The sequence below is a fragment of the Panthera onca genome, chromosome A2, assembly GCF_046562875.1.
Source record: "Panthera onca isolate mPanOnc1 chromosome A2, mPanOnc1 haplotype 2, whole genome shotgun sequence".
Classification (NCBI taxonomy): domain Eukaryota; kingdom Metazoa; phylum Chordata; class Mammalia; order Carnivora; family Felidae; genus Panthera; species Panthera onca.
The window spans coordinates 151,655,775-151,899,567 of record NC_138340.1 but is presented as its reverse complement, the minus strand read 5'-3'; the positions used below and the strand labels follow the sequence as shown (position 1 = coordinate 151,899,567).

Genomic DNA, 243,793 nt, shown 5'->3' with positions numbered 1-243,793 from the left:
TGTGTGTGTGTGTGTGTATATATTATAGTGTTGTTTTTGGCTTAAGTGCATTTTATTGGTTTTCTTTCAGAATCCTTCTACAAAAGAGTAAAGTTAAAAACCAGGGCCCTGGCAAGAAGGTACCTCTTTCTTTCCCGAGAGCCCTCCACCTGTCCCCATGTTCCCCAGCTGTGTCACTGCTGCAGTCCCTGGGGAGTGGAGGGCTCGCTATTTTCATCCCCCAGCAAGCCCAAAAAGGGAAGAGACCCATGACCCAGCTCCTGCCCCTCAGCCCCATCCCGCACATGTTGGTCCTGATGGGATCCAGTAAACATTCCCATTTATATGATTATTATATATAAGAATAACTATATATATTTTTCTCTTTTTCTTTCCTGTATGATTTATCTATATTTCTGATGTTTAGTACTGACATACAAAGTTCCTGAAAGCAGATATATAAAGCTTATCTCACCTCTCATAGCTAGGTATAACCAAGAGGGTGAAATTAAGCCTTGGTGGAAATAGCGGATGGTGCATCGCCCTGCTTTTCCTTGCTTCTAGTGCAAACTGAGTTTACCTTTCATTTCTCATCCTCTTCTGTTTGTGTACTTGAGATACTCGTACTTCTTTAGATATTATTTAGATGTGGCCTCTATCATACTTTTAGGCAGAAAAGAGATGAATGAATTTGCTCTAGGAACCATTCCACTTAACTGTCTCAACGTATCTTCCGATTTACTACACGAAATAAAAGATTCTCCACAGCATCAATTCTCAGAAAGGCTCACCTCGTGGTGTGTCCACTCTAAACGCAGATACACACAGATCAATCTCAAATCCTCAGATCAGATGAGCTCCAGGCAGCTGCCTAAAGCATCTACAGACTACGGATATCAACCTCTAAGCATCAATTCTAATCTGTAAAATATTTCTGACAGTAATTTGTTTAATCTGGAAAGCGCTTAGGGTAACACTATATTCTGGCTAAAGCAAACAAATGAGACTTCCTGAGATTTTACAGCTAAGAAATGACAGAATGGGGACCAGAAAACCATTCTTCAACTGCCAGCTGGCTTGGTGCCCCCTCCAGTCCCCAAAATAAAGGGTTAACCATATACCATATTATCCAAGCTAACATTCTTGCAGGAAGGGGGGGAAGAATGCATAATGAATGAATCAGGCAGCCAGTGTAAACCAGGCCTGGACCCAGGAAACCAGGTCAGGCTGCTTCTATAGGCTTCCTGCTTTCGATAAACCACTTTTGAGATTTGAGCCTGGCTGTACCAATACCAGCTATGGCCTCGGGTAATTACTTGGTTTCATGGAGCCTCTCTGGTTCCTTATTTAAAATATGAATATAATAATAACTCCTCCTATGATTCTAGCCACATCTAAGTAATAAAATGCCTGGCATGTAAAATGAACCAGATCCATGTAAGATGCCAATAATCTTATTACTGCAATATGTAGCAAAAAGAAACTAAAGAATTTGAGCCATGTCTCAGAAGGACAGAATAATTGCACTTCGGGTGTTTCAGTGTTCATTCTCTATTTGGGAGATGAGAGCCCGAGGGTCCAAAGGTCCCATTTGTCCTAGTAAAGCACCGACTGGCTTGATGGGACACTCAGGGCTCATCAAAGTGCAGTCTGAGAGGCTATGGCATCTTTTGTCTGTACCACAGACTTCCACTATAAGAAGTGTTATAAACACATCTTTTATTGAGTACCCTTCTTTGTTGAGCATGCTGCTAGGAACTACGTGGTTATTTCCAATCTTCTAAATATTCCTTATACAAATATATGTAATTTATCCCGATATTGTATACATGTAAATATAGGTGACCTATATCTGAAACAACTACATGATTTTCGCAAGGTCGTGTGACTAGTGAGTGGAGAAAAAAAATGTTGCAGAGAGGGAACAGTGACTATGTATCAGGCACTGCCTCAGGTAGACAAATCCAAATGTGGTCTTTGTACTTACAAAGTTTACAGTCTACAAACAGAGACCAGAATTTATTCAAATAATCCTACAACCCCAGGTAAGGTTGCGATCGTGAAAAACCTTATAGGAGTTACACTGGAAGAATTGATGTCGTCTGACAAGTCAGGGGAGACATTTCTGCAAGCGTCATATTTGACTTGAGATTTAAAGGATTATTAGGAGCTAACCAGGTGGCGAAGGGTCAGGGGGGCTTTCCAGGCAAAGTTGTGTGAAGCTCATGTGCTCAAATCTTTTGGCAGGAGAGGACATGATGGGGGGGGGGGGCGGTGGCGAGGGTGGCTTTTGGCAGTGACGCAAGAGCAATGAAATCACCGGGGAGTGTGCTGGGAGGGGGGGAGGGGCTTAGTCCATTAAGGGCCTGCGGGTCAGATAAAGACATGTGGACGTGGTCAGAAGAACTCACTAACAAGTTTTAAGTAGAGGAGTGATGTGATATGATTTGTCTTCTGAAAGGCTGGCTCTGCCCGCAGGTACCAGCCAGATGGGACGGGATCAGACTGGATGTGGCAAAATCAGTGAGATCGTGGTGGCACCAGTGACAATGGGAGAAGTTGACGGGCAGATCTGACACATTTGATACTTAGGAGGTAAAACTGGGAGGACTTGAAGGGCGATTGGGGTGAAAGTCAAGGATGACAGAGCGTGGTGTCCATTTTGTCTGTGCAGTAGAGGATGGGCTAAGAGACAGCAGAATGGGGCCAGTGTCGTTGGTGAAATCATGAATGTGAGCTTGGACGTGGTGAGTTTGAGGTACGTTTGTGGTATCCAAGATGGGTTCTGACGTAGATGGTGGAGAAGAGTGGGATGGAGATGATATATCTCATCAGATATAAGATGATAACCAAAGCTGAAGTTGTGGATGGGCTGGTGTCAGGAAAGAATAATGAGATGAGAGAGAGCGGAGTATGGAGCCTTAAGGAACTGTCCATTGCATAACGTGAAGTGTCTATGACCATGGTGGAGGCCACAAGAATTCCTGCTTTTAGACGGAGGTGAGAATAGGCGGCAAATGACATTCGATCAACCCTGAGAACCAAATAATCTAAGTTTCCCATAAGCTTGAGTGTGAAAATATCTGAAGGAAATGTTTTCCTCCGGCTGGAGTTGGCCCTACCTCACTGGCGAGGACAGTAATTTCTCACAATCCATTTACCATGGTACCTCCTGGCCTATGTAGTTTGAGGACATCATTTGGCATTAATTAGTTTGTATGAGTTTTGACTTGCTTCCCCTCGTTTGGAAGGAGGAAAGGAATTCCAGATCAATGTCTCCAAGTCAGTTATTTGGGGAAATCACACACAAAAAAGAAAAGCTTCCCTACACACCTAGCCCACCGAGTATTTCTAGAATCCGGAACGACTCTGGAATCTCTTTCCAATACGTTCGCTATTTAAGAGATGGAAAGCAGAGGACAGAAGGAATGCTCTGGAGCACTTTTCATCTGGTAGATGGAGAAAGTGAAGTGAAAGTTTTCAAGCGGAGAGCCAGAGCTCACACTAACTCGTGTTACAATTAGTACTTTTTCAAGGGAGGGCTTTGTACCAGTTGGTATTCTTTCTTAAAGAGTGCCCAGGAGTACGGTAGTGTCTGGCTTCCAAAATGTTCACAAATGTGTTCTAAATGTGGTGAATTATAATGAAAAAAAATTTATTGTTGAATTCTCCAACTGCTACAATGCTTTATTTAGGAATACAGCTTGGCAAAAACACATCCAAGGACACCACGTGTGATTTCCTCCGCGCTGATTTTGGAAGCTGGAATGTTTCTGCATACGCGCATCAGCAACATCTAAGCCAACACTCCTCTGGTATGTTGAGTATTTTCCACTGGTATTCCTTGCATTTTTGTGCATCACTTTCCATTAAATTCCTACAACCATGTCTTTAAACGCGTTTTCTTTTATAAATAAAATGTATAATATAATTATGCAGGCTTGTTTAAATATGTATAATTTATAGCAACACTATAGATATCTTTCATCCAATATGTATATAAAGGAGATTATCGTTAAAGAGGCTCTCAATTTCACATACACTTAAATAACTGTCTTTTAATGTAAGATTTTCAAAAACACTGGGACTCTACACTCTTGTGTGTTTCTAACGAACGTTGTATTCCTTACTCTTCAATAAAAAGCAAAGGGGAAACAAGGATACCAGGTTCCTTGACCATAATGGAATTTTTAGCAATTGTTATAGGTAACATAAGCTATTATCCTAATTTTTCAGTTACGTGAACTATCTCACCTGTACACGGCCAAGGAATCGTGTTTGTCTGTTCAAATGTGCTTCCTAACAAATGTGTGTATACTGAGTATTGGTTTAACTCCCTTTTCCGTCATATGGAACGGCTTTTCTAACAACGGCTTAACAGCCTTTCACTTCTTGGTTTACGTCCCATACTTAATCGTGACAAGGGCCTGCTCGTGTCCCCACAGGGCCTGTTTCAAACAGCACATTGATATGCCCTGAGCTCTTCTCCGAGTGACCAAGGACCTGCGTCCGTCCACCGCACTGTGAACAGCAGCGGGAAAGCCCTCGAGAACACAGAGGAAATAGATGCCATGTTGTTTGGAAATATTTACATTGGGAAGCCATCACATACGCAGATTTTTTTTTTTTCATTTAAAGCCGTGTTTTTGACCTTTATCCATATTTTGGCTACGTTTGTTTTGTTTGGATAGTGAAAGCATGTGTCATTGTCAGCTGTTGTTGTTTTAAATGTCTTTTGGCTTTCTGCAACAGCAATGTCAATTACAACAGAATTAAAGATGAGGTCTAAGGAAACAGTAATTTTTGTGTTTGCCGCGCACAACATTTATAAAAATTACTTTTACAGCAGCATTAGTAAAAACTGGAGCAAAAATACTAAAAATAGATGAAGAAAAAAAATACAAAGAACCTGGAAAAAAGAAAAGCATTTCTGTTAAATTATTTCGAGAGAGCTTAGGCATACGTGTTTTTTTTTCTCACGTGGATGTCATATTCATATTGCTCCTGTTTTAGTCTTAACTGTATTCTTTATGGTTGTCTTTTCTGCTTGAATGCAGAGTTGTTCAGATTGTTATTTCTGTGTAAGATATGTTACCCAATGGGGAGGGTTGAGAAAAAATAAAATGGTTTTCTTCAGCCATTTAATATCGGGACTATAAATGACCTCTTCTACTTGTTCACTAATAAACAGAATGGTGAGGATCCCAAGAAAAACAAAATAATCTGCTTGGTGATCTTGGGGTACCCATCATGAAGGTTGGTATTTGTAGACGTGTCCTCCAGGCATCATCATGATCATGTATTTCAGGCATGTTTCCTCACCACGACTCAATGTAATTGTTGACTTTCAGAGAGATTTTCTTCAGACAACGGGGGTATGTTGGTGGCAGACACAAAGCTGGAACTTACTGACCCTAGGAGCTTTGAGAACATTCTGCAATTTACTGGCCACAGCACAGAATTTTTTCTTCAGTACTACTTGGCTGACCGGAGTTCAATGTCTCCTCTAGCTGAGTTCCAAATGCTTTTGAAAGTAGTGGGAAGGTTATACCTCTGAGCACAGTCAAGATATTTAAGGTGAAACTTGTGTTTATGTGTTGTTCGTATTTGTACATGTGTGTATATGAGCGTGCATATGTGTTTATGTACATGAGTGTGTGTGTTAAGAAGAGGTTGAAGAATTCCTTCTAGAATGCAAATATTTTTTATTTACCATTACTTCTCAACAGAATAATGGAATGATTCATTTTAAGTACTCATAAGAGGAGAATGTGTTTGCATATATAGACTATGCAAAAATATATGTAGGAGACTATAATAAAATGCATTTAAAGAAACTTTTTAATGCTTTATTTTTGAGACAGAGAGGGATAGAGCATGAACAGGGAAGGGGCAGAGAGAGAGGGAGACACAAACTCCAATGCAGGCTCCAGGCTCTGAGCTGTCTGCACAGAGCCTGACGCAGGGGCTCGACGCAGGGCTCGAACTCAGGAACCGCGAGATCGTGACCTGAGCCAAAGTCAGACGCTTAACCGACGGAGCCACCTAGACGCCCCATGAAATGCATTTTTAAAGTGGGGCACCTAGGTGACTCAGTCGGTTAAGTGTCCGACCTCAGCTCAGGTCACGATCTCGCGGTTTGAGAGTTCGAGCCCCGCATTGGGTTGTGTGTTCACAGCTGGGAGCCTGGAGCCTGTTTCAGATTCTGTGTCTCCCTCTCTCTCTCTGCCCCTCCCCCACCCACACAGTCTCAAAAATAAACATTAAAGGGGCACCTGGGTTGCTCAGTCAGTTAAGCCTCCAACTTCCGCCCAGGTCATGATCTCACAGTTCATGGGTTCGAGCCCTATGTCGAGCTCTGTGCTGACAGCTTAGAGCCTGGACTGCTTCAGATTCTGTGTCTCCCTCTCTCTCTCTGCCCCTCCCCCCACTCGTGCTCTCTCTCTCTCTCTCTCAAAAATAAATGAACATTGAAAAAAAATTTAAACATTAAAGATGCATTTGGAGATATCATAGAATTCAAGATTCTGCTATATTTATCTTTAAACTTTGATATGTTAATGGTTCTTCAAGTAAATTTATCAATATGGTTATTTTTAATCACTGGTGTTAAGGTCATGGCACTAAAAGTTTCGGAAGAGACAGAAAATACGAACAGCCTATTTGTAAGTAAGCAACAAACTTTACGTCCAAGAAAAGGTATCCTCTCCTGTGGCTAGTTCGTTAAATGTAATGTTTTCGCCATTAGTAACAGACATCTTGCGAAGACATCATAATACTTTGGTAAAAATTTTCATTAGACCAGAGAAGGTAATTGTTCTCAAAGTGTGGTTCCCATCAGGATCACTTGGGAACTTGTTAGAAACACAAATTCTCAGACGCCACTTCAGACCTACTGGTGAGGCCCAACAATCTGCAGGTGATTCTGTATCAGGCTGAAGTTTGACATGTGGCAAAATATAATATGGCCCTGGCAAAGATACCCGCGCCCTCACACATGTAAGCACCTGCTCTCTATACAAAAGCAGTAGGAAGAGGAAGATTCCCGCGTGAAGAAAATTGCTTTAAGCATCCAGTTGAATCATAATGTTTGTCTTTTCGTACAAATAGCTCAACTCTTATCCAGATTTGAACTGGCTCTGCAATCTATTTTAATTCTTCCTGGATGCATACACACAATTTATCCCTTAACACTATCCCTTATCTTCCAATAATAATGACTCCAAAAAAGATACTCATTTTAAAAAATCCTTCAACAAGCTCTCCGAGGACATGCATGTTTCCAGCAAAGGTCCAGTGTAAGGATTCAGATGAGCTGCACGGTAAATGGTACAAATAAAGAAAATGGATGACTTATTTTCTCTGTCATTTTCCATGACGTGTGTGTGTGTTTAGGAAGCCAAAGAACAGAATTTATAGAATGTCACTTAATAAGTATGTACATTCCACAACTTACCACGCTGTTGCTTCAATTTTTAATCAAAAAAGACTGACATGTGGAAAATTCTTCCTTTGTGATGGTAAGATATTTTTCCTGCCTCAGCATTTGCAACTACTTCGTAAGGAATAACATTTGACAATTCATCGATACAGTATGCAATCACATTCTAAAAAATGTAATGAGAACATTTCACTGGAACAATAAGACACTAATGAGAATTGACAGAAAACTCAATTTTTTTTCTAGAGATGATTTTGGTTCAGATAAGCAACAATGCACCCGGGTGGATTATGGAATAACAGGTAAAATTTAGGAAGTGTATAGATGGTGAAGCAGGTCATAAAATTTGCACAGAAAACTAGAATTCACTGAACACCTTGCATACCTTGGCAACTAAAGATGATAAATAGGACTCTTTGAGATGTTCGGTGCTTATGCTCTTCTATTAAAATGCAAGTGTCTCTTGGGATGGCGTGCCCAGGATCAATTAAAATCATAGCAGTAATTGCTAACTAGGAACTCATGCTAATGAACCAAAGAAAATGTTCTGGGGAACGTGGGTAGTTGAGTCGGTAACAAGGGAAGGAAAAGAAGTGCTATAAAGAAAATGTAGGGCATTCAGAAACAAACCACCTATGGGGCATCTGGGTGACTCGGTTAAGCCTCCGACTTCAGCTCAGGTCACGATCTTGTGGTTCGTGAGTTCAAGCCCCACGTCGGGCTCTGTGCTGACAGCTCAGAGCCTGGAGCCTGCTTTGGATTCTGTGTGTCCCTCTCTCTCTCTGCCCCTCCCCCACTCTCAGTCTCTCTCTGTCTCTCAAAAAGAAATAAACGTTAAAAAAAAGTTGAAATTAAAAATAAAAAAGAAGGCACCTATTTCGTAATTTCTTGGAGAAAACTTGGAGTATCATACTACACTAGAAATTTCTGGCATTTAATGTATGGGATGCTGTATTGGGCTCAAACTGAAAAGAGTGGCTCATAAAATACAGTGCTTGTACAACTTTTTACCTGTTTTCCAGAATGGAAAACATTCTGAAGGTCATCCTTTCCTCCTTGCATGATTATTTTTTATTTGACTAAAATCAGTTAACTTGGAGGAGAGCAAAGCTGTATGTCAATGAATTGGTTGCAATCTCATCAGGCAATCAGACGTGAGATCAACACAGCTGTTGGAACAGTAACAGCCAGAAAGATTCTAGTCACAGGCCAGTCGGGAGCACAGGAGCAAAGAGCATTCTGGTCATGTGGGGTGACACCAGCCAAGATTTATGAATATATTCCTCCAAGAGATATTTAAAATCAGTGCCATGCTTTCAAAGATTATAAAACAGCTTAACAGTAATACGGGTAGGATTTTGGCTGTTCTCAAACCCTCTCCTTCAAAAACCAAAACTGCTTTAAAAAACTGGGCCTACAAAATCTAGTCTTGTTACTCTGAAGCAACATATACCATATTGCGTATTAAGATTTTGTGTATAATATATTTATTTGCATACAGAAATATGTATTTCTATTATACATTTCATTACTTTATTTATAGAATATGTATATTAAGCACACAGCATATTCCAGAAAGATACATTAAATACGCACACAGTTCATGCTGCAGCGTGCACCCTTTTAAAAGAAGCATATTTAGAGGCGTGGTATTGTATGTACATGCTGAAAATACACTTTGCACAATTCATCCAGCTTTGGGTGCTTCCCTAATCTATTTGCAACATCAGTGCTGTGGTTGTTGAAAGGGAGATTATCAAACTGGGAGAAGGCAACTACCAATGAACTAAGAGAAAATAAAAGTAGATCGCATTTCTAAGTATATGTTGCCATCATTTTGAACTCCCATGTTCCCCAATGTCAGATCTCCAGGATCAAAAAAGCAGTGAATGGACAAAGAGAAGAAGTATGTGGGTCCTCCAGCCTCCACACTCAAATGGGAAAGCTTATCCCATGTGACTCATTATATTGGTGACTTTGTCCTAACCCTTGGGAGCTGGTATTAAATTAATGTGATCTGGTAAAGGGGTGATCATTTCTCTTTTTTTAAAGAAATGAACTGGCTTTTTGACATTCTTAATCTCCTCTTCTTATAAGACCACTCTGGAATATTTACATTATTGCTTTGAGGAGAGAAGAAATTCTTGACAGCTATCTACCTTTCCAGTGAAAATAACAGAGATGAATCATATTGTTTCTGAAAGAGACTCCTGATGTTTCTGAAAGAAAAAAATGGCAGCTCCAATAGAAACTGACCACATCAACTCCAATCATTTAATGGTCAATTACCGGCAACCTCAACTGACTGGACTCTATGGCAATCGTGTTGGGACATTAAGATGTTGGAAACAATGTGCTACGTGCATGGTCTGGTGACTTTGGATGTGCAGATGTCTCCTGTGTTCCCAATCTGTGAATTACACATACACCAGACTCATGGGTGACAATGTCTGATACACAATTGGTGAACATTACCTTTTACAAACAGGTGAGCAATTTGCATTGATATTCTAATAGTGATACAGGATTATTTCCCCATTTTTACAAAGCAAGCGCTGGAATTCCTTAAAACAGATGACAGTTTCTCAGCTTTGGCACTATTGACACTCTGAACCAAATAATTCTTAGTTGTGTATGTGAGGGAAAGTCGGCCTGTGCACTGAAAGCTGTTAGCAGCATCCCTGGCCTCTATCTGCCAGATGCCAGTAGCTCTCCCCCAAGTTGTGACCACCCAAAATGTCTCCACACAATGTGAAATGTCCCCCGGGGAGCAAAACTGTTCCTGTGTGAGAGCCACTGAAATAGACAAATCCAGCCATAGCTAACGCAAACCTTTGAATACAATCTCCATATCTTTCTAATCATCTACCATTTTCAGTATTCTTCCCGTGTCTCTGATTCCAGCTGACAAAGCTTTCACGATGTGTCGGTCTATAGTCACTTCCTTTCTGTAATGCGCGATGGTTTCTCTTTCAACAAGGTTGTGGTGGCTATGGCGAAGATCAAGAATAGAAGGAAGAAAGGGAGGGTGTGATGGCAATGAAGAGTAAGAGGCAGTTTGATTCATGGTGAGTTGAATTGTTAGAGCAGACCAAAAAGACCCAAATCCAGAATCATGAATCCTTGAATCCAAAGAGTTCATCCCAACTAAAGCTGAATCTACATCATAATAGTACAAGTTAATAAGTATTCAGCCAGCCATGGTTTTGTTTACGGCCAACCAAACAGCCCATTGGCTTGATGTCCCTTCCATTCAATTGATTCACTAATTTGAAGAAATAAAATAAAAATACATACGGATTTAACACTTACATTGAAGTAACTGTGGAGTAAAGGAATCTGCATGAACTGATGCCATAGGTTTACACGCAGAAGGTTTATGGGCGGGAGTGACTGAAGTTATTCAAACAAGAAGTTATTTTTATAAAGGGTAAGTTACATCCAACTACTGTGGGCAGTTTGCCTCTTACTGACTGTCCTTTCTTTATTGTTTACCTTGTGCTTTTTTTTAATTCGCAAAGTTGTTGAGATGCCATCAGTGAGGCAAGTCACACGCGCACACGCACACACACACACACACACACACACACACACACACACCAACTCTAAAGTGCTAAGGTTTAATACTGACAAATTAAACATGCTACTCACATTGATGTTACTGGTCAAGACAGCATAAGGCCCATACATTTGAAATGCAAAATATGAAATCTGAAGTGGGTTTTATAAATTTGATTTCTATTGATTGGGCCGTCTTCAGAAAATCTGATTTTAAGACTATAGCAAATACAGTAAGAAACAAAGTTGAGGGATAAAAACAGCTAAATGTGGATCAATACGATCATATGTTTATGAGGGGTACGAAATGAAAAGTCTCTACATGGACAAGATTCTACAACAAGCTACCGTTTGGCTAATAATAGTTCCTGATAGGACTTTTTATGGTCTAGAATTAAAGAAACAATGAGAAAGGACACAGGCACAGCTACCTGCATTCTTCCTCACAGTTTGCTGATCTCACTTGGCCTCTGTTAGTTATCCACTACGTTCTTGCCACAAAGATTACCTCTATAGACAGACTTTTGAAGTTAAAAAATTTTAGAGAGAATTGACAATTTGAGGAACATGGAACATGTGGTTCCAGGAAATGTTTTTTAACTATTTTTTTCCTCCTCCAGTGGGATATAGGATGGTTATAAAAAACCTCACTGGACTGTAAATTGAATATAATTTGTTAGCAGGCATTGAAGAGAACATCTTATTCTCCTGGGAGTGACCCAGAAGTCATTGGTGCCACCAGAGTATGCTAATCCTACTTACGATCCCAAATGAATAAAGCAGCTTCTTCCTGCTGACAAAGGCCAGAAGTTCATGGTTTACAAGTTAGCATCTCCTAGATGGGTCAGGCAGATTCAGGTTGAAAACAGAATGCCCTCTCAGTCTTCTATTTTCTTATTTCAAAATTCATCTGGCCTCAGTAAACTCTCTCCAACTAAAGACGACCATTATTTAATTTGACAAAACCTCACTTTAAAAAATGACTTTGGTTCTCAAGCGTGTTTATGTATTAGGTAGGCTAGCCCAATAACTTAAGACACTAGTTTAGGAGAAAACCAGATTGGTGAAAACATTTCACCTACAGGATCATAAGCAAACTAACACTTTATAGGCTTTTATATCCCCACAGAATGCAAAGGACACAGTGGGCAGGGGTGAAATGCCCATGTTCATGGCTGTTTCTGGTTGTATTTAGCAAAAGTCTTGCAGATTTTGTCCTTACACAATGTAGAATGGGGATGTACAAAAACCAGTGCCATAATAAGAAAAATAATGTTATGGTCTAGTTGGGGTTTTTGTGTGTTTGCTTTCCTTTGATGGTGGGAAGAGGGAAAGGTAAAAAAAAAAAAAAAAAATCCAAAGCATTGATTACATCGCAATTCTCCAAATAAAACTGTAACAAAAGAATAATATATGCTTAGCACTTAACACTATGGAGACCATTTCTATATATTTTTGTTTTGATCCTCTTCCTTCACTTGTCCGTTGTGTGACGTCTATTTCTTTATGTTTAAGTCTCCATGTTAGCTGTGGCATTTCATCCTCATATGGACACTCGGGAACAAAAAAAAATGGGAATAAAAAGGAGCAAGGTTATTATTCTTCTTGTGCAGAGATAAAACCGTAGATTCAGAAGCCCTTCTTCAAGAGAGTATGAGAACATGTGGATTGTTCCTTAAATCCATTAATTCCAAAATGTCTCTTTCATGGTCTCATCGCTCTGAAACTGACAGGGCTGATAAGGTGTGGGTTTCTCAAACTGGAGCATAGGCACGATAAAAGTGTCACTGTCGGGCTCCTTAATTGCACATTCCATAATAAGACTATAAAGTGCAATGGCAGAGATTTTTAAAACTGGGAGGTTTTTTTTTTTATCCCTTTTCTTTTTCCCAAGCTCCCCTGACCACCTTCCTTCTCTACAAAGGTGTTTTACCTCGTAGCGCCGATGTTCTTATAGTGACACATAAGAAGATGTTTAAAGGTCTTCTTGAAGGTGGCATTACAAAGTGCATAGCAGGCGGGGTTGATAGTGCTGTTGATGTAACAGAGCCAATAACCAATTGTCCACACTGTGTTGGGGATGCAGGGTGCACAGAAGGTGTTGATGAGCACCATGACATTGTATGGGGCCCAAGTGATGATGAAAGCCAACAGGATAGCCAAGATCGTCCTGGTCACTTTCTTTTCCCGAGAAGGAGGAGGCTTCTTTTTGGCAGGCTGCTTCGTCATCTTCACAATCTTACGAGCGACGATGTTCTGTTTTTCGTCTCCGTTCTGACCTGCAGAACCAACTAGCTCCACAGTGGTATTAGCTGGGGTACATGAGTCACCTTTTGGGGTCTTGGTGACAATTTTGATGCACGTCTGCTTCGAGTTCTCATCTTTGGAGTGGCCCAGGGAAGTGGAGACTGTGTTCTCATCCTGGGTTATTTCATCATCTCTCATATTAGAGGCTACCGCACTGACTGAGGTGGAATCATTGGAGCTCTCCTTCTCCTCTCCCTGGACACAGTTTTCAGTCACAGCATCTCTGGGGGCTTTGCCATTCTGGATTTTGTTGTGCTCCAGGCTACCGTCACTGCCAGGTGTGGTGTTGTTGTTTGGCCTCACTATCCTTCCTTGTACCAGACTTGGAGAAACTGGGTCTTGGTTGGCCACAGGCTCCTTCTTGTCCTTCTTTATCCTGCTCTTGCTGGCTCGGGATATGTGCCAGTATAGCACAGTCATGATGATCACAGGCAAATAGAAGGCTGCAATGGCGGTACCAAAGGTGACAGCGGCGTTGGAGAAAAACTGAATGTAGCATTCCCCATCCTCTACAGTCCTCACCCCTACGATGAACTGCCAGAAGAGAATGGCCGGGGCCCACAGGATAAAGGAGAGGACCCAGGCAGCTGCAATCATCATACCTGCCATTTTCGTGGTCCGCTTGACTGGGTAGGTGAGCGGTTTGGTGACACAGAAGTACCTGTCAAAGCTGATAATGAGCAGATTCATCACCGAGGCGTTGCTGACCACGTAGTCCAGGGCTAGCCAAAGGTCACATACCACAGGTCCCAAAGGCCAGTAGCCAATCACGGTGTAGAGGGTGTACAAGTTCATGGAGAAAACACCAATGATGAGGTCAGCACAGGCCAAGCTGAACAAAAAGTAATTGTTGACGGTCTGGAGGTGGCGGTTGACTTTAATGGAGACCATGACCAGAATATTCCCAATGATAGTCACCAAACTGAGGGATCCAGCCACAAGGACAATAAACACCACTTCAAATGTCTTATAAGGACTGGTCAGAGCCAGGCCATTGTTAGAGGAGTTTGTTGAGTTATTCATTTTGTGTTCTCTCAATCAGAAGCCAAGTAGCCAAACACGCATTGAAACCTGCAGGGACATAGAAAAGAATGAACAGATATGACATAAACATTGCTTTAAAATATATCAGATTTCTTCCTTTTGAACCACGACTTTTTCTCCAAAATCCTCACTCTTCCCCTCCTTGTTTATTGCACCTATCTGCCCCGATTCCCCACATAAAAAGCAAAGACATTAAATGGAGGATGCGAAAGATCCTTTCAGACTGGCAATGTATTTGACGTCTGAAAACACTTTGAAAGCATCCATACCTAGATGTGGTATCTGTCTGTCCGTCTGTCATCAATCAATTTAGCTGAGTATACTACTGATGGATTAAACTAAATAAACTAGGATTATACATAAGACCTTCCAAAGCATCAAGAGGTTTCTGGTATAGACATAAAAATTAATAAACCAATGCGAGGAAGAAAGCATAAAACTTACAGTGCGGAGTGGGTGACTTTTATAGTCTATAGCATCTTTCCATCTGGTAGCTCTAAGTAAGCCTTTTTCATAGTAATACTGATACTGATTATAACCAAAATAAGATAATAATAATAACTAATTAGCCAGTACACTTCCACTAATGAGAATTATTCTTCTCTGATCTCCATTTTGCCCTTGTAGTGAGTATCGCATAGCTAACATTTCCAATATTCTATATCCTGCAAAATAAGTCATTTATTAAATGTGTATTGATAACCACATGAATTTTCTGAATGTTTTATCTTTCAAGTCACCACCAAATTTATTGTTCTACTGTTCTTCCTGCCAAATATTTGGTACAGTCAGGCTAGGATTTATATTTGTTTGTCAGAAGAGGGAACTGCAGTCCAGAAAGAGTCAGTAATTTATATAAGGTCACATATTGAGTCAATCAGAAAAATGAGCCTAGGAAAAAACCTGTTTAAGAATTTACTCATTCACTTTGTCCTCACATCCCTATCGAGCAACTTCTCTGGATTAGGCATTTGATGTATGCGGGATATTAGGTGACGATTAAGACAAATTCCCTGCCTCTGAGAGGCATATGCTCTGGGGGTAGGGATGGGCTGCTAAAGAAGCAATTATTAAAATTGAGTATACTTTCTGTTGCCAAACCCTTCAGTGTTTAGATAAACACATAATTATCATTTTTCAGATAATATCACCAAAGTCTGGTGCCAGCCTCACACATAGGAAGTTACATTTCAGCTATAGTTACAAAGATACGCAAAAAGGTCTACTCAAGGATGCTCATTCAGAAATGCTACAGTAGAAAAAACCCCTAGAAATATTAAAAACAACTCACTGACACAGGATTGGTTAAATATATGATGGAATACCCTTACAATGGAATAGTACACAGCTGTTAAAACAGAGGTAGATATGTGTTCTGGCCTTGTTGTGGAAAGTTATATGGTTAGAAGATGATATGATCAGAGCAAGACTCAGAATGTTATAGAATATAGTTATAATTAAGCAGAAAGGCGATTACATATATGAAATGAATTTGTAGGTCTTGAGGAAACATTGAAGAGTTTAATCAAGGTAATGATGTTAATGAAATCCCACTTACCATTTTGCCTTCCGAAATTATACATGAGGTGGCAGTTACTGCTCCAAGGAAAAGGCACTTACAAAGTATCATTTATTTTTGATATCATACGCTTCAGAATACCGTTCAATGCTTCCATTATGAATATATCTTGTTATAATTACACAAAATGCAGATTTTCAGGCTGACTCCAGACCTCTCGATTCAGAATTACAAGGCATGTTAGGAAACACTTTTGAAGCCACCCCTGTGTTACCTGTTTTAAAATCTGGCCCACTATGTATCATCCCACCATTGGATACCACAACTTTTTCTGTTGGCTTGGTCCTCATCCATCACATAAATATTCCCAGTGTAAGTCTTGCGTGTTACGCTTTGGAGGAAATGCTTTCTTCAATATTATATTCCTCACTGGGTATTACGGAGAGTTTGGTTTTGTTAAAGCATAACACAACAGACATCTACTGGGGGGTCTTGAAATGTATCCCCCAATAAATAAGGGGGGAATATTGCAGTTAGTAGCCCTCAGGTTTCCACCTTTGTAGATCCCCTGTTCGTGGCTTTGACCTAGGACACCGATCGATACACCCCATCTATGATTTTCCTCCTTCACTAGAAAAGCAGTGAATTTTGGCTTCTTAGTCTTTTTAGCTGTACCATCCATCCAGCTTACTGCCTCAAATGTAACTGGTGCTCAAAAATGTTTATTGAATCAAAACAGGATTAACAATTAATATTATTAATTCAGCCTCTATTTACTTACCCAGTGGAATTGGCTCAATAGAATTTCTCTGTAACAGCACCCCCCCCCCCTTTTTTTTTTTGGTCATGATTCATACAACTGTTTATTCATGAAATTTATTTGAACAAAGTAATTTCACTAATCCAATCATAATTCCAATGATTCTTTATTAGCTAAGGTAACTGTAAGACAGAATCCTGACTTGCTTATAAGCTCGCTTTTGTCTGTTCATTAAATTCACTGACATATTTTGAATTGAGTTATATTTATCTGTTCACAAATCGCTCATTTTAATAAATTTTGATTGAAAAATATCAAAGATTTACCTTCTGAACGTCCTATTTGATACTTTTATATTTGTTTGTCAGAAGAGGGAACTGACATTCATTTAATAAAACATAGGACTATATTTATTTTAGTTTTAAAAAGCTTTTTGGTGACTTCCTCTCAAAAATAATGTAGAAATATAACATTTATGTTCAAAAATAAACTAGTTTGATCTTTTATTTTATGGATTAAGAAAGCATAAGAGTAAGTGATTTATCCATAGTCACATGGCTCTTGCCATCATTTATGCTAATAATAATACGTGTTATTATTCTAAAATATCACAGTAACATAAAGCTGTATGATTCTATTTATTTGTTAATTTTCCTCCTTTCTCCTCTTCCCCTCTTCTTGTTTACAGTGAGCATGCATTACATCTCAACTAAAAAACAAGGGGTGTCTGGGTGGCTCAGTCAGCTAAGCATTGGACTCTTGATTTCAGCTCAGGTCATGATCTCGTGGCTCATAAGTTCGAGTCCCACATCGGGCTTTGTGCTGACAGCATGGAGCCTGCTTGGGATTCTCTGTCTCTGTCTCTGTCTCTCAAAACTAAATAAACTTTAAAAACAACAACAACAAAACCCCCCAAAATCAAAGAATCCAAAAAACTAAAAAACCAAAAAAACAACAGTCTTAGGACTCTCAAACATATGTTATCTCACCTTCTATTAACAGCTCTATAAAATATATAAACACATCCAATCACCCCCTTGGTCTGAAGACAGAAGCTGAGTCCACAGTAGGGGTTTAAGTGATCACTCTGGGTTTCAAGGTTAGTGAGCAAAAACTCTGCCACTAAAACTATCATCCTTACCTCTGAGTTAGATACTCTTTCTCAGTGTCCCTTCTGGGTAACCTCTCAGTTACCCTGTCGGTAAAGAGTTACACTTTACCCAGAGGTTGCTGGCTGAGCCAGGTTCTGTCTGGGGGGCTTGGAATTCTTACCCAGGTAGACATAGCAAATCTATATAATGGTAACATACTATATAATGATAATCATATCCCCTAAATTCTCAGAGTTCTAATATTTGCTTGTTCATAGTAATGCCATATATAAAAATAGAAAGCATTTCACTTAGAAGCAAGCACAAATGTCTGAGGGATGGCATTCTTTTCTCCCCTCATGATGCACGAGCTGGGGCGGGGGGGGGTTGTTCCTCTCCTGTTAAAGAAAATACTTCTTTTTGTCAACCCCTTGCCTCCTCTGCTGTTTACATCTCTGTAAAAGTTTTTACTTCTGGTGTGGCATCATAGGGTTTTATTAAAGCAAAGATTGTTACATCATGGATGAAATGCCATAATTGCAACAGACTAAACAATGCAGATGACCCTCAGGATTCAACATCTTAAAACGGCAAGTGCACAGTAATCTACTTGGTATTTTACCATGTTAGTTTATGACCAAGTTTTGAAAGCATTCTGGAAATTTACAAGAAAACAATTTTCTGGCCTTAGTTTCTTTACTACTTGAGTCTCTATATGTAGCAGGGAGAAATGTATCATGGTTTCATATTAACCTTGCAAAGTTGTGAGTGCTAATCTCTGCTCTGAATTATTAGCTGTGAGAGTCTGATCATGTCACTAAACACTTCCATGAAGCTTTCTTTTCTTTTTTTTTTCAAACAGGAATATTAATAACCCTATTTTTCTTCTAGAGTTGTGGAAAACATCAAAGTGAAATCATGTCTTTGAACCATGACCTATAAATGTTAATGCAAATGCCGTTAATATTTACATTTGGTAAATGGGTATAAATTAGTCATTTTTCTTATTAGTTAACGGAAAATCGGGCGTGTGTAGACGAAATAGGGTAGGAGTGAGAACGTGTAGGATATAGTGGTAGGGGTGATACAAATGATCATTATCAAGAATACTGTTACCAAGAACATGAAATCATTAATGATAATATTGATAATAGTTCACAGGTACTGAGCCTGATTCCTCTCCACAACAACTCCTGAGGTGACTATGACTGTGATATGCTTTTTCATACATGTTGAACTAAATATCAAAGAATTAAGTTATTTGAGGTTCAAACCCCTGAGTTCCTGACTCCAGAGTCTGCTACAAGTATTTATTGTTTGCCTGAGGAACAATCTTACTCGGCAGCCAATATGTGCCCCAAATATTTATTACTCTAACCTGCCATGACTAAGTCTTTTTCCCCAAATTCAAGCTGGGTCCTTGGTTTACACAACAGAGGATCATCTTGTCCAGGCCAAAATTGTGACTTTGGACAGGACGTGTTCACAATAAGATACAGAATAGTAAGTATGATTCCTGATTATGTAAATACATGACATTTAAGATTTAAAACATTTTCCTAAAAGCAATCATCACAAAAAACATGTCACCATGTGAATTAATATAGAACCTCTCACAGAAGTATTCATATCAGTTACACAGAAGTTCTAAACATTTACAATAATATTTTTCTGAAGTTAGAGGGAATGCTAACTAAAACGACTAAAAAAATAAATTCTTATGTGTATTTAGACACACAATGGAAATTAAATTTAAAAAATGGGATTTTCTCCATACTCTGCCCAAGCCAGGCAGCATGCCAGATATAAGATGGTCTCTTCGTAAGTGTGGCCACAGTGTAATAAGCTAATCATAAATTAATCAATACGTGAGGAACCTAAGTGTTAGAATTTTTTGCATGTTATTTTATTTAATTATCACAACAACCCTTAAAAGAATTATCATCTTTTTCAGTTGTACAGATGACAACTGATGAGACAGCCAGCAAGTACTGAGGTCACGGATGGAATTTAGGCATCTGGCTCATAGGGCCATATTCTTCCCACTATGTTACACCGTGACACCAAACTTGATTGAATAAAAAAAAGAAAGTTTTCTAGAATGAGAAAAGTCAGCAAAAAAAAAAAAAAAAAAAAGGAGCGGGGGTAGTCCACGATTGATAACTGGAATCCAGAGAGAAGATATGTAATTATACAGCAAAATTTCAGAACAAGAAATCAAGAGGAATTCACATGAAGTTGACTTTATAATTGTTTATATTTATTTAACTTGTGTTTTTAAAACGTAATCTCGGTGTATGTTACTTTTTATAGATTTCTAATTTCTGCTGCCATTTGAACACATTACCAAAAATGGCAGGGTGTTCTGAGGGCTCTTTGTCCGTGTCTTTCGCACTGAGCTCTGAGACACAGCCTCTCTGTTGAGCAACCACGAGGGATGAAATCATCAATCCTCACTGGGGGTGCCTGAAAGTCCTTCAACTGCTACAGCAGTTCAGGCCCCTGGCACCGTTTTAACTTGGACATGTCGGGGCTAAACACGCAATCGGTCTTGAGATAATTAAAAGTTTACTTCAACAATATGATGCCTAGATATCTAGCTTTCAGTAAAAAATATTGCTATTAGAAAAAACTTGAAAAACATAAGGATGATACCATCTAGTATCGTGGTGAAACATGAGACCCTCATTGGGAGCAAGACTGCCTAGTGAGCAGAGACTTTCCCTTCATCTCCTCTCTGCCTTAAGAGTGAGACGTGGTAATCTCACGCTGTGTTATCATCAATTAGAAAGCAAATGGAGCTCCTTTATTTGCAATTTATATATTTAAAAACACATATAACCTATTATATAATAATCTGGTGAATGAGATTCTAACTATAAAATTTCCCTGACATTGGAGACATGACCATTGGGGCATAAAGTCTATATTCTGTTTTAGATCTTCTAAACATTCAGTGCATGCCGTTAGTTTATAAGTGGCATCGGTAGAGGTATTTAATAGGCTTTGAGATTGTTCCTACATCAGTGACCAATCACTCCTGCCGTGAACGATGGAGGGAAAAAGAAAGAAAGGCAAGAGAAATGGGGAGAGATTTTAAGGGATTCTGAGGAACAAAGTCCCCTTTCTTTAAAGACAGTCTCAGTTTTGATACTGATGCAGTAGATGATAAAACACAGTTTGCTCATATTGTGATGACCCCCACAAATCTTGAATGTCTCTCCATTTTACTTATGAGCAAGGAGAGTTCTAGCCTGGGGCTCAGGGGATAGGGTAGCTCTGACAGCTGAATACTGACATTCCACATTCTAGCATTTTGACAACATCAGGCAGAAATGGAGTAAATTTCCACTCTTCCCGCCCCCCCTCCCCCAATTTTTATAAGGCTTCCCTTTAGCCAAGGGACACATTAGGAGTGAGTATACAGATCAAGAGATTTTTCATGAGCTCCTGAATTTTACTATGTGAGCTGCTGTGGTGGGTTGGGGGCCACAGGAGCAACAGGGGCCCTGCTCGGAAACCAGGGCTATCTCTGTTTGTTTTTAAAAATTTATTCTAAAGCACCTTATTGAATTTCTGTCCCGAACAGACCTGCAGATGCCTTGAAGGGCTTTGGAAGGTGGAAGTGAAGGAGAGAATGACCAAACACAATCGAACACATTCTTGCCCACAAGGAGCTTATAACTTTAGGGAGACATACATTGCTGATGGGATTTCCAGCTACCTAAAAAAACTCTGGGCCAATATACTGACACGTGTCAAGATTCAGAATCTATGGAGGAAGGCTGGGCAGATGGGGTGAAACAATACATAAAGCTTCCTGGATGCCTTTCCTAGCAGATCTATTTTCTCTGTCTCTCTCTTTTTCTCCTTCCTCTCACCATTTGTTTATGTGGGACATTTACATATTTTAAATATATATATATATATATATATACACACACCATATAGGTATATATGTGTATATATTATATATATATATATATATATACACACACACACACCATATAGGTATATATGTGTATATATAATATATATTATATATGTGTATATATAATATAGGTATATGTATATATAATATATAGATATATGTATATATAGAATAAATATAATATAGGTATATGTGTGTGTGTGTGTGTGTGTGTATATATATATATATATTTACTGTGTTCTCAAGATTCTGCATTCTATTGCATTTCTCAGAAAAGTGCAATATACTCATGGTGGGTGTTCACTCCAGTGACTGAGCCCGACAACCTGTAGGTTCCAAAACATAGAATGCAACTTAGCCATCAAGTCACCTGCGCTGGGTTTTTAAGTCTATCTCAGAGGATATGTCACAAGCATTTTGGAAGCAACATGTAGAGTTTAGAAAACTTCAGCACAGAACTACAGACTTTACCAGATATGCATCATGTAAAATATCTGAAAAAAGAAAACCACACTTAAATTGCATTTATCAAGCTGCACCCTTAAGGTTTGTGCATTTTACTGTATGCAGGTTGTACTTTTTAAATTTAATTTTATTTTTTTAAATGTTTATTTTTGAGAGAGAGACAGAGCATGAACGGGGGAGGGTCAGAGAGAGAGGGAGACACAGAATCCGAAGCAGGCTCCAGGCTCTGAGCTGTCAGCACAGAGCCCCACGCAGGGCTCGAACTCACGGACCGTGAGATCATGACCTGAGCCGAAGTCGGTCGCTCACCCGACTGAGCCACCCAGGCGCCCCATGCAGGTTGTACTTTTGTAAAAAGGTAAAAAATGTAAAAGCAAATGGTAGAAACATAGTGAAAGTGGCAGAAACAGCAATCTGATCCCCACACCAGTACAAATACAAGAGAATTCATGATTTTTTCCAATGTAAAAACCTTACGGAACCTCCCATCCCTTATTGCAATGTACACATTTTGCAGTTTTGGCTAACTGTCAAACGTACTATTCTTAGTGACGCTGGACAGACGTGCACTCCATGTTCGCCAAACCATCCTTTTCCTTTCTTCAGAACACATCCTAAACAACGCTTACTCTAGAAAAATGTCCCAAGAGGCAAAGAGACCTTAACGTGACGTAACCAGTATCTAGTCCTTGCCGTTGGGTCCATGGTACATTTTAGCGATTTTTTCCACACACTGACATCCTCCTGCCGAGGAGAAAAAGAGTTCTGGACAATTATAAACAAAACGCACTATGGGATAAACCATTCTTTTGACTTTTCGAAGTGAAGTTCCTTCTAAGTAAGCACTGGGGCCCCCTCCCTCTTCTGTCCTAGGAATCTGACAGAACTCAGTATTGAGGATGACCGTAATCTCATAAATGGTGCTGACTAAACACAGTGCTCTAGAGCAAACAGCAGCAATGCTAGAGAAAGCCCTCTGTCTAAAGGTTATTATGCGCTGACAAGGAAGAGTGAAAGGAAAATGGAAGCAATCCTCAGAGAGCTACTGGAAGTTGTATATGATTAGGCAGCTGTATTTGAGTCGATGTCTGTGTCTTTCTTATCTTCAGAAGTTGGAAATTTGTATAGTCGGCTTTTTTTCATTTTGTTCTGTTTTTTTTCCCCCTAAAGTCGGCAGGCTGCTGGTTTAATAACTCTAAATTAGTTAATTCATTGCTTTGAATTAAACATGTGAATCAAATTTGCAGAGGATTTGAGGCTTGTTATGACTCTGATAGAAAATTCTAGAATGAAAGCCCTTGTTCTAGAGAAGCTGAGCAATTCCAAACAATGCATCCCTTTAGGGATCCTTTTCAGTGGTGCACGTGCCTTCTGCTGGAAGCTGAGACAGAACATAAGGCAACACGGAGCTTTGGATAGTAAGTAGGTCAAGGACAGGTTTGAAAAGAGAAGTAAAAAATCAGTTTAGGGTCAGGGAGAAGCTAAGAGAGTTGTAGGTTAATATTTTTCCTTTGAAGGGTAGACTCGAATAGTTAAGACTTAATGGGACCAGAAATTGTGAAAAGATTAAAGGGCACACATAGAAGTGAATTTCCTTCTTCTGAATTTCCATCTTATGACAGGTAAGTAGAGAAAAGGACACTTAGTTGTACTTAGGAATCTATATTTATTGTAAGCACATCTCTAACATTACATTGCTTAAGGACAAAAGGCAAAAGGAAAAAAAATATCATTGCTCTTTTCATGAAAATATACACATGAAAAGTAAAGTTTATGTTTAGGTATAATTTTCCTCTTCAAATAAATAAATGTACCCATAAATGTAAGTTTAACAGACAGAATCATTCTTCTGGTACCAGCACCTAGAATTTAAGTAGAATCCCAAGTAATGAATTCACCTCCATGAAGGGTAAATCTGTGTCCTTCAACTTTTCAATGACAGAAATGACACAGGCCTCATATACTTATGATTCATATCAGATTCAATGAAGCTATAAAAATAAAATAGTAATGAGGTATACAGAGTAATGGGCAGCAACTATTTTTATTGTTTCCAATCGAAAGACAACATGATTGTGTCCTTAGAGTCTGATTGCAGCCTATTTCTAGAACTGAGCAAAATGACCACCGTGTTATCCCACTCAAATGTGAGAAATGAGAGCACGGAGAAGATTAAAGTCTTTACTAAATGATCTAATGGCAATTGAGATGGGGACACATAAAAAGCTGCATCAACTCAGCAAAGATTTTTGTATCTAAAGCACTAATTTGGGGTTTCAAGCAAGTTGGTTGGAGAGAATCAAGGATTTTATGTGCTAAATCAGGACAGTCAACCCTTCTACCTTACCGCAACAAACCCACTTTCCTGGTGATAACCACGGGGACCACGCCATATTGAATGCCTGTTGTGTACATCATCACTGCTACCTCATCGTCCCTTCCTCTACCCTCCCCTCTTCAGACACCATCAGCTCAAGCCTATTTCCGTATTTAAGGAGCTAACTCTCCCGCCCTTCAGACTCTAAACATTTAGGAAAATCTGATCTCTCACTCTGACTGCGCTAGGATTTGCCAGCCCTGTTCTTCTCCCCCAGGAGGCAGGTTCTCTGTTGACTGTGCCCAGGAGGAGACGGACGACAAAGTGACACCTCCCTTCTCGAATTACAGCCGTCTTGGCTGGTAAATATCCCCGGCACGCTTTACATGCCCCACCTTGTCATCCAAGAAAAAGCAGCTGAACTTCAGGCAGTTCACGGTATAGTGGTATTGAAATACCATGTCTGTACGTGAATAGTGCATGAGAAGGGGAGATCTCCAGATAGACAGGCTGTGCAGTGACTGTCCTGCAGGGTGGGATGTTTGTTCCCTCAAGTACAACTGTACCGTCAGCAAAGCAGTTGCGGGTCTGTGTTCTCTCGGGGCAGGACTATACGCAGCAGGACCTCCGGGAGAACGTGTTAGAGTAGAATTCTGTGGTTAATTAAGCCCCCAAACAACTCAAAGTGAAAGGAAACAGGACGCTGAGAGAATATATCCTGGACTCCCTCATCTAGCCACTGTGTGTATTAGCTGATGAGAAAAGGGTAATGACACATTGAAGAAGAAAAGGAGGAAATAATGCTTCTGCTCTTAAGAAGTCTCAGTCTAGGGGCACCTGGGTGGCTCAGTCGGTTAAGCCTGCAACTTCCACTCAGGTCACGATCTCCCAGTTCATGAGTTCGAGCCCCACATCAGGTTCTGTGCTGATGGCTCAGAGGCTGGAGCCTGCTTCGAATGCTGTCTCCCTCTCTCTCTCCCTTCCTCCTCTCTCTCTCTCTCTCAAAAATAAATAAAGATTGAGGCACCTGGGTGGCTCAGTTGGTTAAGTGTCTCACTCTTGGTTTTGGTTCAGGTCACGATCTCGTGGTTTGTGAGGTCAAGCCCTGCATCAGGCTCTGTGCTGACAGCACGAAGCCAGCTTGACACTCTCTCCCTCCCCCTCTCCCTGCCCCTCCCCTGCTCACTCTCTCTGTCTCTCAAAAATAAATAAGTAAACTTAAAAAATATTAAAAAAAAACCAAATAAATATTTTTAAAATTTTTTAAAAATAAGGTCTAAGTCTAAAGAAACTCAACAATATAATTTCCTCTTTAAAAATTTTTTTAAAAATGTTTTTATTGGGGCGCCTGGGTGGCGCAGTCGGTTAAGCGTCCGACTTCAGCCAGGTCACGATCTCGCGGTCCGTGAGTTCGAACCCCGCGTCAGGCTCTGGGCTGATGGCTCGGAGCCTGGAGCTTGCTTCCGATTCTGTGTCTCCCTCTCTCTCTGCCCCTCCCCCGTTCATGCTCTGTCTCTCTCTGTCCCAAAAATAAATAAAAAACGTTGAAAAAAAATTTAAAAAAAAAAATGTTTTTATTTATTTTTGACACACAGAGAGATTATGAGCAGGGGAGGGGCAGAGAGAGAGGGAGACACAGAATCTGAAGCAGGCTCCAGGCTCCGAGCTGTCAGCACAGAGCCCGACGCGGGGCTCGAACTCACAGACTGTGAGATCATGACCTGAGCCGAAGTCGGACGCTCAACCGACTGAGCCACCCAGGAGCCCCTAATATGTGGTTCTAACCAACCAGTAGAGCATTAAAAAAGAAAGGAACGAAGCGTGAACTGTATTTCTCATTCCCCCTCCCCCAATAAGGAAGTAAGTTGCAGCAAGTTTTAATTTTGTATTCCAATGCACTTTTATTATCTGTTTCCATTCATCTTCAGCATTAGGAAGCCCCATGACCATTGTATGGTATCCCGATTCTTACACTGAGATGGTCAGAAGCTTCTACCTAACCTTCTAGGAACTTCAGTCTGAGAATTAGCGACTGGGGCGCTTGGGTGGCTCATTTGTTTAGCGTCTGGCTCTTGGTTTTGGCTCAGGTCACGATCTCACGGCTTGTGGGTTTGAGCCCCACGTCAAAGGCTTGGGATTCTCTCTCTGCCCCTCCCCAGCTGTTTCTCTCTCTCAAAATAAATAAACTTGTAAAAAATAATAAAAATAACAATTAATGACTAATTCTCTTCCTCACTTCCTCTATTTAACATTCCTGCTGTACAACAGGTATATAGCCAGTGATGCCGGAACAGTGTTCTTTGGCGACAAATTATGCTTATACTGAGCACAGCAGAGTGTAGAAATCTGTGGATCACTATGTTGTACACCTGAAACTAATGTAACATTGTGCATCAACTATACTCAAATAAAGAACTTTAAAAAGTAAATAAACCTTTCGCTGTAGATCTAGGAAAGATTATTTAGCAACTCTGTACTTAACTGTTAGCTGAGAGTGATCAGTTTATTTTGGAGGAGAATATTATCTAAGGAACTAGGAAAAATTTCTGCCCCGACATAAATTAAGAACAAAAAAATGAAGCTGTGAAAGAGATTTCTTGTTAACATATACAAAAGTAGCAAAATTCCATTCTATGTCAAATTGTGAGTGCTTAGAGCAACATGGTCACGTGATCTGTGAATATGCGTAACATTAACCTGTGACTTACATTTACCATGTTACTCGAAGTGCTGTTTAAAAAACCAAGTATTGGGGCGCCTGGGTGGCTCAGTCGGTTAGGCGTCTGACTTCGGCTCAGGTCATGATCTCACGGTCCGTGAGTTCGAGCCTCACGTCGGGCTCTGTGCTGACAGCTCAGAGCCTGGAGCCTGTTTCAGATTCTGTGTCTCCCTCTCTCTCTGCCCCTCCCCTGCTCCTCTGTCTCTAAAATAAATAAACATTAAAAAAACAAAACAAAAAACCCAACTATTTTGGGGGGGCGCACCTGGGTGGCTCAGTTGCTTAAGGGTCTGACTTCAGCTCAGGTCATGATATTGCTATATGTGAGTTTGAGCCCCGTGCTGGGCTCTGTGCCGACACTGCAGAGCCTGCTTTAGGTCCTCTGTCTCCCCTCCTCTCTGCCCTTATCCTGCTCATGCTCTCTCTCTAAAAAGAAATAATAAATAAACATTTTTAAAAAAAATAAATAAAAAATAGGGGCGCCTGGGTGGCTCAGTCGGTGAAGCATCCAATTTCGGCTCAGGTCATGATCTCACAGATCGTGAGTTCAAGCCCCGCATCAGGCTCTGAGCCTGCTTTGGATTCTGTGTCTCCCTCTCCCTCTCTGCCCCTCCCCTCATCACAATCTGTCTCCCTCTCTCAAAAATAAACATTAAAATTTTTTTACAATAAGTAAGTAATAAATTAAAAAACACTATTTTTAAAATTTCATTTTAGCGGTTTTGCTTTATAAAGGAAGGTGAAATTGAAGGTAAATACATTATAACAATAACAGCAACAGAACAGAGTGTTTGTTCTGCCCTGTGCTAGTTTTCTTGAGTCTTTTCAGGCCTTTGCTTGCCTTACCTGTGCGTACTTCTTGTGACTTCTCTACTCTCTTTATGCAAATCCTTATCTTCTATCTGCATTGCTCTCTCCCTCAGCATCCTATCTTCAAGGAGTGCAGGCCTAAGTTGTCTAGGGAACCCCCAGAAGAGACCAATTTCCCAGTCTCTAATGTCACGTTCGTCTTCTGCCAGGACTGGCTCGAAGTAAGACACTTAGATTTATTTACGACATGGTAACTCTTACATTTATCTGGAAATATTATTCCGCAGACAACAGACACAACCTCATCATCTTAGCATCCAGGGGTCAGGCAGAGGTTAGACCGACTTGTAACAGCGAGCCAAGGGATTCCGACCTACTCCATTGACGGTCTTTGGGGATGCGATGGCCCACCACAGCCTGTCAGCCAGACAGGCCCTCTCCAGTGTGGCCCAGGGCAGTTCTCATCCGGAGCCTGGATACGAGGCCCATGCACCTTCGTCAGTCAGCCTTCTCTGGTTCGTGTGTGGCTACCAGGATGGGAACACTTAGCTCAAGTGTTCTAAGAACAGGCTCATTTGTAAGCTGCCTCTTAGCCTCTGTTCTTGACGATAAAACACCCTCGGCTGTGTCTGCGTTTAGGAATGTAGCTTGCGAGCAGCCTGTGTCTGGCTCTTCCCTTGTTTGGTTGCTTTCAAAGGCCACTGTAAAGCTGAAAGGTGACAGCCTGACCCACTTTGCTACATGTTTTTTTTTTTTTCTTTTCTTTTTGGTATGGGACAACTTCGGGTTTCCAACCGGGAGCCGCTCAAATGCACTTTACTATCTGTTTCTACACAAATCCAAGTTTTCAAACGCCCAGCCAGCTCTTTCACTCTCACTATGAACCACCCATTCCTGTGGCTAGAACCTGAAAAATATTTTCCTCTGCTGAGGTTAAACGAATTAAGAAATATGGATTACTTTCAATACGATGGAAATTCTCCGGATACAAAAGCCAGAGAGTAAGACGGTCGTCTATTTTGCAGCCTGAGGGTAAAGCACAGAAAAAAAAAAAAAAAGGGTAATTTGAAGGTTTGAGGAGGTCTTTGAAAATATTTGGTTTGGTTGCTTTAAAAAAAAACATGGCCGACAAGCTGAAGGGAAGGAAACCCTGCCGAGTGAGGGTGTGAAGATTTAAGAGCAACAGGTGTTATTGGTGGGGCACGAGGAAGGCGGGCATGGCCTAGGACTCAGGTTGTCCTGAGTTATGAGACATAACCTCATGGCAGGGAGGAACACTTACAGTCAGAAACTGTAACACACTATTGATGTCATCGACCAAGCTGATATCAAGAGCCATCTCACTGCCAAGGATCTTTAACCGGATTTCATTTTCGAATCCACATGAATCGTCGTCTCTCTCTGGATTCAGCCCTGGCTTGACCTGATTTTCTGACCCTGAGTTAAGTGTCTTCCCTTTGACAACCTCAAACTCCAGTCTAGGCATGTAAACCCACTCCAGATTTTGGGGACGGTTCTAAATTTTTCAAGAGTAAGGTTCTCTTGTTGCTTATGTAGGGACAACACCTGCTGAGTAGACCCATTTTGAGAATTAAACGAGATTAATACTCACAAAAGGATTTAAACCGAGCCTCCTGGTCTGGGCTCCTCGGCCGTTACACACAGACTTAAGTAAAGGCTGAAGTAAAGGCCCTGGCTAGGCTGGAAGGAGAAGTGGAAAGAGAATTACGTTCACAGTTCGTAAAATTGCTAATTATACAACGGGTCTGGTTGGAATTGCCATTTGGCTGCTTTTTCTTATTTAGAACGCATATTCTTGAATTTCTTAAGCTCACATGAATTATGCAGATCTCCTCCATTTAAAAAAATTAATAAAAATTTTTTTTAACGTTTATTTATTTCTGAGACAGGGAGAGACACAGCATGAACAGGGGAGGGTCAGAGAGAGGGAGACACAGAATATGAAGCAGGCTCCAGGCTCTGAGCTGTCCGCACAGAGCCTGACGCGGGGCTAGAAGTCATGGACCGCAAGATCATGACCTGAGCCGAAGTTGGCCGCCTAACCGACTGAGCCACCCAGGCGCCCCTAAAAAAATTTTTTTTAATGTTTATTTATTTTTGAGAGACAGAGATACAGAGTGTGAACAGGGGAGGGGCAGAGAGAGGGAGAGGCACAGAATCCGGAAGCAGGCTCCGAGCTCTGAGCTGTCCGCACAGAGCCCGAGACGGGGCTCGAACTCACGGACTGTGAGATCACGACCTGAGCCGAAGTCGGACGCTCAACCAGCTGAACCGCCCAGGCGCCCCTCACCTACTTCTTCCATACAATAACAATTTTCATGAAGTCACAACCTCTCACATTCAGATAATCACCATTTGTAACTCACATATAATAAACAAGTTTGCTAATAATTGTTACCTGTTGGCTGGCATTAACCAGAAACTGACCCTGAATTGCCCAATAGAGGCAGTGTACATGGGGGGCGGAGGGGGAGAGGGGGTGCGGGCAGGGGGCGGGACAAGCCAGGGCTGCGTGTTCTGTTTACATATCCTGTTATGTAGAGCAAATTGCATCACACGGTGAATATCGAGAGCAAAACTAAGTCAAGTATGATTTTTGCTTAAACACGAATACATTTTGGAAGGCAGTTTTGAAGGACGATAAACAGTAAATGGCATCATTAATGATGATTCAAATGCTTTACATTTTTAAGCTATGTGATGAAAAACAAGTAGATGGGGAAAGGGGAAGATGAATGTCAAAGAATGTTCATGGGACAATGTAATGACTAAATTAAACAAACCTGTCCTGTGAAATAAGCCTCAGGCCCAAATCATCATTTTATCTAAGTGCATGTTTTCCCTTAATTTTAGGATGTGATACTGTCCGATAGCAACGGGAGGAATCTGGTACTTTCCTGCTGCCCTCACTTTCCTGCAAACCACCCGTTTTGCTCTCTTTTAACTCACTCATAGCAGGCCCAATCATTTTTTCCACCTGAGTCTGTGTGTGTGTGTGTGTGTGTGTGTGTGTGTGTGTCTGTTTTCTTTTTCTAATTTAGGGCTTTGGGGGCACCATTTGGGAAGGGCTTTTATTTTGAATCTGTGTCCTCTCAAAACTTAAATGTTTAATTACGCAAGATGGTGCCTTCCTCAGGACCTCAAACAACCACTCCCTCCACCCACACCCATTTCTCACGTGGATCTGTTTGTTTTCAGATAGCAGTGTTGGTCTAAAAGTCACGCAAAGAACAGGGGTCTGTGATGTTAAAATATCTGTATTCTCATCCTGGAGTTGGTATTTAACCTCCCTGACTTTGATTTTCGTCCTCTGTGGCAGTGAGGACGTTCGACTCCAACGTCTCTCTCAGCTCTAAGAGCATTCTAGAATTCTAATTTACTGTAATTCTCTTAGGATTCATATGATGCCGACTGAGAGGTCAGAGATGATTGTCACCGACTTCTGCCTTAGATCTATATATTCCTAAATACTGAAGTGCATATACCTACAGAGTAAACTGCACTCTCGCTCTCTCTCTCTCTCTCCCTCTTGAATTTACACTACTGGGGCTTTGCTGTACTTGCTGAAGAGGCTTCTGCTTTGTGTCAGCTGGTTTGCTTTGTTACCATCACCACGTCCCCCACCCCCAATATCCTGGTATGTCTCAGCTTCCCTCTGTGACCCTTCATCCATGCAAGCTTGAAAATTAGATTCAAATTGCTATCTGTATTTTCATTTCACTCTCAATATTGCAAACGTGCAAGCATGAACTAATTCTCTCAATCGAGCTCCATATTTACGTACCAACTCATTAAAAAGTGGCTTTAGCACCAGAGCAAGAGATCACGTATTGGAGCAGGAAAGCAATTTACTTGGTGAGTTCATTTGTGTATTCTCTCCAATGTCAGAGCAAAGGTTTGTCCTTGGGATAAGGGTGTTTTCTTGCCCCGTCTGGTCTCTGCGGCTGTCTGATTCCTCAATTAGCTGACACCTCTGTGCTGGTGATTTTATCCTGGACTTATTTAGTGGACAGACTAGAAATAGTCGTCCAGTGACTTGCATGCTGGTTTTATAGCATCGCTATAATCGCTGCCTAAGTAACCCTGCAAGGAGGCAGAAGGCAGAGAAGTGAAATGAGGCTCCCGGAGGGGGTGTGTTTGAGATATGCAACAATTTGCAAAGGGTAAGGAAGGGTATTGTGACAATTTTCATTGGAGGCCTGAAGTCTAAACAAAATTACAAAATCAAACAAGAATAAATTGGCTCTTGTATTATGTTCTGTGTTACAGAGCAGACTTCAGAGCCAGAGAATTCTGTGTGAAGTCTCAACTAAGAATGGTGTGTTTACCTTTTTCATTTCAAAACTATATGAGATTTATTTACGATAGGTTTTTGCTCTGCTGACATGGTTCCCTCTGCCCTTGGGCGTTAAAAATAAAATTTATTGTGAATTTTCTTTCTGATTTTCAAGCTAAAGCATTAGGAAAGTAAACCAAAAGGAAAAAAAAGAAAAAGAGGAGCGCCTGGGTGGCTCAGTTGGTTAAGCATCCGACTTCAGCTCAGGCCATGATCTCGCGGTCTGTGAGTTCAAGCCCCGTGTCGGGCTCTGAGAGCCTGGAGCCTGCTTTGAATTCTGTGTCTTCCTCTCTCTCTGACCCTCTCCTACTCTCTCTCAAAAATAAACATTAAAAAATTTTTTTAAAAAAAGATAATCATGGACATTTTTCTATGACATTACATAATTTTCTAATGTATCATTTTAAGGGGTATATTATGTTTAGTTTTATAGCCATACTGTAATTTAATTAAATAATCCTCTATTTGTGACATATAAGTCATTGCCAATTTTCACTTTTTACTCTAGCATAGAATGGTGCAGTAAACTTCTTTGTACATCTTTTTTTTTTTCCCTTTTATAGATCTCTATTGCATTCTTAGGATAAATTTCTAGGGGCACCTGGATCAGTCAGTTAAGCATCCAACTTCATCTCAGGTCTTGATCTTGCAGTTTGTGAGTTTGAGCCCCGCGTCGGGGTCTGTGCTGGTGGCTCAGAGCCTGCAGCCTGCTTTGTATTCTGTGTCTCCCTCTCTCTCTGTACCCCTCCCCCACTCATGCTCTGTCTCTGTCTCTCAAAACTAAGTAAACATTAAGAAAATAAATTTTTTTTAAGGGTAAATTTCTAAAAGTTGCATCATTGGCCAAAATTATATACACTTGCTGTTGTTGACAGTAAATTCCCACCAGCAATGAATCACTATGTTATTTTCCTATAGACATTAACAAAACTAAGAATTATCATTAAAAACTATAGTAAATCAGCTAAGTAAAATATCCTGTTTGAAATGTCAGCTATCATTTTATTGATTTGTTAAGTTTTATATTTTTTATCTTATTGACCACTAGCATTTTTTGTTTGCACTTTTTTCAGGGAAATTTTCGGATAAGTGTTGTATCTATTAAGATTTAACTTTAGGGCATCATATTCAAACATTCACACTTTCCCCACTCCAAATAAGTAAATGTTGGAGATAATATCCTTTAACTATTTCACATATTTTATACTTGAAACTATAATTTATGAGACTGTATTTTCAATAAGGTATGAAGAGATTTAATATTGATTTTTTTCCAAGTAGTTTAAAAATCACTGCAGAAACATTTATTGAACAACTTATACCTTCTCCACAAATTTGGAAAGATGATTTTATCATCTACTAAATATTTAAAAAATCCTAAATCTATCTCTGGGCCTTCCATTCTATTCCATCGTTTCGTCTGGTTTGTCCTGTAGCAGCAACATTATTTTTTCTACTTTAATTGTATAATATACTTAGAAATTCTAATTATAAATCCTATATATTTGTGTATTGTTTTTACTTATCTTTACTATATTTTCATGCTCTTTTAACATAAACATTAAAATATTTTGTAAACTCCTTTTCTTTACGGTATTTTTATTGGACTGTTATAAATTAATTTGTGAAGAGTTAACAACTGTCTAGGAGTAAGTCTTTGAACCAGGAATGTTCATCCATTCTAGTTTTCTCCTTTGTCCCTCTATGATTTCTTGTAGTTCTCTGCAAATATATCTGACATGAAAATTTACAGACCTGTTTGTATATGTATATTGCATAGATCTTGCTAAGACTGACCTTATTTTTAGTTGCACAGTGAATGGGATTTTTGACACTATATTTCTGTGATGTATAAAAATGTATATAATTCATATAGTCTATGAATTATCGTCTTTGGATTTGGCCACCTCTCCATAATGTATATAGAATATGTTTATGTGTGAAAGCTATTATTTTACATCTGGCCACTTTTTTTGTACACAGAATTCATATATTAATTACAAATTATGCTTATCTATTCATGAAGTTCATAGTATTACGCAGCCTTCTCACCTATGAATAAGGGTTATCAGAAGAACTTGGTGACTATTATCTTGCCTCCATATTTATTCTGTGTAGAGCTGAAAGTTTTCCAAAAAAAAAAAAGAAAAAAAGAATATAGCAAATAAATCTGCACAGTCCTTCCTGATTAAATCAACCGTCTCCCTCTATAATCAGTCCCACTCATAAGTTAGTTTTTATCCAAAAAATATAAGATACTTACAAATTAAAAAAATTCATATATGAAATACTTAATACATTTGCTGTAATCACACATACCTTGAAAAATAATCTAATAATGATGACAATTATTTGAGTAAAGACAATAAAGCTAAGTATGTCTCATAGTTGGAAAGGAGCAGAAGGTACTGTGGGAAGTGACTACAGTCTAATGCAATAAATACCTCTGTTTTAAATAAGGAATTGATGTGGCTTGTTGTGCAGTCTAGAAAGGTTGAAATGGTTATTTTTGAAGCCAAAGAAATAACATTGATTAGTCTGCAATGCAAGAATACGTTGCAAATAACTTTCATACGGAATGAGCACTAAACGTCAGTAAACACAGGCACAATATTCACATAGGCTATGAATTATAGTCTTTGCACTTGGCCACCTCTCCAGAATGTATAGAGAGCATGTTTATATGTGAAAGCTTTTACTTTACATCTGGCCATTTTCTATGTACAAAGAATGCTTACATTATTGACTCTCTGAATCACCACTGATGTCTGAGCTCTGACACTTTTGACTGTAAAAATGACAGGTTTATTTTTGTCTTAGAATGTCCCCTCATTCTCCCCAAGGTCTGTCACTCTGTGATGGGGAGGTCAGTGAAGGGGTTGGAGCCCAGCAGCAGGTACACTCAGAGAGGCAGAGAGAGCATTTAGAATAGCAAGGTCCCGATTTCACCTTTCATTATTAAGTCTTCTGCGATTACATGTCATTGCAACAATCCCAGCGGCACGCAGCCTTTAAACAAAGCTGTGGCAACGTCCTCACACCCGGTTTTTAGCATTGAGTCTGTGAGCTCACTTAACTGAATTTTTCACTTTTCGGTTGGCGGCTGTGATTTCTATGTGGACTGATTTTTGTGAGTGCTTTCTTCTTGAGGAAAAAGAGAATCAGGTGTGGAAAATATTCAGGGTCTTTTTTCCCCCTCAGGGTACTTATTCCCTCTGCTTACTTGTTCCCTATCATAGAACTTTGGCAGAAATGTTCTCTCTGTCTCTCTGTGTGTGTGTGTGTGTGTGTGTGTGTGTGTGTGTGTGTGAAAATACAGTTTTAACTTGCTCTATAAGTAAAAACACCAATGGACTGGGCTCACTATAAGTTCATCAGTATCTATCAAAACTGTGATTATAAATTTTATATGTCAACTTGGTTAGGCGATAGTACCCACTTATTTAGCCAAATATGAATCTAGATGTTTGCCACAAAGGTTGTCTGTAGATGTGGTTAACATCTACAGTTAGTTGAATTTAAGTAAAGAAGACCGCTCTCAATAATTCAGGCATGCCTCATCTAATCAGCTGATGCCTTAAGAGCAATAACTGAGATTTCCCAAAGAAGAAATTTTGCCTCAAAATGGCAGCAACTCCCTAAATTCTGTGAGATCTGAAACCATAAAAATCCTAGAAGAGAGCACAGGCAGTAACTTCTCTGATATCGGCCAGAGCAACATTTTTCTAGATAGGTCACCTGAGGCAAGGGAAACAAAAGCAAAAATAAACTACTGGGACTACATCAAAATCAAAAGCTTCTGCACAGTGAAGGAAACAATCAACAAAACTAAAAGGCAACCTAGTGAATGGAAGAATTTGCAAGTAACATTATCTGATAAAGGGTTAGTATCCAAAATACATAAAGAACTTTCACAACTCAACACCCAAAAAACAAATAGTCCAATTAAAAAATGGGCAGAAGACATGAACCGACTTTTCTCCAAAGAAGTCATACAGATGGCCAACAGACACATCAAAAGATGCTCAACATCACTGATCATCAGGGAAACGCAAACCAAAACTACAATGAGATACCAAAACTCACACCTGTCAGAATGGTTAAAATCAACAACACAAGAGACAATATGTGTTGGTGAGGATGTGGAGAAAAAGGAACCCTCGTGCACTGTTAGTGGGAATGCAAGGTGCAGTCACTGTGGAAAACAGTACAGAAGTTCCTCAAAAAGTTAAAAATACAATCACCCTACGATCCAGCAATGACACTACTGGGTATGTACCCAAAGAATACAAAGACCCTAATCCAAAGGATACGTGCACCCCTATGTTTATGGCAGCATTATTTATAATAGCCAAGATATGGAAGCTGCCCGTTGATTGATGAATGGATAAAGAAAACGTGATATATATATATATATCCAAAGGGTAGAATATATGTAACCCAAAAGGACCATAATTTTGAGTTTATGTAAGTAAACCATTATGATTTAATGAAAGTTGAGGCATAAAATACCTCAGGCCACAACAGCAGAGGCCTGGGTGACTTTGGAAGCATTCTTCCTATTTTTGTAAAACGCGATCTTAACTGCACAGCCACACAAACTGATGGATAGCAGAGAGGAGGTCAGTGGAGGGATGGGTTAGATAGGTGATGGGGACTAAGGAGTGTACTTGTCTTTTTTTTCTTTAATGTTTATTTATTATTGAGAGGCAGCGAGAGACAGAGCATGAACATGGGGGGAGGGGCAGAGAGAGAGGGAGACACAGAATCAGAAGCAGGCTCCAGGCTCCGAGCTGTCAGCACAGAGCCCGACGCGGGGCTTGAACTCACAAACCGTGAGATCATGACCTGAGCCGAAGCCGGACGCTTAACCGACTGAGCCACCCAGGCGCCCCAGGAGTGTACTTGTCTTGATGAGCACTGGGTGATGCAGGGAAGTGCTGAATCACTATATCATACACCCAAAACTGATATATCACTGTATGTTAACTGACCGGAATTAAAACAAAAACTAAAAAAAAAAAAAAACAAACAAACAAACCAAAACAAAGCAAAACACAACTGCAGCAGCTCCTGTCCAAGTCTTCAGCCTGCTGATCTGCTCTATAGATTTCAGACTTGCTGGTCCCATAATCACATGGGTCAATTCTTTCAAATGAACTTAAATAGATAAACAGATTGACAGATGAAGATAAACATTACATCCTTGGCATCTGCGGCAGTCCTATTCTACGAAGTCCACACGAACGCTCAATTTGTAAATACTGACACACTACTCCTAGAGGAAATACAGGGTTAAGTTCCTATAAGCCTCCGGTCACAACATTTTTGTCAATTAGTCCATACATAACCATGCTTTATGCGTGTGTGTGTTTCTGTCTAAAGCCATCTTATTTAACATACATTGTTGATTTGCCACCATTGAATTCACAGCCGACAGCACTGTATTCATGCCTGAATGACGCCCGCTTAACACACATATTTTCTCCATATGGCACATCACAGCTTTCTGTGCTTATAAATATTAGACAGAAATTCAACATGATGCTTGAGGATCACTTTAAACAGCAAAATGGCTTTCAGAAAGCACAACAAAGTGAAACATGTGGCACTAAATGGACCACAAAAAGGACACAAGAAGACAGAGCATCACCTCCTTTGACCTCAGCTGGGAACATGTATGGCAGGCGACTCAAATTTTCATTGTCTTATGCATGTCTGGAAATGACCACGAAAACATCACGAGTGTCGATTTGAGGGTCACCATTAAACTTCAGCAAGTATGTGAATTCACATATATGGAATCCACACATAATGTATATCACATGTATACACATATCCACACATCCTCCTGGTTATGTTTTTCTGGAGAACCCTGACTGATACAATGACCGTATCAATACAACCCCCAAGAAGGGACACTTCTATTTATTAATTATGAATAATTGAGTCAGCATAGAAAAATGAAACTAAAGCCTCATGAAAAATATCAACATCATGCCCCATTTAACAGTAGAGCTTATTAGAATTAATTCGATCATTACAAATGTGTACCTGCATTAAGGCAATACAGAAAGAGATTGAGCCTATGTTTATTACACTTCAACCTCTCTCATTTGGGGAAAAGATTTCAAGTTATTTGTTAGATATAAGTCCAAAGTCTTGGTTGTCAGCTTGCATTTGACCACTGAGATTACAGAACCCACTCACACTGGTTTGTGCCCGCGGATACTACACGTGCAGACAAACTGATTTGTGTTGTCTCTTTCATTCCTTTGACCAGTTGTCAACTATGAGCACTGCATGGAAGTATTCCCTAAAAGTCTTCTGTGGTTTATATATGTGGCCTCACATGTATTATTATTATTATACATCAATTAGAACTTAAACATATATGTGTTGCTGTATATCTGTGATCTACAACTTTTTTAGCCAGAAATACAACTTTTTAAATGAGATTTTGCAGTGTCAGTCTTACTCTCTTCCTCATTCCCTCCTACCTGTCTCTTCCTTACAAATACGATAGCCTCTGGCACATGTTTATCTAGCCTCCTCCGCCCCCACAATCCCTCCTTTTTTGGGACTCAAATAAAGTTTGATGCTTCAGTAGTCAACAGATAAGGAGCAAGAGCCTACGAACCAACTGGAATAGAGGTTTGTTTTTCAACAGCGGGAAGAATGTCCCAGTTCAGAACATTCTGACATATTAAGTGAGGTGCTGAAAGTAGTGTTTAGACTCTCTTTCTGATAAGTTGAATCAACCGGATTTGGGATCGCAGCTCTGTCTTAACAAATATCTTGTCTCTGGTTGGTGGTTGGTCTCTTTAGGCTGAAGTTAATAAAATATCCTAACATGACAACCTAGATTGATTGCTATGTTTAAAATCATAATAGCACCTGACGTTCAATTTGACCTGATACATCTATCTTTCCAAGCATTATTGTGACTTCATAGCAATGGAAAGTTGTGTCGATAAAATGTTCTTATCTTAGCAACCATAGTTTGCCTTCGTGAGACAGTGTATTTGGTAAGTTCCCCTCACACGACATCGCTGGAATTGATTATGCATATAACTTTATCAGGTAGACATGGCAGAGGAAGAGTTTCCATCAAAGAAAAAGAAAACCAGGAGAAGACTGTAAATCTGTATAAATGTCTTCGATGTACTGCATTCCTCCAGACCTCTTGATGGTAGCTACAGAAAGCTAACCTAAGCCTGGCAATGTTCTGAAATGGAATAATTATAGTCCCCATCTCACCAATTTGCTGTAAAAACTAAATATGATCACGATAATGTGGAAGGGAGCAGTCTGAGCAAATTTAGAGAGGAAGAAATTGCAGTGCATCTAAGTTCAGTGGTGCTGGGAGTGCAAGATTGAGTCTGGGAGAGGTCAAAGGAGGTAGCTGAGAGTCAGAAAGAAGTTGACCTATGGAGCACTCACGTGCCCTGCTGAAGAGACTCAGACTTTATGCTATAGAGGGTGGTGACCTGATGAGAAGGTCCAAATAAAAGGCAGCCCAACGAATAAATGTGTATTTTAAGTAGATCTACGAGGCCACTGTGCAGGGGCTGGATTTAAAGAGACATGCCCAGGAGCAGGGAGGCCAGTACCTGGATCACAGCAATGATTCACAGCAAAGAACAGACCCAGGGCAGGAAATGTAGGGCCAGAAAAGAGATGATGGGCTTTAAAATGTGTGATTGAAATGAGGGAGGAAGAGAAGGGGTGGTCAGAGATAACATACGCATTTCTATCATTAGTGTGAACTCAAACAAGCAGAGGGACTTGAACTCCATACAAAAGGCTAATGAGACCACAGTATCACTGATGTGCATTTTTAGCATTGAGCCTGCAGGACACAACAGATTTTATTCTCATTAAGTAAACTGCTTCTCAATTAAGCATCTGGCTTTGTAAAGGTTTGCATTTGCCATGTATCGCACAGAGAAAAAGTCCTTAGAGCCTCATAACCTAAAGTTTGAATTCCCTTTTGGTCACTAATCATTGTGTGACCTTGAATAAATCAACCAATTTAACCTTAATTTCTTTAAATATTAAATGGTAATAAAAAAGAGGAGATATATGAAGGCAAGATGCAGAAAGCAAAAGCGATAAAAGTAAATATTATTGAGTCCTTAATAATTCATTTACTCCAGCGTGGACTTACCCCTAACACGTATAGAAATAAATTGGTAAAATAGGGGGTCAATAGAGCACTGTGGTCAAGAGAATGAGGTCTCAGATCAGACCAATGAGGACAAGATCTTGGCTCAATCATATCCTAACTGTGTGACTTCCTCTGTTACACAATCTCTCCATGTCTTAAATTTCATTTTTATATAATGGGAAGAATGGCACAAGCTCCTAGGTCTGATAGGAAGACTATGTGAAATGATAAATGTAAAGTGCTTTGAATATTTCCTAAAACCTAATATGCACTGAATAGGTATTCTTTGTTATTATGAATACAACAATTTATGTCTCTTTATAATATGTGTATATACAGACACTTATTTGGTCAGCCCACATGAAGTTGCCAATACGCAGCCATTTTGAAAGACAAAAATGGTGATGACTTTTAGTTCAGTATCTGTCTATCTATCTATCTATCTATCTATAGATATACATATATATGCATATCTATATATATGATATTCTATAACAATATTCAATCTTACATGTATATATAAATGTATATTTATTTTAGTTACTTTATTGCTTCTCTTTTTGCACATCTTCTCAAGGAAACAATGGCTTTAGGACAGATTGGAATTAATTTGTCACTAAATTATGTGTGCCTACTCTGTTAAAATTGTAAGTGAAGCAGAAAAGAGTGTGGGCTGAAGTGGACAGTACCCCTGGAATCTAAGTTGGACCTGTGTAACCCCTGGACATGTTATTTAAGCTCCCCAGGCCTCAGTTACCTTCTCTACAAGATGCAGAAACTATACAATTAAGTATTAAATGAGATAATGCATACAGAGTACAGAGGCCAGAGGCCAAGCAGATAATGAGTACTCAAAAAATGATAGCTATTAGTACACAAACTGCTGATTGTTCACTAAAATTCCATTTTCTACTGAAAATGTCATGCAACCTACCTCCTTGCCTTCCCTGCCCTCTACCCTCCTCCCCTGACCTCTTCTTCCTCTGCTTCCCTCTTCTTTCCCTTTCCTTTAATTTATTTTCCTTTCTTAAAATTTTTTAAAGTTTATTTATTTATTTATTTTCAGACAGAGAGAGAGAGAGAGAGAGAGAGAGAGAGAAAGAGGGAGAGAATGAGCAGGGGAGGGGCAGAGAGAGAGGGAGAGAGAGAACCCCAAGCAGGCTTGATGTGGGGCTCGATCCCACAAACTGGGAAATCATGACCTGAGCTGAAATCAGGAGTTAGACACTTAACCAAATGAGCCACCCAAGCACCCCAAATTTTCCTTCCTTTTAAATGATAAACCTATAACTGACTACATCTGAGTTTTTCTGGATCTATCCATCTCTCTATAGATCTATATAAACCTTTATCTATCTATAAATCTATAATATCTATAATCTACCTATCCATCTGGACCTTTCCCAGAATATAGCACATTATGTTTTGATTTTTTTTTTTTTTTGAGTTTTCAGGGTGATGAGAAATCTGTGAATTTATTTTTGGGGGTATGATTTATATACACAATATTTCTTGTCATTCTAGAAGGGGAAAATAATACTAATCCAATTGTAATCTATGCGCCCTATTTTCCCCTCATTTGCTTGTAAAAAATATAACGAAATGTTGGAACTTTTGAGATCAATCAAGAGTGTTATACACAGTCCCTGTAAGAAAGAGTTGACCGAAGCCTGAATGTGCTTAAGAGTATGGCCCCAAAGAGGACAATTTGATTATGGCTGAAAAAGGAGGAATGCAAATTCAAGAGGCCAACCTTCTGGAAATGGTCATCAGTAGCCCTAACTGATGCATTCACGCCTATGTACAGTTTATCCAACTGCCCTGCCTCAGTCCATGAGCACAGCTGCGGTCACAGTGAAGTGCAGTGGCAAACGCACTCGCTTAAGAATCTTGGAGATTTTGTGTTTTCAGCTGCTAGGACCATGCTAGGTAAACACTGGGTGTGCAATAAACGGTGTTGAGGTCATCAAATGACTAGGAGGGACACTGGGCACAGCTTTAAGAGACGTTTTCTCCAGACCCATCTTCTGACCTCTCATTGGCAAGGTGGAAGGTGTGGGTGGAGATGTGTCTGAGGAAGTGTCTGAAGCAACAGAGGGAACCTCTGGACGGTTGTCTAAGGCAAAGGAAGGATGTTTTGAATGTGGGATGTCGCTGTTCTTTTTTTAAAGTTTATTTATTTTGAGAGGGAGAGAGCACGAGGAGGGGAGGGGCAGAGAGAATCCCAAGGAGGCTCCATGCTGTCAGTACAGAGCCAAATGCAGGACTCAAACTCATGAACTGTGAGATCATGACCTGAGCCGAAATCAAGAGGCAGATGCTTAACTGACTGAGCCACCCGGGTGCCCCTGAATGTGGGCTGTGGCTGTTCTAACACAGTCCTGATACTGCTCTGAAGCAGGGCAGGAAAGGGGTTGCGAACGTGGACTTCAGGAAAAGGAGCACAGGAGACAGGAGGCAAAGAAAAAGAAAGAGAAATAAAAAAAAGAAAGAATACCTGAAGGCAATTAGAAACTGCATCTAAGGCGCTGAAGGTGCATTTTCGTAAGCAGAAGAGAAAACCACTCTTGTTTGGTTTGTTCTGGTTTTGCCTGTTTGTTTTGGTTTTGCTCAATACAAGGGTGGGAGATATTTTTGCATTGGATTACAGGGAGAATTTAAGTTAATGAAAGAGTGAATATCCTAATGAATATCCCGAATTCAATACAGAATGAGTATAGTTCATACATAATCAGAGTGATTTTGAACAACATAAAACCTCCACTCACCCTACAATTTGGAAGCGTCCCTGCAAGGGAACCATTAAGGGAAGCCCAGACAATGTATTATAAGGTGCTCCTGACTGAACCTGATCAAGAACAGAGCTGCCCAGGGGTTGAGGAAAGCATTAGTGACATTTTCTTAGCTGAATATCTCTGGGCATTCAGAACCAAATTTTTAACAAGATATATGCATGGTCAAAATTATGATCAGGCAGATCATGAGAGGGCAAATACAGCTAATCCAAATGGGCCAAAGACGAATGAACTAAAAAGTTGAGAAGGAAGGAGATCTGTGTCTGGCAGGCAGCAAAAGCAGGTTACCATGAATTGAACTCACCTGTCATCATGATCTTGTGGAATCGGTATATGTTCTCTGCTTTTCTTTGCTCTTAAGTTGGGAGTGAGAGCTTATAGCTTAGAATATGTTGATAATAGGACCGAGTCCATATGCATGTAGCTTAGACTTTTTGGAGAATGAATCACAGAGGAGGAAAGTATCCGTATAAATAACCCAGGCTTCGGAGAGAAAAAAATGGAGTAACTGGAGAAGTGAAAAAGGTAGGCTATTTCATACTTTTTTAAAAAAAATCTCCCAAGTAAGAAAGCACTTTGGTATTTCCACAGACGTGGATTCAACTTAAAAAATAGTCATGGGGTTGGTTCAGGGCTCCTCTCCACTTCTATCACTGCCTAAATGAGTCATAAATCATTTGACTGTATTTTCATCTATTTCTGGAATGGCAAAGGGATGAGCTACTTGAAGTGGTTATTGAGGATCCATCCATTTATATCAAAGAGAAAAAATATGAGATCCACCAGATCCCCTCCCAACCCTTTGCGCTATGGAAAAGCTATTCGATTTTGCTGGCCTCACTCATCAGTTAAAAATGACCTCAGTGCGAAAGCTGGTCTTTGCCAAATGAATATGGAAAATATTGACGTAACCGCACGTTCTTCATCCAAAGAGAGCCGCAGAGCAATTGAGTTCCCTGTAACTCAGCAAATCTACCTTACCATTGGTCCTTGCCAGAGAACTTAAGAAAATGCTCACGTTACAATATATCCTGAGCATAGAGATAAAATTTAGGCTCCAGGGAACTGTCTCTAAGATGCCCATCTAGCTTCTTCCTTGGAATCATTCTTGAAAGACCGAAAAGCAATCCTGTCTTAAGTTGATACCAACTTCGTTGGTTTCTTTGACGTCATGATTCAGGATTCTTGCAGATACCAGAGGTGCCTTTCAAACATAATTATAGCAATATCTAAAATCCTAGTGACTGGTCAAAAAATAATATGGTTGGAATGCGCATGTTCGGATGTCTGCAGATTTTCAACTCAACACTAGGTGTTAAAAATTTGGAATCCGGCTTCCAACCCCTGACCATGATGCTAAGCAAGTAGTTACAAAGTTTGTCCTATGGAATACAAGTTCCGTGATTTGCTAAAGAATATTCTGCGCAACAAACCATTTCCCTGTCAAGTTGGGAAAAGTTGCATCCTCAACTCTTCTTTTGGTGAGTCCCTATTTACACTGGTGTATTAAAAATGCTGCAGTAAAGAAGCCATTAATTTAGATTATTTCGGTATTTCTCAAAATCATTTCACCAGAGAACATTTCGGCTCATAGGATACATATTAACATCTTATTAAAAATATGCCACAGACCACAGTTTGGGAACACTTGCTAACGGAATCAAGAAATCGATGGGATGTTCAAATTAGAATAAGTGAAGTTTCCTGGACATCCCAGTAATTCTTGTACCTCCTTACATTTGTACATACTGTTCCTTCTCCCAGAATGACAGTCTATCATTAGGAATCCACCCGCCCCCCCCCCCCCCCCGCCGTCCCCCAGCCCCATCCCTATGTTGGGTGAGATCTTTCAAGTCCCAGCTTAAAAGCAACTTCCTATGGGGAGCCTTTCCTGATACTTCGAGACTGCGTGGGGTGTCTCTCTTCTGATATTTCTTAACACTGTGACCTAGCTCCACATTAGCATTTAACAAGCCTTCTTACTTTTTTTTTTTATTTGAAGGGATTGGCTGCACTTTTTCCCGATTGTAAACCGTAGTGCCTCTCCTAAGAACCTGTATACGGAATTGATAAATAAATATTTGAGAAACAGAGGAGTAGGAAAAACAAAAACTGTTCCAGGGAAGCAGATCCTCAGAGACACTGAACGGATCAGGAGGAGACACAGTAAGATCCCAGAGAGGTTGAGGGAATCAGAGGAAACCACAGCTTCCCTTTACCATTAGAAATTTATCCCAGAGAGAATGGCTATCAGGTAACCACTAAAATGATGGAATTGGTTCTAGGGGACATTAAACTCTTGTTCATGTGGACAAGACAGCCCCGGGGATAATTTATTCACAAGTTCCTTACTAATCTGCTTTAGAGGGAAGCCATGTGGAGAGCTTCTCTTGGATTCCAAAGCAAACAGATGTTCTGTCTCCCACAATGATGCTGAGCTACTTATATTTCCCCCCCCTCGGAGCCAATAGTAGTACATAGTACAATAGGAATTTTATGCATTTTCATGGAAAAGCAACTACACCATTTACATAGTCAATAGACTGCAACATTTCTAGAAACAAAGCTCTATGAATGGAATTGCGGAAGTGATGTCCTTGAGGGAAGATGCTACCGCTCTAGGCTTCAGTTACAGAATTAGGGGCATTGTTCCAGGATCCAAGTGGATGCAGGGCTGGTGGCGAGATCCATCTCTGCAACCGGGCTGAAGGGTTTCTCCCTTCAAACAAGCTTCCGTTTGACTCGAATAAAGCACGGTTTGCTCTGAGTAAAGGTAAAAGTAAAGGCTCACATATGGACCTCCTCTGTAGCCACTAAAGCTCAGTGCCTCACCACCTCAGGACTGATGTATGATCATACAGGCTCCTAAGGGGTTCCTCAGCTTCCGCTTTCCCCTTCATTCTGTCTTACAAATAACAAACTCGCCGCCAGACTGTGCCTGGTTCACAGACCTGCTCTCTCACGTGCTACTTGTGGCATTTGTGCAGGTTCCCTGGCCGTTTTCTCAGGTCACAAATCTGGAAAATAGGGACGATGGTAAGATCATCTACATCATCGGGCATGACGATCAAGATTCAATTAGTTATTAAGTGTCTGGCATGCATAACAATAAGCAGTCACTAAATGCTAGCTATTATTAATTTCATTAGTATTTAAAAAAATTTTTTTTAACATTTATTTTTGAGACAGAGAGAGAGAGCATGAACAGGGGAGGGTCAGAGAGAGAGGGAGACACAGAATCTGAAGCAGGCTCCAGGTTCCGAGCCATCAGCACAGAGCCCGAGGCGGGGCTCGAACCCACGGACCGCGAGATCATGACCCGAGCAGAAGTCAGACGCTTAACTGATTAAGCTACCTAGGCGCTCCTAAATATTACATGTGTAAAAGGCAGACCTCTCAGCTAATAGAAACTGATCTCTTTTTTTTTTTTTTTAATTTTTTTTAACGTTTATTTATTTTTGAGACAGAGAGAGACAGAGCATGAACGGGGGAGGGTCAGAGAGAGAGGGAGACACAGAATCCGAAACAGACTCCAGGCTCCGAGCCATCAGCACAGAGCCTGACGCGGGGTTCGAACCCACGGACTGCGAGATCATGACCCCAGCCGAAGTCGGACGCTTAACCGACTGAGCCACCCAGGTGCCCCTCAATAGTATTAATAATGTTAATAGTGTATCAGTCACAAAGCAGTATGTCACTCACTCCTCCTACTGAAAACCTTTTAGGATCTTCCCACGTCCAAACTCCTACCATTAAAAATACCCAACTCATGTAATACGTTACATCCTACTTGTCCTTGATACTCAGTCTAAAGTTCGGCCTGAAGATCTCCTAGTATACCCCAAACCATACTTAGCTCTTAGCCCAACCTTGAGATCGTTTTACTTAATGGTTCCCTTTTTGTAATATAAACTTTCTTCTTTTTAGTGGATTTCTAACTTTCCTTCAGAGTCTTTTCCAATGGGACTTCCCTGGCAAGATCATTCTCCCGTCTCTTTGGTCACGATACTGCATCTTGTGAAACAAACAAGACGACACTGAGTCACGCAACCACACAGGCGTGCGTGCGCTCACGTACTGATGTACATTTCACACAGACGTATCTCAACCCGTCCATCTCGAAACTATGAACAAGGACACCATTAATCTTGAGAATATTAGAACTTCCTGATCTGCCCACGGTATTGTTGGAAACGATGATACACAACCCGCTCTATTTTCTTGTTCTGTTCTGTCAGTTGGCTCTTGTGTTACGGGCACTAATCTTACATGCTTTTTTTCCCAAACACTGCACCAACTGACAAAAATGAAGCCTAAGGAAGAGACAAAATAAATGGAAATATTACAGCACTCCTAGTAAAGGAGAAAATATCTCTCCTTTGTTATTATAGGCCTTGTTTGAAAACAGTGAAAAATGACATTTTAATATCTGAGAATGTTGCTATGATTATTTTATTGTTAGACTTGATTTTGTTTTATTGGGGCACTCTACATTAATTTTTCCCAACCTAAAAAGTGAAATCTTACTCTCTGACTCCTCCCCCATCTTCTCTGAAAATAATTACTAATTAGCTCCTTTCTTTTTTCTTCCCTCCTCTGTCCTTCCCTACTGGGATCTGTGATAGAGAATTTATGTATCTTTCCAGTTAGACGTAGAATTTTATTTGGGAAAGGGTTGTGGGCCATTTACCCGACTTTTTCAGAGTAAGGGGAAGAGGGTTTCTTCTATGGGAGTCAAGTGACCCTCTGGAACACAAGTCAGAAACAAGACAGTGAGTTCTAAGTCACTTAGGAAAATAATTTTCCTTACAGAGTGCTGTATGTACTACTTTCTGATATCTCAGCTTACATCCTGACACCTTCTATGAGGAGTCGTCTTCAAATACGGCTCACTCCTATGAGCTTTAAAGAACTTCTTTCTGAAGCTGCATAGTTTAGCAACTAATTATACATTGTCTTGCATTGTTCAGTCCCGTATTATAAGCCAGAAACCTGGAAATCATCCTTAAATCTTCCCACATTAAAAACAAAAATTAACTCCTTAAGATACTAGGTTTTTTATGCCCTGTGTATTAGTCACCACCCCTGCATTATCACCACCACTACATTAGCTTAGAGTCTCATCATCAGTTCTCACCCTAAAGGCTCCCCAACGGGTCTCCCTGCATCCGGTCTGACTCAAATATATCCTCTACTCCATGGTTTTTCTAACTTACCAAGTTAATTGTGCCAATCTGCTGTTGGAAATTCATCGAGGGAGAATAAAACCCCAACATGGACCGTCCTACAAGACCTTTCATGCAATGGCTCCTGCCCGATGGCCTAGCCTCATCTCAAGTCAATACTATCTCCTCCCATGCTACACTCTTAACAGAATAATACACTACAGCAACACTGAAGTAGCTAAAGATACTGTAAGAAGGCAGGCGCACTCAAGCTGCTCTGTTGTTATGCATTCTGCTCTTTCTCTTTGAATGCTTAATTTTCCCCTCCAAGTCTTGGCTAAAATGTTTCCTCCTCAGATAAAGCCTCCCTTGACCACTCTAGTGAAACTTAGATTTTTTTCTCTTATTTCCAGGACATTTTACGTATTTGCATTCTAACAGATTTCTTGCTATGCAACAGCATTTGCAATTCCACGGTCTCAATTAGCGTGGGGACAAGCACTGCATTTCTTCTTGGCACAGCATCTAGGACACAGAAGGTATTCAACAAATATGTATAGGATAAATGAATATCATACCTCTGACCTAAATACACTGACTTGAAACAGAGGCCATGATACCCCCCCTCAGCGCCAATATTAGTGCTGAGTGTTTGGGAGAAGCTTATTAAGTACATTCTGGTAAAGACACTGATTTATTCAGGTCATAAGACATCCTTCAATTTTATCTCTTATATTTATCATGGGCCTTCCCATATAAAAAATTAATAAAAGTATGAGCGCGCAATGCTAAAGACAGAGTAAATGGCAGTATTACTAAAAGTTTTATTCTCAAGAAAGGTAATGTAATGATTTTCCACTCTCGAGAATCAGACAAATAGTATGATAGTGATTATAAATTAGTTGCTGTCGTGTTAGACTTTTAAATTATTGTCATATTTTTTCTCTATTATTCTACAATGGGAACAAATCATCCTAAGAACTGTGAGTTCTTTAGAAGGCAGACCAACAAAGAGACACCACTACCAACACCACCACCATCAAATAACCACCATCACCACCACCACAACCACCATTACCACCACTGTTATCACCACCCCCTCAACCACCACTGTCATCACCACTGCCACCATCACCTGCTACCTTCATCACCACCACTACACCCTTCATCAATAATTCAAACACTGGCTGCCAGCATATGCTAAAGTCCAGCCCAATTGATGCAAAGCGGAGTTCCCATTTGGCGGAACTATCAGCCATATTTTTTTTTTCTCTCACAAGAAATTAAATCTGAGAAAATGCTAGAGGGAATGGAATCACTGGCCTGGAAAAGCAGAATTTTTGGCAAGCGGCAAACCATTATGTCACTGACAGAAGGAGAAAGAATAAATAATGGAAGTGCCACAGGCTATTGTTTCTGGAAATAAGATATATAAAGTAATAGGCGTTGTTATCCTCCAGGTTGGACAAAACAAGGCAGAGATTCAAAGGAGGACAGATGAGACAGGCCTAAAATGAACACAGATACCAGAAGCTTCCCTCAAGGTGGAAGTAGGAGAGGTTTAAGGAATAAATAAGGATTTTATTCTCACGTAAAGACAATAATTCCTTTTGCTTTATCTGCAAGTGGATTTATGTGCTTCTGAAAGATGGCCTTTATTGAACTTTAGGAAAGAAGCCAGGGTAAAACAGAGTCGTGTTGACATTCTCCAAAAGGACTGTGTTTCTTTTCCTCTAAGGCCCAGTATGTAGAATGTCCAAATATCAGATCAATCAGGAACAGGACAGTCAAACCATTTTGCCCTTTTTAGAATCATGGAAACAGAGCATCAGTTTTCAAATAGTTAAACAGAGAGTTTGCAGGTTTTACCACTGGTTCCTCTTTCAGAGATTAACACCAAAAATACAGATGCAAGTAGTGGATGCAGGGGAAGGAAATGAAGGAAAAAAAAAGATCCTTTGCTTGTAAGGAACTCAAGATTCTTTTAGTTTGTCCTTTGGTTCTAATGCAGAACTTTATCAAAGTCATAAAAGAAAGATAGGCATCACCAATTGCTTCTTGTCAAAAGTAAATCTATCCTCTTCTATTTTATATTTTTTCCCCTGGGTCTTTTTAACTACAGTCTTTTCTGTCATATTTTCCCCAAGCTTCTTCAGCATACCTTTAAGTTATTCACCTAGATACAGTGAAGTCATGGGGTCTAGACTATGAGATACAGTTAAAACAGTGCTGGAATGGGGTAGGACCCAACAGAGTCCAAATCTAGGTTGGCTACTCTCTGACCTTCTACGGACTTCTGTTCTATCATCTAGAAAATGAACAAGTTAGTCTAGATGATCTTTGAGATCTGCTCCTAATTCTAATTTTCCCAGCTTCTATGCTGGCAGATTTCGGCAAATGTCTTGAGAAACAATTCATTCAACGTTCAATATTTTTTCAGTGCTCATTATTGCCTGACACTGGGTTATGTTTAAAGTGAACCAAGGAGATGGAGAAGAAGAGTAATTAAGTTTTCTTGCTTAATTATTCCAGTTATTTTCCTCACATCTTTTGAAAGTTAAGGAAGCTAGAAGAACATTATATTCACCTTTCCTCTCTGGTTTCCAAAAGAAACAGGAAGGAAAGATGGTGATCTTGGGCTTATGGCACAACTGACATTTCTGAGAGTCACCAGTGGGGCAGGCGAGGAAGGCAATCTAACCGTAAAGTTATAAAGAAAAAGGTAAAAAGAGAAAAGGCCTTTTTCTCTAAGATATTTACACAGGAGTTTTAGGAAGAGTCAAACATTTTGAGACACAGATCACATGGTGGAGAATTATAGTTAGCCTGCCAGCACAAAACAGGTGGTCATTAAATGTTGCTGAATGAGTGAAGGTGAATCGAACCAAAAATTATTTTTTTGAGATGTATGTGCTCATTCCAAAAAGTCTAAGACACAGTCTCTACATTTAACAAGAATTACAATGCAGTCAGGGAAGAATTATACACCCCCCGCAACCACACTGTCACATGAAGGTCAAATAAAATACAGAGTTGAGACTGTTTAAGTAAATAATAATAAACTAAAGATGGGTAGGATACAAAAAATAGGGGAGGGCATATCTTGCAAGGGAGTCATGGCAAAAGAGCAAATGAACAGATTTAGTTGTAGAAGAATTAAGTAAAGGAGATAAAGAAATAAAACTAGAAATACAGTTTGGAAGCAAACCATAAAGATACACTTTGATATGGACTGAATATGTGTCCTCTGTCCCACCCAACTTCCTATGTTGAAGCCTCATCCCCCAAGTAATGGCATTTGAGATGAGGCCTAGGGGCCTTCATACCTCACTATGGGATTAGTGCCCTTATACGAAGAAACACCAGAGAGTTTGTCCTCTCTCTGCAAGTTAGGAAGAGAATCATCAGCAACCAAATCGATGGGCACCTTGCTCTTGGAAGTCCCAGCCTCCAAAACTGTGCGGAAAATACTGTCTATTGTTTGAGCCATCCAGTCTATATGGTACTTTGTTACAGCATCCCAAGTTGATTTCATCCGATAGCTCGTGGGAAACATTTGTTTTGAGACAGTGGTTTTGGGAAGATAGCAATAATTAAAGTAGCACTTTGAAAGATTAATGGGCTAAAAGGGTGCGTGTGAGTTTACGAGAAATAAGGACGCCCCAAACAGAAGGAAGATAAACTGGTGGCTGTGCCCCGTTAGAAGCCTCTTGTAAGAATGAAAGGGGATTATGTAATATTTGTGGGAACCAGAACACAAAAGAAAGCACTGAGCAGGCAAGAGAGAAAGGCCTAGTCACAAAACAATACATAAAACCTGATGGGTGGTTCAGGGATGAAGTTACTGGAATCAAGTGGGACACCTGAGATGGATGCTTTCAGTGTCCACAGCTGAGCCAGGTCCAGAGTCAAAATTGGATAAGCGGTGGGTCAAGAGTTTGGAGGCACATGGAAATCACAGTTCAAGGCAAAGTAGCAATGAGGCAGATACTCAGGAGTCAGATGGATCCAAGGGGAGAAACAAACTTCAGTCTAGGGCCAGACAGAACCCAAAGAAACAGACAACTTGGGATTGGAAAATTAGAAGGCACTGATAGATAGATAAATGTTCTATTGTTTAAAATATTTATGAAAAGTCATCCCTCAGTTGCTGTTTGAACGTTTCTAGTGCTAGGAATTTTTCAAGTATGGAAGTAGCTCATTCTACTTTTGGTACAGGCCTAATTATTAAGAAGTTATTCTTTATTCTAAAATAAAGTCCACCACCTGTTCTTAAGGGAAAAAAATGATCGTAGGTCTGTTTTCTGTAAATATTTAAAATGTTTAACTTCTACATAACATCCCCTCAGATAACTCAAGCTGACGATCTTGTCTCTTTCTAAGCGAAATATCTCTGCTTCCTTCAAACATTCCTCATATATCTTAGATTCTCTATTATTATACATAGAACTGAATATAATATTCAAATAGGCTCTGATAAGTATGATTATTACTGCTCTTCTCCTGAGCACAATATTTCCATTAATTTTCATCTGATCGATCATATGATGCATTGGGTGTTATTGGTTTATGTTAATGGATACTGGACCAAGTTAGAGCAAAGAACATGATGTTTATCCTTCTTCTCAAATTCCCATGCTGTAACATAAATGTGTGTGTGTGTGAAAGAAATTCATAGCAGAGCTAGAAAGCTATTGGTAGTTCCAGAATTTTACAAAGTTCTTAAAGGATACAAATATTTGGGATCATATCATCAAAGAAAGGAAATCACAGGATAAGATTACTCAGAGTATAAGTGTAGTTTCAGGGAAACTCTAAGCTCACAGCATGGACGCAGGGAATGAAAAGGGGTCCAGGAATAGAAAGGGAGAAGGTTAGGACAAAAGTCTACCAGAAATGACAGAAACAGGGTACAGAAATAACATAAGGAAGGAAGTAATAAAAGAAAACCAGAAGATTTGTAGATCTAAATAAAGTTTCAGTCCTTAAGTTGGAAGGCACTGATGTGTGTTACGAAGGATGTATTTGTAGTCAACTTGTAAAATGTGCAGCTTTTCTTTATATAAATTAAGCCAGATCTACTTGCCTGCACATAGACTGCTGATATTTTGAACCAAGTCTTGGTATAATTTGTTTATTGTTCCATATTGTCAAGATCTTTTTAAATTCTGACTACGATACCCATTTGCTTTTCCTTCCTTATTTGCATTATTCACAAATCTACTAACCACGCCCACCTTGTCATCAATGCGTTGATACAACGTTAACAGGCAAAATTTCGCAACATTCTAATTGGAGATGTGAACCTTTAAGGCCCCTCCAAGGAGTAATTAATTAATCGCTTCTGCATAAAAGTGTTCAATCAGTTTTGGGCTGCACTTTACCTTCCCTACCTTCCACAGCCACAGACACAGGTCCTGAAAAATGGTGCCAAATGGCTACTTATGATCAAAATGTACAAGATGTCTGATGTTCTTTTCTTATATCTGTTCAGAAAACTTAATGAAGCTTTTATTTATAGTCTTATGGATTCATGACTGTTCCCAGTCATCACAGGGCCCTAATTTTCACATGTGCATTAAGTCACCAGTCTACACGTAAAGCTTGCTCCTGACGGACAGCAAGTTCACCAGCGGGGTAAGTTCTTAAATTCTTCTTTTGCTGCTTGGTGAAATCTTGAGCTAACGTTTTCATCTTCCTGGTGTTATGACACTCCTTTCATCCTACAGCACCGCTCAAGAACTTTTGACACTGATTCCACAAACGCATCAATAAATTATATTTTAGTACCTAGATTTAGTTTCAACTCCAAACAAAATTAAAATAGCGGGGGCCAGGTCCTGAGTGTATACAGTTTGTGCGATGAAAGCAAAGTACAGATCGGTTGAGTGTGCTGCCATTTGTCTCAAAAGCACAAGCAGTTTTTATGCAAAGTTCAGAACTTGTGCAGAATTATATACAGAATCTTTTGCAATGGTTGCCTTTCTGGAGGGAAACTGAGAGGACAATAGGCTGGCGTGCAAATGCAGGCAAAATACTGTGTGACAACATGAACCTTTCCAATGTCTATCATGTGTATCTATTCCTTATTCAAAGGAATGTTTTAAACTGAAAACAAAAAATCTCTACTGACTCCCAGGTCTTTGGACTTTGGGAACCAATAAAACTTAAAAATAGGAGCTAACATAACATTGCTAATTTTTTATTTTGCGACACAAGGATAACTAACCCATGCCGTCAGCATCATTTCATTAAAACAGAAACAAAAGTATGTGAAACCGGAAAACAAACAAACAAATGATGAAAGTAATATCAGAATAAGAAGCTCTGTTAGAGTTTTAGAAAATAAGTTCAACTGAATTGTTTTATTATTATCATTTTGTAGAAGACAAACATTTAGAAGCCAGTGATTCAAACCACAAGACTTTCTCAGGCTAACTTGCCCTTCTTTGGCATCAATTATTCTTCTGCCCTTTCTGGCTTGCCATATATTCTCCTTAGAAAAATATGGAAGCAAAACAGTATTTTTGGAGTTCTACTTCCCTTTGGTAATCTGAAAATTATACAGTATTCTAAAAGGCAGGGGACCTAGCTTCTCCTCGAGCTTCCTCAAAATAAAGGCTTCAGGTTGTTTTTGCCACCCATTTTCACCCTTTTTTTCCCCCACATCTTAGTTCATTTAGGTATTTTCCCTCCAAATACTACTCCAATGATTCCAACATGCCATTGTTTTGTATTCATCTTGGTCTTTGTGTCTCACGTCCCAGTTCGTATATGCATCGTAAGGTTCCCTTTAACACATGAACCCACTGTAATAACTGTCTGTGGCTGGACACGGGGGGCTGATTCCACTGTCATATGGGCTCAGATGAAAGTTCCTTTTGCATTCATTTGGGTGTCTGTAGGAGCTTCTCTTTCTTTTTAATTTCTCTTTTAATTAGACTGTCCTCGTTTTATTTGTTGGACCCCTCCATTTATTTTGAACTATTTCTTCTTGTCGAGTAGCTGGACATGCAATTTTACTGCTGCTTCCTCTTCTGTTTTGACATTTCCTTTGCTCATTAAAATGGCACGGCCTCTCCCTCTGCCAATTTCTTTTTGCTTTTGTGTCACCGATCAGTGTGCCTTGGCCAATGAGAAGTAAATCCAGAGGAGCCAGTCCATTCTCCACTTCTTCAACTCCTGAACTCTGCAGGTGACAGTAAAACAAGACATTTCCTTTCAGATGGCTTCCATTTGGCAAAAATTGAGTCGTAACTGATATGGAGATGTTTGAATTCCTTCGTTCTTAATATATGCTGTTTCTGTAGCAGTGTGGACACCTGGATTAAGAAAGCACTTTGACCATGTGGTCTGTATAAACCATCGTAAACACTACCGCTTCTGATTCGCTATTCATTTGTCATCGTTTCAAAGCTCACCATACTGCCGGGTGCCTGGGTGGCTCCGTCAGCTTGGTTAAGTGTCCGACTCTTGATTTCGGATCAGGTGAGGATCTCCCGTTTCTTGAGTTCGAGCCCCGCGTTGGGCTCTGGGCTGACAGCACAGAGCCTGCTTGGGATTCTTTCTCTCCCTCTCTCTCTCTGCTCCTCCCCTACTTGCTCTCTCATTTTCAAAATAAATAAAACAAAACTTAAAAAAAAATTCACTGCCTCTCTGCATTAATTTATAGATTTCTATACTTTAAAATTTTTTTTAATGTTTATTTATTTTTGAGACAGAGAGAGACAGAGCATGAACGGGGGAGGGGCAGAGAGAGATAGGGAGACACAGAATCGGAAGCAGGCTCCAGGCTCTGAGCCATCAGCCCAGAGCCCGACACGGGGCTTGAACTCACGGACCGCGAGATCGTAACCTGAGCTGAAGTCGGACGCTTAACCGACTGAGCCACCCAGGCGCCCCTAGATTTCTATACTTTAATATAATTCTTTGTTTTAGAGATGTAACTGACAAATTCTTTTTGTTTGTGGAGCTATAACTGATATACAACATTATATTAGCTTCATAATACATGTATGTATATTAGACATACAACATCATGATTCAATATCATACATCAGCATCATAATAATTCAATATCATATATCAATATCAGAATAATTCACTATTATACTTTAATATCATTCTTGACGTAGAAAGTCCCCCATCCATATTACACCTGTTTTACTGAAACAAGGTACGGCCTCTGTGGCATTGCATCAGCACTAACTCTTAGGCAACAAGTTTTCCAATATCTGTGAGATTCTATGACACCCAGAAAGTATTCTGTTCCAATTATGTTTCAGTGTTTCAGAAGGTAAAAAAGCTTAATTGCGATTAGTTTTGGTCACTCTTAATAAACTCCACTTATTTTATTAAATGTAGTTTTCCCACTGGTCAGAAAGGAGAGGTTAAAAAAAAAAAAAACCAACAAAACAACTGAATAGATGTTACAGAGAGAAAAGAGACCAATTCCATGGCTGCCTGTGCTGAAGAGTCAAAACGACAGTTATACTCTGATTAAGAGCCCGTGAAGAAAGGGACAATTCTATCTTAATGGACTTTTCAGCTCCTTTTTTTTTTTTTTCTAACTGCAAAGGGAAAGGAAGTAGAAACCTTGTATGTCTTGTGGGAGACTGGACAAAGAAAGAAGAAAACATTTGGCAATGCTCACTGGTCTCGTAATATTTTTGGGTATTTTTTGCAGGCAGACAATTGAAAACTGGTTTGCTTCCAGCCCATAAACTGCCAAGGCCGACAGAAGACCATAATACGAAACATCCAGGCAGCATTCAGAAAGCTCACAGAGGTCACAGAATGTCAAGATTTGGGTTAGTCTTCATTGCCTACAAAATCTACAGGGGAGAAAGAGTTAAAATCTATAGAAGAAGCTGGAGTCGAAGTGTTCTGTTACACAGCGATCCTCTATAGATTATTCCATAGAAATGTTCTTAATTTGTTCCTAATCCTCTTGGAAAATATACATTGATGCGTAGATATATTTACCCATTTCTTAGAGATTGCCAGGAACAGATAATGAATTAATTATTTGAAAATTATGTTCTCATGTAAATGTTACACTGTCAGAATTTACTTTTTTTTTTGCACGAAATATTACCTGGGGAGGAATTAGTTGACCAGTTATGCCAACTGGTCATATATTTTGGCCAACATATATGGCACAGCAGCAGAGGGCCAAACTTTTAAAACAAGAATTTTCCACAAAATAAAATGTATTAAAAATTTCTTTTAATCTATTTCATCCATGGACTCAACTAAACAGTGCGGTGTGCAAAGACGAAGTACAAGAGGGAACCCAAGTGCCTCCGAAAGGAGAGGCTATTTCTGTTATAACATCTGGGACCAAGTCAGAAACCCTGGGTAAACTGCTATAGCGGGAGTCTGCCCAGGTCTGTGTGTAGGCACTGGTTCTCGACCCCAGAAGCACGTTAGAATCATCTGGAGAAGTCTTTTAACTAATGCCTTTTCCCGGGTTCCACCCAAGTGACTCTGATTTAACTGTTCTACCGTGGGATCCAGGCATCAGTGTGAGGTGATTCTTAGGTGAGACCAGGGCTGTGATCCCTCGTTAGCGACACCATGCCTCTAGGTACGAACAGAGGAGCCCACAGCTGATCTGTCTAAACCAGCTTAGTGGGGAATTGTGCCTCGAATAAAGAAAAGTCAATGTCATCCATTAACTTCAGCACGTTCTTCCCTAAGTTTTCATCCTTGAAAACAAAACATCTGAGATCCTGCAGCACAGAGCTCTTGCGGGTCAATTAACTTCCTCCTGAGCTCCCATCCGCCTTTTTCAGGCAAAGCATCCATCACCCACCGTGAGGTAACCATCGCTCTACTCCTTTGCTCCCCTGCATTCAAGTTCTTTCAAGCTAGGGATCACGTTTTCTTTAACTCCCTTTTTCATTCCCTATCACTATGCCCACACCAAGTGTCGGAGATAGACACTTATTCCATAAGTATATTAATTAATGGAAACATAAAGACATGTGAGGCGTCAGGGGTCTCCATTACTCTGGGTATTCCCGTTTTATTTTTTCTTTCTTTTCTTCTGGTCTAGACTTTCTGCTCTCTTCCCTCCCTTTTTTTTTGTTTGTTTTTTGTTTGTTTGTTTGTTTTGCTCCTCTTGAACTCTTGGACAAGGTTTTGCCTCAAAAGTAATTTTCTCTCTCTTTTTCCCTGCTCCACTTCGGCTCCCTTCTCTCATTCATCCATGTAATATCACAATCCAGTTGTATTAAGCTATGCTGTGACTTCTATCTTCAATTTACCTGCACGTGGTGAAGTTCTTTGGAAAGCAAGGGCTATATCTTCATCAGAGTTCCTACTACTGTGTAGAGAATCATTTCAGTCCTTAATAAATCCTTGTTGACTTTCAGGGATTTAATTATTTTTCTGCGAGTGAACTCTGAGTCAGTTGGAGGCGGCTTCTCAGGAGTACAGAAAGTGCTTTGCATAAATGTAGATTTTCATGAGACCTTTACTGGCTCTTGTAACCCGGTGCTGCTGTTTACTCCCCATACAATGCCATGCTCTAGCAGATGAAGCATATCTTGCAAGTTTTGTGTTGTTTTCCAAACCGCTTCTAAGGAAATGAGATTTTTACTCTTCCAAAAATTGTACTTCTCCATGAACTTTGAATTGAAGGGATGTTTTCACCTTCTGAATATGAAGGGCCTAACAGATGACCCCTGAGACCATGGCGTAGGCTTTCTGTTCTTATTTAGAGTTTATCTAAATTCACCTAAATTTCTCTTCCCCTTCCCCTACCACTCTACCCTGCACCACCCATTCACCGGACAATAATATTGTTACTCCAGAGTTTTTAAAACGTGGCTATATGCCCCTCAGTGTAGCCTGAGACCCTATTATCTTCTACAGATGTCTAAAAAAGTTCACTGAGAAGCTATTTTTATGTTCATGTCCCGGACCCTGAACCTTTTTTGGGAATGGTCTGATGTCACATGAACAATGGTGACCCAAGTCCTCCTCCTTCCTCCCCTCCTTGCCCCGCCCCACCCCACCTGGCCCTGCCCAGCCTGGCCTCTCCCCTCCACATATAAATGGTCAGCCTTCCTGTGAGTTCCTTTCTGCTTCCTTCTCTTCACATTTCTTTCCTTCTATCTTCCATTCATGCTTGTTTTCTGGGCCCCTTTTGCTAACTCTTTTCTCTAACAAAATGTATTTAGATACCTCTCTCTGTTAAAAAGTTTGAGAATTTACTCACCAATAAACTTATATAATTGATTAAAAAATGAATAAACATACATCTGCTACTGTCCTCATTTTTATATTAAAATATGCTCCGAAGTATGAAACTTACAGATTGAGAAAACAGTAAAAGAAACAATATCTTAAAATACTACTTTTTATATTTATTAATTGAACAGAAATATTTTTGTTTTCATTAAAAATATACAATGAAGGGACCTCATCAAAATAAAAAGCTTCTGCACAGCAAAGGAAACAATCAGCAAAACTAAAAGCAACCAACAGAATGGGAGAAGATATTTGCAAATGACATATCAGATAAAGGGTTAGTATCCAAAATCTACAAAGAACTTATCAAACTCAACACGCAAAAAACAAATAATCCAGGGAAGAAATGGGCAAAAGACATGAATAGCCACTTCTCCAAAGAAGACATCCAGATGGCCAACCAACACATGAAAAAATGCTCAACATCACTCATCATCAGGGAAATACAAATCAAAACCACCTTACACCTGTCAGAATGGCTAACATTAACAATTCAGGCAACAACAGGTGTTGGTGAGGATGCGGAGAAAGAAGATCTCTTTTGCACTGCTGGTGGGAATGCAAACTGTTGCAGCCACTCTGGAAAACAGTAGGGAGGTTCCTCAAAACACTAAAAATAGAACTACCCTCCGACCCAGCAATTGCACTACTAGGCATTTATCCAAGGGATACAGGTGTGCTGTTTCGAAGGGACACATGCACCCCTATGTTTATAGCAGCACTATCAACAATAGCCGAAGTACGGAAAGAGCCCAAATGTCCGTCGATGGATGAATGGATAAAGAAGATGTGGTATATAGATATATGTATATATACAATGGAGTATTACTCAGCAATCAAAAAGAATGAAATCTTGCCATTTGCAACTATGTGGATGGAACCGGAGGGTATTAAGCTAAGTGAAATTAGTCAGAGAAAGACAAAAATCCTATGACTTCACTCATATGAGGACTTTAAGAGACAAAACAGATGAACATAAGAGAAGGGAAACAAAAATAGTATAAAAACAGGGAGGGGGACAAAACAGAAGAGACTCATAAATATGGAGAACAAACTGAGGGTTACTGGAGGGGTTGCGGGAGGGGGGACGGGCTAAATGGGTAAGGGGCATTAAGGAATCTACTTAAATCCTTGCTTCACTATATACTAACTAATTTGGATGTAAGTTTAAAAAAATAAAAAATAAAGTTAAATTAAAAAATATATATATACAATGAAAGTATTTGTAGTGGAAACAACTTGGTTGAAGACACATCATTTTAAAAGTATGTTGGGATAGCATTTTAAAGGACAGTCATTTGAAAGTTTGGTTCTAAGCTCGGTTTAGTTCTATACTTGTGCAACTGGTTTATTGAGTCTAACCCAGTGAGCTTTAAACATGAAATAGTAAATATTTTGTTCATCATTGACCCAACCATGCTTGGTAAAATTGTTCTTTAATGTTATCTTAGGGAGATCCCAGATGGTCTCAGTTACTGTGATGGCCCACTCCACTTTAAGACATGCCTCATCACCAAGAGGGACTGTATCTCTGGTTTCTGAGTAGGGCAGGGTCCTGACTACTTGATTTCGCTCCTACTCAAGCACCTTGGAATGAGGGGGTGGGGCGTTCCGGTCATGGGGCTGGCTTTCCCACTTTGCCCAGGGTCTTGCTCCTCTCGAGTGGGATGAGTCAGAAGAAGAGAAGAGGGAAAGAGGAGATTCTCTGGCACAGTTTTTTATACCTGAACTATGTACGAGGCTTCAGGCTCATTCCATGGGCTTCTGGCAACCTCTGTTAACATGTCAGTCTCTGTGTGGATGATGTGGGTGGTTTTCTAAGGCAGTAAGCCGCTTTATTCTAGCCCTTTCTATCCCCCAAGACCCAGTTATAGAGAAGCAATCTTGTCTGTCTTTGGCCACTGGCAATAGTTCGCTCCGTCTCTTCTTGGGCTGAGTGCCTCAGTGCTCAGTGGCCGGGCTCCAGGACACCCACACAGGTCCTGCCCTGCCTGTGCTGTCTGCTCCCCTGAACCTGGAGCCGCAGGAACCACGGGGACAGTGACTGTACTACACGAGGCATCGAGGAACTGGGGTGGGGTAGCCCCCATCCTTCATTTCATCTTCACTGTTTGCTCTAGTCCCTTATCATCCACTTCAGAGATCGCCAGGAAAATGTGGGCCCTGGTGTCTGTGACTATGTTTAAGTACATCTTCCACATTCTGGGGACACTGTAAAGATCTCCCAACAATCCCATCATCAATGTCCCTATTTCCACTCCGATAGATCTCAGACGGGGCCTGTAGGACTGGCAATCCTAGAACCTGATATTGGTACCCACATCTCTCAGGCACCCTTATGTCAATGAACAAATTCCTTGTTACTCCCTCACCCAAATCACTTATCCTGGGTGGAAGCCTACAGGCCCCTTTAAAATGTGAACTTTAGGGCCACCTGGGTGGCTCAGTTGGTTAAACATCTAACTCTTGATTTCAGCTCAGGTCATGATCTCAAGGTTCATGGGATCGAGTCCTGCAGCCTGCTTGGGATTCTCTCTCTCCCTCTCTCTCTGCCCCTCCCTTGCTAGCGCATGCCTGTGCGTGCATTCTCTCTCAAAAGAAATAAGTATTTTTAAAATGTTTAAAATGTATACTTTAGGATATATTTTATTTATTGTATTTTATTTTATTTACTTTGGGATATATTTTAATGTAAAAATTAGTTTAGTAGTAGATGCATATTTACTTGGTTATAAGCTATATACATTTATTTGTGGGTGAATTCTCAATTTTATGTTTAGCTGAAAGATGTGTAGAGAGAACATGATTAGAGGAAAGAGGGTAGGGAAGGAGTGCAGAAAAGAGGGTAAGAGGAAGGTGGCAGGAAGACAAGGTGAAGGGGAGAGAAGAGAAAAGGGGCGAGAGGAAGAGAGGCCAGGATTTGGGTCACCGTTGTTCTTGTGACACTGGGTCCTACCCTAGAAGAGGTGCAGGGTCTCCAGGGCACAAACATAAAAACACTCTCTCAGCCCCTTTTCCGGACATCTTTCAAAGGCAAGGGAACAACTGAGACAGGCAGACTAGACTGAGTGACACACAGGTTCTTAATAATAATGATAATAATAAAATAATAATAATAATAATAATAATAATAATGCTGTCAACTGAAGACGCATTGAGGACACAGCAGGTGGCTCACCTCTGTCCTATCCCCATGAGAAGACTGTTTCGGGTCACTGGTGTCTCTTCTCCCCCTGCCCCCCAGGACTTCCTCACCTGTTCTCACTTTCAGCAGATGGCCCTGTCCCTTGTTCTTACAATGAGAAAACAGAAATTAATGAAAGGAAACGTCCACATGCTCCCACTGTGCATTTAACAGCTACGAGCATCAGAGCATCTCCTAGCATGCTGCTACCAGAGATGACGTCCCTACATCCAAACCAGGGACAGCGTCCCCCTCATTCAATAGGGTTCCATCTTTTCTCATCTACCCCAGGATGTCTCTCTCCTAGTTTTCTCCTCCTTTTCACCTGGCTCATTCCCATTAGCCCACAAATAATTTGCCAAATTCTCACAAGAAAAATGGAAAGGTTTTTTTTTTTAATGACACCAGTGTCATCAGTTTCAAGATGTGCCCTCAAACAGAGAGACTGCATTACATCAAGCAACCACAAGGAAGGACCTGCTATGTTTCCAAAACGGGTGATCAAATGGCAAATATTTAGTTATTAAATTTCTAGCTTGGTTCATTAGGTATCAAAAATTAACTTGACTTCTGAGTGAACTGATTTAATAATTCTTGGATTGATAACATGGTTTGATTAATTAGAGATGTGGCTTCAATAAAATCTTTACATTTTGATCTAGACATGAAGATTTCTTACGAAGTAACCCAAGTCGCTGAGGGGTCATAATATTTTTAAACAGTTTCAGAATTCTACAAAACATCTTGTATATTCAGAAAAAGAAAACCTTCTCAAATGACTGAGGGTAAAGATACTAGATGTTTAATATATTATGGAGACTTGTAGTCCTGGTATACTCTTTGTGGCTTTCCCAGATAAATATATGTATTCCTGAGCTAGTTATTCATTTGTCAGAGATCCTCACTTATTTCTTGGGTGTTACTAAGCAGTAGTCCAAAGAACAATCCAATATTTTCATAATACTGAGGATGTCCTTGCACAGCAGAGAAATGTACTCGTATTTTTCCTCCGACTTATGTCTTTGTCAGCTTGTTTAACTCTATACTTCTGGTCCATCTTCAAGAGCATCCAATCAGTGGACAAGGAGTAAGTCAACACTTGGAAATCAGAATATACTGAGTACCACGTCAATAATGACACTCTTGGTTCCCTACTTAACAGACTATTTGGGGTGGCAGGAAGCATAATGACAGCTTTTGTGTTGATGGGAGTGAGCTGCCTCCAATGGATGGGCTGGAAAAGTCACAGAGATGGCCATTCAAAGCCCTGGCTTCCTGCCCTGGTGAGTTCCTGACTTATGGTATTGCCTACTCAACACAAATTAAAGTGGTGTTTTGGCACCTGGTCTATAGGGCCAGCCAAGATGGCTGTCAACCCAGGCCAAAATATGGACTTCTTCAGTTAGGTGCTCCTGAGGAGACCTGAGGGTACAGTCCCAGGCAGTCCTGGGCAGTGGGTCCTGGGGCTCGCCTCCCATCATCTCAGACGTGGCCTCTAAGTAGAACATATCCACTGTCTGCTGAGGCGTGGGCAGGAAAAGGGGTCATCATGCTACTGCTTGCACATATCTTCTGGTAAAATGGGTGTCATAATAACAAAAGAAGAGGAAAAAACACTTCTCATGGTTCCATTCCCTCTCTCTGTTCTGTGCAGGCATTAATTTGTTACTTCAGGTTACCCTTTTAAACAACCCCCCCTGGCAACTGACTATATAACCACAGGCAAAGGGAGGTGAGCCGAGGCTCATGTGTCAGCGGTCCCCATTTATTTAATAATAAAGGATAATATGAAGACGGCCTAACAACCTAAAAGGGAGTATATTAGTAATTTTCAAACCCACTGGGCGTTTGTGGGGTGTGGGGTGTGGGTAGAGGCTTCCTGCCTCCTTTGCAACTGATACGCTCCACTTCTATCTATTTAATATATTGGTGTTCTGTAATGGAGAATTCCAAAACCAGATCTATTTCCAATCTGGGCTTCCTGTTACTATCTATACCCATTAATCTTAGGTCAGAGTGAAACAGCTTTTCTAGATGACTAAGAGTTGGCATTTCCCCCTAAACAGTACATTTATATTAAGGATCATCTAGAAAATAGTTCAAACAGAAAAGAAATAGTACATAAAAAGAATGCATAAAAACTAAGGAAGAATCAAAACAAAAAGGCCACTGACTAACAATCCTTTCTCTTTCTTCTCGTAAAGGCCATATGCTATATTCTATGCCATTCCAGAATCCTGAAATAGACTCCTTCTTTTCACGAGCTCACCCCCCCTTGTTCAAAACTCTTTTTAAATTCTACTCTCTATGATGACAATTATAGTATCTCTCCTTTTCCCACCAAAAATCTACATCAGAGGGGAGAGAGAATCCAAGAATTTTTCCTTCTGAGCTACTTCTAACACCAAGAGGAGTGTAAGGATGAAATAAGGTGCTCAATAATTATCAGTTGACGCATTATACCCATTTATTTTACAATAAAATGCATGACAAAAATTAAAATAAAAACTCGCTATCTATGCCTACAAGTACAGTTAGTGTTCATATGGCAATTTATAACACTTTGCGTAGATAACATATGCTTAATGTGGCAAGTTGAAATTAAGGCATCAAAAGAACAGGTCCTCACTGTTATCAACTTAGTCTCATGAGAGTATTAAAACCAACCAAACAAACAAACCAACAGACAATCCCCCCCAAAACACCTAGCACCAAAGGACATACAGAATATCCCAAATGTTAGTGCATTGGCAAAACCAACTGCTCAGACCAGTAGCCGTACTTTCTAGGACTCCAACAGCTTAACGGAGCCAAGTATGCCTCTTTAAGAAGGGGAAAAAAAAGACCAAAACACTCCTCATGGGGATGAAGTGGTCAAGCTGAACCATGTTCCATCATGGCTGTGGATCTTTAACTCAGAGTTGGAATCTGATGAATGACACATGAATGACACATGCTACATACAGTACAACGCGTCCCATTTTATTCTACCATTGAAACGGAGACTTGGTCATTGGGGAAATCACAAGGAGTGAAGCAGGAGGTGAGGGACTAAAGGCAGGAATATTCCCAGGAAGTAAACGTGAATATACACCCAGTAGAAACATAAACAAAACAAAACAAAACAACGACAACAAAAAACAAAACAAAAAAACACCACAAACCCTGTCACAAAAAGTGCCATCTTCACTCATGCTATTATTATTTGGGCCAGGAACATAATTTATAAAACCTGAATTAATTAATGTGTTGTTATGACTGGAATATCAAATGTCTTGGCTAGCGAAGGAAGCAGTCAGGACACATTTTAGAATTTGGTCGTGAAACACTGGGAGCAAAGGTGAATAATGTTTTTTTCTCAAAAGGGGAGCTGGTCAGTGTTAAAGAAATCACAAGTGTTTAAAACTCTTTTATGGCTAAATGGAACTTGGGACTACCAGAGCAATAAAGGAAACTGTGAAAAATGGTTGGTCCTGTGGTTACTCTACCTGTGAAAATAATTAACATCCAACTAAATGACAATTATCATGGAGAGTGAGACCTGCTCCATTCGAATTAATGTGCCACAAAAAGGAGAAAACAATTGAAGCAGCCAGTGAGAAATGTTATAAGTGGAAAGGGACTCTGGCTAAAGCATTTCTTTCTCTAAATACATAGCACATGTTAAAGAATTTATAATAAAACTTGTTATTAGACAGATTCACATATGCCATGACTGATTGTTATGGATCAGAACTTTTTAAAAATATTTTTACTTTTGCTTTTGCCCATTAAAGAATCACTTGTTTCTTTCATGGCTATCACTTAGCAATTATATACACATTCTTGAATGGAAGAAATACTCATGGATAAAAAGGGAAGAAGATAATATGGCAAGAGGCATCCGTTAGAGAATCTATGAGCCCTCTCTAACCTTCTCTCCTCAGCCATTTTCCGTTCTGGTTCTGCACACCAACCCCAACTTCAACTACCAATCTACGCTTTTATTCTAGAACTTCTATCCTGAGTCTCAGGCTCATATATCCTACCACGTGAAACACAAATCTGTGAGAATTCCCTAAGAGAACCAAGAAAGAAAAGTGTGGTACATAGGGCACAGTATGAAGCAGGGCTCGTTAATATCCTCAGGACTGGAGGAGGAAGAGAAGAAAGAGATTCCTGGAACCAGGATGTAATTCTGTGACAAGGACTGCCTGACAGGAACTTGGGCCTTCAGTAGAGGAAAGCAGCAATTTATACTGACCTGGAAGGAGAGATGAGGTAATAAATACCCTAACCTAACTCTCCTCTTGCCTTCTGAGGAGGCAACTCCCCTCATATTCTGGTACCTCCCATTGGGTGAACCCATGTGGCAACAGAAAACCCATGGATATAGTCCATATGGCTCAGCTTCCCGGGGCATTAAGTAAAGTGAAAGAGTGGAGAATAAAATATATCCAGCACACCTACCTTTTCAAGTCTTTCATGTTTTTCCTATGTTGTTTGTAGTTCCATAAACTCATTGTGGTTCATGGGGAGAAATAATCAAAAAGGGAGTTCAGAGAGGGAGTCCATTGACTATGAAGAGGAAAATGCATGATGGTTAGTCAAAAGAAATAAAATGAACTGAATTAATAAGTGTAGGTGATAATACACAGGTCCACAGGACGTTATGGAAAGACAGGTACTATGGAGGGAGAAGCTGGCAGAACTGTGGAATAATTCTTTTGATTCTGGAAGTATGATGAACCAAAGTAAAAGAAAGAATAGTGAAAGTTTGAGATTTCACACAAAACTAAACATGTGCACTTGGCTCACTTGCTCAGACAGATCATCAACTTTTGACAATGACATTCTGGGGAGAAAACATATAGAGGTGTGTGTAATAAAGAACAAAAGAGACAACTCTGGGTAGGCTTGGATCATTTCCTCTTCCGTTTTGGTAGCTTCTCAACCTGCCAGTCTTATCACAGTCTCTGTTACTACAAATGAAGAACATCAAGTTTCTGACTTATCTAAGTAACAGAGTTCTAGAGGCTCTCCCCATGTTAAAGAGGCCATTTCCCCACCATAATTCATTTCCTGTTACATAGTTGAGTAGATAAGCTCTGGCCCAAGCTCTCCTCTCGTCACCACGGTGAGAGGATGGAAGGGGCACTGGGTAAGAAAATGAAAGACTGTGTGTGTGTGCCTATCTGAGGCCGAATCCTGTTTTTTTGGTAGTCTTCTGTCTTCCCGCCTCCACCATCAGTCGGCAGTGTTGATGGACCCAAGCTGAGGGGTCCAGCAAGCAACAGGCACTGCCTCTGTGATGCTGCTGTGCCTTCTGGCTTGCTTTGTCTGCCTGACAACATTAGATCATTCCTTAAATCTTAGGATATATGATGCCTGCTCTGGTCCAGGGTTGAAGTTTTTGGTTTATGCATCCATTTCTGCCTCTGCCTATAAGCTCTCTGAGGGCAAAAATAGTATCTGTCCTCTATATTTTCAGTGCCCGTCAGGTGAATGTCCATGACAGGTATTCAATGAACATTAGTTGAATGAATTATTGTGCCTGTGGTATAATTAAATGTCCTGTTTGATGTGAGAGCTTACTAAATATGGGTTCCTAAGGATAGGTAAAATAGATTAAACCCCTCATATAATCAAGATACTTATGATCTTGGAGACCCCCATATCAGAAAAGCTATCTCTATATTGAATTGCATTCTGGTACTCTATCATAGAGGATAATGATCCTGTAAGATCTCTGTGAGGTCCATTTGTCAATATCACAAAGTCAGTGGCATAGGGCAACTAACCTAGGGGCACTTAGGGGCTCAGTCTCCAAATATGCAACAACAACAACAAAGGGAGCCAGTCTACAAGGCTGTCAGAAGATGTCATCTAAGAGGGAGTCTCCTGGAGTATCAACTCCGGTCATGAAGAATACAGGATACTAGTCTAGAAGTCAGAAGTCCAGAGCTTCAGGGTTTAAAAACTTAAGCAAGCTGAACAGTGTTCCTGGCCCTCAATTCCTCTTCTCTAAAATGACATGGTTGGATTATAAGACCTTCATATTAGCTCAATAAAGAGAATATGGGAATAACAGTAGAAGGAAGGAAGAAGAAAAAATGAGGGAGGATAATTAAAGTATTGCTTTGAATTTTAATTTATTTTTGAGAGAGAGAGAGAGAGAGAGAGAGAGAGAACGAGCATGAGTGGGGGAGGGGCAGAGAGTGAGGGGAACAGAGGCAGCACAGAGCCCGCTGCAGGGCTGGAACCCGTGTACTGTGAGATCATGAACTGAGGTGAAGTTGGAGGGTCAACCAACTGAGCCACCCAGGCATCCCTAAAGTATTGCTTTGAAAGGAGTATTTTGCATGCTGTAGTGATAGAACATGGCATAATTACAAACATTATATTTTATACTGTCATATTAGAAACAAAGAACTATTTGTCCTATACCAAATATTGGGAAAAGGTCAATGGATGTCTTCAAAGGTTTACTCATACATTGTCTGCCTTCCTCTCTCTCCACATCCCCACAATCCCTCCCATCTACTTCTGCCTTTGGCATGAAAATCAGCCCACAGCCATGGGGTTCATCTCACAGAATATGTAGTGGGACTTATCAAGGATCAATGTTCTACTCCCACCACCCTGAAGATCTATGGCGTCAGTCCAGTGTTTAGGGGACTAGGGAGCCAGACCCTGGGTGTCTCATAGGAGAGTAAAAGGAGTAGCACACAAAAAGCTCCAAGGACACTGTATTTTCCTCCATCTAAGAGCCACTGAATAAGGAGGAGAAAGAAATGAGCAAGAAGGACAGATGGCGGGCAGAACCCGAGAAACTGCTAACAGGTGGGAAGGCAAAGAATGCGTGTAGACCACAGGACACCATTTCAACAGCAAAACGTGATTTCCCTCTAGTACAACTCAGCATATTGTTCACGCACAATGATTTAGTGCTTAAAACGATGAATGGAGGCGGGGGGTGGGAAAGAGTGAGAGAATGAATGAATTGATGAATGAGTGATTTCATTCAAAATTCCACTTCCACCATATTCTTCCACTCCAGATCTCAGGTTATTATTTGAGGATATCATTAGGAAATGACAGAAAAATCACTTCCCTCTGTCCTCTCATATGCCAATGCCCCAATCCTCCGTTTCTCCTATGCAGTCAGAGCAAAGAGAATGACAAACTATCAGGTCCGTTATAACCATGAAACAAAGGGGGAGTAGGCGGCAGTAATAAAACCTAAAGCTGACCAGCCAGCCAGCCTCTCTCAAAGTCACATTTTATATTTTCTGCTCCAACTGTCATTTCTCTAATGCCTATCATATATCTTCCACAAGGTTTCAAATCATATCTACATTGACCCCCACCTCTCCCCAGACTGGGAGTTCTGGACTAGTGGTTGCTTTACAACAAATTCCATGTATCATCAAAATTGACAGGGTTCCCTGGATATTGATGCGTCTGGCTCACTTTGTTTCATTTCTGTGGGAAGAATAAAGCCGAAGTAACAAGAACCATCCCAGCTGGGTATCCCACACGGTCCCACGCAAACGGCCTCACTCAGGTGCCCCTCTGTTTGAGGAGAAAGAATCTCAGTGGAAAAGAGACCATGACATCGCGTGAAAAAAAGCACCGGACCAGTTCAGTCTTAGTTCAAGCTTTCCCACCAATTTACGGTGCGACTTGGTACTCCTTAATTCATGTTCTGGATGCAAACTCAACCTTTAGGAAGCTGGAGGGTCTCATTAGAAAAGGGCAACGAAGGAGCAAAAATATTAACAGACAGGAGTGCGTGGGTGGCAAAGTCAGTTAAGCATCTGAACCTTGATCTCTGCTCGGGTCCCGTTCTTGTGATTCGGGGCACGGAGTCCCGTCTCTGGGTCTGCATTGACAGTGTGGAGCCTGCTTGGGATTCTCTCTCTCCCTCTCTCTCTGCGCCTCCCCGACTGCCGTGCACACATGCGTGCATTTGCACGCGCTCTCTCAAAACACATACACTTAAAAAAAATCTAAAAAATATTTACAGACATTCCATACAAAATAAAACATTTATGACCAATAAACAACCTCACCTCAGCAGCCGTCAGAGAAATGCAAACCATGAGAAACCGTTTTACCACCACCAGATTGGCCCCACTAACAAAACAATGTCAAGTAATAAAAAGAATCGGCACAAGCATGATCCCTTCTACCTTGCTGGGGAAATTTTCCTTTATAGGAAACAATTCAGCCTTACCCTATAAAGGGGAATATTTTTATATTGTACATCTGGTAACTCCTGGTAGTACAGGTTTATACTATAGGAACACGATTACACTTCAAGTTACTGAATAGATGAGTTATTTACCTATATTCATAGGGATTTAAGGATACAGAAAAAGAGTAGACTCGTGAGTGAAGGAGTTAATATATGAGTGTATAGTTTTATCTGTTTACTTGAAACTGTTTTTACAAGCATCTCACTGCATCACGGTCAATGTTAGACAAAGTTGATATTATTGCTATTTTTTGGATGTAAGGAATCAGATGTAGAAATTAATTGATTCACCTAGAGCAAGTGTGGATCCAGACCCAGATGTCAGTTCTTGGTACAAGAGAAAGAATGTTCAGACAAACCTGGGTTTGGAGTTTGGTACTTGCATTTTAAGCACTTGCTGGCACTGATAACCTTGGAAGAATTATTTTGCCTCACTGAGATTCTGTGTCTTCATCTCAAAAAAAATGAGGATAATTATGCATACATTCTGGAGTTTTTATAAAGATTAAATGACATAATCTGTGCACAATGCAGTAAATATTAGTATCTATTTTACCTTCTGTCATACAGGTCTCTTTGCAATGAACCACAGACAACAAATGCCTTCTTGCTGGGGACACCAGCCAGGGTCTCTGTGCGACTAGGTGCAGACACGTCTTGAAATCAACGCTCCAGTTGGCCAATTCTATCCTCTCACTTGTTGTTGATGTCTTTCACCATCGACTCAAATCATAGCCCCTCCAGTTCCCACCCTCTTTCATTGCACCTTGGCTGTCTTCCATGCTTTCCTCCTTTCCCTTCCTGCTCTGCAAGCTCTGTGGATCCATGTGAACTTTGCTTCTACTCCCATCTCCAAGGATGCTACCTCCCTGGATTATCCGCAGTAGACCGCTCACCTTCTCGCTCTCTGTTCCCCTGTGCGGGAGAGACTTTTCACTCCCTTTCTCTCGTTCAGACTTACAACTAAATAGAAAAAACTTACCATTCTTACCATTTAACCCCTCTACTTCCACTTTGCCAAATGCATGCCTACCCAATCACTTTTTCAGAAGATTCTGGCTCTAGACTCATGATGTTTTAAACACTTCTGATTCCACTAACCAGCTGGGTGATTTAAGTGTCTGCACAGTTAACCCACTGACCGTCCCAGATTAACCTTTCCTTGACCTCTTCAATTCCACTTGCCCTCACTTCCCCTTGATTTCAGTGATCCACTCCCTTTGGCACAAGTTTGGCTTTGTTAAAATTCAGAATGACTCATTCTTTAAAAATCCACACCCGAAAGACAAATAATCCAGTGAAGAAATGGGCAGAAAACATGAATAGACACTTCTCTCAAGAAGACATCCAGATGGCCAACAGGCACATGAAAAGATGCTCAACATCGCTCCTCATCAGGGAAATACAAATCAAAACCACACTCAGATATCACCTCACACCAGTCAGAGTGGCTAAAATGAACAAATCAGGAGACTATAGATGCTGGCAAGGATGTGGAGAAACGGGAACCCGCTTGCACTGTTGGTGGGAATGCAAACTGGTGCAGCCACTCTGGAAAACAGTGTGGAGGTTCCTCAAAAAATTAAAAATAGACCTACCCTATGATCCAGCAATAGCACTGGTAGGAATTTACCCAAGAGATACAGGAGTGCTGATGCACAGGGGCACTTGTACCCCAATGTTTATAGCAGCACTCTCAACAATAGCCAAATTATGGAAAGAGCCTAAATGTCCATCAAGTGACGAATGGATAAAGAAATTGTGGTGTATATACACAATGGAATACTACGTGGCAATGAGAAAGAATGAAATATGGCCCTTTGTAGCAACGTGGATGGAACTGGAGAGTGTTATGTTAAGTGAAATAAGTCCTACAGAGAAAGACAGATACCATATGCTTTCACTCTTATGTGGATCCTGAGAAACTTAACAGCAGTCTATGGGGGAGGGGAAGAAAAAAAAAAGAGGTTAGAGTGGAAGAAAGCCAAAGCATAAGAGGCTCTTATAAACTGAGAACAAACTGAGGGTTGATGGGGGGTGGGAGGGAGGGGAGGGTGGGTGATGGGTATTGAGGAGGGCACCTTTTCGGATGAGCCCTGGGTGTTGTATGGAAACCAATTTGACAATAAATTTCATATTAAAAAAAAGAAAAAAATAAAAATCTTAAACTTTAGTATTCCACTGACTCCAACTTAGTATCTTTACTCACTACCTTTTCTTCTAACACACAATCTTCTGATATATGATCTCCACTAAACCCTCTCTTTTCCTACCAGTTAATAATTTTTCCCCTAACCTCTTTTCCTCATTTCCATCTAGAAATGAGTTAGACAACACTCCATAGTCCATTTACCCATTGATGGATGTGGATCACTTGCTCCTTCCAATTGTGTAGAATTCTTCTTGGCAAGTGTACCACTGCTCCAGTGGCAGAGTTAACTATTGCCTGGGATTGAAGATTGCCATGGCAGGGAATGCCCTGCCATGAGGACTAGAACCATGATCAAGACAAGATCCCAACTTCACCAGGGTCCTCCTTAAACATCTCACCACCCAAACTCTCTCAATAGTGGTTTCAAACCTTCACTACTCTTCGCAATTTCCCCAACACTCACTATTGTCTCTAGTCTCTTACGTTGTCAGAAACTGAGGCCACAAAGAGAGAAAACCCTAATCATCCACCTTCACCACCCGCTGACTTCTCTCCAATCATACCCAATCTTTTCTCCTGACTCTGTGCAGGGCAACCTCTTCTAGCTGCACTCAACCCCACCACCAGATCCCATCAACTCCAGACTCCTCAAGGTCCTTGATCTCTGTTTCTTGATCTGTAAATTAAAAATGATAACAATATCCTGGGGGAAATAATTTTCTTTAAAGAAGCAGAGCTTTTTAGCAGCAATTCCAGACAGGTTAACCAGTACAGGACATAACCGAAGACACCTCCTGGGCAGAAGGCCAAACCAGCAATGATGAAAGAACTATAATAAATTTTCCATGGACAAGACGGTGTTGTTACTTAAGTTGATAAAAATCCATAATCACTTTGCTGCATGTCAACATTAACCTTTGTTATTATCAAAGTAGAAACCCCCCCAATACCTCAATTACTGTATTATTTTTTCCTCAATTTTACATTCTATTTGAACATTTCTAACATTCTAATAGTCCCATCCCTAGATCATAAGAAAATGGGAGAGCTTAAGAAAAAGAGGTATACACACACCTTTTTTCTGATCAAATATCGGTTGAATTTTTTTTCCTTTCTCAACAACCTCCACATCTTAAAAAATCATCCTATACTGCCTTTGTTTTGTGAAGAGACATAGAGAAAGTGCACACAAGCATGGGAGGAGCACAGGGTGAGAGAGGGAAATTCTTAAGCAGGCTCCATGCCCAACCTGGAGCCTGACAGGGGGCTCGATCTCATGACAACGGGATCATGAGCTGAGCCAAAATCAAAAACTGGACACTCAACTGACTCAGCCACCCAGGCACCTCCTAAACTACTTTTACGGGGAGTAATTGCATGGTTTTCCAGCTACTTTCTGGCTTTAGACATAAGATGGGCTGACCCCTTCCTCAGTCTACTGGGACAGTGATGGTTTGCTCAGATTTTCACTGGGAATGAGAAGCAAAACCGATTTGGCTGACATAAAATGGCACATTTTCTTTGGGCAGGAATTTAAATAGAAGGAATCCAGTGATTTTTTTTTTTTTTTTTTTTTTTTTTTTTTGCTACCCTGGGCATACAGTCTGTCTTAGAAAGTAACTGTAATAATTCTACCCATCACCATTCTGTGTCTGTAACTAAGAACCTAGAAGCTGACAAGAGTGAACCAGAAGTCTCTACAGAGTCAGTAAGAGGCCTTTGAGGTCTTTTCCTTCCTTTTTGAAGAAAAAGGCTTCCTCCAGAAATATTTTCATACCTTTCCGCCTTTAATTTGAATGCAGATCATTATGTAAGTACTTTAAAATTGCTATGCATCACCATATTCAAGTGGTTTATAAATATATTTACAAAGTAGTAGCAGCATTCTATTTGTAGTAAATTTGAATGTAATACAGCACAGAGAAGAGAGGTACCAAGTTAAGGTATACATTCTGTATTGGGAGTTGCAGATAAAAATAAAACCGAGTTGAACCAAAATCAAGACCAAAAATCTCAATTTCCTATGTTTTCAGTTCCAAAATTAATTGGAAATTAATTAATTAATTGAAATTAATTTTCTGAAATGTAGCAGCTAATATCAGTAAAAACTCTTTAGATTATAAACCTTTTGAGGGAAGAGCTATGTCTTATGTATCTTCGTATCTCCTTTTGCTCTGCACAATGCCTGATTTGCAGGCACTCCAAAACTGCTTTACAAATTATTACAAAAATGATTTAGCATAATTTATCAGTTTATATCATTAGATTTTGCTTCCAAGTTCAAACTGCCTGAAGGCCTGCTGATTACATGACCCATATGCTTTGCTTTCATACATCACTTTTTATCTTCATAAGCATTTTATAACTTGATTTTCAGAAAAACCTTTGAGATGGGTTGTTACTCTCATTTGCCAGCTGAGGCAACTGATCCTAAGAGTTGAATGATTTACCTGATGCGAACTTAGCCAGAAGCAAAGCTGAGACAACAGTCTCTGCCTCAAAGTTCCCAGTCTGGGTCTCTTTCCATTTCAACGTACTGCCATTTTTCATTCCATAAAATACAATTTATGCAAGGTCAGAATAATTCACCCGACTCTTGGAGGTCATCGGGGTCAATATGGAAGAATATTCATACAGCATCATGTCACGGTGCTTAAATTCTTTGATCTTATTTCCAAGCTGGGTTTGAACCTTTCGTTACTAGTAGCATAATCTTGGGCAATTATTTAAACTTTCTCATCTCTGTCATCTTCTTCACTAACAAAAGCGTAATAATATTCACCTTATTAATTTTCAAGGATTAACTGAGATACTGTAGGAGATAAATGACCAGGCCCACAGCAAAGTGCCCAATCTATAACTGCGGAAATGTAATCACTGAGAATACCAACAAGGAAACAGGTTCTTAAAAACGGAGGTGAGAAAGTCTCCAGGAAGATTTTCCATTTTATACATGTGGCTTGACATCAAAGTCAAGGCTTCTGGGTTTTGTTTGTTTTCCTGACCATTTCCTTTCTCCCAGCTGACCTCCCTCTTCCCCGGCACCCCCTACGTACACATACACCGTTTCTTGCACTTCCAGTCTGCATCGTTCTCTTAGAGCTTCTCTCCGTGTGCTTATCCGCACCTGCAAAGCCATGCCTACCGACAGGTATCTCTCAATGCACGGCCTACTCAGTGGCCTAGAGGATGGAGCTGCTCAACTACCATCTTCCGGCATTCCCTGCTATCAGAGGCTCCCGTTTCCATGGAGGAAACCGACTTGGGGGACCATGTTGGCCCTCTTCCCATAGCCGTGGCTGGCAAGAGCACATTGACGTACCTAAAAGTCCTACACGCCACAGAGCTGTGCGTGATTTTCAGTTTGAGCCAACTTGGCGTTTAAATATGAGTCCAGATATCCCCTCTTGCAAAACAAAAAGGTGGTATCTATAGGTATTCAACTCTCTGAAAGAAGTCTATTCGCCAATGGTTTTCCTTGTGTTTATGAGTACGCACACTCTCCTTCTGTGGCATTTAGCTTGGGATAATTTTGGGTTCTCTGTAGGTAAGCTTTCAGACCATCTTAATCGCTGTTCCATTCTCCTGCTGAGTTCCTGTGAGATCATCTGACACTGTATCGATTTAAAACATGATACTATGTTTAAAAGCTTGTTGGTTCTTACCTCTGCCTGTCTTTCTTTCTCTTTCTTTCTTTCTTTCTTTCTTTCTTTCTTTCTTTCTTTCTTTCTTTCTTTCTTTCTTTCTCTTTCCCTCTCTCTCTGTCTCTTCCTTCCTTCCCTCCTTTCTTTCTTTCTTTCTTTCTTTCTTTCTTTCTTTCTTTCTCCTTCCCTCTCTGTCTCTTCCTTCCTTCCTTTCTTTCTTTCTTTCTTTCTTTCTTTCTTTTTCTTTTTCTTTCTTTCTTCCTGGCATTTAGTTTGAGATATCTTGTGTTCTCTGTAAGTAAGCTTTCAGACCATCTTAATTGCTGTTCCATTCTCCTGATGAGTTCCTGTGAGATCATCTGACACTAAATCAATTTAAAACACAATACTACCTTTAAAAGCTTGTTGGTTCTTACCTCTGCTTGCTTGCTTGCTTTCCCTCCTTCTTTCCTTCCTTCCTTTTTTTCTTTTTCTTTTTTGTGATTGCAAGAACCTCTTTTCCTCTTGCCCTAAAACGTTCCCCAAAGATAATATCAAGTTGAAGAATCGCTGATTGAAGAACTGAGTTTTGGTCAATGAAATATTAGCTTCGCATAGATGCATACAGTAACATAATCAGAGAATTCATATTACAATGCAAAACGTCTTAGGTCGCCTTAGTAAAGAAACCAAAAAATGCTAACCCGGTTATGTTCCTATTGTGTATTTTGTTTTCACTCTGGGTTGGGGGGGGGGGTGGTGGTGGTGGGAAACAGTAATTGTAAGCTGAATTGTTTCCACTAGAAATGAAAGAAACAGATCAGGAGGCTACACTGCATCAGGAATAGTTGAAGGCATAGAATAAAAGGACCACATGCAAAGAGATAACATGTCTAAGGGGCGTTGGATTTATTCTGCACGGCCCGAGATACCACCTCAGTGATGGCTGGATGTCACCAGGAGACTGATGCCAGCTGAAAATAAGAAAGATCCCTGATGATGGGTGTGCTCCTGTAATGGGATGGGCCGCACTACAAAACCGTGAGCTTCCGGGCACTGAAAATGTCCACAGAAAGGCCGAATGCCTGTCCGCTACATGAACTGAACACAGAGCCCCTATGGGAGCTGGGCTTCGTGATCTCCACGTTCCCTTCCGACCCTCAGAGGCTATGATTAAAACGGAAAGGTGACCACGTCGCGTCTCCCAGCACGGAACGAAGACTCTGACAGAGGTTAGACACCGACGGGAAGGACAAAGACAGATTTTGAAGGGAGAGAAAAAGAGAGAGAGAGAAGAAAAGAACTAAATGGAAAAAAGAAAAAAAGATCCTCCAGTACATTGTCTGTGGCCGCCCCAGTGAATGCCTGCAAACCAGCAAAGCATGAGACGAAATCAAAGAGGAGCAAGAGATTTGGGAAAAACTAAATTCTTTCTCTGCATTCCTCTTCACCCCAGAGGATGATGAGCAAACGGCCTGCCCTGGGGTTATTCTTCCCCGACGGTGAAGGTGAGCCTCTGTCAAGGAGTGATGTGTTAAATGAAAGGGTAAAGGGACAAGAGAACTAAAAATGCCAGACATCACAGAAAAAGGACGCGAGTTCTGAAGGATGAGACAGCGGCACTTTGGGCTTCCTGAGGAAAACGTGTTTTTATCTTTCAAAATAGGCACTTTGAAAACGGAGTCCTGCAGGGGTCCCGGGTTGTTACTGGGTCCTCCAGGACCAGTGGCCAGGAGCACTTCCTAAGGGATGGAGGAAGATGAGCTTCTGGAAGCTGCCAGGACACAAAAGGCTGTTTTTTTCCACACATGAAGCAGAAGTCAGATGAGGGTCTTCCCAGGGAAGTTTCCAGCTCCCACGGAGGGAGAGGATCTTTGGGAAGATGACAGTGGGTCCCCATGAGAGAAAAACAACAGACCTGAAATACGGCATTTTTATGCCATTGTCTTACTAGGGTAACGTGCAAAGACCTATGCTAGCCGTTCAAAAGAAAGACTGCTGGACTCCTTGTACCCTCAAGGCCTCCTCCTGCTGAGGCTCAGCTCAGTCTTTAGAGGCTACATAGGGGTTTTCAACTCATTTTTTTTCCCAATAAAATCTCATCACAGGCTTTAAAAAAGAAGATACATTTTTCATTTTTTGAGGAACCTCCATACCGCCTTCCACAGGGCCTGCACCAATTTGCATTCCCTTACGAGTATCCTTATCATGATGAGCACTGGGTGAAGTACAGAATTGCTGAATCTCTATATTATACACCTGAAACTAATATAACACTGTATGTTAATTATACTTCAATACTAAACAAGTAAATAAGTAAGATATACAAGGAGGGAGGAAAATTCACAAATAATAAATTAAAATAAAAAGCAAAGGGGCACCTAGGTGGCTCAGTCGGTTAAGCGTCTGACTTCAGCTCAGGTCATGATCTCACAGCTCGTGGGTTCGAGCCCTGCGTGGGGCTCTGTGTGGACAGCTGGACCTTGGAGCCTACTTCTGATTCCTTCTGTGTCTCCCTCTCTCTCTGCCCCTCCCATACTCATGCTCTCTCTCTCAAAAATAAATAAACAGTAAAAAAATTTGGTGGGGGGGGGGGGCACCTGGGTGGCTCAGTCGGTTAAACGTTCGACTTGAGCTCAGGTCATGATCTCATGTCTCATGAGTTCGAGCCCTGCGTCGGGTTCTGTGCTGACAGACCAGAGCCTGGAGGCGGCTTTGGATTCGTGTTTCCCTCTCTCTTTGCTCCTGCACCACTCATGCTCTGTCTCTCTTCTCTCTCAAAAATGAATAAATATTAAATTTTTTAAAAAAATGTTTATTAAAAAAGTTTTAAATAAAATAAAAAGCCAAGAAAATATCTCAGTGATTATAACATGGCACTCACCTTGACTCTGCCTTGAGTTACATATACGTTTTTGGCAGACCAGTCCAGACATATTTATAGGTTCAAAGAAAAGCTAAGGAAGGTATTAATAACAGAGTGTAAAAAAAGATAAACTTTTCAAGCCCTGAAAAGACAGAGGAAACTTAAATGTGTATTACTTAGTAAAAGAAGCCACGCTGAAAAGACTGCATGCTCTATGATTCCAACTCTATGACATTCTAGAAAAAGGCAAAACTATGGAGGCAATTAAAAGAACCATGGTTTCCAGGAGGTTGGGGGTGAGAGTTGAGAGACAGATAGGCAGAGCACAGAGGATTTTTAGGGCACTAAAACCTGTGTCTGTAGGACACTGTAATGGTGGATACATGGCAGTATATATTCACCCCAACCCACAGAATGTACAACACCAAGGCTGAACCAACCCTCACAGTTGGGTGATGACGATGTTCCGGTGTGGGGGCATCGACTGTAACGTGCCACCCTGGAGGGCTAGACTGATACCAGAGGAAACCATGCACGTGTGGAGGCAGGGGACTTACGGGAAACCTCTGTACCCTCCTCTCAACTTTGCTGTGATTCTGAAACGGCGCTTAAAAAAATGAAGTTTTTAAAATTGGGGGAAAAAAGACAAACCTCTCCCTGAGTTGTATGGAAGAAATGCATATGGAAAGTTGCCCTTATTGTCCAGGTTAGTGCACTCTGCTTTGCTTCCATCACCGTCATCAGTTTGAACGTCTTGTTCACAATAATAATATAGAAATTGGACAGTCATCCACACTCTTCTCTCAACCAGCGGGAGGTTCTTGATAAATCAGGGGACTTTTCGGAGCTTAATTCTCCTCACACGATGATGGTGCAGGGTGACGTTATATCTTAGGCACCGTTTGGTCTAGGAAGTAAATGATTCTATTTGTCTCATTTTTGGTTTTGTTTTGTTTCTTAAATTCCACACATGAGTGAAATCATATGGTATTTAGCTTTCTCCGACGGACTCATTTCGCTCAGCATTATACCTTCCATGAGAACAAACTGGGATCCCTCCTTGAGAACAAACTGGTGGTTTCCAGAGGGGATGCATGAAGTAGATGAAGGGCATTAAGAGGACACTTACCATAGTGAGCACTGAGTAACATACAGAATTGTGGGATCGCTATATTGTACACCTGAAATTAATATGTTAATTATACTGGAATTTAGAAAATGAATTTAGGGGCGCCTGGGTGGCTCAGTCGGTTAAGCGTCCGACTTCAGCTCAGGTCACGATCTCACGGTCCATGAGTTCGAGCCCCGTGTCGGGCTCTGGGCTGATGGCTCAGAGCCTGGAACCTGCTTCTGATTCTGTGTCTCCCTCTCTCTCTGCCCCTCCCCCGTTCATGCTCGGTCTCTCTCTGTCTCACAAATAAATAAACGTTAAAAAAAAATTAAAAAGAAAATGAATTTAAAGAAATTAAATTTGAAAAAAAAAACAGAAAAGGTAAATGATTCTAGATGTTGGTTGAAACGGCTCATGGAAGATTCTGAATGCCAAGTTAAGGTGTCTGGATGTTATCCTGCATATCATGGAGGAAGGGTTTTAAGCCAGAGGCTGATATAATAGTGGTAGTATTTTTGGAAGATTAATCTCATAACAGGATGCAGGATGAATTGTACTAAGAAAAGCTTAGTGTTACGAAGTTCAGATAAGAGGTTAATGCAGTAAACCCCGGGCCTGAGCAGATAAGGAGATGAACCAGAGCCCTGTCCTGGAGTCTTTCTGTAGGACTGTATTATTAGCTGGGCAGGGTCAAACCCCTGTTTACTTGACAGTCCTTCAAATGTCAGGGAACAATATGCTTCTACTTGGTCCCTGCTTGTCCAGGTTAAACTTCCTCAGTGTGTCAGCTGATCCTCAAATGTGCATTACTTAATGGGTAGAGATATTTCAAAGTCAAGCAGACATCTTATCACTTATTGGCTGTGTTATATAACCTTCCTAATTCACATTTTGTTTCATGCACGACGCGCAAACAAGAATACCCAACCCCCGGGGTTTTGGAAAGGATAACATTTGTATCTTATCCTTTTATTTTATTTGTAGTTTATGGTTTGGAGCCTAATAAATCTTTAATAAATCGTGTTGAATTTTATCTTCGTGCCAGCCTATTTGTCTCCTCTGGAAACGGTCCAGGTTGTGAGTGCTTTTCTTAGTTTGTGATTCAGAATTAACAGTGATGATTATGATGGCTAACTCACTTTGGGCCAGGTTCCATTTTTGAGCCCCTGGGCTATGCTCTTAAGCCTCATGAAAACTCTGTAAGCCATGTACTACTGTTAATTCCATTTTGCCCTTGAGGAAACTAAGGCACTAGCTGATTGAGGTACTTCCCCAAACTCACAGGACCAGAAGACCGTCACAAAGCCAGGATTTAACCGGCAATCTATTTCCGGAGTCTACATCCTGAACCACCATACAAGGTTTCCTGTCCAGGAGTGGTCTGTCAGAGAGTAGGACTGCTACCTTCTTGTTCAGGTCACTTCCTAAAATTGCACTTACGGCTTTACAACATCTGAATCACGCAACAGATTTACTGATTCTGTCATCAAATTAAGTGACTCTTTGATACAAACTGCTATATGACTTCTTCCTATTTGGTTTATTTTTAGAATATTTGTGTGTAGAATATTATCTCAAATACCACCTAGCTCGTTTTGGCTCATTATTTAAACCTACTGATGTTGCTTAGATTTCTGACTCTGAATTGTAAACCTGTTACATTTGTTTTGTTTTGTTTTTGTTTTTGTTTTCCCTGAGGCTTTTTTTCTAGGTTTCCTCTTGGCCATCAATAAATGTGTTACAAAGCATAAGAACCAAGCACAGAACAAAACACAACTGGTTCCCAAACACTGATATGCAATCAACACTCTCTGGATATAAATGTATTTCTGGCTATGGACTCACTTACATAAAACTTCTTACATTCCACAATACTTAATTATCACTGTCAGTCTAGTTTCTCCTGTGAAACTTCACAAAATGCCAATTTAAACTATACGAAAATGTGAGTTTTATTCCTGCCACTGTACCCGTTACATGACCTTTCTTTAATTCATTTAAGTTAAATGAAGCTCTGTCTCCTCACATGGAAAATGTAGATAGTAAGTTCTGCTATATTTATTTTGATTTTTCTGTTGTTGTTACAAATGCAAGAATATCTAATGCTATTTACTTGCTATGTCAATCCCAGAATTGTATTTTAGAGAAGAAAATGTAATAACACTTACACAGAATGCTACCATACGAGAAGTCCTTTTGCATATTTTTTTCTCAGTTAGTTGGGGCAAACACAACTACACAACAAGTTGGGGTTGTGTAGTTTCTCAACACAACCGGTTAGTTGGGGCAAAGAAATACTATCTTTACAGATAAAGAAACACTGAAGCCACAGGGATTAATTTCCCAAATCTACATCACTTGACCAGGGCACACTAGAACTTGAGCTCAAGTCTGTTTAAGTCAAGTACACAGTATTGTTACTCAAACCAGTAAAGCCCAGAATGAAATTACAAGTTCAGTGGGCTCTCCACCTGTGGAAACCTATAAATGGAGAGGGGAAAATAGTCCTTCTTCTAAAAGGAAACAGAACTCGTTCTCATAAAGGGAAAAGAGTCATGGGATTTGCATTGTATTTTAAGAGCTCTTGTGTGGTCCCTTCCCTTTCCTGCTGTCCCCTTCCCTGTGGGGACCAGCTGGTGGATGCCTATGATGGCCAGTGTCACCCAAATTAGAAGTCCAGAATGCTGTGAAAGGAATCCAGGGAGGTAGTTTTCCTCAACTAAAATCATTGTGTCTGGTGGTCCTGCTCCCAGAACTGGAACTATTTACTCATTCGACAGCTCCATGACCCTATTCTAAGGGCGAAACAATGTTCCAAGCAATGGACTGTTCCAGAGTAGCATGGAGACCGTATTCAGATTCTACAAGAAGCAGAAGCAAGGGCCAGGCTATTCAACCCCATTCTGCCCAGCTGGCCACTTCCGGCCTCCAGAAATGCCCTCCGCTCCCCTCTCGCAATCAGTGAAGTGCACTCGTCCAGTGACATTCCTAGCCCTGCCCGTGACAATGCCGATACTCACCGTCACGAAGCCTTCAGGCTCAATCCCTGTTTATTTCTGGGCCAACCACTCGATTAGAGAACAACCCCAGGAGATCCTCCCGGGTGACACTTCATACCAGAAATGTCATCACCGAGCACGTGTGTGGTAATGAAAGCAAACCTGAGTTCTGTTTCCTGCACCTACGTGATACGCAACGGTCATGTCTGAGGTCAAGTGTGATTCCAAGACCTGATTCTCTATTTTGCAATCCCATCTCATGTATTTATGTCAATCAAAAGAAAATTCTTTATGCTTCTTCATTTGGATAAGTGCACAAGGCTCATTTTCTCATCAGCTTACTTGAAAACCTAATTATACTGAACCAGATGTGTTTTACACCAATGGATGTGGCGAGCAGTTGGTTTTTGACAACGACAAAATGTCAGTTCAAACTGCTTAGACTTTACCCTGGGAGCTGGAGTCCAGTGCAATCACAGTCATTGCCTCATCTCTTATTTTTAGCTTATTAAATAAAAAAGGTGACCATCAGTGAATGTATTAGAATAAAGTGAATCTACATGCAAGACAGAGCTCAGAAAAGTCATTCGTATCTAAAAAAAAAATCATTGAGAAATGACATAGCTTTACTAAATTCTGAAATGAGTTCTTAGGTTCAGTGCGGCTTCTTGTTCATTCATAGGAATTAAGGTGAGAAAAAAGGAATTTTTACTATAGTCTAAATTCTCTGTAATTCTAACATTATTCTAACTGCCCTGAACCTGTATGTTTGAGTCAATGAGGATGATGCCTTCATTTATGTGGCCAATGAAAACTATGATCATTCTTTCTATAGATCACTGAGTAAATCAGAAAGAAAATATCAAAATCTACCTATTTTCATTCCAGTCAAAACCTCTGCCTTTGGGCCAGGAGACAACAAGAAAAGCTGAAGTATATTAGTATTCAGAACGTAATGAAGTGCAATGTACTCCTGGTTTAAATCACTGAGCTTATAAGAAACTCTATTCATGTTGACTGGCTTAATAGAAACGGTTTGATCTTGGGGCTTGAAGGCATGTGTGACCTTGATCTGTTTGAAATAGGGCAGATTACAGAATCGCAGTAACACAACGTCTCCAGCTATATTCAGACACCTCAATTTAGAGCCTTCTCAATTTACAAAAAAAAAAAAAAGGAAGCAGAGACATAAAGGGGTAATATAGAAGAAAATGCCAAACGCACTATGAGAACCTATACAAGCATGTTGCAGATATGTGAAAACTATAATTGATTTTCTGATTATGAGGTGGCACAAAGTAATTGTAGAGAATTTACATAGAGAAGCAAAGCAAAGAAAGTGGCCGTTGTACTTAAGTTGTGTGTTACTTCCTTTCTTCATTTCTATGTATACACAAAACTCAGAAACATAAGCACACACACAAAGGATCTTAAACGAAGTACTATGACCGACTTGTAACCTGCCATGACGTATCTGGCAGAGCAGAAATCTCCCGTTTCCCTGGCTCTTTTATCCTTCCATGGAAATTTTAGAATTGGCTTACAAAGTTACATGAAAATTACTATTAAAGATTTTAATTAGAATTTCCCTGAGTCTAACGCACAACTAAAGGAGAATAGATATCTTTAATATACTGTGTCCTTAGCCTTGAATATAAATTGAATCTCCATTTATTGAGATCATTAATGCCTTTCACACAGTTTCATGATTTTTTGTGTCTTGCCATTTTTTTTATTTCTAGATTAAGGATACTCTCTGATACTACAGTAAATAATGTCCTCTTTGAAATTGTAGTTTTTGGTTATTTGTTGCTGGGGCATAGAAAGGCAACTTCCTTTTGGCGTATTAGTCTTTTGTTCAGTCACCATACTATAAACTCTTCTATTATTTCTAATAATTTATCTGGAGATTGTTTTGTGTTTCCTGTGTAAAAAAAATTACATTACGTGTAAATAATGAGAGGTTTATTTACTACTTGATTTTTTAAATGTTTATTTATTTTGAGAGGGAGAGAGACCACAAGAGTGAGCGGGAGTGGGACAGAGAGGGAGACAGCGGGAGAAATCCAAGCAGGCTCTGTGCTTGAGAGCAGAGGATTTTGGAGGAGCTCACCACAGAGCCCCACACAGGGCTCGAACCCTTCAACTGAGATCATGACCTGAGCCAAAATCAAGAGTTGGACACTTACTGAGCCACCCAGGCCCTCCTTATTTACTATGTTCTAAGGCTCATCCTGTTGTTGTTGTTGTTGTTGTTGTTGTTGTTGTTGTTGTTTAAGCCTCATCCTTCTAATTTCTATTTTCTTGCTCAATACGCTAGACAGGAACTCCACATGTCAAAGCAATTGTGATGGTTTCTGGTTTCACTCCTGATATTAAAGAGAAACACGTCTAGTGCTATAAGCATAATCGATGAAGTAGAATGTTACCAGATCGTGGGGCTCATTGAGTTCTATCTCTTACTATACTGCAAGCCCTTCAAAGACAAGTGCTATTTCTTATGTGTTCTTATTTCTACCTTCATCACATGGGGTGGGGGTGGGGTGGAGAGTTTACAGAACCAGGCATGGCCACTAAGCCAGTGATGTCCAGTAGCAGTGACGACGTGTCCAATCTGCATCAGGGGTAACCAATGTCAGTGGTGCCTCCAGTATTGACAGAAGAACTATGGCTGTCCAGTTCCTCCCATGAATGGATTCAGGAAAATAATACAAGGCCAAAACATTTAACCTTACTTTGAAGTTAAAATAGTATTTTTTCAAGACTTTACGTCTGGTCATATTTATTTCTTTTTTTTTTTTAATTGTTTTTTTTTAACATTTATTTATTTTTGAGACAGAGAGAGACAGAGCATGAACGGGGGAGGGGCAGAGAGAGAGGGAGACACAGAATCAGAAGCAGGCTCCAGGCTCTGAGCCATCAGCCCAGAGCCCGACGCGGGGCTCGAACTCACGGACCGTGAGATCGTGACCTGAGCTGAAGTCGGACGCTTAACCGACTGAGCCACCCAGGCGCCCCGAGTCATATTTATTTCTTTAAGAAGTGAATGTCAGAATAATAAAGATAAAGAATTAAAGAATGCTTCCTTCCTCAGCAATGAGTAAGCATCTGTTTCATTTTCAGTACTGTGCTAAGTGCTGGGGATATCGTTAATCATAAAGCAAGTCTGTTATGAGGAATTTACTGTTCACTTAGGGCAAGTTTCTCCAACTTGATTATATATTAAAATCACCTGGAGAACTTTTAGAATGTTTTGATGCTCAGGCTGCACCCCATCCCAATGAAATTACAAGCTCTGAGCGTGAGACCCAAGGGAGTCTTTTTTTTGAAAGCTCCCCAGTGATCCCAATGTGCAGGCACGGTTGAGAACCACTAAGTTAGAGTTTGGGCATATAAACCTAAGACATTTTTCAACTAGTCTATACAACTTAAGTGCAAGTGGAATGATAGATAGAGGTGAAAGATGAAGACTTGGGCCTTGAGAAAATGGTAGGCATTGATTGTGTGTGTCATAACTAAGAAACCATTACCTGGCCCGAGATCACAAAAATGTATTCCTTGTGATCTATGTGTTTATCTTTATGCAATAGCACCCTGCTAATAAATTTTGAAATTGGAAAGAGTGAGTCCTTCAACTGTATTTTTCTTTTTCAATATTGCTTTGGCTATCCTGGGCCCCTTGCGTTTCCATATGAGTTTTAGGATTACCTTGTCAATGTCTGCAAAATGATATCTGGATTCTGATAAGAGATTATGTTGAAGCTCTATCTTAGCAATATTAAATCTTCTAATCCATGAACATGACCTACCTTCCCATTTTTTGGTCTTGTTTCATTTCTTTCAACTACGTTTTGTAGTTTTCACAGTACAAATTCTACACTTCTGTTAAATTTACTTCTGAGTGTTTTATTATTTTTGATGTTACTGTGAATGGATTAGTTTCTTAATTTCATTTCAGATTTTTCATTGCTAGTTTATAGAAATACAATGATTTTGTGTGTGCTGACCTTGTATCCTACATCCTTGATGAACTCATTTACAGATCTAATAGTTTTTCAGTGGATTTCTTAGAATTTTCTGTATAAAGATTATCTCTAAATAGAGATGGTTTTTCTTCTTCTCCTTCTTCAGAGGTTTTTGCAACTGTGTATCTTCTTTGTTCTTTGGCCAGTTGTCCTTGCCAGAACTTCCTGTACAATGCTGAATAGAGGTAGACATCCTTGTCTTGTTCCTGATCTTAGGGTGAGACATTTACTGTTAAGTTTAATGCTACCTGTGCTTTCTTCATGGACACCCTTTATCAAGTTGAGGGTGTCCCCTTGTATTCCTACTTTGTTAATATTTTTTTATCATGAGGACGTGTTGGACTTTGTCAAACGCTTTTTCTATGTCTATTGAAAAGATCATGTGTTTTTTTGTGTGTTTTACTGTTTTGATATTGTGTTACAGATTTTTCAGATGTTAAACCAGTTTTGCAGTCCTAACACAAATCTCACTTGGTCATGATGTGTGATAATTTGTGTATGTTGTTGGATTCAGTTGCTAGTATTTTGTGGAGAATTTTTATGTCTATATCCATAAGAGATATTGACCTATAGTTTTCTTGTGATGTCTTTGCCTGATTTTGGTGTCAGGATAACACTGGCCTCATAGAAAAGGTTGGGCACTGTTCTCTCCATTGCTGTCTTTTCAGAGTTGGTAAATAATTGACTTTAATTCTTCTCTTAAACATTTAATAGAATTCACCAGTGAGGTTATCTGGGGCTGGGCTTTTTGCTGTGGATAGGTTTTAATTACACTTGTCATACGTCTATTCAAAATTTCTATTTCTTCTTTTTAACTTTTTTTAACGTTATTCATTTGTGAGAGACAGAGGGAGACACAGCGCAAGCGGGGATGGGGGCAGAGAGAGAGGGAGACACAGAATCCGAAGCAGGATCCAGGCTCTGAGCTGTCAGCACAGAGCCCGATGTGGGGCTTGGACCCACGAACCGCAAGATCATGACCTGAGCTGAAGTCATACACTTAATCAACTGAGCCACCCAGATGCTGCTCTATTTCTTCTTAAGTCATTGTTTTTATGGTTATCGTTACTACTTAACCAAATGTAATCTACACAGACCACCAAGATGAAATTGGCAGAGGGAGCTCCTCCAAAAACCTCAGTGGCATGGTCTCCTTGTCTCTGGGGGCCTTCTGAGACAACCCTGAAAAAGCACTATGGCTCTACAGGGCACAGTTTGAAAGTCTCCAATGCAGGGATAAGCACCATAAGTTTGTTTTTTGTTTGTTTGTTTCTGATCAGCCTACTGAATTTTAGATGTATCCAGGATATTCTTGTTTGGGGATCTAGATATCTGGATTTGAAATGTATGTTTTAGTCGAAAATTAAAACAAGACATTTAAGGGGTTAGTAAGGAAGAAAAAACACAGTCTTCAAAGGATCAAGTCAAGAAGGCAAGTCTGGACAGTGTACGTCAGGTCTGCAAAGTCAAGGAAGGAAAAACAGAAGTGTTCGTGAGTGTAATGTCATAAAGGAAACAAGAAATGATTTCAAAAAGATCTTTGGATTCGGTATCCTAGTACAACATGGTGCTTTCCATGATCTACAATCAACAGCCTCCAAGTGTAATCATCTGTCCCTTTGGGACGTATCCTACTTGGCCCGCTCTCTGACAATACCCAAAGGCATCCTCATAGCTCCAGGAGATTCTTCCCATTTCTGTTTGCTGTCTTAAACTGTTCCTGCTGCTTTGATGCTTGGAACTTGCCACTTTAGGAATAAAAATCTTTATCACTTAACTGCTATACTTAGTGCATTATCTCTCTCCGGGTTTCAGCTGTTCCTGCTGTGCATTTGCTGGAACAAAAATCCCTTTTCTGTCTTTGTGCCCAAAGTAGTTCAAGTGAATTGAAAGCTAAAGTATTGTCATTTTCCAACATACTTAAATTCTCTTATCAGAAAAGACACATTTATACTTTTTTTCCTATTTGTCATTTATACCCACTTCCAAAAAGATTCTGAAGATGTTTATGAACATTAACCATGCACATATCTAAGTCACTGAAGCCAAGAATGAATTAAAGTATCCCAGTAATGTAAATAAAGAAATGATTATACCAGAAAACAGGACAAGATAATTTCGGTCATGGAACAGCCTATGAAATCCCAAGACTCCTACAGATAAAGCAAAGTGGGAATATGGGAGAAAGACCTTCCTGGCCATTATTTTTTATTGTGTAACCAATGGCAAGTTTAGTTGCAGAATCAATATATCAGCCCCCCCCCCAAAATCTCCTAGAGAAGTGTTTCTCAAATTTTAACGTGCAAACAAATCAGCTGAGACTCTTACTAAAATGCAGACCATTATCCAGAAGGTCTGGGGTCTAAACATCTGCATTTGAAACCAGGACCCAGATGAAGTTGAAGCACAATGAGATCCTTTTGAAACTTTTACTGCTGGCACGGTCCAGAGAGCAATTCAGCAAAGTACAACAGAAAAATGGGGTTTTCCTTTTTAAATACCAAAGGGATTTCCTTTTTAAATACCAAAAGCAAGTTATAGCCCTCAAGTTAAAGATGATAAAGAGAAAGGAACTGGCAAATAATCTGGAATTTTCCTTGCTGAATTCATAACACCCTTTCTCATTCAACATGTTATTTCAGACTCTTAACATACGTTTAAAGGAAGATTGTCAGCTATGTCTATTATGAAAGCGAATAGATGACGGGAGCGCCACATAAAAAAATCATAGGCAGCTCTGCCTATCACCCGGAGTAGCAGACGATGAGGAAAGGTGAAAGGATTTGAGAGTCTAAATCATTCACAAGTATCTTCCAGATTGAGAAAATAAAGCTCTCGGTTGGCCACAATATGCAGTTCTGCCTCTGTATGGTGGGACTCGCTACGGATTGAATAAAAGAATAAATAAAGCAATGCAAATATATAAACTACATCAGTCTACAGGCCAGATAGCCTAGGTGGTGTCCTTTATATTTATGGAATATGAACTCATATACCGTATATGTAACTCATAGCAAATGAAAATTCAGCTAGATTATCCCTGCCACTGGTGCCAGTGCTTTATCATCAACCCTTCTTTATTTCTTTGTTCTAATAGTTTCTCATACACAGCATGTACTGAGCTTTCCTTTTAAAATACAATCTGACAATCCATCATTTAATGGAACACTCAGCACATTTATATTTATTGCAATGACTAAGAGACTTGGTATTAATCTTTCCATTTAACAGGATTATTATTTATTCTCCCTTGGTGGTTTCTTCTTTATCCTTTTTCTTATTTTTGCTGACTTAATAAATATTTTATTCATTATATTTTTGTCTTTGTTAACTTGGAGGTTCACTACCTCCCCCTAATTAGTAACCTTCATTTTTCCTCGACAAACAGACATGTATCTTCTCTACCTTTTGAAAACAGAATGCCGATATTCCACTCTTCCCCCAACTGGCTCTGTTCTTCAGTCTCACAATTGTTTACATTCTCTATGAATAGCTTTCTTCTCTCTATGATTTCAAGATTTCCTTGTTCAATTAACCCACAGGTTATCATCTTCCATCCACTTTGAAGCTTTGGTCTGGGAGGGATTAAGTCTCAGAGTGGCAAGAAGGAGGAAGGAAATAAAGGGACTAGGAAAAGCAGGTGTGGTCAAGAGTGGGACTCCCTCTTCTTCCTGATGTCTCAACTTCCTGAAGGAGGCTACCCTATAACCTGGTAGAGGTGGGGAGGTGGCTACTATATACCTTCATCTCCTCTAGCTTCTTTGGGTTGGCAGTGAAAACTTGGGTGGGCTGACGCCTAACATACAACCGCCTCAAATAAATAGCAGCGTCTACAAAAGTTAGGAGGCGAGACCCACATTTCTTCTTGCTCTGTTCAGAAAAACTACTGTGCCTTTGGAGGCAAAGAGAGAGTTCCAGTTTTTAATGTGGTCCAAAATTAAGAAGTTTGGAACCTCCGTCCTGTTTTCCATAGTGGCTGCACCAGTTTACATTCCCACCAACAGTGCACAAGGATCCCCTTTATTCCACATCCTCCCCAGCACTTGCTGTCCCTTGTCTGTTTGCTAACAGCCAACTCTAACAGGTGCGGGATGAGACCTCACTGTGGTTTTGAGTTTCATCTGGATAATGCTGGAAAAATTGAGAAGTCTGGCTGACTCAGCAAATCTATTAAATTTAGTAAGTTATTAAGTTTAACGTTCAGTTAGTAAATTGGAAGTTGCTTCCACAGAGGAGGTTCGTAGGAGAAAAAAGTAAAACGGTTGAAGATTCAACAATTCTACCTGTTGATCATGGAAAAAGATACAATATTATGACATGATAAGACACATAGTTTGTATCTCTGTCCCCAGGTCCTGACACAAGAACTTCCAGAAACTTGGGAATGTTCTAAGTGATGGAGGTGATAGGAGCATCTTTTGTTTTAATGAGGTAACGCTTGGTAGGCCCTGAGATAGCTTCAGGCTGGGGGGCTAGTACCCAGAAAGATCAAATGTTGGTTAGAAACTTGGGGCTTTCAGCATCACCTCCCAACCTCCAGGGAGAGGACAGGGACTGAGGATTGGGTTAATATTCAATCATGCCTCTGATGAAGCCTCCGTTAAAAAAACAAATTCTAAACAACAGAATTCGGGACCTTCTGGGTCGATAAACACATCCACGTGCTGGGAGGATGGCATACTTCAACTCTTCTGGAACAGAAGCTCCTGAACTTGGGATCCTGGGGACCTCACCCTGTGTAGGTCTTCATCTGCCTGTTTGTTTGTATCCTTTTTAATATATCTGACAGTAAACCAGTAATAGTAAAGCGTTTCTCTGAGTTCTGTGAATCACTATAGCAAATTACTGAAGCTGAGAGGGGGTGATGGGAACCCCGATTTATCACCAAGTGGTCAGTCGCCCGGGAGGCCTCCAACTGTGGCTAGCATCTGAAGGGGGAGGAAGTCTTTGAGGACGGAGCCCTTAGTCCATGCGATCCGCATTGACTCTGGGGAGGTAGTGTCAGAATTGAATTGTAGGACATCCGGTTGGTATCCAGAGGATTGGAGAATTGGTTGGTGTGGGGAAAACACACACGCATATTGGGCGTTGGAAGTGTTAGGAGTAGTGACAGTTGGTAAAGAAGAGGTGTCCTTCACTTCGTCCTGTATTTCACGCACACAATAAAATCTAAGAGGAGGGGAAACTCCTTCCTGGGTCAGACATGGCCAACAATCAACATCAATGTTTACAGCACTCTACCCGCTCAAGAAATACACCCACATCCATCTGAACTCCCCTCTCACTGCAGCCCTCTGAGACAGGTGCTGGGTTTGTTTCTGTTTCCACCTCAAGTTGATAATCTTATTCTCAGAGGTTAAATGCTTTACCCCTGAAACAGAAGGCAGTAAGTGGTTTAGTTGACATTCAAACAAAATACCTGCTTCAAAATCATGGGCTCTTACCAATATATAACATTGCCCAAAACAGTCTAGCTACGGTCCCTTTGCTCTATGGTCTTGAAATCATGAGTGAATTCTTCTCTGAAGAATATTTACTAAATAATCTCATTTAAAAAGAAATGGCAGCTGGAGTAGCCACCCTGCTGACTCAGGCAATCAGTTCCATTATTCCCAATGAATACAAGTGAAGTGAGTGAATATTAAAAACAGAGTTTCTTCTGATGTTTTGAAGAATTATGAAGCATGTGACTATGCTCCAGGATCAACATAGCATTGTGTGTGTAAACCTCCTCCTTTAATATTCAGAAATAATCACTACAAGCTATTAAACATCTACCATTTTCCAGTCTCTATGCTAGCCACTTTACATATTTCATATTTACTTTAAAATCCAAATATTACTACCTTTAACCTACTCATGGGAACCATGAGGCTCCGAGAGGTTAGTTAAATTGCCCAAGGTCACAGAGTCAGCAAGCTGGGATTTGATTCTAGGTTTAACCATTATAGCAACTTAGAACAACCTTTTCTTTCTTCTTCTCCTTCTCCTTCTTCCCCTTTTGACTAATATTTTCTTGTTCTTACACATCTCCTTTTCCCTCTCCTGATCCACTCCGTGGTGCTAAGTTCTGTCCAGCAACACCACAGAACAAGAAATAGTTTTCTTTTTGGAAAAAGATCTGAGATATAAAATATAAAGCCTAGTTTCTACTTAGAGTAATAGAAATCCTTTGTGCCACAAACACTACAGCATATCAGAGAAATACTCCAAAATTCATTGTCCTATTTTCAGGGTTCATATCATGAGTCTACTTTCTCAGAGTAAGTAACCAACTTAAAGTAACATCCCTGTGACATGATGAAATTATCTGCACAGAATTTAGAATTTCCACCCATATACCTCTAGTTAAATTTTCCATTAGTGATGAGAATGACAGGGTGGGGGGGGTTACCTGATTCTTCTGAGAAATAGAACTCTATTGATCTTGCTTCCACACTGACAGCAAATAGTTTGTCACTTGATGAAAATACTCAGAGTATTGGAATACTCATAGTATTGGAAATACTACCCATAGGTATAGCATTGTAGTATTATTTGCTCTATAATTTAATATTCTAGCATAAGTATTTTCTACAGGCTTTAATTCTCCCTTGAAGAGTCTTTAAGAATATAATTTCCTCAATATTTATCTTCTTTTTTTTTAAGCTATATTATCTAGGGACCCATCAACTGATAGTGAGGATGATTGCTTTTGGTGCTAAAAGAAACCTTAAAATTTAAAACATTGTACCGAAAACAAAACAAAACAAAACAAAACACTGTAACATTCCCCTCACATACACCCATTTACACACAAGGAAACTGAGGCTCAGAGAAGTTCAATGGCTTTTCCAAGGTCATACAGTCACATCGTTCGCCAGTAGCACACCTGAGATTGTAACCCAGATGTTCTGCTTCCTGATCCAAGGCACCTTCTGGCATAGTACCCACTCCCGTGCCTGAACTGGAGGTAAAATAATAACGAGAATAAAAGGAGCAACTGATTTTGAATTCTTCCTGTGTATGTAGGAACTGTTTTAAGAGCTTAATACAATGTGGCTTATTTAATCCTCTCGACAACACTGTAAAGTGAACGCTACTTATTACTCTCATTTTACTGATGAAGAAGTTGATAGACGTGCCACAGATCATGACCCCGAACAGAGCCAAAATTTGAACCCAGGCCTTCTGACTTCAGAAGCTGCACGCCTGTGGCACGATCAGTGTATTCCAAGGTATGAGCCAATTAGTGACTTTGAGACAAATAGTAAACGTACAGCACTGTCACTTGAATGGTAGAGACTGCAGCAAGGGGATCCACTGAATATGCTAGTTTAGGCGGCATGGTTCGGTTTTCTAAGTTTATCCCGGGGTATAAATAGAATTGCATCAATTATGTCTCCATACATCTGACAGCTGCAGCAGGAACACCATCAGGAGGCATTGCAAAGGCAGTAACAGCCTTGTTCCTGGATGCTCACAGCACAGTACCGACCGAAGGCTACAGAGGAATGGAGGCAGAGACAACAGCCTCCTGGGACTCAGTTCTCTTCCACAAACAGCTGATTTCTTTCATCCCGACCATCCATTCCCGACGCTTTCTTGGAAATGTGTCATGCTACAACATTTACAGGCGATCTGAACTCACTGCCTCAGTGAAGAGACCTGGAAGAAGGAGGCTCCTTATTTCACTTATTTGCCTTAATGTCTATATTAATATCTATATTAATATCTATATCTTGATATCTATATTCGCAAGCTTCAGATGTGCAGACTCCAAGATCCGACAGCTATAAAGATAGATTTAAGTGACGGGACAGAAAGCAAGGATTCCCACAACGGGACATATACTGCTCAGTACTCCATCCTGGATAATGGCACCCAAGTGTCTATGACTTTACCTGTCTGTGAACAGCCCTCTATCCCTGTCTGACACATAGTGTGTGTTCAAAAATATGCGCCGAATAAATTAATCTGAGTTGAAGCTTAAATGGGGGCTGGCAGAACCAGATCAAAGCCTGGAATAGGGATCCAAACGTTGCAGGCGACTTCCTCCCAGGTGGCAAATAGGTGTTTGTACATCTGGCAAGCATCAGTGTGGAGGAAGTCAGTAGAGGTTGCAGATCACGATAAAGAAATATTCAGTGTCAGGAATGCAATCAAGACAGGAAAAGGAGATGCAATGAACCAAAGACAAGGAGACCTGAAAGTGAAGCAAGAACTCTCTCAGATAAAAAGCCTTGAATATTTTTGCAGCTATAGGAAATGCCAATGGTAAGCTTCCCAATACCTGGTCAATAAAAGGATCCTGCCGTACTTAGCAGATGCTGGCGGGGCAGAGACGACTATTTCTCAGAACACCCATGTTTTCTATTATGGATCTACCAACAACGAACTTTCACGAAGCTGCTTAAGATTAAGTAGAAACATGACCAATGGGGGGAAGTGATGAAAAACAAAATCTGGGTTGCCATACAAAGGAGCTTCATTACCACTGAAGCAGAATGTGGGCAGAGGCAAAACTTCCATTGAAAGCGTGAAGCATGGTGTGCACGACCACAGGTCAGGGCCGGCGGAAGGGGTTTCCACACTGTGTGGGGAGTCTGCCTACGTAACTGTTGGGGTTAATTCCATGGATAAATCTACAGTGTTATGGTGACTGATCCCAGCATGTTAAGAGTAACCGTCAACCTAGAATCTCTTGCTAGAGTACTAATGAGAAACCATTTGTAACCTACCTATTTGCAGGAGAGGAGAATCCCAGAAAAATGCAATTCCTTTCATTTTTATTAACTTTTTTAATTATGAAAGCCCTTTTTAGTAACAACATGAAAAAATTATTTGCAACACTAGTGAAAATATCATGAAGGACACATGGTATGTTCACATGCTCCCTGAAATGTCGGCACACAGATCCTACCACGTGGCATTGGGGGTTCCTCCATGGAATGCAAACTTCTTTGTGTCGAGTCTTTGCTCACAACTGGTTCTTTCGAAGAAGACACCCATCTCTCAGGGCCTAACTTTGGCTGACTGAAGACAAACAACTGATTAGATGGAAACAACTCACCAATTGCTTGACTGACAAGGAATTTCCACACCTGACTTATCCAATCAGTTTGTGTAGGCAGAACAAGGAACACATTCCTGGAACGACTTAAGGACTTCACATGTGCCTGGCGTGATTACCGTAACTCAAAAATCTGGCTTGGAAATCTCACATCTTTATAATGATCGTAGTAGGGAAAAAAATGGTAACTTGTTTCAGTGTTGTTGTTGTTTATCATTTATAACCTCTGCTTTTGTAAGAAGCATTAGTATTTTTCTCTGTGTTTGCCAGATGCATAAGCAGATCACTCAAAGGAAACATCTTACATAAAATGTGGCATCAGATTTGCAATAATGACCTAAAAACCCTCTGCTTTATTCAATCTACAAAATGATGTAATTACATTTTATGTAAGGGTTCATATTTTCCAGGTATTTAACATGTGATCGTTTATTTAATCACTTGGTCATAACACTGCTCCTCTTGGCATATCCTTTATAATATCTATTCAATAGAGAAGTAAACTGAGGCTTGGAAGGATTTGGCAAGTATACAAGAGAGTCACTTTCATCATTTCGTAGAGTATATTTCTCTGGAAAACAACAAAAACAAAAGGATCTTTAATCAGGCTATACCTCAGCATAAAAATGCAAGGGAAGAAGAAACAACTCAGCAGACAGGGTCTTTGGTAATAAAATCAGAGTGCCAGTCAACTCTCTAATTGCTCTCAGTTGCCGAGTAGAGTCAAGGATTGCATCCCAGAGGAATGGCATCAATTCAACAGCTGAAAGACACATTGGCATTATCCAAGCCTGTCCAAGGGAATAACGGGGAGTAGCCAGGATACGGAGAGAAGCCAGAACATGATGGCTGTGGAGTTCAGGGAGGGCAGGAATGTGAGGAGCTGTAGATGGACTGTGTAGACGTATAGAGGGTGGAGAGACATAAACTGGGATAATAATCCATGGCAGAAGATCCCACGGGATGTTCAATGTGATATGAAACAGCCTTGGCTTTTTACTAAGAAGTACAAGAAGGACATCTTTAAGCCAGTGGATGTAGGTGCATTGTCAGTGGATCGAACTAGTTTCTATGTGGAGAAGAGCAGAACCAGAGAGCTAGTCTGGTAAAGAAAAACAATAGGGTTCTTATGATAATCTAGAGGAAATATGACATAGGGCTGCACTAAGGTAGTGGCAGTGTGAATGCAGAGAGATTGGAGAAGTAAAATTGTGTCTGCGAAGTAAAATTCACAAGACTTCTTACTGATGAGATGTGCTGCATAAAAGAAAGCAAAGAGTCGAGGATGACGCCAAAGTTGGCAATTGAGCAAATGAGGTTTAGGAGAATATAGAACAGATAGCAACCGTGACTGTGGAAACAAGACTCCTGAGCATCTCCAAGGGCCCAGTTGAGGCTGGAGACTATGACTTCTCCGTGGCCCCAATCTTCATGGAAGGGACATTTCTAGAGCACCTGTCAGTCACGGGCAGGATATAGCATCAGAGAAGGCAAACTTGTTTGTATTAGAAAAGGGGATATTTCTGAATGAGCATGAGCTGAGGGCAGGAGGGAAAATGACTTGGAGTAATGACAAGAGTGCGGAAGTGATGGGTTGTGCAATTTAAATCAGTAAGGAAAAGAAATGAAGAGAGAAGGAAGCTGGTAATATGGCTAAGTTGGAGGGGAACCTTGTTGAAGGTCCTTACAGTGTGAGGAGTACACACTATTAGAACAAGAGAGCTAGAAGGATAGGAACTTGTAGACAGAGCGGAATATTGGCGTCTCGGATTTTAAGAGGTGACAGAACCATTCCAGATGATGACATTCTCGTGGGTTTGGGTGACGTGACATGGGTGACCCCATGGACCTCACTGGAGACAATGAGGAGAAGGGGCTGAGAGACCAGATTACTAGATTGGTGAACATTAGCGCCTTCCAGGGTGACTAGGAGGCTTGAAGTGGGGATGAAGAGTATGGGCAGTTGGAGCTTCACTGAAGGAGACAGGGTGGGCTGGCAGTTGGTAGGTAAGGGTAATGGAAAGACTGAGGGTTGGTGTAGCAGCAGCATGAGCCACAGGAGAGCAGGAATTTTTTTATTCTGGAAGCTCTGAAGGATTCCAGCAGCCAGCTCCAGCTCCGGAGGTCCCTGGGTTGTGAGAAAATAAGCATACTCCGTTTGAGATGGCTGCAGGGAAAGCGGTGCCCTCAAGGGATAGTAAGGTGTCAGGGAAGGAGCTGTAGGGAAGGAAAGTCGTTCGGAATGGAAATGAGAACTTTGGAGGGGAGAGAGGCAAGTCTTGGCAGGAGTAGGTAGATGAGGCGTTTGTATCTGGGAAGAGGAAACACAGCGCGCCATGAGTGAAGCTCAGGGAAAGCTAAGCTGGGAAAGGATAGTCCAGCGTGGACTGCTGAGAAACAGTGACAGAGATCTAAGATGTGATGAGTTTAAGGTGACTCTATCCTCCCCCCCAACATGATTAATATGCAGATCTAGCTTACGCACACTCAGGGTTTAGTGTGTGAAGGGTGCATATCCTAGTCCGGAAGGCAAAAGGCAGTAGGGGGGCAGCGCTTGGACACCTTCCCCAGAAACGTTCTGAGCTGAAGTTTCAAAACGCTATGCAGAGCCTCACAGATGTGGTCAGCATGGGTCTACAATGTGGAGCTGATGAGCTGCTCATCATAGTGATTAGGAACACACTACAGTCCCCACTCTGTAAACGGATGTGAAGTCTCATTTAAGTTCAAAGTCTGAGTCACTTGTCAACATTTATGGTCAACCGTTTAATCACTCTGTGATGCTGCCCCAACTTATTTTACGAACAGCTATAAAAGGAAGGAACTGAGGTGCAGTGGGTTTCAGTATCGTAGCGAAGGGTACACACTGATAGCAGTGAGAACGAACGAGAGCTTGATAAAACGGGAAAAGAACAAAAAACAAATGCCATAAAACCCAGTCACAAAATACACAGCTATTGGAATAGCGGGGGTCATTTAGTTAGGGACAAGGTGTCCCCCATGTCTCTGAAAGCCCTGGGAGCTTCACTCTGTTGCCTTCACTGATGCCATAAGCAGGTATGAAGCTCTAGAAAACTAAAGAAAACTAAGCTTGGTGTCGTTTACGAGCAACACCGAGGAATACAAAAAAAGGTGACAAAGTCGGGATGAGTTCAATACCCAGACCAATAAGCAATCCACAGAATGAGGACCACTTGACTAAAGGATACATAGGACATGACAGTCCCAAAAGGGCCAGGGTAATAGGAGTAGAAGTGGGCGGTGGGTCAGGAAATGCTTAGTCCAGGAGGTGAAACAAACAGGATCTTCAAAGTGGAGTGGGTGGTCACAAGTTAGAAATGGAGAGAAAGGGCTTTCTGGAAAAATGGAGCCATCAATGGCACAGAAGTGTGCGACGCTGTGGTCCACTGGGGGGATGGCACACAGTGCTCGAGGGTTCCAGAATCAGGGGTGAGGAGAGAGACAGAAAACCAACTAGGGTGGTAAGAAGAGACATGATTTGAAGAACTTCCTGGGACTTGGGCTTTTCCTACAGGTAGTGGAGATTATGGAAGGATTCTAAGCAGGAGGATCATCTGACTGGATTTGCAAGTTAGAAGGAGCACACCAGCTTCACTACGAATGTGAATGTGACATTTGAAATCACCTACTTAATACTAATTGATATGTATGATAATGATTTTTAATTAAGGTAAACCATATTCGTCAGAGCCTTAGAATATATAGAAATGTATAACATTTAAAGAAATATTTTCTACCCGACTGAAAATTTTAATGGAAGCCTCTTGATCCTAACATGACCTTATTTTGACATTTTAAGTTTAAAGGAGTACAATACCATTTTTTTGGAAATTCACTTACAAAAACATCTTTTTCCCCCCCAGTAACGCTGGATGAATGTCTGTTTTCATACAGTGCTTTGAACTGAGAACAGGCAAAATAAAATGTTATGACATGTCCTAGGGGTCTTCAAAAGGTTGTCCATTCAGCATAATATAGAGGAAATGGCCAACGGTTTTCTGCCACATTGCACTTTAGAAATAGCTAGCTATACAGAAGTTATAAATGTTCATTGCCTGGGAAAAGTATTTGGACCATTAGTAATAGCTATTTCTCCAGATTCACCCCGATTTCCACTTGGTTAAGAAGCCACTCAGAATGATTTTCTCATATTCATATCTCATTATGCTATGACATTAGAGGACCTCGGTATATGGCTCTCCCGGGGAGGAACCACCACCAACGGAAATGGTTTATCCATCATTGAGGCAGCAATGAAATGAGGTACGACTGTTGCCTAGGTTACCTTTCCCACGGGATCTGCTTTAAGTTGTGAGTCTCTCGCTGACCAGGAATGAAGCACAGGGTCATTGAGGTCCCACAGAAAGATATATCACTGGGCTGCTGGAAATGTCTCTGTAACACCAGCCTTGAGAATCAACAGTCTTGCTGACGATGTCAAAACTTGTGGACAATGTCACTTCGGGGGAAGATTTCACCAAATGATTACGAACTCTATGAGCATCAAAGTTGGAGGATAATTAACACTGAGATGGAATAACACGGGGGTATCAATTCTAGAAAGTTAGGGAACCAAGACACTAGTTGTTAGTAGCTAGTCATTTTTAGGGCAAAATTTCATCAAACATCTATACGTTAAACAGAGAGCATGATGCGTGGGCTGATCTAAGTGAATTTCGACTTTAGTCTCTCCTGAGGTGTTAGCAATTGCTGTGCATTTCATTTGCTCAATAAACCTGTCCGAAACACTGAAGGACATAACGTTTTGAGGTGAACAGTGCCCAACGTCAGTAAATTTATCATCTCGTTGGGAAGACGGCACGTTGTGTTCCACGTGCACGTGTTGATATCTTTCGGTTTCCTGTGCCCTCCGTTCATTTTCCCCATCGCTTAAAAGCTTCCTCTTCTCAGAAGCAAGCACAGTTATTCTAAATAGGCTAATAACCCTGATGTTACTGGCTAACGTAGTTATTATGGAAGGAAGAACGTTATTTATAAGAACCTTTGGGAAGATGAAATAAAAATTAAAAAAAAAAAAACAAAAACAAAAACTCTGACATCACATCTCTTCCAAATCTGATCTTGTAATTTTCTAGGAAGATGGTGACATTGACCCACAATTGGTGTTAATGCTGAAGATAGTACACTAACCCCAGCAAAAGCTATCAGAAATCTACTACCCACCCTTGCTTACCTCATTCTCTCTTTGTGAAATAGAGTAAATGCGTGCAAAATAGCTCTCGTGGTTTTGTGATGCAGAGAGAACATAACCAATTAATCTGTTAGGACTCTTTTATGATGCTGAGCCTGTGGACAGCCAGCAACCGGCCTCTCCTTTCCATGGGTCAAATAGTAATATGTTTTCACACCGTTACGGACCCATCAGAGGTGAAGAGACACATAAAGTTTATAATTCACACACTATTTCCCCGTGTCAGATCACGGGAAAGGGTAAGGAAATTAAAAATACGGAGACAAATGCTGAACAGAGAAAAGATTTGAACATCCAAGGAAGGAAGAGAGGAGAAAGGGATGTAAGAAAAGAAGAAAGGCAGACAATGAATGGACAAGCCTAAAAAAATATGGAGGAAAGCAAAGAAACGTGAGAAAGATTAAAAAGAGCAGTTGTGATTGGCTTTTATGTAGAAACTTCTTTTTAAATTTATAATATACCAATTTCTGAAAAGGACTTGGAGAGGTTTTATAATGAACTAAAGGCGTATAGTAGACCCATCAATACACAGGTCAAAGAAACAGAAGTCATAAAAAAGGAGGCAGATGGGGCGCCTGGGTGGCTCAGTCAGTTAAGGGACCGACTTCTAATCACGTCATAATCTCGGGGTTCCCTCTGCTGCTGGTGCAGAGCCTGCTTTGGATCCTCTGTCTCCCTCTCTCTCTGCCACTCCCCAACTTGCTTGCGTGCACGTGCTCTCTCTCTTTCAAAAATAAACATTAAATTTTTTTTTTACAAATGAAACTTCTACAACAGAAATCAAAACTTGACTCTAAACTTGAGCTTCCAAAAGAACTATACCTACACACACATTTACTCCGAGAAAGAGAACAATGTAAGGAACTGTCCATTTCCCTTAATCCTGAATTGTAATAGGGATTTAGCCTTTATGTCTTTATATGAAGATCCCCATATAATATAGTAAAGAGCATTTTTAGTGGTTGTTTACAAACACAGAGAAACATTTTATGCTATAATATTAAAAGTGAGAAAAACTTAAAAAAGGAACATTTAAGGAGAAAGGAGATAAAAGGGGATAATGTGAAGAAAAATAAACTACAATGTTTTAAATGCTTTTTACTTATTTTTGAGAGAGAGAGAGAGAGAGAGCGCGCAAGCAGGGGAGGGGCAGAAAGAGAGGGAGACACAAAATCCGAAGCAGGTTCCAGGCTCTGAGCTGTCAGCACAGAGCCCAGTGGAGGGCTTAAACCCACAAACCATGAGATCATGACCTAAGCCAAAGTCAGACGCTTAACCAACTGAGCCACCCAGGCACTGCCCACTCCCCCTGCCCCCCCCCCAAAAAAACCTTTAATGTAGAATGTACGTAAAGAGGGGAGAAAAAAAGAAAAACATGGGAGAAAATATTGTGAGAACTAGAAATGTAGCAATACCCATTCAAGAACATAAAGAGAATATGCATAAAATAAACCATCGGTTGAACTAAGTCACATGGTCCTCAGAATCCGTATCATAAAGATACGTTATAGACAAGATTCTTTAAAAACTTGAAAAAAATACAGCGTCTTCAATAAAGTCAAGGCATACCCATTACAGAGTGAATGCTTCTTTGGAGAGGATAGTATAGTACCCAAAATGAGGAATGGAAAACATTAAGACATACAGGCAAAAGGCCAGTGAAGTGTGTTCTTATTTTAATTTATTGTTCTTTCCAAGATAAAATTCAATTTCATAACCATGCAGCTGTATTTTCAAATTGAGACGCTAAAGAAAGGCAGATCAGATTTCGTTTATATGCTTACATTGCTCCCAATAATAAGAATTTTGATATAATGACCAAGATGGGAATTACAGTGATAGTGTAAAAGGAAAGTTAGAACACCACTGCCTCCAAGAAGAGGCACCTAGTCCAGAAGCAATAGTGAGAGTAATACAGTCATGATTCCTATAAACAGGACCTAAACCACTGAGTTAGATTACTCATTGCTCCTTTTTCTTTTAGACCCTTTCACTATTAATCCAATATATAAGCACCTGCAAGGGGCCAAGCTGGGAGATGGACAGAATTTATATATAGATGAACGTGGATATCTAGCTAATTCCTCCTGGCTTCTGTTTCCAAGTAATAGAGTAAGATTCTCCAATACACATTTTAGGCTATCATACAGGACCAAAAAAAAAAAAATTTCTTCTTTTCGAAATGTCTCTTGATTTGGAAAACATAATTGTGCTTGCCACATTTTCTATTGTTTCGTGTCACGCTGTCCTGAATTCTCAGAGGCTGCTCATTGGCAGTATGGATGAGAATTCTGACACAAAGAACAGTAGGCATTTCTTTGTCCACTTTCCTCCCTGAGATCCTGAGAATTTTGCACATCATTCTCAACACAATTTTCTCCCTTGATTTATCAATTGTGATGAGAAGTTGGAACTTGTTGACATAGGTGAGTCTAAAAAAGAAACTCCTCGGGGCACCTGGGTGGCTCAGTCAGTTGAGCGTCTGACTTCTGCTCAGGTCATGATCTCGCAGTCCGTGGGTTCGAGCCCCATGTCGGGCTCTGTGCTGACAGCTAGGAGCCTGGAGCCTGCTTCGGATTCTGTGTCTCCCTCTCTCTCTGCCCCTCTCCCACTCATGCTTTGTCTCTCTCTCTCTCTCTCAAAAATAAGTAAACATTAAAAAAATTAAAAACAAAATAAAGAAGAAATTCCAGTTGACAAGTTATGACATTCCTCAATCTTCCTATAAAGAAAAACACATGCCAGTCCTTTAAAAGTTTTCGGAATTCTTAATAATATATGTGACAGAAAGTGCGATCAATGTGTCCAAATTACCGATCACTTCAATTTAAAACCTATCAGTCAATACAGGGAAGGTAAATTAGTCACATCAATGATTCATTATAGTCCCAAGCACTTGAAAATTGAACATACTTTTCTCAGTGAATTATTCAGTAAATTAATCTTACGGTGTGCATGCACAGCCTCAATTAATTAATCCCATTGAACCAGAGATTGATAGGGCATGAATGTACTTTATGACTTTAAGCAAGTAATAAAACTTTACGAAGGCATCTCTCCTTGTATTCAGCTTTCCCTAAACTCTCAAAATGAGCTCTGCAATAGTGATACATCTCTCTTCCGACACTTATCTCTTTTCTCCCCGAACACATTCCTTACAGGAATGATCTAAGCATTGTAATAGAAGTCTGTAGGTTGATTAATGGTGCTGACTCCTAAAAGTTTGTAAGTCATACTCTGGATATAGTACAGACGCTTTGGTAGGAGCATTAATCCTTCCCCCTGGACCACTAGGGCATCACATAGGATCTCAATTCTTCGTACTGAAATCAGCAATTATCTAAAAGAACTAAAAGTACCCAAGGACTTAATTTGCCATTCACTCCGCAGAGTCTACTTCATTATAATAACAAACATTTGGATGTAACTTACAGTTCACCAAAACCTGTCATTTGCATGATCCCATTTGTCCCCCTATGATAGTTCTACATGGGAGATAAGGTACATTTGGTTAATACTTCTATTTTACCAATGAGAAAACTGGGGCTTAAAATTCCACTGCTTATTAGAGTTACCCAACACCCTATGAAGGTAGGACCTGAAATGGCAAAAAACCATGTTCCTCTTGTAGAATTCTGCCTCATTTCCCGTGTTTTAAAGGGGCTTGTTCTGATTCCTTTCATGGGCCCTTCCGGGTACAGTCACGACGTTCCTTCATGATTCCACTTTCAGAAGTGGAATCATGACGTTCCTCATGATTCCACTTTCAGGGAGGGTGAAGTCATTCCCAGGTGGGGTTCCAAACTGAAAGCCCTTCAACACCCTCCAAAGAGCCCTGCTCCGCCTTTCTGAAGTAAGCAGGCTGACAGGGTTTATTCTTTTACTAACCACTATAATATGCAATTAACAAATGAAAGCTGTAATTGTTTTTCTTCCAAATATAACCTTTCTTTAGATGCTGTTTTATGAATCTTTCACAATCAGCTGGAGGGTAGGTGAGTCTGAGGTTGCCACTTCGGTGATCGCATAATCAATTGAGAAAAAATTGCACGAACTGGGAACAAGAGTAACAACTGGAACAATAATGAAAAGAAGCACAAGGAAGCGGAGGTAAGCAACTGCATGTGTATTTTTGGAATCCTGCAAGACAGGAGATTACGTTAGGCGTGAGAGGAAAGGAGTTAAAGGCAAGTTTCACTTGTACTGTTTGTGTGATCTTTTGCAAAAGGTCTAGACTTTTCATTCAATATATCGAAATGGCATTTAAATGCACGACCAGATAATGAACAGTATGACACTGTTCTTGGCCCAATGTGCTACCAATCTGATCTAAATAGTTTCTGCATTCAGAAATGAGTTTCGGGAAATAAACCTTAAGTGGGCAGTAAACTATAATGGGAAAAAAAAACAAATACAAAAACATTTGCTGTCAGTCTCCCAGATCTGCTACCTGTGCGTTTTATCCTTTCTCTGGCATTTTAATATATTAATTTATAATAAGTTTATAATTAATACATTAAGCTTCTGAAAACATGTCTAATTTAATGAGTATTTCATATCTATCCAAATACTTTCCTAATGTAAACCAGGCCATTCTATTAATGCACAAGCATACATCAAAGATATTGTGGGTTCTGTTCCAGACCACTGCAATAAAGTGAGCTTCATTATCTTTTAAAAGTAATACCCAATTCCTGGCATTGTTTTGACAATTAAACTACTAACGTGATAAGCACTCACTACGTACACAGAAATGGTAGCTGGTTATTAGGTCTCCAGCAAAATCAGATTATATTCTAGGGCTCCCATCTTTGAGAGCAGAGGCTCAGCTCTACTTGCTATGGGCATGAGCTGGGAAGGAAGTCCGCTCAAAAATAGACAAATGTGCTCTAGAGACCTCCTCCAGAAACAGACTCCTCCAGAAACTGGGAGATGACTTCAGCGCGATTTCCAAAGAGGTATGTTTTCGCTTTTGAGAAAGGATTCCTTTAAACAACTCCTTCTTGCACAGATAGAAAGCTGATATTTTGCCACCCTGAATAAGAAATAGGCTGATTCATAATTTATTCTATTTTCATTCTAAATCTTTCAATCAGAAAGAAGCCAGGCACCAAGAAGGTGCTCGAAAACATGTATCATATCCAGGCACACCTCGTCTTGCTCTGCTTTGCTTTACTGCACTTGACCGATACTGTGCTTTTTACAAACGGAAGGTTTATGGCGGTCTTGCATCCAGCCGGTCTACTGGCACCATTGTTCCAACAGCATTTGCTCACTTCACATCTCTGGGCCACATTTCGGTAATTCTCACAGTAGATGAGACTTTGTCACGATTAGTATATTTGGTGATCTGTAATCAGTGATTATGACCTGCGGTCAGCATTTTTTAGCAATCAGGTATTTTTTATTAAGGTGCAGACATTGTTTCTTGAGCAGAATGCTGTTGCACACGTTAACAGAATACAGTATGGGGTAAACATAACCTTGGCGTGCACTGGGAAACCAAAGAACTCATGTTGCCCACTTTACTTTGGTTGTCTGGAATTGAACCCACAATCTTTCTGAGGTATCCCTATAAATTAATGGATGAGTCTGTTTTAGATTATGGAAGTATTGCATTAGATATTGAAAACTTACTAAGTTAGACATCTTTCAGGTGCTTAATGTATGAAAAATGTATTAATTACAAGTTTATTATAAATTAGTATCTAAAAATCAGTTCTCCACTTGCATCCTAGATTTTTCCCCCTTTTTTCCCCCCACATAATAGTGGTGAGCTAAATAAAGCTATAATAATAATAATATAACATTGACTGAGGCTTAGGACGTGCCAGCCCTCACAGCAAGCGCTTTGGCCGATTATCTCACTTATCCCACACAGCAACCCTGAGCGAGGTGCCTTTACTACCCTATTTCATAGATGATGAAACTAAGGCGTGGACAAATTAATGTTATGTGCGTCGCTACTAAATGTACTGAAAAAATCAACTAGTAGCTTTGTGATAGTAATGACACAAATTTATCTGTTGAAGTCATCTTGTTAAAATTAATATGGTATTTCCATGGGACTGCTTACACTCTGGGCCTGTTTCTCATTAAAAATAACAAGACTCTGGGGACGCCTGGGTGGCTCAGTCGGTTAAGCATCCGACTTCGGCTCAGGTCGTGATCTCGCGGTCTGTGAGTTCGAGCCCCGCGTCGGGCTCTGTGCTGACAGCTTAGGGACTGGAGCCTGCTTCGGATTCTGTGTCTCCCTCTGTCTGACCCTCCCCCGTTCATGCTCTCTCTTTGTCTCAAAAATAAATAAACATTAAGAAAAATGAAAAACAAATAACAACACTCTGGGGCGCCTGGGCTGGCTCAAGTTGGAGGAGCGTGCGATTCCCGACCTCTGGGCCGGGAGTTTGAGACACAGGTTGGGTGTAGAGACTACTTAGGTAAATAAAACTTCAAACAATCAAACAAACAAACAACACCCACACTTTAGGTGGTTATGTCTTTGACACCTCACAAGCTGTACCAAGAGTCAGAAGTTCTGGATGCAAGTCCCAGCTCTGCTACCCACTGATGGGAAAGGGGAGACCTTCTACCTTAATAGTTGTTCTCCCCCAACACAGAGTGACAATACTGTTAGGTGAGATGAAGAGAGTGTGCTGGAAGGTCCGGAAGAGGGCATGGGGTCCCAGTTCCTTCAGGACAGGGAGAACGGTTTATTATCTTTTTATCTCTCAAAGCAGTATTTTCTTCTCTGCTATGACACGCACATGGGTCAGTGAAGGGGCATTCCCTCGGGCATACTTGGAAATTAAAAGGCAATAAATATAATTCTACTTTTTCTTTCATTCAAGTGAGTATACTACAATGCAAGTGAGTAAGATTAAAATAGATCTGTTCCAATGTATTGGGAAAGGACACTATTCACAGATTTTTGTGCCGTAAATATCACTGTCCATAAATTACTTGTGAAGCATGTCAAAAATAGTTGGAAATGGGGCATCTAAGCTAACTTGTGGTATGTACTCAATAAATATCTGTTAATTGAATATATGTAGAAGGAGGAAATAAGTCAAACAATTCTTTTATTCCTTGATAGCATCCAATATCAAAGAAGTAAATATTTAAACCATAAAAAAACTATAATGTTATTGAAGAAGGATCAGAAATGTTTAATTATATTTTTTGATATTAAAATTCCTTTTCTGACAAAAAGCCTCTCATAGGAAGGTGTGAAAATTATAATCTGCGTTTTAATCACGTTTGTATTACAAAGACAAAATTTTAACAAAGAAATTATTATAAAGAAAATGAGAAATCGCCATTAGCCCATTACAGTATTCTTAATTTATTTTATTCTTTGAAAGCATTGTCTATAGGGGTAGATATTTAATATGGTTGTAATATGTAAAAAAGAAATTGAAGAAATTTATGGGTGGCCACTTGAGAATTTAGTGGGATCTACTGAAAAAGCAGACCTCCTTATCCACAGAATATCTAAAAATCTGCCTGAAGACTTGTTCTAATCAATAGTGGTAAGAATATCATAATATGTATAGAGGAGAAAGGCAAAGCAAAAAAATCACATTCATCTGAATCATAAATGCTACATAAGAAAACATAAGAAAATTCAATATATAAACTGGTTTGAAAAAAGGAGAAATTGATTGAACTAAGACATTTGATAGCTATATTGTAACTAGTTGCTAAGTGTTAACTTGTAACCAAATACAATCATTCCAATTTCTTCCTCCTTCCCCCAAACCAGTGTGTAAGTGAAGATATAGGATGAAGATCCAAATAAACAAACATCAGACAATATGGTGGCAAGGAGCATGGCTTCGACCCCAGCCCTGCCGGGACCTAACCTGTCTGACTTTGGGCAAGTTACTTACTAAATGTTCTGATCTTTAATTTCCTTAAGTTTAAATGGGGAGAGATAATGGCATCTAATTAATAGAGTGGTTGTATATACAGAACACATAAGCGTTACTTCTGCTTTTTTGTTGATTTTGCTGCTGTTATGTTTAAGAAACTATCAATCCAAAATATTATGTTAGATATACTGTTAGGTATTATATTTTCGACTATGATGGGAGCTATGCAATGTGACAAAACACTAATTTTTAATCCATATCATTGTTGAAACCCAACATTTCATTTGCTGCATAAAAACATTGACTTCTCAAATGAGTAATTTAGCATTATTATACAGTAAGGTTGTTGGTTCTGTTACTCTTAAGTAAGGCTATTTGGGTGGGATTGATCAGAAATATTTAAAGTTGTCTTTGGGAGTGAAAGAAACCATGTGTAGCTCCACTGCGAAGGAAGAGAATTTGTATAATAGAACAACTAAATCACTGAACAAAACAAAGTTAAAAACACAACATTTGGAATAACAGTTGAGTGACTGTAATTTGAATAATTTGGTATCGTCTCCCTCTCCCTCCCTCCCTCCCTCCCTCCCTCTCTCTCTCTCTCTCTCTCTCTCTCACACACACACACACACACACACAAAACCACTTAATTTTAATTAACGGCACCAAAACTTAAGAATCATACAGTCAGAAGAAGTATGTAACTCCTCATCACTAACAAAACCTCAGTAGCACAGAAAAAATAGTTAACAATAATAAAAAAGCAGATTCAAGTTTCAAAGATGGCACCATGCTATTGAAAGGAGAGAGAGTGATGGCAGGTTTAGCTGTGCCTAAGTATCCACACACCTCCAATCATGTTTTTTTATGCCCTTCCTTAGTAAACACAAAAGGCTTTATTCTGAGAATCTCAGTGATGAAAAGAGATTTGCAGTCTTCACATCTTACAAAAAGGTGACAGGTGTAGTAGCTGAGCCAATAGAGCATTTGGTGCTTTTATATAAGGACCTTAAACTTCTGAAAGACGATTCAGAATCCTGTGAGAGGACCTATCAAATTGTAACACTAGTTACTTCGCTTCAGTTTAAACTCCCAGAAAATAAGGAAGCATTACGGTCATGTGGACATAGAATGTTACCAAAAGAAGCAAAATGTGTATGTTTACTATGCTAATCAAAATCATGCTAATTAAAATCTGAGTACTTATAAGTTATGATTCCATGTATAGAACTGGGCAATACTTTAAATATGAAGAACAAAGTGATTAGCGAAGCATCCCTTTTATCTGCCTGAATTACCTAAATAATCTGAATAGAGTGCTGAATGTTGTCTTTGGTCTTTCCTACTTTACCTGCTCCCCTAGCCATAGCCCCACTCCAAACCCTCAGTTTGGTTAAAAGTCACACTTACCAGCTAGTAAATATGCATGGTTCTTGGTGTGTGTGTGTGTGTGTGTGTGTGTGTGTGTGTGTGTGTGTGTGTGTGTGTATGTGTATAAATTTATCTTGGAGGGAAAATTTATTCAACCCATAACCTTTCTTTCACCCACTGTTGGTTATACTCTGCAAATGACCTAATACAAGATGATTTCAGTACCTTAAAGTCAATCCTTCTCTGATAAAAATGGTGGCTCAGCCATGTGTGCTTGAGAAATGCGTACAAATGTGCGTGTGAACTAAAGAAGTGCATCTAAAGGGGTTCACTCAGGTAGATTTGAGTATGAGACTCTCTACAGACACATTTGAAGAACATGAGTTTCAAGAATGTGCTTAATCTGCATGTGCATGTATATATGTACATAAATGTGTGTGCATGCGTAGATAAATATACATCTTCTTGGGATGCAATTCAGCATAGTTATAAACCTGAGCCCTGCAGCTGTATCTTTGGCATTCAAATCCTAGGACCAGCATTTAGAAACTGTGTGACCTTAAGCAAGTTATTTAAATTCTCTTTGCCTTAGTTTCTTCATCTACTGAGTGGGCATAAAATTTTACCTACCTCATGGAGTCGTAACGAGAATCAACTAATCTTTTAAAAGTCTTAGCACTGGCACATAGTCGTCAGCAAAAATTATTGTCTATGATTATCTCCCCAAAAAGAAAAGATACATGCACTGATAAGTATAACTGTGCTTGCCATGTATGTGTTGGAGAATAACACGGTCTATACCTTATGTGCATTTACTATTTTCTCCTCCCCCTCCCCCGGCCACTCCATAAATGTTGGCACTTTCGCCACCATTAGAGAACAGTAACAGAAAGAAGAGCTGGAGGGAGGGGCAACTGGGTGGCTCAGTAGGTTAAGCGTCTGACTTCGACTCAGGTCATGATCGCACCATTTGTGAATTCAAGCCCCGCATCAGGCCCCGTGCTGACAACTCAGAACCGGGAGCCTGCTTTGGATTCTGTGTCTCCCTCTCTTTCTCTCTCTCTGCCCCTCCCCCACTCTCTGTCTTGTCTTACTCAAAAATGAATAAACATTTAAAAATTTTTTTGAAAGGAAGGAAGGAAGGAAGGAAGGAAGGAAAGAAGGAAGAGCTGGAAGCAATCACTGAGCCCAGAGTAATCTCTGACTCAATGTGATGAAATTCCAGTGAGAAACCTGTGTGTCCTTGGCTAGTCAGCCTATTAAACATATTAGCACACAATTAGCACACTTGAAAATAAAGCAGGGACTCTATCTAGGCAAAGACTTGTTAACTCCTTGGGAAAGCAAAATTGAAACTCATAATTCAAAACAATTTAAAAACTTCCTTATTGTTCACTGCCTGTATAGGTGGCTTTAGTATTTCAAATTCTGGGTCTAGTAAGGAGATCTCACTTACGTATTAGAGGTGCAGACTTATATTTGCTCCCCCAAGTTTACGCTCATGCGTATATTTCACCTCTTCCTTTCGTGGACATATGCAGATTTGTAGATAATGAAAATAAAGTTTCTGATTATGTTTTTTTTTTTATTATATTCATCAACAAAATGGCTTAGATTTGCAAGTAAACATACGGACCCTGTCCAAAATTCCACTTTGAAAATCAGGATGGGCTTGTTCACTTTGAAAAAAAATAATACTAATACCGGATGATTCAAAATTTAGTCAACATATATAAACATACTGCTATGGTCAAAAAGAAGAGATAGAAATTCTTCACTGACTGTTCATTAGTCAGAATGCTCACGACTCCACCTAATGTACCAGAGTAAGTAGACTTTGCCTCTGTTTCCCACCTGTTTCGGTTTTCCAATTTACAGGCTTGTCGAATCCATCCCGCAATCTATAACCAATTTATAATACAATCTGAAGATACATTGATTTATGAACAAATACAAGTACATATGCCCTATCATACCCTGCCTTTGGTCCAAAAATGCTAAAGCACTGAGGCAGTTCTGCAACATACTTAAGAATAAATACCTGGTAACTGTGCCCTTTCATTTTCTAGATGTTTGTTCGTGAGCAGATGACTCAAGGCTCCATTATTTTGCCCTCCCCAAAGAAAGATGATGACGAAAAGTTGAATCTCATAAAGTTGTTTTGAAAGTTAAATGAGATAATGAATAGAAAGAGCCTAGAGTTCGAGGCATATGTTAAGTCCTCAAGCAGTTAGCTGTTATTATTTTTCCTATCCTCTACGTCTAAATGCTCTTTTCTTCCATTTCCAACAAGGTATTTGCACATCAAGCGTAAAACCAAGTGATTCCTTTGTAAATCCTTCACGGCATCTCCAAGGAAGCCAAGCACATTTTTCCTTACAGAAAAACTGGGAAGCATCAATATGGAAAGAATGATACTGGGAAAGAAACAAGAAAAACGAGGTAAGAAATACACTCTATGCTGCCCTGGGTCAAGAGCTTGGTGAGCTCTACTTTGTCTTTCCTGAATCCCTGATAACACCTTCATAGTCTGAGATGGAACTTCTGGGATGGAAAACCGGGGCATTACAGAATTTAAGAAAATATAAGACAGATATTTTTGGTGTAAGTTCTGGATCTAACATTCTTTCTTGTTCTCTGGCCTGATAACGCCTATTTTGCAGGTAGCTTTGACTGAGAGAGAGTACAAAACCCAGGCCTGTTACACAGGCTGGCTCTCGTCTCAAAAGAGAGGTACAATGGGGCACTTGAAATTTCATTTTAAGAATTTACCCTTTCCTGAATATGACATAAGTAGGGATTCAGGGTGAAATGTAAGACTACGACTAGAATGCATAGGCGCATCCCCGTGTGTGTGTGTGTGTGTGTGTGTGTGTGTGTGTGTGTGTGTGTTTTAATAATCTGAAGGTCAAACAGAGTGAAGTGTGCAGAATATTTCACACAAACATCCATCCAGTCCAGTGACAGGTTCTAGGTTCTCTCAAGGTAGCCCATCCCAGTTCTCACCCAGAGAGGGGAAATGACTCTTGTTCCCACCCCCACATTTCTGAACTGGGTCAGGAGCACTCACAGTCTTGTGGGATAGAAGATTTTAGATTTCAGATTTCTATAGTCATCTTAAGATGACTTAAGCATCTTAAGATGATGCTTTCATGTGTGAAAGCAACAGAAAGGTATGCATTGCTATGCACTGGCTCAAGAAATATTAAGTTCGATGAAATAAAACTAAGTACTTAAAACCATTTTTCAAGACATTGAATCAGAACAAGGAATTTAGAAATAGATCTTGCTGAACAACGCTTGTAATCATAGAAACCAGCGAAGCAAGGAACAATAAAGTAAGAGTTAATAACAGCACAAGGCAACTGATTGGAAATACTTGAAAAAAGAAACCATGTATAGAAGCATATGCATATGTAATGAAAATAAAAAATTTAATGGTGATCATTATACTCTAAATCCTCATGTTATATCGCAAAAGATCTGAAACTGAGTATGAAGTAAGCAAACGCTAAAGCAAAATACACTACATCTTATCCTTGGCTTTGATAATGACTATAAAAAAATAAGGATAACCTGTAATTTTTCAAGGTAAAACTAAGAGCTAATTAAATTCTGAAAACAGATTTACACTCTCTAAGTCATTATTGTGAGAAAAAGAAAGGTTGAGAAGGCAAAAGATGGAGACGAAATAAAACATGAAGGACAAAATGAAAGCAGACAAAAAGGCAAGAGGAGACAATGTGAGAGTATTAAACTACCAACTTAAAAGCAAATACTCAAGGATCAAAAAATAAAGAAATACAAGTGCAGCCTCCTTAAAAGAAACTGACCTCAACAAAATGACACAGGGAATTTAAAAATAAAAGAATGACCCATGGTTCTCAAAATAAAAGAGAAGAAGCAGGTGGTAGCAATATTCGCTTAAGAACTAGAATTGCAAGCAAAATGTTTTAAACAGAACAGAAAAAGTAGTAATAATTATGTATAAAATTCAAAATGTTTTCAAAAAAACCCTATTAGAATTCAACCAGAAACAGTTAAGTGCAAGAAACGCAAATACAGCTAACAGATCAGAGAGATTACAAAAGAAAAGAAAAGAAAAGAAAAGAAAAGAAAAGAAAAGAAAAGAAAAGAAAAGAAAATGAATTAACAGAGTGAATATAGGGAATAAATATAAACATAACACGTGTGTATCTGTGTGTATAACCACACCTCTTCATTAAAAAGTACAATCTTCTCTTCAATTTCCAACTAATTCAAAACCTGAGAAACTGAGAAAAATCTTGAAGCATAGACATTATAAGGCCACATTTCTGACCAAAGTGCAATAAAATCAGAAATTTACAAGAAAATTTCAGTAAGAACAAAAGCAAAAAATACTCAACACTTTAGATATTAAAAATTAAGGTGACTATTGAGTTAAAAGAAAAGCCAAACCACAATTTTCAACAAATACGACGATTTGTGTTGAACCTTGGGTTTTGCTCTCATTGAACTGTATGCTTACAAATCCATTATCTCACCAAATCCTGCAAAGCACTCTAAGAAGTATTTTTACTATATATTGCAAATGAAGAAACATAACGAGTTAAAGTTCCTTTCACAATATGTGCAGAAGTCAAACCCAAGCCTGCATTTTTCTGTGCCCATGTTCTTGTTAACCGGATTATATTTCACATTTTTAGATGAGACCAAAGCAGGTTTTAGAGACAAATTCATAGTTATAAGTGTTCTCAGTACCAAACGAGAAGGATTTCAAGAAGAAGGTGCTAAGTGTTCAACTCAGGAAGTTATGAAAAGAAGGGGAAAAAAAGATCCAAATGAAATCAGATGAAGTAACTACAAAAATAAGTAATAAGTTATAAAATCAAAAGTAGAAGAATTCGGAGTATTAAAATTCATAAAACTCTGGAAAATCTTGCCAAAAGAGCATGAGAAAAATAGGACTACAATTAGGAAAAGAAAAAGATAACTAATAACAGATTTGGAGAATAATCAAGTTTAACAGAATCATATGCACAATTATTTGGTAACAATTGTCAAGAATTTTCATTAAATAATAATAGATAAATGATAAATCCATAATTTACCAAAATTAATGAAGATATATAAAATATAAATAATCAAAAGGCTTAGAAAAAATATAATCCATATTTTTAAATTTTGTAAAAAAGGATTTGAGCTTTGTATCAAAAGTTTTATGGGTGGGCCATTCCAACATTTAAAGACTTGATAATCCTCATGCTTTATAAAAACTCTTCAACAGCATAAGGGAAAAGGGGAAGCCACCAATTAATTTTATATAATGAGTATGATTCTGATACAAATATGAGCCAAACGGAACTCAAAACTTTTTTTAAAAACTTTGAATCAATCTCAATTTTGAACATAAATGCACAAAGTTTCAGTAAAATAGTAGCAAATGGAATTCAATTCAACAGTACATTAAAAGAGAAACTTATCATGACAATTAAAGTCATTTAAATTAAAAAAATTAAAGCCATATCAACAGTGTGTGTACATATATGTACGCACACATAATAATCCCAATGCATTAAAAACAAAGTATCTGATAAAAGGCATTTCTTTAATATCAGAGCACCTGCCTTAAACCAACCTCAATGCCATACTATTGGTAAAAGACTAACAGAGTTTTTATTAAAATATAACAAGGATTGTTTCAACATCATTATTGTTTTTTTCAGTTTTGTAACAATATAAAACATCTACCTAATTCAAAAAGATGTTAAACAAAACAAAAAATATATTTATTGCAAAGCAAGGGGCATTTTTCATGATTTATAATGAATGTATAATGGGGCCTATTTATAAATAATATATATGAAATCCAATAAACTAAAATGTTCTAAAAAATGCAACGTCATACGCTAGACTCACCTTTCACTAAAAATCCTTCTAGACAAAATTAAAATCCACAAGTAAATATTTTACTTGTACCGCTGTCATTTTAAATTAACTTTTATAAACATAAATCTTTCCATACTCCTTTCCATCCTCATAGAGTACAACATGAAACACGTTTTAAGAATACCCACAAAAATAACATATATTTTGATACAGAGGTGGCAAGTTTGTTCCCATCTTTGAAAGAAGGAACAGCAAGATTACCTTTGGAAGATATACATAAACACTGTGGAAGACACCACCTGAATTCCCGGGAAGATGGGGTTAGAAGTGTCCGCTGCTTGTGAACAGCTCAACAGCATGGAGTCCTCCAGGTTGGTGTATCTCTAAACGTGACCCACCTGGAGATCCATGGTGTCGAACAATGAACTTTCCACACCAGCAAGGTCTCCATAAAGTGAGGGGAATCCTCTTCACCATCGTTGGTTGAAGAACACACAACCTATGTCTACACTAACCCAAATCAGATTCTGTCCTTTGTCTTCTAGCTCAGAATTTCCTCCATCCATTGTCCATTTTTAAGCTCCCGGCCAGGATGTGTGCTTCCCAGAATCCAGATTAATCCTGAGCTTGGACATGTTGCTTTTGCTAAAGAAAGACGAACATGCAAACTAGCCAAACATTGCAAGTTGTGTCCACTTTCTCCTAAAGGTCCAAAGAGCACAGCATGTTGGTTGCTGTGTAACAAACACATGAAATTGTACTTAGTGGCCAAATATATACATCTTGCTGTGGAATTTCAAAGCTCCACGACTATGCTTCTGTGATTGCAGTTGTAACCTATACTTAACGTGGTGGAGAAAGGATGCCCAGCTAACAGTCATGCGTGAAAACTGACATGGGGTTGGAACGTTAAAGGTCTAGTTGTTTCTGATTTGCCCTTTTCCATTCAGGGTCGTCCTAACAATGGTCAGGACAATTGTTGTCCCCGCAGTCTAAGCTGCTCTGTCCTCACTGTGGTCTGCTCCTGGTGCAGACCAGGAGCTACGTTTCACGGGATCCTTGAAGTCTTTTTCTGCTCTGCTTATTTCTGCTGTGCTCCTCAGCTCCTCACAGATGGCCACACCAGCTGCTCCAGAGCCCTGCAGTTATATTTGCTCCAAACACAGCCATTGTCCTGAGGCTGGAGTTAAGGTATAAGGAAAGAAAGTATCTGCATATGTGGCCTGTGTGCACAGGACCAGGGAAGGGCATTATTTAAAGACACGTATCCCATCTGCTTCTGATTTTTAGATGTACTTACTTGGGGGCAATGTCTGTCATTTTTCAATTAGAGAGAGATAAAAATTAAAATGTATACGCCACTGGGAGATACCATAGGTTAACTTCTCACTCCTTACGAAGCTGCTACCTAAATCTAAATTCTTCTGGAAATTATACCAGTTGTTAATTCTGAAAAAACATTCTAATTATCTTAACTGCTGACAACTGACTGCAAAACCAGATAGATGGACACATAGATGAGTTTAAAAGAAACATCACAGTATGAATGTTAGTAGTAAGTGAATGCTCCATATTTTGATCTGAGAGTAACTTCTGATAGTGCAGAGAGGAGCTTAGAGCCTACTGGAAGCCAGAGAAAAAACAAAGATCTGGTAAGGGAGGGGGCTGAAGTGCTAAGTTCTTCATTAATCTAGTTTAACTAGGAATATCATTTCATTCCAGGAGGAGAGAATGATCGACTCTACTGACAGTTCTTCCTATCCGGCTCTGGAATAGATGAGCAACATCGCAGATGTATGCACACTCCCGTGTCAGAAAACCCGGATTTCAGTTTCATCCTGGGTTCTAACAATTTAACCAGCAGCTACCTGTGCAAGTCACCCAGCCCCTGATCCCATGCCTCTCCGTGTGTTATTGGTAAGTGATAACAGTGTTTGTGAGGTATGAATAAGATAATGTGTGTGCAAGTTCTCTGTACATTGTAAAGCTTACACATTTAGGAAGTTTTTATACCATTATTATTTTTTTAATGCAATTGACCAAGGAGCTGAGAGGCTAGGTCCTTACAAAATGGGATCAAATAGCAGCTGCATGTTTTTAATAATAGAAATGGAAAGGAGGAGGGAAAATGACAAAAGGGGTTCATCAAGATCCAGAGACCATTGCTATCTGTGTTGCTACACTACAGGCTCACGGGAGAAGCTGCTGGTCTGTCTGATTCACTCCAGAAAGGGTCCAGAACGTGATAGATGCTACATAACTAGACGCTGGAGAAAGAAATGCGTGTTTTTCTTTTCTTGTGGTCGGTATTTGGTATGTCCGTTTTCAAAACCGCCTAGAGGCCAAAACCACACTGATACTGGAAATGGGCCTCTCATGCACCTGCCTCCATCCATTTCCACCTTGAGCACAGAGGCAAACCCACTGTGCCTTTCTACTTGGCCAAGAACCAAGGGTCACCACTCAATGTCCTTAATTTTGTGCAGTTCACAATTATTTGGATCCCCAAAGGACGTTTTCATTTTCCCAGTACAGGGGTCTCCAAAGAGGGGTGCCTGCACTTCAGGGGATGTGTAAGATGATCCACTGGCTTGCAGGAAGAATTTACCTCATTCTTTTTTTTTTTTTTTTAATTTTTTTTTTCAACATTTTTTATTTATTTTTGGGACAGAGAGAGACAGAGCATGAACGGGGGAGGGGCAGAGAGAGAGGGAGACACAGAATCGGAAACAGGCTCCAGGCTCCGAGCCATCAGCCCAGAGCCTGACGCGGGGCTCGAACTCACGGACCGCGAGATCGTGACCTGGCTGAAGTCGGCCGCTTAACCGACTGCGCCACCCAGGCGCCCCATCATTCTTTTTTTTAAAAGATGTGTGTGTGTGTGTGTGTGTGTGTGTGTGTGTATAAATTATATTTATAAATTATATAGGTTAATGGGATATTGCTTGACTATATCCCATTAGCCTATATAATTTATACATAAATATCCAAATATTGATCAGGGCTCAAAATATTGTGATTAGAGGTAAGGAGCTGACATCCTCACTAAGTATCTACCTATATCACTCACATCTATCAGTGTCCTCCTGCTGATTCCCACACGACCATCCCCGCTTCTCTCTGTGTCGCAGAGCTTTATCAGCAACCTAGAAATCTGCTCTGCCCGGCCCTTGTGGCAAGCCGGAAATGTCCCCAGGAGGCAGCCTTCAAATAATGATTATCTCAGCCGTGAGTATCGACATTGCCCAGCTCCCTCAATCCTCGGGCAAGATAATTCCGAGGCCCGGTTTCTGAGAAGTCCCCACGTGTTCAAGCTCCAGTCACCCTCTGAGGTGCCCAGCCTGACAGGACATCCTTAGCGGACTGCCTCTAACTCGGCTTTTGCTTCCCTGCATTTATGTCCTGAGCACAGGTAGGGTCTTGGAGAAACCCCGCACCAAAAAACAGTCGTGTGGTCAAGATCGCTCAGATGCCACTGTTCCCCACTGTGCCTTATTTCATTGATTTCCAAGGCAATCCTCTCACAGGTACTGACAGAGCAAAATCAGTCCTGGTTTATTTCTCTCTATGGTAGAGTATGGCTGCAACGCCTAATACAAAAAAAAAAAAAAAAAAAAAAAAAAAAAAGGAACGTTGCAGCAAAACGTGTGGGTTAGTCTTAAGGTTTGTTTCCTTTCACCCGTACCTCCAGAGACCATCCTGGGCTGTTTCCGGGTTCTAAGCGGACAGAGAGGGAAGACACCCCACTTGGTGGTGACAACAGCCTCAGAAATAACCCTGCTTTTATTTGGGAGGCATGACTCTTTTTTCCCTATTAATTCACACAAACAAAATCAGGGCTTACTAGGTTTCTATTTGTTTGTTTATTTGAACAGTCTTCAGTGCCTCCTAGAAAAGAAAAGGGAAAACAATGACACTAATAAAAACTAAGTACTCCTGTTTATAGAAGATTATTCTTCTTCATCTGATACTTTTCACTGTTTATCTTCCCTCAGGAATTTACTAGAGGTATCTGCATGAACACATGCTTTTTAAGCTACAAGTACATCCGTATCTACTGTTTGTCACCTAATCCATAATGCTGTCTTTGTATCTTTCCTCCCAACTATGACCTCGGAAGAAGATTCTGATGGTCTCAAAATAAGTCTTTGAGTTCAAGGAACCGTAAAACAAGAGACGGATTACTACACTGTGTAGTTTACAATGCACACAGACACCTTAGGGAGAGGTTGCAGCATTCAGTATTCTCTCTCTGTATCTGCTGCATTGTTTCTAAAGAAAGTAATGGAACACTTCTCAAGCCTCTTATATTAATGCCTTCTTAAATTCTTAATTTGGTTGAATGACATATATTCTGACTCTCAGTGACATGAATTAGATGCTTAAATATCACACTCCTTAACCAACAAATATGCAAAGATGTGGCATATCTTAGAAAATTTTTCATACTGTTTATCTCATTTGGGGTAGTCAATGGAGATCAGGAAGGTGGTAAGAATTCCCTGGTAGCCCCATTACAAAGACTCATTGAGTTTAGAATCGGTGGCTTAGATTCTTCTTGGGGTGAAGCCAATTATTCACATTAAAAAGTTAAGGAGCAGTCATTTGTGATCTGTGCTATCACAGGAAGTCTGGGGGCCCAATTGTGGGGACATTTTCTGTTTGCCAAACGACAGAGTTTCAATACAGAACCAGCTTTTCCTTTTTTTTTCTTAATTTAAATTTTAGTTAATTAAACAGTGCAATATTGGTTCAGGAGTAGAATTCAGTGATTCATCATTTACATACAATACCCAGTGCCCATCACTTTTCTTTATAAATAATGGATAATTAAATATAAATAATGAGTAAGAGCAACACATATGTGAGAAACCCTCTAGAATGAAAGTGTTCATTTATTGAAGGCAATGGTCTATGCCTACTCGCCCATTATGAAACTACACAGATGATGAAGTTTTAGAGATGACTAGGAATATAATCAAAATATTGATATTCAGAATTACATAACATTCCTGAGAATAATAACTGTGATGTTTTGAATTTACGTAGCACAAACTCATGGTAAGCCGTAAATCAGCCAAATCAACTTCGGCACAATAAAATCTGCCCTACTTACAACTTGACGCTTCATCATGAACTCTTCAGAATTTTCTATTCTTTCGTACCTGTTTTATGTCTGGCCTTATGTTAGCAACAAGATCTGAAGAGTGAAATCTTTCCGTATTGTGTCCACCTTGATGGATAACCATGTTAAGTTTCTTTAACAAATCAAACAAGTGTTCATTTTAGCCTTTTAATTTCCCGTTTTGCGTAGCCACGCCATAGCATTGACTGGTCTACCTTCAGGGTCTACCGCACCCAGTATACATTGAACACATCCTTTATTCTTTTTCCTATTTACTATGTGTCACAAGATAGCTCATCCTTTCTGGTCAGCTACTTCTTTCTTGAAAGTCAATCAGTCACTGGGACAGTTATTCTTTCGTTAATCAGGCACAGAAAGGACTCCACGTGATCTGTTAATTCACATACACACACACACACCACTCTAATATTTAATCCAGTCTTAGAGATTTAACAATGTGAAGTAATTAACTACATGAATGATAAAATCAATGCACCAAACACTGATTATTGATAAGCCCAACTTTTCTACTAGTTGTACCCATTGAGTGTTTGTCAGTGGAGACACCTTGTTACCAAATTAAGAGTATTTTCTAGATTTAACACTACTCAGCATTTAACAACTGGCAAGTTTTTGTTTTTAATCCTGCAAGCACATGATGAAAACATGAGCTCATCAAGTAAGCATTCCAAAAAATCGTTTGTATAGACTACGTGAAAATACATAAACCTTGAGAAAAATATTTCATTATTTTCAACGTTAATTTTCCATTAAATTCATTATCAACTTTTCACCTGAAGTGTCTGATAACTAGAAATAAGATCACCTGAAATTTATTTATTGCCATCACAATGTGGCCATCGCTGGCAACAGCAGCAATCCTGAAGTATTTAAGACAGGAAGGAATAGCCCTGTATTGGCTAGCCTTTGTGATTCTATTATAGAAACACACAAAAATTAGATAGGATGTTGATTTTAGATAGAGATGACATTTAGAGTTTTACTTTCCTTTGGCCAGGTTTCTTATTTTAAAAAGAAAAACCTGCCAAAAAACACATTGCCGGGAGACATGAATGAAAGGCAAAAAGTGGGGAGAAACAGTGATTAGGTTTACACAAAAGTAAAAATTAAGACACGCAAAGAAGCAAATATGAGCTCTCCCCTGTGAAGTACAACAAAAGCATGTCTGTTTTTACTTTTCATGACTATTATTAATGCTTGCCAAAAAAGGCTCTAACAGTGGTGCAACCAGAACGCTGTAATTAGACTCTGCATTACACCTAGGTATTCGGAAGGCAAACACAGAAAACAAAAAGCAGGGAAATGAATAAAAGATCAACTATTTTCAATTAAGAAAAATGACCTAACACCGCTTTCCAGTTCAGGAGCTCATTTATTACAGATCTGCCTTTGTTTGTTACCACTTGGCAATCTTATTTCCTAAAGGGAGACAGCATGAGAGCTTTTGAGCTGGGAACAAACGTGAGTTGAAAATAAGCTGTTTATATGTGAATATACATATGCAATAGCAGTTTGCCATTATTATGCTGGCAAATACTAAATGCAGATAGTGACGATCTCTCCGCTAAGACTTCTATATCGCAGCTTACCCTAATGCTCCTCTATACGCACTGGCTTCCGCAAACTCAAATGTTCAAAAAGGAACTAATCAGACTTAGGAAACTGGCCCCTTTTCCATCAGCCCAACTGCCTACCCTAGAAACCCAATTAATCGTTCTTGGGGCCTGATTTTTGGAGGGCCAACCTACCACCACTACCACCACCAACACACGTACCCAATCACCCAGGCCAATCTAGCCTGACTTTTCAATATTTTCCCAACCCATCCTCTCCTTGCCACCTGCATCAGTACTGACTTAGTACTAGGGGTCCAAGGGGGGGTCACCGCCCTCTCTTACCTCATTTACTTTTCTGGGCTCCCTCCTTTCAGTCTTTCTTCTTGCCAAATTATTTTGCAATCTTCAATCACTGTCATTTTTCTTAACCATAAATCAATTGTTTCTCTCCTTCCATTAGCCTTTCAATGATGTTTCACTTCCTTAACCTCAACCTTGTTAAAGTGATATGTAAGATTTTTGACAGTATGTCATGGCCAACCTGTACAGCCAATGCCCATCACTCACCCTGCTCACTCCTGAGTCTGGTCATCCTGAACTGCCTTAATTTGGCAAACCCATCATGTCCTCCCCTCTGGTCATTCTTCAACCTCAACTGAGATTCCATGACCCTAAAGATGTTCTTATGTACTTTTCAGTTTGGGCTAGAATCGCCCTGAAAACATGGATATGAGTGCACACGTGAAAACACAAACACACACACACACACACACACACACACACACACACAAACATACACATATGCAAGGCAGAATTATTAACTCTAAAAGTACTGGGGTCTTGGATCTCTTGGGTTGTATAGCTTACAACATATTGAGCAATCTTCCAGCCTTGAAAGTACTACATTCTACCTAGAAACATAATCCCTCCTAGTGAGAACATTAATGCTGTCTTTAGATACACTTGAAGATCTCATTATATTGCTTTCCTAGACCTAGACTAGACTGGGAAATTCAGGGAGTTGGAATTCAGGAAAGTAACATTGACTTTAACCTCTCATAATCATTGAGGAATTGTGTCCCATTTCTCAGAGGATTGTGGGTACTGTGTTTCTAAGTGCCTCTGGTGAATATCACCTCTTAGACCTTCCAGAGGCCATCTAGTTCAAGGCTCTAACTTCAGGGTGAGACTAAAGCCCAGATGAATGTGACACTCTCTAAACAGGTCTACTATTATTGTTGAGGTTTTTTCAATTTCAGAAAGATTAGAGATAATTTCCCCACTGCACAAATGCTTTTCTTTCCCTCTTGCATTGTCTGTGAAGAAAAAGAAAGAGGAATCTTTATTACATTCTCGAAGACTTGGACTATACGAAGCATGAAATAGGTAACAGAAGTGTCATATGCAAGAAGACAGTCCACCCAAAAAGTACCCCCAGTCTGTCACACATCACACATTCCCCCAGCTCCCTGACAGGTATATCAATTAATTGATCTCACTGATGATATACAGCTTCAAGACTTGCATGGCCAGAAGCAGAACTTCATACTCCTGAAATAACGGGAATCCAATCCATGTTTTATATGACGGCGACTATACTTCTTTTTCATTTAATTATTTATTTGAACATCAAATAGGCTGAGAAAATTGTTTATAGATGCTTGAGCATCCCACTTGATTCTTTACATTTTAAAGGTGCAGAAGAGGTTCACAAGTGTGTTTCATTACACAAAGCAAAGCTGCAACAGAACACAATGACATCAATAAGAGTATGCGTCAGCAAAAAGGCATACTGATCCATCAGATGCAATCTGGCATTTGAGGCTTTTGCCATAAAAAGGAAAAAGTGATTTACCAAAGGAATATCATTTTAGGTGCTTTGGGCAGGGTAAGGAAAGGTATAGTAGCAGGAAAGTTTAAACTGTGTGAATCTTAACTATCTCAACCATGGGAGACAGGGGAATTGGCATGTTAAGACTAAAACCCCAACTGTTTACTAGCAGGGCTATTAAACTTATTATCAGAGACTCCACGCTAAGAAGTGTAAACTGAGGCACAGAAACAGCATGGCCAGAAGAGCGGAAACATCAGAAAGGGTTCATAGAACCTGCCTATTAATTCTGCATTTTATTTAAAAAAAAAATTTTTTTTTAACGTTTTTATTTATTTTTGAGACAGAGAGAGACAGAGCATGAATGGGGGAGGGGTAGAGAGAGGGAGACACAGAATCGGAAGCAGGCCCCAGGCTCTGAGCCATCAGCCCAGAGCCCGACGCGGGGCTCGAACTCACAGACTGTGAGATCGTGACCTGAGCCGAAGTCGGACGCTTAACCGACTGAGCCACCCAGGCGCCCCTAATTCTGCATTTTAGATGTAACTCCTGGACTAATGAAGAGATGGAAACGGAATGAGGAAAAAGTCTGTAGCTCCAAGGAAATAAGGAAAATTGCAGGACTGAATTGCTAAAAACTTGAGAATTTCAAATTGTATTTTAAGAGGATTCTTCAAAGTTTTTAGGACATAGATTCTCATTATACGTGCTCAAAATTATGCATTACAGGACACACAGAAGTTTTATCAAACTGGAAATGAGGCCTATTTTAAGTACGCAGCTTTATATTTCTACCCACGGGCCCATTGTGAAGATCAAATAAAGAATAATGTTGTGAACATATTTTATATAATTAGGTAACATTATGAAAATATATTATTATTCCCAGGAATTATTTGAATCCACGCAGATAAAATATTCTGCCCTAATTTCCTTTGCTGATCCTAGAAAAAATTTCCAGCTCTAAGATACCAAGAGATACCTCCATATTCCAAAGCACTGTATGAGTTTACACAATACCGACTCAAAAAATAAAAACAATTTAAGAAGCTGAAGTGCAAATGTAAAGCCCATTCGGTGACAGCCTTCAGTTTGTTCCTTTGCCTTATCCCCCTACTTGACAACAATGACAATCAGGCCCTGTTGAACAAATACTGTCCTTTCTGAAGAATTCTTGGTGATTGATAGGTGGCCACAGCTAAGTGTTGGATGCTTCTTGAATATAATAGCTTACATACTGTTTATAGCTTGCAAATATTGAGAGCCTTTTTTCTGATTGAAAATAAATCCATACACATTGTAAAAATTAAAAAAAGAACTCTAAAAAGTATAAAATGAACGTTCATTATGTTTTTTCTGAGAGATAATCAATATTGCATTTTCTGTAGATCCTTTGGGATTGTTCTTATTCATATGCTACCCTTTATATATCTATTACGATGATCATGATATAATCATTGGTATCATTCTATAGAGAGTGTGATCAGGAAGGATATTTTGAGATCAGATACTTTGTTTCTGCCATTATAAAACACTTTGTAACCTACTATAATTTTAGATAATGGTTTATATTGAAGGGTGTCACTTCCAAGCTGATCACAGTTTCAATGATGATAGAACCAAGAAGAGACAAGGAGGTGGGAAGACTGGCTTTGTCTATTGAGAAAAGGTAGGATAAATTGGTTAAGAGTCAAGAACAGTGGGCATATAGCCAGAAAAAACAAACAGAGAAAGAAAATTTGAAGATATAGAAATAAAAGAACAGAATGAAATACAGTGTTTTACTAAGAAGAGTGTTTTAGGCCCAGCTGGCCACAGAATAAAATGGGTTTGAACTGCACAGGTCCACTTATACACAGATTTTTTTTTTCTGGTAAATACAACAGCACTGTAAGGGTATTTTTTCTTCCTTATGATATTCTTAATAACATTTTGTTTTCTCTAGCTTACTTTATTGGTAAGAATACAACATGTGATACATATAACATACAAAATATATTAACTGTTTGTTACCAGTGAGGTTTCTGTTAAACAGTAGGCTATTCGTAATTAAGCTTGGGGGAAGTCAAACGTTATACATGGATTTTTGACTGCATGGTGGGGTGTTGGTGCCCCTAACCCTCACCTTGTTCAGGAGTTGACTGTATAGTTATTCCATTGTGCTCCCTCCCTATCCACCCTCTTCCTTCTTTTCAGGGAGGATGGAGATTCCTGGTCAACACACAACCCCTCAGGCCATCCCCTATTTACTTTAGGTAGGAAGATGGTCTATCAACATAATAAAGCTAGAAATTAAGCTGAGATGCTTATATTATTAGATGAAAGGCTTCTTTGTAAGGCCTACATCTCCTAGTAGGAAAGACTGCAAGAAACCAGAGATCTACCTACCTGGCTTCAAGGCTGGATTCAGGAACCATGATATTCTGTGGTCAAAAAGTTTGACTGCGAGAGTATAACGTCTTAAAGAAGTTAAGACCTCATCAGGGAGCAACTCAGAAAGAAGGAAGTTATCCCCAGTTAACTCTGGCCTAACTGGTGACTGGGGCCTGAATGGCAACCCAGCCGTAGAAGGAAAGAAGGAGTTTGCACACTTATCTTGACTCTACATCATTATGATCAACCAGTGGCAAAATTATTTCAATTCAGGCAACTGATTGTCCCATTCAGTCCTTCCAGAACTACCAGGTATAATGGAAGGATAACATTTGCTTCCTACCTTCCCAGACAAGTCTTTGCTGCAAATCTTTCCAATATCCTTCCCCAGTCTAAAAGGATCATCCCTAAAAAGGCCATGGGATTAGAGAAAACATGGGTGCTACTGTCAGGAATGTTTGAAAAGATGGAGAACCAAAGAGATATGAACCCCTAATCTAACTTCACTGTAAGAGAACTTTGGCAAAAACACCATATTGTTTTTTTCTTCCATGGCATCACCCTTGGACATTTTCAGATACGTACAACTTTTCTCCATTTTGGTATTTAAGCTCTTCTCAAGTTAATTCGAACTTAAAATTAACTCACTGACACCAATTTATTTGTGTTTTTAGGCTTAAGGCCGTAATTTTCCATTCTGCTCATGCTATGGATCTTTCTCCGCACCCCCCCACCCTTGAGCTTTTTCTATGGGTTGGTACAATCTTGATGGTTCAGGGACTACCAAGCAAGGTAACCCAGAGAGGGTCTCACTAGACCAATACCATCTCACTGAAGAGTGAGGTGATCATTTTCCTTTATTTGTCACAGTAAGCATATCTTGTTCTTTCAGTCTTCTGAAAGCATATCCTTGATTCACGTATCAAAGCAAGAAAGATAAATGTCATTAAATAAATGAACAACAGTACACCAATTATCAGTAGCTTAAGAAAAAAGGGATTTCTCTAAATATAAATTACCATCAATACTATCCAGTACATGTGCCTTTCAACTCCATCCGAGTATTAATATCTACTGTATACCAGATACCATTTTAAGACCTGGTGACTCGGTGATAAATTAAAGAGCTCTTGTCCCTGCCTTCTAGTGGGATATTAAAGACATAAAATAAAAGTTACATAAAATGACTGCGTTAAATTCTAGGAAGAAATAGACAAGGTGCTAAGCTGGCCTGTAAACCAAGTCATTATTTTAGAATCACAGGGAACAGCTTTCTGAGGAGTGGCAGATAATCAGACTACATAATGAGAGGATGCTTTCCACGCTAAGCATGAGAAGCTTCTATATGAAGGAAACAGAAAATGGCATATACTCTAAGCAGAAGCCTTAAAGCAGAAAGGGCCCATCATGGTCAAGAGACTGAGACAAATGAGTGTAGCTATGACCTGATTGAAGAAAAGAGCAGCTCAAGATGAGACTGGAGAGGTGGGAAGTTCTAGATCGTGCACCTAAGACCATGATAAGAAGTGTAATGAGGGAAGGGAGGGAAGAATCAAGAATGAGTCATCACAAACACTCCCTCATCCAAGTGCCTATGCTGAACATCATTAGTAAGTCATGTTGATAACATGTGCCCTTGATGGTCTGTGGGCTTCCTCCCCAGAAAACCAATGATTAACATTAGTCTAATCATGAGAAAAACATCAGACAAACACACATTGAGGGCTGTTCTTTAAAATATCTGACCAGGACTCCTCAAAGCTGTCGAAGTCATCAAAGGCAAGGAAAGTCTGAGACACTGTCAGTATCAAAGAGTCTAAGGGAAAAGACATGACAACTAAATTTATTACAGTATCTGAAAGGGATCTTAGAACATAAAAAGGATAATCCCAATAAAGTATGGACTTTAGTTAATAACTGGGTATCAATACTGGGTCATTAGCTGTGTCTAATGTATCATACTAATGTAAGATCTTAATACAGAGAAACTGGGTAATGGGGTATATGGGAACTCTGTACTATCTTTGTAACTTTCCTGTTAACTCTAAAACTATGCTAATTTTTTTTAAAAGTTTATTTCAAAAAGTCACTCCTGGAGCACCTGGGTGGCTCAGTCGGTTAAGTGTCCAACTCTTCAGCTCAGGTCATGATCTCGTGGTTTGTGGGACTGAGCCCTGACAGCTCGCAGAGCCTGCATGGGATTTTCTCTCTCCCTCTCTCACTGCCCCTCTCCCCCCTCAGTCTCTCTCTCAAAATAAATAAAATATTAAAAAAACAATCAGTCCTAAGTTTCGAGACTTAGCAAATTAGTTGATAGCGAGTGGTACCATTTCCTGAAATGAGAAAGACAAGGAGACAAAAATGGGATAAATGCAGGAGGAAAGGGAAACAAGTTTCAGGAGGCAGCAAAATTGTACTGTGGAGCACCTTAAATTAGAGATGTTAGTGAAACCTCCAAAGAGAAATGCCAGGCAGATGGGAATGGAGTTCTGGAAAGTAATGAGAGTTCTAGAGAGTAAATGAGCCCCCGCCACCCCCCCCACCAGCTGCCGGGGGGCTGCCAGGAGTTGGTAAAGGGTACAGAATAACGGGGACAGAAACAGAGTTTCACTCTGGGATGATGAGAAATGTTTGGAGATGGATAGTGGGGACAGTTGCACAACAATGTGAATGTATTTCATGCCACTGAACCATACATTTACAAATGGTTCAAACAGTAAATTTTATATGATGTATATTTTCCCATAATAAAAAAAAGTCCACAAACGACTGGGTGGCAGAAACACAAATACTTATTTTATTAGTCTTCTTTTTGAAATGTTTATTTGTTTATTGTGAGACAGAGAGAGAGCATGAGCCAGGGGGTAGGGCAGAGAGAGAGGGATAGAGAATGCCAAGCAGGCTCTGTGCTGTCAGCACAGAGCCCAACACGGGGCTTGATCCCAAGAACCTTGAGATCATGACTTGAGCCCAAATCAAAAGTCGGATGCTTAACCAATTGAACCACCCAGGCGCCCCTACCCTTTTCTGTATCACAAGTGTAATAATACAGAACAGCAAAGTACACACAAAACCTTAAAGTGCTAACAAGAACAATGAAGGTTGTGACTGGCACATATTCTAGATGGGAAGTCAAGGACAGTGTCTTTGAGGTGGTGACTTTCAGTTGCTTGACCTTTCTCTAGGTGTCCTTCCCAGAACAAACTTCTTTGGGATCTAGAGACAAAGCCATTGGCTTGCACTTGAATCCCAGCTTCAGTTCTTACAGGTACTGTGACCTTGTCTTTTTTTTCAACCTTTCTAAGCACCCTTTTCCTTATCTGTAAATTGGAGGTAATATTTATCTTGAAGGTTTAGGTGAAGAACTAAGGTTTAGACACACACACACACACACACACACACACACACACACGCGCGCGCGCATTATTGGACCTAAAGATGTACTCAACAAGGGCAGCTTTATCACTATAAACAGGGTCTTTGGACAGAGACATCTGTCACAGTCTCCTTCAAGTGGGCAAAGCCAGTGTGGCACACCAGGCACCCTGTTTAAGGTGGAAGGTTCTATTACTCACTAGAGCAGAACCCATGGTTTCTAGCTATCGGGATGAGAGCAGTCCTCTGGGGCTTCTCCCTAGAACACCCCTGATAAACAGATGTTTTCTATTCATGATCTTTCTGCCTCTGAGTCACAAATTCTCACTGCTGCAGAACAGGGCAATTTCCTTTTGAGTACTGACATCCTTTGGGTATTCTGCAAAGGAAAACTACTTAATTTGAAAGGTAGCCAATGGTCAAAAAATACTCTGTGCAGAACCTTCTTTTGTTCTCCGGATATATGATCAATGAAAGAACACAGGAGATATCACAGTTCTGATTCCACGTGCCCACCATCTTTCCTTAGGTCCCATATCCATTACCTCCTTCCCAATCTGTCTCAGCAGAACATAAGTCACCACTTCCAGAAATCACATCTAAGTGCAAACTACACATTTCTTAACTCTCCCCAAGATTAAGAATATTTTGTCTCAGTTTTGAAGGAATCTCCTTAAGATCTGGGAAATAACTTTAACCTATGACACCAGATCAGGAAAAAAAATGCAGAACTATTCATCATAAGGTTCACGCTGGACTTTGATGGAAAACATTTAGGAACAGCTGGATATGATAAGGTATGCTAGGGCAGGGAGAATTCTTTATTCTTCACTGGATAATCCTAGTCAACTGAGAAAGTACCCAACTCTCATGTCTGCTTTATGTTTAGGAAATATCTCTGGATCCAATAGGAAAGTAAGTCAGTCTACCAAGACAAGGAACATAATTTTAAAAGATTTTCAAATGGAAAAAAAAATGCATCCCTATAACAGTACTATATAGATAAGCCAAATAAAAACAGGTGGAAATGTTTATCTGAATCTAAATTTGGGGAAAGAGCAATAATAATTTTACCATGCTTCCACTGCATAGCATTTTAAATGTTTACAAAATGCTTCCAAATTTATTTCTTCTGATTCTTAAATTATCTTGTGAATTCAGAAGTATGCGTACTGGTAACGTCCATTACAGAAATGCATAAGCTGCAGGATTGAATGATGATGTCCTGAGAGTCTTTTCTTTCTTTCTTTCTTTCTTTCTTTCTTTCTTTCTTTCTTTCTTTCTTTTTCTTTCTTTTTTTTTTTTTTTTGAAAAAAGGTGCAATGCACTTGAGTTGGGACCGTTGATTTGTTTCCTGGTTCTGTCACATACTTGAAGTTGAGATTGGGCCAGCACTGAAGTACTCACATTCTTCATCTGGAACTCAGTAATAACACCTACCTCACAGGATTATAAAGGGGGCGATAGATGCAAAAATCAACGTGAAAGCAGGAAAGGTTCAATGGCTGCAAGGACGAAGCTCAAGAAGAAGGAGGCCTGAGGTCAGGTCACCTCTCTGTGAGAAGGCATGGCTCCCCAAGCGCTCAAAGCCACCTGCAAAGGGCCGGCATTCGATAATAACTCAACACGCGATCTCACGCCACCAGCCTTTCTCCTCAGCACACATCTCCCCGTCGGTATCGAATATTATCCCAATATTCAAGAGCAGTAGCTCTGAAGAAAACGAGGACAGGATAAATTGGGTTGTGAGACAGAACAGTTCTTTTCTGAATAGGTGATCGCCTTTAATTGGAATAATCATACCAACGTCTCTTTGAAGCCAAGTCACCGTATTAACAAGAAGAACTCTTCTCATGATTTCCCATCGGAGGAAGGAAAACAGATCATAGCCCCATGTTAAATTAAGGGAAACCGTGAGGCCCGGGGCTCATCAACGAGCAGTCTGAGCAGGAAATGCTAATCCCTCATTTCTCAGAATTTGCTCCCTAGCAGAGAGACCTTCTGCCCAGGAGACAGAGGGCTGATGATTGGTATAACTTGGAAAAGGTTATTCCTACCCATAAATTGAGTTCCTGTCTGAAAACCTGCTGAACTACTTCTCACTGAATTCCCACAGCTTCCAACACCACAGAGCAGCCGTTCACCTTAGGCTGAAGCAAGGATTAAACCAGGGAGGTTCTCAAAAGTATCACACCTCTCCTGTGCCCACTGCAATTTTGGGCGCGAGTGCGCACATTTCGGAGACATGACACAGAAGAGGGGAATTCAGCGCCTAAGCATTTTAAGACGGTAGAGCCTTTCTTAGGGTCCATTTTAGGAGCCCATGCACTAAGCTGTGAGTTGATGCGTGAGTCTTCTGTAGGAATCGGCAGCACATAAGTAAAATTCTCCCGTTTAAATACGGCAGGGCGAAGCAACACATTCAGCAGAGCCATGGCTTAGTACGGCCCTGAGGAAATTGTAGTCCGTTGGAGAGTCCCAGAGAGCTCTCCTCAGAAGGCCCACAAGACACCTTGTATCCCACCCAGAGGATGTAAAAATCCTGTGTGGTTTTCCTTCAGATCGGCCTTCCCAAAGATTCCTGTTGTCTCAGTGAATCAAGGCTGGTCATCAGAGCCCCTCAGAGGTCAGGGAACTTCTCTTCCTCACATCTTTCTCTTCAGACGGGGCCACAGTCAGATCACAAGGTTATTTCCAACTACAATTTAAAAAAATGTATTCTAAGTGTCCCACAAAGGGAAACTGCTTCACAGACATCAAGCAGCAGAGACTTCTTCCTCATCTCCTCTGACTAGACACTTGGTTTCCTCAGGAGGGTGACAGAATCATTCTCGTCAGGAAGGGTCAGGGAAGTCTGGAGTTTGACAGTCAATTCTCTGTCCTTTGAGGGTGAGCTGCTTCAAGAGAAAAGTGTGGATACCTAATTCTTTGTGTACGTCTCTGTAACCCACTTGCAGGATTTATCACACCTGAGCTGCCAGTGAACTTTTTTTGTACACTGCAGGGCATTTCCGGGAGTGACACAGTGGGTTCCCTGTGAGGAAGGATGGCACACACAGCAGGACAGAAGGTCGGCATTCTGGATCCCCATTCAACCTGTATCAACTCAGGCTATCGTCATCGGAGATGGCTAACTCTGAATTTCTTCAACTTGTTGCTATCACCCTTTTAGAGTCTTTGTGAAAATGAAATGAGATGACGGATCTAATAATTTGTTGTAAATTGTAGTTTTTTTTTTTAAACAAAGATTGCTTTCTTGAAACTATCATTATACAACCCACAAATAGGACTTCAGGAGAGCGGGGATCAAGCCCAGCGAGGAAGAGGCAGACATGTTCTGAAGCCAAACTGAGACACCTAATCCATTAGGTACATTAATGGGACAATGGAATACAGAAACTGTCAATGAGAACCACCACCACAAGTGAAGTTTCTTAACCCAAGCGATACGATGTTGGTTCACCTGTCTTGCCTTACTTCCGTAAGAAATGAAACAGAGTGGAACTAGTTATACTTTGAGGAGCATTACAAGTATCCGTGAAACTTCTTCAAAAAGAAGGATCAGAAAACTTGGTGTTTGTAAAGTGCCAGGTAGTAAATATTATAGACTTTGAAGGCCCCATTTGGTCTCTGTTGCACATTCTTCTTCTTCTACTTCTTTTTTAAATGACCCTTTACCACTAACAAAAAAAAAAAAAAAAAAAGAATTCTTGGCTAGTGGCCATATAGAAACAGGTCGAAGGCTGTATCTGGCAATAACTCCTACTCTAAAACAATGCCGTGACAAGCTTTGGGAACTCTAAAGCAACATGCAAATATAAGGGGTTATTCGCTCAAATCCATACTATTTTTTTTTCTGACCTCCCAATGTGTACTTTATATATTTTGATACATTTTCTTTACTTCTGTTGTGACACCTGCTTCTTGATAAATTAAAGTGCAGTCATTCACTCTATAGCTTACACGCACTTACATGTAGAGAGGTGTTATATAAATTTGTGTCTTTAAAATATCATATATATAATAAGCACTCAACTATACTAACAATAAATAATAACATCAATAGTATATATCCTGCTCTCTTTTACCACAATTATTTTATGTGGGTCTTCTTTTTCTTTTTAATTTTTAAAAAAATTTTTATTTGTCTTTGAGAGAGAGACCGAGTGACTGGGAGAGGGGCAGAGAGAGAAGGAGACACAGAATCTGAAGCAGGCTCCAGGCTCTGAGCTGTCAGCACAGAGCCTGACGCAGGCCTCGAACTCACGAACCTTGAGATCATGACCTGAGCTGAAGTCGGACGCTTCCGAGCCACACAGGTGCCCCTATGTGGGTCTTCTTTTTTAAGAGATTACAGGCCTCTGAGTGAAATCCACTTGGGTTCAAAACCAAGCCATGCCACCTATCTGCTTCATCTTGAGTAAGTTATTTGACTTCTCTAAACCTCTCTCCCTCTTACGTACAATGGGGATTATGATGCCTACACCAAAGAGCCATGAGAGCTGAGAAAGACGATGCACATGGAAGAACTTATCCCCATGTCTGGCACTATTTGCTAAAGACTCATTTCCATTCCAAGCCATACCCTTAGCAATTACTCATTCCATCAGTGACAGCAGTGGATCTGTGGCAAATATTTTTTGTCGTGTTTAACTGAACTACATATACCACGTTATCGAGCTGTGCCTACATAATAACCAAACAACCAGCAGAAAGCACAGAAGCCCACCAATCATGTTATGTGGGAACCCAATCATGGTATCTGGGGTACTGATAGACCCTAACAGATTGCTATGGTGTAACTCCCTGAGAGAGACATGGTTTTTACTGGATTGCCATGACAGCATCTTGGTTCTCTATTCATAAATACACCTTCTGGAAAAAATGCTAGAAGCTCTAATGCCCAGCAGAGATAAAACATTTGGATGACTGATTCAATTATTCACTGCTTCACCCTGGAGGTTTCAGTGTCTCAGAAGGAGCCAATAACTAGCTACACCAATATAGATAAATAACTAGAATTTTAAAAATAGGATAAATTTCCTGCTTCCTTCAGCGTCTTGGTTACTTCCTTAGTATACACATAGGAATGGGCCTACTCTTCTCCCTAAAGCCCAGATCATTACGAACGGGGGAAAGTCATGGAATAGTAGAGACCTTGCTCTGTGTTTACACGGGCCCACTTTCTTTTAATACAGGACACTATGACATTGGCAAGACATCAGAAGTTAGATAATCCAATGGAATGAGCTAATTAATCTTCTCTGCCATGGTTCTATCCAATTTTCTACTGCCTTATTAGGTAAATGTCAGATGAAACAGAATGGTACGGGGCATAAAATAAAATGTTTCCCTTGGATGAAAGAGTTTGCTCATGGGAACCAAAAGGGTAAGTCTATACCTTTGCAATAGCATACTGGCTTTTCACGGTCTGATCCAAACTACCTCTTCAGCTTTCTTGAAAGATTTTGTTCATGGGAACTAAAAGGGTAAGTCTATACCTTTGCAATAGCATATTGGCTTTTCACGGTCTGATCCAAACAACCCATATTCCCATACCCACTGCTGTAGCCACTGAGAATAAGGTGCAGCCACTGAGAATAAGGTGCAGCCACTGAGAATAATGTGCAGGACCGTGAATGTTCCATTCTTATGCTTTAGCACATGCTGTACCCTCTTCTTGGAGGTCCTCCCTCCCCCCCTGCCATGGACTGAATGATTGTATCCCCCTCCCCAAATTCATCCGCTGAAGACCTAATCTCCAGTTTGATGGTATTGGGAGATGGTGCCTTTGGGAGAAAGTAAGGTCTTATGACAGTGGAGCCCTCGTGATGGATTAGTGCCCTTTATAAGAAGAGACAGAAGATCTTGCTGGCTCATGCTCGCCCATCCCCTACCCCCACCACATGAAAATACAGGAAGATGATGGCTCTCTGTAAAGCAAAAGGAGGGCTCTTGCCAGAACCCTATCCTGCTGGTACCCGGATCTCAGACTTTCAGCCTTCAGAACTGTTAAGAAATAAATGTTTGCTGTTGGAACCACCCAGTCTGTGGTAGACTTGTTATAGGAGCCCAAGCTGACCAAGACATCCCATCAACCCAGTAAGACTGTACTTGCTCTTTAAATGTTCTATTAAACCAAGCCTCTGCTAGGTTAGTCCCACTTCTCTGTGGTTGTGGGAGTCCTAATATCTCTATTATAGGACACATATATTGTGTGTCATTGCTTATTCCTCACCTTATCTCCCAGGACAGACTGTAAGGGCTGGAATTATGATTAATCATCTTTGTATTCTCGATGTCCAGCAGAATACCTGGTTGCCACTAATTTTGCAGCAATAAATGCTGAAGGATAAATGAAAAAACAAGTATTTCCAGTGTGTTACTATCTGTCCCTTATAAAGCACTCCCATGTGCTTCTGTAGAAGGACTGAAAACCTCAGGGAGATGGAGAAGCAAACTTTCAAACGTAGAATGATGAGAATGATACTGATACGAGTGATGGATTTTCTCCCAGTTTTAAGTTTGGATAATGTCTTCTTTATATATAGAGGTACCTATACGTATATGGTACCTGCGGAATTTTGGACTCTTCTGGGAAACGGTGAAATTCAGGGGAGTTCCCCAGTCCTGCTCATCTTTGCAAGCAAGCTGTGCTCCAGCTCTCTGTGGAATCCATCAGACAGAGGAGGAGGGAGGCGTTGGGGTCTGATTTGTCCCTCCCTTTTTGCCATCATTAAGGAGGTGCAATCTGCCACAGAAGGACTGTCATCCCCATCCCAATACTTGTTCTTTAAGCTTACATGAAGATGGATGAAACATTTCTTAAAAGGTGGGGTAATTTAGCTTCCATCCTCCTTAAATACAGTTCCTCTGAAAACGAAGTCCCTGCTGTCTTCCAGTGGATTACTGGTACCAGTGAATGGCACCAGCTCATTGATAAGCTTAGGGAGCACATATCAGACAAACGATGAAGCAAAGCAGATTTCCTGTGATTTTTGTTGAAATGCTTCAATTCTGATCGTAGATCTTCACTTAGTGTGGACTTCTCTTCTAGTGAGGCAAGATACGCAGCTTTATTTCCTGGCGACACGTCTCTTTGATTTTGCCACCGAGTGACCCCCAAAGAGAATACAGGATTTACAAACGAGGTTTCTGGCATGTTGTCCTATACTTCCTTGTCCTCTCACAGCTCCAAACGCCTCTTAAAATAGCTTCGCCAGTGGCTCCCCAACACCTCCCAGGAGCACATCACATTCCAGTGTAAGTGACAGGGGTCTGAGAGAGCATTCTGTCACCTCACTGTGAGTTTCTCTGGACCGTGAAATGCCCAGTGTCCCAGACAAGTCCAGGTCCTCAAGTCACCACCAACTGCTTCTCCTTGCCACTCCTCTGACATCAAATAAAGAAAAAAAAAGACAACCACACAAAAAATGGGCATTTCATTTTGAAAACATTTGTGGTGACACTGATTACGCTTACAGTTAGGACTTAGGAGAGATGACAAAAAAATACAGCTTTGCGACTTGTCTTTTCTTTCTTACTCTAAAAATACTCCACGGGGGCGCCTGGGTGGCTCAGTTGGTTAAGTGTCCGACTTCGGCTCAGGTCATGATCTCACGGTCTGTGAGTTCGAGCCCTGTGTCGGGGTCTGTGCTGACAGCTCAGAGCCTGGAGCCTGCTTCAGATTCTGCGTCCCCCTCTCTTTCTGACCCTCCCCCACTCATGCTCTGTCTCTCTCTGTCTCAAAAATAAATAAACATTAAAAAAAAATTTTAAAGATACTCCACGGACAATCTTCTGTCAATTTGGCAGTAAGGGTGACGACATAGCTTCCCAATGACCTCATGAAATGGGGACGCAGAAGAAAGAAGTGGATTTTGACCTTGTTTTCTAAAAGGCTTCATCCATTATACTTCCCTCTGCTTTTTAAAAAAGATGTCTTACATCTCAAGGAACAAATACATTGTGCAATTTGTTTTCAATTATTCTTTATTATGTAAAGTGAAAAGGCTGAGTTGATATCTTCTTACAAGCATCAACAGTATTTAAAAAACCATATCGGTCCTGGGGCACCTGGGTGGCTCTGTCAGTTAAGCGCTGACTTTGGCTCAGGTCACGATCTCACGGTTTGTGAGTTCGAGTCCCACATCGTGCTCTGTGCTGACAGCTCAGAGCCTGGGACCTGCCTCGGATTCTGTGTCTCCCTCTCTCTCTCTGTCCCTCCCCTGCTCGTGCTCTGTCTCTGTCTCTCAAAAATAAACATTAAAAAAAAATAAAAAATAAAATGAAAATTTAAAAAAATCAGTCCAAATAGATACTGCAAAGATTAATGAAAGCCCTAATTATTTACATGCAATTAGTAGCAAAAAAGACAAGATGAGATTTCTAAAACTTCCAGAAAGCAGGAAAGCAACTACTCTCAGGATCAGAGTAACCTGGGAAACCAGGGTCGATTCTTGGCAGGGACCCAAAACGATGACACAATGGTTGATTCATGTTCTGATAGGTTGGCACCATGTCACATCTACCATTAAAGTTTTGATAATCACTCATGTTGGAACCTCTGCCTTTCCACCCAAATCTCGCCACTAATTGAGACCCCTCTGTAAATCATCAAGGAAACAGACGATGGGAAGTGGAGAAAAGAATCAGAAGTCCCACGCAAATAAGGAAGAATTAGAAGGGTTGTTTTTTGTTTGTTTTGTTTTGTTTGGAGCTCAAGTCTTTCTTGGAAGGAATTAAACTCTAAGGTTAAAAATAATCCTGTGGAGCATTTCGTAGCGTAGTCATGGTGAAGGAATGAAATTGACAATGGTTTGGGTATCAGGACGTTCAGACGCCAAATCCTGGCTTTGTCACTTCAACTCGTCGTCACCCACAGGACAAGCCACTAGTACTTCTCGATCACAGTCTCCTTAACTGTAAAATAAGGGTGTCAAACTAGATGAAGTTGGCTTTGCTAAATTCTTGAATGTGAAGCTGAAGGAACTACAGGTAAACTGAAAACAATGCAGTTGTCCCCAAGGTCATATTCTTAACCTCTACTCTGTACTGCCTGACAGTGGGGATGCCTTTTGAGAGACACTGGAGCCTCAAGTCAGGGACAGTGGTCAAAGCCTTTTCTTCTTACACTGTGGAGAAGCAGTGAAGGCCAGTGGAAGATTCCCGAAACCAGGGGAGCACAGGGCTGTGACTGCCGAGGCCGTGGCGGTGCAGGTCCGGGGGAACGCGCAGCCTTAGAGAGGGTCAAAGTGGGTACATGTGGGCCTCTCCTTCCCAGGTGATACTCTTGTGTGATGACAGAGAGGGGTCAGGTCCGAGGGGAAAGTGGGGACGCAAGCAGTGTTAGGCACAAAATAAGTGTTTAGCAAATATCTGCTGGTGAATGAATATGAGAACGAATAAATGAATCCTCCAATTCTATGTATTAGACCAAAGCTGTAGTATGGCAAGTTATCCAATATGGTACTTAGTTTCATGATGTGGATTGTTCTCTATTTTTGGTCATATATTTTGCGGATGGAGTCAAAAAAGACAAACAATCATGAGTCCTGCAAATCCATCCTGGTACAGGGAAAAAGGGTCTGTTTAAATCAAACGTGATCTATGCTGGCTAAAATTTGTTTCGACGTAGGTTCCACATAAAACTAAACAAGTTGTGTTCCTTTAAAAGTTCAGGTCCTAGATATTAATTACATTGAATTTAAATAAAGTAATAATACTACCATATACCTACAAAGATAGCCCATAAAAAAATTTTGCTCAGGTTTAGGTGAAGTGTTGGTCTCCAAAGCAGGAAAATGTGCCAGAAGGAAAGATTTATTCTGAAAAACACTTTTTTTCTCTTTACCTAGAAAGAGAGATTCTTTGAGCTATTTCAGAAAATGATAACTTGCTATTATGAAACCAACAGAAGAAACAATTTGGGGTAGGAAGAAACTTCAAACTTTGAGCATACTAGTGGCACAAAATTATCATTAAATAAATATTTATTGAGCTCTGTTATATGACAAGAATAGATCTGGGCACAAGATTCAATGCTGAAAAGAAGAATTTAAAAAGAAAAAAACAAATCTTGCCCATATGGACCAGGTTTCTTCTAACGAAACCAGAGAATATCAATGACAATTCATTATATAAAGGAGTTAAATATACGATATGTGTGGAAACTGAAGAGTGGGCTCAAGCAAAGACATTAAAAGTCAAGTTAAAAAAGTGGGTATCATAAGCTGCCCAGTGCAAAGGTCATGTCTGAATACCGGGAATGACTAGATCAATGCTATCAAATAACATCACTTTTCCTGAAGGCAGAGAACAGAGAAAAGGGAGGAGGAGTATGAATGAACCTCTTAGGACTCTGTTGACTTCTCAAATAGAAACAAGAATGCTTGGTCTCCTATTGGGTAAAACAAAATAAGATTCATAGCGCTCCATTTACGGGTCAGTAGGAAGTATCTTGGGTAAATTTTTGGTTTTTACTTAGCTTCCTCAGGAGCCCTGACTGCTGAAGCTTGGAAAGTCAACTGGGAAGGAGAAATGGAAAACAAATAGCCCCGTGGTGTCCTTTTTTTTACTTCTTCTTGTATATGCAGACTCAATGGAGTAGAAGAATGACCAAAACTGGATACACAAACCATTTAAGTTTTTCACGAGAAAGGTGAAAGATTTTTGTTGCTGGAATTACCAAATAAGTAATTTAAAAAAACCATCTTATAAAAAATATAATAGAAAGAAAACAAAAACAGTTACATAAAAACCACAAGCCAACTAACAATGCTCTTTTCTCACTAATTGCTGAAATAGTAAAGGGGAAAAAAGAGAATTAAAATATTCACAACATGAGTTCTGCTGTGACTATTATTAGAAAGCTCCAGAATTTAAGAACATGGAACTATATGATTAGAGAAAACCCAACACAAGAATAAAATAATACACGTAATGAAATGAGAAAAAATATTTCTCGAATGCATAGCTAAAAGGTATCTTCAAGAGGTAAGAAAAAATCATTTGCTGATTTAATGAAAATACTAAAGAAAAACCAATGCAATGGAATATTATCCAGCACTAAAAAGCGACGAACTATCAAGCCATGAAAAGGCACGGGGGGAACCTTAAATGCATGTTAGTAAATGAAAAAAGCCCATCTGAAAAGGCTCCATACCCTATGATTCCCAATATATGACATTCTGGAAGGAACGAAACTATAGAGACAATAAAAGGATCCAATGATTGCCAAAGGTTAGGAGGGATGGAGGGATAAATGGGAGAGCACAGAGGATTTTTAGGGCAATGAAACTACTCTTTATTACGCTATCATGGTAGATACATGTCATTACATATTTGTCAAAACCCTGGTGTAAAACTATGGACTTGGGCTGATTATGATGTGTTAAAGTAGGCTCACCTACCATAAGGAATGTACCAGTCTGGTGTAGGGTGTTGACAGTAGGAGAGTGCATAGGGGCAGGGAGTTTAAGGGAACGCGCTGTGTTTTCTCCTTAACTTTGCTGTGAACCTAAATCCATTATAAAAAATACAGTTTATTTAAAAAAAAAAAGCTACTGCAGTAAGAAAAGTTATCTTTCAGTAATTATACAGAGTAATACAAAAATACCCGTTTGAAGTTTAGATAACTGAACTATTGTTACTGCTCCATTTTCAATTATAGTGCAAATGTAAACTAGGGGCACATGGGAGTTTGAGAGGGGAAAAAAAAAGGATTTTAAAAAGTAGCCAAATATTTGTTGCAAGTGGAATGAGTAAGTCACACTAATTTCATTAAGAGCCGCAAACAGGGATAATGACCTTTCGAAAAATCTGACCAATACATGGTGCAGTGATTTCAATGATCTGCAATTTCTAAGTCTTAGGGAAATGAGCTAAGGGATTTACAGCCGCCATCAATTACTTCTGAAAATGCATCCCGTACCAAAAGGTGCCAAAATACAGGAATTGGAGCGATATCTATTAAAGGAGAAGAGAGCAGCGCTGCCAATTATAGCCAAGTCTCTAGACTCAGTATCTACTAAAATAATGGGACCACACCAGAGGGAAAAATATAACAAACCTTAGGCACTCTAAAAGCTACAGAGAGACAGGGGCAATTAAGTAGCAGAGGATTGAGGAACCAAAGAAAGATCCAAGACCATGGGAACTTGCACTGTGGTAAGGAAACAAATGAGCTAGTTAACATCAAAAGAGGACACACCTGACGACCTCTTTTTTTTTTTTCCATGAAAACGACCCCTGGGATTTAATCTGAATGCTTCCATGATCCAAAGACATCGTTTTCTTTTCTTTTCTTTTTTTGAATATGGAAACTTGCTGGAATACAAATATGACCTCTTTTCTGTATCTCTGCTTGAAAATAAAAAACTCAATTGAATTTAATTGAAAATAAAAAAAATCAAGTTTTCAGTAAATTCTTAAAGAGGTAGAAGCCACGGTATCTCCTCATAAATGAAGGAATTTTAAAGAGGAACGCTAAGGATGCGACTTTCCTGAAGGATGTGTTATATAACAAACTAGGAGGGAGAAGAGCAATTATCACTTTAATTAATTAGGGCCCTGTTGTAGGTCCCTTGTGAAAGATAATCCTTGATTAAAAGTGTCAGTGTGTAAAAATATAGACCGATACTGAAATGTGAGAGTGTGAAATTTCAATTAATTGTAAAAAATTAGCTGGTATTGTCATTTACCAGTAGACACTAATGATTCTCTGGAGACTCTGGACATACAAACAAACAGAGTTGACAGTGTAAACAGAAATAGAATCAATCCACTCATGGTTCATCCCTCAAAATAATTCTTTTGGCCTTTTGTGTTTTTAGATCTGCAATGCAGAGGTTAATGTTAAGTAATAGCAATCGTTTTGCAGAGAAATGGAATACACGGAATAATACGAAACAGAAGGAGATGAAATAATATTTTACTAGCACACAGTGTTTTTGCAGGCAACAAAAACTCTCCAACATACATATGCTTTATAAATATTCATGAAATCATATTATCTGCCTTGGGAATTCCATACCTGGAAGCCTTGCTGAGACTCTTTCCCCCGCTGTGCCTGGAAAGAGTTCCCGGGAACGAGGAAGGAGCAAGCATTTTCAAACTGAAGCCTAGAATTAGACTAAGCCAAGCGGTAAGTAGCCACAACACATTCTGAATCTCACCTGAGACCAATTCCTCGAACATAAACTTGGTTTTCATGACTCTCTTTCCTAAACACTAACTCAAGACCCGAAGTGTGATGTGCCTCTCTGTCTTTTTCTCTTCTCCCTCTTTTTCTTTCGCTTTATTATTGAAACTAGATGCCAAATGATAGAATGAGCCATTCTTCATTAAAAAAGAAAACAACCCTGCTTATGGCATAGTAAAACAAAACAAAACAAATTTTAAACTGTTCTTTGACATCAGGTAGGAGACTGATGCCTGTGGCAACAAACTCCCTCTAAGACCTAGAACAAACTTTTCTGTGTCAACGAGCTCCAGCTTCTGGACTTACAGAGAAAAAAACAAAGAGCAAACATCTAACACATAGGGTTGGCATGAAGTATAGGAATGATATACGTAAAGAAAGGGCCTGGGTCCTAAAACTTGGTTGGTACCTAAGAAAGAGTGGCTGTTGTTTCCTTGTTTTTGTTGTGATTATGATGGTCACAGAAATGTATCTCGCCCAAAATTTGAAATTTTCCCTCACATGGAAATATCCAGTCACGCTCACTTTAAAATCAAAGCAAAAGTCTAACTCCTTGTTTACCTTCGAGTGACATCCATTGGCCAAGACAACAGAAATTAAACTACATCATCCACCACTCCTTGCCTCCAGTATTCCCAACACACAGTACAAGGGGAGAAAAACAAGTTTGTAACGTTGAGGCTTACATGAGGACATAATTGCCCACTCCACTGATAAAATCTGACAGAAAAGTAATTTTGAGGAAGAAGCAAGAAACTAGCGGCCAGATCTGGGAAACACTTTGGCCCTGGGGCTGCTCTTTATCTTGTCCCTAAAATGAAACCAAGTGTCCTGATGCTCTAAAGAGCACAGTCAAGTAGGATTTTCCTATCATTTTCTATTTTTATGCTGGTTATATGGTAGGAGACTTTTCTCTCTGGAGCAGGTGACGAGCAAGGCACAGGCTCTGAGAAAATCTTCATTGTGTCCCACAATATCCGATTGTGAAATGTATGTTCTTCTCTCTACCAATCAAATTTAGACCATGCTTGGATTTTATGAAGAGGGGGAGAAATCAGTCTTCTTGTAATTCTTTAACTCCCCATCGCACTCCTCCTAAAGATCTCCCCAGTGGTTAAACAGTCAAGAAATAATAGGCTGGTCTTCCTGTATTATTCCATCTTGTTTACTGGCTTGGCATAGTTGGGGAGGCAAGGCAGTAAAGCTCTTTGCTTTATTAAAGTGGTGACCAAAAGTGGTCATTAAAGTTCATGACCAAGGGTGAGCAAAAACATGAAGAAAAATCATTACAACTTTCCTGTTCCTAGAGGAGGGATTATATATGCCAGATCAGTCTGTTACTGAGGATCATGACAGGGCACCACCACTTGGAACCAGTTAACAGTGAAATGTATGGCCATTAACATTTAAGACAATTCCCTCCCTCTTAACACCTCCTCCAGGGCTTCGAGAGAGGAAGAGAATGAGGGCCAGGTGGTTGGCCTGGGTGGCTTAGTAATGGAAACTTGGTCAGAAAACCAGATAGGAGAGAGGTACAGAGGAGCTCTGGAATAATGAAGAAATCTTCCCAGGAAGATGGCAGGGAGAATGAGAGGAATTGTGAAGGGGAACGAGTGAAGCAAAGCAGAGAAACGAAATCAAGTGCTTACGTCTTAAATGGCCAGGGCTGAGTTAACATAAGATAACGCATGTGGGGTCTGTGCCCCTCTCGATAAACAGGTACAGGGGCAGTGAAATGGAAGAGAAGCATCTTTCCCTATGGCTGCCCTCCCGAGTAGTTATTTATCTACTGATGATAAGAGAAAATCAAAGTCTCTGGCCACAACTCGTACGACGTCAGGGCGGCGACGTTCAGGTTGAGCATCCTATCTTTGTTCCTCTTCAATGCCCTTTAGATGCCAATTCTTCAATCTGGTATCATTTAAAATGTGGCCCTGTGATCACCCACCTCAGTATCACCTGAGATGCTAGTTAAAAAATAGATTCCTGGGCCTGACCCCAAACCTGCTACCTTAAAATCTTTGCAAGAGAAACGGTATTTCAATGACTCAACCCGTGAATTAATCTTTGAAAGGCCTTTTTAGGAGACAGTCACGGTTTAAGTTCTTCAGAGTCTGGTCATTCACAGCACTCTACCTGGTAACTCTTGAATACCGACTGCTGAAAACACGACCCCCAGTTCTACCATGAGATCAACACTCAAGGGCGTACAGGGTTCAGAAAAGAGAAGTCCTGGTTTTGAGACTTTTCTGAACCTAGGAAATAGAGAACTTGAAAATATGGCTCTGCTCCCACACTTTCTGCTATTCGTTTCCACTGACAGGAAGAATCCGCATCTTACAATTTTGTTGTTGCTACTGTTGCACATTATCCACAGGCTGGACATGTGAATTTCAACCGGTGTGTGCCCTAGGGAGATGCTTCCAGCTCCCTTGCAACGATGAAAGAGACTGGGAGACGATGCATACTGATGAAATTCCATACTGTTCCTGAAAACATTGGGAAAAGATGAAGCTCCACATTTCCAATCCATTTGAAACTTACGTGTTTATAAAATTACGGCCTCTGTTCTGCTCTCAGATCTCCTGGGCCTCCCTGGGAAGGTCCAGATGCGGCTCTACCAGCAGCATCGGTTAATATCGTGCAAGTTGCCTGACACTTCCACAGGCCAAGCCTTTTGTAAACAGTGCAGTTTACTATCCAAGAACACAATTCAGCCAACCCCACAGAAAATGAAAAACCTGTGTTTTCACGTCCCAAGCACTTTGCTATAACGATCAAGTGCCAGAAGTGTCACTATTCTTATTTTGACTATGCATATCAAAACAACTAACATATACATGTACCCAGAACATATGACACAGTGTGCCTGACTGTGGGAGATTAAATGAGATACAGAGTGTAAAATACTCAGCCACATCATAGCTTTTCTTAGCTACTGTTCTAAGTTTGGGTGATGGCCAGTATACGGGTCACGTTTCTCACTGCTTACTATCCTAATAATAAATTAGATAAAGAGGAGGAAGAAGAAGAGGAGGAGAATAAAGAGAAAAATAAATATACTGGCCAATATTTATTTTGCATTTCTCTCGGGTTGGTCATTATACAGCCGTTTATGTGTATTATCTCCTTGTGCAGTGGGAAAATATAGACACGCAGAGAGAGATAGGACCTGGCAAAAAGGCTTTGGTCAGTTATGGAAGAAGATCTCATGTGGGTTTGAGTTTCAAGTTTACCCGACACAGTTGAGAAACAGTGAAGAATTTTTAACAAGAGAATGACATGTTCAGATTTGCATTTTAGAAAGGTCATGCTGGCAGCGTGAGGCATAGATTGTACTAGGGGAACACTGGAGGTGGGAGACCAGTTAGAAATGCAAGGCTCTGGTGATAGTTCATGTGAGAGAAGCTAAAGGTCTGGAAAAGTTATGTGGATGGAGAGGAGGCAATTCTCAGAGACAGGTTGGACTGGGAGACACCATTAGATGGCGTGAGTAGAATCTGGACAGAGAACACAAGAAGACATTGCTTATTGGAGATCAATGTCACTTCGTCTAATGTGTCATGTAATTTGTGATTAATAATAATGTACAGGGGTGCCTGGGTGGCTCAGTTGGTTAAGCATCCGACTTCAGCTCAGGTCTTGATCTTGCAGTTCATGAGTTCGAGCCCCACGTCAGGCACTGGGCTGACAGCTTGGAGCCTGGAGCCTGCTTTGGATTCTGTGTCTCCCTCTCTCTCTGCCCCTCCCCTGCTCATGCTCTCTCTCTCTCTCTCTCTCAAAAAAAAAAAAAAAAAAAATAATGTACAGATTGACATTACCATTCACACAACAGACAGTAAAACTTTCAAGTTTCTTATATAACAAAACAACCAAAAACTATTTACAATATAAAACTATCTATATCTATATCTATATCTATATCTATATCTATATCTATATCCTATCCAACAAGAAAATGTTCCCATTCTAAAGATAAAAGACTCCCATTTTGAAGTTTTAAAGACTTCAAAATATAGAAGATTCCATTAGATTCTTATTCAGAGATACCTCAGTGGAATCTCTTTGTCTCCCATAGAAATATTTTCACAGCAATTTTAAACATAGAAGGGTATAAATATCCCAGCTTTCCCATAACTTTCTAGAATTCTACAGAGTAAACAGCCCTATGTTCAGGCAATGAATTTCTTCGACTAATCCTTCTGCTTTAAAAAATATACTACTTACAGGTCTTTCTTGCTTTTGTCTATCTCAAATTAAAATTGGAAGTGAAATTTTCTCAAAGTTTAAAAAAGGATGTTCTCGCCCTATCCAAAGTACTGTGCTTCCTGTTCCTGAACACCAGAGGGCATCATTCAGTGAAAGCCAGGATTTGGGAGAGAGGGAAAGACAAGGAATTCCACTGCTAATGAAAGAAACTGATTTTTTAGTGTGTACCCTTATCTACCATGAAGCATTACCATGGTAACAGCACCAGTTAAGATGATTGTATATTTAGGTCACAGTATAAAAGAAGGAGCTTGAACATGAAGGGGGGGGGGGGGGGGAAGGGAAGTGAAATAAAGACAAGAATATATGAAGTGTGGAAGGAAGCAGACCAGCCAGAACCTACCTCACTCGCCCTTTGCCAATGGCTGTTTCCCAGAGCCACATCATGCCTTTCAAAACAAAGGTGGGTAGTAAATTCTAACTAAAATGAAAAGTTGCCACTGGAATTCAGAACCTTGAGCACTAGCAATCTTAATAAATTACGCGGAACTACTTCAGCATGGCAGAACGAAGAGAAAACTAGACTGGAAGTCGGGGTGGGTATGTGTGTTCTCAGGCAGTTCTTGGTCCTCTGAATCACGGTGGAAAAGCCACTTCCCCCACTTCCACACAGATCATGGGTCACTCTAAAAGATACTAACATCCTCCCTCATCCTTGCGCACCAAACAGAAGAAAATCTTAGTACAGCCATAGGCGAAAAGAACATCTGCCAAAACGCCAGGTGATTTCAGTGCCCTTGTTTTCCTTTGCCAGAGGCATTCACTGATTAATCAGAACAAGCATGTTGTGCCAAAGAAGAAGCTAGTTGGCACTGGATCTTTCTTGCTTAGGATTTAGGGGATCCAACAAGCACATGCAGAGTTGAATCAAAAGGATGAGGAGAGGGGCGCCTGGGTGGCTTAGTTGGTTAAGCGTCTGACTTCGGCTCAGGTCATGATCTCGTGGTTTGTCAGTTCGAGCCCCACGTCGGGCTCTGTGCTGACAGCCCAGAGCCTGGAGCCTGATTTGGATTCTGTGTCTCTCTCATGTGCTCTGCCCCTTCCCCTCTCATGCTATGTCTCCCTTTCTCCAAAATAAATAAACGTCAAAAAAAAAAAAATGTTTAAAAAAAAGGATGAGGAGAACAATGCTGAACTCTGGACACCACAGTTCTGACTTCCCCAAACACAGGCAAAATGAATGCTGCCACCATTCCGAGAGCCAATCGGTACAGCACAAGACAACGACTGAAGTGCAACAGGCTGTGCGTTTGCATCCTGGGGCTGCAACTTACAAGCTGTGCAAAACTGGGCCGTTACCTGATGCCGTAACATGGGAAAGATAACATCTTCCTCATAGCACTGTTGCAAGGATAAAATGAGAACTGCTTCATCTATTCGTTCATTCAACACATATTTAATGAGCTCTAGAATGTGCCAGACGCTATCTGAAACAGTGGGGATAAAGCACTAACAGATGATATAATACACGAAAGGTGCTTAGGACAGTGCCAGAGACTTAGAACACAATCTAAAAACTCATTTCCAAGGAAAAATAACCTGCTTCCTTTGTCCCACAGAAAGACACCACCGCCACCACCACGCCCCCCACCCCCCGTGACCTAGCCGAGCTTTGGGGTATACAGTCGGTCCACTGGCTCTGACACCTTACAACAAAAACAGTCCCAACACCCGCCCCATGAACTGAAAGCAGACAAAGTGAAGACAGGGGATAGGACTGAAAGACAGGTAGTAACAGTCACAAGGAGAATATGGACAGTGTTTGATATATAGGAGTCTGAGAAAAATTACCCGGCACTCATACCATGAAACGTCCAGCCAGCTCAAACGTAAGTTTAAACGAGGAAAGCCAGTCCGTCAAGGAAAACGTGTCAGCAAACGTGTCGGTCGGTCTCTAGATCCTACTGAGGAAAGTGAAGAAGGATGAAGATCAGATCACGAGTGGGGTGTGAGTGCTTGGGTGTGGATAAGCACTGACACGCATTCTCTCACAGGCAGACCCCAAACAAAGCCTGACATCAGTGATGCGGGCTCCACCAAGCACTTCTGACGGCACACCCAGCTTCTCGACCTCATTGTTTTCTCTCCCATTCCTCTCTCCACTTCCTGTTATTCTACTGCCCCTCTTCTTCCCTTTTGCACTTGCCTTAACTTTGTCCACTGCTGTGGATCAGAGAGACAGGCACCTCCTCATCAGCCTGCCTCTCCTTCTCCACTGACTCGGGTGCCATGTTTTCCCTGCCAGCCGGCAGGCTGGGGACTGCTGTTTCCTTCAGAACTCAGAGGCTGCCCCTCCCTCCTGTGCCCTTGGCCCTGGGGGCTGGCTGCCCTGGATTGGAAGTGGAAAATGTCACTAGGATGTACCTCCAAGTGCCTGACGTTGGGGTTATCTGCGCAAAGGGGATAGGGTCACATTTGGAGCAATGTCCCCAAATTGAAAGAATGTGGGGACTCATCCTAAAGGGACTTTCACCTACACTTGACTGCTCTTCTTTCCATATCTGCCCCTGATGTTGAGAGCTGTAAAGGTTTTCTTTGGGTTCCCTTGAACTTGAACTATGATAGGGATATTCAAATCCACCTGTGTTGTCACTCCATTCCCTCTCCAGACACCCTGAGGCATCCTTACATAAACAACTATGCCTCTTTTTTTTGTTGGAAGACCAAGCATCTGTCAGGAAGCTCACCCTCAATTTTGGGTCCCAGGAATCTCCCCTCCTCCCACCCTACTTCATTCATAGAGTTTTAAAACCCTAAGCTCACTTGGCGGGAATTTCCACACCTTTTTAAGGGAATTTCCACACCTTTATCTTTCAGGTTTAATTGGCCTATTTGTTTAGCCCAGAAAAAATACAGAATCAACAGAATTTGCTTATGTATGTACTGCCTCAACTGGAACACATTACTAATATTAGCAATAAGCAATAAAAATTCACCTGGCATTAATATGTTACTTCTTGAGACTCTGGTGACGAATCCCGCAAAGCTGTAACCTTGCTGGCACAAGATTCTTCCCTCCATGTGAGGAGAGGCTCAAAAGTCCGGGTTCTAAATTGCAGCCCAGCACCGTTCCCAGCGTGAAACCGTCTCCCGGCCAAATCCACTAGGTTACCTCTATGATTATCAGTCCCCGTGTTGTCACCACCCCAAATACGGCATGCACACGTGCCTAATTGTGGCTTAAAGGGTATCGGCATCATTATTTGCTTATCAGTCAAAATGGAATCTCCTGCCATATGCTTTTCAGTACACCATATACACACACACAGACCGCCAACAACATGCAACGCATGGCCTTTGCCCCAGGACACCGGGTTGAACACCAGGACTTTATGAGCTGCCTCACTTTCAGAGCTCTCTGAATCCAGGGAAACCAGAGGAGCCTGGAGGGAAGTGAGGCGCTCATTACCCCAGAACCCAGCCATTTGGACTTCCCAGGGCGGACTGGGGAGAGGCTGCCCGCCTGCTGCGGGAGGGGGGGGGGGCTGGCCTGAGGCTTGCTGAAGGCAGAGGCCTGGTGTGCCCCAGCCTCTGGCCCCCTCGGAACGCTGTGCTCACAAGAGCGCGACAGCAGGAGCCAGAGCACAGGGCCATTTCCTCCTCCAGAGCCTCCCCACCCTCACCCCACCCCCAAAGTCGACTTTTTCCCAGGCCTTCCCGGTCGCCCCGCGGTTTCCCTCTGGAGTCTGGAGGGCTCCCTCCTCTGAGTGGCCATGGCGGTGGGTGGCCGAGGCCGCAGGTGCCCGGGGCTGCGGAGCCGGGGCTGCGTGCCAGGGCGCGGGCTAGTGTGCGGTAGAGCGTGGGGACGTGTGTTTGTGTCGCTGGCTGCGTGTACTAGGGGACGGCCGAACCACACGGCTGGCTGCCACGTACCCACTGCACCCAGCGCTAGGAGAAAGAGCAAGAAACGCAAAACAAACCGAGAGACAGACAGAGAGAGAGATGGAAAGGAACTAGAAAGTCAATGTGGGGGATTCCGAAGCTCAGGACTGGGAGGCGCCTGGCTCCGGCTGGGCTCGCAGTGCCTGGTCTGGCCAACTCGGAACCCTCCTGTGAATGAGGCCACAGACCTGCCATGGCCGTGAACTGACATAAGGACACGGGAGGGCGGCTTGGGTGAGCTATCGGCGGGCAGCTCTGCTTGCCTGAGGCGTTTACCTCCATTTCTCTGCTCTCCTCCTGCTTCTCTGCACCGACTCCCACAGATATTTCCACACAGGCAACAGCCTTGGTCTCCTGGCCTGGGACTGGTGGTGCCACGGAGCCTCGCAGGGATGATTTTGTGGCTCAAAGCAGCCTCGAGGACAGCGACGGGCAGGAGGGTAGAGAAAGGGATGGGGACGCTGGGGGAGACTGAGGCAGTAGGTACGTGCTGCTTGCTGGGTCACTAACTCGGGGGAGTCTTCCCTTCTCGAAAGCTCTCCCAGGTGAGCCTGCTCCACCCCGCGGGGATGGGGGTCAGGGGCACGGGGCAGAGCGCACAGGTGGGATTCCTGCGCGATCCACCCGGCGCGGGCTTGGACCGCACCTCGCGGGTTCCGCGAGCTACAAGTTAGCGGCGACCACATAGGTCCGCAGGTGCGGACGACGAGGGGCGCTGTGGTTGCAGCGCCTCTAACCGCGACCCCGGACCCGGGGTGAGGTGGGGGTCGGGGGAGTCCGGGCAGGATCCGGGACCTCGCGGGCTCCGGGCTGGGGCAGCGTCCCCAAGCCCAGGCGGATGGATGACCTAGTGTGCAGGACCGAGGTGGGATGGGGTTGCGAGAGGCTTCCCCCTTCCTCCGTCCCGGGATCTTTCCTCGTTCTTATCGCCCCCTGCCCCTTGGCCGAGCAGCAAGCCTCCCTCCCGAGACGTGGCTCGACTGCCCGAGGCGCTGCTCGCAAGGCGGAGCCGGGGGTGCTGTGTGGACCCGGGCGAGCAGGGCCTCCACCCCAAACGCCCGGCAGACGTGGCCAGACCTCCCCCCCGCCCCCCCGCAGCGGGAAGGACCGTGGGAGGCAAGCAAGGGCGACGCTCTCCGAGTCTCTCCCACAACGGCATCTCGGGGAGGGGGCTGGGGGTCGGGGACCGCGGCGGGGCCGGCGGGCTGGAAGGAGGCGCGACGCCCCGCAGGCGCGGCTTCCAGGCTGCCTTAGCCACATTCCGCCGGACTCAGTGACCTGCGGAATCGCGCCCCCGCCCCGCGCTTTGCCTCGTTTGCCCCCTTCCTTCCAGACGCGCCATCACTGCCTTCGGCCCTCCAAGCCCCAGGAGTCAAAGTTTCCATCTTTGAATCTGCACTTACGGAGGACTATGGTCCGATTTCCCAGCACCCCCCACCCCCTCGCCACCTCGATCCCTCCACGCCGGGTCCTGGGGATTGGGAGGGACCAGCCGCGCCAGAGTCCCCCGGCGCGGGCGAGCGGGGAGCCGGGCAGCGTGGCGCCCTTACCTGCCGCGGGTTGTAGCTCCAGCTGCCTCCGGGGCTGCGATTTCCTCGGTGAAGGCTGGCAGGAGCGAGGAGCCCTTAGCAGGTTCGGGGCTGACTGGCCCGGGAAGGAGCTGCGCACCGCTCAGAGTCCGGAGCCGGCCGCCGGCTCGCTTGCTCCCTTGATCTTGCCAGAGAAAAGGGAAAGATTAGTTGGGGCCGCGACGCCCGGAGGGGTGGGGCGGGGAGGCGGGGAGAGAGCGGACCCAAAGGCGCGGACCGGAGCAGCGGGGCGCGGGCGCGCGCGGGCAGAGTCGCGCACCCCACACCGGTCCCGGTCACTTGGCGAGTCTGGAACCCCTTCGCGGTTCAGGCAGGAGTTACACTGGCGCTGCCCCCGCCCTCCACACCGAGCCCCCAAAGGAAACGCGAAGGGGACTTTCAAACCTGGCTTTCGCGGAGACGACGAGTCTGGAGAGCCAAACAGGACCGAGACCTGGATGGACCGGCGAGCCGGGCGGGATTCATTTCTTCACCGAAGTGCTGGGGGAAGTAGTAATTAGTGCGGGGGGGACAACACCTACTTCAGTGCCCCTGGCGATTTCCTGGTGGGATCTGCGGTTTCAAGGCTCTTAGCCAACCTGCAGGCTGGCGTGTGTGTGCGCGCGCGCTCGTGTGTGTGTGTGTGTGTGTGTGTGTGTGTGTGTGTGCACGCGAGCGCGCGCTCGCTCTCCGGAGCGGGTCTCTGCGCCCGGGCGCCTTTGGTATATAGCAGGAGACCCTGTCTGTTTTCCTGCGTGTGTGTGCGATTAGCTGCAATGGGCGGACAGTTTCTGGAGAAGAGAACATTTACAATTTTCTTTCAATATGACAGGATTAGTTGCTGTTGAAGGCGCTCCTCCAATGAAATCTCCTCTGCTCTCTGATTTGGCGGTTCTTCTGAGCAAATATGACAGCCTTTTGTCCGGGCTCCTTTCGCTCCTCCACGTCCATCCCCAGAGCCCAGGTCTCCATCTGCAGTTTCTACACCAGAACCTTGACAGTTACCACCAGCAGCTGCAGCACCATCACCACCCAGTCCCCTTCCTGCAAGTACATGATTGCTGTAAAGGTGACATAGGACACATTGGGAAGAACACAGTGTTGCTTCTCGATTGCGGAAGATGCTTAAGCTCAGTTTTTCCAGGTGGGAAAAATGTTAGAATGCATCCGCTATGCTTTGTAACCATGTAATCGTGCCGAACTGCTCACGGATTGCTTATTTCTTTGGGATACTGGCAAGTGTGTTACAGAAGTAATCTTTGTGGTTGTTGTTGTTGTTGTTGTTGTTTCTCATTTTAAGCGCTTTCCAGTGCCCATGGTTTCTTCTACGAATAGGCATTAGGTTACAAAGTATTTATGGCACTTCGTGGAATTTGGGGTCTCCATGGAAAGAATTAAGATGCAAACTTCTTGCGTTCAGAACAGCCTTAGGTTTTCATTTCTTCATTTTAATGAGAAATGGCTTCCAAGAAGAGTACTTATTATTTTTAGATAGTAACCCATTTGATAAAGACACAATGATATGATTCTGAAGTATAGCTAAGTACCAGACTTTGCTCTTGCGAAACTATATGTATATATGAAGATAACATCAATTTTTGATACGTTACACAGACGCATTTTCTCTCGTTTACCTTTTGCAATCAAATGAAAAACACTGAAAGCTTCAACTGAGTAACACAGAATTAGGTACATCGCCTTTGGTATCACAAAGACAGAGAGCAGGTTGGTTTAATACGTCCAATTCAATTCAGTTCAATTCTTGATGCCCAGGTTCTGGTAGGTGTCAAAGAGCATATACAATAGCAAAAGTCAGTGTCCCTGTACTTTATAAGTTTTCTGTCTTATTGATAAGGGAAGACACTCATATGAAACACCTATGTAGCAGTCGACAGTCAAGATAATTGATTATACAGCAATATAAATTCACTGATAAATGGAAATCCTAGAGCTAAAAGTTTCTGGCTGTTCTGTTAACTCAGAGCTACCACCAAGCAGGATGTGGCATAAACTCGGTTTTGCCCTATTGAAGTCATCCTGAAATAATGAGTTACAACACTGTGGCTCTATCCTCCAGCCCTCACCCCCCTACATCCTGCCATCTCCAGAAGATGATAAGATATTTGTTAGAAAATCAAAACAGTGCTCCCCAATCTTGGTCCCAGCCTCCCCAAATATTTGGTCCATTACATTAACAACCTGATTTAGTCACTTCCTTTCCCTGAGGTGCTCTTTTAAAAATGAATTCACATCTTCCTTCCTTACTCCATTATTTCTAGTAAACCTCTGTAAACCCATGGAGCTGCTTGAATCTTTTCTGACCACCCACACACACCAAAGCAGAAATGTAAGGGGGAATGGATCCCTGACCAGTAATGGAGAGCAAAAACCAGTGATCGGCTGCTGATTTGTTCCTTCGTATCATTAACGTCTTCTTATAAACAAGGCCACACATTCCGACCAGAGCAATACAAGCAAAAAGCCAATGAAAGCTGGCAAGTATTTTCTCAAACTTGAATAAAACAGAATCTGTGAGTAACTGAACTGCCGTGTTCAAAGGAAGCCACTATACTCACGGCCTTTTGGAAAGGAGCTACAAATGGATGTAGCATTTTTGGCAAACAATCAGCAATGATGTCCATTTTCTTCTTCTAGGCCATTGCTGAAGACACTTTCGTATGTACACTTAGAAGCTGTGCCACTCACTGTGTGATTTTGGAAGACTCATTTAACTGCCCTGTAGAAGGGATATAGGTAGCAGTAATATCTCCTGGGGTTATTATAAGGAATAATAGAGCTAACTCATGTAAAACTTTCAGAAGCATGCCTAGTATATAGCAAATAAGATATATGTATAAGACTGTTAAGATTTTAAAACATAGGTTCTTGGATCATACCTCTGACCTACTGAATCAGAATATTTAAGAATGAGTCTTGCCAATGGGAACCACACTGCTCATCAACACCATGCAGTGAACATGTTAAACATAATCCACTGTAATAATGACCCCCCTCAAACCCCCATCCACTTCTCCTTCCCCTTCTAGTTTCTCTTTCTTTATAAAAGATCATGTGTATTCTGAGCATTTTGTTTTTACTTGTTTTTTAATGTTTACCTATTTTGGAGAGAGCGAGAGCGAGAGCAAGAGCGAGAGAAAGAGAACACACATGGGGGAAGGGCAGAGAACGAGAGGGAGACAGAAAATCCCAAGCAGGCTTCCGCGCTGTCGGCACCGAACCCGACGTGGGGCTCAAACCCATGAACCGTGAGATCACGACCCGAGCCAAAACCATGAGTCGGAAGCTTAACAGACTGAGCCACCCAAGTGCCTCTTCCATTGTTATTTCTTAAGCCAGTTTTCTTTCTGAGATAAAAGGTACACCCCAATTCCAGGCATACAGCTTTTACATTTATTAGTAAGCCATGGTGTGGAACATTTTCAAAAGTGCTTTTTAAAGACTTTGTAGAATGCATCTACGTGTTCTCCTTTATCTGCATGGCTATGTTCCACCTCAAAGAACACTAATAAATTAGTAATTTCCACTTGTGAAGCCAAACTTCCTTACCTACAACCTCATGAAGCTAGTTTTCGGCAAGTGCTAAAGAGCTCAGATGCCTGAAAGGGATGACTGAATCTCTGACAAAGCTCCCTTTTGATTAAGACTGTAAATAAGGTCACTCCTAACATAAGGAGAAGGAGAATGACGGGTCTCACTCCCGGGAAGGTGGCACATTTTTATTGTGCCACGTTGATTTTGGCGGAGCAATAATTAGACTTCGGTAATTAGATGCACAAATCAGCACTCTGTCATCGTAAGTGGATTAAGAGGGTGACAAGTTCAATTCGAGTGATTTCCCACCAGGTAGGGAGGCCATAACATTTTCTTAATTTTCTGCTTTCAAAGAACCAAGGAAGAAAACGAAGGGGAAGGCTTGGTCTCTATGGGGAAAACAGACCCAGAGCAGGAGGCCTCGCCTTCTTCACTTCCCACTCAGACCGTTCAGGAGCTGAACTAGGAGAGCACAGCATTAATCAGCTGGAGCTTTGGGAAGGGCAAGCTGATCTGGCTAATGCCTACCAAAGGGACTTTGCTACTCCTCGACCTCAGTCTGAAATAGAACAATCCTGGGCTAAAAGTGACCCTCCACCAGGTGACCATCACTGCTTAAAATGGGCTCTTCAGTCTCCCTCCCTGTTTTGCAATCTTCACAACAGCCTCATAATAGACACACTATTCTGCTGAGAGTAATTTGTTTTTCCCTACGCGCCTTCCCGGAGTAATTGAAATGCTTCTAGAAAAGATGGTCTCTTTTTCGCTTAGAAAATCCGAAGCTTTTCTTTTCCAGACCCTGCAAGAGGAGTTTCCACCAGAAATGAGAATCATTCTGAGGACAGTGTTTGGGGACAGTCTAACAAACAATGCTTGGCTAGTCTGTTTTCCTTTTCCTTTTTCTTGAAGTGCGGTATCACAGCTGTGTTAAAACCTTCCTCTCCTAGTGGGGATAGTGTTAGCCACAGCCTGAAAACTTTTACTGCTGCTGAGTCTAAAATATTTAAAATACAGTACAGAGCTCTTTTTCAAACAGGGAATGTAAAGAAGCGATGTGGGGGGGGGGTAGGGGGGACGGTGCGGGGAGCAGGGGGAATGAAACGCCACCCTGCAAAATGTTACACAGCTGCAATGGTGATAAATCAGTGTTAAGCATGCAGGAGAAAAAGGCCACTGGGACGCGTGTTTACTTAGGGAAGCATTTAGTGTTTGTGCATTCCTCCTACCAGGAGGTAATGCCGAGAGCCTCTTCGGAGGTAACCTCTAACACAAAGAGAAGTGAAACATCTCAACCACGTCAACCTCAGGGTGTATTGCGACAAACAGCTTAAACCTCCTCCTTCCATGGCCTAAGCTGGATGCTGGGGTCTGAGGTGGAGATAAGATTCTAGCAAGTTTCAAATGAAACTCTTATCAGACTCTCCTTTGTGCGTGGGGCTCTAAATGATTTGAATCCATGGCCCTTTGTGCACGAAAAGAGTAGTGAAGGAATACTCAAAATCCTTTACTCCACAAAGAAACCTAATTTCTTAGAATGTGGAGTGACCTCATCACGTGCTCAGGGGAATTCACGTAATTTCTCAGATCATATACTTAACCCTGTTCTTAAGCTGGAAGGATCCTTCAAGGGAAAGGTGGAAAAGCTAACACATTCTCAAAACCCATATCCTGGAGCCACCACCAGACAGAACGGCCTCCGCACTAAATGTGATTTACCCTCTGTTTCATGAGAGTGGCTGAGATCATTGTGATGCAGAAAGCTGTGGTTTGGCAAGCAAGACCCAAACTGACTGTGTCTGATAATATCGCTCCAGACAGACCCCACTGTTTCTCTTACTAATACGCCCAAAGAAGCATCCCTAAAGCATTCCTTGGCTTCCTGTGCCTAATAAGACGGATCCTGGACACTCTGTCCTTTCTTCCTCATTGATGCAGCAAGGTAACTGGGCTTGTGGCTTATGGGCTTCATTTACAAAATCTCATGGGCAGTATTCTCTAAATCCCTGCAGAAAGGAATGAGGCAAGGCCAGGCCCCAGGCAAAGTCAATGTACGTGCTACATTCCTACAGGGCTTTTATTGGCAAACATTTTCCTGGAAAATGAGTTAATTTAAAAAGCGTGCCACATAAGCATGTATTGGTGATCATTGAAAATCTTCAATAACGACCAGTGAAAGATTCTAACCCCAGAGCTCTGCAGCTGACACAATGTGCTCTCCGTATATCGATGCCAGGATATGGAGTATACAGATTCTCCTGCTTGGAGAAAGGTTTCTCTCTTGAGCAAGTTTCATGTAAACAAGATAAGCAATCAGGCAAAGCAATCACTGGGAAGGCATTACTAAAACTGGACCCGTATTAATGACCAATGAAGGGGAGCTGAATATGCTACCCCCAAATATGTGTCTTTGGCATATTGATTCTTTTGAGCTGTTTCTTTATTTTTAAGAAACAGCAGACACAGAGGAAGCTCTGAAAACTGGGTAGAAGTTACTTTTTTGTCAGAGACATTTATAGGGGAGAACTCCATTTATAAAGGTGTCTCCCTTTCTGTACCAGGAAGAGAAGGATGACTAAATCTCCAGGATCTCCTATCAGTGGAGAAGGGAAGGGCTTAAATCTGACCCTCACTTACTGTATTCTTCTGGGTAACCTCCCACACTTGCTTTCATCTCCCTTCACCCAGGATCTTCTCTGGTCTTTAGCTGGAGATGTCATTAAAGGTGATCGCTTGGGCCATTTCAGGAGAGTCCCTCAGTTTTCCTGGGTCTCTCCCATGTATTCTGGAGGTATACACATTATTAAGCTTTTGCTTGTTTTCCTCCTGTTCAGGCAAGAACCCAGAATGGTAGAGGGAACATTATTTTTCCTCCCCGACATGATCGACCAAAACCTTGGGCTCATGCTTTATAGTAGCCAGCGTGGACAAATGTAACTAAACGTTGTGGGATTCCATGCCTAATTTCCAAAGTCGGTTAATGGAGAAGCCTAGAATAGGACAAGAGCGCCCCCACACACTCTTTGTCCAGGGTACTGTGTCTACGGTGTACTTCCAATTACTCTGTAGCTTTCTGCTTTCTTTTACTAATTTGTTTTGTATTGTTTTGTGTTTTGGAAGTAATAAGGTGACTGCAAAGTCACTTAGCAATGAGAGCCCCTGGCACATGGACATTTCTGTAATTTCTTGAGAAGAAAACTCTTAGTCATGGCTATTACAGCTTATTCTAATTATATAATAGCATTAGGATGAACGTAATGTTACTTAGAACTGGGATGCAGTCCCTGTGCATGGGATGGCCTCAAATGTTTTCTAATTCCAAGCCTATTTGCCTTTAAACATTCTCTCAGGCCCAACTGCTACTCTGTTCTTAGGCATTCTATACACTGGCTTGAGACTCACCAGATAATCTTGACCTCAAATCTCTACTTCCTAATGCTTCTGCTTAAGTTTAGACTTGAACTCCTTAAATTTATATATATATACACACACACACTTCTGGTCTGAACCGTTCTCCTCCTAGCTCTTTAAAAATATATATATGTTTATTTACTTTTGAGAGAGAGAGAGAGAGAGAGAGAAAATAAATTGGGGAGAGGCAGAGAGAGAGAGGGAGAGGGAGAGAGAGGAATCCGAAGCAGGCTCCAGGCCCTGAGCTGTCAGCACAGAGCTTGATGTGGGGCTTGAACTCGAGCCATTAGATCACAACCTGAGCCAAAGTCAGATGCTCAACCAACAGAGCCACCCAGGTGCCCCTCCTCCTAGCTCTTTTAAGCCTAAGAACATTTCCTATAAATTTGGGCTGTAGTCATTACGGCCAAGACCTTTTCCCCGAGCCACCAAGTCAGTTTTCATTAACCGTGTTCAGTCTCAACTGTATTTGATGTGGTTAACTGTTCACAACTCTAGAGAACGTTTCTCAGGATACTACCATACCAATATGATAATGATTCTCAGCGAGGAATTTTAAAACTCACATTAAAATATGAGTTGTCTTTGGCACTGGGCTTATTACCTTTGGCCAGAACACTAATATGCATATTAAGATAAATACATTATTTATATGTCATTAAAATAATCTCAACACATTAAAAACATTTTTCACTATGCCTGCTTAATGATGATGACTTACTTTGAAATGTCAGAATTGGTAAAATTTCTCATTTTGTTCTCCCTCCTCTCCAGAACTTTGGATTATTATTCTTGGTTCTAATGTGGAGATGTCACTGGTGGATTTCACTTGTGACCTAAAAGGAAAGCGCTGAATTAACAGACTAACAAAGACAGAGAAACAGGAATGAATTCTAAAAAATGATCACAGTGGACGGAAAGGGATTAGAATGGACAGAGGGAGAATGAGAACAAATTGTGAAAAAGGCACTAACCAAGTGAAATTAGATTTCCTAACGGAGCCAATACCCATGATCTGAAAAAGGCAATGAATAAGTAGCTCCCTGTGTCCACCACAACATACATCCTTGAGAGGATGGGAAACTAAGCAGGTAGGAAAGGGCAAGGAGCCACTTCTGTTCTGAGCTCCTTTGTTAACCTGCTGGGAACGACACCTTGGCTCTCGTGCCGACACCTGAAAGTTCTCAGCTCCTCAAAGGCAGCTTGTGAACCCATTTCACTGAGCTCTTAAGGTAATGAAGTAGCAAAAACAAAAATAGTCCTGAAAGACCTTCTATTTCTTTCTTTTTGCCCGCTTTCTCCCTGGTGTGGTGACAGTTCTCTCTGTGGACCTCTTTAGAAACCTGACGGCTCAGATGAAAAGAAGGTATTCAAAAGAGACTTGGGGTGTGGTGACGGCGTGGAGGCTAGAACTGAAATGTAGAGCAATGTAGTTGCTAAGGATAAGGGTCAGAGTCTAATACTCAAAACCAGCAGGCCACTGTGTCTCTCCGAATGGATCCAGGGTGAACCAGAAAAATTAATCTCAATGTTTTATTAAAGATATAAATAGCATCTTGTGTGCCAGTTTTACAAAGCACAGCAGCACCAGGGAGAGAGCATTTTTTAAGCATTTCTATGTGACTGTGTATAAACACATGGAGTATTTGTTTAGCTTTTGGTTCATCCTGAAGAATAAAGTGACTCTCTAGTATAGATAATACTTCATAATACCATTCCAAACAACAGGAGTTTGTAGATGAATGGTTCTTTTGGAGTAGATCTTGCGTCTCCATTCAGCTTACCCTATGTCTGCTCCTATCATTGCAAATGCTTATATATTTCCTTAATAGTGACCATCTTGACTCACTTAAAAACAACTTGCCTATTTATGTGCATACTTCTGTGTGGTGAGATCGTCAAATGGCAAACTTCAGCTTTTCACAAAAAGAATGATGGAGACTGCACACAGCGTCGCCCTATTGCAATGGGATGAATCGGGTGAATATGTACCCAGCCACACCTGGGAACATCAGTCTCTTGTAACCAGGTCACCTTAAGCATTGGAAAACCCACTGAACCACATAATCTGAGGAATGATCATTTGACCAACATTAAAGGATGCACTCACTCTGTATCTCTGAATTACCTTAGTAATGTAAATTTATGATTTTAGGCTTCATTAATTTAAAAACAAATGTTAACCACTTGACAGATTTGTTCCACCATCTATTACAAAATAACCTGGATTCCTAAGTGAAATGCAACAGTGATATCTTAGTAGAAAGTGCTCTGGATCCTAATCTCAATTCTTTCTGGTTGCATGGCCTTGAACAAGTAATTTAACTCATCCATGTTTCATTCTCTTTACCTGCAAAATGGCCATGTGTCCATCCTAAGTAATTCCAGATTCTAGAAAAAGATATTTTAATCTCTTAGGATTCATTATATTTTGAGAAACCAGCTATTACTAACACCTCTTTGGCTAATTTTATGATTATTTTTATAATCTTTAATGTTTACATGTGCTAAGTTTGTTCGGCAGAATAATGCCTCCCTCTCCAAAGATGTCCACATTCAAATCCCTGGAATTTCTGAATATGTTCCCATACATGCCCCCCCCCCAAAAAAAGATGGCAATTGTAATTAAAGTTGCTAATCCACTGACCTTTAGAGAGATTATCCTACATTATTCAGTCAGGCCCCATGCCACACAAGTGTCCTTAAGACTCGGTATCAGAGTAATATGATGTGACAAGGATTTAACTGGCCATTGATGGCTTTGAAGATGGAAGGGGCCATGAGCCAAGGGATGCCTGAAGGCTGCAGAAGCTGGAAAGTGCAAGAAAACAGATTCTCTCTTAGAGCCTCCAGAAGCAATGCAGCCCGGCTGACATGTTGACTGTAGCCTAGTACAAAGTGATCTAGGTATTGCAGACTTAACATTGATTTAGATTACCCAAATTTCCAGATGAGTCCTTATGTTCGTGGTGATATAATTGTGCCCCAAAGCCTCAGTCAAGTATACTCAATAACCTTCCTACAATAACCTTCCTAGGGTAAGGACAGGGGGTGGGGGTGCAAAAGGTTTGAAGAGGCAGTTTAGTGATACTAAGTGTTCAGCACTTAGGGCACTTCAGCCCATTTACTAGTTTTGAGTCAGTACCTTGGAAAGAGGACGGGACACATTCTTTTACAGCAGATGGTCAGGATTGGTCCAAATGCCAATTACTCTGTGGTTTCAACCCCTGTCAAGGTCTCTGAGATCTGGGGAGTGACTGGACTTCTCATCGCCTGAGAAGGAATCGTAGAGTTGCCTCCATTTTGGAGTAGCTCTTGCCTTACCATCAAATTCCCTCAACTGAGTTTTGGCAAAGCCAGTTGGAGCGAAAATGACGGGTTTTCCCTGACCCAATGCTGCAGACCACATGTACCTTCTGTGAATTTTCTCAGTCTGAATTGTTTTCCTTATCTCCTCACATTCTAGTCTCATTCTCTTCCTTGAATCTCATAGCCCTTGTATACAACCTGTCTTTATAGTCCAGTAACACTCTTGACTTAGAATAAAGGCAAACTGAGCTCACAACTAAAAGGCTTGGACAGAAGAAGGTATGGGTTACAGAAAAGCCACCATGAGTCATTCATCATTCATTTAGTAAACAATATTTATTTCCTGCCTACCATAAGCTATGCATGGTTCTATGTGCTAGAGGCAAAGGTTGACCAAGACCAAATTTTGCTTTCATGGGCATCTTGTGGGAGAATCAGGCAGAAAACAGGAAAAAAATCTTATCTATCTATCTATCTATCTATCTAATCTATCTATCTAATCTATCTACCTATGTGTATGTGTAAAACAATTATAATTACTATAAACAACAAAAACAAGTAAAGAGACTAGTCTATATTAGATATTATGGAGCTTGTTAAATATTTACAGTTCTCCCTCCTTGCATACACAAGGTCAGACTGCAGCTTTGGTGCGACAGACTCGTGTGATCGGTTTCACTTACGAGGTGTGAGTGGCACTGATGTCCGCTGAGCGTTTTACAAGTGTGAGAACCTGCAGGGCTCTCCTTCCCTCTGGTCCAGCAACTGGCAACATTCAAGACGGTAGATGCTCCATTGTTTGGGTCCCTGAGTGACTCTTGGTAACTAGTGGCTATAGAGTGGGATTGTGAAATCAAACTCTGTTGTTGTTTTAAGCCACAAATATATGTTTGTCCCTCCACAACATAACCTCTCCTATTCTGTTGATAAAGATAGTCAAGGGATGGCACAACACTAACCAGCAGAAACTTCACCAGAGATGTGACTGGTGATAAGTGATCAGTGTTAACTTCTGAGATAAGAATATTTCAGACAGAGGAAATAGCTAGTGAGATATGCTTAAGCGAGGCTCTAAGAAAATTCTGTTCCCCTCTGAAACAGGCTTGGATATGGATGACAGCTCCGGAAAATGCCAGGTTTTTATTTTTTTCCTCATCCTATTTCTTACCTCATGATTTCTATTTATTCACATACTAATATTTATTTTGAAAAGCATGGTAGACGTTTGAACCCATATCTTTATTTCTTAGAAATCCAATCCCAGAAATATGGCTAAGGACCTAATTTATTTCTTAGCCCTACAATTTTCCGTTCAAGTATAGTCACTTTTTTTTGCACTACTTTTAAATCTTCACCCAAGTTATTGTTATAAATTTCTTTGTAACCCTGGGGCAATGCTTAGGAACCCATGCAGCCTCTGAATCACTCCAATGTCATCATTTTCATCTATTCACTTATTGAGACAAATATTTATTAAGCAACTACAATACGCCAGATTCTGGGAAGACCACTTGGGATAAAATAATGAACAAAGAGAACTTGCACTGTAGTGGAGGAAACAAATATTAAGCAAGTAACCACACCAATTCAATAGAAAATGACGACTATGATAAATGTAATGGAATAAAGATCATATTGCTCTGAGAGTACATAAAAGGGGAATTTGAATCTGCCAGGGAGTTCAGAGAAGGCTTGCCGAGGAAGTGAAGCTTGAGTGGACATCTCATAGATGGGGAGGAATTAATCAGGTGAAGAGCCGAAAGAATCATTTGTTTGGAAAAGGGAACCACAGGTCAAATCTTCTGTGGCAGAAGAGAACACGGAGGGTGGAAAAAACTAAAGAGAAATCCATAAGGATGAAATGAGATTTATGGGGTACCTTTCATGAGAGGAAATGGACTGGGTAGGCATGAAGGAGGGAAGCCATGCATGGAAGTATAGCCATGTGTAGGAACTCTGTGTCTTTACCATGAAGGTAGGGGATTTGAGGAAAGATGACTATAATCAAATATGTTAAACAAACAAACAAACAAACAAACAAACAAAGTGCTGGCCACAGTGTGGAGAATGGGTTGGAGGAAGGCCAGAATAAATGTGGGTAGGTCAACAGGACCATGGCCTAAGACCAACGAACACATGGCGACAACTCTGATTAGTGGCACTGTGGTGGGAATAGAGAAAAATGATGAAGTTCATTTTGAATGAGGTGAACTTTATGAGGTTTGGCGGAGAGTGGATACGGTGGAGGAAGAGGGAGATTTTGAGGATGACACCCTGCGGTCTGAGATGGTGATGCTACTGACTAAAACTGGAAACATGGGAAGAGAACAAAGCTCTCAGAGGTTTCACATTGGGCGTACTGAGTTTGAAGGACCTTTCAGACAAACAAGAGGGAATGGCAAATAGATAGTTGAAACTACAGATCTGAGACTCAAATAAAGGTCTAAGCTAGATATATAACTTTATGAGTCATTTGCTCCTAGGTGGTAATTGAAGCCATGGGCAAGGCTGAGACTGCCTAGGAAGAGACTGTGGCGCGAGGAGCAGCAGGGGTGGGAAGCCATGGAAGATCAACAGAGCAAGCAGAGAAGGAACAGAAGATGTGGGGTTGGAACTAGAACTGAATCAGGACCGACATCAGGAAATCTTTCTGTCCGCCATGGTCCAGGGACAAGATTTCAAAGAGTTTGTGTCTCAATAGTCAAGTTCTCCATAAAAGAATTTACTTCCCAGATTAATCGGGCAGCTTATCAGAGTTCGAGAATGAAGGACAGCTCTCTGCTCTAAAAGCAGCTACTGCTCTTTTCCCCACAAGTTGTCCCAAAGTTGAGTGTTTATAAATCAGGGACCCATTCTAAGAAAATGACCATTTTCTGTTATCTGTTTTCCAAACCAATAGAAGGTTAACTGCATCCAATTATAAAAATTAAGGACTAGGCATACAGACACTAAGGAGAATGGATTACTAGAAAAAAAGAAAGATCAATAAAAAAAGTCCTCCTGAGACCTCAAGAGGCAGCGCTCTCCGAGGCCACAGAAAGAACACACAAGCTTTCTCAGCACGATGGCCCTTGAAACCTTTGCTGTTTACAAGTTGGCTAAATAGTTTTGAGTCATCCTGACAATCCTGAGGTTGAATTACGTTAACTCTACTCCTTCAGAAAGCAGAAAAGCTCACGTGCGTGGTACATTAGTTTCTTTAAAGAAAAAAAAAAGTAACAGGACTTGAAGGAGTAAACTTCAGTCATCTTGAAAATAAACCTTCTCCCAAACTCTCATTTCCATATGAGCTAGGTAAATGTATATGCATGGATTAATCAGTGCTTTAGCTAATAGTCTTTCCTGCCTTGAGACAGTAACAGGAAGCATATTTAAACTTTGTGTATTAGTTTGCTAGGATTGCTATAACAAGGTACCGTAAACTGCGTAACTTAGCAGAAAAATATTATCTCTCAGGTGTGGAGGCAAGAAGTCTGAAATAAAAGTGTGGTCAGGGTTAGTTCTTTCTGAGGGCCATAAGAGAATATTCTGTTCCAGGCTTCTCTCCTTTGCTTATAAAAAGCTGTCTTCATGTTCACGTGACATTCTCTAAATTTGGCAAGTCTATCTCCAAATTTACTTTTTTTATTAAGACACCAGTTATGTGAGATTAGGGCTCACCCTAATGACGTCATTTTAACTTGTAAAGATCCTGTCTCCAAAAAAGGTCACATTCTGAGGTACCAGGGCTAGGGTTTCAACATATGAGTTGGGGGGGGGGCACAATATTACCCATAGCATTTGATATCTGTGAAAAATGAGTAAGTTAATAAATTATATTTGCTACCTGCTGTTAATGTTGGTTAAAGGTATGCTCTTTAAAGTTTATTTTAGTATTGCTGATGTTACATTAAATTCACTTGTCTTACCTGCTTCATGATTAAAAGCAATGTTTAATAATTGATGATTAGACACTGTGCTCCCATAATATTTATCACAGTCAGCCTGGTGCTCAATTCTTCCATAAATATCACCTTCTCTAATTCTCTTGTAACCTTCTTGGGGACACAGACCATATATTGATCATCTAAGTATACTTGTTGCATCTAGCATTGTGCTTTGCACATGATCCGTCATTAATAAGCCCTTTTTTTGAGGTGAATTGAATTGAAATGTTAGTTGAGATAATAAATCCGCAAAGTCACTATAGAACTGTATGAAGTTCATTGACTCGCAGAGAAGAGTGCTTTAGACTCATTCACCAGGTTCTAATTAAATAAGGTAATGAAAAATTGACAAATGGTAGCTCGATGAGACCAATTCTATCTATTTTGTTCTCTGGACATTCATCAGCCTTGCATTCCAGGAATGCCTTCAAAGAGCAAGGATGGATCAGGAGTCTGGGCCCACCTCTAAAACAATGAGCTCAAGGATTTGATTGTCCAACTGTCTTCAAGAGTCAGTCTGGTAGCATCTTGTACCTGGCTAGAGCGTTTGGCACAATTAAGTTTATTCATACCTGGGGCACCTCGAGAGCTCAGCTGGTTGAGCGTCCAACTTCAGTCCAGGTCATGATCTCGTGATTCACGAGTTTGAGCCCCATGTTGGGCTCTGTGCTGACAGCTCAGAGCCTGGAGCCTGCTTCGGATTCTGTGTCTCCTTCTCTCTCTGCACTCCCCACTCATGTTCTGTCTCTCTCTCTCTAAAATAAATAAAAACGTTAAAAAAAAAAGATTTATGATACCTGACAGAATTTTCCCACACGCCACATGTCACTAACTGAAATGAGACAAAGAGTGTGAATATATGTAAATTGTATATAGTTTCTACATTGTTCACTAATTTGCATGTAGGTTCTGATGTCATTTTTAGGTGATTGAGGTCTCAATTCTAATATCACCTTTTTGAAGACACTTTCCTGATCATGCAATCTAAAGATTCCTCTCTGCCTCATTCACTTTCTATCACTTTTTCCTTTTAGACATTTTCTTTGTTACTGTTGACCACTATTGAATATAATCATTTATATTTTTGTTTACTATCTACGTTTCCATGTTCCCCAACCCTCCACCTGAATATAAACTCCATGACAGTAGGTGCCTGCTCATTCTTTCTTTTTGAGATCTTACTCACTGGGCCTGGCTATAGTAGAAATTCAACATTTGGTGAGTATGACTCTGCATCACTCCCTGTGTCCCCATGCCAGTTCTCTGAAGTCCCCACCTCTTACCAATGTCCCTTCCATCATGTAACATAAGCCTCAGTGGTTTCCTTGCTGTTCTCCAAGCATATCAAGCACTGTGTCCAGCCTTGGCAGGTACTTTTCCCTCTACTTTGGAATGTTCGGACCACAGAAGTCTGCATGCTTTGTGCTTTCACCTCTTTCAGATCTCTTCTCAATATACCCTAATGCCCTAATGTCTTTTCTGTATGAAAGCCCCTTCCCCCCGAGGCTCTAATGCCTTGCTTTGTCTTATTTTTCTTCATAGTCACTACAGTCACCATGTGTCAGGGCGTACATTTATTTGTTGTACTGGATGCTGTGAGATACGACTTAGACATCCCTTCAGCAGGTAGACTTTCTTCCTCCAAGCTGTGGAGAGTGTTGTCTGCTCACAGGCCATGGTTAATGAACCTGCTCCATGGGACATTGCCCTTGGCTAAAGGACGCAGTCTCACTTAAGGTTTTGTCTCTCCCAAGGGGCAACCATATCAAATACATGGTCAGTGCAAAAGCCATCCCAATTCCAAGCTGTCTGTGGAGTTTTCTTGTCGCAGTTAATTCTCAGTTTTGCCTTTCCCTCTGCCCACACTTGCTTCGATCACTCTGACCCGTCTTGATCCCTAATAAACCTCCTGTGCACAAACCTCAATTTCAGAGTCTGTTTTCCTGAGAACACAAGCTAAGATTTACATCGAGTATAAGCTCCATGAACATGGGGACTTTGTCTGCTGATTCACTCTTAACTCACTGTTGCATCCCCCCAGTGACTGGAACAGTACCTGAAAGGTGCTTGATTAATAGTTGCCGAATACATAATGAATACGAAGATGCTCGTGTCTCTTCCCAAAGGAGAACTTATGAACATGGATTATATGTGAATACGCGCGCGCGCGCACACACACACACACACACGTTTTTACTAGGAGACAATACAAAGCAGCTTTCAGGAGATTTGAAGAAAGCAAGCTGGGAATGAATAACCCCTATGGATAATTTATCTTGCATTACGAAAGTCCAGCCTTTAGTGTTTTCACAGAAACATCTAGTGTCACTCCAGTGTCATTTCATAGCCCATTTAACCTTCCTAGAGACTATATAAAGAAGGCATTTGAGAAATTCTATTTCCTAAATGATGAAACCGAAGATTAGAAAGTTTAGAATGACTACCTAAGACCACTCATTACTAGGACATGGCAGAACTAATACCCAAACTCAGGTCTTCCGTGCTTTTGTGCCATGTTCCTTTTCATTCTTTTGTTAAGAATAAATCCAGTTCACGGTGACTGTGTTAATTTCATGTAAGTATAAACACACGTGCCCCTGACTTCTTGTCCAAGCTTTATGTAAAACTTAAGGTCCTTCAGTACTCAGGCATCCCTCTTTGATCAAGACTCACGAATTCCTCAAGTAGAAACTTAACTTAGAAGATTCTATTGCTTTTAAGATTCATTTATGAAATTCTTAATACACACTGCAGGAAATACTAATCGTTATGTCATTGATCTTCAGAAGCCTTTCCTCTAAGAGCCACTGATTAGTCCTGTTACTATAGACACATCAATATGATTTGTCAATGTAACTTACTCACCAAAGTCTAAATTTGAATAGAAGAGATGCACAAAATATTTAATACGCTAGGGATATAGTTTATATTAATATAGAGATCTATCTGTCTTTATACACCCCTGTGAATAAACTAAATACATTTAATCAACAAATCTAATAAATTCAATCAATACATGCATTATAATCATGGATAAGTAGTTTTTAAAAAGCACTTCATGTTCAGTATTTTTTTTAATGTTTATTTATTTTTGAGAGAGAAAGAAAGTGCAAGTGGGGGAGGGGCAGAGAGAGAGGGAGACACAGAATCCAAAGCAGGCTCCAGGCTCTGAGCTGTTAGCACAGAGCCCGTCGCGGGGCTTGGATAAACAGAAGTGAGAGACTATGACCTGAGACAAAGTCGGACGTCCAACCGACTGAGCAACCCAGGTGCCCCATGTTCAGTAGTTTTAACTTCATAATGGTTCACTTGAATCTAATGGCAAGTCAGACTGAGAACATTTAACACTATTAAGGCACCAAAGCTGTTCCAGAGAAACATTTTTCAGGGGAATAAGGAGCACCAATGTGTAGCACCCATCTCAGATCTGCTTTGATGAGCACATCAAAGCACAGTTGACTGGTGACCGTAGCTTTTGTCCCTCTGGATCCACACAGGCCATGCTTCCCATAGGCTGAGCCTGGCAAAGGTGCCAAAGCGGATTAAGCTGGTGAGACGTAGGAATACTCGAACTAGTGGCTTTGCCTTGAGGATTCTGCATTGACCTGGCTGAACCTTTCTTGCCTCTCACCTTCCAAAATGTTAGATCTGTACTGCTGTCTGAAGAATCTTCTTGCCTTCTCCTGTTCACCTCTAGTAAATAAATCTCTTTCATACACATCTAAACCCATACTGGCATCTGCTTCTCGGCTGATCCAAATCAGTACAAATGATAAATAAAGACTTTACCACAGAAGATTCCACCTCTACCTCATAGCCTACTATACTCAAACACAGGATTCAACATAACTTTCAAAATAACTGAAGTTTTGACTATTCCTCATTAAGTTCCTAAGACACATCCAGAAATCACTCCAGTGGAATCTCACACGGGTCACACCCATCCTCAGGAGGTGCAAAAAGGATACTTTTCCTAATATGGCAATCCTTCATGGTTAATTTTTGGTAGAGTTACAGTAGAAAAAACAACTGTGGTTGTGATATCAAGACATTGTTGCGTCGTATAGATCCAAATGGAAAAGAAGTAATATACTCTTCCTTAGCTTGAAAGGAAAAAATGATCGTGGGCTCCAGAGATATGGAAGATAAAGAAGACGAGGAAGAGTGGTGAGGACACGCCCATTTTGTAGTTACAGCCTACAAAAGCTGCCAGACTTCCTGTCATGACTGCCAGATAGCTGTCCCTGCTGGGCACACTGGAGGGAAGAATTTATCTTCCAAGAGACTCCATCTGCAGTGATGGACATGTGCAGCAGTGTTATTCCTTGATATACAGTTAGTTGCATTATGAGCCTTATAAAGCGATCATAAATAAATTACTTTTTTCTAGAAACCACGTGCGTTTTTTCTGAGACGTTCTGCGTGAGGATGTATGAGAGGCTACTCATTGGTAGCACCTTGGGACGGACATATTGTTGTTCTCAGGGTAACTAAACTGAAAGAGGCGGGAACTCACGCCAGACTCACCACTAGTCCCCACTGGCTTTTGGGTAAATCACCACAGGCTCTCTGAGCTGAAGCCTCCTCATCCAAAACAATGTCGTGACATGTAGCATCCTTAACTCAAGGGGTTGAACATATTCAATGGAGTCTAAGTGTTTACACGGGCTATGTAAATAAGGAAGGAGGTACAAGAATAAAAGGATATTTTGGGTGGCTCAGTTGGTTAAGCGTCTGACTCTTGATTTCAGCTCAGGTCGCGATCTCAAGGTCATGACATCAAGCCCTGCATCGGCCCCATCTCTCTCTGCCCCTCCCCCCACTTGCATGCATGCGCATTCTCTCTGTCTTAAAATAAACAAACATTTACTAAATAAATAATATTTTTTCTTTACAAAAGAAGTCTGTGCCATAAAATTGCTAAAATTGAAACCTCCCAGCATTTCACTTGTTGGAACAAAAATTGCACAGTTGAAACATGGGAGTGAGGAGCCCCTTGTGACCTTTCCTGTGTGCCGCACGCCCCCTTTGTGGTTTTCAGTTCTTAATGTGCTGTGTTTGTGTTGGCCACTGTTGGGCAGATCATCCCATTTCCATTTACAGGCAAGAATATGGATTTTTTAATGTACCCCCTATAGTTTATAAATCAGTGACCAAGGCACTAATAAATATTACGCAGGGCTTAAATTTTAATCCCTTTCCTTTTTTTTCCCCACAATGGGATCCTATGGTGACCGTCACATTTCTGTTTAATATTTTTATTCCTCAAACTGAGATATCGGCAACAAAATTACATCTTCCGACCCCAAGACCTCCATTATCTATTCTAACATCTGGTCCACTATTTCTCCTTTTTTCTATACCCATGGCCAATATGCAATGCAGGTTATTTTTATATCACCTTTTCTTTTCTCTTCTAATTTATTTATTTAAATTCAAGTTAGTTAACATACAGTGTAGTATTGTTTCAGGAGTAGAAACCAGTGAATCATCACTTACACATAACACCCAGTGCTCAGCCCAACATGTGCCCTCCCTAAGGCCCATCACCCGTTTAGCACATCCCCCTACCCACCTCCCCTCCAGCAACCCTCAGTTTGTTCTCTGTATTTAAGAGTCTCTTATGGTTTGCCTCCCTTTCTGTTTTTATCTTATTTTTCCTTCCCTTTCCCTATGTTCATCTGCTGTGTTTCTTAAATTCCACATATGAGTGAACTCACATATTTGTCATTCTCTGACTCATTTCACTTAGCACAATATACTCTAATTCCATCCACATTGTTGCAAATGGCAGGATTTCATTCTTTTTGATTGCCCAGTGGTATTCCATCGTGTGTGTGTGTGTGTGTGTGTGTGTGTGTGTGTGTGTGTGTATATATATATGACCACCACCCCTAGTGCTGCTGTCAACATTAGGGTGAATGTGCCCCTTCGAATCAGCATTTTTGTATTACCTTTTCTATTGACAGGATCTCCAAATAACCTTCCCCACTACCTCTAGTCCCTTACTCTTCATATCACTACCAGATTACAGTTCTATAAGCCTCTTACTCTGGAATCACCAGTGATTAAATTAGAAAAAGCTCATCTTCTCTAGCCTGACTTTCAAAGCCAACTACAATCTGATTCACACTGACTTTTTCAGCAATTTTTGCCATTATCCTTCTCTATCAAATTTTTTTCTGTGGGGGGAAAATGCTTTACTACCTCATTTCAGAACTAACGCTGCATCTTTCCACCTTCTTGTTCCTCTTCCCCAGAAATGCTCGTTCTTCCTCAAATACCACTTACTTCTTGAACTCGAAGGGTCTTGACAGAGATCTGTCTAATGCCCTTTATTTATTTTTTAATTTTCTAAGAAAAATTTAATGTTTGTTTATTTTTGAGAGAGAGAGACACACACAGTGTGAGTGGAGGAGGAGGAGAGGGAGACATAGAATCTGAAGCAGGCTCCAGGCTCTGAGCTGGCAGCACAGAGCCTGACATGCAGCTCGAACCCACGAACTGTGAGATCATGACCTGAGCTGAAGTTGGACACTTAACCGACTGAGCCACCCACGTGTCCCCTAATGCCCTTTATTTTAAACTGAGATGCACAAAGATTGGGGGAGGGGGCAAATTCCTTCAGTAAGTAAAAGCCCCATGTTCTGAACACACAGCTCAGAAATATGATGTCTGTGTTATTTCCACTGTGCTCGGCAACTTGCACGGGGCTGGCAACTCAGATGACGTCAATGCCCAGATTCCATGGATTCTAATGCAGTATCCTCTGAGACCTAACTTAAATGTGACCCCTACCACCAATGCTCATGCTTAAGCCAGGTGGGAATTCTATCTTTTCTGAATCTCTATATCACTTTTACTGTTTCTATAATTCACCTGAATATTAACCATGTGATGCTTTGTGATAATCCTCAATTTTTCTTACTAATTTGTAAATTACGGAAATACCACCTACTGCTGAAAAAATTCAAACTGCACAGAGATGTGTAAAAAGAAAATGGAAAGAACACTAACTTGCCTACAAGTCCCCCTCTAAAGTAATAACTACTAAGTTATTATTGTTCAGATGATTTTTCTATGCATCTAATAACACAGAATTAGTATATCCAGAAAAGAACCAGGTGATATTCCACAGAGCTCATGTCCAATCCTTCTTTTGCAAGATCCCCCTTTTGTTTTCTCCCCAAAGTATGCAAACGCATGTGCATGCACATGCACATGCACATTTTAATGTGACCAGTATACACACACACACACACACACACACACACACACACACATCTTTTGAATTGTTCCACTGTTTTACTAGGACAGGCAATTTGATGATGAGTATTTATGCTCTTTTACAGAATACCTCTATAAAAATTATAAGAGATTCAGCAAAAGGAATTGTGTCAACTGTACATACGTTTAAAATTTAAATAAAGTTTCACAACCTCCCCTCCGAAATTCACCAGCAGTACATATGAGGATTTATTTTTCTTACACTCACTAATCTGCATGTTTTCAGTTTTTACCAATCCAATCGATAAAAATGCTAACATGTTATTATAATATGTATGTATGTACATATATCACACTTATCTATCATCTATCTGTCTATCTATAAGACATGTTTTTTTCTATACATTTTTTATCTTTTCCCCATTTTCAACATTTCTTCCATTATTTTTCTGGGCTTTCTTTGACATATTTTGCAATAAATTATCTTTGTTAAATGTTCTACCTTATTTAGTGCTAGAATGAAAACTTAAGGCAGAGATTTTCTTTCCACCTTTGTCTTCTCTGTATTCAATACAGACCTTGCACAAAGTAGGTGTTCAGTAAATACTTACAGCTTGGCTTTCTATGGCAGACTAGCTGTCCACTTTGAAAGCTAAATTAAACAGAAACGAGAGATATTTGAATTCTAGGATGAGAGGACTGGCTACCGCTGTGACAAAGTCCTTCTCCGGTCTAACATGGTGTCCACAGAGCCAGGAGTACAGAACCTCCTGAGTGAATCCTCCATTTATACACCCAATGGGCTAGTGAAGGAGTCCAACTTTAAAAAGTTCATGGAGTTAGGGATATTTATCTCCTTTACTGACCTATGAGACAGTGCTGCTTAGAAAACAATATCCTTCTTCATCATTTATTATGCTGTGTCCATCCACTCTATAATCATGCACATTGTAAGGCTCTTTTCCACTTTATGTCTTCATGTTTTAATTTCTATTAAGAAAACAGGAACTACACTCGACATCAGTTGGTAAGAGTCAAAGACATACGCCTATTCCATCTCCTTTCTCTTGATCAGATGAGAATATGCGCCATTCTTTACATCCAGGTGAATGAAGAAATTATAAAATATGTATTTTATGGGCGAAAGGAAAGAGAAAAACACATAATCTGTATATTCTTCCTGTGAAGCTTGCATCTATCTCGAAAAGAGACTTAGCCTCATGGTACCAGCTGCCTCTGCAGCTCAGGGGAAACCTAGTTCTTCATACAGCGTGAGGGAGCAGCTATCCATCAGCTGTCGTCCAAGGGAAAAAAAATCCATGAAGTCTAACTCAAGTCATCTGTCAAATTGAATATTCTTTCTGTTCTGTCACTGAAGAATTTGAAGCAATTTCCACCTTTCCGTTAAGTGTTCGTCTAGGGCTCTCTCCAACACTGTCAAGGGTTTCTGAGAAAGTTGCTGTTTGAGTCTCAGAGTTCCCAGGGAGGATAGACACACATCACCACTATTCTTCCCCATCATTTCCTCCGTATCCCCACTCCCACATGACTAATTTCTTCCATCCCATAACACGAACTGCTACCCAATTACTCCAGCCCACTCATTACCTTGCCTTGCTGCTCCCCTTCTGTCATATAGCCCAACAATCCAAGGATAGAAATTGGTAGTTGTATACGTGATTCTACATGCTTTATTTATTTCTCAGGAATATTTAGAGAAAGTTTATAGCTCCTCGGCTCAACAGCAGAATCCACGGTTTTACTTCTGCAGCCTGAACTTGTCCCTTCCTTCGTGGGACCATCTCTTTTACTTCCTTCCTGTATCATATTGTTACCACTGCCCCAAAACAGCAGCATCTCATTTGAACCCTGTACTACCATCCTGCTGCTCTGTTTTCCTCCTGCTCATCTTTTTTCCAATTATCTGACTATCCCCCTCTGCTACATTTCCCCTTTCTTCCCTTCCTCACTTATACTTCCATCATTTGGTTGCTTTTGTCTTTTAAGAATTATACGTTGTTACCTTTTTTTCCAGAAGACCTTTAGGTGGAAGCCCTTGATATTTCTTTTCCTGGTTTGTTACATAAAGGTTTCTAAAAGAGTTGTTAGATAGCCAGTGAGCCCCGTGATGTATGACTATTGTGCCCAAGCAGTGGCGTAGCTGGAAAAACTGAACAAAACACAAGAATCTCAAGGGAAACAAAAAACTAATGTAAAATGGCATAAACCTCTAGTTTCAAAAGGATCGTTACAATAACCTAGGCAAGCCTCAGTATTTTATTTAGGAGGATACTGCAGCTCAAAGATGATAAGCAATTTACCTAAGGTCACATAACTAATAGGTGGCAGGACTGAGCAAAAGGTAACTGGACTCAAGTCTCCTGCCTGCTGATTGAGTTCCTTCTGTTTCTTTCAATATAGTCCCTTCACCATCTTCCAAGGTCCAAAATTTAGCACGAGCTCTGTGAACCCTCTCCCATTTAATCTAGGGGTACACAGATCACTGGCACACATCAAGGGAGTTACTTTCCATGGAAAGGAAGTCAATCTGACAACAGCTCAGGAGCTCACAATTGCATTGTTTTAAGAGCAAACTGCCTCTCTGTTCTGCCTTCTAAATTATAGGGGAGGAAGAATCCAAGCTCCTAATAAAGTTTTAAATAGACTGCATCAAACGGCATGCTAACTTTGAATAACGGTGCCATCCAGGAGAACCGCATCAGGATTCCGGCAGACCAGGGCTTGGGGCCAGTGATAGGAGCTGAGGACTCTCTAGGTCTTTAACCTACCTCTAAGCCAAAGATGAAGGTAACAGAGTCTCAAACTGCCTTCCTCTAACGTCTTCATAAGTTTTATACTTGGAAAAAGAAAAGGAATTCCCTACTCTGGGTGGTTCATGATAGCTGCCTGCAAGCAGTTTCATCGGATTTGCGAAGCTGCTGTCTCCAGATTTGTCTCAAGACTGCAGGACTGTGGGCAAGGGGAGCGGAACAGAAATGAGAGAAGAGGGTATCTCCCTGGCTAATTATATTCATTTCAGGAATGTTGGTCCCTATTTATGAGTTCTAACTTCCATGAGGGCACCCTTGGACAAAAAGTGGACCCTGTTTAAAGTACCTAATTCTAATTCATGCTATCGATGCCTTGTTTTATTTATTTATTTTTTTTTTTCCTTAAACTACTGGAGAGGGGTTTAGTATGGAGGGTTTCTGGAGAAGGGAAGAAAGCATTTTTAATTGCAGACTTTAGATGTTCTTTTTATACAAACAAACCCAATAAGCAACATTTGTGATAATGTCTTATGTTTTTATTTGCCTGGGATACACAGGATTATCTCTTATCAGGGAGGAAAATTTCAAAAACTATATTGCTTTAGTTTAGATTAGACGTGTCACATAAAATACGACACCAGTTAAATTTGAATTTAAGATGAACAATTTTTTTTATAAATTGTCCCCCAAACTTCACAGGGGCATAAGTACATTTTAAAAGACTTCACTGTTTACCTGAAGCTCTAATGTAACTGGGTATTCTTAGATTTTTTACTTACTAACTCTGGCAATCCTAGCTTAGATACCAATATTGAACCAACTGTGGATTCCTCTGCCTCTGGAATTTTATAGAAATTCCAAGCTGTAAGAATCAGGGAGCACCTGATACAGTTAAAAGAGAAAAGGAAAACAGAAGAAAGGGAGAATAAAGTTCTCTGAAAATGACATCAAATAATTTCAAAGTGGTTTTGGATACGTTTGAAAAATCTGGCTTTACTCCACAGATTGAAATTATGATTTCTGCTATCAGTGTAAAGTTTGACTTTACAAATATAGCAGTTAGAAAATTTACAAAAATCATTTGTTGCCACAATACTGGTTAATGTTGAAGGCAATAGTTTTTCACACTTTTGGAGGTAGACGACAAAGGAATGTTCTACGGTTGTCAAGATTGGGGGTACTGAATAAATATAGTAAATGTTGAAATCCAGGATCAGATGCTTATTAGCAATATGATATTGAACAAGTATTTTACATGCCCTGTGCCTCAGTTATTTCATTTGTAAATATGGGATAACAAGAGTGCCTATTTTATAGGTTCCCTATGAGGATTGACTGGCATAGTGCATATAAAAATTTTTTTAACATTTATTCATTTTTGAGAGTGAGAGAGACAGAGCATGAGTGGGGGAGGGGCAGAGAGAGAGGGAGACACAGGATCCGAAGCAGGCTCCAGGCTCCGAACTGTCAGCATAGAGCCCGACGCGGGGCTCGAACTCACAGACTGTGAGATCATGACCTGAGCCGAAGTCGGATGCTCAACCGACTGAGGCACCCAGGCGCCCCTCACATAGTGCATACAAACTGAGCACAGTGCTTGGCAAACAAGTGTCCAAGTAGCAGTGACTCTTTGCCCATCTTCCTCTTTCAAAAATGTTTCCTAAACTATTAAATGTAAGATTAAAAAACTGTGGACTATTCAATAACGGACTCCTACTCAGAAATAAGAAGAACAAACTCTGGTGCATACAACGTTGATATTACTGACTGTCCCAAATACAATTTTAACATATCTTCACCATAACACAAAAGTGTTTTTAGTAACATAAAATTAAAAAGATAATAATAATGGAGGAAAATAAGGCAAACAGTAAAAACAAATGAATTAAAGACTTTCAGTAAAAAATAATAATCAAAATGAATATCACCATACAACAGGCAAAAACCAATAATACATATATTTGGTTTTGTTTTTACAAAGTGTTCTATACATGGTTTTGCATTTTATGAAAAAAATTTTTTTTCCAGAGAGAGAGAGAGCAGGGGAGAGGGGCGAGAGAGAGAGAGAGAGAGAGAGAGAGAGAGAGATTGAGAATCCCAAGCAGGTTCCAGGCCCCACCCGAAGACCGACACAGGGCTTGATCCCACAACTCTGGGATCGTGACCTGAGCCAAAATCAAGTCATATGCTCAACAAACTGAGCCACTCAGGCCCCCATATATGTTTTTATAACTGCATGGGAAAATGCCTGAAAAGCTCTACCACAATACTGACTGATTTCTTTTCTTTTCTTTTCTTTCTCTCTCTCTCTCTCTCTTTCTTTCTTTCTTTCTTTTTGTGGCATGGTAGGGTATTCTTTCTTTTTTTTTTTTAATTTTTTTTAACGTTTTATTTATTTTTGAGACAGGGAGAGACAGAGCATGAACAGGGGAGGGTCAGAGAGAGGGAGACACAGAATCTGAAACAGGCTCCAGGCTCTGTGCTGTCAGCACAGAGCCCAACGCGGGGCTCGAACTCGCAGACCGCGAGGTCATGACCTGAGCCTAAGTCGGCCGCCCAACCGACTGAGCCACCCAGGCGCCCCTCTTAATTACATTTAATTCTGAGCAAGTATAAGTATTAAAATAAGTAATTTCTTAGAAAGCAACATGCTTTAGTTCCACATTTGCCTTATTATATTGATTCTTCCAAAACACCATCTCACTCTATTCACTGAAATGAAATTCAGTATCAGGTAAACTATGATCTCCTGGTGCACCTGGCTACACTCCTTATTGATGGTCGATGGGAGAGACAGGAGTCTGGAGCCTGGGTAAAGAGGTGATAGAGACACAGTGAGAGCGAGAATTAGAGAGGGAAAATTCCACGTGGTAATAATTTCAAAAATCTCTTTAATCAACAGCACAGCATACACAGCATGATAAAACGATTATGTAAAAATTGAAATAAATATGCAAAATACACAAAATATAAGTTTGTATTTTTATAAATGTTAAAATATGTACAATACCTTTTCCCAAATATTTAAATATGCTTCATATTACAGTATTTTGTCAATTTCCTCCACTAGAGACTTGACCACGTTAATCATAGATTTTTTTTAATGCCTTCCTAAAATTCCAAAATCTTGATCATTTTTTAGTCTGGTTGTGTTGACTGCTTTGTCTCTTGACCATGGATGGTTTTCTATCTGCATTGTTTTGATGTTTCACAACTTTTGACTGGTTCCTGAGATAATTAATATGTATGCCTGAGATTCACATGCTGCTTCTGCTGCTAGACCTTCACCGTGGAGGGTTGAATTAATTTAGGCAAATGTTGAGCTGTTTTGGGTCTTGCTGTTATGATTACTTTCAGCACACTACAGCCTTCAGATTCCTTTGGTATCATCTTATGCTTAATGCGGAGATTGGTGTGAAAGTGGATTTTTCTCAAGTTTCACTGGACAGAAGCACTGCTTTAGCTACATTCAAATATTTTGAGATGTTATGTGATTTTTATTGGATTCTAAATCTTTTTATTATAACTTTTGATTTCTTCTTTTACCTATAAGGTAAATAAAATGTGTTGCTTAGTTTCCAAATTATTTGGCAGATCCCAGGTATCTTTCTGCTATCAACTTATAATTTAATTATCTTGTAGTCAGAAAACACACTTTGTATTGTTTCAGTCACTCCTTATTCACTAAACTTTGTTTTATGGCCAAGATCATGCTATATCTTAGTAAATTTTTTGTGTGCACTTGTAAAAAAGATGAGTGCAATATTTTACAACTTTCAGGTCAGTTTGCTTGACAGCCTATTATTGTTCCCTATATCTTTATTTTTACTAATTGTCTGTTTTCTTGATTTGCCAATTTTTGAGAGAGAGCTGATGAAATCTCTAAATATAATTACGGATATTTTTTTTTAAATACATATCTTTATTTTTAAATACATATCTTTGAGTCTATACAGATATAAGTAAATAATTGAATAAATGGATAAGGAGCAAATCTTCTTTACTGAAGAATTCCAAATATTAAATATAGAAAAAAATGAGGTAAGTAAAAATTCATCGCAGTGATGACTGCTCCAGGCATGATCCACTAATGCATGGTGAAATTTGTGGGTGAAACTTCATGAAACACGGGAAACTTGCACAGCTTCAAAATATCTCCCACAAATACATATTCATTGTCATAGTGGTTCTAATAGAGGACCACAAATTATTTGATATGCATGTCCTCAGGAGATGGAGGTTCATTCTCCTTCCCTTGTCTGGACTTAGTGACTCACTTTTAATGAAGAGAGTATGGAAAAGAAAAAAAGAAATCTAGTAGAGACATCTCAGATACATTAACAAAATGATCAAAGTTAATATCATCAGTACTAAGTCCTATTGATATCATGTACTTCCTGATAAAATATAATGATAAGCACACTTCAACCCTGTAGTATATTTCCCCCAAATTCATAAGCTAATTCCCATGAGACAAACTAAATGAAAGGGACTCTGCAAGATACCTGACTAGTACTCTTTAAAGGTGTCAGTATCATGAAAGAAGAAGAAAAACTAAGCAAATGTCACAGATCAGAAGATACTAAATATACATGATGATTAAATGCAACCCAGCATCCTGAAATAGAGGGAATTAGTGGAAAAATTGGTAAAATCTGAATAAAGTCTGTAGTTTAGTTAATCATATCGTACCAATGTTAAATTCTTAATTTGGGCGATATACAATGTTAATGCTATGGAAGCCCGAACAAAAGGAATATGGAAACTCTCTATATTATCTTAAAAACTCTTCTCTTAACCTAAAATTATTTCAAAATGAAAATTACAAAAACAAAACTCTTTAACATTTGTTTACATGACAAAATATGGACCTTTGTCACCCCTTCGTGCCTCATCAAGGATGGCTGTCTTCTAGCCCCCAGTGCTTGGGATGCTCCTTCCAGGGTTTTTGCACTAGGTACAGAGGTTTTTCCTTTGGCTTTAATTAAAGCTCTTAACTCCCACTGAAATGTAGTAATCCCTCCCTGACTCTTCAGATCTCAGATCAAGCATCTCAGTCTCATGTTGGCACACATCATTAGAACAAATCCTTTTATAAGTTCTCATACATGGTGTACCACTTCCCCACAATCTAAGTCATAGTGGTAATTGTGCATTCGTTTGTATCATTATTTATTGATATTTGTCACTTCCGCCAGGCAGGAAACTCAACTGTCAGGGACTATATATACCTTAATTTACCCAGTGCTTAGCATAGGCTTGGGCACACAGTAGGCACTTCATATGGACTTGATGAATAAATGGTCTAGTCTCCTACATAGCTGAAGCTCCCCTATGTTCTTCTCTGTCCAACTCCTACCCCACAAAATCTTCAGGCTATTCTGCCTTGCAGTTTAAAGTCTTAGGGCTCCTTCAACAGCCACTTTCACTCGAAGGATAAAGAACAAGAGGAATTAGACATGACTACAATGCAAGCTGAGTAAGTCTTTGTCTCCCTTTCCTGTCTCTCTTCTTCCTTTGTTGTTGTTGTTGTTGCTGTTGCTAATTGAAAGAAGTGAAAACCCATTTCGTGATTTTCTGTTTGTTAGGTGAATGATTCTTTGAGGCATTTCCCAGGGGGACTCCCTTTACATTTTAGGGACATTCTAGTTCAGTGATAGCAGATGGAACACCATGGTTGAAATTTTTTAAAGAGAAACAATGAAATGAGTTCCACAAAGATAACTAGGTGGCAGTTGCACAGGCGAAGAAGAAGAAGAAGAAGAAGAAGAAGAAGAAGAAGAAGAAGAAGAAGAAGGAGGAGGAGGAGGAGGAGGAGTTGTTGTTGCTGTTGGAGGAGGAGGAGGAAACCTATTTGGAACTAAACCCTGCATCCAGGTAATTGGGAAATGGGGAATGTAAAGGGAAGGGAAGATTAACTCTTTCTTGGTTTACATTTTGAAGTATTGCTTGTGATGCTTACTAACTTACTGAGAATGGAAACCCTCTATTTGATTTAATTTCTTACAGCATCCACTGTTCCTTTTGGGGGACTGGGGAAGGAGTAATAGGAACTCAACTCCTTCTAGCACTCAGGATAGACCCTTTATTCCTCAGTACGAATGTGGTGTTTATTATTTGACTCTCTGTGGGATTATTACTGGACATTAGCTGCCCTAAATAGAGAACAAAATAACTGGTCCTTTGTTAAAAGAATAACAGGTATTAATGAGCTGATTGGAAAAATTCCAGAAGTCAAAAGTTCTGCTGATTTGTAAAGCTCAGCTTGTCCCTTGTATGAACAATTTTGACTCATTTTATAAGTCCTGTTAGCTAAATGGGTTATGAAGAGCCCATGATCGTGAATTTCTCTCCAATAAACATATTTTAAACAAACATGATGCATATGCATGCATTCTGTGTTAACATTTAGAAACAAAGTAGAGAGAGCACACATCACTCACCATCACCAACCAGATCTAACATTTGCTCCCTCTGTATATCACAAAGAACACTTATCAACATTGTTTTTACTAATCCACTTACTATAACTTAATAATTTTCTCATATTATTAATGGGTGTCCCTAAATCAAATGGGATTGGATATCACATCAGCTGAAAGCACAATTAAAAAAGAAAAGAAAGAAAAACAACAATACCAAAACCTCTAAGAGGTTTCTAAGCACAGTTTGATGCATGTGCTGAGTGAGGACTGGGTGAGGTAGCTAATGTGATCCCAGCTTCTCTCCACAGTCAATTGTCAAGCTCAAGAGCTGAATATACTGCTACAGATGAGGTTTACATAAACCGGAAAAACCTTTGCCAGAAAGAATCTTACCAAAGATCCTGCCATTCCAGCTGTATTGTTTACCAGGGATTTTCCGTAGAGAAATGGGAGAGGCCTCTCTCCACACTGGATATGATGTTATGGGTGCTGCTGTACTTGCCCTCAAACTGCTCCAACATTCTCCTATGACTTTGTTTGGAATTTTCAGTCTTGGAGTGCCTGGGTGGCTCGGTCGGTTAGGTGTCCAACTCTTGATTTAGGCGTGGGTCATGATCTCACAATTTGTAGGCTCAAGCCCCACATCAGGCTCTGTGCTGACAGCATGGAGCCTGCTTGGGATTCTCTCTCTCCCTCTCCTCTCTCTCAAAATAACTAAATCAACATTTAAAAAGTTCTTAGTCATTAGATGGGTAGTTGGGATTAGACATTGACTATTTCAGGAAGTATAAATGTAGGCACCACAGCATCAGTCTTTGCAGGGATGGGAGATGACGCACAAAACATACATTTTAATTGGGCTTGGAAAGTGGAATAAAAGACGTGGAGGTACAGTAAAAATCAAGTTATGAGCCACGGAGCACTAGTCAGGAAGAAGGGGCCAGTAAAATGGGGATCATTGGCTAGTCCTTTGAAAACTGAACATATGGGACATGTAGAGACAGAAGGCGTAGGTTTGTCAGGCAGAGTGGAAGATGTGGGCAGAAAGACATGGGCACAGCAGCTGCTTGAAGTTTGCTGGATGTGAGAAATCACAGGAGTTATATAGCTTTCAAGTTTAATAAAGTTAAGGTCAGGGCATCTATCTATCTATCTATCTATCTATCATCTATCTATCTAGTATCTACCACTCGCATGTATAACAGTTAACATTGGTTACACATTAAATAGCTGACACTACCTGGCTCTTTGGTTTTGTTGGGTATTTGTGTTATTTTATTTTATTTTATTTTTTATTTTATTTTTAGAGAGAGCACGAGTAGGGGAGAAGGGAGAAGGGCAGGAGGGGGGAAGAGCAGGGCAGAGAGAGAGAGAGAGAGAGAGAGAGAGAATCTTTCTGTGTGTGGAGCTCAATGCAGGGCTCAACCCCATGATCCTGGGGTTCATGACCTGAGCCAAAATCAAGAGTCAGATGCTCAACCAGCTGAGCCACCCAGGTGCCCCAAGTATTTGTGTTATATAAGATAAGGTCATGTTTTCAGTTTATTTCATGGAAGAGAAAACACTGACATAGTAAATTAAAAAAAAATCAGCTCTTTCACGGTTTTCCATCACAGTCTTTGTGTGTCAACTTGTGTTTGTGAAGATGATATGTTCTTGCAAAGTAATATAACCCGTGTAAAATATTTTCCCCTTAAAATGAATTCTGACTCTACAGAGAGAGATGGTATTTATCCATAATTTACTCAAACAATTTTTAAAATTATCTGAACATATCCCCACATCAACAACTAAAGGAATAAACATGGCATTTAGAAAAACAAAAACACTGCTTCCTCATGCAAAGGTTTATAAACAGAAAGTGGATACTAATTAGTAGAGCCGAACTGTTGCAAGGGCACCAATTAACTTTAATAAGTTGAGAAACACCTACAGTACATTTCTATCTTTATTATGATAAATACACTTTGCTAGATCTACATGAGCAAGTACATAGTTTATTAGAATGGGTCATGTTTCTCTCTGTTCCAGTTATATAAAATTGTATTGAGGAAGTAATTTCTAGCAGGTTTGTTGAGGAAAGGAAACTTCCAGCTTCAGAGCCTCCTATCCCTTGCCTCAAACTTCAAAAGTAAGAACAGAGTCTGAGAAACACCTTTTCAATACCAATAACTCATGCTTTGCTGGTACATGTTTGTCAGCTGGTTCTCTCAGGGTAAGGTAGGGAGACCTGATTTGTAGCATTTGATTTCTATGGTGTAAATATTCCCATCGGGGTCAATTTCAATGGGACACTAACTGGCTTCCCAGTTCCTAAATTTTCCCTGAAAATTTAGCAGCTGCCTCTCTTGAGTTGTCATGACCTGGCTCTAGCACATAGATGCTTTTGATGGCTCAAATATTAAAGACATTCATATTCCATTAGCAAAAACTCAGGAAGATTAATTTAGTTAATCTGCCCTCCCTCTTCCTGCAGGGGTCAAAAGCAAATCTCCAGGTGAAAAGACAAAAGCACCGGGAACCAGGTAGCTGGGCTCCTCTTTATGTCCATCCCCCCTTATGTATTTTATTGAACCTTGACCCCATATCTGGCCTGGAGAAGTCAAGAGAAGAACCAGCATCACTTAAGAAGGAAGTAGCTTATCCTTCTTCATATGTGGATTAAAAAAAAATTGAATGTAGATTGGCTCTAAGTAGCTTCCCAAATTGAGAGTTTATAGCAGCAGTTCTCACCTCTAAACGCATGGTAGAGTCAGCTGGAGAGCTTTCAAAGCTGTTGAGGACTAGTTCCAATCCCCAGAGATGTTTTGGAGGTCACTGATTTCCCTGGGATAGTTTCTAAAAACTGATGTAGAACCTATAGGTGCTACAACTTGAACTTTTCAGTTCAGCTCATAAATATTAGGAAAGAAGAGATCTTTGTCTAGGTTTTATGATAGTCCCCAAATCAAAAAGAAAACAATAAGGGACCGTTAATTACACCATGATCACTCATGACGGACTTGCAAAAGTGATGTACAGTTTTGTGAAGCTCACCTACCTCCAGGCATAGAGGATAAGTCATTATTGTTCTTAGGGAGGATTTTGGGGGGGTCCAATTGTGAGAGTTGTGGTATTTCCCCTAACCCCACTCCCCATGGAGAAAGGGGAAAGGGTTATTTCATTCTCAATTCAAGTCAAGTGAGACGGGTTTTAAGAGGATCCCTCAGAGAGCTTGAGGTATATTGCTTGAACTTGGGAGGAAAAGAAGAGACAGATTTTTGTCCCATGTCTCAGAACTTCAGAGGCAAAAGTTGTGGCGGGAGCTAGTGGGAGAGGGAAACGGAAGGCCCCTCAGCTAAACTACCACTGGCAGCAAGACAGAATGTGTCTTTGTGTTGGATAAGCCTAGGCGAAGAGCCATGTAGGAGGGGTTTGATCTGCAGGTCAATTTTAGGGGACATGATCCCAGAGGAATCCTTTCTAGGGACAGGCTATCTCAGCAGAAAGAAGCTGAGGTATAATCTCAGATGCAGATTCAAAGAGGACAATCTTCGGCGGCCACATCAGTCTCTGGCTGGAGGAGAGGCCGTTGTCCACACTGAGAGAGCTACAGGTATTTCCAATGGAGAACCTCTAAGGTATCCTTAAAGTATATGCGGGAGAGTCAGTTTAAACATCCGCTAAACCCAGAGAACCCTGACATCAGACCACACGTAAGATCTTTTCTGTCTCCATTTTACTCTATATTGCCCCACATGTACCTAAGCTGGGCGCCAGTGAGAATACCCCATGGGGTAAAGGAGGGTAGCAGAAGTAGCGAAAGGCAAGGACCTGGAAAACTTATGGTGCACATCTTATTTCTTTACTGAAGGCTGCCAAGCTTGAAGCAATATTATCCCACTGGAGAGGGGTGAATATTTAACATGAAGTTCAGAGTTGTGATTACACTGGATTTAGCTTTTTAATTATGGAAATGAAGCCTTTTCTTGTGATTAATGGGACTAGAGGACTTTTTTTTTAAAACGTCCAAGAGAGTAGAACAGTTATTATCACATCTGCTCAAGGGCAGTGAAAGCAAAAACTGGAGCCCAGATAATGGGTTTAGAGGAACAAAGACAGAAAGAATGAAGTTATATTCTGCTGCACTGTATGGAAGCCTGGCCTTTCAATGTACTTGTTGTTCTATTCCACCATAACTCAGTGAAGTCTAAAAACTCATTCATTCAGCCTGCCTGATGTCTAAAAACCCATTAGAACATAATTTCTAACAATGTGACTGTAATTTTCTCCGCAACAGTATAATCAAAATGAATAGTAACAAAGTCCAGTTGTAGGACAAGGTGTGTGTATGCGGTGTGGTGGAAAAAGAATTACAGAAAGGGGGTGCCTGGGTGGATCAGTCAGTTGAGCGTCCAACTTCAGCTTAGGTCATGATCTCACAGTTCATGGGTTTGAGCCCTGCGTCAGGCTGTGTGCTGACAGCTCAGAGTCTGGAGCCTGCTTCAGATTCTGTCTGTGTGTGTCTCTCTCTCTGTGTTCCTCCCCCGCTCACACTCAGTATCTCTCTCTCTCAAAAATAAATAAAGCTTAAAAAAAAAAAAAGAATTACAGGAAGAAAACAAAGGTTCTTATCCAGGCTGTGCCATTTTTAAAGTGTGCAACTATGGGAAAGTAACTTAACTTCTCTTAACCTGTGATGGCTCCGAAGACTCAAAATGATGATATTTGCCCTGCCTGCCTCTCAAATTTGTAGCGAGAAAAATAGAAGACAAAGCTTTGAAAAATAGCTAGTTTTTGTAAATGTATAGGCTGTAAGAGGGCTCAGAATGTAGTGAACAATTCAGAAGCCAAGCCATTGTTCTCATTAAACTATTCCTCTTGCCTTTTTTCTATCAGAGGAATAAAATCTTTTCTTAAGAGAAAAGAATCTTTCTTGATTCCAAGAAAAAATCAAACACACAAACAAACAAAATAAAACAAAACAAAACAAAATGCAAAAAAAACCAAAAAACACCCCATGTTAGTTCTCTGGCTTTTGTTTCCTCTTAGTGCATTTCTCTTGAGAGGCAGAAATCAGAATCTCAGAGAAGACCCATTTCTTGTATTTTAAAGTAACATTGATTTATAGTAAATAAAAATGTTATTTTGGATATACATTTGGAAAAATGTGTATTTTTATAAGACAAGTAAAAGTCTCCTATAACCCCAACATTCAACAACAATTACTGTCAGAATGCTATGGTAATATAAGCTCCAGAAAGACAGGTGTTTGGTTCACAATGCTATATCTCCCTGCTTTGGATGCTATGAGGCACACAGTATCACTCAATATGCACTTGAAATCTTAACATGTGTTAAGATTTTCGTATGTTAAATTTTAGTTTATCTTCAATGTGTGTGTGCATCGGTGTACAGAGATTTATCAACCAAAAATAGACAATAACAAAACCAGGGCAGTACAATACCACATCAGTTGGGCTCTTCAGTTACAAAGAACAAAATAACCTCAGGTAATGTAAGATTTAGTATAAGGATATACATGGAAAAAAAAAACCCCAACAACATCTTGCAAGTAGACTCAAGAAATACTAATGTAATTTGTCCTTATAGAGACAGGAATATAGATTGTGAATGGCAAAGTCGTCCAGACTCTAAAGCAGGTCTACCCAACAGGTTTCAGTAGCAAAATGTTGTGACTTCATGATCTGGAGCTCTATTACTAATATGACTTGGGTGTCTTCCACATCAAGACTGTTTTCCAGGTGTTTTTTTGTTTTGTTTTTTTGGGTTTTTTTGACTTACATATCTACTAAAAATTGCTCAAGTCTTTATTTAAAAATTCCAACTCTCGGGGCGCCTGGGTGGCTCAGTCAGTTAAGCGTCCGACTTCGGCTCAGGTCACGATCTCGCGGTATGTGAGTTCGAGCCCCGCGTCGGGCTCTGTGCTGACTGCTCAGAGCCTGGAGCCTGTTTCAGATTCTGTGTCTCCCTCTCTCTCTGACCCTCCCCCGTTCATGCTCTGTCTCTCTCTGTCTCAAAAATAAATAAACGTTAAAAAAAAAATTAAAAAAAAATCCAACTCTCTAATAGAGTGAATCCAATTGTTCTAAATAGTTTCCTTTATCCTTGAGTAGCCAAAATTTGTACCCAACTATACCCAAGACCACTGGCTAACAGAGAGCTTAGTTAAGTCAAATGGCCACTATGGTCTTACCTGCTGTATCCAGGTCATCATGAGGACTTAATTGAGAAAAAAAAAAAACCTTTAAATAGGCCTATCACATATTCTGAGAACAGACTGATGCAGAAATTATACTGTATACTATTTTGTAACCTGATTTATTATTTGATATGTTATTATCTCATTTAATTCATGTATTAAAATCTGATTAATAACACAAATAGTGCTTTTATAGTAGGCATGTATCAGAATTTTTCAATATTTTATTGTTACTAAATACTTAGTTTGCTTCATATTATCACTAATATAAATAGTATTGAAATAAACAATTATGTTTGAAAATCTTTTTTCACATCTTTGATTATTGCTTGGGAGTAAGGCTCTTCTTGAGGCTGGACAGTTTTTCAGATGTTCCTTGTTCTGATGACCTTGACAGGTTTGAGGAGTATTAGTCAAGTTGTAATCTTATTTTCAGGGCATAGATAATATTCCTGGTATGAATATAGCTAAATCTGACAATTTCCCTATCACTGGTCATTTGAATTGCTTCCATTTTCCACTATTAAAATTTTAATTCTGTTAACCAATTTGCTTCATTGTCTTCCTACCTTTATTAATTGGAAAGGGTAAATCTGAAGCTAGCCTTCTCTTTCTTTCTTCCTTTGTTAGAAACCTGTTATACTTCTCACTCATTCATCTTCCTTCCATGGACTGTCAGGCTAGACATGTAACCCTTTGTCCCTTGCTTTATACTAACACAGAAGTAAATAAAAGTCGTGTTCTGTCTAGAATCTTAATTCTTTCTTGGAAAGAAATCTCTTATTTTTGTTTACTTTTGTTTTTGTTTTATTTTTTGGGAGAGGGGTCACCACATTTCCATGATCTTTTACAGGGGCACATTTTAAGAAAAAAAAAAACATTAAAGTATGTTATTATCAATGATTTTAACTGACTCAGATTTTCTTCAGCTCTGGATCTTTTGTTTTGTTTTGTTTTCTATTGTGGCTACTGCTTCACTTCCATTTGTTTTTTTTCTGTTCTTTAGGAAGTCAAATTATCAGTAATTTATATCTAAAATGAAACAGATTTGTCAACTGTTCCTTTCTATATTTACTTTTTCTTTAACAAAAATTTTTTTAACATTAATTTATTTTTGAGAGACAGAGAGACACAGCATGAGCAGGGGAGGAGCAGAGAGTGAAGGAGACACAGAATCTGAAGCAGGTTCCAGGTTCTGAGCTGTCAGCACAGAGCTCGATGTAGGGCTCAAACTCGCCAACCATGAGATCATGACCTGAGCTGAAGTTGGATGCTTAACAGACTGAGCCACCCAGGTGCCCCTATTTTTTCTTTATATTTTAATATAAGAGTTGTCATGCAAAAACAACCCTATAGATGACATAAATGTAAGTTATAAAGCACAATACAAAATATTAGCAATCTTACCATGCTGCTTCACAACTAAACATTACCAACACTGCAATCCCAATTTACCCTGTGCGCTCCTTGCTTAACCATCCTGGATCTCTATCCAAGAAGGGGCTGGTGTCATTTAGTTTTTGTCATCCCTCCGCATTTTAAAATTGTTGTACAATATGTATATGTATACACATCCATATCCATGACAGTCTGTTGATTTTGCTTAATTTTAAGATTTGTAAAAATTATATCAACCTGTAGATTTCTGGGATGACTTTTATTTTTCCCTGACCATTTAATGTAATGTTCCTAAAATTCTTCATGTTACATGTAGCTAGACTTTATTGTCATTGCTCTATAATAACCTATTGTTATTATTGTTATAGGTTATATATAACCTATTGTGTGTATACATTTTTTATTTACCCATTCTCTTGACAATAGGCAAAGTACATTGATTCTAGTTTCTAAGATTAGAGCTACAATGAACAATTTGTAGATGTGTTCTCCAATGCACTTTCACATGTTTCCCTAGAGCTTTGTCTAATAAGAGTGTAATAGCTAGGTCATAGGTAATGTGAATATTCGTGTTTATAAAATAGTACCAAATTGTTTTCAGTCTCTTTTCACAGATTTATATTCCCATTATCAATTTATAAAAAGTCAAGCTGATCTACACCTCTTGATACTTTCAGAAGTTTCTAGTTTCTGTCAGTATAATTGTTTTAAAATCCTATCTCATTGTGCTATTAATTTACATACGTCTGATAGTACTTTTGAATATCTTTTAGCATGTTTATATACCATTTGTGTGTTCTCATTTGTAAAAAGTCTATTCATGGTTCGGCCCATTCTTCTGTTGGGTAGTTTACTGATGTAGAAGTTCCTTTAGGGAAGTTCCGTTACTTGGCAAATTCTTGTTTTTGTTTCACTTACAATGTCTTCATTTTTCATTTGCCCTTAAGAGGTTATCTTGCTGGGCATGCAATTGTACTTGACGGTCATTTCCTCTAAACACCACGAGTCTATTAATTCACTGTCATCTGGCTTCTGTTGCTGCTTTTGAGTCTGCTGTCCACCTGCATTCATTTTAAGTCTGTCATTTCTCTTTGCCTGCTTTTAAGATCTTCTTCTTGCCTTTATTGTTATTTAGTGTATAGTGATACATAGGAGTCATTTTTTAAAAAATTTTAATCTCTTAGGGGTATGTGTGTGCTGTTGAAATCATCAACTGAATTTTAGATTTCACGATTACATTTCATTTTGTGAAATTTTAAAACTCCTTTAAAAAAAAAAAAAAAACGCCTGTGGGTCTCAATTCAGGATGATTTTCCTCCAGGGAAAGTTCGCTTCTGCCTCTTCCGGGAGCCAGAGTCTAGCACATGGGATGTCTGGACTCAGTGCAGGACCCTGGGCTCAAACCTGGGCCTCTCAGCTGACTCAGGGCTAAGAATCCTGATGGTAATGCTGTTACAGGCAATTGTCACCAACCCGGCTCTTGGACTTGTCTATTACTTGCCATTCCTAAGAAAATCCCTTACTCTTAAAGGGCTGGGTAGAATTGTGAAACTAGAAATACATTTTTAAATGTGTCCTATCCAAAAGATAATTCTACTTTTGGGAAAGTGGGGTGAAGTTCTCAGAGCACCTTAGTGGTCATACTGCCAAGGGAGGAAGTATTTCAACTTTTTAATAATATGTTTCATTTTCTCCATTTCCTCTGCATTTCCTTAAGGAATATCTCAAGTTCAGCTTGCTCATCACTAATTTAATTTTCTGTATTGCCTCTTTGTCCTTATTTGTTCTCATACATATTTTATTCCACCCGTTTATTTTTAATTTTATTATAAGCTACCATATCATTTTTATCACCTTTTTGTTTATATCTGCCTCTCAAAGCTTTTTCTCATCTCAAAATGTAGTCTTATCAATTCATTGTTCATTTCTCATATCTTAGAGGTCATATCCTCTTATGTTTTATTGAGAACACAAGAACTGATATATTCTAAATTTTATGTCTGTTTTTTGAAATACTTTCTCAGAAGTATCTTAACTTTGCACTCTATTTCCCTCTCAGGCTGCAGATACTGTAGTTATCCATTCTATTAGTTATCCTTGAAATAAGAGCTACCTTCTAGCAAAGCATAATGTTTATTGAGAGAGAGATAAAGATGAAAACAAAGATAAAGCTTCTTCTTAATTATTATCACTGTACCTCAGTTGTTTTTCGAATCCTCTTGGCAGGTATCAAACTAGAGAGGTACTAGATAACTACACCGCTGAGTCAGACTGTACTGGGGTGAAAACTGTTCTGGAGTATCCAGAGTATTCTGGATATTCTGAATCTGGATATTTCTGAGTATTCTGAAAACTATTCCAGAGTATCCTGGACCCGGTGTGCATCAGTCCCAGAGCAACACAACTAATAGGATAGACAGAGAGAGACACAAGAGGAGAGTTATAATGGGAATAGGCTCACATGATAATGGAGGCTAAGTCCCACGATGTCTGCAAATATGCCATAAACAAGCTGGAGAAGCAGGAAAGCCGGTAGTATATTTCACTATGAGTCCAAAGGCCTGAGAACCAGGGGAGCCCCAGGGTCCAAGGTGTAAGGCTTAAGAGGGATGGCACTAGTTCAAGTCCTGGAATCAAGATTCCAGGAGTTTCCATGTCCAAGGTCAGGAGAAGACTGATGTCCCAGCTCAAGAAGAACCAAGAATAAAGTATCCCCCTTCCTCTACCTTCTTGTTTCATTCAGGCCCTCAAGGGAATGGATGACACCTGCTCACACTGGTGAGGGCAGATCTCCTCTACTCAGTCTACAGATTCACACGGCTCATCTCCCCTGAAAACAGACACACCCAGAAGTCATGTTTTATCAGCTACCTGGGAGTCCCATAGCCCAGTCAGGTCAACACATCAAATTAACCATCACATGGTGCATGTTCTTTTTTATTTACTGTAAAGAAAAGAGTGTTTCTGGGAATGATCTAGTTGTGGTTTTCTGTGTCTAGAAACTCTTCTCCCACCATGTCCAAAGGAGCACTGCTTGCGTGGCTTCTCCAGTCCTGACCCATTTCTGCCCATTCTGCTGCTGCCTTCAATGATTGCCCTCTTCAACCCTTAACTGTGTTCTGTTATGGGAAATTCTCCTATTGGAAGGGATGCTGGCAGGGGGCAGGGGTGAGCTAGGTGGCTCAGTAAGTTAAAGGCTTAACTCTTGGTTTCAGCTCAGGTCATGATCTCGCGGTTCTTGAGTTTGAGCCACACATTGGGCTCTCCACTGACAGTGATGAGTCTTCTTGGGATTCTCTCCCTCTGCCCTTCCACCACTCACATTGTCTCTGTCTCTCTCAAAATAAATAAATTAATTTTTTTAAAAAAGAAGGAAATGGATATGGGAAGAGGCACTTATGGGAGGATACACAGGGCAGGACAGGATTAATCTCAGTGAGCTAATAAGGCAGCAGAAGGACCACTGTCTGGGTCTCTGCTCGATACAACCCATGGGACTTCTTATATAGACAGAAGCCTGCAGAGGTGGGAAGAGGCATCCCCAAACAGTCCTTCATGCCAGGCAGAAGATTTTCTCTTGAGCAGCACTGCCGTCCATATAAACTGCAGATTGATGGCTTTTTATTGCAGTTTATAGATCTTAAGTTAGTGTTAATTCCTCTCAGATTCTACCAGTAACTTGTTTTGGGTGTTCATTCTTTGATGTTATAGGTTTTCTATTTAAGGCTGTGCAGATATTTTATGGACCTCTCAGAGAGACCAAGTCATGGAATGCCGGTCAGTCACCTTGCTACTCCAGAAGTCTGCCTGATTTTATGAGACATCTTCCACCTGCACTCAAATATCATAGTTTAATTACTATCTCATAATGAGAAGAAAAGCAGAGGAGGGTCACAGAAGTCTGATTTCCACCCCTGAGTGAGTGCTTTTCTGTGATGTCTGCCCCTTCTCAGAGCTTCAACTAAGACTACCTCTGTGTTGTCCTGCCGAGGGCGTGAGGCTGAGAGAAACAAACACGCTCTAAATCCTGGCTGGGTCAATAACTGGCTACACATCCATGAGGAAGCCACTTAAAATTTCCAGCTGCCTTATTTCTCAAGTGAAAAAAAAAAATGCTTGCCTTTCCTGCTGAGCAGGTGCAATTATCCACACAGAGGCCAGAGGTGAAGAGAGGCTGATTCAAGCAGATAAGACAAGCAGTGTGGTCCAGTGAGGAAGAGAGTAACATAGCAGAGGAACATGACCAAGAAAATGGAGGAAAAAAAAGAGTTTTAACATCACCAACAGGAGCAACAACTTACAGCGTTTGTAGAGCACGGTGTCTCAAAGTGTGGTTCGTCCAAGCAGCAGCCCCGAGGAATCAGACACACGGATCCTTGGGCTCCAGTCCAAACCACCTGAATGAGGAGCTCTGAGGGTGGCACCAACTATCTGTGTTTTAATAAGCCATTGGGATAATTTCTAAGGCTCATAAATTTTGACAATCACTGGAGTAGAAAGGTCCCTAAATATATATATCGCCTCACCCTATTCACCCTGAAGGTGAAGACTATCTTATTCAACTTTGAATATTAAGCACCAAGCTTTCTGATAGAGAGCAGATACCTAAGCATTTTTAAAAATTAATTCTTTGGGGCACCTAGGTGGCTCAGATGGTTGAGTGTCCAACTCTTGATTTCAGCTCAGGTCATGATCCCAGGGTTGTGGGATCAGGCCTTGTGTCTGGTTCCATGTTGAGTGTGGAGCCTGCTTAGGATTCTTTCTGTCTCTTTGTGTGTCTCTCTCTCCCTCTCCCTGACTCACTCTCTCTCTAAAAGAAAAATAAAAATTGAAACAAAAATTAATTTTGTCAATTAAATTTAGGGCAAATGTCATGTTATCTAACCTCAACTGGACTCTTGCTGATGCTTAGCAATTCTCTTCATTGCTCTAAACTTTTTCATTCAAATCAATCATTAACTCTACCTCTCCATTCTTTATGGATGGCTGCTGGCTTGTACTTTCCTTACTACATCAAGGGATTTCAGTCAACTTTCCTTTTCTATACTTCAGTAATTACTCTATCATTTCTACCCAATTTTCAGCCTTTGCTATTGACTCAAGTAAGTTCATTCTTCTGGGGAAGGTGAAGGCCTCCACTTTGATTCTTTTCTCATCTTTTCCTATCTTGTTCTCTACTTTCTCCTTTCCTGCATTTTTCACTTCTTTTCTAAGTATACTGATGTTTTATGGGTGTTGATCTTCTTAAAGATTCAGCTTTTGGTTTTGTTAATTTCCTATGTTGTTTTTCTATTTTCTGTTCATTTATCTCTGCTGTAATCTTTATTAGCTCCTTCCTTTTGCTGGCTTTGAATGTAACTTTTCCTTTCCTTTTCTACTTGTCCAAGGTATAGAGTTAGGTTATTGATTTTATATCTCTCTTCTTTTTTCTTTAACGTAGGAATTATTAGCTATTAATTTCCCTCTGAGCACTGCTTTTGCTGCATTTCATAAATGTTGATATTTTATGTTTCTGTTTCATTTGTCTTGAGCTATTTTCTAATTTCCCTTGTGATTTCTTCCTTGGTTCACTGATCAAGAGTATTTTCTTTAATTTCTACACATGGTGGTTGAGCCTGAGGTCATTTGAAGCGTTATCCCTCATATGGATGCTTGAGCTGGGAAAACTCAAAAGCTAGAACAGTGGTTAAGGATCGCTGTTTGTATTCTCTCCAAATGGTCTCTCTGGCCTGGAAGCTTCAGGATAGCCAGACTTGTTTGGAGCCTCCGGGATCCAAAGATGTATGTAACAAAAGAAAGCCAGGAGGAAACTGTATCCCTTTAAAGTCTTAGATTCAGAAGTCACACAGTATTACCTGTTCCCTGTGTGTGTCAGAGCAGGTAGAGGCTCTAACCAAATTCAAGGGGAAGAAACATAGTCCTCATCTTATCATTGTCCCACTTAAAAAGAGCCAGGGGCACCTGGGTGGCTCAGTCAGTAATCATCTGACTTCAGCTCAGGTCATGATCTCGCGGTTTGTGAGTTCGAGCCCTGCGTTGGGCTCTGTGCTGACAGCTCAGAGCCTGGAGCCTGCTTTGGATTCTGTTTCTCCCTCTCTCTCTGCTCTTCCCCCACTCACACTCTGTCTCTCTCTCTCTCAAAAGAAATAAAAAAATAATAAAACAAATAAGTAAATAAATAACATTAAAAAAAGAGCCAGTAATATGGGCAATATTTTTATGGCCACTAATTTAGTTAAATACAATATGATATAGGATAACAGTAATATCATTCTGACTCCAAATTAAAAATAAAAGTTTATTGGGGCGCCTGGGTGGCGCAGTCGGTTAAGCGTCCGACTTCAGCCAGGTCACGATCTCGCGGTCCGTGAGTTCGAGCCCCGCGTCGGGCTCTGGGCTGATGGCTCGGAGCCTGGAGCCTGTTTCCGATTCTGTGTCTCCCTCTCTCTCTGCCCCTCCCCCGTTCATGCTCTGTCTCTCTCTGTCCCAAAAATAAATAAAAAAAAAACAAAAAAACGTTGAAAACAAAAAATAAAAGTTTATTTAATGGAAGATATTTTATATGTAAAATAATAGAACTGTGGTGGCTGAATAATACAACAATTATTCCTTTTGTTCGTGTCTATCTCAAATCATACATTTGAATAAATTATGTTTCTCTTTGCTATATTCAATAACATCACAAAATGGCTTTAGTATTGTTATTTATATAAATATAAACAAAGTGATTATTATTACAGTCTTCATCCACCCTGTTACTTTCTGGGCACAGATATAGCTACACAGGGATAAAGAGAATTGAGAATGGAGACACAGAAACCCAAACATAAAATCCTGTTCACTTATGTACGAATCTATATTTTCCCTTGTTCTACAGAACTCATTCAGGCTTTCCTTTCTTTACACAGGGCTACTGGTTATAGGTGTAGATACCGAGGAATAAAGAGATGTGAGAAGAGACTTGAAGACACAAAAATGTCAAATAAAATATAGAGTCATAATTTATGTACGGGTGTATACTTTGCCTCATTATATGGAAAGGACCTGAACTGTCAAAAGGATACGTGAAAGTAAAAGGTATCAATGTTGCATTCATAAACCTCTCTTCTCTTTGCAAAAGCAAAACAATGCAAAAAGTGCCTTTCTCATCATGCATTCGTTTCTGAATTTGTGCAAAGCGGCACAAGGGGTAGACTGGACTGATTTGCATTGGGAGGGGCATAGGAACTCTCTGTAGAAGGAAAAACCCCTAAGGCAAAGAGCAGAGTGATAAGAAATACAAAAGTCCTTGCGTGCTGGATTTTAAAGTGCAGGATGGTTAAAGTGACAGATGGCGCAATTGACAACCTCTACTTCGAGGAGCTCTGGGGAGACAGATGGGTATAAAGAAGGGTTATGAATATTGTACGATGTGTGAATGGAACTCCAGGGAGGATTTTCATTCACACTTCCATTAGAATATCAATAGCTCTTCAGTCGTTTTTGGATATTAGATTGTCATTTCTTTTGAATGGGACACTATGTTGAAACAGACCAGTAGACTAAAGACACAACTGCTTTCTTATCTCATCGATGAGGGTATTCAAAAAGGACAACTAACAATTCATAGAATATAGTAGAAAGAGAACTTAGTTAGGAATTATGAGATAGGACTCCTAGTCTAGGCTCAGAAAGAACAATCTAATCTACTAAGATTCTGTCTTAATTTAGTTATAAGACAAAAGAAAGATACACAAATATGTATCTGTTTGGCCTTATGACCTTACCACTCCCAAACAAGTTGTTCACAAGAAAAGTTGCAAGATTAATTATAAATCTATTTCTCCACATGCCAATCAATCATGATATAATCTTCATTTGCCAAAGGAATCGGGAAGATATGGATATAGATACATTACATATGGTTTATGTAATATATGTAAATGGTGGTCCTTGACTTCAGAAAGTTTCTGGGAATTCAAAATAGACTTTTAAGAGCTGCTATCTTTTCACCATGACCACATCTACAAGTGAACATTTTCCAGTTAAATTATCTGACTCTTAGGCAATTCGTCTCCACTCAACTCATCAGGCAAATTGGACCTGTGTAGTCATCATGGTTATCCAAGGGACCCGTTCAATTGGATTTCAGTTTGATGTGTTTTAGCTCAATAGACACAGTTTGAGCTAGTTGGGAGATGTGCAAGGCAGCTGTCTCAAGAGCTTATGAATTACCACAGTCTTATTTGGCACAAATCATGTCTCAGCAGAGAAAATATCTTTGGAGATAATTTTTTTCAATACAGTACTAACTGTGCCTTATAGACTGTTTTAAAATGATCTCTGAGCCTATTCTTATTGTTGCCAGCCTACAGAAACACAAGGTGGCATAAAGATCAATGACCTAGCAATCAAATGACTGCGTTGTAGTCCAGTGTGATCTACTAACTTCACGAAAAGTTCATAATTCCTCACAGTCTGGTTTCCTCATCAGTAAAATGAGAGGACTGAAAAAGAGAACGGCTATCCTTCTTTTCACTTACAGGATTTTCTGTGCCATCTTTTAATATGTTTGTTCAAAAGGTATAATAAGTTGGATCTTGGGACAAAATAGATGCTGAACTTGATATTACCAGTACCTGCTCTATTATTATGTCCCTGTAAACTTGAATCAAGAATAGCACTGTAGCTGCCATATTGGAAACCAGAACCAAAGATCTAGCACGTTTTCATTATATAGCACATACAAACAGTTCTTTGGAAATGAAGGAAATATCAAAGTGCAAACATATGCTGCTGACCTTAAAGGAGAGAGAGGGTAAAAATCGAGACCAAAGCATGGGACATCTACACAGACAAAAAGAAAAAGAAAATCAGTGTTGTATGTGGAGCATGAGCCAATGTATTAGACATACCCAGTCAACATCAGTCTGTTCTCAATGTAAGTACTCTGTTTTTCACTGAAAAAAGTAAACGCACGATTTTGAAAGTCAATGCCAAGATCTACCACCCCTGAGTACTGTCCCTTATTACTACTCCCTGTCCCAACATTTCCTCGTCCCATCGGACATGATACTCTCATGAGCAGAACAATCTAATTGATTTTAGATAATGGTCTATTTTTTATTTATCCAAAAAAATATTATTTAATATCATGTATAGCCATGGAGCATGAATTCCAACTTACATATAGCAGGAAACATTTTCTGCCTCTACTGGCTATTTCTACTTTACTTCATTACATGGGAACTTCAATCATTTTGTAAGTTTTGAAGAAAATAGCTAATCTCCCTTTGTGTCTCCTCAATAACTTCTCCACACAGAAGTGAATTAAGATGAATCAAAAAGGAGGAGAAACCTTCTGATGCCTGGGATACCTGCAAATGTGTTTATATCAAACAGAGATGTGGAAGGTATATAACTGGAACATTTATGTAGTTAAGTTTCCATGGTTTAGTTAAACAACACCAGCTTCCCAACAGCATGGTTCAAACTTCAGTTGCCATGGTGTATTAATTGTGAGTAATTGCATAAAGTGCAAACTCCCCTGCTAGCTCTTGAGTCCAGAAATCAATATGTAAATAACAAGTGCACATTATCATCAGTGACCAATCATGTCACTTCTTCCAAAATCTGTTGGTTGACTCGTCTCTGTACATCTGTTTCTCTGTTCATGCACAGAGAACAAAGCTTACAGTGGTTGCTTCCTCATCTCCCAGTGATAAACCATATGATATTATATAAAAATGGATAATCTAAAGAAGAAATGGGCTCTTGTACCCAATGTTTATAGCAGCACTTTCAACAATAGCCAAATTATGGAAAGAGCCTAAATGTCCATCAACTGATGAATGGATACAGAAATTGTGGTTTATATACACAATGGAATACTACGTGGCAATGAGAAAGAATGAAATCTGGCCTTTTGTAGCAACGTGGATGGAACTGGAGAGTGTTATTCTAAGTGAAATAAGTCAGGCAGAGAAAGACAGATACCAGATGTTTTCACTCCTATGTGGATCCTGAGAAACTTAAGAGAAGACCATGGGGGAGGGGAAGGAAAAAAAAAAAACAAGGTTAGAGAGGGAGGGAGCCAAACCATAAGAGACTAAAAACTGAGAACAAACTGAGGGTTGATGGGAGGGAGCGGAGGAGGGTGGGTGATGGGTATCGAGGAGGGCACCTGTTGGGATGAGCACTGGGTGTTGTATGGAAACCAATCTGACAATAAATTTCATATTTAGAAAGAAGAAGAAATGGGCTAACAAAGATGAAAGTGCAGCAAAGCAGTGGAAAGAGATAGTGCTGGAAGTGGAACTTGAATCTACCAGCAATGAATTCCCAGAAGACATAGCAGACCGTGGGAATATGGACACAGCCATTACTTGAGAGCCTGTAGATGGGCAGCCAGAGGAACTGTGCAAAGGTCGAGTCCTAATCATTGATGAGGGGAGCAACTGAGACCAAAGGAATGGAGACTTCCCAGAGGAAGTTGCGCTGGCAAACAACTTCACATGGAGGGATCTCTCAGGCATTTTTCTCAAGACTGAAAGCACGAAGGATAAAATACTACCAGTTGATTCAAAATGAGAGTGGAGTAGGACAATTTGTCAAAGCTTAGAAGAGATACCTGCTCTCTACTGTAAGTTCTATGATGAGAAGTGAAAGGCAAGCACTGTTCAAATTACTCCCGATGAGTTTTCTACAAAGAAATAAAGCATTTTAATTCAAGCTTTCTAATATTTTAAACCACAGTGTACTCAATACATACGTATTTGGCATAATATTTAAGGAAGTACTTCATGGACATTTTAAATTAATTGATTCATTAATAAATAATTTATAAAATGTATCCTTTTATATAAATACCATTATAGTATAGCAATATAATTGTCACTATATATAATGTTAATTATATTTTTTAAATTAATAAAAATTGTATGATTTTATAAAGTTATAATTAGTAAATCGATAGTTATTTATTAAATAGCCTTTTTTCCATTTCCCTACACAAATATAATTGACAGATTTTAATGTTTTGACAAAAATTTTTTAAGGTGAAAGAACAATTGTGATTTTTCTCATTAGTTACTGACATTGCTTTGCCCAGTTTCAGCTTACATGATCATTTTTACGGTCCTGCAATACTGTATTTTACAGTTCTCCAAGGTAAACATAGCTTATATTTAAAATTATAATTAGCTGCCTTACCTCTTCACATTCTTTGGTCCTGATTCCTTCAGGCAGCTGTAATGATCTCTTCCTGCTGTGCCTCCCAGGATTTATCTCCATATTCCCAAATGTTATGCTAAAATTGCATTCTCTTGACTCATTTCAATATATTTTCTTAATTATTTTTTGCTTCCTTTTCTTGAATTCTTTTTTACAGCACTATAATATTTCATTGCCATATAGTATTTGAGTGGCTGACTGAAATACAATTTGCTTATCTATTCTAATAGTGGTGAGCAGTTGGGTATTTTCCTGTTCTTGCCTGTATACATAAAACTGCTAAGAAGATTATTTTGTGAGTCTTTTGACATTATTGACACCGAAACCTGAAGTATCAATTATTTTCTTTGCACAGCCATAAAATTTAATGCAAATTTTGTTTTCTTTTTGACCATATTTACTTCAGAAATCATACATAGATTTTTTTCTTACTGCATAAAAAATTAAACTCACATAGTGAATTCTAGCATACACGTCAGTGTTATACAACAAACCACTATGTTCCTCGGGATTTGTTGATAACAACTTATTTTTTAAATTATACATAAAATAGTGATTTTTAACTTCACTAGTGCTTTCTTTTTCATCACATCAATGACTAGTCTCTTGGTTCTTCCTGGCCCTGCTTTACAAAGTGACACCAGAAAGTTAATTTGAGAAGTTAGCATTTGGCTTTGGCTGACACGATGTTCAAAGTTATCTTTTAATATTTAATTGATCTGGACTTTCAGTGATTTTAATTATCTCCTGATATTTTAAACTATCTGACTCTATGTATATATTAATGATTCTACTAAATATTCTTGTTTTCCTTATAGGCTGTCTCTTATGGAATGTAAAAGATTATAAATAGAATAGTAAATGAATATGTTATTTGAAGATTGCTGTGTGATGACTAATCACGCTCCCTCTCCATGCCACTGCACCACCAAGAGCAGAATCAGTTGACAGACACAGATGTGAAACAGAGGGGTGATCAAAGTATATAACTCACTATTGGTAAAACTCAGGTGGAGAATATGGTTTGCCCTGTGGCCCGTTATTATTTCCTCTGGAATTAAATCTATCTGCTCAGAACTGCATAAAGCCCTTCTCTAGGCTCATCTGTCCGAGAGGTTGCTTTGGGGCAAGGCCACAGTCCCAAATCTCCTCAAGGACCATGGTGGAAATATGGACAGAAAGAGAATTGAAATGTGCATAATGTTTACATGGGGTCTGTCTTATTATTACCCTCAATTCTAAGAACTTTTATATTTATTAAAATATTTAATATTTACCAAAACTCTACACATCTCCCTTTTAATGATGAATAATTAGAGGCATAGAAAGAGTAAGTAACTTGCCCAAGATCACACTGTTAGTAAGTGTCTGAGCTGAGGTTTAAACCCACATGAAGTCCATAATATTTCCCATGGTCTACAATTTCATTTTCCCCCATAACTTAAGGGTAAAACAATGTCCCTCAAGGAAGAAGATCAGCTCCCGACTTCATGGGCCACTTTTTCAATACACAGCATTGCTTTCTTGCCTATATTCTTGGAACTGGTGTGGGAAATTCATCTTTGGCTCCTCCCCCTCCCTGACTCGGAATTCTGAAATGGGTCTGCATCATGCATTAATTAAGTTAGCCCAAAGACTATCATATAACCCAAAATTGGTATCTCACTATTATAATTCCCACTTCAAGTGTTTTTCTGCCATTCTGTGGCATATAGCCCATTAGAGGCTATGCAACGAACATAAATGACTCCATAAAATTACCATGAAGTATTTTTACCAACATAAAATATCCCACTACCCAATTTTGCATAATACAAACTCTCTTGCATTATTAAATTATCAAGGGAGAATTAAAGGCCAAAAATTTAAGCTCCTTGCCCTTGCAATTCAAAATCCTAAGAAATTAAAATCCTTAAACCATCTTCTCTAATTCTTTATTCTGGTTAGTCTCAGTCTTAGGGGAGGCTCCCTAAGTTCCTGGTGGAGTTGGGAGTCCTGAATGGTAGCATCCTGGGCTTTCTTCTGTGTGAAAAGGTGTGGAATGTCTCCCAAATGTAAGTCAGCCAAACCTATGTATCTGTATCTCATGGGTCTGGAGTTCTAAGTGTTCTAATGAATTTACAGATCAAATATTTGTCCATCTCCCTTTCAAATTCCACTAAAACACAATTACACACACAGAGGGACAGAGAGAATGGGGAAGGGCAAGGCTCCCGAAAATGGAAGGCTTCACTGAATTTTAGGTGGACAGAAAGCACAGGGATGAATGTAATTAACTAGCTGAATACAGGGGACCATGTGAGAAGGGCAGCTAGATCGTCCTGCTCATCTCTGAGAGGTTTAGGACTTGAGGACATTGGAGACCAAAAAAGACACGAGAGAATAAATGATCTAAAAGCAGGGAATTTTGAAAAGATTTCATATTAAAAAGTTGATAGCCCTGGTGAGGTCTTCTCCTCTGCCAACACCCTCCAGCCCCAACAGACATGCCTTAGGAGAACAGGTTTAGTTTCTGAAAAAAACTAATTCAGAAAGTCAGAGGCCCAAGGGACACAGTAGAGATATAGGAGTGAGAATATTTGATCTAAGAATCATGCCATTTTCAATCCTGAAAATTTCTATTTATTTATTGATGCATAACACACACAAGTATACAAATTTTATGTGCATATCTCTGTGGATTTTTATTTATGAATGTCTACATATTATACCCTCCAGATCTATCCTACGGAGCATTTCCAACACACTTCAGAAGGCCCATTATGCCCAGTCAATGTCTACTGCCTGTGTTAACCACTAATCTGACTTGTGCTATCACAGACTAATATTACCAATTGTAAGTAGAATCCTACCAATTTTTCTGTATGGCTTCTTTTGTTCTTTTATATCTCTGAGAGTCATCTGTGTTGGTTCATGGAACAGTAATCAATTATTTTTTTTTATTGCTATGCAGTAGTCCACTCATGAACACACTTCTCTTTCATTTTACATTCTTTGGATGGATATATAAAGTTGTTTCCAACTTTAGCTACTATGAATAAAACTGCCATAAACATTCCTATACATGTCTTTTGGTAGGCGTATGCCCACATTTCTTATAAGTATATGTCTAGAAGAGGAGTTGCTAGGTCACAGAGTAGGCATATGTGGAATTTTCGTAGACACCACAAAACAGTATCTCAGATTGTCTTGCTTTTTTACAAACCTACCAGACATGAATAAAAATTTTTAGGGAAATTATTTGACCACTATTTCTTCAGATAGTGCCTCTCTTCAATGTCTTCTATTAACTAACTCTATAATGCCTATTAAATTTGTGTTTGTGGCTTCTGAGTCCATCATCTATATTTTACATTAGTTTTCCCTACTTTTAATCTTTTACCTCTCTGAGCAGCAGTCTGTTCTAGAACAATACTCTTCTCTAGTTAGTGACAGAATAGCCACAATTAACACTCCCATTCAAAAATAATTAAATGAGAAGCACACAGAATCAATAGCCATAGCATAGCAATTCTGAAACTCTAGGAGGCAAATGTTCACAGATTTCTCTCTGTTGAGAAGTAGCTTCCTAGTCAATTGTCCTTCCTGACTCTTATCCCCACTGTCTGGGATTGGGGGACACTTCTTTCCTTCTTTCCCCTTATCCACTGCTGAAAAGGGCCCTAAAAAAATATGCCCTTCTAGTAGGCTGAGCTACTCACTCACATTTTGTCTTCCAAGTTAACCTGGGTGACAGTTTTTGCCAAATATCTGTTATTACATAATACAGGGTACTTTTTAAATAGTTTTCCATAGTAGTTCCTTACATCCTGTCACATAGTCAGGTTTTCTATAACAGCATTACCCAACTTCTAGTACGAATTTTGCTGTTTTGCTGGATGTAACAAACATCCATAAAATCTCAGTGGCATCTAACAATAGGGTTGTAGGTCTGCCAAAGGCTGGGCTATCTCTAATATCAGAAAGAGAAATTAAGAAAATGATCACATTAACAATTGCATCTAAAAGAATAAAATTACTAGCAATAAATTTAACCGAGGAGGTGGAAGATTACAAGAAACTATAAAATACTGATGAAAGAAACTGAAGAAGACACAAATAAATGGAGACATATTCCATGCTCATGTGTTGGAGGAATTAATATTGTTAAAATGTCCCTAGTACCCAAACCAATCTATAGACCCAGTGTAATCCTCATCAAAATCCAATGGCGTATTATACAGAAATAGAATAAACAATCTTAAAATTTGTATAAAACCACAAAAAGACCCTGAATGGCCTAAGCAATTTTGAGAAAGAAAAAAGTTGGAGGCATCACGTTTTCTGATTACAAAACTATAGTAATCAAAACACTACATTGTTGGCATAAAAACAGAGACATAGATCAATGGAACAGCATGGAGAGCCCAGAAACAAATCCATGCATATATGGTCAATTAAGTTATGACAATATACACGAATATACAATGGGGAAAGAATAATCTCTTCAATAAATGATATCAGGAAAACTAGATCACATCCAGTAAAATGAACTGGACCCCTATTTTATACCACACACAAAAACCATTTCAAAATGGATGAAGGAATTGAATGTGAGACCTAAACCCCGAAAATTCCTAGAAGAAAACATAACAAGCAAAGAAAACAAGAGACAAGCAAAAACAGATTCTTAAGTATAGGGAACAAAATGAGGTCACCAGAGGGGAAGGGGGGTGTGGCATAGGTGAAGTGGACTTTTATACTCTTGTCGTGATGACCACTGAGTAACGTACAGAATTGTTGAATCAATGTATCACACACCTGAAATTAATATCACACTGTATGTCAACTATAGCTGGAATTAAATAAATACTAAGTTTAATTAATTAATTAATTAATTAAAGCATAGCAGATACTTTCCTTGACATTGGTCTTGCCAATGATTTTTTTTTTTTATTTTGACACCATAAGTAAAGGCAACAAAAGCAAAAATAAACAAACAGAACTACATTAAAGGACTTCTGCACAGCGAGGAAAACAATAAAAAAATGAAAAAAGTAATCTACTGAATAGGTGAAAAACACACATTATGTGCTAAGGAGTTAATATCCAAAATATACAAAAATTCACACATCTCAATAGCAAAAAAACAAAAACAAAAACAAAAAACAAAATGAAAACAAACAAACAAAAACAATCTGATTTTAAAAATGGGCAGAGAAACTGAATCAACATGTTTCCAAAGAAGACATACAAATGCCTTACGTAACGAGATGTCTAATATCACTAATTATCAGGAAATATAAATTAAAACCACAATGAGACATCAACTCACTCCTGTTAGAATGGCTATCATCAAAGAGACAAGAGACAACAAGTGTTGGTGAGGGAGAAAAGGGAACCCTGCACACTGCTGGCGGGAATGTAAATAGGTGCAGACACTATGAAAAACAGTATGGAGATTCTTCAAAAAAATTACAAATAGAATTATCCAGCAATTCCACTTCTGAGTATATATCCAAAGGGAATGAAATAAGTATCTCAAACAGGTATCTGTACTCCCATGTTCATTATTTACAGCAGTAGCATAATTTACAATAGTCAAAACATGGAAACACCCTAGGTGTCCATTGATGGGTTGATGGATATGGAAAATGTGCTATAAGGATAACGGAATATTATTCAGCCATATAAAAGATAAATAAGTAAATCTTACCATTTGCAACAACATGGATGGACCTTGAGGGCATTATGCTAAGTGAAATAAGTCAGACAAATACAAATACCCCATTCTATGTAGAATCTTAAAAGAATTAAACTCATAGGAACAGAGCACACACTGGTGGCTATAAGAGGCAGAAGATAGGGAGTGAAAGGTGGGAGAAATGGGTACAAGCTTCCAGTTAAGATACGTAAGTTCTAAGAATGTAATATACAACATGGCGACCATAGTTAATGGTACTCAATTGTATATGTGAAAGTTGCTAAGAAAGTAGATTTTAAAAGTTCTCTTACAAGAAAAATAATTGTAATTATGTGAGGTGATGGATGTTAACTAAACTTATTGTGATAATCATTTCAATATATATATATATATATATATATATATATATATATATACATACACACACACACACATATATAAAATCATGATTTGGTGCACATTAAATGAATACAATATTATACATAAGTTATATCCCTATAAAGCTGGAAAAATGTTGATAACAGATTTTTCAATTTCTGTTGGTAAGCAATAAGTTCAGACACTTTTTTGTTTTGTTTTGTTTTGTTTTGTTTTGTTTTGTTTTTGGTATTAAGCCTGACTTTGGTTCACATTATATGAAGATGTTCTTAATTCCTGTAGCGGAACATTAGGCTACCATGGACTATTTTCAGTTCCAGATCTAGGAAGTATATGGCTTCAGACTGAGTTTACTTCTTCATGTTTTACATTTCCATTCTCTTTCTGGTTTATGGAGATGTTCATCTAAATTCACACCCTTGCAATAAGACAGATTTGGGACTGCTATCTAAACAGACTCTTACCATAGAGCATTCAGAGTGAATATATAGGCAAAGTGGGGTTAGTGGGGTTACCGGTCTTAAAATGTCCTATTGAATTTTAATACTTAAAAATAATCTGTCGTTAGTACAATAGGTATTGATCTTCATTTTACTCAATATCCTCTTTCACAAAAGATGTTGGCTAATTGCATCAATAGGGCAAACAAGAATATGAGGTGTAATCTACTCTAAACATCTGACAGGCTATTTTCAAGCTCTTTTGGAAGCTAATTTTGCAGCAGATGTTTGCATACAATATGCTAATTTCAAATGGTGCTTATTTAGTTCTTGGAGGAAAATATATCAAATTATCCTTCATTTGGAAGAACTTCTACATTCCCTAGAACAGCCCCAAGTATCTTAGAGGGTTTTCTTACTGGACATAGTAATTTGACTGGAAAGAATATAGTTTACTGGAAGGAGAACAGATTCTAATGACAGATAAATCTGTGATCTAAAACTCTATTATTTTCTAACTGTAACCTTAGACAAAGTTAACTTCTAAAAGCCTTAGTTTCTATTTGTCAGATGGAGATGACAATGGCTATCGAATTTCCAGCACTTTGGGTGGTTTAATTGAGATAATTGACTATAAACATCATAAGAGGGAAGGTATAGGGTTGATGTTCAATATATATTAGTTTCAGTGTCTCTTTACCCCATATCTGCAAGATTTTATCCTAAAATGTAAAAGTGACAATTCCATGCTTTTCCTTCCAGTCACTCTTAATGAGTAAGATTATGCTTACTAGCTCTTTTAACCCCTTCATGTCAGGACAACAAAAGCTGGATCAAAAAATAGATGCTACTTCTCGATGTGAGCATATGTGTTTCCATTTCTTATTTCGGCTTTGGAAGAAGTGGGGGATACTTTAAGATAGGAGCTTGTAGGAATCAGTTCAATCACTTAGTAATTCTGAAAGATGGCCCAGGAGATGCTGTTCTGCTTACACAGACTCTACAAATAGATAATACCATAATGAACTTTTGTCCTAAGGAGATATTTTATACCTCTAACATATTAAATATAACAAATGCCAAATGGAATTAAAGAGATGGAACAAAACTCAGTACATTCGTTTCCAATCTAAATTCACCCTTGAGGTACCTTAGGACAGAATCTGAGATATGCTGCCGAAAAGTTTTCTTCTTTTAATCTCACAAACACCATGTTGCACTGTGCATATTGGTGCTTCTCTGTGTGCAGATCAACAATCATTTTGCAAATACAAATCAGAGAATTCTTGAGCAAGAAATGCCAAAGTTATTGTTCCAACGCCAATTTTTCATGGTGGGAGGTTATAAAAATTTCCTCTAGGATAATAAACACACACACACACACACACACACACACACACACACTTGAAATAAGAAGACCTGGATTCAAAGCCCAGCTTCAACTCTTTCTGCTAATATAACCATGAGTAAATCAGTCTTTCCAAAATCCAATTTCATCACTCCTGAAATATATAATTTTTGACTGTCTAACATTATGTGCTATTTGTACAGCAGATACAGAAGCATATGGGTTGCCCTCCATTCCACCTTATGTGAATAATGTTATAGACCCTAAAGAAAACGTTTAGTTTCTTTGATGGATGGAAGAAGTTGAGGTTCAAAATACCAGAAATATGATTTTTATTCACATACATGTCCCCTGCCCCTAATATGTGAATTATCCAACAATCAACTCAATAGGAAATAGTAAATTAAATACAGTATTAAACAGTGCCACCAAAAATATTTTTTATTCGACTTAACCTTCATGATTTTCACTTTCGAGAAAGTTAGGAAAACCCACAGAAAATTTGAAGATGAGGGGTGCCTCAGTTGCCCAGATGGTTGAGAGTCTGACTCTTGATTTTGGCTCAGGTCATGATCTCAGGGTTGTGCAATCAAGTCCTGTGTTGGTCTCTGTGCTGAGCGTGGAGTCTGCTTGAGAGACACTCTCTCTCTCTCTCTCTCTCTCTCTCTCTCTCTCTCTCTCTCTCTCCCTCTCTCTCTCTCCCTCTTCCTCCCTCCCTGCCTTCCTCCTCCCTCCTTCCTTCCCTCCATCTCCCCATCTCCCCATCTCCCCCACTTGTGCTCTGTCTCTCTCTCTCTCTCAAATAAAAAAAGAGAAAACTTGAGAATAAAATGACTATACGATTCAACAAATGTTTGTAAAGTATCACTATGTCTTTATGCTCTATTAGGTTCTGGGAGGAAGATATAAATAAAGCACCACCCAAAATTGTAACTCTTATACACTGCTGATGGAAAAGTACAATGACACAGTCCCTTCGGAAAACAGTCTGGCAGTTTCTCTGATGGCTAACATAGAGTTACTATACGATCCAGTAATTCTACTCCTAGATATACACCCAAGAGAAATGAAAACCTATGTCCACACAAAAACTTGTACATGAATAGGCATAAAAGCATTATTCATAACAGCCAAAAACAACGCAAATGTCTATCAGTGGATGAAATGATATATCCATACAATGTTATATTATTCAGCAATAAAAATAAGTACTACAATATAGACACTATGTGCTACAACATAGACAAATCTTGAAACATTATGCTAAGTAAAAGAAGCCAGTCACAAAGGGCCACACATTGTACGGGTTCATTTAAAAGAAATGCCCAGAATAGTAAAATCTACAGAAACAGAGATCATACTGCTTAAAGCAGGATAAGGGAGTTGAAAGAATTGGGAGATGTGAAGGGGGGACGAAGGCTCAGGGGTGTGGAGTTTCTCTTTGGGGTAATGAAAATGTTCTAAAATGAATTATGGTGAGGGATGCACAATTCTGTGAGTATAGTAAAAGCCATTGAATTATACACCACATGTTTGAGCTGCATGTGAATCACATCTCAATGAAGTTGATAAAAATAAATAAAGTTTATTTATCAAGTGAGACAAACATGTTAAGAAATAAACTATGATGGCTGCTGTTACACAGATCCATTTCATTCTTTAAATCATTCTTTCATTGCACAGTTATTTAGTAACTGTGTCAGGCACCTTGCTGGCAGTGGGACACATACATAGTGGCTTCCACCCTCATGGAGTTAGCCACTAACAGCACGGTGACCAGTGCGCTGCTGATTTTCTTTGTTGAGAAAAATGAGACTAGGACCCTATTGATTTATGGAAGTTAATTTCTAGTTTGTGTGTGTCCTAAATAGAAGTACTTCAGTTAAGTTTCATCAAAGATGTGAAGGTTTCTCATATAGGGTTTTTAGATAGGATTTCTAGAAAGAGGGACAGAGTAGAAACTCAGACAGAAATGAGGTGCTTTATCTTAGAAAGATGAAGCGTCCTTAATGGCAGCCTGAAATGCGATCATCTCTTTGACCAGCTGTATAGATTTTTTTGTTATTAGTCAGACATTGTAACAATTTGGAGTTCCTGAGCAAAAATACAAAGAGATATGATCAACCAAATAGCTTACATGTCACAATTTAGGACACCACATCTTTTTTTGTTATTTTTTGCTCCAGCATAGTCAACATACGGTATTATGTTAATTTCAGGTGTAGGACACTGAATCTTTTCCTACCTCTGCGCTGTATTACCTGCCTCACTCAGAACAGGTGGTTCCGTATACATGAACGTCCATTGGCAAGAAACAGATTTATTGGGACAAAGTCAAATTTTTTATTTTTTTTTCCTTTCTGTTTTTTTCTGTCACATTCAGAATTTGTGGATCTCTTGTAACTTGGAGAGTCTGACCATGTCTTACTTTGTCCCATCCACCTCTCCCTCCCAACTCAGAAAACTAAAGCAGAAACAAGCATGAGTTTTAAGAGGAAAAGGGCCTAGATCAGCAACTTATTTTGGCCTGGGCTAAAAGAGATTTTTATTGATAAAATATAGATAGGCTCTTGAGGACACACCCTGTGGAGATTTGGAGCCAATGTACATCCAAGGAACCACTGATCTAGATGCCAGCATGATCTTAACACTTAGGAGAGGCTGGTGTTCTAACCGCTGCTTTGCCACTAACTAGTTGTGTGATATTAAGAAAACCAACACTTCAGTACATTAGCTTCCCTCCTTTGTCAATTGAAGGAAATGAACTGGACGACCTTTCAGTTCCTCTTAGCTCCGAAATTGGTATTTTCTTCATTGTGTTACAGTCAATTTATGAATTCTTTTTCTTATATATTTTTGGGCATAGCATAGGGATTAAGAGCAAAGGATTTGGAATCAGACAGAACTGGGAGTTAATTTACATCCTATCATTTATTAGGAAGCTGTCTGTGCCCTGGGAAAATTCTTTACAAGCCTCATTTACCTCATCTGTAGAGGAAGAGAAGAGAATGACCGAAGGTTGTCTGGAGTATCTTAAATGATATCCCATATAAAAAGCACCTGGACCACACTATGTGCTCAATAAATGAAAGCTATTATTACAACTGATTTAGACTAGATGTATTCATTTTATATAGAGTAGTCTACTTAGCATCTCTGATACTATAATTCTGTTATATGCAAAGTTTCTATCTAATGCATTATAATATTGTATTTCCTTAAGAATGCCACGTGTTTATCTTTAATCTATGATGGGCAGAAACAACTTCTAAGCTATAAGCCAAATTCTGAATCTAAGAACTGCTCCCATTACCTGACCGCTATCTCCTGTCTGACATCGTACGAAGATGTCTATATTGACAATGCGGAAAGACTATGAGGGAAACAGAGGGAAGCGGGGAGTAACGTAAAGAACACTAGCCTAGAAGTAAGAAAAGGGAAAAGGGGGCATAGAAAAGGAATAGTATAAAAAGAAATACCTTAATTTGAACTCTTTACATTTTTATATCTTCCAAGCCGTTTACAGAGACCAAATGTTATTTTTATAATGGGGGAAATTACATATCTCCTAGAAGGATGAATATATCAGTGTATAAAAACAGTACTTAAAAAATTCAAAGTAGCTTTTGACGAGAGAAGAGTAGAGGCTAAGTGGATTTCTTCATCCTTGTCTAAATCAGACCTAAGGCATACGTACATAGATGCACCAGCCTATAGCTCTCCAGTCATGCATATATTTATAGGTATGCTTCCCCAAAGAGGCACGTCTCCACATCTATTTACAGTTGAACATAGGCTTGTATTCACTAAACATAGAGATCCGTTCAATCAAAGAGACACGCAAACTCTTATTTGTATTCATCCAAATACATAGGCATCGCAAACACGGACACCCACACTCAGAGGAAGTATCTACACCAGCTGAAAGCAATTCTTCAGTTTTAGTGCAAAGGAAGAGAGCAGTTTTTCTCAAAATCTTTTAAACCTTTGTAAGTACAGTGCTTTTTTTTTTTTTTTTTTTTTGCACTTCTAAAATCTGGATGTGCAAGAGATCCCAGCTCATCACTAGAATAGCTTAGGATTTTCAAGTTAAAAATAAACATTATGTAGCGAAATTAGTTTTTGTATCTCCTTCCTAATTTTATATGCAATGATTTCATAAGTGCTTTAGGACAGTGTAAAGTAATGAGCTTTTGGGCTCATTACAGCAAGTCTGCTGGGCTGGCCTCAGGGAAGCAGCGGTGGGAACTGCCCAGTGCCTGTGGAAGACTGAGGAGACAAAGTCCCTATAATCTTCGGTCCTAGATAGACTTGTGCAAAGGTTTAAATGAGTAAATTTCAGGCATGCCAATGGAAGACCCAGGAAATATACTTGGTGGACATAACAGCTATTTTAACCCAGAGGTTCACATAAATATTAGCACCATTAGTTTGGGAGCCACACTCTGTCGCAGTGGTTCTCAAAGTTTAGTGAACAACCGAGTAGCCTGGAGGGCCTGTCAAAACAGGAGTTGCTTGGTCCCACCTCCAGAGTCTCGAGAATCTGTATTCTAAGCAAGTACCTAAATGGTGATGATGCTGCTGGTCTGTGGACCACAGTTCAGAACCGAGCATCAGAGGGAATGATTTAGGGATGGCGGATGTATCAGAACCTTTCTGGGAGTGGAGGTGGGGTCTGATGGGCATATGGAATCTTGCAAACTTGTACACGGACTTCTACTTCACCGCTTTCACTCCCACCCGCCTCCTCCCAGAGTGATAACTCACTGGACTATGAAAAGTATGTTGTTTCAATCATAGAAGTAGTTAGTATTAGCCTTTAAAAACTTTTTAACATTAGAAAAGAGTTATTATGAAGTGGGGAAAGAAAAAGGTTAGAAGCCCACAGCCTCATCATTGCCAAGCTCCCATAGACTTTGGAAATAAACATTTGTTTGTTATGCTAATGTAAACTTAAAGGTATTAATTAAATGACATGAGAGTCATAAAGCAAAGGGAAGAACACATTTATGGAAAATTAGTGCCGAAGATTTCCTCTCTGGTAATGTTGACTAGAAGTCTTGTAGTCTTGGCCGATGAAATCACCTTCCATATCGCAGTGAGTAAAGGGTGATTCTGAGTGTCTTAGCAGAGAGAAGGCAGAAAGAATGAACATAAAGTCCCAACGACAGCAGAATGCTTTCCCTTCAAGGAAAGAGAAAGAAATAGCCAAAGGACAAACTTATGTCTCAGCTTCTGAGATCAAAGAAACTGGTTTTAGCTCAAAGCTGGTGCTATGGAGCAGCCACACTCCTCATGGCAGTTAGTTAATGATGGGACTGCTTGCTTCTATGCACAGAGTCACTATGACGGAGACTTGGCAAGTCACTTAACCTCTTTTGGTCCCAGTTTCCTCATCTATAAAATGAGGAAGTTGGAATAGATGATTTCTGAAGTCCCTTCCAGCTCTAACATTTTATGATTTAGCGCCTGACTGGTCACCGTGGCCTCTTAAATTCTACTGTGCACAACTACACATGATTTAAAACACTCCGGCACAGGAGGCTGGCTGATCTTCACAAATGAAAGGAAAAGAGCTAGCTTTAGGCAAACCAGAGAAGTAATCCAAATTTTATTTAACCTTCTTTAAGTCGTTAAACCTGATCGTTATGCCCTTTTAGATTTCCTTTTAGGCAACTCAGGTTTCTTTCCATTTCCTCATTATCCTTTCTTCATACTTCACTTCCAAAGGCATATCAAGTATTGATGAACATTGTAGGAAATATTCGTTGGGCAATTGATCAATTCTCTAAAGTATGGTTAAATTGAAAAGATGCTCAAAGGTAGATGAGGATACCAAGACTTAGTGCAGACAATTACAGAATCCAAGAAAAGCGTCTGGGGAAGAAGGCTTAGGAACCCAAGCAAAACACAGGCAATAAGTTTGAGGACTTACGAGGACTGGAGATGAGTTTGGTAAACCCAAATGAATGAGAACCTTGATCCTCAAACACAATTCTCACATAGTCCAGCAGAATCAAAACTTGTACATAAAGGGATAAAAAAAATCCAAGCTTAGTAAGTTTCAGGCAAATAACACTAAAATAATTGTAACCATCTTGGCAAGGGGGTATGTAGGCAGTAACTGGGGAAATTCCTCACAGAATCCTTCCCACTGCTCCTGAAATCTTACTATATCTTCCTCTAAGGCTGACTCCTGAGGAAAACCTGATCAGTTGGTCTAGAATCCCTGAAAGCTTGGCTATGTTTTTCTGAACTCCTTTTTAAACTTGCCTCCATTTCCTAGGGGGAACCTTTTGAAGGACCCTGATCTGGTGAGGAGAGATGAAGGAGCATGTGCCTAGGAGTTATTGGCTTCAAACCAGGAAACCTGAACTTGAAGACTTCTTCCTGAACATTGGTTTGCCTCCATACCTGGGTCAATTTCCTGTGCTGCTTCTTCTTCCCTTCCACACTGTAACCTAACCATGGTCAAACACATGATCATGTTCTTACGCTTTTGACCATTCACCTAAAGCCAACTGACTTAGAGTTATTGAAACCATAGTCCCTCCTCACCTAGAATATCTAGTCTTTAAGACAGGGATAGCTGAAAAGGCTACCAGACAACTAGGTAAGAGGCAGTGGCAGAGAAGAATCCAAGAGAGCAGCAAGAGACTTAGTGCGAGCCTATAGTGGGTAACGTGAAATGAATTAAAATTCAAAACCAGAACACTAACTCTGAATAAGTGTTACTGGGTGTATATAAATACAAAGAAATCTGTATATTAGCAGAATTTAAAAATAACAACAAAGGCAAGAGATTTTGAAAATTTGGCTTTACTGTGAAAGAAAAATATTTACATAATTTTTTTCCTGTGCCTAATTACTACATAGATTAATGATATGTAGCAATTAATTAATCTATCATATTAATGATTGATAGCAGTTTATTCTAAATTTTATAGAGCTACATCATTAAATTATGTCAAATATGCTATGATTATATGTCTTCATAGTTCATGTTTGGAGGGAGCACAATTACCTATTCATAATTCAAAAAGAAATTAGAGGAAAGAGTGAATGACTGGGCTGTTACGTTTATGGAGTCAGCCTTAAAGGAATATTGGCCTCCTTAAAATCTCCATTCAGAACAATAAAAAAACTACTGCTTTTCTCCACTTTCAAAACTATCCTGACATGAACTGGGAGGCAACTCAGGTCCCCAAGTTTTGTTCTTAATCATCCCTTCATACAGACATGGCTTGAAAGAGAACTAACAACCAAATCCTTTTATTTCTTCATCTACTGGGTAGAATAGACCCAGATTGAATACTTTTTAACGTTTATTTATTTTTTGAGACAGAGAGAGACAGAGCATGAACAGGGGAGGGGCAGAGAGAGAGGGAGACACAGAACTGGAAGCAGGCTCCAGGCTCTGAGCCGTCAGCCCAGAGCCTGACGCGGGGCTCGAACTCACGGTCCGTGAGATCGTGACCTGAGCTGAAGTCGGACGCTCAACCGACTGAGCCACCCAGGCGCCCCCCAGATTGAATACTTTAAAACCATCACAACTACAGGGTGTCTGGGTGGCTCAGTCAGTGAAGTGTCAGACTTTAGCTCAGGTCACAATCTCATGGTCCATGGGTTCAAGCCCCACATTGGGCTCTGTGCTGGCAGCTCAGAGCCTGGAACCTGCTTGGGATTCTGTGTCTCCCTCTCTCTCTGCCTCTCCCCCACTCACACTCTGTGTCTCTGTTGTTTTAAAACAATCACAACCAATTTTTCTTTACTCTTAAGTATTTTTATATTGACTACTGAATTCAAGAGTTCCTTATAAAATTATCAAGGGACCTTTTAAGAAATTCAGACGAAATCTTTGATTAATTTTATCTCCAAATTCACTCTTCATATTTTAGCCAAATGTGGAAAACTATACTGTTTTCCCAGTGCCCCTGGCTTCGCACAGACTAGCTTCTGACCCAGAGAAAATGGCAGCATGTCCAGATATCCTGGGACAGCTGAAAGTGGGGGCGCATAATGTGATTAATTTAATAAACGCAAGGAGCAATCCAAACACGAAACTATGATAAGGAACACAGTAGGCCACACGTTCTCTAAAAAATCCTACTGCTTCAAATACAAGGAGCCAAAGGAACTGTCAGTGATAGTTTACGGAGCCAATGCCAAAGGAATGCTATAACAAGTGAAAGTAACATGAGAGCATGTTTTCAAATCTCAATGCATGCTCCGTCTTCAAAACTTGCCATTGCTACATAAAACCTCTAATATTATTTGCCAAGTAATTTTACTGAAATGTATTTAAACAAACTTAATTAAATATTTTTTTTTAAATAGCTTCTTTCTCTGGGTTAATACAACTGGTCATACTTCCCTTCTCTGTATCCACACCCCTCGCAATTTTCCCATCAAGGAGTCTAATCATCCTTTGAATCTGGGCAGGCCTTGTAACTCACTATGGCCAATGAAATGGGTAGAAGCAAAGTTATGCCATTTCTGGGATATTAGATCTTAAAAGATCTTGTGCATTGCTGCTTTCTCCTGGGGCCCCCGCCTTTGTCGTAGGATAGTTTGCTGCATCAAAATCTAATTAATACAACCATGTATACCTTTTATAGTTCTCCTTTCTCAATTTAAGACACCCTTGGGTTGGGGAGGATGGAACTTTGGTGGAAACAGCAAAGATCACGTATTTTACTTTCATGGCTGACTCATTTGTTTCTTTAAACAGGGGTCATATATATGGTAACTCTTAGGAGGTTATCTATGAGACAAGACCTGCTTATGCAGTGCATTTGGCTCTGGAGGAACAAAGAGAAGACAAAGCAGCAATATCAGAAAATATGGGAGAGACTTGTCACTATGGGTTGATCCTGGGTAAAGTTTAAAGTAATAGGGTCGGGGGCACCTGGGTGGCTCAGTAGGTTAAGCGTCTGACTTCAGCTCACGTCATGATCTTGCAGTTCAGAGCCTGACAGCTCACAGCCTAGAGCCTGGAGCCTGCTTTGGATTCTTTGGCTCCTCTCTCTCTCTCTCTCTCTCTCTCTCTGCCTTTCCCCCCTCTCTCTCCCTCTCTCAAAAATATATAAAACATAAAAAAAAATTAAGTAATAGGGTCAAAATGACCTTCATCAGTGCTCAGCTCAGCTAAAAGGAAACTAGACCTGGATAGAGGGCAGAAATACTGTTCAAGAATATAGTATGAATTTAGCCAATGTATCTTTAGAGACACATTAAGATGTGTTAATAGGGCTAATTTTTGTCTCTTTGCTAGGAGTCTCATATGAGAACAATACTAGGGTTATGTGGCAGAATATCTATGCCAAGATGTCCCAGTATGATGGACATATCCACAAAGACAAAAATTACTGTATCACCCAGGTCTAGAGGACATATAAGAACACTAGAAAATTAATTGTATGGGAGTACTTGTGAGTGAATATTCTAAGAGAGAGTTTTCAGAGTGCTGTCAGTTTCCCTTTTCTTTCTACTCAAAGGAATAGAGGGAGGTACCTTCTCCAAATCAAGCCAAGTATGTGAAAGATTCAAATCAGAATATTAGAGAATACATAAACTTGTGCTTTATTCTCTTCTGGAAAACTTTGAAAGCAATGATCTAGCTGAAGCAGCCTAGAGAGGCAAAGGAGGCAACAGTTAATATGGGATGGAGAAAGCAGAACATCTCTACCAAGGCCAGATGATGAGCTCCACAAGAACAATTATACATCATGGAGGTGCTATGTGTCCTTGATATGATGTGATAAAAATGGCACTTTACTTATGATCTTCCTCCTCCAAAACCTACAACCCCAGTCTCACTATGCAAAAAACATCAAATTCCAATTGAATGGCAATCTACAATATATTAGAACAGTACTTCTCAAGACTTTCAAGGTCATTGAAAAATAGGAAAGTCTGAAAAACTATCACAGCCAAGAAAAGCCTAGGGATATCTGTTTCTTGGTTTGCCTCTCTCTCTCTCATTTGCTCCTTTGTTGTGCTTTTTAATCCACATATGAGTGACCTGGTATTTGTCTTTCTCTGACCACCTTACTTTGCTTAGCATTATACTCTCTAGCTCCATCTGTGTCATTGCAAATGGCAAGATCTCATTCTTTTTTTATGGCTGAATACTATTCCATTGTAGATATACACATCTTCTTTATCCATTCATCTATCAATAGACACTGGAGCTGCTCCTATAATTTGGCTATTGTAGATAATGCTGCTATAAACATAGGGGTGCATGCATCCCTTTGAATGATTTTTGTATTTTAGGGGTAAATACCCAGCAGTGCAATTATTGGATCATAGGGTAATTCTATTTTTAACTTTTTGAGGAACCTCCATGTTTTCCACAGTGGCTGTACCAGTTTGCATTCCGACTAACAGTGCAAGAAGGTTCCTTTTTCTCCACATCTTTGCCAACACCTGTTGTTTCTTGTGTTTTTTTATTTTAGCCATTCTGACAGGTGTGAGCTGGTATCATTTCCCTGATGATAAGTGACGTCGAGCATCTTTCCATATGTCTAGTGGCCATCTGTATGTCTTATTTGCATACATGTTCATGTCTTCTGTGCATTTTTTAATTGGATTATTTGGGTTTTGAGTGATGAGTTATATAAGTACTTTACAAATTTTGGATACTAACTCTCTATTGGATATGTGATTTTGAAATATCTTCTCCCATTCATTCAGTAGGTTGCCTTTTAGTTTTGTTAATTTTTTCCTTCACTGTGCAGAAGGTTTTTATTTTGATGTAGCCCCAGTAGTTTATTTGTGCTTTTGTTTTTCTTGCCTCAGGAGACATATCTAGAAAAACATTGTTATGGCCAATGTCAGAGCTCTCTTCTAAGATTAGAATGGTTTCAGGTCTCACATTTAGGTCTTTAACCCACTTGGGACTTATTTTTGTGTATGGTGTAAGACAGTGGTCCAGTTTAATTCTTTTGCATGTAGCTGACCAGTTTTCCCAACACTATTTGTTGAAGAGACTGTCTTTTTCCCATTGGTTATTCTTTCCTGCTTTGACAAAGATTAATTGATCATGTAAATGTTGGTTTATATCTGGGCTTTCTAGTCTGTTCCACGGATCTATGTATCTACATTTGTGCCATTACCATACTGGTTTGATTACTACAGCTTTGCACTATAACTTGAAGTCTGAAATTGTGATACTTCCAGCTTTGTTTTTTGTTTCCAAGATTGCTTTGGCTATTCAGGGTCTTTTGTGGTTCCATATAAATTGTAGGACTTTTGTTTTAATTTTGTGAAAAATGCTGTTTGTATTTTGATAGGGACTGCATTAAATCTGCAGATTGCTTTGGGTAGTATAGACATTTTACCAATATTTGTTCTTCCAATCCATGAACATGGGATGTCTTTCCATTTCTTTGTGTCATCTTCAATTTCTTTCATCAGTGTTTTATAGTTTTCAGAGTACAAGTCTTTCACCTCTGGTTGGGCTTATTCCCAGGTATTTTATTACATTTGGTGCAACTATAAATGGGGGTGTTTTCTTACTTTCTCTTTCTCCTGCTTCACTATTAGTGTGTAGAAATGCAACAGATTTCTGCAATTTATTTTGTATCCTGTGACTTTACTGAATTCATTTATCAGTTCTAGTAGTTTTTTAGTGGTCTTTTGGATTTCCTATGTATAGTGTAATGTCATCTGCAAAAAGTGGAAGTTTTACTTCTTCCTTAGCAATGTGGATGACCTTTATTTCTTTGCCTTGCATGATTGCTGTGGCTAGGACTTCCAGTACTAGGTTGAATAAAAGTTGTGAGAGTGGACATCCTTGTCTTGTTTTTCACCTTAGGGGGAATGCTCTCAGTTTTTTTCCCCACTGAGTATGATGTTAGCTATGGGTTTGTCATATATGTCCTTTATTATGTTGAGTCAGGAAAGGGTCTTCTAACATTCAGATATAATAGAGGAAATTCCTCATTTTTCTTTTCTTTTTTTAAATTTTCTTACATCCCAGCCCCCAAATAATCTTGTGACATAATATCAGCAGAGGCAATGGAAACCCAAAGAAGTCTAAAACTCTGAAAGAAAGGAATCTTTCTCTCCTATCAGAGGAGCTGTGATCCCAAGGGGCAGGGGAAACTCTTTTAGTTATCTGTGTCTCTGTCCTTCTGACCATTGACCCCAGACACAGGCATAGTCCAAGAAAGTACACAGCACAACAGGGTATATAAAGCCTGGCTTCCTTAATGGAGTAACTAAAAGGGAGTACTGAGGAGACCAAAGAACAGGAGGAATATGGGAATGTGACCTCTTAAAATCCTTTACTAACTCCTAGGTTCATCCCTAAGCTAAGCATGTATGAACCCGACCTTAAACTAAGCATGCATGAGCCTGAGCCTAACCATAGTACATCGTACATAGACTTTGCTAACCAATCTATGGGATGGACCACTATTCAAGTCCCAGACTGTCCAATGTGGGGGCGGATGTACACATGGCATAGATCTTAACAGTACTGCTAAGAATTTGAAAATTGAACTGGCACTGGAATTAAAACCCACAGAAGGCTGGTCAAGACTTACAGCCTGAGCCCAGGTGGGATGACTGCCTGCTTAAAATATAATAAATATTCTCTACTGAAATTAAGCCAGAGTCTCTTAACATAATATTGAAAATGTCCAGGATACAATCACAAGTACCCACCCTAGGAAAAACAAGAGAAATCTCAACTTGCACGAATAGGAACATTCAGAAGTCAACACTGAGATGGCACAGACGTATCATTTTCTATGTAAAGAGGAACCAAATGGAAATTTTAGAACTGAAAATATAATAGCCAAAATTAAAAAAAAAACAAAAAACCTCAGTGGATGAGCCAATAGCAGAATGAAGACGACCGAAGAGTCAGTGAATCTGAATAGAGACCAGTTAGAAATTATCCAATATGAACTACTGAAGTATAAATTAATGGAAAAAGTAAACAGAGCCTCAGGAACATGTGGAAACGTATCAAAATGTCTAATATTCATGCTGTCAGTGCTTGAGGAGCAGAAGAGAAAATGCAGTGCCCAAATTTTTTTAAAAATAAAGACTGAAAACTTCTCAAATTTGGCAAAAGAAATAAACCTACCAATTCAAGTTCACAAAATCTCAGTGAAGATAAACTCCCCATAATCCATATTTAAATATATCATTATTAAACTGCTTACAACTAAAGATAAAGAAAAAATCTTAAAAGTACCCAGAGAAAAACGATGTGTACTTTTGCTGGAATGATGATTCAAATGACTATGGATGTCTCCTGAAAAATCATGGGGCCAGAAAAATGAGCAATGACAATCCTAAAATGAAAAGAAGTATAATGCATAATTCCAAAGCCAGCCAAAATATCCTTCAGGAATGAAGATGAAATAATATTCTCAGATTAAGGAAACAAGATTTGTTGGTAGCAAACACACTGTAATATAATTGTACAGAAATTCTTAAGACAGAAGACAAATGATCCCCAAAGGAAACTTGGAACCTCAGGAATAAAGAAAGAGTAAGAGAAATCAAGAGTAAAAAATAAGAGTAAAAATCGGGGTGAATATAAAAGACTATTATTTAGTTGTATAAAATACATTTTGACAGTCGGGAGCAAAAATTGTAACATTGTCTATTGAAGTTTCCAGTGTATGTGGAGGTAATGTATAGACAACTAGAGCACGACGTGGGGAGGGTAAAGGGCTCTCTATACGATGGCAAGGATCTAACCTGAAGCAGTAAAAACATGAGTAGAGTGAAGTATATGTATTCAAACACCCAGAGAAACCTCTGTAAATTGTGCAAAGAGAAATGCAAATTAAAACCACCAATACTTTTGTCAACGTATTAGTATGGCTAAAACAGGATATATTGACGATCCCAAGTGTTAGTGGAAAAGACGAGCAACTGGAATATTGCTGGAGGGAAGGGAAAAAAGGCTAACCACTCTGGAAAACAGTTTGGCAATTTCTTATAAGCACCCCCTTGCCCCGTGACCTAACAATCTCACTTTTAGGTGTTCACTCCGGAGAAATGAAAACTTACATTCATACAACTGTATCCCCAAGTTTATGGCAGCCAAATGGCCTTCAATGAGTGAATGGATGAAAAAATTGGAGCACATTCACTCAGTGGAACACTACTCAGCAAGAAAAAGCAACGTGCTGGTGATACATGGCAACGCCTTGGGAGAATCTCAGCGGCATTTTGCGGACTGAAACAATCCATTCTCAAAAAATTACATTCTGTGTAGATTGCATTCTTGTGAAGACAAAACTACAGATCAAAGCAGCAGTTGCCAGGTTTAGGAGTGGGGGACAGTGTGACTATAAAAGGAAAGCAAAAGGGAGTCTCTTAGGGTAACGGAACTGTTCTGTACCTTGAATTTGCTGGTAGCTTTGCAAATCTATACATGTGGAAACACTCGCAGAACTGTATATAAACACCTGCTAATTTTATTGCATATTAACATACCTTATTAAGGTATATATTTCAAGAGGCATTCACAGAGATAAAAACAAGATTAAAATCAGAGGAGACAAATGAAATCTGTAACTCTGTGGGCACTGAAGGCAATAACACAGAATATCCTGTTGTCAAAATGTCTTTTGAACTTGAGAGGTCACAGCAACCCAATAGTGCTAAATTCACAGAATGTGCTTCATCTACTGGATAAATTATATTTAAAAAATTCACCGGGCCAAATGGCATTCACTCCAAATGTTTTGAAGAATGCTTTTAATGAGAATCTGGTTCCGATTCTCTTGAGTTTTTCCAGGCATGCTCTATTTCACCTTTGAATTTCCAGCCACACAGCACCTATAGCACTCTTCATTTTCTGGCAGTTTATTGACAGTCGTAAGCATTCATAAATGTGAAATATAAATTAATGACCTGGAGTCCAAAAAAGGAGGGATACATTTAGATTTCCCCTGCAGTAAATGAATGCTTGTTCATAAAAGTTACCCTGAAATAGTTCTATCTGATGTCCTGTGGACAGAGAGGCAAAGATAAGGTTTATAATGAGGACCATTGATGTCTTGGATGCCAATCTCTTGGCCCCTGTGAAAACTCTCAGGTAGAGGAAAAAAAGCATTTGCATTCACAAAGTGAATTCAAGATAACCTGTGGTGAACACAGGTACTTGCCATACAAATAATAGGAGAAAAAGAAAAGCATTTGGGGTAACACAGAAATGAGAAATTGATTAAAAAATTCTGAAAATCTTCCCTTCTAATTATTCCTTATATTCATATTTATTCATTTCCTTAAGTGAAGAGAGGAAATGAAAGGAATAAATTTAAGATAATTTTTTTTCAGTGAATGTTTTGCAGTTCTTTTTGTGTAATTACTGAGCAAGGCTATTAAAGTTACCTACAAGGATCAGCTCCCTTCTCCACTGTTGCCAAAGGTTGACATTTTTATAATTCTCTTTTCTGTTCTTTTGGACACCTTTATGAAAATCCTGACATGACTTTCCCCAGAAGAAAATGGATTACTCAGATTTCCATAAAGTCATTTTCCAATGTGATTGATTCTCTTCATTTGGTTGAAGAGTAGGGACTAACATCGTAGCTGTTTCTCTCCCAGATGTCAGAAGATCTTGAGAGAAAAATTTATCAGGCTGCTTAAACACAGTATTTCAGGAAGGAGATACAAAGTTTCCAGGTTTGGAAATGAGAAAAAATGGGAAAAGAGGGGTTTCGGCAACCTAATTCAAAGAAAATGGCTTCCCTAAACAGATGGTCATTTGTAAAAAGAAATCAAAGATCAAGAGTTCTCTGTCCTGGCTGCAATGATAGATAATTTATATACATAACTCAAATCAGTTCTCTCAGTAACCTCTGGAGAATGAGAACATATTCCAAGATTATACGAAGTATGACCGTTCTTGATATACCACCTGAAAATTCAACTCTACCTCTTCTGATTTTTGCTTAGACACTACTTTTTAAAAAACATCACAAACCCCTCTGCACCTAATAGTACATTTCCCCCCCTTTCTTTTAAAAAAATATAAGTATTATGTAATTCTAGGAGCCATCTTGTAAGTATTTGTAACACTTAAAACGGGTTACTGAACCAGAAAAAGAAACTATATCAGTTATATAGGCAGTCAACTGCCTATACCAATTTTCAATACTTTCTGAAATGCATGCGATTTCAAACAGTCCATCTTTTTTTTTTTTAATTTTTTTTTAACATTTATTTATTTTTGAGACAGAGAGAGACAGAGCATGAACGGGGGAGGGGCAGAGAGAGAGGGAGACACAGAATCGGAAGCAGGCTCCAGGCTCTGAGCCATCGGCCCAGAGCCCGACACGGGGCTCGAACTCACGGACCGTGAGATCGTGACCTGAGCTGAAGTCGGACGCTTAACCGACTGAGCCACCCAGGCGCCCCAAACAGTCCATCTTTTTGTTTCTATCACTGCATTTGTAAATTCACGTTTAAGGTTAAATCCGTTTACCAATTAAATGTAAACTGTTATTGTTCACTAATGCTTCTTATCGTCATCTGTTCTCTTGCTCCAAGACCTCCTCCCTGATTACCCAAGGATGTAACATTTTAATTTAAAAAAAGATGAAGATTATTGACTAAAAAGGCAGGTTACGGAAATATATGGTGTGATTTTATTTTGTTGAAAAGATACATTTATGGATGTGTTATTCATGTAACTGAGAGAGAGAAAAATTTATTCATCTGACTCCCAAAGAGAGAGAGAGAGAGAGAGGGAGGGAGAGAGAGAGGGATGGAAAAGGAAGAAGAGGAGGAGAATGGAGGGGAGATCCAGAAGGGTATACACTAAAGTGTTAACATTAAGTATGAATTTTTATTATTGTTTGTGTTTTTTATTATCTGTACTTCCCAATTTTCTATGGTGCCTATGTATAGCTTCTACTATATATACTATGCCTATGTATAGCTTCTACTATCTACATATATGTATATATAAAACAACTTGAAGAAAGCACTAATTTAAGTTTTGTTTGAGGCAACTATTTTATCCTACTGAAAAAAGAAACAAAAGAAACACACAGCCTCTTGCCAAGGATAAATCAACTCAGATGCCAACAAGAGGTCTCAAGTTTGCCTGGAATTTCCAAGTTCATGAATGTGGAGTGGTCTCTAAATTTGGAAATCTGTTTTTCCCATTGCTAATAATAAATCCTCTCTGTACCATTGTACACAGAGCACTGGATCCCCTACACCATAAAAATAACCCCCTTTATTTATGGTCACACTGTTTCAAATGCCCACAACCAATTGTCTCCCCTGCTTTGGGGGCCAGAACTCTTCTTGTCCCTCCTCATTTCACTCTTATTAGCCCCAATTCCCTAACAAATTTGGTAAACACTAAAAATAAAATAGGCAACTTACTGAAAGACGATACACAAATAGTATACATATTTTACACTTTGAAATAATAGTCAATGTGTTCTTTTAGTTTCCTAGTCTGTGGGATCACAAGTTTTCCTTCTCTGTATTCTACAAAGTACAAACAAAAGAAATAACAAAAGAAAAGACACCAAGGGTATGTCATTGCTCACTTTAAATAACAAAAGAAAAGACACCAAGGGTATGTCATTGCTCACTGAATGATGGCATGCCAACTAGAAGACATTTCCCTCAGATTCCCAGAAGCCTCTGTGACATCTCTAGGTCACAGACCTTTGAGACCCCTCCTCTCAAACTTCTCGACCCTACTACACTCTACAGAAGATCTTTTATGGCAGGGTAAAAGACACCACTCTTTATCTTCACAAAGCAAATGGCTTCCATGGTGAATTTGGAGGGAACAGGCAGACACAATAGGTTGTTGCAAAAAGATTCCCAAAAATAAAGATTAAAAGTTTCTCTCCCTCTCTCTCTTGCTCTCGTTCTCCCTCTCTCTCCCCTTTTCTCTCTTTCCCTCTCCCCCTCCCTCCATTTCAATCAGGAGCGTAGTTCTCTTTCTGTATTTGAGGAGACCCAGGCAGAGGGCTGTTCCCTGAGAGTGATGAGCATGTGGGCAGCTCTAAGTGTATTATTTGTAATGGCTGAGAGCCTTGCCAGACTGCTGTAACATATCGGTACTTCAGAGAAGCAAGGAAACATCGTAAGATTTCATTTACTTAATGGCTTACAGATTGAGTTCCATACGGCACTGAATGTTGTACAATTTTCCTTATAATGTGTTGGACTAGTTTTAAAAACAGTACAAATGATTTTTTATTAAATAAAGAGAGCATTTTCCTCCTTTCAATTAGCTAGGTCCAATGGACAAATCACATCAAATGCATACACAGAAATTTTAGGTAAAAGAAATGAAATATTATTCCTCTAACTTCAACCAAAAGCAGGATTCTACCCTACTGAACCCTCCAGTGATATAACCCAAAACATAGCAGCTGAGTTTTCAGAGTGCTTTTCAAATAGGGGAAGCTTGCAAATGTAGTCCAATCTTTTTAGAAGATGGGTAGTGTTTGATTTACTTATGCTGTTCTTTGATGTTATATATTTATTTATGCTATTCTTTCTTTAACTGAGAGTGAAAAAAAAATATTACTTGACCTGTGTGGGCCCTTACAGAACTTCCCGTTTGCCCTGGCATGTACATTCTTCAGTGAATTCTGGGGAAAACTGATGTCAAAAGGATTCTGTCATGGGACTTCCTCTCCTGAATGACAGCCTATGTTGAATAAAGGCACTTCAAAGCACTGTGGCATTAAGGAGTTAAACTAATGCCACATACTTGTCTCATTCACAAAACAAGATTAATGATAGTCATCGAGAAGCAAGCAATCTTTACAGGCCACTGTAGACAGGGAAGGAGTCAGTGACAAGGAGATAAGATGTGTTTTGGACTTCAATTGCACATGTGGAGGTAAGAGCTTTTATGACTAAAGGGCAGGTGAGGGCGTCCAGGAGTGTCTGGTCACAAAGAGGAAAGCACTCTGGGTGAAAGACAGGTGGAGATGGAAAGGTTGGGGGCATGGGTGGGGGGCGCAGACAGGGAAGGTGGTAAATAGAAAATGGGGAAATACTTAGGTATCCATTTGAGGAGTTTGGACTTGATCCTTTAAATGCTAAGAAGTCATCAAAGTTTTCTGAAAGATGAGGACTGTTATCTCGTGAAAGGAAGGGGAGAACTATGATATGAAATACAGGGAAGGGAAGGGTGAGACAGCTAATTGTGACTTTCTCCGCTGGTAACGAAGACGAGTGTATTGGACACGGAGATGGATCCATATGAAATACGGCAGCAGCAACAACAGGGTCGCCGGGGCGACATACACCTGACCTGCACCACGGCTGAACTTTGCTTAACAGTAAGTGGGCTTGTGGCAATAGAAACAATGCAGAAGAAAAGAACTGAGGCAAAGAAGAGAAAGATCCTCAGAGCATAAGAGATACTGTCATGTTTTCCCCTTTGTAAATGGCTGCAAAGTTGAGGGAAAAAATTGTCTATTTAAAACTACCTTGTTGGGGCGCCTGGGTGGCTCAGTCTGTTAAGCGGCCGACTTCGGCTCAGGTTATGATCTCACAGCCCGTGAGTTCGAGCCCCGCGTCAGGCTCTGTGCTGACAGCTCAGAGCCTGGAGCCTGTTTTGGATTCTGTGTCTCCCTCTCTCTGACTCTCCCCCGTTCATGCTCTGTCTCTCTCTGTCTCAAAAATAAATAAACGTTAAAAAAAATAAATAAAAAATAAAACTACCTTGTTGATTTCAAATCAATTTGATTAAGTTTAAATTAATGTTAATCAGTTTACCTTTTTTCCCCAATTCCCTGTAACCAGTCCCCTAGCTCTCTTGTTGCCAGATTAGACACTTCCCTCACCCCATGTGGTCCCCCACTAGTGTTTCCTATGTTACACCATGGATTTCCATACTTCCCTCAGCTTTCCGAGCGTCTGCTGTGCTACCCTTCCTATTTACAACGTTTTCCCATTCTCTCTCTTTCCCAGATTATACCGCATGGTATATTATACATATTGTACTGGTCTCAAAATTCTAGTCTTCTTTGGCTTAAAAAAAATTCCCTAAAAGGATCGTTTCAGATTTTTTCTTCTCCAACTTCTCCATGCGTCACCCCTTAGCTTTTAATTAACAATGAAGCTTTTATTGAATTGAGGAGATGAAAACAATCTGCAATGGGCTTTATGATGCACTTGTCTTAAAGTAAATGACTGTCTCTAAAGTCATCTGTCTGATTCTCAATCAATGTTTTCCACTTCTCCAGTCTGAGTTCTCCCCCTAAGGGCTGGATCCTATCACTTCTTGCTCCTTCTGGGGTTCTGCCTCCACCACTGATATTCCGTCTGCTCCTAAGTAAATTTTAGCTTACTATTTATCTTTTGGAAAGAAATACAACACAATTTACTGAGGGAAAACATTTGTTCTATTAAGTCAGTGGAATTTTGTAAGTGTTCGGTTTCCATTTTTCAGATTCCTATTAGGGATTTTCCTTCAGGTTGGTTGGCCAACATCTATAACAACCTCCCCCCCTTTTTAAATCTTACTGAAATGCGAGAAAACTCTAAAAACAACTTGGTACCACTAAATCCGGTGTACCACCACAAAACCCAGAAAGATGTGATTAAATAATCAGAACATAGAGACATTTCTTGACAGCATAAAACAGATTGTTTATGAAACCTGACCACACTTTGTCTACGCGGTTCATAACAGACTTTAAGATAAAGGACCACCAAATACATGAGTTCACTCAGCAAGGCTTGCAAAGTTTTACAATTCCAAAGGCAGCTAGAAGTGGGGGTAGGACCAGCCCTGTCAGGTTGTTAACAGGTTGATTAATTTAAAGGCTATGGAACAGTTGCATTGGCGTCTCAATAAGGAATTTTTCTGGAAGCTAAAACTCAGTAAAGAGCTCTCTAAGTAAAATGGAAGCCCTGCCCTAGGACATCCTGCATGCACATTTGGTCAAGAAAAAACCACCATAGTGGACAAAAACAATCCCAAAACAAAAAACCCCCACAAAACTGCTGTACCTATAAACTGTCTTCTTCTAAGGAAAATCCAGACAGACACAAACCTTCTCCTCATTTTCCCCACCCCTAACCCTTGCTCTCAGCAAGCATCCTTCACAATCAGGGTCAGCATTCATTGTGGGAGGAAAATTATCATACTGAAGTCTAAATAACAAGAGTAAAGCCTCTGTGTTGGTATTTTCTCTATAGTTCATTGTGAGGTTTGTTTCTTGATGTGTATTCTATGTTGATAAAGGTACTTTTAGATGTTAACCCAGACACTTTTAATTAAGAAAAAATAAAAGCAGAAATATTTCAAGGATTCAGAATGGAAAAGATACACACACACACGCGCACGCGCGCGCAATCTTCAATGGTGCTTGCGTATCTGACACAATGTGTCTCCAATATAATTCTCTAATGCATGCTGATAATCAGGTGTCAAAGAGCTAAGGAGTACTTAGCTGAATTTGGGATTATGAAAGGAAACTACCAATCATCATCATATTAGAAGTTACGTTTTTCCGAATTTAAGGGAAAAAAATTCTCTCCTCCCTTTAAAAAAAAATCAGTGTCCATTGGAATATGCTGCATTTTCCCTCCTAAGTACATTTTAAGAAAACCTAGCTAGATCTAAGGAACCAAAATACAAACAAGTATCAAGTAACTGAGTAAAAAGCTTAGTAGGGTTAGAGAATTATGGAGTTATTTCCCTCAAGACTAATTTTGGAAGATTTGAAGCGTGTAGACAGTGACAATCTATTTATTTTCCTTATTTTTCCTACATTCAGTGTTCAGCAAATGCAAAACGAACCACCACTCAGCTCTGGATATTCGCCATTCAGTAGACAATTCTCTCTGGCTGAGGCCAGAATGAAAAACACCCAAGAAATCAACCATATTCTTGACCCTTCCTCCGTTCTTCGCTTAGTCTTCCTTCTCTCCTGCTTTCACCCTTCTAAGCACTTAGTGACCATGTTTTGAAAGTGGAACACCTAGAATGACATATAAATTGTTTTCTTAAAATATTTCACAAGGAAAACTCACTCTTCCATTATCATTAGCCTATAAACTCAAAGTCGATGCTGTAAGAAATTCAAGCAATTCCTCAACCACTGAGGAAGAAGAAAGGGGCAAATTCCTCCTTCCTTTGCCTTTTGGTTTCTTCAGGCTGCCACTGATTTGGATAAGCCCACCACACTGGGGAGGGCAGTCTACTTTACCGAGTCCAAAGTTTGTTGCAAAAACACACTTGTGGACACAGAAAGAAATAACGTGGTTCAGTCAAGTTTACGAAATTAGCTGTCACAGAGGGTAAATAACTAGATTGCTGAAAATTTTTTTTTCCTAACCTGTATAATTTTTTTCACTGATGATAAATTATTAGGTGTATTTTCGAATCACATCCAAATGATACCATAAATGTGAAGAACCCTGTTCGGGCACTGAATCCATCCAAAGAGTGGACTGGGAATCTATATGCCATTATCTTTTGAGCTGAACTAGTCAACCTAACAGCTTTTGACTGAAACATGCCCACCAGCTTGGCATCCAGGGAGGAGCAGTAGAAGGATGAGTTGAGTTCATCTGAACCCAACTAGCCACAACTACCTGACAAAGCCATCATATTTTGGCTGCCTTTCCCAGTGATCTGTCACTGTGACTTAAGCCTTTTTTCACTTAGTGCAAGTAAAGAATAAGAAATGCAAGTAAAACCTGATTCAATGCTCAAATTCTCCATCACCAAAATGGAAGACACACTGATTTTTCTGTGCACTCTTAGGAAAAAGTTGTAACTATTAAAAAAACACAACCATTTGTATTTACATTCTGACTTTAAATTTTTTTTTAACGTTTATTTATTTTTGAGACAGAGAGAGACAGAGCATGAATGGGGGAGGGTCAGAGAGAGGGAGACACAGAATCTGAAACAGGCTCCAGGCTCTGAGCTGTCAGCACAGAGCCCGACGCGGGGCTCAAACTCATGGACCGCGAGATCATGACCTGAGCCGAAGTCGGCCGCTTAACCGACTGAGCCACTCAGGCGCCCCTATATTCTGACTTTAGCAACACTGTACTAAAACTTATTTTTTAATGATACCCCAAACTGCTGATAAGTGTATCTATGGAACGCTCTATAAATGGCCTGAAGAAGCCAAATGTTTATGTGCATGACTATTGGGCCTGCATTTTCTGTCTTCTGCTGAACAACTTCCTTAATTCTTTTCTTCTCTTGTCCCAGAGAACATGGACAGTAGGGACAGAATTCCTACAGCTGGTTATGAAATCACTATGTAATTTTAGATTAACCAATTCAGAAGCAAGACCAGTAGAAATCTGAACCATCACCTACAAATGAGCAATCCCTTTTTAGAAAGGGATTCAGAAGGTTAAAAGTGCAAAAACTCCTCAAGATATCTTATGATGAAGAAATACTCTAAATGACAGAACAAGCCAGCATATTTGGGCTGGATGGGTTCTCAGACCTCATGTATTGATTTTTTTTAGAGGTCCAAAACGTTTAATCTCTCATTCTGGAATACATAATTAGATAAAGGCAAACCATAGACTACAACTCAATGTTTTGGTCTGTCTCAAAGTTCAATGTTCATTCTACCTTACTCTGCGACATTTCTTTGTGTTTTAATTTAGGATGCTCTTCAAAAGTACAAGAGATATTTTCCTAAAGATGCTCTGTAAATTTGCTTAATGTAATACTTACCATATTATAAATACATAGACTAACCTCCACATAAAAAAAAACTACCTCAGGGCACCTGGGTGGCTCGGTCAGTTAAGCATCTGACTTTGGCTCGGGTCATGATCTCCCGGTTCATAGGTTTGAGCCCTGCGTTGGGCTCTGTGCTGACAGCTTAGAGCCTGAAGCCTGCTTCCGATTCTGTGTCTCCTTCTCTCTCTGTCCCTTCCCCACTCACACTCTCTGTCTCTCAAAAATAAGTAAACATTAATTTTTTTTTTTTTAAAAAGCTACCTTGAACGTTTAGCACTCTAAAGAAGTCTAGGGTAGCGGGAATAATCATGCAACTATTTGAATTATGAGTCTGATTTTCCTATATTGGTACTGTCTATATTTCAAGGTGTCATGACCCTGGCTGAGGTTTCTTTCCCTCCTTATGAATGATAACAGTACCCTGCAAAGTTTCTCAAGCACCAGGTAAATAGTCCACATTTTTCACAGACACATTGCTGCTGCTGTGTCCTACTCTCCAGACACGATGGCTGCCACTAACACCCGTGGCACCAACCCCCAGCGTACGTGGGAGTTGTACGTGGGAGATCACAAACCTTGACACTCACTCAGGTTACACCGCATATCAATTAAATCAGAATGTCCAGCGGGGTGGAAACCAGGCCTGGGCTTTTTCAAAGATCCCAAGTGATTCAAAGCAAAGTCTGGGAAGCGCTGGCCTATTCACAGGAGCTGTCAGATACCCAAGCTACAGAGTAGTCTATGGGGTAAATGGAGTAGAATCGTATTCCCCACCTTTTCTATTATGATCTGTCCTTGGGTGCGTGAGTTAGTTCTCTCTTGGCTCTCAGTCCTACACATGCCTTTTAATTTTCCCCTCCCTTCTTTTTCTTGGACTCCTTTGCGAACTGGGCTTTGATTAAATTCTGCCAAAGCGAGGCTTTGGCGGCTGATTGGAAGTCAAGAGAAAGAAGTCATTTTTATCTACTTCTGGCCCTGGCAGCTGCTGTGGTTATCAGCCGTAAGTCCAGCAGCACTGGAGGAACCGTAGGCTCCTGGCTCCTCACTGTGTTCTCCTCATGGGTTCTGGGCAATCGTAGCACCTTCCTGCATTTATTTGCATTGCTTTATCCCTTTGGATCCTCCTTCCCAACAATTTACAAACATTTAGCTACATTAAGTACCTCTGAAATACCTAGAGCGATTTCCTTTTCCCTCAGCTTCATGGAGGTGCAATTGACAAATAAAACTGTAAGATACTGGGGCACCTGGGTGGCTCAGTTGGTTAAGCGTCCAACTTCAGCTCAGGTCATGATCTTGCAGTTTAAGAGTTGGAGCCCCGCGTCGGGCTCGGTGCTAACAGCTTGGAGCTTGGAGCCTGGAGCCTTCTTCAAATTCTGTGTCTCCCTCTCTCTCTCGCCCCTCCCCCACTTACACTCTGTGTCTCTCAAAAATGAACAAAAAGCATTAAATTTTTTTTTTTTTTAATTTTTTTTTTTCAACGTTTTTTATTTTATTTTTGGGACAGAGAGAGACAGAGCATGAACTGGGGAGGGGCAGAGAGAGAGGGAGACACAGAATCGGAAACAGGCTCCAGGCTCCGAGCCATCAGCCCAGAGCCTGATGCGGGGCTCGAACTCACGGACCGCGAGATCGTGACCTGGCTGAAGTCGGACGCTTAACCGACTGCGCCACCCAGGCGCCCCAAGCATTAAATTTTTTTAAAAAATGTGCAAGATATTTATGGTGGATGTCACAATGACTTGACATAAGCATGTACATGGTGAAAGGCCTCCTCCCACCTAGTTAATGGACACATACATCACTATTGCCCACGGAAACAGTGAGTGAAGGGTATAATGTACTGAAGCGGGCTGTGGAAATGTAAAGAAGGATGCACACAGATCACTAAGGCACTTTAAGGGGAAAAAAGAGCAGGCAGATCCATTGAAAAAGACGTTAGGACAGTAAGTGTGGCAGGAAGAAAAACAGCACTGGCAAATGCCACAGAACCCCTGGAGGGGCATAAGGAAGAGGCCCTCCCCAGTGCTGCTTCTCTATTCGGTGATAAACAGAGCCGCACCATGATTGAACTAGTAAACAGTTCTCTCCGATGGTTTGGTCATTTCCGATTCTCTTTGGTTCAGGTTATGACACCTCTGAACACCTGGCTATAAAAATCTGGTAAGAGCATATTTTAATTACAGGGAAGACTTCTTTTGTTTTTTAAATTAAAAAAAAAAATTTAATGTATTTATTTATGTATTTCTGAGACAGAGAGAGACAGAGCATGAATGGGGAAGGGGCAGAGAGAGAGGGAGACACAGAATCCGAAGCAGGCTCCAGGCTCCGAGCTGTCAGCACAGAGCCCGAGGCGGGGCTCAAACTCACAGACCGCAAGATCATGACCTGAGCTGAAGTCGGACGCTCAGCCGACTGAGCCACCCAGACGCCCCATTTTGCAGACAAAACTTCTAAAAAGAAATGCCCTTCCTCTTGTGTTCTGGCTTTGAAAACCCAAACCTATCAACTGAATGTACTTAGTTTTTGTGAATGTAATATGCTAAATGTTGGCTTGATAAAACACATTTTTCTTACCGTTTTTCACAGTCTTATACAAAAGTATCACTCAGCTAACATTCACTGACTTCAATATTTTCTATGAATATCTAGTCAGTCATGTTCCTATTTTTCCTTTTTCTACCCAGAAATTTGAATTTATAGCATAAATAAAAACACTTAATTTTTCTCTGGAAAAGTTATACTGTATTCCATATCAGCTTTCCTTTATTCCTGCTAACTTCTTAGCCATTAAAAGAAATCAAGTGCCTTATTGACTAATTTTTATTTTGGGCACTTTACAAAGAGAAATAAATAAAAAAAAATAGTCTTTATACCCTAGTAGATCATAACCTTTTATTTTTGAATTATAAATTATTTTTATGCCTTTATTGCAAAAGGAATACATGCTCATCATAAAGGATCAGATAATGTACGAATTTGTTCTACCATAAAGGAATTTCACCAGGACCCAGGAATAAGAGAATAAAAATATTTCCCAATGCAAAGGAAATTAATTACATATAAATAGCTAGTTAATTTTTTTTAACAAAAAGAAATGAAAGTCTAAGAGCAAGAGTGCTGTTTTGTTTTTGTTTTAAGAGCACCTACCAGTTCAGAGACACTTTTATACGTGTAAAACACATACACAGTTAGGCCTTACTGCTCCTGTGCTCTCTTCTGGGCACTTCTGTCTGCTTACTGAATTGTGACTTGATTGGTTTGACCTGTGACTTACAGAGCAAATTATTAGATCTTACAGAACCAAGTTATCTTATAGCATGTTTGACTTACGGCATGTTTGACTGAAGTGTTTAAAGGAAAATTAGTATAGCCCACTCATTCTTCTTTTGCTGCCTTTACCATTTGTCTTAGTTTCCTACATCTGCTGTAATAAACTACCACAAACTGGGTGCCTGAAAACAACAGAAATGTATTTTCTCACAGTTCTGGAAGCTAGCAATCTTGAAAATCAAGTTGTGGCAGGACCAGTCCCTCTGCAGGGTCGGAGGTAGAAATCTGCCCCGTGCGTGTCTCCTAGCTTCTTCAGGCTGCAGGCAATCCTAGTCCCCCCTTGGCATATAGTTAACATCACTCTGATTTCCACCTGCACCTTCCCTGGCACTCTCCTCTCTGTGTGCGTCTGATCTCCTTTGCTTATAGGAACCCCCCACGGGATTAGGGCCCACCCTAACCCAGTGTGATCCATGGTAATTTGATGACATCTGCAAAAACGATTTCCGTTTAAGGTCACTGTCACAGGTATGATCGGGGCAAGGTAGGAGGGGAGTTTGGACTTCAACATATTTCTTGAGAGACTCAATTCAACTCACATTGTTGTGTGACAGCTGCTATTGTCTGTGGTTTCCTCCTAAAATGTTTCTTGGGGGGCCTAGATGGCTCAGTCGGTTAGGCACCTGGCTCTTGATTTTGGCTCAGGTCATGATCTCAACACAGTTTGTGAGTTCGAACCCCACATCAGGCTCTAAGCTGACAGTGTGGATCCTGCTTGGGATTCACACTCTCTCCCTCTCTCTCTGCCCCTCCCCTGCTCATGCTATCTCTGCTCCTTCCCCCCACTCACACTCTCTCTCTCTCCCAAAATAATAAAATAAAATAAAACAAAATGTTTCTCGACTAATACCTCTACTAATATTTGATTTATTGCACATTAAGTGAGAAGTAGACCTGTCTCATTTTTTTAGAGAGAGAATCAAAGACTGGAAAAAAAGGTGTGAAAAAATGGCCATGTCCCCAGGGAGCCATCATTTTAGCATAATTCTCCACTGTGTCCCCTGGACAGTGCAGCTGGGCACCGTGTTAACTTGAATATCTCCCGGCCCTGACACATGGTCTCCTGAGCCCAGAAGTCTGCTGTTTCCCTGGGGGCTAGTGTCTGGGGTGAGGTAAGTGTCTAACACCTCAAGCCAAGACTGCTAAAAACAGTACCCGGCAACGATTAGGCCCTCAGTACATATCTGTTAAATAAATGAATGCTCTAAAGTATAAGAAGAAAACCTCCCTGATTCTAGCTGTCTCCACCCAAAACCTGGCATCAGTGGAATGAAGAGTGAGTGCTCCAGGTTAGCAAAAAGGATGACTTTCCTCTATCCTGTGGGTACACTCTCGAAGAAAGAGCAATCTGTAATAGCTGGGTAACTTTATCACTGGGAGGTTGACCAAGCATGATGAGTAGGATGTAACGAAATTAAATATATTTCTGTTTTCTGCTATCTTTTAAAAATGAATTAACAGGGGGCACCTGGGCGGCTCAGTCAGTTAAGCATCCAACTTCAGCTCAGGTCATGATCTCATGGTTGGGGAGTTCAAGCCCCGTGTCGGGTTCTGTGCTGACAGCTCAGAGCCTGGAGCCTGCTTCGGATTCTGTGTCTCCCTCTCTCTCTCTGTCCCTCCCCTGGTCATGCTCTGTCTTTCTCTCTCTCTCTCTTTCTCTCTCTCTCTCAAAAATAAACATTAAAAAAATTTTTTTTAATGAATTAACATACTCTAAGTCGCAGGGCACAGTCTCTATTTACTAATGTTTAATGTTAACATTTAGTAATGTTTACTAATGTTTAATTTACTCTGTTTAATGAGAACACTGAATCTGGCCAACTCAAATGGTACTGCCTCCCAGACTCATTCTCAGCCCACTCTACCGTCCCCTTCATGCAAGTCAGAGCTTTCCGGTCATGCTGGATTGAGGTGAAGGAGGAAGGCATACACCTTTCTTGATGAGGAGAGTAACTAAGGGACCAGTCCTGCCGAGCCTGCCTGATATTGAAACCTCTTTCTTGGGTACTTTCCTTGGTCCTTCAGACGCCCCCCACCGCTCTTCAGGGCTGTTCCAGTTAAGCTGTGCACACCTTCCTTATCAGGCGGCGGCTCCCAACTTAGCCTTTGGTTCTTTCCTGGATCCACTCCACACACAACTCTCCCTGTGGAATTCCTCACACTATTCCAGGCACTGTAAGGACGTAAGGTCTGAAAGCACTCCGTGTCGGCTCAGCCCTTCAAATCTGGAGCTTGGGAAAACCCATGGGAAGAAATCATGCATTCTTTAAGATGCTGCCTTCAGTCTTTGGTGAGAGTGTGGTTTGCACTGACATTCCAAATCAATCTCTCCCCCTCCCCCTCTCTCTCAATACTTCAGGCCAGTAACTACTGTCTCTCTCTCTAAGATAAGCCAGGCTTGCGTCAGAAACTATCTACTGAGCACCCGAACTGCAAAGTGGTTTCTTGCGGCTGCCTGCCACTCAGTTTGTGGACAGGAGGGAGTTTCCCTCCTCATTCGTAGTAGGGTGGGGGTAGTAGGGTGGGGGTAAGTAGGGTGGAAATTCTCCACATATCCACAGGTTAGCCTTTCACCTCTCCACCTGTTTCTCTCTCCCCTGTGAACTGGAGAGCTCTCTCTATCCCATGATGTCTCCTGAGAAATATCTACTCAGCGTCTGGCACATTACTGTCAAATTTCACATCTATTGGGTCCCGCTGACTCAGGTGAAACTCAGAAACAAAGAGCCCAGTTGTATGATCATGACATCAGTAACTGAGAGTATACTTTTTTTCAATAGTACCCAGTAATTTAGTAGTTGGTAAATGGCTACATCCAGGTTCCTCCCCCCCCCCATTTTTATGTTTAATCTAGAGTAATAATTAAATGAAAAGGTGTGTTAATGTCTAATCATGCCTATATAAATTTTTGCATGGCCAAGATACCATGTCTTAACGCTTTTTCAGATTAATTATATAGTATCTTGGGTGAAAAGCCTTGAGAGTGCTCACATAGCAAATCTAAATCCATAAAACGAAAGTAAAAGTTATTATCAGATCGAAAATAAGTTTTAGCTTTGAACTCAGGTAGCCAATCTACCGGTTCAAGTAACTTAGTAAAGTAAGGCACTGGCAGAATTACCTACAGCAACTATAGTGATGTTCAAATGCAGATTGTATTAGAATTTGCCTTATTTCTCAGGTCGTGATCTCATGGTTCGTGAGTTCTAGCCCCACTTCAGGCTCTGCGCTGACAGGGCAGAGCCTGCTTGGGATTCTGTGTCTTTCCCCCCGCCCCCTCTCAAAAATAAATAAACATTTAACAAAATTATTTAAAAATTAAAAAAAAAGAGTTTGTCTTATTTGATCCTCTAATGTCTTCTACCCAGACCTAAGGTGCAACCCTCGGTTCTGAAGTCGGCCAAGGCTCTAATGTGATCTGGCCCCTACCTACAGCGAGACCTTTCTCCTCCCACTCTTACCTTGAATCACTACCTTCCAGAAACACTACTTTGTAGGCCTCTTCACCCCGTTGTTTATCGCCTGTGTGCTTTACAATGCTTCAATCCCAGCGGTTCTCACCTGGGAGCAATTTTGTTTCCAACGGGACATGTGGCAATGTCTGGAGACATCCGCGTTGCAACAGATGAGGTGAAGGGCTACCAGCATCTCCTGGCTAGAAGCCAGGGGTGATGGGAAACATCCTTCAATGACAGAACAGCCCCCATGCCAAATTATCACCTTCCCCCAAATGTCAGGAGTGCCAAGATGGCAAAAGCCTTCTCTGGCTGCGGTGAGCTACTCACAAATAGCCCCATGGCTTCTCCTCCTTCTCATTCCAGCCTCGGTGAAATGTTCTTCCAACCACCCAACCAAACACGGCCCAAACCCTCCTCCATCCCTTAAAGGTCATCACCGTATCTTGCTTATTATAAAGTTTGTTTTATCGCCTTTCATCTCCCGTAGTCTCTGCCTCTGGCGGGAGAGTCCTGCTCTCCATGCTCACTGATGCATACCCTGCGTCTGAACAGTGTTGGGCACACGGCCAACATCTGTTAGCTATGCGTGGGCTTGGCGAGACAGAGCAAGGCACGTAAAAGTGAAGTAATAAGTAGCTAAAACATGACATTTTTTTTTTCCTGGCAGTTTTCAGATGTCGTGAATTAGCAGATTAAGATCTTCAACGGCACCACCGATGCTTTCAAAGCTCAGGCGGGGCAGAAGACAGAGCACAACACACACTAATTTCACAGTAAAAATAACATACTCACGCGATGGCAACTCATGGTGCCGCAGGGGCAACTGAGCCCTATGGGATGATCTGGTGCCTGAAAAGTAAAGGTGACATCCTTACCCCCCCCCCCCCCCCGCTGGTTCGATGGCTCAGTCCTCAACTTCTGTTGTTCATCCAACAGAGGAGGGAGGAGGACGTTCCTGTATGCAGCTGCAATGCTACTGAAATTTGCTCATTTTTTATCATTATCCACGCAGGTCTGACTTTTAAGGAAGCAAGATTTCCATTTTCTGAAACACTAGGTTTGCAGAAGTATGAGGCAGAGGAAGGGAGAAGACACCCGAAGGAGTGGAGCCATTAAATCTGTGTCTCATGGGAGTATCCTGATTCACCTCAGTTTTACCTTTAGCTAAGGGGTAGATGCTCTACGGATCAAGGACAGGAGTCTGTGAACCTCTCAAAATTAAATTTAGAATAACATCTATGTACATTTATGTTTTGTTCTGAGAAGAGTCTTCACTACTTTCCTGGAAATTCCAACGTGTCCTCTCTTTAGGTATTCTGCATTCTGAGAATATTCCCTATTTTGTGATATAGCAGTCAATTATAAAATTAGTATAAACTGGAGCCTATTTCGACGAACTTGGTAGAATGTGGGATACATTATTCATATGTTTCCTTTTGGAGAAGTGCAAGGATTTAGTAAAGAAGCCTATGACTCACCAAAAACCACATGGAAGCTGGTGATAAACTGTTCCCAAGCATCCTGTTACACCCTCGGAGAAGAGG

The 243,793-nt window shown here is 40.2% G+C and overlaps 1 protein-coding gene and 1 long non-coding RNA gene across 6 annotated transcripts; one reads left to right on the top strand and one right to left on the bottom strand.

Moving 5' to 3' along the window:
* Positions 1 to 2,352: 2,352 nt before the first annotated feature.
* LOC132679568 (uncharacterized) lies at positions 2,353 to 6,019 on the top strand. 2 transcript variants are annotated; one of them, XR_009610224.2, is made up of 3 exons: positions 2,353 to 2,574; positions 3,675 to 3,794; positions 5,331 to 6,019. It is a non-coding gene; the product is annotated as an uncharacterized LOC132679568 (long non-coding RNA). The 2 variants fall into 2 exon arrangements; XR_009610225.2 differs by having other exon boundaries at positions 4,425 to 6,019.
* Positions 6,020 to 12,686: 6,667 nt separating this feature from the next.
* On the bottom strand, positions 12,687 to 155,465 carry CHRM2 (cholinergic receptor muscarinic 2). Of its 4 annotated transcripts, XM_060633221.3 has the most exons (4): positions 154,891 to 155,452; positions 154,468 to 154,630; positions 46,215 to 46,280; positions 12,687 to 14,356 (listed from the first exon to the last, which is right to left on the bottom strand). In XM_060633221.3, exon 4 carries the CDS (start codon positions 14,306 to 14,308, stop codon positions 12,908 to 12,910), a length of 1,401 nt encoding a protein of 466 aa, XP_060489204.1. In that variant the 5' UTR covers positions 14,309 to 14,356; positions 46,215 to 46,280; positions 154,468 to 154,630; positions 154,891 to 155,452; the 3' UTR covers positions 12,687 to 12,907. The 4 variants fall into 4 exon arrangements, 3 of the variants coding, with proteins under 3 accessions (XP_060489204.1, XP_078295041.1, XP_078295050.1); XM_078438915.2 differs by lacking the exon at positions 46,215 to 46,280; XR_013552510.2 differs by lacking the exons at positions 12,687 to 14,356; positions 46,215 to 46,280 and adding an exon at positions 54,647 to 55,617 and having other exon boundaries at positions 154,891 to 155,465.
* Positions 155,466 to 243,793: the final 88,328 nt, after the last annotated feature.

What these genes read in the sequence shown, in the direction of transcription:
- CHRM2 (XM_060633221.3), bottom strand. Translation starts at nt 14,308, where the DNA reads ATGAATAACTCAACAAACTCCTCTAACAATGGCCTGGCTCTGACCAGT.